Here is a 288358-nt window from a genome sequence, read left to right as displayed (position 1 = left end):
CAGGGTCCGGGGAGACCAGATATAGTGAATGCAGAGTCCGGGGAGACCAGATATAGTGAATGCAGAGTCCGGGGAGACCGGATATAGTGAATGCAGAGTCCGGGGAGACCGGATATAGTGAATGTAGGGTCCGGGGAGACCAGATATAGCGAATGCAGGGTCCGGGGAGACCAGATATAGTGAATGCAGGGTCCGGGGAGAGCGTATATAGTGAATGCAGGGTCCGGGGAGACCGGATATAGCGAATGCAGGGTCTGGGGAGACCAGATATAGTGAATGCAGATTCCGGGGAGACCAGATATAGTGAATGCAGATTCCGGGGAGACCAGATATAGCGAATGCAGGGTCCGGGGAGACCAGATATAGTGAATGCAGATTCCGGGGAGACCAGATATAGTGAATGCAGGGTCCGGGGAGACCAGATACAGTGAATGCAGAGTCCGGGGAGACCAGATATAGTGAATGCAGAGTCTGGGGAGACCAGATATAGTGAATGCAGAGTCCGGGGAGACCGGATATAGCGAATGCAGGGTCCGGGGAGACCAGATATAGTGAATGCAGGGTCCGGGGAGAGCGTATATAGCGAATGCAGGGTCCGGGGAGACCAGATATAGTGAATGCAGAGTCCGGGGAGACCGGATATAGCGAATGCAGGGTCCGGGGAGACCAGATATAGTGAATGCAGGGTCCGGGGAGACCAGATATAGTGAATGCAGATTCCAGGGAGACCAGATATAGTGAATGTAGGGTCCGGGGAGACCAGATATAGTGAATGCAGAGTCCGGGGAGACCAGATATAGTAAATGCAGGGACCGGGGAGAGTGGATATAGTGAATGCAGGGTCGGGGAGACCAGATATAGTGAATGCAGAGTCCGGGGAGACCAGATATAGTGAATGCAGGGACCGGGGAGAGTGGATATAGTTAATGCAGGGTCCAGGAAGACCAGATATAGTGAATGCAGGGTCCAGGAAGACCAGATATAGTGAATGCAGAGCCTAGGGAGACCAGATATAGTGAATGCAGGGTCCGGGAAGACCAGATATAGTGAATGCAGGGTCAGAGGAGACCAGATATAGTGAATGCAGGGTCCGGGGTGACCAGATATAGTGAATGCAGGGTCTGGGGAGACCAGATATAGTGAATGCAGGGTCCGGGGTGACCAGATATAGTGAATGCAGGGTCCGGGGTGACCAGATATAGTGAATGCAGGGTCCAGGGAGACCGGATATAGTGAATGCAGGGTCCTGAGTTTAGTAACACTTGAATTCATACACCTATGTCAGGCCTTTATCCCTCACCCCTTCCTTCCTCCCCCCATCCCCACCAAGCCTTTTTGGCTTGTAATTGGACAGTAAAGAAGAAGCAGCAGACTGATGATCTTATCTCTCTGTCTCTGCTCTCTCCTCCTGTCAGCATTCTCCATGTTAAAACCCGAACAATACACCACAACTGAGTGCCTCCTTATTTTGCTTCTCCCTCTCCCAGTACGAGTTCTGGTGTACTGAGATTGCAAGAGGCAGATACCAAGTCAAACTTGGTGCTTGAATGAGTTGATTTTACAAGCACTTAGTTTAATGAACACACACCTGCAGGACTTGTGTTTTTGATCTTTTCAGCTTTAACCAAAAAAACTCATCAAAATGTTGTATGGAACATAAGGTCAGACATAGACTGACCTTGCAATGAACACTTGCAGCAACAGTGACACCCTCAGGCGATCAGATGGTACTACTCAAATTCTCTACAAGTCATTGATTGTTTTTCATGTACGCATGCTTTTTTATCTTGTGAAATGTATTGTTGGTTTTCTGTTTTTATTTTTTTTTCTTCTTGTTTCTTGATCACTGGACTGGTATGAATACAACATCTTTAATAAAATTGTAATCTACTGATTACCCTTATAACTTACACAAGATACCACCCATAAAGGCCTTTTATTATTTGAATAACTCCTCCCATGAGCCTGCCCACGGCTTGCATCAGGGCTGAGGGCTATTGAGAGGCAGGGTGCTGGGATGTTATCAGGAAGCTATGTACAGCACCCTGTTGGCTCCTCCCACCATCCATGATCTGCCTGAATTGCATAGAGAAGCACAGAGACCCGGTGATAACATCACTGGGTCTAAAATAAAGTACACTGTTTAAGAAAAAGGAAACGTTTTATTCAAAGATATAATTGTTCATGGGAGGGACCAGGGAAGGCAAATTAAAAGCAGATTCAAGTTAAATAGGGGAATGCTAGAATCTCTGTCATGTTTTTTATCTCTGTTGCAAAATTTCCATCACTTCCTGTCTGGTAAAAGTTTGCCCCCAGAATGGGAAGCGTGGGGAATTCTCTGTTATGGAGCCCCAAAAAACAGTAAAACCTTTCCTCGATCCATCCAGAACTCCAAAAATGGGCATAGATACGGTCAGGGGCAGACTGATAACTCATGGGGCCCCCGGGCAATAGGGGATCATGGGGCCCCCATGTCCTCGCCCACACCCAAAAAAGCCTATGAAAAAATAATAAAAGGTACCAGGGGCATCTCATGGGGCCCCCTACTGACCCTGGGCACTCAGGCAGTGCCCGAGTGTTCGAATGGTCAGCCCGCCCCTGGATACGGTTTACAGCATCTAAAACCCGACATTTTTATTTTGTTTTGAATAAAGTAGAGAAATGTTAAAGCCTTGCAGGCTTGTTGGCTTTTTATATATCGCACAGGCCTTTCCACAATGAAAAAAGCAGACTTTGCTGTGGTACTCGCCCTTTACCTGGCGCTGTCCCTGCAGAGCCACTCTGCAGCCTCCCTAGCGGTCTGATTATGTCAGTATTTCTGTGCTCAAAGCGGTACATTTTTTTGCATGGAAATATGTTGTTTTTTTTATTGTAGGCTGTAATTTTAGGGAATAACTCGCTGAAATCTGTCCGAACAAGAGTCTAGTAAACATCCCGGGTAGGATAAACACGAAATCATAAATTATAATTTAATAAATAATCATAAAAAATAATAATATAATAATAATAAATTTAATTCAATAATATAATCAAACCAAAAACACTGAAATGTGAAATATAGCGCCAAGTTCGCACATCGCTGAGCAAAGTCGCAGAATCGTTTTCAGTGTCTGATGAGGAATTTCCCCCACGAATCATTATCAGTCAATTCTGCAAGTGGTTCTGATTTACTATCGCTGTTCTCTAGCCAGTCTAAAACCGCTTTTGACCTAAAGGGACGCTTTTTGGACGCCATGGACGTTTCTCAGTTTCCAGGCAGAAAGAACAGTAAAAATGCAGGCAGGGCGCAGGACAAAGCACTCGGGACAAAATGTATGTGAAATGGTTTGATACAGGAATGTTATACTATGTGATTTTAGTGTATTTAGTGAATGTCACTTTTTCACAATTTAAATTTCCCACCAGTTCCGTCCCCCGTACGTCCCGACGCTCGCAGGGAACGGAACCCGGAAGACAGATGCCGGCATCGGCCGGAGGACATTGCCGGGGACACTGCAGGGGGGACATCGCGGGAGCGCAGGACAAGGTAAGTGAAGAAGAGATCCCGGAGCAACACTGCAGTGTATTCCCGAGTGTAGCTCGGGGGGGTTACCGCTTGTGGGGCTGAAACTTTACCCCGAGCTACACTCGGGAATACCGCCAGGGGGGTTAATGTGTATCTAGTTCACATTTTAGTCTTGGATGCACTTTAAAGCGGAACGTCACCTGAACAGCGAAATTCTTCTCCTCCTCTCCCTCTCCTCTCTCCTAGTTTCAACAGGTACCCACCCCCATTTCTGCTTGCCCCCCACCCACACACAGCACAGGTTCCAGGAGACTGCAGGGCCATTCAGAAAGCGCAGCTTGTCTTGCGCATGCACAGTGGGGAGCAAGCTTTGAGCCAGCATGAAGTCACATCCTCCTTCCCACAGTCAGTATGGTGCCATCGGGGACCAGAAAACCGGCAAAGACAGCAGCCCAGATGATGAAGACAGCACTGGATCCCTGGGCACACGCCAAGGGATCCAGCGCTGTCTTCATCATCTGGGCTGTTTTATTTAAAGTAAGCAACTACAGTATTTGTCATTTTACTTCATTTTTTTAATGAGACCAGAGCGCCTGTTTAAATCTGAATAGCAGCCGATTATTCGTAAAATGATTAAATAATTAAAATATAATGACAGATGTTGAGATAATTTGTGCTAAATTAAATGGCTTCTCCACCCAATCAGGTGAAGCCCAACTGCAGCGAAAACCTTTTTTTTTTTTTTAATTAAAGTTCAGGGAGTGGGTAAGAACTTCCACCAGAATTTTATTGCCACCCGTGTCCTCACCAGTGGCGGATTGAAAACTCATGGGGTCCCCGGGCAATAGGGGATCATGGGGCCCCTGTGTCCTCGCCCACACTCAAACCACACCCAAAAAAGCCTATGAATGGTACCAGGGGCACCTCATGGGGCCCCCTACTGACCCAGGGCCCTCGGGCAGTGCCCAATTGGTCAGGCGCCCCTGGTCCTCACAGTAGATTTTCCAACCTAGATCTTACATATGTTCTTCCAGCTCCTGAAAGCACATAACAGTGTCCTGTGAGAGGACTCCACTGGCTCTGGAATGGAAAATTGTTCTGCACACCAGGGGCATAGCATGGGTTGTCAGCACAAGTACTGCCACTCTTAATCCAAGTACCTTCCTGAGTTCCTTCCACCAGCATGATACATAGTAGGAAAATCTATGCCTCACTTTACCCCCAGATCCTCTTGCAAGCACAAATCTCTACAATTGCTCCCCCCAATTCCCTTCCCAGCACAAATCCTTCCCCAAATTCCCTCTCCTGGCGCACATCTCCCTTCCAGCACTAATCCTCCCCCAAATTCCATCTTCTGGTGCACATCCCCCCTCCCAGCACAAATCCTTCCCCAAATTCCATCTTCTGGCTCACATCCCCCCTCCCAGCACAAATCCTCCCGCAAATTCCATCTTCTGGCACCAGGGACAAACTGACAACTCATGGGGCCCCCGGGCAATAGGGGATCATGGGGCCCCTGTATCCTTGCCCAAACTCAAAAAAGCCTATGAAAAAGGTACCAGGGGCATCTCATGGGGCCCTCTACTGACCCCAGGTCCTCGGGCAGTGCCGAGTTTCCAGATGGTCAGTCTGCCCCTGTCTGGCACACATTCCCCCTCCCAGCACAAATCCTCCCCCAAATTCCCTCTTCTGGTGCACATCCCCCCTCCCAGCACAAATCCTCCCCCAAATCCCATCTTCTGGCGCACATCCCCCCTCCCAGCACAAATCCTCCCCCCAAATTCCCTCTTCTGGTGCACATCCCCCTCCCAGCACAAATCCTCCCCCCAAATTCCCTCTTCTGGTGCACATCCCCCCTACCAGCACAATTCCCCCCCTTCAACCACCCCCCATCCCGAATGAATTCTCTCCCCTCCCAATTCACCCCCCGCCAAGCAAAAACCCCTCCTACCAACCCATAGATGGAAAATTGGTGCTAGGGGCTCAGGGCACACCGCAGGAGATGTAGGGCACGTGACCAGTGGTAGTGCGCCTCCTACCAGTGAATCTGTAGAGCCAAGTACCAGAATTTGTTCCTGTATTTAGCCAGGATCCGCAGGATTTTTTTGAAATCCTGGGATGATCCTGCGAATTCCAGCAAACTTTGCAATAAAAAAAATAATGGTTTGTATTGTGGAGTAATTCAGTCCTAACAGACAGCTTCTTTAGTAACTAACCTGGCAGGTCCACCAGTGACACATCCTGGGAAATCACCTTACCATTTGCCATCCATAATAATTATATTCAGTTGTAAATGAGCTCCTGAAACATTTCAGTGTTGATCATGGCTCTGTTGTACTTCAATCCGATAGGCCCGTTAAACAAAATATTTACTTCCCCGTTTCATTAATCATTTCCCCATAATGGCAGCATTTTTAATTAACAGCAAGAACTACGCAGGTTTCCAAAAAGTCATCTCTCCTTCCTTTTGGAACGTGTCGCTGTTCATCGGCTGGGGCGCTTTGCCAATTTATGTCGCAGTTCTAAAGCTAATATTCCCCCCAGTCAGTAGATTACACTTCAGTCTGATAGTGCGCTTGAGGACAAAACTTCAAAGTCAACAGACGGCATGCATTCAACAGAAATGTGTTTAAAGTACAATTTCTTGGGAGCACAGCTCAACGTATTCATGCGCGTAAATTTTGTATTGTATGACAAATCTTGGTATGCACATCTGGCGGAGAGCGGAATATAGGCAATCAAATAAATAATACTATCAAATTACTCCACCCTTTTTTTTTCACATTCACACGGACATTCAGCAAAAGACATCAATGCGTTTCACTAATCAAACTGACGTCACATGAAACTTTCAATGGCCGGACTGCATCACCGCAGGGAAGGACTTCCTGTCTCTGCATCACATCAACAAAATGCCCGTGACTCCGCCATCAATACATTGCTAGATCATTTAACCGTTTCATTGCAGTGTAATAGTCCACTACACAAAGTGTAGGTGTAAAATAAAGCACATTACCAGGGGCGGACTGACCATTCCAGCACTCAGGCACTGCCCAAGGGCCCGGGATCAGTAGGGGGCCCCAAAAAATGCCCCTGGTGCCTTTTATAGGCTTTTTTTGGGGGTGTTTTGAGTGTGGGTAAGGACACAAGGTCCCCATGATCCCCAATTGCTCGGGGGCCCCATGAGTTGTCAGTCCCCCCTCCATGTTACTAAGAATGGCATTCAATAGCCTAAAGCACTGTGTACCGTAAACCATGAACCACTTCAATACCGGGCACTTTTACCCCCTTCCTGCCCAGGCCAATTTTCAGCTTTCACACTTTGAATGACAATTGCGCGGTCATGCAACACCGTACCCAAACTAAAATGTTATCATTTTGTGCACACAACTAGAGCTTTCTTTTGGTGGTATTTAATCACCACTGGGGCTTTAATTGTTTGCTAAATTAGCCAAAAAAAAAAACAAGTTTCTTTGTTTTTGTTATAAAGGTTTGCAAATAAATAATTGTTCTTCGTAAATTTAGGCCGAGATGTATTCCGCTACATGTCTTTGGTGAAAATAACCCAAATTAGTGTTTATTATTTAGTCTGTAGGAAAGTTATAGAGTTCACAAACTATGGTATAGATCTGAACATTGATCAATCCTGAAGTACTGACAGCCAATCTAATTTCTTGAGACCCAAAAATGTCAGGACAGTACAGATATCCCCCAAATGTCAGGACAGTACAGATATCCCCCAAATGTCAGAACAGTACAGATATCCCCCAAATGTCAGGACAGTACAGATATCCCCCAAATGTCAGGACAGTACAGATATCCCCCAAATGTCAGATCAGTACAGATATCCCCCAAATGTCAGGACAGTACAGATATCCCCCAAATGTCCGGACAGTACAGATATCCCCCAAATGACCCCTTTTCGCAAAGTAGACAGTCCGACGTACTTCATAAGAGGCATGGCGAGTTTTTTGAAGTTGTAATTTTTTTCTTATAATTTTTTGGAAAAGTTCAGAGAAACAGCGCAGAAGAGATAGTAGATTAGGTATGGTAGTCAGAGGGTAGGAAATGTACATTAAAGCGTCATCAGCAAATAAAGCACATTTATGGTCCTAAGGAGCACAATGGACCCAGTTAATACCAGAGTGAGAGCGGATTACCATAGCTAAGGGTTCTATGGCCAGTTCAAAAAGTAATGGGGAGAGTGGACAACCACGACGAATTGGAAATATGGGAGATCTGTAACCTCAAATGGACACTGGAGCTGAGGGTGTGTGGAGTAAGAAATGTCGGACCAAATCCAAAAGTTTTCAAGATAGTAAACTAACAGTCCCAGGTTAAGCTTTCGAAAGCTTTATGAAGGGCTAAAGAGAGGAGCAGCAGTTCCTGAGAGACAGGGGCATCCCAATTTGAGCGGACAGCAATCAAAGCTATGGACCTGCGGATTTGATCTAACATTTGATGACCAGATATAAAACCCAGTTGGCTCCGGTTTAAATTGGTCCTTGTATGTGTATGAACATGAGTTAGGGACCTTAGATTGTAAGCTCCTTGAGGGCAGTGACTGATACGAATGTACAATACTATACTATATTGCCAAAAGTATTGGTTGGCCTGCCTTTACACTTTAATGGCATCCCAGTCTTAGTCCGTAGGGTTCAATATTGAGTTGGCCCCGCCCTTTGCAGCTATAACAGCTTCAACTCTTCTGGGAAGGCCGTCCACAAGGTTTAGGAGGGTGTCTATGGGAAGGTTGGACCATTCTTCCAGAAGCACATTTATGAGGTCAGGCACTGATGTCGGGGGAGGAGGCCTGGCTCACAGTCTCCGCTCTAATTCATCCCAAAGGTGTTCTATGGGGTTGAGGTCAGGACTCTGTGCAGGCCAGTCAAGTTCCTCCACCCCAAACTCACTCATCCATGTCTTTATAGACCTTGCTTTGTGCACTGGTGGGCAGTCATGTTGGAACAGGAAGGGGCCATCCCCAAACCGTTCCCACAAAGTTGGGAGCATGAAATTGTCCAAAATGTTTCGGTATACTCACGTCTTAAGTGTTCCCTTCACTGGAACTAGGGGGCCAAGCCCAACCCCTGAAAAACAACCCCACACTATAATCCCCACTCCACCAAAATTTACACTTGGCACAATGCAGTCGGTCAAGTACTATTCTCCAAACCCAGACACGTTCACTTGATTGCCAGACAGAGAAGTGTGATTGGTCTTTCCAGAGAACACGTTTCCACTGCTCAAGAGTCCAGTGGCGGCGTGCTTTACACCACTGAATCCGACACTTTGCATTGCACTTGGTGATGTAAGGTTTGGATGCAGCTGCTCGGCCATGGAAACCCATTCCATGAAGCTCTCTACACACTAGTGTTGTGCTAATCTGAAGGCCACATGAAGTTTGGAGGTCTTTAGCTATTGACTCTGCAGACAGTTGGAGACTTTTGCGCACTGTGCGCTTCAGCATGCGCTGATCCCGCTCTGTCATGTGACGTGGCCTACCACTTGGTGGCTGAGTTGCTGTTGTTCCCAGTTGCTTCCATTTTGTTATAATCCCACTAACAGTTGAGCGTGGAATATTTAGTAGCCAGGAAATGTCACGGATGGACTTATTGCACAGGTGGCCACCTATCACGGGACCACGCTTGGAGTCACTGAGCTCCTGAGAGCGACCCATTCTTTCACCAATGTTTGTAGAAGCAGTCTGCATGCCTAGGGGCTTGATTGTATATACCTGTGGCCATGGAGGGGATTGAAACACCTGAATCCAGTGATTTGGAGGGCTGGCCCAATACTGTTGTCAGTATAGTGTATGTAAATTGATGGCGCTATATAAGTACATGAAATAAATCAATCTCTGTTTTCATCATTTTCTTTCCATCCTTTTTTATGTCTCAGTGCTGTTTATCACCTGCAGGCTCTTTGCAACCATTTCCTGCCCACATGCACTCCTGATGGTGACACCAGTTAGAACAGTGTGCATCAGCATGGCTACTTGTAGTCTCCATTGACTTCCCATGGGACAGGGTGGCAATGAAGGCACAGAACTGACCAACAGGGACAGAGCATTGGTTGGGAAAAGCTGGATTCCCTGAATAATTCTAATTATCCAATGGGCTACACAGGCTAATACCGAGATTAACCAGTAGGCTGCTATCTCATGTGCATGGGCCATGGCATTGCTTCTGTGAGTAGCAATGCCAAAATATAGAAATAGACCAATAAATGTAAAATGTTTATTATTATCCTTATTATTATTTTAATACAGGATTTATATAGCGCCGTCAATTAACGCAGCGCTTTACAGCATAAGGGCAGACAGTACAATTACAATACAATTTAGTACAGTAGGAATCGGAGGACCTGCTCATTGGAGCTTACAATCTAAGCTATACAAAAGGTAATAACTGTGGGGGATGGGCTGATGTACAGTTGTTAGGTGGGGGCAGGCTAGGCCTCTCTGAAGAGATATGTTTTCAGGGATCGTCTAAAAGTGGACAGAGTATGAAATAGTCAGACAGATTGGGTTAGGGAGTTCCAGAAGATGGGAGAGGCTTTGGAGGCATCCTGGAGGCGAGCTTGAGAGGAGGTTACAAGGGCGTTAGAGAGCAGGAGGTCTTGGCAGAAACAAAGCAATACAAAACGATTGGGTTGGTATTTTGAGACTAGGTTAGTGGTGTAGCTTGTTTGTTGTTTGAATCATCCATTGAAAAGCCAACACATTTCAACATTTTTTGGAATCCTTTATCAGGGCTTGAGCAATGCTGGAACTAAGGGAATCTGGACAGACAGAAGTTGGAATTCCCAAGGGAGTTTGTCTTTTGGAGATAGATATGACTGGGGTAGGGAGTTCCAGAAGATGGGAGAGGCTTCGGAGACATCCTGGAGGTGAGCATGGCAGGAGGTTACAAGAGAGCTAGGAGGTCTTGGCAGGAACAAAGCGATACAAAACGATTGGGTTGGAATTTTGAGACTAGGTTAGCGGTGTAGCTTGTTTGTTGTTTGAATCATCCATGGAAAAGCCAACACATTTCAACATTTTTTGGGATCCTTTATCAGGGCTTGAACAATTCTGAAACTAAGGGAATCTGGACAGACAGAAGTTGGAATTCCCAAGGGAGTTTGTCTTTCAGAGATAGATATGTCTGGGGTCCATGTGGAAGTAGAGTTGGCATGGCTTTTCCATGGAATCATCCATGGAAAAGCCAACACATTTCAACATTTTTTGGGATCCTTTATCAGGGCTTGAACAATTCTGAAACTAAGGGAATCTGGACAGACAGAAGTTGGAATTCCCAAGGGAGTTTGTCTTTCAGAGATAGATATGTCTGGGGTCCATGTGGAAGTAGAGTTGGCACTTGGGATTCTGCTAGTACATGTCAATTCTAAATGACAACTTTGATTCCACACGGACTTCAGCAATATCCATCTCCAAAAGAAAAACTCTGCTAGCAGTTATGCCTCCTATATATCCAGATCTCTCTAGCTGTAGTCTTGGTGGTTCTACTGAGCTAAATTGGCACTAGAGATCGATACCCAAATGGCTGCAGACAAACCATGCCCTCATTGCTTGTACCCGGGGTGGACTGCTTCTACTGCCCCTTCCTTGGATAACTTACACTTGTGAGTGATATTAAAGCCCAGTGGTTCTACCTGGGCTAATCCCTGCCATTGATGAGAGTTTCAAAGTGCACAGTTGGCTACAAAAGGTATATAGGATCACCTGAAAGACATGCTATCATCCTTAAATTGTAATTAAAGCCAATTGTCTTTCTTTCTTTTACATTTTTAGATAGAGTAGGGAAGGGTCAGACCCTTTGTCAAGTTTGTATTGCTGTCTATGTCCCTCCTTGGGAGGTTAGCCCCCCTTTATTTGTTCTTGTGACCACTGTCATCAAAACTAAAAGGGATGGGAAATTCAAGACCTTTGAATTGTTTCCAGTGCAAGAGGTGAGGGAAAAATCTTCCACCTATGTAAGGGAAGGATTGCCCATAGTGCAGATAGAGGTTCCCAGCACATAAATATGCGCATGCGCATGAACTTGGGCATAGGCATGTGCTCATACAGCGCACGCCTGCCACTAATGCTGGCGCCAAATGGGCTAAAAGGCTGCAGTATTGTCTCATTGCTGTTTAGTCTACAGCTTCTGTGCGTTTGTTTCTGATTTCTGTGCCTGACCTCTAATCCTGACCTGGCTTGTTCCTGACCTCCAATTGTCTGTTACCTGCCCTGACTCCGGCTGGTCTTTGGATTCTTCTTCTTCCTCCCATTCTGGCCTGATTGATCCTTCTCTGCTGGCTTGTGACTCGACTACTCTGCTGTCTGCTGTCTATGCCTGATCTGACCGACCGTTACCGACCCGGCTCCTCTGACCCTGCACCTTGCTCACAGTTTTTAAGTCCAGCAAATCCACATTTGGGTCCTGCGTCCTGCTGCACATCCATAGTCTGCTGCCAGCCAAAGCTCTTTGCCAGTTCATCTGCCACCAGCTAGTCCTGCTGCCACAACTAGTGACTACTGCCGCCACGCAGACTACTGGACTGATCACAGACACTCATACCTCACCATGCTCCCGTGGCTGCTGTTCCACTACCAGTGGCCCTCGAGCTCGAGCTGTAAGAGAGGCCTTCCTCTTCACAACAGGCTCACTATCTAGGTAGGTTTCTATGAAAACTCTTTAAGATAAAAGAAAAATAGAGAGAATGAGTTCCACTAAAATGTTGTAAGTCCAGTAAATTTTTATTTTACGCAACAAGGGGGGGTCACAAGAAGAAGCTGATACAAAGAAGATCAATGTTCCCCCTTCATCAGGGCTTAGATGTTGGTTATAGTAAGGGCAATGACTAGTATCCCGAAAAAGCATAGCCTTATCTTTTATTGTAGAAACTGTTGTCCAGTCTTTTCCATATTTATAACCAGTCCCTCAACCTTGATGAAGGGTGTGTGTGTGGGGGGGGTATTGAGTGCCTAAAACATGTTGGCTTTTTCTTGTGTCCAAAAAATGTTTTGGCTTTACATATTCTTTATAGAAGGATTCCAGGTACAGATATCATTACATAGTTAAATTTGTCAAGCTTGGACCAATGTTACTAATGCATACTGTATATCATACCTGTTGGAAGTCCTCTAGAACAGAGGGATAGGCAACAATTGAAGGGTGGAGATCTACCTGAACAACTTTAAAGAGATCAAAGATCACCGGGGTTCAACACCCTTTTTTTTCTTTTTTTTTTAAATTAAGTAGCAATGCCTAACTAAATAGTAAGGAAAACTTAGAAAAATATAATAAAACAAATGTCACTGTAAGAATATACACTTAGCCCACCTTAAGAGTGGACAGTCAGCAGAGCAGTGGACAATGTCAGTATGGCTGTGGATGGTGTCAGTAGGACAGAGAACGGTGTCAGTAGGGTAGTGGATGGTGTCAGTAAGGCAGTGGACGGTGTCCGTAAAGCAGTGGATGGTGTCAGTAGTGCAGCGGACGGTGTCAGTAGGGCAGTGGACGGTGTCAGTAGGACTGTGAACGGTGTCAGTAGGGCAGTGGATGGTGTCAATAGGGCAGTGGACAGTGTCAATAGGGCAGTGGACGGTGTAAATAGGGCAGAGAACAGTGTCAGTAGGGTAGTGGATGGTGTCAGTAAGGCAGTGGACGGTGTCCGTAAAGCAGTGGATGGTGTCAGTAGTGCAGCGGACGGTGTCAGTAGGGCAGCGGACGGTGTCAATAGGGCAGCGGACGGTGTCAATAGGACAGTAGACAGTCAATAGGGCAGAGAACGGTGTCAGTAGGGCAGTGGATGGTGTCAGTAGGGCAGTGGACGGTGTCAGTAGTGCAGCGGACAGAGTCAATAAGGCAGAGAACGGTGTCAGTAGGGCAGTGGACGGTGTCAGTAGGGCAGTGGACGGTGTCAGTAGGGCAGCGGTCAGTCTCAATAGGGCAGCGGACAGTGTCAATAGGACAGAGAATGATGTCAGTAGGGCAGTGGACGGTGTCAGTAGGGCAGCGGACAGTGTCAGTAGGGCAGAGAATGATGTCAGTAGGGAAGTGGACGGTGTCAATAGTACAGAGAATCATGTCAGTAGGGCAGTGGATGGTGTCAGTAGGGCAGTGGACAGTGTCAATAGGGCAGCGGACAGTGGCAGTTGGGCAGTGGACGGTGTCAGTAGGGCAGTGGACAGTGTCAATAGGGCAGCGGACAGTGGCAGTTGGGCAGTGGACGGTGTCAGTAGGGCAGTGGACGGTGTGTGGAAAAAGTTAGTAGGGCAGTGGATGGTGTCAATTGAGCAGTGGACAGTGTCAGTAGGGCAGAGGTTGGTGTCATTAGCTTTTTATTTGTATTATTTTATACAATTTTATTTTTTTTTATTTTACAACTTTTTATAGGAGCCCCACTGGAGGACTTTGGCGAAATATTGGGGTCTAAACAGACACCTTATTTCTCACTTTTGAGAGACAGAGATTCCCCAGTTCTCTTATCTGCAGCCTCAGCTGCATTGGACAGTGAATGAATGGGAAGTGCTCTGTGCAGAGTGGCTTACTGTGCATTCACAACTTGAAGCCTAGTAAACACAGTTTACTAGGCTTCAGTTGTGAATGCACACAGTCAGTGATCAATACTGATCACTGACTGTGTTCATTTAGAAACGGAAGGGGCTGGTAAATGACACATCTAGCAGCCCCTTCTTTTCTCTCCATCCTAACACATCCCCCACAGCATCCCGTGGGAGAGGGGAGGTAGGGAACCTGGCAGCACTGTGGGTTGTGAGGGGACAAGGGAGCACACGGGGGCCAGGCAACACCAGGAAGAGGACCCTGGATAGGAGGGGTGCTGGGGGCAGCATTTATTGGAACTGATGGCTGTATTTTCCTGCATGCAGCAGCTGGATGTTGTCAAGAGGGAGAGGAGGAGAAGCAGGTGTTACTGGAATTTAGCTGCTGCAGGAAGGAAAGTACAGCCAAGGGACGCGATCACCTAGTCACCTGCCCATGATCAACAGGCAGATCACGATTGACGGTTGTAAATCATTGTAGTAGGCACTTCATGTCCCGTGACGAGCGGCTGCACTGCTGCATTTTGAACACCGGAGGTCGACCGCTGTCACCAGTGCCATTCAGAGAAAGCTTTGCATTTTCTCAATGAACGCAAAGCATTCTGTGAGTGGACAAGGTAGAGAGTGTGACATCACCAGGGGCAGACTGATAACTTATGGGGCCTCCGGGCAATAGGGGATCATGGGGCCCCTGTGTCCTTGCCCACACTCAAAAAAGCCTATGAAAAAGGTACCAGGGGCATTTCATGGGGCCCGATAGCGACCCCAGGCCCTCGGGCAGTGCCCGAGTGCTTGAATGGTCAGTCCGTCCCAGAACATCACCTTCTCCCCTCTACACCTCGTCCAATCAGAGAATGCTTTACATTCAAAGACAAAATGCAAAGCGTTTTTTGAATGATGCCCCTGCCGAATGGCAGATTGGCCAATGACCAGTGGTGTATTTTGGTTTTGTGCTGCCCTAGGCAACAAAAAAATCAGAGGGGACCCCAAGAGAGCCTGACACCGACCAACACTATCCCCCCTTCCCCCCGTGGAGAGAGCCTGACATTAACCAACTACACCCCTGCCCCACCACCCGAGAGAGCCTTCCACTAACATGCAAGTCCCCCCTTCCCGGTGAGAGAGAGAAAGGCACTTACCTTCACAGCTCCGGACATCCCTGGGAACAAGAGCCGGGCTCAGCATACACCACCTGGTCCCCGTGCCGCATGTGTCCCTTCTTCCGTGGGGGCGGTGCTGCCCCCCTGAAAAATGCCACCCTAGGCAAATGCCTTGTGGTAAATATGCCCCTGCCCGGTACCCAGAAGCTAGGGGAGATCACTGAAGCAAGAGTGTCTACTACAGTGATTTCCAGCTTCTAGGGGGATCCGACAAGTATGATGTACGCTTAGTTACATTGGTCCAAGCTGGGCCAATGGGACTACATAAAGATATCCATACCTGGAATTCTTCTCTAGCCAAGAAGTGACATTTTTGATTTGTAATTGAAATGATGACTTGTAATATACTGTCTGTTTAAAGCAGTGTTTCTCAACTACAGTCCTCATGGACCCCCAACAGGTCATGTTTTCAGGATTTCCCTCAAATGAAACAGCTGTGGTAATTACTAAGGCAGTGAAACTGATCAAATCACCTGTGCAAAATAATGGAAATCCTGAAAACATGACCTGTTGGGGGTCCATGAGGACTGGAGTTGAGAAACACTGGTTTAAAGAAAGCAATGCTGTACTTCTGTCATTGCTGGTGGACAGTAAGATCCAGAACCTCTGCAGCAGTGTCCCTGGATCTTATGTTGTTATCATCTTTGGCCTTGTTCTCTCCAAGTATCATATTCCTGTTCCCATTCCATCCTACCAACGTAACAAAGTGTTTTGTCATTTCCCAGCAGAAGAGTATAATGGGCTCGGGGACAGAGAGATGGGTCACCGGAACGTGTCCTGGTCAGACATACACTGCATTAGCATGGACCTTCCGGGATGAAAGGGGTTAACAGGCAGCGCTGCCTTTTCTTTGCAGAACCAGGGTGTTCTAATATTATTTTTTCACGTTGGCAATGCAAAAGGGAAGCCCATCCCTGCCCAGTATTGTTGTTTGACAGCGCTAATCAGATCATTTAATCCTGTTGTGGAAATATTGGGCCTCATATCAAAACAATAGAGACCGTAGCCTGCGGCTGGTTAAAGTTCTACCAGCCTCTGACGGTGTCGCGCGGAGAGCAGCCTTAACCTTTATCCCAAAGGGCCAGAGTCCCTTGTGTTGTGTCTGTCCCTGTGATAAGGGGAGGCGCAGTGCTGCAAACAGGCCAGACTTTTCGATGGAATTCAGGTCCTGGGGATGGGATTCAGGTCCTGGGGATAAGATTCAGGTCCTGGGAATGGGATTCAGGTCCTGGGGATGGGATTCAGGTCCTGGGAATGGAATTCGGGACCTGGGGATGGGATTCGGGTCCTGGGAATGGGATTCGGGTCCTGGGGATGGGGATTCGGGTCCTGGGGATGGAATTCGGGTCCTGGGGATGGGATTCAGGTTCTGGGGATGGGATTCAGATCCTGGGGATGGGATTCAGGTTCTGGGGATGGGATTCAGATCCTGGGGATGGGATTCGGGTCCTGGGGATGGGATTCAGGTTCTGGGGATAGGATTCAGGTCCTGGGGATGGGATTCAGGTCCTGGGAATGGGATTCGGGTCCTGGGGATGGGATTCAGGTCCTAGGAATGGGATTCGGGTCCTGGGGATGGGATGCGGGTCCTGGGGATGGGAATTCAGGTTCTGGGGATGGGATTCAGATCCTGGGGATGGGATTTGGGTCCTGGGGTTGGGATTCAGATCCTGGGGATGGTATCAGGTTCTGGGGATGGGATTCGGGTCCTGGGGATGGGATTCAGGTTCTGGGGATGGGATTCAGGTCCTGGGGATGGGATTCAGGTCCAGAGAAGTACAAGGGTACTTAGTGTAGAGAATACAGTAAGCAGAGAGATTTAGACCTACGAACGATGTACTAAAGGCAAGACATACAGTAGTTTAATAGATACAGTGCTGTGAAAACGTATTTGTCCCCTGCCTGATTTTTTTTGCATATTTGTCACACTTAAACTATTCAAATCATCAAAAAAAATTTAATATCACACAAAGATAACCCAAGTCAATACAAAATGCAGTGTTTAAATGGTGATTTAATGTATTAGAGTTAAAAGCTGTCCAGACCCTATGTGAAAAAATTATTGCTGACATCCCCCTTGCTAATCCCACATGGAAGAAAAATACATTTGAAATATATTTTAAAAATATTCTTCCCAAATATATTGATATATATTTGAAATGCTACAATTTTGGCCATATTCAATATATTTCAAGATATATATATATATATATATATATATATATATATATATATATATATACATACACATAGTGCATGTTAAAATGTGTTTTTATTACACAATATATAAAAAATATTTAAAAAAATAAATTTCAAATAAACTGGATGTCTTTGAAAATACAGATCTACATTTTTTTAATGCATTTACAAATATATGTAAACATATATGTTAAAATTACTTTTTTATATGTTAAAAAAAATCTGCAGAATATATTTAAATTAATATCTTTTTAAAAATATATTTTTTTAAAATACATTCTTCAGATTTTTTTTAACATATAAAAAAGTAATTTTAACATATATGTTTACATATATTTGTAAATGCATTCAAAAAATGTAGATTTGTATTTTTAAAGACACACAGTATATTTGAAATGTATTATAAAAATATTTTTCATATATTTTGTAATAAAAACACATTTCAACATGCAGTATATATGTATATATATATATGTTTATTGAAATATATTTTTAAATATATTGAATATGGCCAAAATTGTAGCATTTTAAATATGTGGCAATATATTTGGGAAGAATATTTTTAAAATATATTTCAAGTATATTTTTCTTCCATATGGGAAATCATAAAAGAACTGTAATTAACCACTTTTTTGGAAAGCTGAGCTCAATTTTACTTGCCACGTCCAGGCCTGATTACTGCCAGACCTGTTGGATCAAGAAATCTTTTAAATAGAAGCTGTCTGACAAAGCGAAGCAAATTAAAATATCTCAAAAAGCAGCACAACGTGCTGCCATCTAAAGAAATTCAAGAACAGGCGAGTAACAAAGTAGCTGACATGTATCGGTCTGGAAAGGGTTGCAAAGCCATTTCTAAGGCTTTGGGACTCCAGTGAACCATGGTGAGAGCCATTACCCACAAATGGAGAAAGCTTGGAACAGTGGTGAACCTTCCCAGGAGTGGCTGGCCTACCAAAATTACTCCAAGAGCACGATGACGACTCATCCAGGGGGTCATAATAGAACCCAGAACAACGTCTAAAGAACTGCAGGCCTCACCTGCCTCAGTTAAGGTCAGTGTTTATGATTCAACAATAAGAAAGAGACTGGGCAAAAATGGCCTCCGTGGGAGACTCATCTCACACAAAGACTCATCTCACACAAAGACTCATCTCACATTTGCCAAAAAACATCTTGATTATCCCCAAGACTTTTAGGCAAATATTCTGTGGACTGATGAGACAAAAGTTGAACTTTTTGGGAGGTGTGTCCCCCGTTACATCTGGCGTAAATCTAACACAGCATTTCATAAAAAGAACATCGTACCAACAGTCACACGGGCTGGTGGTAGTGTGATGATCGGGGGCTGCTTTGCAGCTTCAGGACCTGGACAACTTGCCATAATTGATGGAACCATGAATTCTCTACCAGAAAATCCTTAAGGAGAATGTCCTGCCATCAGTTCCTGACCTCAAGCTCAAGCGCACTTGGGTTATGCAGTAGGACAATGATCCGAAACACACCAGCAAGTCCACCTCCGAATGGCTGAAAACAAAACAAAATTAAGGTTTTGGAGTGGCCTAGTCAAAGTCCAGACTTAAATCCAATTGAGGTGCTGTGGCATGACCTTAAACAGACCGTGCTCAAAAACCCTCCAATGTGGCTGAATCAAAACAATTCTGCAAAGAAGAGTGGGCCAAAAATTCCTCCACAGTGATGTGAAAAAAAATCAGGAAGGGGGCAAATACCTTTTCACAGCACTGTATTTACTTTATACAAGCTCACTTATCAAGCTGGACTGTCCATAGACATTAGATGAGTTCCTCAAGGTCCTGGCATTTTTTGGCAAAGATCTAATGTCTATCGGGCATCCTTTGACAATGATGATGGGTAGAAAAATAATAGAACTGTCTGGATGGAGGGAAACCACATCTTGGACCCCTACAGCCTGAAGAACGCTCATGCAGCCCAAGCAGTGCTGTTCAGGACCGAAGCTGGAACTGCAAGAAGGTTGTATTGGACCATTCTGCAATGTCTATGGCAAGCTTAAAGTGTAACTCAAGGACCCCAGTCCAAAAAAGGTTCTAAACACACTTTCCTGCTAGATCCGCACTCTCCACCCCACAGGGAGCCACACAGCTGCCACTGCAAACTCTTCCAGTCTTTTAATAAAGTACTTTTTAATCTTTTCTTGTATCTCAGTGCTACTAATCTCCTGTGGTCTCTATGTAGCAACTTCATGACTACATACACTCCAGCAATGGCTGCATGGAATTTCTCAAGTTGGGCTTCCTGATGGTGACAACAGTGGAACACGCCTGTAGAAGTGTGTTGCTTATAGAAACATGGGTACCAATACAGTTACCCTTTTAAGCTTGCCATAGACCTTGGAGAATGGTCCATTAAACCACAGGAGATCTATCACCTTTACTGTGCCACAAAAATATAGGTTTTGTGCCAGTCACCTCCTTGTTTTCTTTCTTTGCTGCATAAACATACTTACCAGCCCAAGGGATTCAGCACTATCTTCTTCTCTCCTGTGCCACTCTCCTAGAGGTCCCATCCTGGGCCGCCATCTTCCTCTTGTACATCATCAGGGGAATGGCTGTCACTTCTGTTTTCCTGCCTCCTGATGGTGCGCCCTATGCATGCACATCTGTTCCTTGATTGCCCTAAAGCAGGGGTGTCCAAACTATGGCCCTCCAGCTGTTGAAGTACTACAAATCCCATCATGCCTCTGTCTTCGTCTCTCCTGTGCCACTCTCCTAGAGGTCCTATTCTGAGCCGCCATCTTCCTCTTGTACATTATCAGGGGGATGGCTGTCACTTCTGTTTTCCTGCCTCCTGATGGTGCGCCCTATGCATGCACATCTGTTGCTTAATTGCCCTAAAGCAGGGGTGTCCAAGCTATGGCCCTCCAGCTGTTGAAGTACTACAAGTCCCATCATGCCTCTGCCTTTGGGTGTCTTGCCTGTGGATGTCAGAGTCTTGCAAGGCCTCATGGGACTTGCAGTTACTCAACACCTGGAGGGCCATAGTTCGGACACCCCTGCCCTAAAGCTTCCTGAGACGGGTGACATAAGTATCCCAGGAGGCCCCAGGGAGGCGGACCTACTCCAGTCATGCCAAGGTGAGAAAGCTGAAAACTCTGGCTTTTCATTAAAAAATGTGTTTTTTCAGCAAAAGGAGGGAGAACACTATTCGAATATTAGGAGAAGAGTTCGAGGGTCTGCTCTAATGTGTATTAAAATGACCACTTGTAGTCTCCGACAGAAGCCTGCGTAATAGGGTGACAACTCGGGAGCACAATTAGGAGACGGACAGAGCGTTGTCACCCTATTATAGACAATGTCTGATCAGGGACCTTCATGGCCGGATCACATGGTATTATTTTAATGAGAACTGCAGATTGAAAACTATTGAAAGTGACTTACCATAAATTTGGGTTTACATATAAACAGATGTGAAAAATGACTCCACTCCGAGCTGACACTTGGGTCGTAGCTTTCTGGTGCATGTGCCCAGGCCCATGGGGAGGTATCTTACTCCCAGATAGCACTCACCACTATTCAAGAATAGGCCTCATTAACTGACATACGCTTCTTATAAAAATTAAACATTTGAGTGGCAAGATTCTGGACACAAACACCTTTTCTGACAAGTTTCACCCTAAAAGGCAAGAAGAACAACACAAGAGTGGTAAGATGGTAAAGGAACTTCAGGTCCTTAGTGCATCCATGTCAGAACAGGTCAGGGGAAAACAGGGGCGGACTGACAACTTATGGGGCCCCCGGGCAATAGGGGACCATGGGGCCCCTGTGTCCTTGCCCACACTCAAAAAAAGCCTATAAAAAGGTACCAGGGGCATTTCATGGGGCTCTCTACTGACCCCAGGCCCTCGGGCAGTGCCTGAGTGCTTGAATGGTCAGTCTGCCCCTGGGGGAAACCCAAAGGACTCACTGCAAAACAAGGGAAGAAAGGGTGCACCAGCCTAGTACATTACCTGAGAAGTAACTTTGTGAGTACATATCTCTTTTGGATTTAATAAACAACTGTAGTATCAAAGGCATATCATTATCTAAAGCAACCAAGTCACAAGGTCAGCTTCCAAATGCGAGAGGACCCTCAAATCCTGACGCGTTTCGAGGGACGATTCCCCTCTTCCTGAGAGCCCGGGCTCTGAGGAAGAGGGGATCGCCCCTCGCAACGTGTCAGCCATTTGAGGGTCCTCTCACATTTGGAAGCTGACCTGGTGGCTCAGTCGCTGAGGAAGAAGATATTGCCTCTCGAAACGTGTCAACAATTTGAGGGTCCTCTCGTGTTTGGAAGCAGACCTGGGGACTCAGTCGCTGAGGAAGAAGGGATCGCCCCTCGAAACGCGTCAGCCACTTGAGGGTCCTCTCGTGTTTGGAAGCAGACCTGGTGACTCAATCGCTGAGGAAGAAGGGATCGCCCCTCGAAACAAGTCAGCCATTTGAGGGTCCTCTCGTGTTTGGAAGCAGACCTGGTGACTCACTCACTGAGGAAGAAGGGATCGCCCCTCGAAACGTGTCAGCCATTTGAGGGTCCTCTCGTGTTTGGAAGCAGACCTGGTGACTCAGTCGCTGAGGAAGAAGTGATCGCCCCTCCAAACGTGTCAGCAATTTGAGGGTCCTCTCGTGTTTGGAAACAGATCTGGTGACTCAGTCGCTGAGGAAGAAGGGATCGCCCCTCAAAACGAGTCAGCCATTTGAGGGTCCTCTCGTGTTTGGAAGCAGACCTGGTGACTCGGTCGCTTTGGACATTTATATGCCTTTGATACTACAGTTGTTTATTTATTTATTATAAATCCAAAAGAAATATGTACTCACAAAGTTACTTCTCAGGTAATGCACTCGGCTGGTGCGCCCTTTCTTCTCTTGTTTCACCCTAACACAGTACTTAGTCATAGAGGAACAACTCCCTACGTCCCTGCGTCAGAGGAGGCGCTTGGGTCCCGTGAGGTGTTAGTGCTCCAAAAGAAAGAAAGTTGGGCTGTTTGAGATATTCTGGGTTGATGGAGAAGATAATAAACTTCAGTTTAGCTCATCCATAATTGAATAAAATTGCAAACATGACTTTAAATTTCCTTAATTACCTGTCCATTTAAAAGGAACAGCCTGTCTTTATAACTACCAGCAATCTGTTCAAAATGCATTCCACGAGATAGAATTAAAGTGCACCTGTCACAAAAAAAAAAAAAAGAAGGCTGAGAGATGTTTTGAACGCTGAAACAAGACTAAAAAAAACCCCTAAAAACTAAAACAGTAACAATCATACAACAGAAGCTATTAAACTACTGATAAGTATACCACCAACCAATAACAACACAGGAACATCGAAAATCGCTAACCCTAGGTTCACATCTGTGCGGGTGGTGCCACTGTGGAACCGCACGAAAATCCATGCAGCCGCACCACCCGCACAGAGAAATGCGGACCCTCGGGCGGGTACCATTAGTTGTAATGGCACGTCGCCCGCACTGTAAATCTCAACCGAACTGGGAACCGAGGTTCCTGTGCGGGCTGCGTTTTCCAAAGAGGTGCAGGGACTTCTTCTCTGTGTCACGGGGCATGAGAGTCCATTCAAATGAATGGGCTCTCGTGCCTGCGCAAAACGCATCTCGCACGGCCGCATAGATGTAAAACGGGTTGAAGAGCTGCATGAGGTATAAACAATGTCTAAAAGGGCAGCAAAAGTAACACTGTGGTCATTTTAGAAAACCTACCAACAGTATATCCCCACTTAAAGAAAAAGGTTCCTCTTGGACTTTCAAAAAAAGAATCATGCAACTTACCCATAAAACCTCTATGGACTCAAACTTGAAGGAAATGAAAGTGTTACTAAACCCTGGACCCTGCATTCACTGTATCCGGTCTCCCCGAACCCTGCATTCACTGTATCCGGTCTCCCCGGACCCTGCATTCACTGTATCCGGTCTCCCCGAACCCTGCATTCACTATATCCAGTCTCCCCGGACCCTGCATTCACTATATTCGGTCTCCCCAGACCCTGCATTCACTATATCTGGTCTCCCCGGACCCTGCATTCACTATATCTGGTCTCCCCGGACCCTGCATTCACTATATCCGGTCTCCCCGGACCCTGCATTCACTATATCCGGTCTCCCTGAACCCTGCATTCACTATATCTGGTCTCCCCAGACCCTGCATTCACTATATCCGGTCTCCCTGAACCCTGCATTCACTATATCTGGTCTCCCAGGACCCTGCATTCACTATATCCGGTCTCCCCGGACCCTGCATTTACTATATCTGGTCTCCCCGGACCCTGCATTCACTATATCCGCTCTCCCCGGACCTGCATTCACTATATCTGGTCTTCCCGGACCCTGCAATCACTATATCTGGTCTCCCCGGACCCTGCATTCACTATATCTGGTCTCCCCGGACCCTGCATTCAATATATCCGCTCTCCCCGGACCCTGCATTCACTATATCCGCTCTCCCCGGACCCTGCATTCACTATATCCGTTCTCCTTAGACCCTGCATTCACTATATCCAGTCTCCCCAGACCCCGCATTCACTATATCCGTTCTCCCCAGACCCTGCATTCACTATATCTGGTCTCCCCAGACCCTGCATTCACTATATCTGGTCTCCCAGGACCCTGCATTCACTATATCTGGTCTCCCCAGACCCTGCATTCACTATATCCGGTCTCCCCGGACCCCGCAGTCACTATATCCGTTCTCCCCAGACCCCGCATTCACTATATCCATTCTCCCCAGACCCCGCATTCACTATATCCGTTCTCCCCAGACCCTGCATTCACTATATCCGTTCTCCTCAGACCCCGCATTCACTATATCTGGTCTCCCCGGACCCCGCATTCACTATATCTGGTCTCCCCGGACCCTGCATTCACTATATCTGGTCTCCCCGGACCCCGCATTCACTATATCTGATCTCCCTGGACCCTGCAGTCACTATATCTGGTCTCCCAGGACCCTGCATTCACTATATCCGCTCTCCCCGGACCCTGCATTCACTATATCCGTTCTCCCCAGACCCTGCATTCACTATATCCAGTCTCCCCAGACCCCGCATTCACTATATCCGTTCTCCCCAGACCCTGCATTCACTATATCCAGTCTCCCCAGACCCCGCATTCACTATATCCGTTCTCCCCGGACCATGCATTCACTATATCTGGTCTCCCCAGACCCTGCATTCACTATATCTGGTCTCCCAGGACCCTGCATTCACTATATCTGGTCTCCCCAGAACCTGCATTCACTATATCCGGTCTCCCCGGACCCCGCAGTCACTATATCTGGTCTCCCAGGACCCCGCATTCACTATATCCATTCTCCCCAGACCCCGCATTCACTATATCCATTCTCCCCAGACCCCGCATTCACTATATCCGTTCTCCCCAGACCCTGCATTCACTATATCCGTTCTCCTCAGACCCCGCATTCACTATATCTGGTCTCCCCGGACCCCGCATTCACTATATCTGGTCTCCCAGGACCCTGCATTCACTATATCTGGTCTCCCCAGACCCTGCATTCACTATATCCGGTCTCCCCGGACCCCGCAGTCACTATATCTGGTCTCCCAGGACCCCGCATTCACTATATCCATTCTCCCCAGACCCCGCATTCACTATATCCATTCTCCCCAGACCCCGCATTCACTATATCCGTTCTCCCCGGACCATGCATTCACTATATCTGGTCTCCCCGGACCCTGCATTCACTATATCTGGTCTCCCCGGACTCTGCATTCACTATATCTGGTCTCCCCGGACCCTGCATTCACTATATCTGGTCTCCCCGGACCCCGCATTCACTATATCTGATCTCCCTGGACCCTGCAGTCACTATATCCGCTCTCCCCGGACCCTGCATTCACTATATCTGGTCTCCCACAGTACACAGAACATGGAAATGCAATTATTTTAGTAAATATAAACTGCTAAATACCTTTTCTCATTAGCAGTATATAGCAGTCTTGTGACTTCCATCAGTGTCCAGCAGAGTAATGGTTAAAGCTTGTTGTTGGAGTTTTCATTTTCCCCTGATTGTCCTATGAGGCTGCATAACCCCTGACCCTCTGTCTGGACAGTGCTGATTGGCCCTGTGCTGATCACATTCACTCTCCCAAGAAAAAAAAAAACTCTCTAGAAATACACACAAAACTGAGCATGTGCTTGTACCCAAGGCTCTGTTCTATCAGCCGATGGATTGGGGACTGTGGAAGAAGGGGAGGTGCAGAGAAGACAGGATCAAACAGCCTCTTTACACAATGCAGAGAATTAATCCCTTAGGTTCCACAGTGAGTATAACAAGCATGCTTTACTGCATCTACAGACTGATTGTACTGTTGTGGGTTTAGTAACACTTTGAATATCGAATGTAAGAGGTGCTGTTTGAAATGGTTAACCCTTGCACCACGACAAATCCTATTACCAGAGTATAAAGGGTGTGCTGCTGTCAAACAAGCCAACCCGCTTTGCTGAAAAAATGTCTGCCATTTACAGGGCTCAATAGCTCAAGTGGAAATGTACCCACAACTGATGAATCAGAGCGGCGACTCCTCCGCTATATGCAGCTGGCCGAGTTCAATAGGGGGAAGTGAAGGGGACAGTAGAAGAAGGGGAGGATCAGAGAAGACAGGATCAAACAGCCTTTTTACACAATGCGGAGGATTAACCCCTTAGGTTCTGTAGTGAGTATAACAAGCATGCTTTACTGCATATACAGACTGATTGTACTGTTGTGGGTTTAGTAACATTTTAAATTGTTGGCATGTTGGCGTAATATCCTCCTTCTAAACTTTATTTATTACAAGTCATTAAATAGCACCAACAGTTTATTCTCTGTACATAAACATCAGTCCCTGCCCTCCATAGGTAGCGTCCCTCTCTCACATAAACTGGAAGCAATTCCGAAAAGCAGCTAATTAATGTACCAACATGTCTTTGGAGTGTGGGAAGAAACCCAGGCAAGCAGAGGGAGAATATGCAAACTCCATGCAGATAGTGCTCCAACCAGGATTCAATAGTATCCTCATTCAAACCCTGCAGGGACAAGTGCTAACAGCGAAACCACCATTCTTCCCTAACATATCAGTGAACTGTTGAAGAGGATAAAACCCTGAAGGCACCTTTATGGATCTGTGGCGGCACTATCCAACTGTTCAGACCTTCCAGACTTCAGTCCAACTTTACATTGAACAAATCAGTGGGAATAATATTCCTCTCAATCCCTGGAAGTGTCGCTTCCACATGATAAAGGAAAGCTAATAACAGAAAATTTGAAAATTTTAAAAGTGACATTCACTAAATACACTAAAATCACATAGTATAACATTCCTGTATCAAACCATTTCACATACATTTTGTCCCGAGTGCTTTGTCCGGCGCCCTGCCTGCATTTTTACTGTTCTTTCTGCCTGGAAACTGAGAAACGTCCATGGCGTCCAAAAAGCGTCCCTTTAGGTCAAAAGCGGTTTTAGACCGGCTAGAGAACAGCGATAGTAAATCAGAACCACTTGCAGAATTGAGGGATAATGATTCGTGGGGGAAATTCCTCATCAGACACTGAAAACGATTCTGTGACTTTGTTCAGCGATGGGCGAACTTGGCGCTATATTTCACATTTCAGTGTTTTTGGTTTAATTATATTATTGAATTAAATGTATTATTATTATATTATTATTTTTTATGATTATTTATTAAATTATAATTTATGGTTTCGTGTTTCAAATTGCAACATACCCGGGATCAGGGGCGGACTGACAACTCATGGGGCCCCCGGGCAATGGGGGATCATGGGGCCCCTGTGCCCTTGCCCAAACTCAAAAAAGCCTATGAAAAAGATACCAGGGCCATCAAATGTGACATATTTACGGGATGGTAGCGATCACTCATTGTGCTCATTCAGGAAAGGAAGGGACAGGTAAATGTGACATATGTAGTGGACCCTTCCCTTACCCTCTAACCTGAAGGATCCTATTATTTTTTTTTTTTTTTTTTAAGTCCGCAAACGTGCAAACTACAACGAAAAACCCATAAGTGATCACAAAAAAAGTGCAAGTGCGAACACCACACGAAAAAGTGCACTTAGGGGTGTGCTTGTCCCACCCCCGAAGGGGTTGGACCGTTACCCTAATCAACCGGGGCACGAAGCTCCTAACAGGGACAAGGTTCCCATTTGGTCCTCCTGGCCAAAAGGCCTGGTGGACCACCATTCCTTATGCCCAGCCGAAGCCGGACATCCAGTACTAGGTCAGGGGGTTCTCCCGGAGAGAAAACCCCCTAGGGATCAGAGGAGGAAGGAACCAAAAGGCCACACATCCTCCCCCTAGACTTCAGGGTAGGCCCGAGGACCCACACCCTCCATCCGTGAAAAACACACACATAAGTAACAGCAAAAGTGACAAACGTGGCAGGTGAATAAATTAAATAAATAGAAAATAAAAAAATGGTCGTGCCAAATTGTGCACAGACCAGGCCCTGAGGCCCGTAGCAAAAATTGCCCCGGACTTAGCCAAAAGGCCTGGTCCTTAGGGCGCTGTGCAAAAAGAGTGTAAAAACAGTGACCATGTGCCATCTTCACACTGTGGGGTCCCACACCCAGGTGTTACTAGTGGCACCCCTGAGAGCGTCTACTCAGGGGGCACTGAGTTTGTGGACTTTCTGCCTCCTCAGCCCCTGGCCAGACCGAGGTAGATCCGTCCAAATCAGGAGGTACTGGGTCTTTCCAGCTTTCCCAGAGGAATTACTCCCAAGGCCCCAGAACGAATCATGGCGCTCCCTGGTTTCTGTCCCTCCGGTACTAGCCTTCCGGACCCCCATCATACCAGTGAGGGTACTATACAACAGCCATCCCCGCAAAGCTAGAATGGCCGGGAGCACCCCCACTGGACACTGATAAGAACAGATACTACACTTGATCTTAGCCAAAAGGCCGAGAAGCGATCCTATTGTGCACTTGCAGCTGCGGGTGGAAAGAAGAGGAGGGAAGCCGGAAACACTGTGGGTTGGGCACACGGGGGCAGCATGGGGAAACATATGGTGCACAGGGGGTGACCGGTGTGGTGGGGGACACTTACTGGAACTGATCCCCCATATGGCCACCTCTGCAGCAGCTGAAAAATGGCAGGAGGGAGAGGAGATGCCAGCTTTCAGCTGCAGCAGAAAGCCATACAGGGGATCGATTCCAGTAAATGTCCCTCCGCACCAGGATGATCACCCTCCCTGCCCACAACTTATTCACCCAGCTGCCTGGGCCCTTCTGCTGGCCTGGACCCCGTACAGGAGAACCAGCGGTACCCCCTTATCCATGGCCCTGGCTATACAGAGTCGTACCTGTGTTTAGGGTCGTATGTGTATATGCCCAGAACAAAGGATACACAACGAACCAGAATTCATCTCCTGCCAATTTCACATCATGAAAGCCTATAAGTCTCCATAAGTACATTCCTGACATGTCACAATATACAAAAACAGCATAATGTTTCAAAAAGTCTACAATTTATTATTTTAACGCCATCCTTGATCTCTAGTCCAGTGACTTTAGCCAGGCTGAGAGGATGCCATCAGTCTGCTGCAGGCAGGAGGAAGCATTTCCTCAGTCTCCTCTCCCCCAGTGACCTAACTGCTACACAGTAACTTTGTAGCCAGTCACACAGTGGGAGGCTGCAGTAGGGGACTGATCTGTGTTAGACGTTTGTGAACACAGCCGGAATCTGCACAGACACCAAGTTTAACTTGGGTACAGGGGCGGACTGACAACTCATGGGGCCCCCGGGCAATAGGGGATCATGGGGCCCCTGTGTCCTTGCCCAAACTCAAAAAAGCCTATGAAAAAGGTACCAGGGGCATCTCATGGGGCCCCTTACTGACCCCGGGCCCTCGGGCAGTGCCCGAACTTCCAAATGGTCAGTCTGCCACTGTTGCCAACATTAAAGAAGTACAGCCAGAGCTCTTTTGGTTGTACTTCTGTGGATCATTGGAGTGCAGTGCGTTCTGCACTCCTGTGACCAGTGGTGTACAGTGGAGGAAATAAGTATTTGATCCCCTGCTGATTTTTGAATATTTGCCCCTCACAAAGAAATGATCAGTCTAAAAATCGAATGTTCGGTGTATTGTAACACTGAGAGACAGAATAGCAACAACAAATTCAGCAGAAATGCGTCTAACAAATGATGACTGATTTGCATGTTCATGAGGGAAATAAGTATTTGATCCCCTATTATTCAGCAGGATTTCTGGCTACCAGGTGTCTTTCATACAGGTAACAAGCTGAGAAGCAGTCTCTTAAAGGGAGTGCTTCTAATCTCATTTTGTTACCTGTATAAAAGGCACCTGTCCACAGGAGCAATCAAACAATCAGATTCCAAACTCTCCACCATGACAAAGACCAAAGAGCTGTCCAAGGATGTCAGGGACAAGATTGTAGACCTACACAAGGCTGGACTGGGCTACCAAACTATGGCCAAGCAGCTTGGTGAGAAGGTGACAACAGTTGGTGCAATCATTTCAGATCCCACCTGGTCCCCATGCCGCATATGTCCCTTCTTCCTGGGGGGTGCTGCCCCACTGGAAAATGCTGCCCTAAGCAAACGCCTTGTGTTAAATATGCCCCTGCCTGTGACCTGTTTTCAGTTGACGTCCGCTGTCGGCTGACGTCGCTCAGTTGGTCCAGGCTGGGGAAAGATCCCAACTTTAACCCCTTGGTGCCGGCGTCTCCCGGACATTTAAGGGTTTCAGAAGCCGGGAGGAGGGGCAGGGTTTTAGGGTCATGTGATTTGCTGTCACAGTGGTCACATGATCGGGAAAGGTCCCTATCGCAAGAAGAGGGTGCGCGCTCTCAGCCCATATGTTTTTTTTTTATAGGACACAAATGTCCAGCCACTCGGCGTCTAGGCTCAGATGCCGGGAGGCCGCACATTTGCATTCGGCGGGCGCCAAAAGGTGAAAGTCGGGATCCACCCCAGAGTTTGGAGCGGCACCTGGCTCAGCCTCTCTCGAGCCGTTGAGAGCCTGAGCCAGCCACTCCCTCCCCTCCACAGCCCAGCACTCCAGTGACTGACAGTCATTGCTCTCTGCTCAGAGTGGCTGGGAGAACTCAGCAATTAGTGGTCATATGATCGTTAAGTTCTGACACTTAGAACCAACCAGGGGCAGACTGACCATTCAGTAGGGGTTCAGTAGGGGGCCCCATAAGATGCCCCTGGTTCCTTTCATAGGCTTTTTTGGGTGTGGTTTGAGTGTGGGCGAGGACACAGGGGCCCCATGATCCTCTATTGCCAGGGGGGACCCATGCGTTGTCGGTCCTCCCCTGGAGCCAACGGGGGACAGATACAGCATCCACCTAGGTAAGTATAACTGGGGGAAAAAATAATAATCCATACATTTCTTTAAAAGAACAAGTCCAGATGAATGTGACTAACGACCTGGATAAATGAGGTCAAGGACATGGATAAATGGAGTGGGGAAAGGACACCTACCACACCAAGTATTAAGACGCTTGTCTAGCAATAGTTGGTCACATTCAACTGGACCTATTCTGCAATGTCACAACCAGATTCACCCCCACCCCCACCCCAAAAAAAGGTGCCATATGTGGCAGCGGAGGGGGAAGGAGGCAGATAGGCGGAGCTTCCACGTTTGGGTGGAATTCTGCTCTAATATAACATATGGCCTCAGTGGCCAATTAGTGTTCTCTCATTGGATGGGGGAATGAAGGTTGGACAGGGCTAAGCTTTGAAATCAAGGATGTTCAGCTCTTTCTGACAAAGTAAACCGGTTTCAGAGGGGCACACAAAGAAGGGTTTTCTGGGTAACAAAAGCAATATTTATTTATTTCAGGTACTTATATAGCGCTGTCAATTTACGCAGCGCTTTACATATATATTGTACATTCACATCAGTCCCTAACCCTCAAGGGGTGTACAATCTAAGGTCCCTAACCCTCAAGGGGTGTACAATCTAAGGTCCCTAACCCTCAAGGGGTGTGCAATCTAAGGTCCCTAACCCTCAGGGGGTGTACAATCTAAGGTCCCTAACTCACATTCATACATACACATACTAGGGCCAATTTAGACAGGAGCCAATTCACCTACCAGCATGTCTTTGGAGTGTGGGAGGAAACCAGAGTACCCAGAGGAGACCCACACAAGCACAGGGAGAACATGCAAACTCCATGCAGGAGGCACCATGATCGAGAATCAAACCCATGACCCATTTACTGCAAGGCAGATGTGCTAACCAATAAGCCACTGTGCCGCCCAATAGATGCCACATTGTGTTGCCTGCTCTTAGACAAAGCATTTTGAAAGTTTAACATGCCAGGTAGCTTTGCTTTAAAGGTATGTTCTCATCAAACATGAATGCTTTTCTTCCCACAGAGTTCAAATAGAACTGAGGGTAAGCTTTTTATTTTGGATACAGTATGGAAGGGTTATAACCTTTGTCAGGTTTTTTGCCATCTGTGTCCTGTTGGAGATACAGTATTTCCCTTCACTTGCTGTTCCATATCCAAAACAGAAAGTGAGAGGAAAATAGAGGGTATCCCGGGTTGCCACCAGAACTAGTGTTTCCATTGGAAGGTTTCTCTTCGGTTACTGTTCTAGAGACAATCCGAAATTTAGGATTTTCTTTCACTGTTGGTGATAAACAGGATAAACAGAGAAAGTGGATCTCCCTAAGGTGGGCACTGACAGCAATAAAAGCCTGACAGGTGTTATAATCCCTCTCCACTCTATCTAAAACTACAAAACAGTTTAGCTTTTCGTTATACTTGAAAAAACGTAGCTTCTAAGTGGATCTAAAGATAAGAGATTGAAGAGCCACACCACAAGTTTATAGCCCAAGTATAAATTTACTTCAATAGAGCCAACACAACCCATGGAAGAAAAATATATTTGAAATGCTTTTTGAGATCTTTTAGTTTGCTTCACTTTGTCAGGCAGCTTCTATTTAAGTGATTTCTTGATTCAACAGGTCTGGCAGTAATTAGGCCTGGACGTGGCAAGTGAAATTTAACTCAGCTTTCCAGAAACGTGGCTAATTACAGTTCTTTTATGATTTCCCATATGGAAGAAAAATATATCTGAAATATATTTCAAAAATATTCTTCCCATATATATTGACATATATTTGAAATGCTACAATTGTGGCCATATTCAATATATTTCAAAATATATTTCAATAAATAAATAAATATATATATATATATATATATATATATACATAATGCATTTTTTTTACAAAATATATGAAAAATATTTTTCAAAATACATTTCAAATATACTGTATGCCTTTAAAAATACATTTTTGGAATGTATTTATAAATATATGTAAAAATACATGTTAAAGTGACTTTTTTATATGTTAAAAAAAATCTGAAGAATATATTTAAAATATATATATATTTAAAAATCTATTTTTTTTAAATATATCCTTCAGATTTTTTTAACATATAAAAAAGTCATTTTAACATGTATTTTTACATATATTTGGAAATGCATTCCAAAAATGTAGAGTTGTATTGTTAAAGACGTACGGTATATTTGAAATGAATTTAAAAAAGAAAAATCTATCTATCTATCTATCTATCTATCTATCTATCTATCTATCTATCTATATATATATATATATATATATAGATAGATATAGATATTTATTGAAATATATTTTGAAATATATTAAATATGGCCAAAATTGTAGCATTTCAATCATATGTCAATATATTTGGGAAGGATATTTTTAAAATACATTTCAAATATATTTTTCTTCCATGTGGGAAGGGCCAGAGATTGCCCTCTTCATCCGGTCTTGAAGATGAGGAACAATGTATAAAGATGGGACTGGATGGAGAAGGCAATGTATGTGGTACTTTGACCAACTGAATTGGGAAGTACGGTGTTCTGCTCCAACCAGCTGCTGAGGAACGATGTTGTTCCTCACCTTCAAGCCCTGAAGAAGGGGTGATCTCTAGCTCCCGAAATGTGTTGGCTCTATGTGATCTTACATTAGAAATTAGTTTGTATCTGAAATGTTTACTTGTGCCGTGTCACTTCAATCTCAGATCCTTTTTAGATTACAAAAGAAATGAGGGATATCCTTCCGGCTGTAGACAATGCCAGCCAAGAATCCAGAAATCTTTTTCAAACACAACTGCAATGCTCTTGGGGGTAAATACAAATAAGATGGCCCCAGGGTTCCAGCTCTGCTCATCCATTCCTTCAAGTTTCTATTTTTATGGCCACTCTTCCGTGCCTATTATTGATTGCTTTCTTGTCTATAATGGGCAACTGTGAAAATTCAGGCAGTGTGTTCATTGGTTCCAGCTCCACCCCTTTCTCTTATAGAAGGGGTCTCCAAACTATGGCCCAGGGGCCACATCCGCCTGCTATGAGATTTTATCCAGCCCATGGCATAGACTGAGAATTCAGATCAGTTGGTCTCCTCTTCTGATGGGGACCCTGTTATAAGGGGGACTCTGATGGGGACCCTAATCTATGGGTGAACTCTGCTATAGAGCCTGATAAAACTGGGGGATTCTGATGGGGACCCTAATGTAAGGGGGGGCTCTGATGGAAATCCTGGTGTAAGGGGAGACTCCGATGGGGCCCCTGATCTATGGGTGAATTCTGATAAGGATCTCAATGTAAGGGGGGACTCTGATGGGGACCCTGATGTAAGGGTGGACTCTGATGGGAACCCTGATGTAAAGGGAGACTCTGATGGGGACCCTGATGTAAGTGAGGACTCTAATGGGAACCCTGATGTAAGGGGAGACTCTGATGGGGACCCTGATGTAAGAGGGGGCTCTGATGAGGACCCTGATGTAAGAGGAAGCTCTGATGGGGACCCTGATGTAAGGGGGAACCCTGATCTATGAGTGAACTCTGAAAAGGATCCTAATGTACGGGAGGGCTCTGATAGGAATTCTGATGTGAGGGCAGATTCTGATGGGGACCCTGATATATGGGGAGCCTGATGTATGGGGGACTCTGATAGCAATTCTGATATGAGGGCAGACTCTCATGGGGACCCTGATATATGGGGGAACTCTATGGGGAGCCTGATGTACGAGGGACTCTGATAGGAATTCTGATATGACGGCAGACTCTGATGAGGACCATGATGTTTTGGAGAACTCTAATATTGGTTCTGATGTAAGGGGGGACTCTGATGGGGACCATGATTTATGGGGAAACTCTGATAGGGATCCTTATACTGTATAAGGGGTGATCTGAAGTGATAGGAGGGGGTCCTGATGTGGAACTCATTTGTGAAATTAAGGCTTCTGATGTGAAGGGGGACTTCTGTTGTGATGGGGAGGCTTCCAATATGAAGTTATTTCTTGGAGAACGTTTATTCATTCATTTAATTTTATTAATTTATTTATACAACAATTTTTTTTTCAGCCCGCAAATATTTGTAAAATATTCCCTGCTACGGAAAATATGGCGACCCCTGTCGCCACAGTCTCACCCATACACCGTGGTGCATGGGAAGGACAGAATCATGTGACAAGAAGCTGCAGTGCTCTTGTGAGAAGCCTAATGAATCCCGATGGGATGGGTCATACCTATATATTTGGATCTAGCACACTAACAGTAATTCCTGGAGAGGATGAGCAGTTCACCGATGGATGTTACTTATCACCTTCCCTCTCCAGCCTTTGCCGTGAAGGATTGCGGGATCCGTAGAATAGCAGGCAGAGGTGGGAACGGGAGGGTAGGACAGGGTGCGGCCTCAGCAGGATTCTGATCTCTAATCTCTTCTAGCCAGCGATGGATGATAGAGAAGCTGATTTAACCCGTACGCCGCTATTCAGTATAAAATAATATGTATGTGTCTGGAACATGAAGTGCGACCAATCAGGGAGGAAAATGCTGACTCCTTTTTATCAATAGGATAATTCAATACACCCGCAGCTGCAAGCGCACAATAGGATCCTTCAGGATGGAGGGTAGGGGAAGGGTCCAGTACATATGTCATATTTAGCTGCCCCTTCCTTTCCTGAATGAGCACAATGAGTGATCGCTACCGTCCAGTAAATATGTCACATTTAGCTGCCCTTCCTTTCCTGAATGAGCACAATGAGTGATCGCTACTGTCCAATAAATATGTCACATTTACCTGCCCTTCATTTCCTGAATGAGCACAATGAGTGATCACTACCGTCCCCTAAATATGTCACATTTACCTGCCCCTTCCTTTCCTGAATGAGCACAATGAGTGATCGCTACCGTCCCCTAAATATGTCACATTTACCTGCCCTTCCTTTCCTGAATGAGCACAATGAGTGATCGCTACCGTCCAGTAAATATGTCACATTTACCTGCCCTTCCTTTCCTGAATGAGCACAATGAGTGATCGCTACCGTCCAGTAAATATGTCACATTTACCTGCCCCTTCCTTTCCTAAATGAGCACAATGAGTGATCGCTACCGTCCAGTAAATATGTCACATTTACCTGCCCTTCCTTTCCTGAATGAGCACAATGAGTGATCACTACCGTCCAGTAAATATGTCACATTTACCTGCCCTTCCTTTCCTGAATGAGCACAATGAGTGATCACTACCGTCCAGTAAATATGTCACATTTACCTGCCCCTTCCTTTCCTGAATGAGCACAATGAGTGATATATCCCATAGTTTGTAGACGCTTTATCTTTCACGCAAACCAATCAATATATACTTATTGGGGTTTTTTTTTATCATGTAGAAGAATACATTTTGGCCAACATTTATGAAGAAATGTGTTTGGTTTTTTTTTAAATTGTTTTTATTGGATATGTTTTATAGCAAAAAGTAAAAAAATCCTTTTTTTTTTCAAGATTTTTGGTATTTTTGTCATGTATATAGCAAAAAATAAAAAACCCAGTGGTGATCAAATACCACCAAAAGTAAACTTTGTTTGTGTGAAAGAAATGATATAAATTTTGTTTGGGTACAGCGTTGCATGACCAAACAATTACCAGTTAAAGTAGCACAGTGGTGAATAGCAAAAACAATGGCACGGTCATGAAGAGGATACAATCTTCAGTAGTGGTTAAATATCAAAAGAGAAGTAAATTGTGCTTTCGGTTTGTGGTGCTCAGGTACAGTTCAGTTCCTCTTTAACAAATCTCATTGAATTATGGGAAAAGAGGGTTTTTTTGCCCTTGTTCACAGCTGCTCAGCTATAGCATTCAGATCAGGAAGGATAATCCCAGACAAGAAATATAATTCAATCCCTTTGTACCTGTTTTTCTTTAGTTCTTGTAGTCAAATGTAGGGTTTTTATTGTATCCCTGCTAGAGAGATTCACCTCTTCTATTTGTCTGGGTGACCACCATTGTTCATCTAGACCAGTGGTCTCCAAACTGTGACCCAGGGACCAGATGTGGCTCTTTGCTTGCCCTTATCTGGCACATTCCACCAACTGTGACTCATGATGGGGCACCTGATGATGGGGCACATTCCACCAACTGGCACCAATGATGGGGCACCATTCCTCCTACTGACGCAATCAATGGGGCACATTCCACCAACTGGCTCCAATGATGGGGCACCATACCCCCTACTGACACAATCAATGGGGCACATTCCACCAACTGTCTCCAATGATGGGGCACCATTCCCCCTACTGACGCAATCAATGGGGCACATTCCACCAACTGGCTCCAATGATGGGGCACCATTCCCCCTACTGACACAATCAATGGGGCACATTCCACCAACTGGCTCCAATGATGGGGCACCATTCCCCCTACTGACACAATCAATGGGGCACATTGCACCAACTGGCTCCAATGATGGGGCACCATTCCCCCTACTGACACAAAATTAATGGGGCACATTCCACCAACTGGCTCCAATGATGGGGCACCATACCCCCTACTGACGCAATCAATGGGGCACATTCCACCAACTGTCTCCAATGATGGGGCACCATTCCCCCTACTGACGCAATCAATGGGGCACATTCCACCAACTGGCTCCAATGATGGGGCACCATTCCCCCTACTGACACAATCAATGGGGCACATTCCACCAACTGGCTCCAATGATGGGGCACCATTCCCCCTACTGACACAATCAATGGGGCACATTGCACCAACTGGCTCCAATGATGGGGCACCATTCCCCCTACTGACACAAAATTAATGGGGCACATTCCACCAACTGGCTCCAATGATGGGGCACCATTCCCCCTACTGACACAATCAATGGGGCACATTCCACCAACTGGCTCCAATGATGGGGCACCATTCCCCCTACTGACACAATCAATGGGGCACATTCCACCAACTGGCTCCAATGATGGGGCACCATTCCCCCTACTGACACAATCAATGGGGCACATTCCACCAACTGGCTCAAATGATGGGGCACCATTCCCCCTACTGACACAATCAATGGGGTACTATTCTTCCTATTAAAACCAATGATGGCGCACTGACGCCAAGGCATTTTCTACCACCACTGGCCACAGTCTGGCCTCCCTATACCCTGAAGGACAGTAGACTGGCTCTTTGCTTGGAAAGTTTGGAGACCCCTGATCTAGACTAAAAAGTGAAGAAAAACTCAATACTTTAAAGTTGAACTCCAGGCATAAAAAAATCGAATTTAAATAATTTCCTCAATTGCCACAAAAGATGTAAATCTACGTGTGCACCAAATGCCTTTACAATCCTAATTAATAACAGTGACATCATCACTTTGCTGTACATTGCCTGTGCAGGGAGAAGAGCCGTGGGAGGGGCCCAGCAGGCCCCACCCACTACAGGCTGTCTGCAGAAAACTACAGGAGTGGGCGGAGACAAGACCAGTCCCCCTGCACAAGGAGAGAGAGCAGCGGTGAGCGGTCTTTATTACAGGAGGTCTCACACTGGATGACTGCACAGATCTGGAAGAAATGCACAAAGCTCACCGAGATCCAAGAAGAATACACAGGAGGAACGGATTTAGATGATATATATTCTGCAGTTCAGCTTTGTCACCAGAACATGAACAGAGGGAAAACGTCTAATGGGGACACTTTTTCCGGTGACGTCTGTCTATGAGGAGATCTCCCTCACTTCCTGTTGAATTTACAGAAGAAGTCAAATAAATTCTCCCCAATGGGACACACGTATTAAGAAAAGACAACAAATGGGTTTTAACAATTTCTGGCTCTATTTAAAATGAAAAGTGAACCTGTATTCAGATATTCAACTGGAAAAATCCTCCCTCCACTGCAGGTAACCTCCACCACCATAACCTAAAATAGAGCTGTGGCCTCTTAATAAAAGAAGAGCGCTGAGGAAAAGAAATGACCAGCATTTGTTTACATGATTGGACACAGCTAATCACATGATAAAGGGCTGCTGTGATTGGCCCTTTACCTCGATCTGTGATCAGCTGTCTCCAAAGGATGCAGCAATCACAGAGCACACCCGATGCAAGTTCTGGTCAATAGACGCCATTCCAGAACTGGTCACCTCCTCCCATGCTCGCCTCCAGGACTTCTCTCGAGCTTCTCCCATCCTATGGAACTCCCTACCCCAATCTGTCCGGCTGTCTCCTAATCTTTCTACCTTTATCCCTGAAAACCTTTTTCTTTAAAGAAGCCTATTCTGCTTCTAACCTATAAACTGCCATTTATTTCCTCCATCAGCTCATCCCCCCACAGCTATTACCTTTTGTATCACTCAACCCTTCCTCCTAGATTGTAAGCTCCCAGGAGCCGGGCCCTCTGTGTCCTCTTGTACCAAATTGTATTGTAACTGGAATGTCTGCCTTCATTTTGTAAAGCGCTGTGCAAACTGTTGGAGCGATATGCATCCTGTATAATAATAATAACTGGCCATCTTTTGGCTATAGCACAGTCAGCAAGTAGTTAACCACTTCCAGTCCGGACCAAGGGTGGACTGACAACTCATGGGGCCCCCGGGCAATAGGAAATCATGGGGCCCCTGTGTCTTCACCCACACTCAAACCACACCGAAAAAAGCCTATGAAAGGTACCAAGGGCATCTCATGGGGCCCCCTACTGACCCTGGGCCCTCGGGCAGCGCCCGAGTGCCTAAATGGTCAGTCCGCCCCTGGTCCGGACACTTTCACCCCCTTCCTGTCCAGGCCAATTTTCAGCTTTCAGCGCTATCACACTTTGATTGACAATTGCGCGGTCATGCAACACTGTACCCATATGACATTTTTTGCATTTTTTTGAGACAGATAAAACTTTATTTTGGTGGTATTTATTCAGCACTGGGATTTTTATTTTTTTTGCTATATAAATAAAAAATTCCAAACCTTTTGAAAAAAAAAGTGTTTTTCTTATAACATGTTGCAAATAAATAATCTTTCTTCATAAATCTTGACCAAAATGTATTCTGTTATCTTTTTAGTAAAAAAAATAACCCAAATTAGTTTATAATCAAAAATTATAATTTTTCAAAAATGTTTTTTGACATTTTTATTAAAATTTTTTATATTATTATTTATGTTTTTTATAACATACTGTCACCCTAGCAGTACAGTGCCACTATAATGACACTGTACTACTTGTGGGGGTGATGAAGATTTTTTTTTTTTACACTGATTGCTTTTACACCCATAAAGGCTGTAAAGGCAATCATTGCTCCGTCGCTCTGGCTGCATTCTTGGACCCTGCATTCACTATATCAGGTCTCCCCAGACCCTGCATTCACTATATCTGCTCTCCCCGGACCCTCCAATCACTATATCTGGTCTCCCCAGACCCTGCATTCACTATATCTGGTCTCCCCGGACCCTGCATCCACTATATCTGGTCTCCCCAGACCCTGCATTCACTATATCTGGTCTCCCCGGACCCTGCATTCACTATATCTGGTCTCCCAGAACCCTGCATTCACTATATATGATCTCCCCGGACCCTGCATTCACTATATCCGGTCTCCCCGGACCCTGCATTCACTATATCTGGTCTCCCAGGACCCTACATTCACTATATCCGCTCTCCCCGGACCCCGCATTCACTATATCCGGTCTCCCCAGACCCTGCATTCACAATATCCGCTCTCCCCAGACCCCGCATTCACTATATCTGGTCTCCACTGACCCCGCATTCACAATATCCGCTCTCCCCGGACCCCGCATTCGCTATATCCGGTCTCCCAGGACCCTGCATTCCCTATATCCGGTCTCCCCGGACCCTGCATTCACTATATCTGGTCTCCCCGGACCCTGCATTCACTATATCCGCTCTCCCCGGACCCTGCATTCACTATATCTGGTCTCCCCAGACCCTGCATTCACTATATCTGGTCTCCCCGGGCCCTGCATTCACTATATCCGGTCTCCCCAGACCCTGCATTCACTATATCTGGTCTCCCCGGGCCCTGCATTCACTATATCCGGTCTCCCCGGACCCTGCATTCACTATATCTGGTCTCCCCAGACCCTGCATTCACTATATCTGGTCTCCCAGGATCCTGCATTCACTATATCTGGTCTCCCCGGACCCTGCATTCACTATATCTGGTCTCCCCAGACCCTGCATTCACTATATCTGGTCTCCCAGGACCCTGCATTCACTATATCTGGTCTCCCCGGACCCTGCATTCACTATATTTGGTCTCCCCGGACCCTGCATTCACTATATCCGGTCTCCCCGGACCCTGCACTCACTATATCCGGTCTCCCCGGACCCTGCATTCACTATATCCGGTCTCCCCGGACCCTGCATTCACTATATCCGGTCTCCCCAGACCCTGCATTCACTATATCCGGTCTCCCCGGACCCTGCATTCACTATATCCGGTCTCCCCAGACCCTGCATTCACTATATCCGCTCTCCCTGGACCCTGCATTCACTATATCCGGTCTCCCCGGACCCTGCATTCACTATATCTCGTCTCCCCGGACCCTGCATTCACTATATTTGGTCTCCCCGGACCCTGCATTCACTATATCTGGTCTCCCCGGACCCTGCACTCACTATATCCGGTCTCCCCGGACCCTGCATTCACTATATCCGGTCTCCCCGGACCCTGCATTCACTATATCCGGTCTCCCCGGACCCTGCATTCACTATATCCAGTCTCCCCGGACCCTGCATTCACTATATCCGGTCTCCCCGGACCCTGCATTCACTATATCTGGTCTCCCAGAACCCTGCATTCACTATATCTGGTCTCCCCGGACCCTGCATTCACTATATCCGGTCTCCCCGGACCCTGGACTCACTATATCCGGTCTCCCCGGACCCTGCATTCACTATATCTGGTCTCCCCGGACCCTGCATTCACTATATCCGGTCTCCCCGGACCCTGCATTCACTATATCTGGTCTCCCCGGACCCTGCATTCACTATATCTGGTCTCCACGGACCCTGCATTCACTATATCTGGTCTCCACAGACCCTGCATTCACTATATCCGGTCTCCCCCGGACCCTGCATTCACTATATCCGCTCTCCCCGGACCCTGCATTCACTATATCCGGTCTCCACAGACCCTGCATTCACTATATCCGGTCTCCCCGCACCTTGCATTCACTATATCTGGTCTCCCCGGACCCTGCATTCACTATATCTGGTCTCCCCGGACCCTGCATTCACTATATCTGGTCTCCCCGGACCCTGCATTCACTATATCTGGTCTCCCAGAACCCTGCATTTACTATATCCGGTCTCCCCGGACCCTGCATTCACTATATCCGGTCTCCCCGGACCCTGCATTCACTATATCCGGTCTCCCCGGACCCTGCACTCACTATATCCGGTCTCCCCGGACCCTGCATTCACTATATCTGGTCTCCCCGGACCCTGCATTCACTATATCTGGTCTCCACAGACCCTGCATTCACTATATCTGGTCTCCCCCGGACCCTGCATTCACTATATCCGCTCTCCCCGGACCCTGCATTCACTATATCTGGTCTCCCCGGACCCTGCATTCACTATATCCGCTCTCCCCGGACCCTGCATTCACTATATCCGGTCTCCCCAGACCCTGGTCTCCCAGGATCCTGCATTCACTATATCTGGTCTCCCAGAACCCTGCATTCACTATATCTGGTCTCCCCGGACCCTGCATTCACTATATTTGGTCTCCCCGGACCCTGCATTCACTATATCCGGTCTCCCCGGACCCTGCACTCACTATATCCGGTCTCCCCGGACCCTGCATTCACTATATCCGGTCTCCCCGGACCCTGCATTCACTATATCCGGTCTCCCCGGACCCTGCATTCACTATATCCGGTCTCCCCAGACCCTGCATTCACTATATCCGGTCTCCCCGGACCCTGCATTCACTATATCCGGTCTCCCCAGACCCTGCATTCACTATATCCGGTCTCCCCGGACCCTGCATTCACTATATCCGGTCTCCCCCGACCCTGCATTCACTATATCCGGTCTCCCCGGACCCTGCATTCACTATATCCGGTCTCCCCAGACCCTGCATTCACTATATCCGGTCTCCCCAGACCCTGCATTCACTATATCTGGTCTCCCAGAACCCTGCATTCACTATATCTGGTCTCCCCCGACCCTGGACTCACTATATCCGGTCTCCCCGGACCCTGCATTCACTATATCTGGTCTCCCCGGACCCTGCATTCACTATATCCGGTCTCCCAGGACCCTGCATTCACTATATCTGGTCTCCCCGGACCCTGCATTCACTATATCTGGTCTCCACGGACCCTGCATTCACTATATCCGGTCTCCCCCGGACCCTGCATTCACTATATCCGCTCTCCCCGGACCCTGCATTCACTATATCCGGTCTCCACAGACCCTGCATTCACTATATCCGGTCTCCCCAGACCCTGCATTCACTATATCCGGTCTCCCCGGACCCTGCATTCACTATATCCACTCTCCCCAGACCCTGCATTCACTATATCTGGTCTCCCCGGACCCCGCATTCACTATATCCGCTCTCCCTGGACCCTGCATTCACTATATCCGGTCTCCCCGGACCTTGCATTCACTATATCTGGTCTCCCCGGACCCTGCATTCACTATATCTGCTCTCCCCGGACCCTGCATTCACTATATCTGGTCTCCCCGGACCCTGCATTCACTATATCCGCTCTCCCCGGACCCTGCATTCACTATATCCGGTCTCCCCAGACCCTGGTCTCCCAGGATCCTGCATTCACTATATCTGGTCTCCCAGAACCCTGCATTCACTATATCCGGTCTCCCAGGACCCTGCATTCACTATATCCGGTCTCCCCAGACCCTGCATTCACTATATCCGGTCTCCCCGGACCCTGCATTCACTATATCCGGTCTCCCCAGACCCTGCATTCACTATATCCGGTCTCCCCAGACCCTGCATTCACTATATCTGGTCTCCCAGAACCCTGCATTCACTATATCTGGTCTCCCCCGACCCTGGACTCACTATATCCGGTCTCCCCAGACCCTGCATTCACTATATCTGGTCTCCCAGACCCTGCATTCACTATATCCGGTCTCCCCGGACCCTGCATTCACTATATCCGGTCTCCCCAGACCCTGCATTCACTATATCCGGTCTCCCCGGACCCTGCATTCACTATATCTGGTCTCCCAGAACCCTGCATTCACTATATCTGGTCTCCCCCGACCCTGGACTCACTATATCCGGTCTCCCCAGACCCTGCATTCACTATATCTGGTCTCCCAGACCCTGCATTCACTATATCCGGTCTCCCCGGACCCTGCATTCACTATATCCGGTCTCCCCAGACCCTGCATTCACTATATCCGGTCTCCCCGGACCCTGCATTCACTATATCTGGTCTCCCAGAACCCTGCATTCACTATATCCACTCTCCCCAGACCCTGCATTCACTATATCTGGTCTCCCCAGACCCTGCATTCACTATATCTGGTCTCCCCGGACCCTGCATTCACTATATCCACTCTCCCCAGACCCTGCATTCACTATATCTGGTCTCCCCGGACCCTGCATTCACTATATCTGGTCTCCCACAGTACACAGAACATTGAAATGCAATTATTTTAGTAAATATAACCTGCTAAATACCTTTTCTCATCAGCAGTATATAGCAGTCTTGTGACTTCTATCAGTATCCAGCAGAGTTCTGGTTAAAGCTTTTTGGAGGAGTTTTCATTCTCCTCTGACTGTCCTATGAGTCTGCATGACCCAGACCCTCTGTCTGGACAGTGTTGATTGGCCCTGTGCTAATCACATGCACTCTCCCAAGCCAAAAAAAACCTCTCTGGCAATACATACCAAACTGAGCATGTGCAGCATGCCCCCAATGCTCTGTTCTATCAGTAGATGAATTGGGGACAGTAGAAGGGGAGGATCAGAGAAGACAAGATCAAAAAGCCTTTTTTACACCATGCGGAGGATTAACCCCTTAGGTTCCACAGTGAGTATAACAAGCATGCTTTATTGCATATACAGACGGATTGTACTGTTGTGGGTTTAGGAACACTTTAAAATCCACACTAAAGCCGAACGGTCTGCTATAGAATTGGGCGGCAGACCTCAAACGTTTTTTGTTTTTTTTTTCTGCAAGGGGTTCCCTTTAAAATCCATAGCAGATCTGAGGGGCCAGGTATGAATTCGGGGGAATTTGGGGGAACCGTACAATGTCTGGCTAAGTTAACGCCTGGACAGCCGAGGATCTGTCTGTACACAAGTTCGTTTGATTCTCTATGCGTTAGTGGGGTCAAATCGATGTTTGTTATTGATAGCAGTGATGGGAAAATTCAAAGGGGCAGGAAGTAAAACTTTTCTCGATCAAACAAATTTTCGGCCAGTGTATGTGCTGATCGTTCAGAAATTACATTCAAATTACATCAAATGTTAAAAGAAAAATACAATTTTCGAACGACATTCGTCCATTCATTGAACGTGCAAAGAATGTTTGTATGATTTCCATTACGAATATTCTCAGCCGAAAATCTTCACGTGTATGGCCAGCTATAGAAGGGGCGGGAAGGAAAACTTTTATCGATCAAATGAATTTTCGGCCAGTGTATGTGCTGATCGTTCAGAAATTACATTCATTTTCAAATCAAATGTTGAAAGAAAAATACAATTTTCGAACGACATTCGTCCATTCATTGAACGTGCAAAGAATGTTCGTATGACTTCCGTTACGAATATTCTCAGCCGAAAATCTTCACGTGTATGGCCAGCTATAGAAGGGGCGGGAAGGAAAACTTTTATCGATCAAACGAATTTTCAGACAGTGTATTCGCTGTCGTTCAGAAATGTTCAAAGCAAAAGACAATTTTTGAACGACATTCGTCCATTCATCAAATGGGCAAAGAATTTTCATACGACTTTTCTTACAAATATGCTCGTCCAAAAATCTTCACATGTATGGCCATCTTAAACCTGGCCATTCACAGATAGATTTTCATTCAAGAATTTTTGTTTCAAGAATATTCGTTTGATTCTCTAACAGGGGCGGACTGACCATTTGGAAACTCAGGCACTGCCCGAGGGCCCGGGGTCAGTAGGGGGCCCCATGAGATGCCCCTAGTACCTTTTTCATAGGCTTTTTTGAGTTTGGGCAAGGACACAGGGGCCCCATGATCCCCTATTGCCCGGGGGCCCCATGAGTTGTCAGTCCGCCCCTGTTCTCTAATCATTAGCGGGAGTCAAATCGATGTTCATTTTTGACAGCAGTGACGGGGAAAATTCGAAGGGGCAGGAAAGAAAACTTTTGTAGATCAAACGAATTTTCGGGCAATGTATGTGGTGATCGTTCAGAAATTACATTCATTTTAAAGTCGAATGTTAAAAGCAAAAGACAAAGAATGTTTGTATGACTTTCCTGATGAATATCTCGTCTGGAAATCTACACAAGCATAAATCTGGCCATACACGTGAACATTTCGGGTTAGAATATTCGTATGAAAAATCGTACGGAAATTCTTTGAACATTCAGTGATTGGACGAAGGTTGTTTGAAAATTGTCTTTTGCTTTTAACATACGAGTTTAAAATTAATATAATTTCTGAACGATCACCACATATATTGGCGGAAAATTCGCTTGATCGAGAAAAGTTTTCCTTCCTGCCTGTTCAAATTTGCCCTTTCACTGCGGTTGAAAACAAACATCGATTTGACCCCCACTAATGGTTAGAAAATCGAACGAATATTCTTGAAATGAAAATTCCCATAGGAAAATCTATAGGTGTATGGCCAGGTTAAGGCACATGATCAGAGGGGAAGTGTTGGTTGTTTACCGATTTGTTTGTTGTTTTGGTTCGATCACACATCAATCAAATGATAAAATCGGATTGTGTATTGTCACCACAAGTGTGAACCGGCCCTTTACTTTTTCTGAGAGTGGATACAACACATGGAACGATCGAAATCTGATCGATTAGCAGGACAGTAACAGGGTAGCAGGACAGGGGCAGGATATCAGGGACAGGGTAGCAGGACAGGGACAGAGTAGCAGGACAGGGACAGGGACAGGATAGCAGGGACAGGGCAGGACAGGGTAGCAGGACAGGGTCAGGATATCAGGGACAGGATGGCAGGACAGGGACAGGGCAGGACAGGGTAGCAGGACAGGGTCAGGATATCAGGGACAGGGTAACAGGACAGGGTCAGGATATCAGGGACAGGATGGCAGGACAGGGACAGGGTAGCAGGACAGGGTCAGGATATCAGGGACAGGATGGCAGGACAGGGACAGGACAGGGTAGCAGGACAGAGTCAGGATATCAGGGACAGGGTAGCAGGACAGGGTCAGGATATCAGGGACAGGATGGCAGGACAGGGACAGGGTAGCAGGACAGGGTCAGGATATCAGGGACAGGGCAGGACAGGGACAGGGTAGCAGGACAGGGACAGGATATCAGGGACAGGGCAGGACAGGGTAGCAGGACAGGGTCAGGATATCAGGGACAGGATGGCAGGACAGGGACAGGATATCAGGGACAGGGCAGGACAGGGACAGGGTAGCAGGACAGGGACAGGGTAGCAGGACAGGACAGGATATCAGGGACAGGGTAGCAGGACAGGGACAGGATATCAGGGACAGGGTGGCGGGACAGGGACAGGATATCAGGGACAGGGTAGCGGGACAGGGACAGGATATCAGGGACAGGGTGGCGGGACAGGGACAGGATATCAGGGAGAGGGTAGCGGGACAGGGACAGGATATCAGGGAAAGGGTAGCAGGACAGGGACAGGTTAGCAGGACAATGACAGGGTGGCAGGACAGGGGAGATTTGTCGGGGATGGTATGGGGACTGAAAGGTAGCATAGGGACCAAATGTCCGGGATGGTAGCACAAGGACAGGGCAGCTGGATGGGGACATAATATCTTTGACGCCAGTAAGGGGACAGGTTGCAGAACGGGGACTGAATGACAGGGATTGTAGCACAGGGACAGGATGGCAGGACAGGGACTCAATGTCGGGGAACAGGGTAGAAGGACTGGGACAGAATTGTCAGGGATAGTAGGACAGGGACAATGTGTCAGGAAGGGGACATAATGTCTGGAATGGCAGTAGGGGGACAGAATCAGGACAGGAAGTAATAGGGATAGTGGGACAAGGACAGAATGTCAGGACTGGGACAGGTCATCGGGACTGGGACAGAATATCAGGAAAGGGAGTAATAGTCGGGGATAGTGGGACAAGGGCACAAAATTAGGACTGGGGCAGAATATAAGGACTGGGAAAATTGTCGGGCATAGAAGTATACTGGCACTTAATGTCCGGGGATAACAGGACAGGGACAGGGTATGAGGACTGGGAGGAATTATGGGGGATAACATGACAGGGTATGAGGACTGGGAGGAATTGTCGGGGATAACATGACAGGGACAGGTTATCAAGACTGGATGGAATTGTCTGGGATAGCATGACAGGGACAGGCTATCAGGACAGAAACGAATTGAATTGTCGGGGGTAACATGACAAGGACAGGCTATCAGGACAGGGACTAATTGTCGGGGATAATTGGACAGGGACAGGCTATCAGGACAGGGACTAATTGTCGGGGATAATTGGACAGGGACAGGCTATCAGGACAGGGACTAATTGTCGGGCTCGGTGACAGCCCAGCTCAGGGTAGTGCGGGGATCGGTGTGTCTGTGGCCCCGATGGCTCCGCTGGGTGATGGGAGGTCAGACTGAGAGCCGCCCGAGGTGGCAGTCTTGTCGTGTCATAAAGTGGGCGTGAAGTGAGTGCGAGCTCCGCAGTCCCGGTATAAAGCACCCCCCTCCCCTCCTGCCATCCATGTGCCAAAACAAACCGCCTTTCCTATTTATTGGGCGGCCAGCGCCGGGAGCGGACACACACACACCCGACAGGCGGCGGAGCGCTGCACCGAGCATCCTGGGAGAGGAGAGCCGGAGCAGTGACAGTTCGGGGACAGCCGGTCCCGGGAGTAGTGACAGTTCGGGGACAGCCGGTCCCGGGAGCAGTGACAGTTCGGGGACAGCCGGTCCCGGGAGCAGTGACAGTCCGAGGAGAGCCGGTCCCGGGAGCAGTGACAGTCCGGGGTGAGCCTGTCCCGAAGAACCGGTCCCGGGATCAGTGACAGTCCGAGGAGAGCCGGTCCCGGGAGCAGTCCCCGTAGCCCTGGAGGTCCGGACCCCCCCAGCAGAGACCGGGAGTGGAGGGGCCGCACACCTGGACTGAGGTCCCCCCCACCCTCCCCCGGTGCCGCCGGCGGATGGAGCTCCCGTGATCCGCAGCCCCAGGGAGCCCGGACGCCCCATGCAGCTGCCCCCGATCGTGCTGCTGCTCTGCGGCGCTTCGCTGCTCCTCAGCCCGGCGGTGCGAGGCTGCGGGCCGGGCAGGGTGGTGGGCAGGAGGCGAAGACCGGCCAAGCTCACCCCGCTCTCCTACAAGCAGTTCAGCCCCAATGTGCCCGAGAAGACCCTGGGGGCCAGCGGGAGGTACGAGGGCAAGATCGCCCGCAACTCGGAGCGCTTCAAGGAGCTCACCCCAAACTACAACTCGGACATTATCTTCAAGGACGAGGAGAACACCGGGGCGGACCGGCTCATGACACAGGTGAGGGGCCCGGGGGTAGAGGAAGGGGAAAGGTGAGGGGCCCAGGGGTTGGGTGCGGGGCAGGTAAAAGGCTGAGGGGTTGGGGTATGGAGCAGGTGAGGGGCCCAGGGGTTGGGTGCGGGGCAGGTGAAAGGCTGAGGGGTTGGGGTATGGAGCAGGTGAGGGTCCCAGGAGTTGGGTATGGGACAGGTGAGGGGCCCAGGAGTTGGGTATGGGATAGGTGAGGGCCCCAGGAGTTGGGTATGGAACAAGTGAGGGGCCCAGGAGTTGGGTATGGGACAGGTGAAGGGCCAAAGTGTGGGGGTATTAGACAGGTGAAAGGCTCAGGGGTTGGGATATAGTCCAGGTGAGGCACCAAGGGTGGGGTAAGGGGCAGGTGAGGGGCCCAGGGTTTGGGTATGGGACAGGTGAGGGGCCAAAGTGTGGAGGTATGAGACGGGTGAAAGGCTCAGGGGTTGGGGTATAGTTCAGTTGAGGCATTGGAGGTGGGGGAAGGGGTAGGTGTGGGGCCCAGGGGTTGGGTATGGGACAGATGAGGGGTCCAGAGGTGAGGGTAGGGAAAAGGTAGGGAGCCCATGGGTTGGGTATTGGATAGGTGAAGGGCCAAGAGATGAGAGTAAGGGACAGGTGAGGGGCCCAGTGGTGGAGGTAGGAGACAGGTGAAGGGTTAGGAGCAGGTGAGAGGCCCAGGGGTTTGGGTGCGACACAGGTGAGGTGCCAAAGGATGGAGGTATAACCTTTGGGGTGGGAATATGAAACAGGTGAGGGGCTCAGCAGTTGGGGTATGAGACAGGTAAGGGGTCCAGTAGTGAGTGTGGGAGCCCGATGAGGGGTCAGGGTACTGGAGTATGATAGAGGGAAAGAGCTCAGAGGTGGCAGTATGAGACAGGTGAGGGGTCCAGAAGTAGGATCATGGCCCAAATAAGGGACCTAGAGTTGGAATATTACACAGGTGAAGGGGGGAAAGTGGGATTATACAACATAAGTGAGGGGCCCAGAGTTGAAAATATGACATAGGTAAGGGGTCCAGAGTTGGGAGTACAGAACAGTGAAGGGGCCAAGAGGTGGGATCATGGCACTGGTGAGGGGCCAAACTTGGAAAATTATGTAGGAAAGGGCCCCAGTGTGGGATTATGACACAGATGAGAAACTGAAGGTGGGATCAAGACACAGGTGAGGGGATACAGATGGAGTTGCAACACAGGTGAGGAGCTGACAGTGGCATGTCTTAAGTGAGTGAATGATGAAGGTGGGCTGATAAAAAACATGATGGAATGATGTTTAGATGATGGCACAAGCAAGGGGAGAGGGGGAAAGGTGGGATTATTGTACAGGTGAGGGGTTAATGGTGGGATTATGACACATGTGAGGGGATAACTGTGGGGTGATGGCACCGGAAAAGAGCTGAACATAGATTGATGGCACAGGTGAGAGGATGAAGGTGGTATGATGGCGCAGGTGAAGAGATGAAGGTAGGATGACACAGGTGAAGGAATGAAGGTGTGACGGTGGCATAGGTGAGATGTTAAAGGTGGAATGATGGCACAGGTGAGAAGATGAAGATATAATGATGACACAGATGAAATGATAAAGGTGGAATGATGGCACAGGTGAGGGGATGAAGGTGGTATGATGGCACAAGCGAAGAGAGGAAGGTAGGATGACACAGGTGAAGAGACGAAGGTAGGATGGCACAGGTGAAGAGACGAAGGTAGGATGGCACAGGTGAAGGGATGAAGGTAGGATGACACAGGTGAAGGGATGAAGGTAGGATGACACAGGTGAAGGGATGAAGGTAGGATGACACAGGTGAAGGGATGAAGGTAGGATGACACAGGTGAAGGGATGAAGGTAGGATGACACAGGTGAAGGGATGAAGGTAGGATGGGGGCATAGGTGAGATGATAAAGGTAGAATGATGGCGCAGGTGAGAAGATAAAGATTGGATGATGACACACATGAGATGATAAAGGTGGAATGATGGCACTGGTAAGGGGATGAAGGTGGTATGATGGCACAGGTGAAGAGACGAAGGTAGGTTGACACAAGTGAAGGGATGGATGGTGGCATAGGTGAGATGATAAAGGTGGAATGATGGTGCAGGTGAGAAGATAAAGATTGGATGATGGCACACATGAGTTGATAAAGTTGGAATGATGGCACAGGTGAGGGGATGAAGGTGGGATGATGGCACAGGTAGGGGGATGAAGGTTGGATGATGGCACAGGTGAGGGGATGAAGGTGGGATGATGGCACAGGTGAGGGGATGAAGGTGGAATGACGGCACAGGTAGGGGGATGAAGGTGGGATGATGGCACAGGTGAGGGGATGAAGGTGGGATGATGGCACAGGTGAGGGGATGAAGGTGGGATGATGGCACAGGTGAGGGGATTAAGGTGGGATGATGGCACAGGTGAGGGGATTAAGGTGGGATGATGGCACAGGTGAGGGGATTAAGGTGGGATGATGGCACAGGTGAGAAGATAAAGGGGAGATGGTTGCACTGGTGTGAAACTGAAGATGGGATGATGGCACAGGTGGGGGATGAGGGTGGGATGATGGCACCTGTTGGAAACCAAAGGTGGGATGATGGCACAGGTGAAGAGACAAATGTAGGATGACACAGGTGAAGGGATAAAGGTAGGATGGTGGCACAGGTGAGATGGTGGCACAGGTGAGATGGTGGCACAGGTGAGATGATGGCACAGGTGAGGGCATGATGCTATACTGATGTCATTAGGTGAGGACGTAGAGATCACTACAAGACAGTAGCAAAGAGGAAAAGAATGAACTGATGTAAAAACTGATGAGGAAACCAAGAACAGCTGTTGAAAATATAGCTTGTCTTAGTGTAGATGAGGGCATAGGATGTGAGAAGAGTGTGGCTGTGACTAAGGCACCTTCATGTTGAGTAATGACTGATTAATGAGAGTGGTATATAGGTAATGTGATGATGGTATATAGAGAGTGTTATAGTGATATATTTGTAGTGTGATATTGGTATACAGGATGTGTGATGATGTAATATAGATATTGTAATAGTGGTATATAGGTAGTGTGATGGTGGTATATAGGTAATGTGATAGTGGTATATAGGTAGTGTGATGGTGGTATATAGGTAATGTGATGGTGGTATATAGGTAATGTGATGGTGGTATATAGGTAGTGTGATGGTGGTATATAGGTAATGTGATGGTGGTATATAGGTAGTGTGATAGTGGTATATAGGTAGTGTGATGGTGGTATATAGGTAATGTGATGGTGGTATATAGGTAATGTGATGGTGGTATATAGGTAGTGTGATGGTGGTATATAGGTAGTGTGATGGTGGTATATAGGTAATGTGATGGTGGTATATAGGTAATGCAGTGGTGGTATATAGGTGGTGTGATAGTGGTATATAGGTAATGTGATGGTGGTATATAGGTAATGTGATGGTGATATATAGGTAGTGTGATGGTGGTATATAGGTAGTGTGATGGTGGTATATAGGTAGTGTGATGGTGGTATATAGGTAATTTGATGGTGGTATATAGGTAATGTGATGGTGGTATATAGGTGATGTGATGGTGGTATATAGGTAATGTGATGGTGGTATATAGGTAATGTGATGGTGGTATATAGGTAGTGTGATGGTGGTATATAGGTGATGTGATGGTGGTATATAGGTAATGTGATGGTGGTATATAGGTAATGTGATGGTGGTATATAGGTAATGTGATGGTGGTATATAGGTGATGTGATGGTGGTATATAGGTAATGTGATGGTGGTATATAGGTAATGTGATGGTGGTATATAGGTAATGTGATGGTGATACATAGGTGATGTGATGGTGGTATATAGGTAATGTGATGGTGGTATATAGGTGATGTGATGGTGGTATATAGGTGATGTGATGGTGATATATAGGTGATGTGATGGTGATATATAGGTAATGTGATGGTGGTATATAGGTAATGTGATGGTGATATATAGGTAATGTGATGGTGGTATATAGGTGATGTGATGGTGGTATATAGGTAATGTGATGGTGGTATATAGGTGATGTGATGGTGATATATAGGTGATGTGATGGTGGTATATAGGTAATGTGATGGTGGTATATAGGTAATGTGATGGTGATATATAGGTAATGTGATGGTGATACATAGGTGATGTGACCATGTACTTTGAATCTATTCTTGCACTACAAGTTGAACTAGTGGGCTCAGATTTGGACAGATGATAAAGGCGGCACAAGGTTTCCAATAGGAGAGGAGATGGGACGAGAATGAAGAATAATGAGGGTCAGGTATCACATTTTGGAGCAATTTACCGACTGCGCTCTTCACTTTCATTGCAGTGGTTGTGGGATGAATAAAAGAGAGGCTTTATGATACTGGTCATTAGGCAGGAGGCAGCCTTGTGACATTCCCATCTGATTTACTACCGAAGTGTAAATATACAATAACGTGCAGCGATTGTTCTTGCTTTTCGTTTCTGACAGTGAAAGCAAATGTTTAACTGGTTACTATGGACTACTTCACATTTGTTATTTGTAAACCATGTACAGTCTTATGACACGAGTTTATGGTTCAAGGATTCTGACTGCTGCTTAGGATAGGTGTGGTGCACATTAGAATGGACAGAGGACACAAACAAGGTGATGTAAATAATGCATTGTGTCCATCGGGGGCCGAACCAGACAGGCGATGGGTCATAGATAAAGAAACAGAATACATGGATGATGATTGCAGCAAGATCAATCCAATGGAACTGCGATTTGTTAGCTGAGTCCCTCTAAGCAGCTCAAGTGTATGTCCAGCCAAATGCTTTTTTTTTGTTTTTTTTAACAGATCGGGGAAGGATGAGAACTTCTGTAGGGTTTTTACTGCTATCTGGGGGAAAGATTTACACTAACTTCCTGTCCTGGTGACAACAGTTTTGCCTGACAGAAACCTACATAGAAATTAGAAATCTTTCTAAAGTAGAAGAATGCTAAAAGCCCTGCCTTTTGTTTTTTTCTGGTACAGACAGCAGTACAAATCTGTCTGGGGTACTATCCCTCCATTACTCCACTAACATGGGTAGCACAGTGGCTAAATGGTTAGCACTTCCACCTGGCAGTACTGGGGTTGTTGGTTTGAATCCCAGCCATGGCACCACCTACATGGAGTTTGTATGTTCTCCCTGTGCCTGTGTGGGTTTCCTCCCACATTCCAAAGACATGCTGGTAGGTGAATTGGCTCCTGTCTAAATTGTCCCTAGTATGTGTATGTATGAATGTAAGTTAGGGACCTTAGATTGTACGCCCCTTGAGGGTTAGGGACTGATGTGAATGTACAATATATATATGTGTAAGGCGCTGAGTAAATTGACAGCGCTATATAAATACCTGAAATAATAAGAAAAATAGCATTTAAAAAAAAAAAATCTTTGTTGCAGTTTAAGATTTCCCATCACTTCCTGTCGTGTGAAATATTGTCACTAATGCAGGTCATACATGGGTCGAATTTCGAACAAATTTTCCTTAAAAATTTTTAAATTTCATGCGTTTTGTAATCCAATGATGCCACCATTGATTTCGAAATTCAACCAACCAAGTCTTCAATTTCATCTCATGTTGCTACAGAAAAGAATTTTCGTGGCCAAGAATTTTCTTTTCTTTCCAGGTCACGGCTCATGCTCATTTCTTTTTCGTTTATATTTCCCGCACGATTCTCCCATCACTGATTCGAATTTTCAAAAAATTTCCACTCAAATTTGACGGTCACACGAAAGTCGGTCCGTTTCTGTGGCCCACTAATGGTGTGAAATTCGAACGAAAATTCTTAGAAAGATTTTCAAAAGAAAATTCTTTCGGAATTTGACCCGTGTATGGCCGGCTTAAGATATTAAGGGTCCATTCAGACCTGCCCGCTCCAGTGTGTTGCATTAACATGTTAGGCATCTCATACAAATTAATTAGTTACTGATGCACCAGAATGGACCAAAAACCGGACATGCACCATTTTTTCAGACACAGCGCATCATAGAGCATGGTATTGAGTTACTATGGGGTTGATTTACTAAAGGCAAATAGACGGTGCACTTTGCAAGTGCGGTTGCTCCAGAGCTTAGTAAATGAGGTAAAGATTCCCTTTGCCAAGAATACACAATCATATGAAATAAAAAAAAAAAACAGCATTTGTGCTGGCACATGATTGGTTAATGGAAGTCAGCAGAGCTTCTGCTCATTTACTAAGCTCTGGAGCAACTGCACTTTGCAAAGTGCATAGTCTATTTGCCTTTAGTAAATCAACTCCTATATGTTCAATAAACAAACATTTGGACTGGACATTTGTTTTCAGTCAGGATTAGATATCATATAAATACACTATAAAATATAATAACATTCACCTTATCCCTGTCATCTGCCTGGACCAAGCAATGGATGGCTGAGACAATGGGGTTGATCAGGGGCGGACTGACCATTTGGAAACTCGGGCACTGCCCGAGGGCCCGGGGTCAGTAGGAGGCCCCATGAGATGCCCCTGGTACCTTTTTCATAGGCTTTTTTGAGTTTGGGCAAGGACACAGGGGCCCCATGATCCCCTATTGCCCGGGGGCCCCATGAGTTGTCAGTCCGCCCCTGGGGTTGATTTACTAAAAGTCCAAATAGATTGTGCAGTTTGGAAGTGTAGTTGCTTCAGAGCAGGGTTGGACTGACCATTCCGGCACTTGGACACTGCCCAAGGGCCAGGGATCAGTAGGGGGCCCCTTGAGAAGCCCCTGGTACCTTTCATAGGCTGTTTTGGGTGTGGTTTGATTGTGGGTGAGGACACAGGGACCCCATGATCCCCTTTTGCCTGGGGGCCCCATGAGTTCCCAGTCCGCCCCTGCTTCAGAGCTTAGTAAATGAGGGGGAGCTCTGCTGACTTCCATCATCCAATCATGTGTGAGCAAAAATGTTTTTTTTTTTAATTTTCCTTACGTGTGATTGGATATTCTTTGCAAAGTGAAGCTTCACCTCATTTACTAAGCTCTGGAGCTACTGCACTTGCAGAGTGCACCGTCGATTTGTCTTTAGTAAATCAACCCTTTGGTGTGCATGCAAAGGAGCAATCTATATGTAGAAAGTCCTTTAAAATAAAACAAATATTCAAATATTGAGCACGGAGATATTCACGATTTGTGCAGAAACTATCTTTATTGAAGAAAGATTATTTTTATGTTTGGACTTCACTTAGTGGACTTTTTTTCTGATTGTATTTGGCATCTTTTGGCACAATGGTTGCACTTTATTGGGTGGCAGTTTTTTATTCCAATTTTAATTTTATATATTTTTTTAATTATTTTGTTTATATGTTTATTTACATTTATTTATACACTGGTTATATAATTGTTGGTGTATTAGAAGGTTGAGAGCGCTGTTTGTGGTATTTTCCATTTCACTTCAAATATTCAATATATTTCAAAGTGGTGGAAGCTGCGTTGTCTAATGTTCTTGTAGCACAGATATCGTTGGTAAGATGCTCAGCGCACATATCGGTAAGTCTATGAAGTCTTCTGGATTTATCTGGTCAATGTAAACACAGCGCGGCGATATGGGGCTATGAAGGGGAATCCTATAATGTTCCGTTTGCTGAAGAACTACAAGTTGCAGCATATCTACCAACCAAGGGGCCACGATGGATATCAACTCCATCTTCAGTTCCTGAAACATTGACATTTGTATCTGCAAATGTTATTCTTTGTTCTTTTCTATATGCCGAGGTAATGTTTCCGGATTAGTGGCTGGTCGGGTTTATGTTCCATTCAGGCATGGGCAATTTGTCATGCTATTCTCTGCTTTTTAATATACACTGTGATTTGAGGATTATATATAACAAAACCACACCTAACTTAAAGTGAAATACCCCTTAAGACCCAATGCATAAATACCCCCCCAGAGGCGACAAATGTAGGTAAAGGCAATTAAGGTCACTCAAAATATGACAACTTACCCAATGTCCAACCAAAAAATATTTGAAGTCCTTCCAAAGTTCTCCATATACCCTGATAGAGTCCTCTTTAAGTCCACCAGTCCTTAGGGCTCATATACACGGGGCGTTTGGAAAACTCTTCTGAACGATGGAAACTGACTGCTGGAAAACGTAGGTTAAAAAACGTCAGTTTAGCCGCGTTTGCATAACGCATTTTTGCACGTTTGCGTTTAGAAGCGTTTTTTAACCACTTGCCTACCAGGCACTTATACCCCCTTATTTACCAGGCCAATTTTCAGCTTTCAGCGCTGCCGCACTTTGATTGACAATTGCGCGGTCATGCAACATTGTACCCTTATGAAATTTTGATCATTTTTTTCTCACAAATAGAGCTTTCTTTTGGTGGTATTTAATCGCCACTGGGCGCTTTACTTTTTGCGCTATAAATAAAAAAAATGCAAAAAATTTGAAAAAAAAAAAAAGTTTCTTTGTTTCTATTATAAAATTTTTCAAACAGGCATTTTTTCTCCTTCACTGATGTGCGTTGATGAGGCAGCACTGATAGGCACTGATAGGCGGCACTGATGGGCACTGATAGGCAGCACTAAAGGGCACTGATAGACAGCACTAATGAGGTGTCACGGATAGGCGGCACTAATATGCAGCACTGATAGGCGGCACTGATAGGTGACACTGATGATGGGTACTGATAGACGGCACTGACTGGCGGCACTGACTGGCACAACCCCTGGGCACTGACTGGTGGCACTGACTGGCAGCACTGCTGGGCTGCACTGGTGGGTGGCACTGGTAGGCAGCACTGGTGGGTGGGCACAGGTGGGTGGCACTGGTGGGCACAGGTGGGTGAGCACAGGTGGGTGGCACTGGTGGGCACAGGTGGGTGGCACTGCTGGGCACAGGTGGGTGGCACTGCTGGGCACAGGTGTGTGACACTGCAGAGTGGCACAGGTGGGTGCACTGCTGGGCACAGGTGGGTGATCTGCTGGGCACAGGTGGGCGGAGCTAGTGGGCGCACTGCTGGGCACAGGTGGGCGGAACTTGCGGGTGGCACTGCTGGGCACCGATCATCAGGGCACTGATCATCAGCGTGAGGAAAGTGCAGCCGAGAACCGGCACTTGCATTTCCCTGTGATCAGCGTGTGATTGGCCTTTTACCACATCACGTGATCAGCTGTGTCCGTAGGACACAGCGATCACGGAGATCGCCGGGTGCGCGCCCCCTGGGGCGCGCAGGAGAGTGCGTTCTGGGGGGACGTCATATGACGTCCACTCAGAACTGGCCGGCCGCGGTGCAGCCGTCATTTGGCTATCTGCGGTCGGCAGGTAGTTAAAAGATAAGCTCAGGAGACCTTTCCAAATGCCCAGAATGCACTGAAAAACAGTAAAAAATTAACTATTTCAGACATTTTGAGAGAAATAGAGAGAGCTGAAGCAGAGAGAGCAGTATGTGTTGAGATGACCTGTCTTTTCTGGTTGTATTCACTATGGATCCCATCATGAGCATAATGCGACGCGTTCTACCATTTATTCCTTCACGCGAAACCTGGAACTGACTGCGCTGGTGTGTCGAGTCCATTTGAATACATGGAAAATGCTTTGCATGCATTTCTGATGATAAAAAAATGCTCTGGATATGGAACAGTTAAAAAAACGCTTCCAAACGCAAACACTTATAAACACGGTTAACCGCATTTACAAGCGTTTGGTGTATACAATCTACTCTTGAACGCAAGTTTGGTGCGTTAAAAAAAAACGACTGTAAACTCAACTGCCTGTAAAGGACGATGTGTACATGGACACACAGGAAAACATTAGGAAGAGTTCAGGGGCTGGTGAAAAAAACGCTGAACAGCTCCTGAATGGCAGTTTAGGAGCTGCAGAGTTCATGAACCCTTAGTGATCTTTAAATCTCCAGTATACCTCAAAGCAATGACAACGCTGCCTAGGATTTCAGAGTAGCAGGAACAGTGTTGTCACTCAAACAGGAAGTTAGCAGTTCACTTGATTTCTGGGTTTTCTTTTCTGTATTTGCAATGTTTCTTTCCCCATCTGCAGCTGATAAACTCCACTTCAAACTCCACTCCAAAGTGACCCCACACATTGGTGGTTGGTGTAGAAGTGACCCTATACATTTGTGGTTGATATAGAAGAGACCCCTTACATTGGTGGTCAGGGTTGAAAGGACCCTTTACATTGGTGGTCAGGGTTGAAGGGACCCCTTAAATTGGTGGCCAGCGTACTCAGGAAATCAATTTGCCATTGCTCACTGATCAAGAAGTCAAGTGAGCCCCCTATTGATCAAGTGTAGAAGTGACCCACTACATTGATGGTTGGTGTAGAAGTGAGCTTTTACATTGTTGGTTGGTGTGGGAGTGACCCCTCACATTGTTGGTCAATGTAGAAGTCATGCCTCACATTGTTGGTCAAAGTAGAAGTCATGGCTCACATTGTTGGTCAAAGTAGAAGTCATGCCTCACATTGTTGGTCAAAGTAGAAGTCATGGCTCACATTGTTGGTCAAAGTAGAAGTCGTGGCTCACATTGTTGGTCAATGTAGAAGTCATGCCTCACATTGTTGGTCAATGTAGAAGTCATGCCTCACATTGTTGGTCAATGTAGAAGTCATGGCTCACATTGTTGATCAATGTAGAAGTCATGCCTCACATTGTTGGTCAATGTAGAAGTCATGCCTCGCATTGTTGGTCAAAGTAGAAGTCATGCCTCGCATTGGTGGTCAAAGTAGAAGTCATGCCTCGCATTGGTGGTCAAAGTAGAAGTCATGCCTCACATTGGTGGTCAAAGTTGAAGTCATGCCTCACATTGGTGGTCAAAGTAGAAGTCATGCCTCACATTGGTGGTCAATGTAGAAGTCATGCTTCACATTGGTGGTCAAAGTGGAAGTCATGCCTCACATTGGTGGTCAAAGTAGAAGTCATGCCTCACATTGGTGGTCAAAGTAGAAGTCATTCCTCACATTGGTGGTCGGTGTGGAAATGAGCCCTTACATTGGTATTTGGTGTAGAGGAGACCCCTTACATTGGTGGTCAGTGTAGAAGAGACCACTTACATTGGTGGTCAGGGTAGAAGGGACCCCTTACACTGATGGTTTTTGTAGGAAGGAAATCAATTTTCCATTGCTCATTGATCAAATAGTGACCCGCTCCTCCATTCATCAAAGTATAGAAGTGACCCCTTACATTGGTGATTGGTGTAGGAGTGGACCCTTACATTGTAGGTCAATGTAGAAGCCACCCTTTAAATTGGTGGTTGGTGTAGAAGTGACCCATCACATTGGTGGTCAGTGTAGAAGTGACCTCTTACATTGGTGGTCAATATAGAAGTGACCCCTTACATTGGTGGTTGGTGTAGAAGTGACCTGTCACATTGGTGGTCAGTGTAGAAGTGACCTCTTACATTGGTGGTCAATATAGAAGTGACCCCTTACATTGGTGATTGGTGTAGGAGTGGACCCTTACATTGTAGGTCAATGTAGAAGCCACCCTTTAAATTGGTGGTTGGTGTAGAAGTGACCCATCACATTGGTGGTCAGTGTAGAAGTGACCTCTTACATTGGTGGTCAATATAGAAGTGACCCCTTACATTGGTGGTTGGTGTAGAAGTGACCCGTCACATTGGTGGTCAGTGTAGAAGTGACCTCTTACATTGGTGGTCAATATAGAAGTGACCCCTTACATTGGTGGTTGGTGTAGAAGTGACACCTTACATTGGTGGTTGGTATAGCCATGACCTCTTACATTAGTGGTCGGTGTAGAAATGACCTCTTACATTGGTGGTTGGTGTAGAAGTGACCTCCTATATTGGTGGTCATTGTAGAAGTGACCTCTTACATTGGTGGTTGGTGTAGAAGTGTCCTCTTATTGTACATTGGTGGTTGGTGTAGAAGTGACCTCTTATATTGGTGGTCAATGTAGAAGTGATCTCTTACAATAGTGGTCGGTGTAGAAGCGACCTCTTACATTAGTGGTCAGTGTAGAAGTGACCTCATACATTGGTGGTCAGTGTAGAAGTGACCTCATACATTGGTGGTCAGTGTAGAAGTGACCTCTTACATTGGTGGTCAGTGTAGAAGTGACCTCTTACATTGGTGGTCAGTGTAGAAGTGACTTCATACATTGGTGGTCAGTGTAGAAGTGACCTCATACATTGGTGGTCAGTGTAGAGGTGACCTCTTATATTGGTGGTCAGTGTAGAAGTGACCCTTTACTTTGGTGGTCAGTGTAGACATGACCCCTTACATTGGTGGTCGGTGTAGGTGGGATATCAATTTGCCATTGCTTATTGATCAGGGAACCCCTAGCACCCCCCCCCCCCCGGGGAACCCTAGTATAGGAAGGTCATTAGTGATGAATTAAGGAAATTAATTCATATTCTCCAGGGTGGGGGGGGGATCTGTAATCAAAGTTCATCTGCAGTAAAACATAAGAGGGGATCAGAGGGCAATAGACGAGGGCAGGCTCAGTGTACACCTTACATTAGTGGTCGTGTAGAAGTGACCCCTTACATTGGGGGTTGGTGTAGAAGTGACACCTTACATTGGTGGTTGGTATAGCCATGATCTCTTACAATAGTGATCGGAGTAGAAGTGACCTCTTATATTGGTGGTCGGTGTAGAAGTGACCTCTTACTTTGGTGTTCGGTGTAGAAGTGACCTCTTATATTGGTGGTCGGTGTAGAAGTGACCTCTTATATTGGTGGTCGGTGTAGAAGTGACCTCTTATATTGGTGGTCGGTGTAGAAGTGACCTCTTATATTGGTGGTCGGTGTAGAAGTGACCTCTTACTGTACATTGGTGGTTGGTGTAGAAGTGACCTCTTATATTGGTGGTCGGTGTAGAAGTGACCTCTTATATTGGTGGTCGGTGTAGAAGTGACCTCTTATATTGGTGGTCGGTGTAGAAGTGACCTCTTATATTGGTGGTCGGTGTAGAAGTGACCTCTTACTGTACATTGGTGGTTGGTGTAGAAGTGACCTCTTATATTGGTGGTCAGTGTTGGAGTGACCCTTACTTTGGTGGTCAGTGTAAACGTGACCCCTTACATTGGTGGTCGGTGTAGGTGGGGAATCAATTTTCCATTGCTTATTGATCAGGGAACCCCTAGCATCCCCTCGGGGAACCCTAGTAAAGGAAGGTCATTAATGATGAATTAAAGAGATGAATTCATATTCTCGGGGGGGGGGGGGGGGGTCTGTAATCAAAGTTCATCTGCAGTAAAACATAAGAGGGGATCAGAGGGCAATAGACGAGGGCAGGCTCAGTGTACAGAGAGAGATAAACATACATTGTGTGCACACTGGAGGCTCTTTCCACATTGGAGGAGTTCCGGCCCGGAACCTTCACACACATTGTACATGACGAGGCCGACAATGACTTCTCAAAGTATTTGGAGCAGCTGGTAGATGATATTTATTTGTTTAGAAAGGAGTTCTCTATTCATGTATTGTTATTGGTTGTTTTAGCATTGCCATCATTTGGGATGTCTGTCAAAGTTACTGCTTCCTAAAAACGTACTAGCTGCCAGAAAAACACTCTGGACCCTTCTATCTGCCCATTGACTTGCCGTGTACTAATACATGCACATTAAAGTGACTCCAAATACTAATCCATACACATCGACTAATTAATGGCCCTGTAATGTATTTTTCATGAAATTGTTTCTTACTGTGTTTTTCTGCCTCCTTGTAACATCCTCTGTTAGCTCCCGCACCTCTCATTTTCCTCCTCGCTTCTGTTTGGATGGACTGATCAGTACATGTCAGTTGTATTTCAAGTACACTGCTCTGTGCACACTACAAATCCCATCGTCCATAGTCCATCTGGGGACCGAGCAAGAGAGGGGGGCTATGTTCCTACGTACAATGGGACCATGGAGAACAAACATAGCCACCCTCTAACAGGAAGTCAGATCACAGCATCCAAAAAAGGAATTTAGAGATTTGCAGGAGGCTGAGAGCAATAGAAGGGACTTTTGTGAGTTAAAATGTTACTAAACCCACAACAGTACAATCAGTCTGTAGATGCAGTAAAGCATGCTTGTTATATTCACTGTGGAACCTAAGGGGTTAATCCTCTGCATTGTGTAAAAAGGCTGTTTGATCCTGTCTTCTCTGATCCTCATATTCTTTTCTTGTCCCCAATCCATCTGCTGATAGTACAGAGCCTTGGGGACAAGCTGAACATGTTCAGTTTGGTGTGTATTGCCAGAGAGTTTTTTATTTTTCTCGGGAGAGTCCATGTGATCAGCACAGGGCCAATCAGGACTGTCCAGACAGAGGGTCAGGGGTCATGCAGCCTCATAAGACAATCAGGGGAGAATGAAAACTCCTCCTACAAACCTTAACCAGTGCTCTGCTGGACACTGATAGAAGTCACAAGACTGCTCTAACTGCTGATGAGAAAAGGTATTTAGCAGTTTATATTTACTAAAATAAATAGCATTTCCATGTTCTCTGTACTGTGGGAGACCAGATATAGTGAATGCAGGGTCCGGGGAGACCAGATATAGTAAATGCAGGGTCTGGGGAGATCAGATATAGTGAATGCAGGGTCCAGGGAAAGTGGATATAGTGAATGAACAGTCCGGAAAGACCAGATATAGTGAATGCAGGGTCTAGGGAAAGTGGATATAGTGAATGAACAGTCCGGGGAGACCAGATATAATGAATGCAGGGTCCAGGGAGAGTGGATATAGTGAATGAATGGTCAGGGGATACCGGATATAGTGAATGAAGGGTCCTGGGAGACCAGATATTGCGAGTGCAGGGTGCGGTGAGAGTGGATATAGTGAATGAAGGGTCTGGGGAGAGTGGATATAGTGAATGCAGGGTCCGGGAGACCAGATATAGTGAATGCAGGGTCCAGGGAGACCAGATATAGTGAATGCAGGGTCTGGGGAGACCAGATATAGTGGATGCAGGGTCCGGCGAGACCGGATATAGTGAATGCAGGGTCCGGGGAGACCGGATATAGTGAATGCAGGGTCCGGGGAGACCGGATATAGTGAATGCAGGGTCCGGGGAGACCGGATATAGTGAATGCAGGGTCCGGGGAGACCGGGTATAGTGAATGCAGGGTCCGGGGAGACCGGATATAGTGAATGCAGGGTCCGGGGAGACCGGATATAGTGAATGCAGGGTCCGGGGACACCGGATATAGTGAATGCAGGGTCCGGGGACACCGGATATAGTGAATGCAGGGTCCGGGGACACCGGATATAGTGAATGCAGGGTCCGGGGAGACCAGATATAGTGAATGCAGGGTCCGGGGAGACCAGATATAGTGAATGCAGGGTCCGGGGAGAGTGGATATAGTGAATGCAGGGTCCGGGGAGACCGGATATAGTGAATGCAGGGTCCAGGGAGACCGGATATAGTGAATGCAGGGTCCAGGGAGAGTGGATATAGTGAATGCAGGGTCCGGGGAGAGTGGATATAGTGAATGCAGGGTCCAGGGAGAGTGGATATAGTGAATGCAGGGCCCAGGGTTTAGTAACACTTAAAGAACGCATACTGAAATCAATTTTTTTTTAAACCAGAGTTTAATATCACTTTACAGTTGAACTCTAGGTCCAAAAACATGATATATATACATACATATATCTCTATATATATATATATAGATATATATATATATATTATAATGTAATACTCAATACACACAAAGGATATAAATGCACATTGTATGCACTAAATGCTTTTGCAAATCCGGCTATTACCTTATAAAACTAGCAGCGACATCCTCACTGTGCTGTACATAGCCTGTGCAGCGAGCAGAGCAGTGGGAGGGTATATATCATATATATTTGTATACTGTCATCTTGATTTATTTTTTTTTTTACTTGCTGTCTGGGGAAAAACAAATAAAAATAATTAAGGATCATTACTGGTGCAAGAACAGTTCCAAGATGAAAGAAACCTTTGTAACCCCCCGGAGCCATTAAAAGCTCATTGCACTTTAAAGAAAAACACACCAAATCCACCTTCATGTCACTTTCCCCTTGACTCCCATGCATTTGGCCAAAATGGCAAAATTTCTGTGAAATCTTCAGATTTATTCTAAACTTTCAGGGAAGTGAAAACTCTCAGTTCCTCTCCTTCCTATTCTAAGCATTGAGGATAATGTGCATGTCCTATGTGGAAGGATCCTCTGACTATGGATATATCAGACTTGGAGATCATTCACCCTGCTGATAGGAATGACTGCTGCTGTAAAGATGTTACAGGATAAGCCCCTTAGATTGGCCGTACACAAGATAACCTGGGAAAGGGTTTATCGAGGAATAATTATCTCCGTATTATCAGATGGATTGTAAGTGAATAACTAATTGTAATTTGCTTGTACTGTATAGAACGTCTATGCTTTGACCTCCTGCAGCATTGCTCAAGAAAGCTTTTCTATAGAGCGGGCAGGAGGAATGGAGTGATCAGGGGCGGACTGACAACTCATGGGCCCCCGGGCAATAGGGGATCATGGGGCCCCTGTGTCCTTGCCCAAACTCAAAAAAGCCTATGAAAAAGGTACCAGGGGCATCTCATGGGGCCCCCTACTGACCCCGGGCCCTCGGGCGGTGCCCGAGTTTCCAAATGGTCAGTCCGCCCCTGGGAGTGATGTAGCACCCCATGCGTGTGAAGTCAGCCTCCTCCTATTTGTTTCTCCAGATTCTACTGGACACAACAGCCGACACCATGCGACTTTGTACTGTAAGTAGCCTGAGTAGCTCAACACAAACCAGCGAAAGCGACATTTGACTTGGCCGGCTGTAACGTCCTTAGTGCCTGGTACGGGCCGCACCCCCCCAAAACCAACACACACACACCTACTAGCCTACTATGTACACCACTGTTGAATTCAGAGGGCATGCCATCATAAAAAGTGGGCATCTCTACATTACACTTTAAGTGGTTGTAAACCTCAGACCAGGGGCGGACTGAAAACTCATGGGGCTCCCGGGCAATAGGGGATCATGGGACCCCTGTGTCCTTGCCCAAACTCAAAAAAGCCTATGAAAAAGGTACCAGGGGCATGTCATGGGGCCCCCTACTGACCCCAGGCCCTTGGGCAGTGCCAAATGGTTTCCAAATGGTCAGTCCCCTGCCTCAGACATAAAATATGAACAGAGTATATCCCTTTATAGTGTATACTTATCTCTGTCCAGAGCACTAAGTGTCATTTCTTTCTGCTGCTACGCTCCTCTGCTATCAGCATGAGTCACTTCTGACACCAAAAGAAAAATGGTGGCAGGGAAGGGAGCTCCAGCACACAGCCTGTGATGGACAGTCTCAGCTCTGTTCCTGTGAGCTGTGTGAAGAGGGGTGTGTGTCTCTTCCCTTCAATCAGCTCTCAGAGCTCTACTCGCTACAGTGTTTAATTTCAGCTCTCCGCCCCTTGCTTTCTGAAAGCTCAGACAAGATTTATAAATTCTGAACAGATTTAGAGAAGAGGAGACTGCAGATAAACAGGTACAATTTATGTAGGAGGATTTGTTTCATTTATGTGTATCACCTGAGGCCAGTCACTTCACTGGGTATATGGAAGGGTTTACAACCACTTCAAAGCTCAAGATAAGGGATCATTTAGAAAAAAAAAAAAAAAAAGGATTTCTATCATTGCATATGCTTTTCTATTTACGGCAGGGTGACCAGATTTTCAAGATGGTATCCAGGGTCGCCATGCAAATTTTAACCACACCCACAAAATCACCCCCCCCCCCATTTTAATCAACATTTGAACAGCGATAACAATACCCATAAAGGTAAGCAGCCTGGCTTTGCAGTTAAAAAGACAAAACAGTGTGACAATGTGTGAGCATAGGTAGAATCAAGAATACAATTTCCTCCTTCCTTCTCACAACTGGGCCTGGCGCACTCTTCCGGGGTCACAGTCGGGTACAGTTTTTATCCAGGTATAGCCTCCTAAATGTGGGGACTGTCCCCAGAAACTGAGGACGTCTGGTCACCCTAATATACGGAATATAGAACGAGAACTAACACTTTATTTGATCCTACCTTAAAGAAGAACTTAGAAACCAGCAACAGTGTGGTCAGGAGTATGTAATGTACACAATGCTGCAGTCAGGAGTATGTAATGCACACAATGCTGCAGTCAGGAGTATGTAATGCACACAATGCTGCAGTCAGGAGTATGCAATGTACACAATGCTGCAGTCAGGAGTATGTAATGTACACAATGCTGCAGTCAGGACTATGTAATGTACACAATGCTGCAGTCAGGACTATGTAATGTACACAATGCTGCAGTCAGGAGTATGTAATGTACACAATGCTGCAGTCAAGAGTATGTAATGCACACAATGCTGCAGTCAGGGGTATGTAATGTACACAATGCTGCAGTCAGGAGTATGTAATGTACACAATGCTGCAGTCAGGAGTATGTAATGTACACAATGCTGCAGTCAGGAGCATGTAATGTACACAATGCTGTAGTCAGGAGTATGCAATGTACACAATGCTGTAGTCAGGAGTATGCAATGTACACAATGCTGCAGTCAGGGGTATGTAATGAACACTATGCTGTAGTCAGAGGTATGTAATGTACACAATGCTGCAGTCAGGGGTATGTAATGCACACAATGCTGTAGTCAGGGGTATGTAATGTACACAATGCTGCAGTCAGGAGCATGTAATGTACACAATGCTGCAGTCAGGGGTATGTAATGTACACAATGCTGCAGTCAGGGGTATGTAATGTACACAATGCTGCAGTCAGGAGTATGTAATGCACACAATACTGCAGTCAGGGGTATGTAATGTACACAATGCTGCAGTCAAGGGCATGTAATGTACACAATGCTGCAGTCAGGAGCATGTAATGTACCCAATGCTGCAGTCAGGAGCATGTAATGTACACAATGCTGCAGTCAGGAGCATGTAATGTACACAATGCTGTAGTCAGGAGTATGCAATGTACACAATGCTGCAGTCAGGGGTATGTAATGAACACTATGCTGTAGTCAGAGGTATGTAATGTACACAATGCTGCAGTCAGGGGTATGTAATGCACACAATGCTGTAGTCAGGGGTATGTAATGTACACAATGCTGCAGTCAGGAGCATGTAATGTACACAATGCTGCAGTCAGGAGTATGTAATGTACACAATGCTGCAGTCAGGAGTATGTAATGTACACAATGCTGCAGTCAGGAGTATGTAATGTACACAATGCTGCAGTCAGGAGCATGTAATGTACACAGTGCTGCAGCAGGAGTATGTAATGTACACAATGCTGCAGTCAGGAGTATGTAACATACAACACAGCTTATAGAATGCAATGATCAGGTGAATAAAGTACAGCACAATATACAGAGTGCAAAGGTCAGAGGACTATAACATAGTTCTGCTTGCTGGTGAGGTGAGAGAAAACAAAAAAGTCCCAGTGATGATGGTTAGAAGAAACCAAAATGCCCCAGCATCAGTGGTCATTGGCAGGAGAAAATGCCCCAGTATCGATAGTCGTTGGCAGGAGAATACGCCCAAAAGTTGATGGTCATCGGCAGGAGAATATTCCCTACTGTAGATGGTCATTGGCATTGGAAAATGCCGCAGTGTCCATTGGCAGGAGAAAATGCCCCCGTGTCGATGGTCATTGGCAAGAGAAAATGTCCCAGTGTCCATTGGCAGGAGAAAATGCCTCAGTGTTGATGGCTATTGGCAGGAGAAAATGCACCAGTATTGATGGTCATTGGCAGAAGAAAATGCCCCAGCGTAGATGGTCATTGGCATTGGAAAATGCCCCGGTGTCCATTAGCAGAAGAAAATGCCCCAGTGTAGATGGTCATTGGCAGGAGAAAATGCCCCAGTGTTGATGGTCATTGGCAGGAGAAAATGCCCCAGTATTGATGATCATTGGCAGGAGAAAATACCCCAGTATTGATGATCATTGGCAGGAGAAAATACCCCAGTATCTATAGTCATTGGTAGGAGAAAATGCTCCAGTGTCAATGGTCATTGGCAGGAGAAATTGTCCCAATGTCCATGGTCATTGGCAGGGGTATATGCCCCAGTATTGACGGTTATTGGCAGGAGAACATCCCCAGTGTCCATTGGCAGTAGAAAATGCCCCAGTATTGATGGTCATTGGCAGGGGAAATGCCCCAGTGTCCATTGGCAGTAGAAAATGCCCCAGTGTTGATGGTCATTTGCAGGAGAAATGCCCCAGTGTCATGTTAAAAGGAAAAACCATGGAAGGCAAACTAAACTGACGACACGCGTATAGATTTTCGTTCGGGAATTTTTAGTTTCAAGAATATTTGTTTGATTTTTCAGCCAGTGTGTGTGGTGATCGTTCAGAAATTATATTCATTTTAAACTCGAATGTTAAAAGCAAAATACAATTTTCGAAACGACATTCGTCTATTCACCGAATGTTCAAAGTATTTTCGTATGACTTTTTGTACGAATATTCTCATCCGAAAATCTACATGTGTATGGCCAGTTTTGGGTTAAGGTTGATTATGGTGAATGGAGACCTCCAGCCATAGTTTCCAGTCTAGTTTTGGATAGAACCTCTGCCAGGTTTGTATGGCGGTCTGTGTGCCCATTGGTAAGGTGGTCACCTCACTATTTGTCCTGGTGATCATCATCAGGAGAGGAAATGAGGGATCCCAACATTTTATGGCTGCCACTGCATAGTCATCATACCATGGGGACTATCCCCCCTTCAGTCTAATATGAATGCTGCTGCTAGACTCATACACCTTACCAACCGATCAGCGACTGCTGCCCCTCTCTGCCAATCCCTTCACTGGCTTCCACTAACCCAACGTATAAAATTCAAAATACTAACCACAGCTTACAAAGCCATCCACAACACTGCCCCTAGCTACATCGCCAACCTCATCCACAGATACCGCCCAAATCGCCCACTCCGCTCCTCCCATGATTTCCTCCTCTCTAGCTCCCTCATCACCTCCTCCCACGCTCGCCTCCAGGACTTCTCCAGAGCCTCTCCCATCCTCTGGAACTCCCTACCACAGCATGTCCGGTCAGCCCCCACTCTGTCTGCTTTTAGGTGATCTTTGAAAACCCACTTCCTACCCCACCTCCACCTAAGAACTGTACTTGAATCACCTCCACCAGATCATCCCCCGCAGTTATCACCTTTTGTATCATCTCCCCCTTCCTTTAGATTGTAAGCTCCATGAGCCGGGCCCTCCTATTCCTTCTGTACTGAATGTATTGTAATTGTACTGTCTCCCTTATATTGTACAGCGCTGAGGAAACTGTTGGCGCTATATAAATCCTGTATAATAATAGGGACACATGTTCCAGTGACAACTGACAGAAGTAGAATTCTCCTTTATTTTGCGGAGATCCACTTACCTCCTTCTTATGTCCTTGAGGACAGGTAGTGTAGGGGAATCTCCCTGATGGGTTACATAACAAAAAAAAAATGAACGTTTTCTGGCTGCATCAAAAAATGGTTCTTCATTTGGCAGGGCAGGAAACCTCATCTTTTTTTTCTGCAGTTCAATAACACTTAGGGCTCATGTACACGGGGCGTTTGGAAAACTGACTGCTGGAAAACGTAGGTTAAAAAATGGCAGTTGAGTCGCGTTTGCATACCGCGTTTAGCTGCGTTTATGTGCGCTTTTAAAAGATAACCTCGGGAGACCCTCCCAAATGCCCAGAATGCACTGAAAAACAGTCAATAATGAACTATTTCAGACATTTTGAGAGAAATAGAGAGAGCAGAAGCAGAGAGAGCAGTATGTGTTGAGATGACCTGTCTTTTCTGGTTGTATTCACTATGGATCCCATCATGAGCATAATGCGGTGCGCTCTACCATTATTTCCTTCACGCCAAACCTGGAACTGACTGCGCTGGTGTACCGGGTCCATTTGAATACATGAAAAATGCTTTGCATGCATGTTTGATGAAGAAAAAAGGCTCTGGACAGCATCTGGAAAAAAACGCGTCTGAATGCAAGCGCTTGTAAATGCGGTTAACCGCATTTACAAGCATTTACAAGCATTTGGCGTTTGAAACGCCGGTAAAATCTACTCCTGAGCGCAATTTTGGTGCGTTTCAAAAAATGACTGTAAACTCAACTGCCTGTAAACGACTGTGTGTACATGGACACAAAGGAAAACATTAGGGAGAGTTCAGGGGCTGCTGAAAAAAACCGCTCAACAGCTCCTGAACGTCAGTTTAGCAGCTGCAGTGTACATGAGCCCTTACAGGTCTTGTGCCTCCCCCAGGCTGTGATTGGACAGTGAAAGGAGAAGCAGCAGACTGATGAGCTCATCTCACTGTCACTCTGCTCTCTCCTCCTATCAGCATGTACCTTTTGTTAGCTTTGTTAAAACTGATAGGCTTCTTGTGCTGCTTTTCCCTCCCCCAGTCTAAGTTCTGTTGTACCGTACAGTCAAACTTAGTTGCATTCAAGGAGCTCCAAGGAGCAGGGCCCTCGAACCCCTTGTGTATTGTATTGTTACTGTACTGTCTCCTGTATTGTCTCCCATTATAATGCACAGCGCTGGGCAAACCGTTGGCGCTATATAAATCCTGTATAATAATAATAATACAGAGCTAATGTATTTCTTTAATATCTGCTCGGGATCTAACACAAGCAAAGACAAGGGTGATAAAGTTCTGTTTGAGCCGAAGGGCCATGAACTGGCAATGGTTAAGTGACGACATGAAAACTCTCAGGTGTGGGCAAGCTTTCTTCCAATTTCCAGGTTATAGATTTAACTATATGGCTTCTTATCTGCAGTGCCACATCTATGACCGTTCCTCTGGAATGTCGGTTCTTCGTTAGGGCAGGAGGAAATACTTTTCATAAAGGGATCTCACCCAGGCTAGGAGGTTCTAAAGACATGCCCTCTGGTGGGATCACTCTGGAGGAGGAGGGGGGGGGGGTTGTCCTTGTAGTCTGTCCAAAGGTCCACCAAAAAGCCAGCAAGACACAACCATTGTGCAGCAGCAGTATACACAGCAAAGCAAACGTGGCCACCCTATCTACAAATATAACTAAAATCTATACGCAGTAATAATGTTTGACAGATCAAGACTCACCAGTGGCATCCTGAGGCAGGTGCTGGGTGTGTGCGCCGCACCGGGTGACACCTACCGCACGGACCAGGGGCGGACTGACAACTCATGGGGCCCCCGGGCAATAGGGGATCAGGGGGCCCCTGTGTCCTTGCCCAAACTCAAAAAAGCCTATGAAAAAGGTACCAGGGGCATCTCATGGGCCCCCCTGCTGACCCCGGGGCCCTCGGGCAGTGCCCGAGTTTCCAAATGGTCAGTCCGCCCCTGCACCGGACCCGTCCACCAAAAGGTAAGTTGTAAAGCAAGCCGACGATCCCCGCAGGATTGATCCGATCTGCGGATTGAGCATAATGTATCTTATGGGTGAGTCTCAGGGGCATCCCTAGGGTTGGTGTCTCCCGGTGCAATAACACTTGGTGACACCCCCTCTGACGATCCCCGCAAGATGAATGGGATCTGCGGATTGAGCATAATGGATCGGAGTCTGATCCATTATGCTCCCCAATCCGCAGATCCCATCCATCCTGCAAGGATCGTCGGCTCGCTTTACAACTTACATTTTCGTGAAGCAGATCCGATGTCACCCTGTATAGGTTGCATGCCAACGATCCTCGCAGGATGGATGGGATCTGCGGATTGGGGAGGATAATGGATTGGACTCCGATCCATTATGCTCAATCCTCAGATCCCATCCACCCTGCGGGGAATGTGTGAGGGGGTGTCACCAAGTGTTATCGCACCGGGTGACACCAAGCCTGGGGACGCCCCTGAGATTCACCCGTAAGATCCATTATGCTCAATCCTCCGCTCCGATCCATCCTGCGGGGAACGTTGGAGGGGGTGTCACCAAGTGTTATCGCACCGGGTGACACCAAGCCTGGGGACGCTCCTGAGACTCACCCATAAGATCCATTATGCTCAATCCTCCGCTCCGATCCATCCTGCGGGGAACGTTGGAGGGGGTGTCACCAAGTGTTATCGCACCGGGTGACACCAACTCTAGGGACGCCCCTGAGACTCACCTATAAGATCCATTATGCTCAATCCTCAGCTTCGATCCATCCTGCGGGGAATGTTGGAGGGGATGTCACCAAGTGTTATCACACCGGGTGACACCAAGCCTGGGGACGCCCCTGAGACTCACCCATGAGATCCATTATGCTCAATCCTCAGCTCCGATCCATCCTGCGGGGAACGTTGGAGGGGGTGTCACCAAGTGTTATCGCACCGGGTGACGCCAAGCCTGGGGACGCCCCTGAGACTCACCCATAAGATTATTACCATTGAAGCCCAGTTGGACTTCCGGTTTAACCTCTTGTCGCCCACATAACGGCCATGTGCACATAGGCATCCATGAATGGTCAAGGTTTCTGTACTGAGAGAGCAATCACCACGCTGTCATAGACAGCTCCTGGTCTTTAGTCATGATCAGGAGCCGGTGGGATGGGCTCCTGATCAAGAGACCATCATGCAGCCAATCACAGTGGTCATGAGATTGGGAAGTCAGTCCTGCCCCCCCTGCATGTAAAGACCCACTTAGCCCCGGTTCACATCACTGCAACTTCAGGTGCGACATGAGAATTACAAATCATACCTGATGTGGCATCTAATGTATTTCTATGGCACTGTCTTACCCCAGATTCACACCTAAGCGTTTTCCGCAGCGTTTTGCAGAAACGCAGCACAGTCCATTTAACATGATTTCCTATGGGACACGTTCACATCTGCGCGTTTTCACCTGTTGCGTTTTTTTGGAATGGGTCAGGGACTTTTTTGAACGCAAAAAATTGCGTTTTTCGTTCTATAGATATGGAAACACAGCAGAAAAGTGTGTAGTGCAATCTTTATGTGTTTTGTGTTTTAAATCTGCCGCACAACAAGAACATAAATGCAAAACACGTCAAACGTGTCAAAAACGAATGCAAAATGCACTGCAGAAACGGATCAAATGCAAACTGCATAGGTGTGATCCTAGCCGTAATCAGTGCGATTTGACATAATGCAATGTCAAAAATAGGTCCTGCATGCGGTAGTCCCAGGCCACGGCACAGTGCTCCTTCAGGGCTGTCAAAAGGAGTGAATATCTCCTACATGGTGCACATTGAGGAGACATTCATTGTACCAATGGGTAAGCTTTATTATAAGTTATCACCGACCTGATATCCAAATACCACCCAACATGTACTCTCCACTCCTCAAAAGACCTCCTGCTCTCTAGCTCCCTGGTCTCCTCCTCCCATGCCAGGCTCTAGGACTTCTCCAGGGCTTCCCCCATCCTCTGGAACTCACTACCCCAATCCATCAGACTGTCACCCTCCTCACCTTTAGGCGCACCCTGAAAACCCATCTCTTCAGGGAAGCCTACCCCGCCCTAACCTAACTGCCGATCTCCTCCACTCCTCCTACCACTCCATCCCCCACAGCCACTTCCTCCTGTACCACTATCCCCTCCCTCCTAGATTGTAAGCTCCAAGGAGCAGGGCCCTCGAACCCCTTGTGTATTGTATTGTTACTGTACTGTCTCATGTATTGTCTCCCATTGTAATGTACAGCGCTGAGCAAACTGTTGGCGCTATATAAATACTGTATAATAATAAGTTTACATGTAGGTAAAAATACAAATCCGAAGTTTACTACCAATTTAAGAATATGTAAACCCAACATTCCATATTCCTGATCTGTGCCTGCTGTACCGTGTACTTGTATGGAAAAGTCTCCTGTATTGCTTCCTTTGTGTGTTCCTGCCAGTCCCTCTGCTTTCTTATTAAAAACTGACCACACAAGGCATGAGAGCACAGCGTGGTCAGTGTTCTGGCTGTGCTGGGAGCTCAGCCTGCTCTCCTCCAATGATCAGGCTTGTGCTGACACCCCCCCTTGCAAAACATTCACTGGGAAGACCAGTGCACCACTGTTTCTTCTCCCTGAGCTTCTTAGGCAGCTGAGAACAGAGGGTATGGTATCACTTATAAAAAGGGAGGGGAAAAGGTATTTAGAATGTTCTTTTTATATCTATACACAAATGTTTTGCCTCTCATTTCTTTTTTAAACTGAACGGTGTGCAGGGAGAGAGGATGGACGCCGCTCATACCCATCCCAAGGAGTCCTGTGAAGACATTGTGATGTGGATGGCCTCAACCGTCACTCTGGTCATGACCACTGACGCGTTTCACCTCGCCCATGGGGGGGGCTCAGTCACTTATAAAAAGGGGGGGAAGGTATTTAGAATGTTTTTTTGATATCTATACAAAAATGTTTTGCCTCTCATTTCTATTTTAAACTGAACGGTGTGCAGGGAGAGAGGATGGACGCCGCTCATACCCGTCCCAAGGAGTCCTGTGAAGACACTGTGATGTGGATGTCCTCAGCCGTCACTCTGTCCATGCCTGCTGATGTGTCTCGCCCGGCCCCTGTGATTGAGCCCCCCTATGGCCGAGGTGAAACGCGTCAGTGGTCGTGACCGGAGTGATGGCTGAGGCCATCCACCTCACAGTGTCTTCATAGGACTCCTTGGGACGGGTATGAGCGATGTCCATCCTTTCTCCCTGCACATCATTCAGTTCAATATAGAATGAGAGGCAAAACATTTGTGTATAGATATAAAAAAACATTCTAAATAACTTTTCCCCTCCCTCAGCTGCCTAAGAAGCTCAGGGAGAAGAAACAGTGGCACATTGGTCTTCCCAGTGAATGTTTGTTTTTGCAAGGTGGGGGGGGGTGGTGTCAGCACAAGCCTGATCGTTGGAGGAGAGCAGGCTGAGCACCCAGCACAGCCAGAACACTGACCACGCTGTGCTCTCATGTCTAGTGTGGTCAGTTTTTAATAGGAAAGCAGAGGGACTAGCAGGTACACACAAAGGAAGCAATACAGGAGACTTTTTCATACAAGTACATGGTACAGCAGGCACAGATCAGGAATGTGGAATGTTGGGTTTACATCAGGGGCGGACTGACCATTCGAGCACTCAGGTACTGCCCGAGGGCCCAGGGTCAGTAGGGGGCCCCATGAAATGCCCCTGGTACCTTTTATAGGCTTTTTTGGGTGTGCTTTGAGTGTGAGCAAGGACACAGGGGCCCCATGATCCCCTATTGCCCGGGGGCCCTATGAGTTGTCAGTCTGCCCCTGGTTTACATATTCTTTAAATTGGTAGTAAACTTCGGATTTGTATTTTTACCTACAGGTAAACTTATAATAAAGCTTGCCCATCGGTACAATCAGGGGCAGACTGACAACTCATGGGGCCCCTGGGCAATAGGGGATCATGGGGCCCCTGTGTCCTTGCCCAAACTCAAAAAAGCCTATGAAAAAGGTACCAGGGGCATCTCATGGTGGCCCCTAATGACCCCGGGCCCTCGGGCAGTGCCCGAGTATCCAAATGGTCAGGCGGCCCCTGGGTACAATGGATATCTCAACGTGCTCCATTTACGAGATATTCACTCCTTTTGACAGCCCTGAAGGAGCACCATGCCGTGGCCTGGGACTCCCCCTTTTTTATTCAGAGCAGGCTGGGCTCCCAGCACAGCCAGAACACAGTTCTTAAACTGAATGGGTTGTTCTACAAGGTGAAGGTTTACATATACTTTAAAACACAAAAGTTTAAACAAACCTCGACTGTGGTATAGACAGCTTCAGTGTTTCTTTTTTTTACTGTTTTTATCCTGAAGTGCATTCTTAGTGTATCGCAGCCAGAGCAGACGTTCTTAGCGGAGGCCTCCTTTAAATCGGCCTCTGGGAAGGAAACGCAGGGAGTATATTGGGACACGGCCCCTGCAGATTTGCACAGTAACGCTGGATGTCTGTGCAGACGACCTGACAAAAGAAAAGTTGCTGGGCTTGGAATTCCCCTAATTAGATGAGAGCCGGAAGGATCGCTCCCATTGGAAGGGACGTGATACATTTTTTTAGTGTTGTGTTGCTGCAGAAAAATCCAGGGAGCGGCCCCACTCCGCATGTCCCTCTTCCTAGTAGTGAGGTGTGTATATTTTGGAGGGGGCTCAGGAGCTGTTATGCCCAGAGAGGTATGTGAAATATTTATTTGACACTTAGCAAAATGCAAAGGAACGGCCAGGCGTCTTTCATAGTCCGCGCACTCACCGAGATACGAAGGTTCCTTTATAATTGCGCTCGGGTCAAAATTATAGCGTCCGAGTGCTCCGAAGACCAATAAAAAGTTCACGGAATCATGTAAACTGATGTTAATATGCAAAGTACTTGACATGTAATAATCACAAAGCAAACATGCACAGTAAGCGGGGCCCAGCGCCCGTACGGAGATCGCTGTGTACATCCAGGGATGTTTGAGCTTGTCTGCACTGTACTTAAGCACAAGCCATGTAAATAAAAAAAAAATATGGGTTAGGAGCTGCACTTTCTGTACTCTCCTGTGAGTGACACGGGGGTAAAGCCCAACTCCAGGCTAGATTTAAATATTTTTTCTTTTTTTTTGAAGTCTGTTGCAAAAAAAAAAAAACACCCAAAAAACAGAACTCAGAGCCGTCCCTCGCAGTACCTCTTTTTTTCCACAAGATGCCCTCAGTCTCCGTGGCTGAATGACGCCCAGTGGAGGATTGAGCACATACTGTGAGTACAGGGCACCAGGGTTGTATGGATGCCAAGCATTTGTATGAAGATCGGTACTCATGCAAATGCTCAGATACCTAAAACCAATATCGGAAGTGACAACAGCTGACAGCTCCAGGCTCTGTACAATGAAGGCTAGGCTGGTCTATAGACGGCTATGTGGTGTGGTGATGGTGCTATCGATGAGTGCCCGGAAAGCAAAGGAGCCCCAGCTTATAATGCACTGGCTATGTGTCTGTATGAGCATTTGCTTACTACTTGTCTGTGGGCATCTGCTATCTGGGTGTATGGTGTGTATGGGCATCTGCTATGTGGGTGTACGGTGTGTATGGGCATCTGCTATGTGGGTGTACGGTGTGTTCGGGCATCTACTATCTGGGTGTACGGTGTGTATGGGCATCTGCTATGTGGGTGTAGAGTGTGTATGGGCATCTGCTATCTGGGTGTACGGTGTGTATGGGCATCTGCTATCTGGGTGTATGGTGTGTATGGGCATCTGCTATCTGGGTGTACGGTGTGTATGGGCATCTGCTATCTGGGTGTACGGTGTGTTCCGGCATCTGCTATCTGGGTGTACGGTGTGTATGGGCATCTGCTATCTGGGTGTACGGTGTGTATGGGCATCTGCTATCTGGGCGTACGGTGTGTATGGGCATCTGCTGCACAGAGAAGGTTTTTTACTTTGAGCAGAAATTAGGATCTCCCATTGATAACAACATTGTAACAGTGACATTAACAACCTTATCTGATGCTGTGACATAACAAAAACTGCATATTATAAAAGCAGGAAACCTATAAAGTGAGCCGGCAAAATGGGAACTAGCCAACATTTTTCACTCTATACATAACACACACATATATATCACATGTGCAAATCGAGGCACAACTAAACAGAAATGGGAGGCAAACATTATAAACTACACTATTATACTGCGCCTTGAAAAAGTCTTCACCCCCCTTGAAATGTCCCCCGTGTTGTCATGTTACAATGTATTTTATTGGGATTGGATGTGATAGACCAGTGGTGGGCAACCTTTTTTTTCAACTGAGCCAAATCTCGCCAAAACCACGATTGAAATTTATTTTGAGAGCCACATTTTTAAAACTGAAAATACATCCCCCATATAGTAATTCATCCCCCATAGTAATTCATCCCCCATATAGTAATTCATCCCCCATAGTAATTCATCCCCCATATAGTAATTCATCCCCCATAGTAATTCATCCCCCATATAGTAATTCACCCCCCATAGTAATTCATCCCCCATAGTAATTCATCCCCCATATAGTAATTCATCCCCCATAGTAATTCATCCCCCATATAGTAATTCATCCCCCCTATAGTAACTCATCCCCCCTATAGTAACTCATCCCCCCTATAGTAACTCATCCCCCCTATAGTAACTCATCCCCCCTATAGTAATTCATCCCCCATAGTAATTCATCCCCCATATAGTAATTCATCCCCCATAGTAATTCATCCCCCATATAGTAATTCATCCCCCATATAGTAATTCATTCCCCATATTGTGTCAATTCACTTACCTGTGCTCTGCGCGTTCCTCTCGCCGTGTTCCCGTGCCGTTCCGGTCTTCAGGGCGGACTATGAGAGGAGAGGAGTTCGTCACGCTGCCCCGCCTACATCCTGACAGCCAATGTTTGCCACGCTCCGCGGGCCGGATTAAAAGGTCCGCCGGGCCGTAGTTTGCCCATTGCTGGGCTAGCTGCAGAGTCCTGACTTTTGGGGCGGCCGCCCGAGAGGAGGGAGGGGAGCGGGCGCCCGGCACACAGAAGAGCCGCATTAAAGTGTGCAAAGAGCCGCATGTGGCTCGCGAGCCGCGGCTTGCCGACCACTGTGATAGACCAACACAAAGTGGCACATAATTGTGAAGTGGAAGGAAAATGAGAAATGGTTTTCAAGTTTTTTACAAATAAATCTGTGAAAAGTGTGGCGGCATTTGTATTCAGCCCCCCGGAGTCAATACTTTGTAGGACCCCCTTTCTCTGCAATTCCAGCTGCAAGTCTTTTTGGGGACGTCTCTCCCAGCTTTGCACATCTAGAGAGGGACATTTCTGCCCATTCTTCTTTGCAGAATCGCTCAAGCTGTCAGATTGGATGGAGAGCATCTGGGAATAGCAATTTTCAAGTCTTGCCACAGATTTTCCATTGGATTTAGGTCTGGACTGTGACTGGGCCATTCTAACACATGAATACGCTTTGATCTAAACCATTCCATTGCAGCTCTGGCTGGATGTTTCTGGTCGTTGTCCTGCTGAAAGGTGAACCTTCCCCCCCGGTCTCAAGTCTTTTGCAGACTCTAACAGGTTTTCTTCTAAGATTGCCCTGTATTTGGCTCCATCCATCTTCCCATCAACTCTGACCAGCTTCTCTGTCCCTGCTGAAGAAAAGCATCCCCACAACATGATGCTGCCACCACCATGTTTCACGGTGGGGATGGTGTGTTCAGGGGGGTGATGTGCAGTGTTAGTTTTCTGCCACACATAGCGTTTTGCTTTTAGGCCAAAAAGTTCAATGTTGGTCTCATCTGACAAGAGCCCCTTCTTCCACATGTTTGCTGTGCCCCCCACATGGCTTCTGCAAACAGGACTTCTTATGGCTTTCTTTCATCAATGGCTTTCTTCTTGCTACTCTTCCATAAAGGCCAGATTTGTGGAGTGACGACTATTAGCTGTCCTGTGGACAGATTCTCCCACCTGAGCTGTGGATCTCTGCAGCTCCTCCAGAGTTCTCATGGACCTCTTGGCTGCTTCTCTGATGAATGCTCTCCTTGCCCGGCCTGTCAGTTTAGGTGGACGGCCATGTCTTGGTAGGTTTGCATTTGTGCCATACTCTTTCCATTTCTGGATGATGGATTGAACAGTGCTCCGTGAGATGTTCAAAGCTTGGGATTTTTTTTTATAACCTAACCCTGCTTTAAACTTCTCCACAACTTTATCCCTGACCTGTCTGGTGTGTTCCTTGGTCCTTCATGATGCTGATTGTTCACTAATGTTCTCTAACAAACCTCTGAGAGCTTCACAGAATAGCTGTATTTATACCGAGATTGCATGACACACAGGTGGACTCTGTTTACTAATTAGGTGGCTTCTGAAGGCAATTAGTTCCACTAGATTTTAGTTAGGGGTATCAGAGCAAAGGAGGTCAAATACAAATGCAGGCCACACTTTTCAGATATTTATTTGTAAAAAATGTTGAAAACCATTTATCATTTTCCTTCCACTTCACAATTATGTGCCACTTTGTGTCGGTCGATCACATAAAATCCCAATAAAATACATTTACGTTTTTGGTTGTAAAATGACAAAATGTAGAAAATTTCAAGGGGTATGAATACTTTTTCAAGGCACTGTATATACTAAACTTTATAAATATAAGCAAATGTATGGAAGTCATATAAAAAGAGCCAGTGGGACATGCCACCATCCATGTTTACATTACCAAACAGGAGCTATTTTTGATTTTCAATCACCTCTTTAAAAAAGCCATTGAGGAAAAGTACATATCCATACGCTGATGACGCCAGTGTTCAGTAAGGCCCCGTTTACACTTGCTTCAAGATGTGACATTGGACATGCTTTTTCAAAGCACATTGAATGCCAAAGTACTTGTCACTAAATAAAATGGTCCTGTTCACACTGTTGTGTTTGCTTTGCTCCAAAAATGATACCTCATGTTGCTTTCTTGGTGCTTCAGATCAAAGCATCTCCAAACCCTCCATTGAAGTCTATGACAAAGTTTGCTAACAGCTCCTGCAGCTTTTGAGAGGCTTTTATTCGGCGTTAGCTTTGCTTTGTTTTGGAAGTATAGGTATGGTATATCCCAGGATGCACTGGTAAACCAACAAGTCAACTGGAAAGTCACTTTCGGTTCATGTGTATATATTCTGGAAGTGTTTAGTGCAGATGTCACTAATGGTGTGCAGTGTGGAGCAGCAGGAAGGTGACTGAGGTCTGGACTGGAGCAGAGCAACTAGCCGACTGCACACATGGTATGCAACATGGGAATGCTATAGCAGAAGGTGAGAAGGGACCGATGAGAGAGGACTGAGTGGAGGACTGGAGCAGAAGGAACTAGCAGATGTCACACGTATTAACCCCTTGGCGCCGGTGCCTCCTGGCCCTTTAAGGGTTCCAAAAGCCGGGAGGTGGGGTGGGGTTTTAGGGTCATGTGACCACCATGATTCACTGTCACGGCGGTCATATGATCGGGAAAGGTCCTGATCGAAAGATGAGATCGGGACCTTTCTGATGAGCACCGAATGTGTGTGCTGGGAGCGTGCAGGGCGTGCACTCTCAGCACATATGTCTTTTTTTAATAGAACGGAAATGTGCGGCCACTTGGCATCTAGGCCCAGACGCCGAGAGGCCGCACATTTGCATTTGGCCGGCGCCAAGAGGTGAAGCAGCATGGGAGCAATGTAGCTGGAGGTGAGTGGGGACTGGAGAGAGGAGGATCAACAAACCAGAGGATAAGCAGAACTGGTCGTTAATACTGAGTGGGGGATCTGCAGAGCTGGGGGTTACTACTGAGCAGGGGATTGGCAGAGCTGGGGGTTCCTACTGAGCAGGAAATCAGCAGAGCTGAGATTTACTACTGAGCGGGGGATCAGCAGATTTGGGGGTTCCTACTGAGCGGGGATCAGCTGAGCTGGTGGTTCCTACTGAGCGAGGGATCAGCAAAGCTGGTGGTTACTACTGAGCAGGGGATCAGCAGAGCTGGGGGTTACTACTGAGTGGGGGATCAGCAGAGCTAAGGGTTACTGCTGAGTGGGGGAACAGCAGAGCTGGGGGTTACTACTGAGTGGGGGAACAGCAGAGCTGGGGGTTACTACTGAGCAGGGGATCAGCAGATCTGGGGGTTACTACTGAGTGGGGGATCAGCAGAGCTAAGGGTTACTACTGAGTGGGGGAACAGCAGAGCTGGGGGTTACTACTGAGCAGGGGATCGGCAGAGCTGGGGGTTCCTACTGAGCAGGAAATCAGCAGAGCTGAGATTTACTACTGAGTGGGGGATCAGCAGATTTGGGGGTTCCTCCTGAGCGGGGGATCAGCTGAGCTGGTGGTTCCTACTGAGCGAGAGATCAGCAAAGATGGTGGTTACTACTGAGCAGGGGATCAGCAGAGCTGGGGGTTACTACTGAGTGGGGGATCAGCAGAGCTAAGGGTTACTACTGAGTGGGGGAACAGCAGAGCTGGGGGTTACTACTGAGCAGGGGATCTGCTGAGTGGGGGTACTACTGAGCTTCATTAAAGCTTCAAAAAAGCATCAAAGCAGTATCACCGAAGCATCAAAAAAGCTTGTTGAAGGGGTAAGTGTTTTAATGTTTGTTAAAGTCAAAGCAAGTGTAAACGAGTCCTAATTGTGCCAAATAACACAGAGATGCTTCCAGGATCCTCATTTGTTGATGTGCTTCACCCAACCAATGGGCTTAATCATGGTGAGAGAGCCTATCATCTCAATGACGAAGCCCATTGTCTGGGAGAAATGTGTCAGAAAATAAGGATCTCGGAAGGATCTCTGTATTGTTTGGTACAAAGTGCAGCTAAATACTTATTTGAGTTGAAGAAACCAAGAGTGGTGATGAGCTCCTTACTGGGCAGTGCTCAAGTGTTGTCTTTTACATGTTTTACCCAACATGTAAAAGAACAATCCCCCCTGTCCCATTTCATCAGGGCTTTCATTTCATTTCATTCATATCAGTCGATGTACTCTGGCAATTTTGACCTTGTTTTGACTCCTTTATTTTATGTTAATTGATGTACAGTTGTGTTCAAAATAATAGCAGTGTGTTGAAAAAAGTGAATAAAGCTCAAAATCCTTCTAATAGCTTTTATTTCCATCCACACAAATGCATTGGGAACACGACACATTCTATTCCAAATCAAAACATGAAGAAAAATAGATCAAATTTGTGTTGTTCCTCTAAAAAAATTGAAGAAAAGTGAATATTAGACTGTTTAAAAAAATCGCAGTGTTTGTATTCTTCTTTACAAACTCAAACATTCACTATATAAACTGAGAAATGTTTGAAGATTTTGCTTTCCTTTGAATCCCTTAATGAATATTTGGTTGTAGTCGCACTGTTTCTGAGAACTGCTGTACATCTGTGTTGCATGGAGTCAACCAACTTCTGGCCCCTGTGATCAGGTATTCCAGCCCAGGATGATTGGACGACATTCCACAGTTCTTCTCTATTTCTTGGTTTTGCCTCAGAAACTGCATTTTTGATGTCACCCCACAAGTTTTCTATTGGATTAAGATCCGGGGATTGGGCTGGCCACTCCATAGCGTCAATCTTGTTGGTCTGGAACCAAGATGTTGCATGTTTACTGGTGTGTTTGGGGTCGTTGTCTTGTTGGAACACCCATTTCATGGGCATTTCCTCTTCAGCATAAGGCAGCATGACCTCTTCAAGTATTCTGATGTATTCAAACTGATCCATGATCCCTGGTATGCGATAAATAGGCCCAACACCGTAGTATGAGAAACATCCCCATATCATGATGCTTGCACCACCATGCTTCACTGTCTTCACAGTATACTGTGGCTTGAATTCAGTGTTTGGGGGTCGTCTGACAAACTGTCTCCGCCCACTAGACCCAAAAAGAACAATCTTACTTTCATCAGTCCACAAAATGTTGCCCCATTTCTCTTTAGACCAGTCAATGTGCTCTTTGGCAAATTGTAACCTCTTCAGCACACGTCTTTTTTCAAACAGTGGGACTTTGCGGGGGCTTCTTGCAGATAGCTTGGCTTCACATAGGCGTCTTCTAATTGTAACAGTCCTCACAGGGAACTTTACATCTTCTTTCATCTTCCTGGAGCTGATTGTTGGCTGAGTCCTCGCCATTTTGGCTATTCTTCTATCCATTCGAATGGTAGTTTTTCGCTTTCTTCCACGTCTTTCAGGTTTTGGTTGCCATTTTAAAGCATTTGCTATCATTTTAGCTGAGCAGCCTATCATTTTCTGCACTTCTTTATATGTTTTTCCCTCTCCAATCAACTTTTTAATCAAGGTACGCTGTTCTGAACAATGTCAGGAACGACCCATTTTCCTCAGAATTTCAGAGAGAAATGCACTGTAACCAGCATGTCCAACATTTGCTGCCTTCCTTCCTTAAATAAGGGCAATAATTGCCACCTGTTTTTCAAAGAATGAATGACCTCACTAATAGAACTCCACACTGCTATTATTTTGAACACGCCCCTTTCAATGAGTGATTCAATGACACAGAATCAGCAGCATGCATGTCATGACTGTTGGGTCTGTTGGATTTCTATTACTCTACTACACCTGCTAGTAAATTATTTGCCATGTAGAAATATCATTTCTACCAAAAACAGAGATTGATCCGGTTAGTGATGTCTGACTGCTATTATTTTGAACACAACTGTATATTGTGTATTTTAAAATAAATTGCTTTGCCACCATGAATTTTTGTATACATTTTTCCTTTGTATTTTTTTTTCTGGGCTCCCACCAAAGGGGTTTACATGAGGAACCTCAGCAGAGTCATTGAGGTTGTTGAATAATTATGTTTCCTTCATGTTATTGATGTCTTGGTGCCTCTTGAATGTCTCATTGGGGTAGAACTGGCCGGACCTTGAGTGGTGCCCATTCTTTTGCTCTCTTGCAAAAGTTGGTAGCAATGGGTGACACCAGTCATCTTCTCTACTATGAGATTTTGAAGTCACCCATGCAGTCCAAAGCCCGTAGCAGAGGCCATCAAGGATTGCCATCAAGGATCTCAAGGGAGCAAGGGTGGGAGCTCTCCGAGAGACAGTCTATCTGCTCCAGTAACTAAAGGCCATTACATTTATCATAAGATTCATGACATTATTAGCGCACACTTCTGGGCTCACGGCCAAACCAATGACAATCAGAACGACGCTTGAAATTCTACTATTTGTTATGGCAAAGAAGAAAATTTGCCTTAATTTGCGTTTTCCTTGTAAACATTAAACATACTTTTTTTTCCTGTGCAGAATAGGAATGTGAATTAAACGCTTCTAAACTTAGCTGGGTGATAGAAGATGACTCTAGGAATGCGGTTTCGGAAAATTGCAGGCTTGGACCATTTTCAAGGTTCACCTAGTGAATTAAAGATGTTTGCAACATCTTAAAAGCTCCTCACTTTTGGCCTGTCGAGACCGAAAAAGCTGTGAAATGAGAGAAATTGGTGGTATGAGTTGGGATTACCACAAAGTATGCTATTATCCTTACCGCGTGTCTAGAGTATCCTGCAGAGATGGGAGAATTATTCTTTAGCTGCAGAGCTCATGGATCGTAAATCCCGGGAGGGTTCTTAGTCTTTGCTGTACATGTGTGGTAGTGGCGTGCCTGATAATCGTTTCACGGTCTAATGTTGCTGAATCTCTGGACATGAGACCTTTATATGGAAAAGAACAGATTTCCATCCCTTCAGACTTTGCTGCAGTGCCTCATTAAAGTGAACCCTAACTGGATGACATTAAAGGGTATGCAGTCAAAATTTTTTCCCAAATGTCTACCTTGATGTCCTCATTCTAGTTGCACTTTATCAAAGCGTTAGTGGTGTTCTTATATGCCACCTTTTCATACTGGAGGCCTATCTCCTCTTCCTGTCCCTAGATAACAGTCCATTAGCTGGACCAGCGGTATCACCTAAGGGGAACCTTGATGCGCCACCTCTCTCATGACTGTCTATTGAAGAACTTCATTGACAGTGTCTCCCCTTTTGTTTTGCTTCTTCTGGAGATTAGCAAAAGCCATTGCAAGTTATAATTTAAAGAAGAATTACAGGTCTGGATATTTTTACATAGTTACATTGGGCTGGTTTGGAGCTATGTAATTATAAATTAGGGGTCTTCAAATTTTCTAAACAAAGGGCCAGTTTATTGTCCTTCAGACTTTAGGGGGGCGAGATTGTGGCCAGCGGGGGTGGAAAAATTCCTGGCATCAGTGGGAGTAAACATTGTCACGTTTGGTATTAGAGGAAGGAATAGTGCTCCATCATTGGTGTCAGTAGGAGAAATGGTGCCCCATTGTTGGCTTCAGTTGACAGAATTGTGTCTCGTATTAGTGGAAGGAGTAGCCCCTCAAGGACCAGATAAAGGCAAGAAAAGGGCCACATATGGCTCCCGGGCTGCCGTTTAGAGACCACTGATAGAAGTATACAATGCCTGTGGGGCCTTTCTAGATCAGGGTTTCTCAACCATGGTTCCTCCAGAGGTTGCTAATTGTTCCTTGAACAAGGAGCAATTTCTGCCTCTTAGATAAGTTTCCACTGACACCATTGATCTTTTTAGCAATCTGTAAGGGGGAAATTCTTCCCAATGACCACAAGTGTAAGGAGCATTCTCCCCACTGACCATCACACTAATGTATCATGAGTTGTAGATATACATTAGTCATTTTTAGCAGGGGTTCCCTGAGAACGGAAAGGTATTTCAAGAGTTCCTCTGTGTTGAAAAGGTTGGGAAAGGCAGGAAATGATTGTAGTAGACACGGCTACTCAAGCGAGCTCCATTAGTGGAAGGAGTAGCCCCTCAAGGACCAGATAAAGGCAAGCAAAAAGCCACATCTGGCTCCCAGGCTGCAGTGTAGAGACCACTGAAATAAATATACAATGCCTGTGGGGCCTTTCTAGATCAGGGTTTCTCAACCATGGTTCCTCCAGAGGTTGCTAAGTGTTCCTTGAGCAAGGAGTAATTTCAAACTCTTAGATAAGTTTCCACTGACACCATTGATCTTTTTAGCAATCTGTAAGGGGGAAATTCTTCCCAATGACCACAAGTGTAAGGAGCATTCTCCCCACTGACCATCACACTAATGTATCATGAGTTGTAGATGTACATTAGTAATTTTTAGCAGGGTTTCCCTGAGAACGGAAAGGTATTCCAAGATTTCCTCTGTGTTGAAAAGGTTGGGAAAATCAGGAAATGATTGTAGTAGACACGGCTACTCCAGTGAGCTCCACTAGTGGAGGAAGGAATAGCCCCTCAAGGACCAGATAAAGGCAAGCAAAGGGCCACATCTTGCTCCCAGGCTGCAGTTTAGAGACCACTGCTATAAATATACAATGCCTGTGGGGCCTCTCTAGATCAGAGTTTCTCAACCATGGTTCCTCCATAGGTTGCTAAGTGTTCCTTGAGCAATTTCTGCCTCTTAGATAAGTTTCCACTGACACCATTAATCTTTTTAGACATCTGTAAGGGGACATTCTTCCAAATGACCACAAGTGTAAGGATCATTCTTCCCAATGACCACAAGAGTACGGATCATTCTTCCCAATGACCACAAGAGTAAGGATCATTCTTCCCAATGACCACAAGTGTAAGGATCATTCTTCCCAATGACCACAAGTGTAAGGATCATTCTTCCCAATGACCACAAGAGTAAGGATCATTCTTCCCAATGACCACAAGTGTAAGGATCATTCTTCCCAATGACCACAAGTGTAAGGATCATTCTTCCCAATGACCACAAGTGTAAGGATCATTCTTCCCAATGACCACAAGTGTAAGGATCATTCTTCCCAATGGCCACAAGAGTAAGGATCATTCTTCCCAATGACCACAAGGGTAAGGAGCATTCTTCCCTGTGACCATCATACTAATGTATCATGAGTTGTAGATATACATTTGTTATTTTTAGTAGGGGTTCCCTGAGAAGGGGAAGGTATTTCAAGAGTTCCTCTGTGTTGAAAAGGTTGGGAAAGACTGGAAATGATTGTAGTAGACACGGTTACTCCAGTGAGCTCCACTAGTGGACAAAGGAATTGCCCCTCAAGGACCAGATAAAGGTAAGCAAAGGGCCACATCTGGCTCCCGGGCTGCAGTTTAGAGGCCAGGCTGGAAATGATTGTAGTAGACACGGCTACTCCAGTGAGCTCCACTGGCTGCTTTGCTTCACTGTAAAAATAGGAGGTTGGGTGCTTGGCACAGATACCATTCAGAGAATACTTTGAATTTTTTCAATGAATTGGATTCATATATTCTCTGATTGGAGATGGAGAGGTGACATCACGCTCTCTTGCACATCCAATCAGAGTATGCTTTGCATTCATCGAGAAAATGCAAAGCATTCTTCTAATGACGCTGGTCCTCAACGGCCGACCTCCTGTGTCCACGATGCAGCAGGGCAGCAGTTCTGTACAAGACCTGGAGAGGCGGGCTGATGATGTCACAATCTCCACCTCAACCAATCAGAGGAAGCTTTGTATTCTTTTATAGATTAAAAAGCTTCCCGTGAATGGCTGAACAAAGCTGGGAGTGGGGAACTACGGACAGTAATGAGTGATGACTCATAAATCTACTGACTTCTGAACCACTTTGAAGTGTACATAGAGCCAAGACTTTTTACTTTTTGTTAGCTTTGTATATGGTGGGGTTAGAATCTCTGTAAGGTTTTTATTGCTGTCCGTGTCCCTGCTGAGGAGATTCACTTTTCCTGATTGTCAAGGTGACCAGAAAAATCTTCAAATCTTCTGGTGACAACTGTCTAAGAGCTGAGAAAGTGGAGAAGACATATACTTGTGGGTGACATCATCTCCAGCCATAGTATTAAGGTGGTCACCCCTGTAAACTGTCCACGCAAGTGCCAGACCTTCATTTGTACTCTTACGGGTCTAACGCTGGTTCTGTATTTTGGTATCTTTAAAGTGGTTGTAATCCTCAGACATGAAATATGAACAAAGCATATCCCTCTGTAGTGTGTACTTGTCTCAGTCTAGAGCACTAAGTGTCATTTCTGTCCAATGCTTCCTTCCTCTGCTATCTGCTTGAGTTGCTTCTGATGATCCTTTTTTGACACCAAGAGAAAAATGGTGACAGGGGAGGAGCTCCAGCAGATTGACAGCCTCAGCTGTGTTCCTGTGAGCTGTGTGGAAGGGGGGGTGTCCCTTCCCTCCGATCAGCTCTCAGAGGTCTCCTCACTGATGTAGCTTCAGCTCCCCACCCCTTTTCAGAGCTGAGAGATCCTGTGTAAATTCTGCACTTTGAATGGATGTAGAGAAGAAAAGACTGCAGATAAACAGGTACAACTTATGTAGGAGGATTTGTTTCATCTCTGTGTATCACCAGAAGACAGTCACCTCACTGGGTATATGGAAGGGTTAACAATGACATTCACCGGTCCCCGCCTGGCCTATCGTATGATGATGGCCTGGCGGGACCGCTCTCTGCTGGGAGGATGTCATATGACGTGCACCCATTCTTGGTGCACAGCGATTGGTGCTGAGCTGTGTCCCTTGGATCATTGATCAGGGTAAAGAGCCAATGATACGGACTCTTTACCATATAATCAGCTGTATCCAATCACAGCTGATTACATGTAGACAAATCTCAGTTATTGGCATTTCCTTCCCTCAGCGCTGTCACTGTCTACACAAAGAAAGCCGATAATTGGGTTTCCTGTGACAGGGGACATTTACACTGATTTTCAGGGCACTGATCAGCAGTTCCCTGATGATCAGTGTCCATGTGTGCAGCATATCAGTGTCCATCAGTACCGCCTCATCAATGCCCATCAGTGCAGCCTCATCAGTGCCCATCAGTGCAGCCTCATCAATGCCCATCAGTGCAGCCTCATCAGTGCCCATCAGTGCAGCCTCATCAGTGCCCATCAGTGCAGCCTCATCAATGCCCATCAGTGCAGCCTCATCAATGCCCATCAGTGTAGCCTCATCAATGCCCATCAGTGTAGCCTCATCAATGCCCATCAGTTCAGCCTCATCACTGTCCATCAGTGCCCATCAGTTCTGCCTCATCAGTGCAGCCTTATCATTGTCCATCAGTTCTGCCTCATCACTGTCCATCAGTGCCCATCAGTTCTGCCTCATCAGTGCAGCCTTATCATTGTCCATCATTGCAGCCTCATCAGTGCCCATCAGTACCTCCTCATCAATACCCATCAGTTCTGCCTCATCAATGCCCATCAGTTCTGCCTCATCACTGTCCATCAGTGCCCATCAGTTCTGCTTCCTCAGTGCAGCCTCATCAGTGCCCATCAGTGCAGCCTCATCAGCGCACATCCGTGAAGAAGAAAAATGACTTATTTGCTCAATTTTAAAATAGAAATAAAGAAAAGTTTTTTTTTTATTTTCTGTCTTTTTTCATTTGTGTAGCAAAAAATAAAACCCCCAGAGGTGATTGAATATCACCAAAAGAAAGCTCTATCTGTCTGAAAAAAGTGATAAAAATTTCATATAGGTACAGAGCTGCATGACGCATTCAAACTGCGACAGCGCTGAAAGGTGAAAATCGGCCTGGGCAGGAAGGGGGTGACGGTGCCCGGGAGGCAGGAAGGGGGTAACGGTGATTGGGAGGCAGGAACGGGGTGTCAGTGCTCGGGAGGCGGGAAGGGGGTAACGGTGACCGGGAGGCAGGAAGGGGGCGACGGTGATTGGGAGGCAGGAAGGGGGTGTCAGTGCCCAGGAGGCAGGAAGGGGGTGACGGTGCCCGGGAGGCAGGAAGGGGGTGACGGTGCCCGGGAGACAGGAAGGGGGTGACGGTGATCGGGAGGCAGGAAGGGGGTGACGGTGCCCGGGAGGCAGGAAGGGGGTGTCAGTGCCCGGGAGGCAGGAAGGGGTGTCAGTGCCCGGGAGGCAGGAAGGGGTGACAGTGATCAGGAGGCGGGAAGGGGGTGACAGTGCCCGGGAGGCAGGAAGGGGGTGACAGTGCCCGGGAGGCAGGAAAGGGGTGACAGTGCTCTGGAGGCAGGAAGGGGGTGACAGTGATTGGGAGGCAGGAAGGGGTGACAGTGCCCGGGAGGCAGGAAGGGGGTGACCGTGCCCGGGAGGCAGGAAGGGGGTGACAGTTCCCGGGAGGCAGGAAGGGGGTGACAGTGCTCTGGAGGCAGGAAGGGGGTGACAGTGCTCTGGAGGCAGGAAGGGGGTGACAGCGCCCGGGAGGCAGGAAGGGGGTGACAGCGCCCGGGAGGCAGGAAGGGGGTGACCGTGCCCGGGAGGCAGGAAGGGGGTGACAGTGCCCGGGAGGCAGGAAGGGGGTGACAGTGCTCTGGAGGCAGGAAGGGGGTGACAGCGCCCGGGAGGCAGGAAGGGGGTGACAGCGCCCGGGAGGCAGGAAGGGGGTGACAGTGCCTGGTATTGAAGCGGTTCATTCAGTAACACAGCGTGCGTTGCGCATTAGTGAGATGTGAGCGTACATTACCCTGCGCTGCAATTTGTTGTGCAAAGTACAGCTTTGAAACGTGCAGTAAGAAAAAAAATGTTTCCAGTGCACACCTACACAACATAATATTGTAGAACTGCAGGCGTACCTCGGTTTACAAATTTAATACAGGCCATACATGGGTCGAATTCCGAATGACTTCTCGTCCAAAAATCGAATACGTCGTTTGCCCAGTAATCCGATGGCGCCATCAATGATTTCGAAAATCGGCCGACCAAGTCATAAAATTCACCCTATATAACAGGCGAAACTTCTGTTCTTTCCAGGAACAGCGCATATTCTTTTCAGGAAAGACGATCGTACGATTTGACCATCATTGAGTCGAAAATCGGTCGTTTTTCAAGAATTTTCCAATATGCCCGATCACCGAAAAGGGGAGGAACCACGAAAATCGTCCAGTGCCATTGACCCACTAACAGAGCGAAAATCAGCCGATTATTCTTAGGTCCATGTGTGGCCGGTGTAATGCGTTCTGCGGGACTTTTTGTATTGCGAAAACTTTGTAAACTGAAACGTGGTTTCCCATAGGAATGCATTGAAAACCAATTAAACCGTTCTGGAGGTCAGCAAACAGTTAAAAAAAGTTTTTTATCTGCTCAAAACTCTTTATAAAGTGCACTTTAAAGGCATAAATACTGTGCAGGGACATGATTAATGATTAGTTTGTAAATGCATCGAAAACCAATTAATCTGTTCGTGTTGCGAAAAAAAATTGTAAACCGATTATCATTTCAGAGTTTATAACTCTGGTCAGTTGATTTTTTTGCCATCTGTGTCCCATTGGGGAGATTTCCCTTCATTTCCTGTCCCATAGCTAAAACAGGAAGTGAGAGGAAATCTCTGCAAATTAAAGGAATCCGTTTAACACCCCCCCCCCCAGGTGACCAGAACTAGAGTCCCCATTGGAAGATTTCCCCTCTTATTACTTTTCTGGGGACAACCCAAAATTTGGGATTTTCTTTCACTTTCAATGATAATGGTGAACAGGACGAATAGAGAGGATGGATCTCCCCGAGGACGCAGGACAGAGAGAGATCGCCTTGTTCTTGCACTGGGACTGCATTGGGCAGCCCTGCCCGTGTGACTGAGCCCCGGAGGAAGCTGATGTTTGCTAGTTTAGTTTCTAAAGAAGGTTTATCCAGGAGCAATGACTTATTTATTTATTTCAGGTACTTATATAGCGCCGTCAATTTACTCAGCACTTTACATATATATTGTACATTCACATCAGTCCCTAACCCTCAAGGGGCGTACAATCTAAGGTCCCTAACTCACATTCATACATACACATACTAGGGACAATTTAGACAGGAGCCAATTCACCTACCAGCATGTCTTTGGAATGTGGGAGGAAACCAGAGTACCCGGAGGAGACCCACGCAGGCACAGGGAGAACATGCAAACTCCAGGCAGGTCTTCTGAAGGTCCGCAGCACATGCCTCCTGATTCACTTGTCGCACTTCATTGTCTCCATTCTAGAAGCAGTATAACCCGTCCTCTGTACAGAGTCATAAACAGCAGCTGTAAAGACAGAGGTAAAACAGGGACAGGAGGAGCCATCCTAAAGTATTAACATAAAGAATATCTATCTTTTTAGAGTTTATTAATAAATATTCATATTTTTGTTTTTATTATATTTTTTATTAACTAATAACTATTCGTATTTTTTCATATTATTAATGTTTTTAATCACAGTCCCTTCCTTAATGCATATTTTTTTTATTTATATTTTTATTCACATAGAATTTAGACATATCAGAAAAACTGATTAATAAATAAATACATAAATCAAATAAATTAAATTCATAAATCAAATAAATAAATAAAAATATACAATATTACCATACCATATATATCTTTTTATATTTTTATTATTAACTATTCATATTTTTGGCTATATTTTCTATTATTTGTAAATAATATTATAAAAAAAATTTTAATTGCATCCCCTTACCTTCTGCATATTGTATTTTTATTTCTATTTTTATTCAACAATAATTTAGACACATCAGATGAAATAATAAATAAATACATACATTATATAAACTATATACATAAATCAAATAAATAAATAAATACATACAATATTAACAAAGAATATTTTTTTCATTATTAATTAAAAAATATTAACATGTTTATATTTTGTTATATTTTTTATTAATTGACAATATTAATATGTTTATAATATTATTAATGTATTTTAATCACACTCCCTTCCCTCCTGCATTTTTGTTTTGTTTCTATTTTTATTCACATAGAATTTAGACACATCAGATGAAATAATAAATAAATACATACATTAATAAAATTACATACATAAATCAAATAAACAGATACAATATTAACATAAAGAATATTTTTTATTAATTAAAAAAATAATATCTTTATGTTTTGTTATATTTTTATTACATTAAATAAATTACATACATAAATAAAAATAAATAAATAAATACATACAATATTAACATAAAGAATATATATATATATTAAAAACATTAATATTTTATGTTGTTATATTTTTTATTAATTGACAAATATTAATATGTTTATAATAGTATTAATGTATATTAATCGCACCCCCTTCCCTCCTGCATTTTTTTTGTTTCTATTTTTATTCGCATAGAATTTAGACTCATCAGATGAAATAATAAATAAATACATACATAAAATAAATGACATACATAAATCAAATAAATAAATAAATACAATATTAACATAAATAATATATATATTTATTAATTAAAACATATTAATATTTTGTTATATTTTTTATCAATTGACAAATGTTAATATTTATGTTTATAATATTATTAATGTATTTTAATCGCACCCCCTTCCCTCCTGCATATTGTTTTTTTTTTTGTTTAACTTTTTATTCACATCAGATGAATTAATAAATAAATACATAAAATAAATACATAAATCAAATGAATAACAAATACAATAAATTATTAAAAATAAAACAATAAATACATAAACCAAATGAATAACAGATACAATAAATTAAAAATAAAACAATAAATGCAGAAATAAATACGGAAATCAAATGAATAACTGATACAATAAGTTATTAAAATAAAACAATAAATGCATAAATACATACATCAATCAAATGAATAACTGATACAATAAATGATTAAAATAAAACAATAAATGCATAAATAAATACATAAATCAAATGAATAACTGATACAATAAATGATTAAAATAAAACAATAAATGCATAAATAAATACATAAATCAAATGAATAACTGATACAATAAATTATTAAAAATAAAACAATAAATGCATAAATAAATACATAAATCAAATGAATAACTGATACAATAAATTATTAAAAATAAAACAATAAATGCATAAATAAATACATAAATCAAATGAATACTGATAACAATAAGTTATTAAAAATAAAACAATAAATGCATAAATAAATAAAAAACGATACATCTCCCAAAGCAATATTTCCTCCTAGAGTTTGAGATTCCATCATCATTTTCATGAAGAGTCTCGTGTATTATCAGTAAACACCCACCCCCGGCACCCTCCACCGTAGCACCCCAGGGCCGTCTACAATAAACACTAACAGCATTTTCTGTCTTCCATAATTTCACAACAAAGAGCCGCATTCTAAATTCATGTATATGTAGCTTCCAAAAAAAAAAAAAACTTCCATTGGGACTGGGCCAGTTGTTTCATTTATATTCGCCCCCTAGGTGAGCTATCTGCTGAATTTGGTGTAGAAGAGTTGTAAGTGCTTTAATATCTTCAACACACAAAAAAAATATATATTCAGTTAAAAAGAAATTAATCAAAAAGTGATTAGAACTTGTGCTCCCTATAAGTCTTTGATCTGCAGTCGTTTTGCAGGTTCAGGTCTGTTACACATAATGTATGCGGAGGTGAATCACATTTCCATGTGTTCTCTCTCCAGGGTAGTGTCATGTGATCCAACGACTCCTGTCCCCAGGTCACAAGGCGGCTGTCAGCTGAACGCTGCGCACGGCAGGGGGACACGCATCGGCAGTTCTGCTGGCTGAGTCAGAGGTGGCGGTTAGTGACATCACCAAGAAGCCACTGGCGTGCGCACAGATAGGGAGACTTTGTTTTCTGGGAGTGCCTGGCATCTGCGCATCGGGTGCAAGGATTTCAGTGGCTCCAGGCAAAACTTTTTTGTATTTGTCTTTGTCTTGGATAGAGAAGTGAAGGGTTAGAACCTCCGACGGGTTTTTATTTGTAATCTGTGTCCCCGGTGGGGAGATTCGCCTTCGCTTCCTATTGGGGACAGCGACAAAACACTTCTGAAAAAATTGTGAAAGGTTTGAAGCTCTGGAGGATTTTATTTTTTTTGCAATCTCCCCATCGAGAAGATTTGCCCTCACCTGCCCGTTCTTGGGACTGGAAGCAGATTGAAATCTCTCCAGTGGGAACATGGACAGCACACACAATTTTGGGGGAAAGAGTTAAGCAGCCCATAGACGGTTCGTTTATCGGACGATTTTTCATCTGAAAAACGAAACATCAGTCGTTCTGTTGCCACCAATGATTGCAAAAATTGGCCATTTTTTCACAAATTTTCCAGCATGGCCGATTAAAAGATATGAGGAGGAACTGCGAAAATCAGCCGATGCCATTACCCCACTAACAGTGCGAAAATCAACCGATGCCATTACCCCACTAACAGTGCGAAAATCAGCCGATGCCATCGCCCCACTAACAGAGCGAAAATCAACCGATGCCATTGCCCCACTAACAGTGCGAAAATCAGCCAATGCCATCGCCCCACTAACAGTGCGAAAATCAGCCGATGCCATCGCCCCACTAACAGAGCGAAAATCAACCGATGCCATTGCCCCACTAACAGTGCGAAAATCAGCCGATGCCATTGCCCCACTAACAGTGCGAAAATCAACCGATGCCATCGCCCGACTAACAGTGCGAAAATCAACCGATGCCATTGCCCCACTAACAGTGCGAAAATCAACCGATGCCATCGCCCGACTAACAGTGCGAAAATCAGCCGATGCCATTACCCCACTAACAGAGCGAAAATCAACCGATGCCATTGCCCCACTAACAGTGCAAAAATCGTCCGATGCCATCGCCCCACTAATGCCCGTACACACTATAAAAAAATCGTACGAAAATTTTCATATGAGGACCGACCGTCTGCTAATCGGATCGTTAGTACACAGCTTTTGAGAGCCAATCAGGACAATTCGTGAGACAATATCCGAAGGGACAAGCGCAAACATTTTTCTCGTACAATACCAGATCATACGATTTTCATTTAATCAGCACAGTAGTCGTCTGAAAATACAATACAACGTAATACAATAAATACATCAGTGGTTCATATAGTGAACTCGGTGTAGTTATTCATCCTGAGGTCATCACAGAGGACAAGGGGGCGCTCTTTACGTCTGGAGGAAAAGAAATGTAATCTCCAAACACGGAAAGGTTTCTTCACAGTAAGAGCTGTGAGAATGTGTAATATTCCCTCAAGAGTTGGTTGTGGCCAGCTCAGTGGATTGCTGTAGGAAAGTCCTGGATTCTTTCTTGGATACACAGAATATAACTGGATATAACATTTATAGGGAAAGTTGATCCAGGGAATATCCGATTGCCTCTCGGGGGATCAGGAAGGAATTTTTTCACTGCAGGAGCAAATTGGAGCGTGCTTTGCTGGGTTTTTTTGCCTTCCTCTGCATCAACTGTGGTTATAGGATTATAACTTTTTTTTTTCCTATGGTTGAACTAGATGGACTTTTATCTTTTTTCAGCCAGACTAACTATGTAACTATGCAATACATGACATCACTTTCAAAATTCTTTTCTTTCATAGGAGAATTTTCGTATCTTTAGTAACCTTTTCACTTTTGATACTAGCAGGCGAAAAAAAATGTCCGATTTTTTACCCGATATTCTCATCATGTGTATTCTTTTATTCTTATTATTATTCATTATTATTTATTCTTTTATTATTCTTTCGGACGAAAAATCGGCCGATAAACTAACCGTCTATGGCCTGCATTAGAAGCTTGTGACGGCACAACCAAATAAAGGTCGCCTGCACTGAATCGCAAAAATACCGCATGATCTGGTTGCTGCGCATGTCCAAAAGTAGCGCATGCAGTGCGATGGAGTAGTGTGAGGCAGTGCCCACTCAAAAATGAATGGGATCAAATCGCACCGCATGTGAATTTCATAGGAATGGCATTCTTCTACGATTCATGGGGGGGATTACTGACCCCCGGTTCACATCTGTGCGGGTGGTGCCACTGCAGATCCGCACGAAAATCCATGCAGCTGCACCACCCGCACAGAGGAATGCGGACCCGCAGGCGGGTTCCATTAGTTCTAATGGTACGCCACCTGCACTGGAAAATGCAACCGTACTGGAAACCGAGGTTGCATTTCCAGAAGTGCAGGGACTTCTTCCCTGCGTGTCCTGGGGCACGGGAGTCCATTCAAATGAATGGGCTCTCCTGCCTGCGCAAAACGCGGCCCGCATGGTCACATAGGTGTGAACCGGGGGTAAAACGGGAGCACTCAGAATCTGCTGCAGCTGTACGGTGACCAATCAGCTTCTGTCTTCAGCTTGTGCAATGAATGCGCCGCTCCGGTGGTTTTTGTAAAAATTAAAATTCACACCAGTGCGGTACAGGAAACGCTGCGAATCCTGTGGGATTCCCGCACCGCATTGCCATCGCGTTCATGTGATCTGCTGTGGGTGTCATTGATAAATTAATGACACCCCGAAACAGATCGCAAAACGCGATGCGGTGGCCGGAAGTTGCATTGCGTGGGTGAGAACAGCCATGCAATGTGAATCAGGTGCAGATTATGAAAAAGGGTCCTGCAGCTTTTTGGTGCGGATGCGATTCAAATTGAGCTGAGCAAAAATGTATGGTTCAAATCACACCACACAGACATTTGCATGTCATTTGCATGCGGTGCGTTCCTGTGTGAATTACATGCGATGTCCTGCACCGCATCGTGTGAACCCGGGCTGAAGGTCAGCAGTTACAAAAACTTTTGCTGCTGACTTTTAATAAACAGACACTTACCTGATCCGGGGCCCAGCGAGGTGCTCACCCGAGGGGGCGCCGGGGACCGAAGACAGCACCTTAACTGTGGGCACCCGTGACAGCTTGGGGCTTTAGAGCAGGATGCCCACTGCACATGTACAAGCTGCACTCCGCATTGTGATTGGTCCTGGAGTCTGTGCTGTGTCCCAGAAGACTGCGGGGAGGGGAAGGAGAACTTCTGCTTGGATCACCTATGCCAGTGGTGGCGAACCTATGGCACGCAGAGCCCTCTCTGTCAGCACGAGAGTCAAGTCACCCCAACTTTCACATGGGAACTTTGCCCCCTTGTGCTGGTTGTCAGTGGAACTTTGCCCCCTTGTGCTGGTGATCAGTGGAACTTTGCTCCCTTGTGCTGGTGGTCAGTGGAACTTTGCTCCCTTGTGCTGGTGGTCAGTGGAACTTTGCTCCCTTGTGCTGGTGGTCAGTGGAACTTTGCTCCCTTGTGCTTGTGGTCAGTGGAACTTTGCCCCCTTGTGCTGGTGGTCAGTGGAACTTTGCCCCCTTGTGCTGGTGGTCAGTGGAACTTTGACCCCTTGTGCTGGTGGTCAGTGGAACTTTGCCCCCTTTGTCCCTTGTGCTGGTGGTCAGTGGAACTTTGCCCCGCTTGTGCTGGTGGTCAGTGGAACTTTGCCCCCTTGTGCTGGTGGTCAGTGGAACTTTGCTCCCTTGTGCTGGTGGTCAGTGGAACTTTGCCCCCTTGTGCTGGTGGTCAGTGGAACTTTGCTCCCTTGTGCTGGTGGTCAGTGGAGCTTTGCCCCCTTTGTCCCTTGTGCTGGTGGTCAGTGGAACTTTGCCCCGCTTGTGCTGGTGGTCAGTGGAACTTTGTCCATTGTGCTGGTGGTCAGTGGAACTTTGCCCCCTTGTGCTGGTGGTCAGTGGAACTTTGCTCCCTTGTGCTGGTGGTCAGTGAAACTTTGCCCTCCTTGTGCTGGTGGTCAGTGGAACTTTTCCCCCCTTGTGCTGGTGGTCAGTGGAACTTTCCCCCCTTGTGCTGGTGGTCAGTGGAACTTTTCCCCCCTTGTGCTGGTGGTCAGTGGAACTTTGCCCTCCTTGTGCTGGTGGTCAGTGGAACTTTCCCCCCTTGTGCTGGTGGTCAGTGGAACTTTGGCCCCTTGTGCTGGTGGTCAGTGGAACTTTGCCCCTTGTGCTGGTGGTCAGTGGAACTTTGCCCCCTTTCTGCTGGTGGTCAGTGGAACTTTGCCCCCTTGTGCTGTTGGTCAGTGGAACTTTGCCTCCTTGTGCTGGTGGTCAGTGGAACTTTGCCCCTTTGTGCTGGTGGTCAGTGGAACTTTGCCCCCTTGTGCTGGTGGTAATTCTGGTTTAATTGCAGTGTTGGCACTTTGCGATAAATAAGCGGGTTTTGGGCTGCAGTTAGGCCCAGTTCACACTCCATGCGTTTCAGTTGCTTTTTTTTCTGCATCCAAAATGCACAGAGTAGGTGATTTGGTGGTCAATGTCATAGTTCACATCAGCGCTTGCAGTTCCCGTGCGTTTTGGGTGCAGAAAGAAAAAGTAGAATAGGATGCATTTTTTCTGCACAGAACTGTACTGGAACGCACCAAAAACGCACATGTCCCTTTTAAAATTGCAGAAAAAGAGAGGGGGGAGGGAAATAACTGAAACGCATCGAAAACACACCAGAACACGTCAAAATCGCACATGCCGAAACAAATCCGGACCATATTTCTGTAGTGTGAACCGACCCTAAAAGGTTCGCCATCACTGACCTAGGTGATCCGAGCAGAAGTGGGAGCGGAGGAGGGGAGGAGGCCTTAGAGTGGAATTTCCCCTATTGGGTGGAGTTTCACTTTACCAATAAAACCTGTAAGCTGATTGGTTACTGAGCAGAGCCGCACCAGATTCTGCATGCTCCAGTTTTAGTAAATTCCCCCCATAGTGTGGGACCCGCCTTACATTACAGGAAGGCATGTTTTCTGCGTGTCGCTCCCTGACTGATCATTACTCATTTCCTTCCATCTAACCCAATGACAGAATGTCTTCTACCTCCTTATCTGTGTCAGTGCAGAATCATGGAAATTGGGATTTGTACAGATTTCAGTCCTTACAAAACATCCGAATGTGCGCAAATAACATTCCGCTGAGCAACGTCCTGCTTGAGTAACAATGTTGCAATACACTGCCTTGAAAAAGTATTCATACCCCCTTGAAAGACGTAAATGTATTTTATTGGGATTTTATGTGCTAGACCAACACAAAGTGGCACATAATTGTGAGGTGGAAGGAAAATGAGAAATGGTTTTCAACATTTTTTTACCAATAAATATCTGAAAAGTGCGGCGTGCATTTGTATTCAGCCCCCTTTACTCTGAGACCTCTAACTAAAATCTAGTGGAACCAATTGCCTTCAGAAGTCACCTAATTAGTAGAGTCCACCTGTGTGTCATGTAATCTCAGTATAAATACAGCTGTTCTGTGAAGCCCTCAGAGGTTTGTTAGAGGCTCCGGTAACGTGACGTCATTGCGTAACCAGCTCCTCCTAACGCTTGCATCCCCTCTGAAGAAGTGCATGCGCCCGAAACGCGTTAGCAAGAGCTGGTTACGCCATGACGTCATGCCGCCGGAGCCTCGTGGAGGTCCGGCGGCCATCTTGGATTCTGGGTGAAGCCCATTCAAGAAGTCACCTAATTAGTAGACTCCACCTGTGTGTCATGTAATCTCAGTGTAAATACAGCTGTTCTGTGAAGCCCTCAGAGGTTTGTTAGAGGCTCCGGTGGCGTGACGTCATTGCGTAACCAGCTCCTCCTAACGCTTGCATCTCCTCTGAAGAAGTGCATGCGCCCGAAACGCGTTAGAAGGAGCTGGTTACGCTATGACGTCATGCCGCCGGAGCCTTGTGGAGGTCCGGCGGCCATCTTGGATTCTGGACGAAGCCCATTCAAGGTCCATTCCAGTACCCAGAGAGGGGATCTGCTGTATATCCAGGAAGCTGCACCCACTAAACCCTGTAGGGGACCTCTGGCTGTCTTGGATCACCGTAAAGCCCTGGAATCACCCGGTGTGCCACTTACCCTTCAGAGGGAGGATTACCTACCATCTGTTCTATCCTGATCCCCTTGATAGGACATCTTGACCTATATTTATATGCGCATTTAAGTTGCGCAGCTGGTGGGTGCGCAATTTTACTATTACCATCTGCACAACCACCGGAATACTTTTGAAGCAGGCACCTTCAGAGTACTCTTGTCACTTTTGGAACATTTCTCTTTATATATATTTTATAATCATTTATCCATGAACTATATTTATCGCAAAGGCACTTTATTAGATATATACTTCCCAGCGCTGCACTGCATTGTATTATTTTGATTATGCCCATATATTTGAACGATTGTGTCAGGAATGGACTCAGCACTGGTGGTGGGACTCACCTGCCGTGTGGGGTGCAGTACCAGGGCTGACCAGCGGGTGCTCTCAGCAGCCAGAAGCTCACTCCTGCAGTCAGCCAACACCTGGGGCTGATTGCAGGAGGTGTATTTAAGGAATGACCAGGCCTGTGATCAGGGCTTGGTGTATGTTTCCCATGAGCCCCTGTACCTGGTATCCTGTGTTCCTGCCTGTCTGCCTATTTGCTGCCCCTGCTTTGATCCTGACCTCTGCTGACCGTCTCCTGTTGAACCCCTGGCTTGCCTGACCATCCTTCTGCCTGATCCTCTGTACCGTGCTGCCCGTGAGTTACTGAACCCGGCTTGTGACCCTGACTATTCTCTGCCTGCTCCTCCGGTACCTCGCTGCCCGCACGTTGCTGACCTGGCCTGCCTGACTACGTCTGACACTACCCAGACGATCCATCCATCCATCCCGCACGGATCGGTCCATGTTACCAGGTCTGCCAGCCTCTTCACGTCAGGCTTTCCCCCGGTACATACCCTCGGCGGACCCCTCTACCACAGTTGGGTGCACTCAGGTGCCGCAACCTGGTCTCAGTCCTGCGCCAAGTCCATCCCCACCATCAGGGGCTCTGGTGAAAAGGCAGACTGGGGCTTAGACTCCACGCCCTGGGGAATCCCGTTCTGTGGGTACTAGAGATCCCGCCGGGCGGTGCCTGACAATACCTTGCGGCCTTGCCTGACCATTCCACCTCGCCCTGACTACGCCTGTGTTCCCACACATTTCTGGTCATACCCGGATCCCTAACAGATTGTCACTCCAGCACTGCTGAGCTGCTGCAGGGGCAGGCCGCGAGTCGCACTTTGTACAACAATGGACACGGATATTATTTGTAATCTGCAAATAGGCCAATAGGCTTTACTTTTCCCATTCAGGAGCACGGAGGAAGCTGAGCATTTTTCTCTCAGTGTTTACTTTGTTTCAGCTCAGTCTGAAAAAAGAACACAAGCTGTAGGTGAAAAGTGCCGCTGTCGTCGTGTTTACTAAGTGGGTCCGGTTCCAGGTCAGCAGAAAAGTAATCAAGCGGCCCGGGTCTCTGTGTTCTGCATGTCAATGCAGCTGGGCGCTGGCTGGGGCTGTGTTATTCCAGGTAGAAGGGATGATGGGGAGGGGTTCAGCATGCTTTTTCATTCATTCAAAAAAAAAAAAGTGTAAATGCCACAAAAAAAAAGAAAAAAGGTTAAGTAACCCATCATCCAGCCTGGATTCCTTTTATCATAAAACAGAGAACAAGAACACCCAAAATTCAATATATGAGTTGCAACATGTGCAAAGACACGGTGCAAAGATGTTTACCTATAGCCTAGCAGTCAGGTGAGCATTGAGGTCCAATGACCCAACGTTTTGGCATATACAACTAGCAGTGGAGTCCAGTGACACAACGTTTCAGGGTACACAAATAGCAGTGAGGTCTGATGACCCAATGTTTTGGGGTACACAATTTGCAATGAGGTCCAGTGGACCAATATTCCAGGGTATACAACTAGCAATGAAGTCCAATAACTCAACGTTTCAGGGTACACAACTAGCAGTGAGGTCTGATGACCCAACGTTTTGGGGTACACAATTTGCAATGAGGTCCAACATTTCAGGGTACAAAACTAACAATGAAGTCCAATAACTCAACGTTTCAGGGTACACAACTATTAGTGAGGTCTAATGACCCAACGTTTTGGGGTACACAATTTACAATGACATCCAATGGGCCAACATTTCAGGGTACACAACTAGCAATGAAGTCCAGTAACTCAACATTTCAGGGTACACAACTAGCAGTAAGGTCTAATGACCCAATGTTTTGGGGTACACAATTTGCAATGACAACCAATGGGCCAACATTTCAGGGTACACAACTAGCAATGAAGTCCAGTAACTCAACGTTTCAGGGTACACAACTAGCAGTGAGGTCTGATGACCCAACGTTTTGGTTGTACACAATTTGCAATGAGGTCCTACATTTCAGGGTACACAACTAACAATGAAGTCCAATAACTCAACGTTTCAGGGTACACAACTATCAGTGAGGTCTAATGACCCAACGTTTTGGGGTACACAATTTGCAAAGACATCCAATGGGCCAACATTTCAGGGTACATAACTAGCAATGAAGTCCAGTAACTCAACGTTTCAGGGTACACAACTAGCAGTGAGGTCTAGTAACCCAACGTTTTGGGGTACACAATTTCCAATGATGTCCAATGGGCCAACATTTCAGGGTATACAACCAGCAATGAGGTCCAATACCTCAATGTTTTGGGGTACACAACAAGCAATGAGGACCAATGACTCAACGTTTCAGGGTACACAACTAGCAATGAGGTCCAATGATTCATCGTTTCAGGGTACACAACTAGCAGTGAGGTCCAATGACCTAACATTTCTGGGTACACAACTAGCAGTGAAGTCCAGTGACCCAACGCTTCAAGGTGCACAACTAGCAGTGAGGTCTAATGACCCAAGGCATTGGGGTACACAGTTAGCAACAAGGTCCAATGGGCCAACTTTTCAAGAAGCACAACTAGCAATGAAGTCCAATGACCCAATGTTTTGGGGTCCACAACTACCAATGAGATCCAATGTTCCAACATTTCAGGGTTTACAGCTAGCAATAAGGTCCAATGACCCAAAGTTTTGGGGTACACAACTAGCATTGAGGTCTAATGACCTAAAGTGTCAGGATACACAAATAGCAATGAGGTCCAATGGCCCAACTTTTAGGTGTACACAATGAGCAATGAGGTCCAACAACCCAATGTTTTGGGGGTACACAACTGGCAATGCGCTCTGACAACCCAATATTTCAGTGTACACAACTAGCAAAGAGGTCTAATGACCCAGTGTTTCAGGGTGAGCAATTAGCAATAAGGTCCAGTGACTCAACGTTTTGGGGTACACAACTAGTAATGAGGTCCAATGACCCAACATTTCAGGGTACATAATTAGCAACAAAGTCCATTGACCCAGTGTTTCAGGGAACACAATTAGCAAAAAAGGTCCAGTGACCCAACGTTTCAAGGTACACAACTAGCAATGAGGACCAATGATCCAACATTTTGGAATTCACAACTACCCCTTTCTCATAGAGGACCTGTACAACCATGCTCCCTTTTCCTTTAAGACCTACTGGGGACTTCCACAGGTCATCCTGTCTGGTGTCGTGTGATGCTCCTCCCTCCTATCAGCCGGCTTTCCTTGTACTGTGCAAAGTCTGATTGACTTAGAGAACTGCCCCTTCCTCTTCCAGGATCAGTCCTGCTGTGCCAAGAACTGCAGTAAGCTAATAAAAGGACAGACTGAGGCCACCTAGGGAGCTTCAACAAGGGGAGGGTTCAAAATGGGCAAGGCCTGGAACCTATGTTGTTGAAGTAGCGCACAGTTCATGGATTATCCTTGGGTGCTATAGAACCTTGTCCAGGCACTGGAATGGGGAACACTTTGCTCATACCTGCCCAGTAGATGCTACCACTTTCAGCATTCAGGGTGCTCCTCTGCTCGAGGGCTAACCCTTTGTAAGCACCCTGTTTATAGTGTTAGAGCTTACATAGTGTTCACTTCTTTCTCCTCCTCACATGACCTTGTTTGATGCTAGTGGTTGGCCACTCAGGCCAAGGCATTTTATTCTGGAAGGATTTTTCATGCTCCTCCATACCTAGAATGAATGGGTATTTACCAAGGGTTCAACTAAAGCAATGGAATGGCAGAGGAACTAGTCAAAGGTGAGTATCAGGTGGGGTAGGGGGGGTTCTTCTTACAACACTGAAAACAATATTGATTGACGATGAAAGATCCTTGCATTTTTGGACTCCTTTCTTGGCCAGGCAGTATTGAGAAGGCCAAGGCTCAGCCAGACAGCATTTGGGGGGGTCAAGAGGTCCAAGCAAACCCCAAATTTGATCAATAATGGCTGAATTGGGTGAACTTACTCTAGGTTCTTTTAATGAACAAGCCTGGGAAGCTCACTTGCAGTCTTCTAAGTATCGATTTGTGGCTCAGATTCCTCAGTGTAATCTCTTCCCTGAGCTGGTTGGACTTTTGTACCTCAGTGAAGAGTTGTGGTGAGAAGGGTGTTATGTTGGGTTTCCAGGTAGAACTCCACCTTAAATAAAGAACAAACATCGGGCTGCATTCCAGCCGGCTCACGCAGCATGGGGGTGGGAAGGAACACAACATCAACCTGTTAACTCCTTCATTGGCTAGTACATAGAAAAAAAAAACCTCTTATGCATATATACTCACCGGCCACTTTATTAGGTACACCTTGCTAGTGCCAAGAAAATCTCCTCCACACCATGATACCACCACCACCACCACCACCACCACCAGCCTGAACCGTAATACAACAAATGGCATTCTGCATACCTTGGTTGTAACGAGTGGTTGTTTGAGTCACTGTTGCCTTTCTATCCTCTGGAACCAGTCTGCCCATTCTCCTCTGACATCAACACAACTGCCACTCACTGGATATTTTGTCCTTTTTTTGGACCATTCTCTGTAAACCCTAGAGATGGTTGTGCATGAAAATCCCAGTAGATCAGCAGTTTTTGAAATACTGAGACCAGCCCGTCCGGGACCAACAACCATGCCACGTTCAAAGTCACTTAACCACTTCCAGTCCGGACACTCTCACCCCCTTCCTGTCCAGGCCAATTTTCAGCTTTCAGCGCTATCACACTTTGAATGACAATTGAGCGGTCATGCAACACTGTACCCATATGAAATTTTTTGCATTTTTTTTGGAGACAAAGCTTTATTTTGGTGGTATTTATTCACCAATGGGATTTTATATTTTTTTGCTATGTAAATGAAAAGGTTCAAAAATTTGGAAAAAAAGTGTTTTTCTCATAGAATTTTGCAATAAATAGTATTTCAAAACAGATCTTGGCCAAAATTTATTCTATTATCTATTTAGTAAAAAAAAAACCAAATTAGTTTATAACCAAAAATTATAATTTTTAAACATTTTTTACATTTTTTATTTGTTTATTTTATTATTTATGTTTTTTTTTTGTACATACTGTCACCCTAGCAGTACAGTGTCACCATGGTGACACTGTACTACTTGTGGGGGGTGATGAAGAAATTTTTTTTTTTTTTTTTTTTTTTTTTACACTGATTGCTTTTACACCCATAAAGGCTGTAACATCAATAATTTCTTCTCTCTGACTGCATTCTTGCAGCCATGGAGAAATACTGTGAGAGCTGTGATTGGTCACACGTGTCACATGGTACAAGGCCATTGTGAATAGCCTTGTACCATGTGACCTCTGTGATCATTCACAGATTTCACACGTAGTAAGCAATGATGTCAGAAGTGACATCTTGCTTCCTACTCTGCATGTGATCTCTGATTGGCCAATCAGTGATCACATGATCGGGACCTCGCACAGAGGTCCCGTCCGACGATAAGTGTTCTACTGTGACGGACACTTTATACTCCCGGGGACTTAAAGCAATGAATAAGGTCCTCAGTGAGGGCGGGCCAATCTTTGGGTTTGCAGGTTGAGAGCCACCAAATTTGTTGAGTTCATATTGTGCTAATCATACGTTCATGAAATGATTTTTCAGTTTTGTGTGTAAAAATCTCCCTATTGTTGCTTTAACCTTTTCACTCCGGCCGAACGCAAATGTGCAAATGTGCGTCCTCCCGGTGCCTGGGCCTAGATGCTGAGCGGCCGCACATTTGCGTTCTATTAAAAAAGAACATATGTGCTGAGAGCGCACACCCTGCACACTCCCAGCACACATGTCCGGTACTCACGGAAAGGTCCCGATCTCCTCTTCGATCGGGACCTTTCCCGATCATGTGACCACCGTAACAGCGCGTGACCCTAAACCCCGTCCTGACTCCAGACTTCTGAAACCCTTAAAGGGCCAGGAGGCGCCGGCGTGAAGGGGTTAAATTAGCAAATCGCATGCTCATTGCTGATTGGAGAGCTCCTTCAGTAGGGACCATGGAAAACCTCTGCAGAGAGACCACTGCTTTCACAGTGGCACAGCACAGTGGCACAACAAGGATGCAAGCATGCTGGCAGCAAACAGGCTTTTCTAAGAAGGCTGTTGAATTGTGGTTTTACCACCCCCTTAAGCTGCAAAAGCAGCCAAATGGAGTTGTACAGGTGCTGCAGCCGCGATGCTTTGCTTCAATGAATGCTAATCATTCTCTGATTGGACAAGGTGAGGCAGAGGTGTCAAAATCCAGACCAGGCAATGATTTGCATTTGTTGAGACAATGCAAAGCGTTCTCTGAATGGCGCCACAATGCAGTATGGCAACCACTTGGCACAGGACCTGGAATCTAGTGACAATCACAGGAGTAGTGGTACCTATGACAGCGATTTCCAGCTTCTCGACGGATCATAGTATATAGTATATACATAGATACATTGGTCCAATCTGGATGAATAAATTGCCATACCTAAACTTCAGCTTTAAACTTCTTGCTGCCAGGACTGTATGCCGCCTGTGTACCTGACACCAGGGGGGGGAGGGGTTACACACATTCCCAGTGGCTGCAGCCACCAGGATTGTGTGTAAATCTGTCAAACTCCTGGCTGTCAAGTGGAAGCATTCGGGCGGCTGCGCTCCCCTCCTTGCTGCTGACCCAGACAGCGATGTGTTTGATTTCCGGGTCCCCATGTCAGGTTCCCTGGCAAGTATGGCTGGGAGAGAATATATTTGATCTTCATTGCATTTCATCCAGGGGAGTCATGCAGGGTCTTTTAGACCCCAGATATCTCATTAAAGAGAACCTGTCACCAAAAAAAATCATCCGATTTGATGAAAAAAAAAGTTAAGTAAAAAATGTTTAAATTGTAAAAAAATTAAAGTTACACCCAAGCTCATACAATCCACCCCCCAAAAAAAAACTTTGAGGCCCCCCCACCCCACATATAAGCACGTACAAATGTAAACGCATGCTTCAGGGGGCGCCTAAGCATGAAAACGTTTATTGCGATACACATGTTACATATCGCCATGTAGGTCGGAGTGAGATCAATAATTCTAGCAGCAGACCTCCACCGTATCACTAAACTGATGATCTATAGGGGGCTTTTAAAGAGTCACCTATAGAAAATATAGGGTACTGAAGTTTGTCACCATTTCACGGGGTCACAAAAATGTAAGGTTTGCCATGTTGGGTATCTATTTACTTGGTACAACCTCTTCTTTTATATTTGACCAAAAGATTGGGTAATTTATTGCATTTGTGTATCCTACAATGGCCTTTAGTGTGTTTTTTTATTGAAATTTTTGGTAACATTGTTTCATTAAAAAATTGGAACTATCGCTATTTTATTCTCTAGTCTCGGGTGTCTGCTTTCAGAAAATATATAATGTTTTGGGAGTTTTATGTATTCTTCAGGTCTAAAATTATTTTTTTTAAACGTGTGCAAAAAACCCCCAAAAATGGCTCTGGCAGCGAAAAGGGTTAAATCAGGCTGGGAATAGGAGTGCCAGAACCATGAGCCAATCAGGATTTGTTTTATTGCTGTTTGACTGGAAAACCATCTCTATCATGTGATTTTTTTATTTTGAAAAAAATGCCAGTTGTGCCATCAGTGAAACATTCACTTACTGAGCTGTTTAGGCCCCAAATTTTGTTTTCTTTATTTAGACGGTGTAGGGCAGGGGTGCAAACTCGATTTCATAGAGGGCTGCATCAGCATTATGGTGGCCCTCAAAGGGATGGTCATATCTGTAAGATGAGATGTCCAGAGCACCCCCCCCATTACATCAAATGTCAAGAGCCCCCCCACCATCAGAAGTCACGAGTCCCCCACCATCAGAAGTCACGAGTCCCTCACCATCAGAAGTCAAGCGTCCCTCACCATCAGAAGTCAAGAGTCCCCCACCATCAGAAGTCAAGAGTCCCTCACCATCAGAAGTCAAGCGTCCCTCACCATCAGAAGTCAAGCGTCCCTCACCATCAGAAGTCAAGAGTCCCTCACCATCAGAAGTCAAGCATCCCTCACCATCAGAAGTCAAGAGTCCCCCACCATCAGAAGTCAAGAGTCCCCCACCATCAGAAGTCAAGAGTCCCTCACCATCAGAAGTCACGAGTCCCCCACCATCAGAAGTCACGAGTCCCCCAGTATCCCTTACATCACAGTGCACCCCTCTTACTTTGTTCCACTGCTGGGAAGAAGGTGGGGGCTGAACTGGGAAGCAGAAAGTGCAATGGTCTGGAGGAGGACTAGAGGAGGTCTGGAGTCAGCTTCCGGAGTCTGCTGAATGCTGAGACCAGGGGAGGCAGAGATGCGGGGGTTGCTGCGGTTGCACAGAGAGAAGCAGGATCTGTAGGAGGAGTTCTGTCCTCCACTCTGCTGCCAATTGATGGGGTGGGGGGGGGGGGGGGGTGTCAGGGAAAAGACTCTGCGGCTGCTGAGGAAGAAGTTGGGGGCCAAGCTGGGAAGCAGAAAGTGCAGAGTCTGGAGGAGGTCTGGAGTCAGCTGCTGGAGTCTGCTGAATGCTGAGACCAGGGGAGGTGGAGATGCGGGAGGTGCTGTGGCTGCACAGAGAGGCGCAGGATCTGTAGGAGGAGTTCTGTCCTCCTCTCTGCTGCCAACTGATGAGACGGGGGGGGGGGGGGGGGGAATCGGAAAAGACTCTGCAGCTGCTGAGGAAGAAGTTGGGGCCGAGCTAGGAAGCAGAAAGTGAAGGGACTGAAGGAGGACCAGGGGAGGGCTGTAGTCAGCTGTCAGAGTCTGCCGAATGCTGAGACCAGAGGAGGCGGAGACAAGGGGGATGCTGCGGCTGCACAGAGAGGCGCAGGATCCGTAGGAGGAGTTCTGTCCTCCTCTCTGCTGCCGACTGCTGAGACCGGGGGGGGGGGGATCAGGGAAAAGACTCTTCGGCTGCTGAGGAAGAAGTTGGTGGCCGAGCTGGGAAGCAGGAAGTGAAGAGTCTGGAGGAGGACAAGAGGAGGGCTGGAGTCAGCTGCTAGAGTCTGCTGAATGCTGAGACCAGAGGAGGCGGAGACAGGGGGGGTGCTGCGGCTTTACGTTCTGTCCTCCTCTCTGCTGCCGGCTGCTGAGACAAGGTGAGGGTGGAGACAAGGGGAGTGCCGCAGCTGCAGGAGGGGTGCAAGGGTCACATGAAATGGCCTGGTGGGCCGGGTTAGGCTTGTGGGCCTTGTGTTTGGCACATACGATGTAGGGTTTTGATGTGTTTAGGTTAGTTAATCTCATTCATTGTGTGAATTTCAAGAAAAATGAAAACTCATTTTTGCTCACCCTTATTTATTTATTTTAAAGCACAGTGTGGCCACAACATATGAATATGTAGCTCTCACATCTACCTACCTATCTACTGACCTACCTATCTAATCTGTATAGGAACCATTAACAATACTGAGATGATACGAAGAACGGTACAAACAAAGTGACACCGCGTGCTACAGAAATGTGCGCAGTGTGCGTTGTGACATGTTAAACATAACCTTGTAGATACCCACAGGAATGCAGACCAGGAGCTGGGCAGGCGCGGCGGACTCTAGTCTCTGTCTGCCAGGAGAACCATGAGAGTGGCTGATGAGAATGACATTTATGTACTGGACATACAGTATGTATATATATATATATATATATATATATATATATACATATATTAAGTGACTTTATTTCATTCATTTGTGTTGTTATCTATTTATTGCCTTTGAAATCTATAGAATTTTGCAGTAGTGTTATACAATGGTCACTCATACTATACATTTATGAAACCCAAGAGTAAACATTTGTTATACCGCAGCTTACAGATTCTTAGATGTGATGGCTGCATTCATTTATTTTTTTTTTCTTTGGTCTTTCTTTCTTTTATTTTCATCTGGTGATCCAGCCAGCAAGTCTGTTGTTTTTCAACGGAACAAGCTGTCCTGCAGTTGTAGCAGTTTGTGGGTTGAGACAAACCATTTATCACTGACAGGGATGCTTACAATGATCTGCCTTTTTTATGTATGTAAAACCTTTATCCCAAAAGGAAAAAAAAACTGTTTACTGTTTTGTGCCTGGAGTTTGGCTTCAGTTTGTTAGTGTATTCAAATATGCTAGTCCATCGGCACTCCCCTCCCCCCATCACTGACATTGCTGCTGTCCAAAGGTGTCCCCTGTGCTACTTCATCCGAGTGGGGGCGCTCTAATACAGGAGGTGTGTTACCAGCCAGATCACCAGGTGAAAACAGAGGGGAAAAAGTCTTAGAAAACGAATGCAGTCATCACAGTTAATGATTGGTAAGCTGCAATATATTACAGTTTTGGTCTTAATACCACTTTAAAGCGGAGTTCAAACCCCCAGACCCCCGCGCCAAAACAATTAAAAGTCAGCAGCTACAAATCCTGTAGCTGCTGACTTTTAATATTAGGGCATTTACCTATCCAGAGATTCTGTGGTGTCCTCACTATGAGCCGATTCCTCAATCGACTGTTGGGTGCTGGTGCCGCCATCTTGACTAAAGGAAACCGGCAATGAAGCCTTGTGGCTTCACAGCCAGTTTCCTACTGAGGATACGCAGAGATCCAGCAGTGCCCTCAACCCAAGCTGATCCTTCAATCGGCTGTCGGGTGTTGGCGCCGCCATCTTGACTAAGGGAAACCAGCTATGAAGCCTCGTGGCTTGACAGTCAGTTTCCTACTGTGCATGCACAGGGATACAGCGGTGCCCTTAACCCAAGCTGATCCTTCAGTCGGGTATTGGCACCGCCATCTTGACTAAGGGAAACCAGCTATGAAGCCTTGCGGCTTCACAGTTAGTTTCCTACTGCGCATGCACAGGGATACAGCGGTGCCCTCAACCCAAGCTGATCCTTCAGTCGGCTGTCGGGTGTTGGCACCGCCATCTTGACTAAGGGAAACCAGCTGTGAAGCCTCGTGGCTTGACAGTCAGTTTCCTACTGTGCATGCACAGGGATACAGCGGTGCCCTTAACCCAAGCTGATCCTTCAGTCGGGTGTCGGCACCGCCCTCTTTACTAAGGGAAACCAGCTATGAAGACTCGCGGCTTGACAGTCAGTTTCCTACTGCGCATGCACAGGTATACAGCGGTGCCCTCAACCCAAGCCGATCTTTCATTCAGCTGTTGGGTGTTGGCGCCACCATCTTGAATAAAGGAAACCAGCAATGAAGCCTTGCCTCTTCACAGTCGGTTTCTTTCTGTGCATTTACAAAGTGTGCTGTGCTTTGTGAATGAGCCGCTGTCCTTTGTGGGACCTTGGAGGTGTCCCAGGGGGCTGCAGGGGAGGATTGGGGGGGAGGCAACTTCCGGGACAATTCGCTGTAGAGTCGGAAAAGAGAGTGGGTACCTGTCAAAACCAGGTACCTGCTCCCCCCTCCCCCTCCATTCAGTTGTATCCAACCCTTGGCGATTGCATGGACCGTCACTCGGAAGCGACGTTTCCGTGAATTCTCTTGGCAATTATTTTACAGGGTAGGTTGCCAGGTCTTTCCCCAACCCCTTCCATGCAGGAGATCCTGCATGGCCAGGGATGAAACTAGGACAATTTATACAGGAGCCAATTAACCTACCAGCATGTCTTTGGGGTGTGGGAGGAAACCCTCACAAGCACAGGGAGAACATGCAAGCTCCATGCAAGAGGCGCCATGGGTGGGAATTGAACCCATGACCCATTTACTGCATGGCAGACATGCTAACCACTAAGACACAGTGCTGCCCTCCCCTCCCCCTCAAAAGGTGCCAAATGAGGCAGTGGAGGGGAGGAGGCAGATATGCGGAGCTTCCACTTTTGGGTGGAACTCCGCTTTAAGGCTGAATTCCAGGAATTCTCTTTTGAACCTATAATGGTGAAGTTTGGTTACATCTAATCTTTCATATCTCACATCCGGAGGGCAGCTGGGGATGCAGAAATCCATTGGAGTAGCCTGGGCTACATACAGCACTGTCCTGTTGTGGGTGCTTCTCTAGCGACTTGCCATGTGTATACTGAATACAGGGAGTCGCTCGCTCAGCACCTCCACCATTCAGAGAACATCTTGTGTTTCTTTCAATGAACGCGAGGCCTTTTAAGAATGGATGAAGCGGAGATCATGACATCATCCACCTCACCTCATCCAATCAAGAGAACGCTTTGTATCCTTTAAAACAAATGCAAGTTTTGGATGGAGTGGGGAGGGATTAGAACCCTTGGCAAGAAAACAGACGGGTTATAACCCCCCCCCCTCACACTATACAAAATAAAAAGGTTTTGCCTTTAGTTATGCTTTGAGCCCCACTACAAGGGTAGCATTGTGTTTTCCCCGGAGTTCAGCTTTAGGAATCCCAGGTCTGCAGGTTGCTGCTTTCTCAAGTCCAAGGATCTTGCCCCAAGATGATGGGAGAGTGAGGTGGGGAGGACATGGACTCCATATCTTATCTCATAAGAAACTTATGTTCCTGTGTTTGACTTCCACACCTATGTCCCGATAAGACTGTGTACAAAGGTGAGATTCCTCACCTTTGTCTCGGGCTGCGTGGTCAGCGTGTCCACAGCTAGACATATCATGAGGCGAGCGCCATTTCTGGTGATGGCATCAAAAATTGTGAAAAAGCACGAATTGGCCACTTGCACACGGACACCTAAAAATGCCACGTTTTTAGGCATTCTTTTTACTGATCTAAATGCAGCCATTGTTTTTAATGGGACTGTACACACAGGTGCGTAAATTCGTGCAGCGCAAAGATCAGTAAAAAAAAGTGCAAAAATCTTCTGGACAGTATATTGAGTGCGTATATGGAATTAGAATGCAACCCAAGAAAAGTCAGAAGAATTTTTTTTTATACACATATGCGCAAAAAATTAATGAATAAAATTCACTTGGATCTTTCCTGAAATTAGCATGATATGAATCAGAGCAAAAGAGAACAAGCTTCAGTAAAACAAAGCAAAGTCGCCCCTTGCATCAGGGTCCCCATCAGAGCCTCCCTTACATCAGGGTCCCCATCAGAGCCCTCCCTTACATCAGGGTCCCCATCAGAGCCCTCCCTTACATCAGGGTCCCCATCAGAGCCCTCCCTTACATCAGGGTCCCCATCAGAGCCTCCTTTACATCAGGGTCCCCATCAGAGCCTCCCTTACATCAGGGTCCCCATCAGAGCCTCCCTTACATCAGGGTCCCCATCAGAGCCCCCCTTACATCAGGGTCCCCATCAGAGCCCCCTTACATCACAGCCTCCTGTACATCACAGCCACCATCAGAGCCCCCCTTACATCACAGCCCCCCTCACATCAGAGACCCCATCAATGCCCACCAAACATCACAGCCCCCATCAGAGCCCCCCTTACATCACAGCCCCCATCAGAGCCCCCCTTACATCACAGCCCCCATCAATGCCCCCCAAACATCACAGCCCCCATAAGAGCCCCCCTTAAATCACAGCCCCCCAAACATCACAGCCCCCATCAGAGCCCCCCTTACATCACAGTGCCCATCAGAGCCTCCCTTACATCAGGGTCCCCATCAAAGCCCCCCTTACATAACAGCCCCCATCAGAGCCTCCCTTACATCGGGGTCCCAATCAGAGCCCCCCCAAACATCACAGCCCCCATCAGAGCCCCCCCAAACATCACAGCCCCCATCAGAGCCCCCCCCTTACATCACAGCCCCATCAGAGCCCCCCAAACATCAGAGCCCCCTTTATATCACAGACCCTATCAGAGCCCCCCCCCTACATCACAGCCCCCCTTTACATCACAGTCCTCATCAGAGCCCCCCTTACATCAGGGTCCCCATCAGAGCCCCCCTTACCTCACAGCCCCCTTACATCACAGCCATCATCAGAGTCCACCTTACATCACAGCCCTTATCAGAGCCCCCCTTACATTACAGAGTCCCCCTTACATCAGGTTCCCCTTCAGAGCCCCTCTTACATCACAGCCCCCATCAGAGCCCCCCAAACAGCACAGCCTCCATCGGCCCCCCCCCTTAAGTCAAAGTTCCCATCAGTACCCCCCTTGTATCACAGCCCCCATCAAAGCCCCCCTTAAATTAGGGTCCCCATCAGAACCCCCCTTACATCAGAGACGACATCAGAATCCCCCTTACATCAGAGACGACATCAGAGCCCCCCTTACCACCAGGGTCCCGGTCAGAGCCCCCTTATGTCAGAGTTGCCATCAGAGCCCCACTTATATCAGAGTCTGCTTTAGGAATTCTCCTTATGTACCAAAGTCCAGAGTCCCCATCTCCTCTTCCCCTTACATGATTCCCTACCCTTTGCCACCAGGTATAATATTTCCCCTTTATTTTTGTTACAGTGACAATGGAAAATGTCAGATTTCCTGTCAATTTCTGTACCAGAGACAAAAGTCATCAAGACAAATAAAGAGTCAGTCTCCCTGGATGGGGCACACACAGCAAAATAGACCCAAAGGGGGATTTACCTGTCTTTCCTTCCTTTCAGGCTTGCACAGGTGTACCGGCTCCACTCCTGGACTGACATGGCTTACTTTGATTTCACTGCACACTGTGAGCTTCTCACAATGTGCATTAGAAGCTGCAGCAAGTCAGATAGATCCCACATCTTTTCTTGACTGTAGGACATCCAGCATCATCTAACTCTTTCCTCTCCAGCCTGACTGTCCCTGACCCCCTCTTTCACTCTCTGGATTTCAGTTGTTTCAGTAAATTGAGACTCAATGTCACATGTGGGTCCTACCACAACTATCTGTTGTCAGGAAGTTATGACCAGCACCCTGCTGGCAGGGATTTCATTGGCTGACGGTGTTTGGGATGCTTCTGAGATCACTCACAATTCATTGACAGGCCTAGCTGACCTAATTCAGGAGAGTTTTGTATTCCCATAGACTTGTACAGGAGTGCAAAAAATGCTTGAAGCCAATAATAGGCTGTTTAAGATGGCCTTGTAGTGCAGTCACCCCTGATAAACAGCACAGTCCGATCCTTGACCTCACTTTCCTCTTCTGGCCCTCACTTTCCTCTTCTGGCCCTTATTGTCCTCATCTTGCCCTCAATTTCCTCTTCTGGCCCTCATTGTCCTCCTTTTGCCCTCAATTTCCTTTTCTGGCCCTCACTTTCCTTTTCTGGCCCTCACTTTCCTCTTCTGGCTCTCACTTTCCTCTTCTGGCCCTCACTTTCCTCTTCTGGCCCTCAATTTCCTCTTTGGGCCCTCACTTTCTTCTTCTGACCCTCACTTTCCTCTTCTGGCCCTCACTTTCCTCTTCCGGCCTTCACTTTCCTCTTCAGGCCCTCACTTTCCTCTTCTGGCCCTCACTTTCCTCTTCTGGCCCTCACTTTCCTCTTCTGGCCCTCACTTTCTTCTTCCGGCCCTCACTTTCTTCTTCTGGCCCTCACTGTCCTCTTCTGGCCCTCACTTTCTTCTTCTGGCCCTCACTGTCCTCTTCTAGCCCTCACTTTCCTCTTCTGGCCCTCACTTTCTTCTTCTGGCCCTCACTGTCCTCTACTGGCCCTCACTTTCCTCTTCTGGCCCTCATTTTCCTCTTCTGGCCCTCACTTTCCTCTTCCGGCCCTCACTTTCCTCTTCCGGCCCTCACTTTCCTCTTCTGGCTCTCACTTTCCTCTTCTGGCCTTCACTTTCCTCTTCCGGCCCTCACTTTCTTCTTCCGGCCCTCACTTTCTTCTTCCGGCCCTCACTTCCTTCTTCTGGCCCTCACTGTCCTCTTCTAGCCCTCACTTTCCTCTTCTGGCCCTCATTTTCCTCTTCTAGCCCTCACTTTCCTCTTCTGGCCCTCACTTTCCTCTTCTGGCCTTCACTTTCCTTTTCCGGCCCTCACTTTCTTCTTCCGGCCCTCATTTTCCTCTTCTAGCCCTCACTTTCCTCTTCTGGGCCTCATTTTCTTCTTCTGGCCCTCATTTTCCTCTTCTGGCCCTAATTTTCCTCTTCTGGCCCTCACTTTCCTCTTTGGCCCTCGCTTTCTTCTTCTGGCCCTCACTTTCCTCTTTGGCCCTCACTTTCTTCTTCTGGCCCTCACTTTCCTCTTTGGCCCTCACTTTCCTCTTTGGCCCTCACTTTCTTCTTCTGGCCCTCACTGTCCTCTTCCAGCCCTCACTTTCCTCTTCTGGCTCTCACTTTCTTCTTCTGGCCCCTTATACTAGACACCAATCTCTTTAGGACTCTTTAGGTGTGTGGTGCAAGTTGTAACGTTTTATAGCGCAGGGGGTCCTTGAATCCTGCAAGGTTTGGGAAGGATTGCTGCAAATTGTTATCAGCTCAGTTTTTTTACATTGGAAGCATTCCAGCCTCTTTAGCGATTCCTGTTCTCGGAGGAAGCCATGACCTCCTGCTGGAGCCGGGACAAGGCCTGAAGAGTGCGGGACAAGTAGAGTGTCTGCTGTTTGTTCAGGATAAACTCAGGAACACACTTACCCCTCCATCTCATGTCACTGCACGGAAATTCATTCCTACCACTCGGCAGAAGGAAGTCAGAGACGGCTTTGTTTTAAAGTGGACCTGTCACCCAGCCAAACGAAAGCAGCAGCATCTGTGAACGCCTTCATTTATGCACCTACAAGTCCTACTACATGGAGGATTTTTGTGATTGCCCCATACCACTACCTGCCATGACAAGTGTGTGGAAATGTACATTTCCCATAGTTCCCATAGGGACCTGTGCATTACAAACAATGCTGTCCAGCAGACCAGCGTTTCTCAACCAGGGAGCTGCGGAATCCTGGGGTGTCGCTTGGGTCACCCACTCAGTTTGCCCTGGACAAGAAGTGGATGAGAGAACTCTGTGGTGGAGGATAGTGTAAGGGGGAGAATCAGACGTGAAGGGGGACTCATGAAAGTGCTATGATGTGATGAGGGGGAAAGGCTCTCATGCACATGGAAGACTCTGATGTCATTGGGGACTCTGATATGTAGGGGAGACTCAAATGTGATGGAGTACTCTGTCATGAGGGTACTCTGACGTGACGGGGGGGCTCTCATGCATATGGGAGACTCTGATGTCATTGGGGACTCTGATGTGAAGGGGAGACTCGGATGTGAAGGGGACTGTCATGCATATAGGGTACTCTGATGCTATGGGGGCTCTGATGTGATGGGGGACCTCTAACTTTCTTGGGGGTCTCTCTGGTGATGGGGATCTCTGATGTGAAGGGGACTCTGTCATGAAGGTACTCTGATGTGATGTGGGCTCTCATGCATATGGCTGACTCTAATGTGATGGGGGGGATTCTGACTCTGTCATTTAATTAATTAATTTATTACAGGTACTTATATTGACCCCTCATTTTATACAGCACTTTACATATATATTTCACATTCACATCACTCTGTCATGGGGGGGACTCTGTGCAGGGGTGGACTGACAACTCATGGGGCTCCCGAGCAATAGGGGATCATGGGGCCCCTGTTTCCTTGCCCACACTCAAAAAAAGCCTATAAAAGGAACCAGGGGCATTTCATGGGGCCCCCTGCTGACCTCGGGCAGTGCCCGAGTGCTCGAAAGGTCAGTCCGCCCCTGACTCTGTGGTGATGGGGAACCTCTAATGTGAAGAGGGGGCCTATGATATGGTTGGTGCCTCTGGTGTGAAGGGGCAACTCTGATGTGATGGACGGACTCTGATATGATGGGGGGGGGGGACTCTGATGTGATGGGCGGACTCTGATATGATGGTAGGGGGGACTCTGATGTGATGGGTGGACTCTGATATGATGGGGGGGGAACTCTGATGTGATAGGGTCACTTTGATGTGAAGAAGAGACTCTGATATGGTGGGGGGGGGGACTCTGATGTGATTGGGGACTCTGATATGATGGGGAGGGGACTCTGATGTGATGGGGTCACTCTGATGTGAAGAAGAGACTCTGATATGATGGGGGGGGACTCTGATGTGAAGTTCATTGTATCAATATGTTTGTGTGCACTGTCCCAGACTCAGGTCTCCCATTGATAGGTAACATTTCTATATTTTAGGTGGGGATGTCTCGGGATTTTGCAATCTTTTTAAGGGTGATGGGACTAAAAAAAAGATTGAGACCTTGTTTTTTGATGCGCTGTAACTGGGTCTGGGGGGCGCCATTTGTTTGCAGTTGGTTGTGCTACAGCGCTAACAAGAGACACGATGGCAGAAGGAGAGAGCAGAGTGACAGGGAAATGAACTCATCAGTTTCCTGCTTCTTCTCTCATTGTCCAATCACAGACTGGGGGAGGGACAAAACCTGGAAATGTAATGTAACTGCAGCAAAGAAAACTCAAGTCTTCTGCCCTGCCAGACCGGACTGTTATGTGCTGCAGAGCTGTGTAAATCTGAGGACAGGATGGACAGAAATACAAATCCTTTGGCAGGTACATCAGCTCGGATATGTGCATTTAGCGGTTGCCCGGAGTTATATGATTTGCTTTAGTCTGTGAGTATTTTATTGCAGTGTTCAGGAGGTGAGCTCTGCAGTCATTCACTTGTTACACCACTTGTTGTTGCGGACTGACAACTCATGGGGCCCCCGGTCAATAGGGGATCATGGGGCCCCTGTGTCCTCACCCACACTCAAACCACACCCAAAAAAGTCTATGAAAGGTACCGGAGGCATCTCATGGGGCCTGCTACTGACCCCGGGCCCTTGGGCAGTGCCTGAGTTCCCAAATGGTCAGTCCGCCCCTGCCTCTAGGATATGCAGTCAAATGTTTAGTAAGAATTCACGTTTTATCTGACGCTGCCGGTAAATGTGTCATTTTCTGTCATTTCTAGTAAAGCATCTGAAGAATCTGGGTTGTTGTGAAGCGAGGATAGTGTCAGCATTTCTCCCATAAAAAGACTCCAGAAATAGCGAAGGTGCGGGATGAAGGGCGTGCGTTTACCTCCTGGAATCGATACTTTCTGCTGCCATTAATGTATTTTATTGATTCTCTTTTATGACATATCCTGCCCCGCTTTTCATATTGTGCCAACCTTTCATCCAGTCATAGTAAGGTCATCACCGCTGTCGCAGAACCTCTTAGGATGTGTTGGATCGCCCATTACACTTTTCTTTTTGCTGTTTTTGAAAGTAAACTTCAGGACTCTGGGGGGGTTGATTTACTAAAGGCAAATAGACGGTGCACTTTGCAAGTGCAGTTCCTCCAGAGCTTAGTAAATGAGGGGAAGCTCTGCTGACTTCCATCATCCAATCACTTCCAAACTGCACAGTCTATTTGCCTTTAGTAAATCAACCCCAATGTCTCAGCCATCCACTGCTTGGTCCAGGCAGATGAACCCCAATGTCTCAGCCATCCACTGCTTGGTCCAGGCAGATGAACCCCAATGTCTCAGCCATACATTGCTTGGTCCAGAAAGATGAACCCCAATGTCTCATCCATCCATTGCTTGGTCCAAGCAGATGAACCCCAATGTCTCAGCCATCCATTGCTTGGTCCAGGCAGATGAACCCCAATGTCTCAGCCATCCATTGCTTGGTCCAGGCAGATGAACCCCAATGTCTCAGCCATCCATTGCTTGGTCCAGAAAGATGAACCCCAATGTCTCAGCCATCCATTGCTTGGTCCAGGCAGATGAACCCCAATGTCTCAGCCATACATTGCTTGGTCCAGGCAGATGAACCCCAATGTCTCAGCCATACATTGCTTGGTCCAGAAAGATGAACCCCAATGTCTCAGCCATCCATTGCTTGGTCCAGGCAGATGAACCCCAATGTCTCATCCATCCATTGCTTGGTCCAGGCAGATGAACCCCAATGTCTCAGCCATCCATTGCTTGGTCCAGGCAGATGAACCCCAATGTCTCAGCCATACATTGCTTGGTCCAGAAAGATGAACCCCAATGTCTCAGCCATCCATTGCTTGGTCCAGGCAGATGAACCCCAATGTCTCAGCCATACATTGCTTGGTCCAGGCAGATGAACCCCAATGTCTCAGCAATCCATTGGTTGGTCCAGGCAGATGAACCCCAATGTCTCAGCCATCCATTGCTTGGTCCAGGCAGATGAACCCCAATGTCTCATCCATCCATTGCTTGGTCCAGGCAGATGAACCCCAATGTCTCAGCCATCCATTGCTTGGTCCAGGCAGATGAACCCCAATGTCTCAGCCATCCATTGCTTGGTCCAGGCAGATGAACCCCAATGTCTCAGCCATCCATTGCTTGGTCCAGGCAGATGAACCCCAATGTCTCAGCCATCCATTGCTTGGTCCAGGTAGATGACAGGGATAAGGTGAATGTTATTATATTTTACAGTATATTTATATTATATCTTATCCTGACTGAAAACAAATGTCCAGTCCAAATGTTTGTTTATTGAACATAGAGGAATTGGTTTACTAAAGGCAATTAGACGGTGCACTTTGCAAAGTGCATTTGCTCCAGAGCTTAGTAAATGAGCAGAAGCTCTCCTGACTTCCATCATCCAATCATGTGTGAGTAAATATGTAGTTTTTTTTAATTTTCTTTTATATTCTTGGCAAAGTGACGCTTCACTTCATTTACTAAGCTCTGGAGCAACTGCACTTTGCAAAGTGCACCGTCTATTTGCCTTTAGTAAATCCACCCCTATGTCTGTCTCGGACAGACAGCTTACACTTTTTATCGGCTTGTTAATATTACATGAAGGTGATGAAAGAAAGAAAGCAAACATCTATACCAGGGGCGGACTGATCATTTGGAAACTCGGGCACTGCCCAAGGGCCCGGGGTCAGTAGGGGGCCCCATGAGATGCCCCTGGTACCTTTTTCATGGCTCTATGGTGCTGGGCAGTGAGCACGGGGCCCTTTAGAGGACGTCGGGCCCTCAGGCCACCCTCATGAAGTCTGTTTCTGATTGTTTGGTCAGAGGCATTCACACCAGTGGCCTGCTGGAGGTCATTTTGTAGGGCTCTGGCAGGGCTCATCCTGTTCCTCCTTGCACAAAGGAGCAGATACCGGTCCTGTTGATGGGATAAGGACCTTCTACAGCCCTGTCCAGCCCTCCTAGAGTAACTGCCTGTCTCCTGGAATCTCCTCCATGCTCTTGAGACTGTGCTGGGAGACCAGCAAACCTTCTGGCAATGGCATGTATTGATGTGCCATCCTGGAGGAGTTGGACTGCCTGTGCAACCTCTGTAGGGTCCAGGTATGGCCTCATGCTACCAGTAGTGACACTGACCCTAGCCAAATGCAAAACTAGAGAAAAACAGTCAGAAAAAATGAGTAGGGAAAAAAATGTCAGTGGCCTCCACCTTTAAAACCATTCCTGTTTTGGGGGTCGTCTCATTGTTGCCCATCTAGTGCACCTGTTGGTAATTTCATTAACACCAAAGCAGCTGAAACTGATGAACAACCCCCTCTGCTACTTACCTGACCAGATCAATATCCCAGGAGTTTCATTGACTTGATGCAAGACTCTGATTAAAATTGTTTCTTTAAATTTTTTTGAGCAGTGTATAATATTTGATGGTTTCGTGTAATCTTGAAGTAATTTTAAGCATGTGTGCAAAAAAATGAAAAAACGGCTCTGGCAGTGAAAGGGTTAAAATAATTTTACAGCCTGCTAGAATTCTATTATTAATTGTCCCGACATACCCGGTTGTTTGAACCTGTCGATCCTGCCAATGCTGCCCTTTTTTCCTGTCAAGGGCTGACAACGCTGTGCTCCCAGGGGCGGACTGACCATTTGGAAACTCGGGCACTGCCCGAGGGCCCAGGGCCAGTAGGGGGCCCCATGAGATGCCCCTGGTACCTTTTTCATAGGCTTTTTTGAGTATGGGCAAGGACACAGGGGCCCCATGATCCCCTATTGCCCGGGGCCCCATGAGTTGTCAGTCCGCCCCTGAGTGGAGTGTCCAGGGGCGGACTGACCATTCAAGCACTCAGGCACTGCCCGAGGGCCCAGGGTAAGTAGGGGGCCCCATGAGATGACTTTTCATAGGCTTTTTTGGGTGTGGGCGAGGACACAGGGGCCCCATGAGTTGTCAGTCCGCCCCTGTATGCCACCACCACTATAATTGGTGCTGCACCCGATTTTGCACTCTCCAATTTTTGTGAATCAACCCTTCTGTATTATAGGGGTCCACACTGCCCCCCCCCCTCCCCAGTGTCTCCCAGAATGCTGACACACTGCTAATGTTTGTGATCCTGCGTCTTCCTTCTGTGCAGCTCATTGGCACCTTTTGGTTTGTAAACATTACCGCATGGCATTAAAGATTAATGAAGCATCCATATTTTATAAGCGCAGGCATGCGAGGGCAGACAGCAGCTCCTATGCAGCCCAATGCCGGCACTGATGACACGTCCCGGGGGGGAGATAAAACAATCTATTAGAGCCGGTCTCTCCATCCCGACAGAGCGGAATCACACAATCCATCCAGAGCCTCCGTATTACTCCATCCCTTGTTATGTCATCCCATCTGAAAGGGACAACGGGGAGAAGATGTCATTCTGGATTGAATATCTATAAATTTACTGCATTTACAGAATCGTGCTAAAAACATAACAATTGCAAGAATCGGAATTTCTTGCTCATAGGTGAAACTTCAGGGAAATGGTTAAATACACATTACAAAAACAATAAATCTGAACTCCACGGAAAGTAAAAAAGCATCCTTTGGCTGCGCCTGCAAGGGTTAAATGTTCTTTTAGGTCTAGGGTAATATAAAAGCACTTTTACTTACCTGATCCTCTGCTCCTGCAGGCTTCCACCCCGTTGTAAGGCCAGTTCCCACAGGCTCTTCTATGCTTTGCTGCAGCGGTGGTAGACCCTCTGACGTCATCAGGTCCAATGCAGAGCCCATAGCCCTGCATTGGATGTGTGGATGCCAAAGAACAGTCCACTGCTGTAGGGGAGGGGAGTAGAGGAGAGCGCCATCTGCTGCTGGAATGGAAGATGGGGAAAGTAAAACCATTTTCTTGCTCTCCTAAGGCGCCATGTACACGGGACACTTCTGAACGATGGAATCTGACTGCTGGAAAACGTAGGTTAAAAAACGTCTGTTTAGCCGCAGTAGCATACCACGTTTATGCGCGTTTGCATTTAGAAGCGTTTTTTTAAAGATAAGCACAGGAGAACCTCCCAAATGCCCAGAATGCACTGAAAAGCAGTAAATTATTAACTATTTCAGACTGTTTCAGAGAAATACAGAGAGTAGAAGCAGAGACAGCAGTATGTGTGGAGATTAGCTTAGGTGTGAGTTGCTCATTAACATTTCTTTTGTTTGCAAGGGTGGGAAAGGTGTCTGGTGGAGGGAGTCATTAAGGCCACCTGGCAGGGGGTCTTCATGAGGAATTTGAGGTGTGAATGGTTATTATACAGTATTTATTATACAGGATTTATATAGCGCCAAAGGGTATGCTCCTAAGGCTATTAACATATCTTTTGTTTCCAAGGGTGGGAGAGGTCTGAGGTGTGAATTGGTCATTACAATGTGTGACAAGCTTGGTAGGAACATCCTGTGTTCAGTGTTTTGTCCATCTGAATACCTTGAAAACGCTTTGCATGCATTTTTCATGATGAAAAAAGGCTTTGGACAGCATTGGGAACTGGAATAGTAAAAAAAAATTTTCAAGAGCTTATAAATGCGATTTGCCACGTTTACAAGCATTTTGCATTTGAAAAGGTGATAAAATCGACTGCTGAACGCAAGTTTTCTGCGTTCAAAAAAACGACTGTAAACTGAAATGCCTGTAAATGACTGTAAACGAAGATGTGTACATGGACACATAGGAAAACATTAGGGTGAGTTCAGGACTGCTGAAAAAACCGCTGAACATCTCCTAAACGTGAGTTTATCAGCTGCAGTGTACAAGAGCCCTAAACGTACACCAGAATTTAACCCTTGCAGTGCGGGGACAGCCCCACTGCAATGGAGGATTTTTTCTTTTCCCCTGAATCAGGCTATATACAGTGAATTGGTTTACCTGGCAAAAGATTTGTAATCCCAGAACCTGTTGTGATTCCCTTACCCTGCCATAATCCATAGCCGAAGAAAAGGTCAAAACAAGGTGCCAGACATGGATCCTTAACCAATTTAGCCAATAGAAAGATGTTATTTTTTATCCTACTGGCTTGGGTCAGCTCTACACAAATTTGGGGGTCCCCCAGGAGGTAGGCTTCACACATGGAGAAATCCATGTGTAGTCGAGCCAATAAGAGCACCAAACAAATGTCTGAAGAGTCCACAGTCTTGTATTATTTCTTTCAACGACAACAGGAAAGTAAGAAGGATTCAACACGTTTCAGGGACCAAAAAAATCCCCCTTCATCGGGACTTAAAGACTGTATCAATGTGTGCTGTACACTAAACAAGAGAGCTCCTGGGCGTATACATCTATATTAGTAAATCTGTGGCAGAAGACAAGTCTGAAAGTAATCATACTGGTATCAGCCGCAGAAATAATATTTATCATAGAGTTCAAGCCTTGATGAAGGGGGAATTTTTGACTTCTGAAATGCGTTGACTGTTTCTTACTGTCACGTACCTGATGGGAGACTGAATTGACGAGGTCGGCCTTACTTGTGTCACTAGGCCTGACCCCGCTGATGTTGGAACAGAGGGAGTCTAGGGACCGGGGGGACAAGAGCGCCAGTGATTGTTGCTTGCAGCTCTTGCAGATGATGATCTTGGAAGAGCTCTGATTTGGACACCGTAATAATAGACAAAGCAGGTTCTGTGGATTGCCAGACGTGCAGCAGACCAAGGTAGGTAGTGAGGACAAGAGACTGGAGCAGAGTCATGGGATAGCCAGGGTCATCAACAGTCGGGCAGCGCGGTACAGAATCAGAAGGAAAAGCCAAAGTCAGGAGCAGAGCCGAAGTCAGGCACCGATAGCAGGAGAGTAATCGCAGTCAGGTCAGGAACAAGCCGGGTTGGTAACGGAGGAATCGTACAGGAACAAGCAGGACACGGGGGGAGCTGAAGACCAGTCAGCACTGAACCTGAGCAGAGGCACTTCTTAAATGGGCTATCTGGCGCCAATCTTCGCCATGCGCGATCGCGCGTTCCTGCAACCGGCAATTCTGCAGGAATTCCTATGCGCATGCGCGTTCCCAATCGCGATTCTTCTTGCCTGAAATCCCTTACACTTACTCTCCAGTTGACATTTGTGAAACCAATAAAAGACTTTGGACTTGAGACATTTGTTTGGTGTTCCTGTTGGCTCAACTACATGTGGACATCTGAATTTAGGTGACCCTTGCCTCCTGATAGACCCCCATATTTAAAGTGGAAGTAAAGGTAAAACCTAACTATCTCTAAACCTGCTCTCAGTCACAGTCTAAGTCTAATCTATCTAGCCCTGTAAAGAGAAAAATGATATACTTATCTATTCTGCAACCGCTCCGGTTTGGTCCCAGGCATAGCTGTCAGCGGCAACTTCGGTGTGCAGGTGAAGCAGCTGATGGATCCCCATAGTAAATCTATGGATGATGTCACTTCCCAGGCATTTGTTAGCCATTGTCGGCTTTCTCCTGCACACAGAGGGCGCCACTGGAGACCGGACCGGCTTCATAGAAGGTAAGTATACAGTTGCAAGAAAAATTATGTGAACCCCTTGGGATTACATGGAGTTTTGCATGAATTTGGCATAAAATGTGCTCTGAACGTCATCTAAGTCACAACAATAGAAGAACACAGTCTGCTGAACATAATACTACACAAACATTGCAGATGTGTCAACAAAAATGTTAGCATGTGCCAGAGATTTCTGTAGGTCTTTAGCGGACACTCTGGGATTCTTCTTTACCTCATGCACCATTCTGCGCTGTGCTCTTGCAGTTATTTTTACAGGACGACCATGCCTAGGGAGAGTAGCAACAGTGCTAAACTTTCTCCATTTGTAGACAGTCTGTCTTACCGTGGACACATGAACATCAAGGCTTTTGGAGATACTTTTGTAACCCTTTCCAGCTTCATGCAAGTCAACAATTCTTGATCGTAGGTCTTCTGAGAGCTCTTTTCTGCGAGGCATGGTTCACGTCAGACAGTGCTTCTTGAAACCAGTAAACCCAAAACAGGTGTGTGTTTTTTAAGGGCAGGACAGGTGTCAGCAACACATCCAATATCATCACACTGATTGGAGTCAAGGTTGGCTCACTCCTGGCTCCAATTAGCCCAGGGAGAAGTCATTAAGCTAGGGCCTCACATACTTTTTCCTCCCTGCACTGTGAATGTTTACATGTTATGTGCAATTAAACCATGGCAACATCTAATGTTTGTGTAGTATTATGTTCAGCAGACTGTGTTCTTCTATTGTTGTGACTTAGATGATGTTCAGAGCACATTTTATGCCCAATTCATGCAAAACTCCACGTAATCCCAAGGGGTTCACAAACTTTTTCTTGCAACTGTAGCACTTTTTTCTTTACAAGGTTTCTTTCTTAGGCTTAGAATGTGGCCTCAAACAATGTTTTTTTCCAGCAGCCAAAGATCTCTTGAAACGTTTGGTGATCTTATTGGCTCAACTACACGTGGACTTCTCAGTTTAGGTGATCCTTACCTCCTAGAGGACCCCCAGATTTATGGAGAACTGTGAACCCATACCAGTAGCTTCAAATAATTACATGTATTTTTCTATTGACCAAGTATCTCTTGAGATGTTTGATGATCTTATTGGCTCAACTACATGTGGACTGTTAAATGTACCTTCTGGTTGACCCCTAGATTTATGCAGAGCTGCAAATTCAAGCCAGTAGCCTCAAATCATGAAACGTTTCTATTAATCAAGGATCTCTTGAAACGTGTGGTGATCCTATTGGCTCAACTACATGCAGACTTTTCAGATTGGTGATGCTTACCTCCTGGTTTACTCACAGATTTATGGAGAGCTGCAAATCCAAGCCAGTAGCCTCAATGAAGACATTTTTCTATCGACCAAGGATCTCTTGAGATGTTTGATGATCTTATTAGCTCAACTACACATGGAATTTTAAATTTAGGTGATCCTTACCTTCTGGTTGACCCCTAGATTTATGCAGATCTGCAAATTCAAGCCGGTAGCCTCAAATGATGACATTTTTCTATCAGTCAAGGATTTCTTTAGACGGTAGGTGATTTTATTGGTTCAACTACAAGTGGACTTCTCAATTTAGGTGATCCTTACGTTTTGGTGGATCTCTAGATTTATGGAGAGCTGCGAATCCAAGCTAATGGCCTCAAATGATGACATTATTCTATCAGCCAAGGATCTCTTGAGACGTTTTTTTGACACAACTGCATTGCATAGCCGGGCAGCTTATACCACCAATTACTGTTTCAGCTTTGTGTCTTCTTGTGCCACCTGCCTTATTATTGGACAAAATCAAACAAACCATCGCAGTGTGATTTGCTCACTAGTTGTCTATCCTCACCACAGTTACAGAATGACCTTAGCACAGACACAATGATAAAAATTAAACTGAAACAATGTTGCGAAGAAAAGAACAATCCAAGAAAAGAAGAAGTCTCCCTTTGTATTGACAGAAAGATTCCTTCCTTCAGCCTTCCAGTTTTGCGTAATTTCAGAGTGAAACACTCAGCTAACTACGACATATAACAAAGATCCCGGAGTGCACTGCCAGTACATTGTGCGTTCTTTGTTATATAATGCTTATTGGAGGGGAATTCATCACAGTGACATCACTGTCCAGTGAGCAGGTACAGTTGCAAGAAAAAGTATGTGAACCCCTTGGGATTACGTGGAGTTTTGCATGAATTGGGCATAAAAAGTGCTCTGAACGTCATCTAAGTCACAACAATAGAAGAACACAGTCTGCTGAACATAATACTACACAAACATAAGATGTTGCCATGGTTTAATTGCACATAACATGTAACCATTCACAGTGCAGGGAGGAAAAAGTATGTGAGGCCCTAGCTTAATGACTTCTCCCAGAGCTAATTGGAGCCAGGAGTGAGCCAACCTTGACTCCAATCAGTGGGATGATATTGAATGTGTTGCTGACAGCTGTCCTGCCCTTAAAAAACACATACCTGTTTTGGGTTTACTGGTTTCAAGAAGCACTGTCTGATGTGAACCATGCCTCGCAGAAAAGAGCTCTCAGAAGACCTACGATCAAGAATTGTTGACTTGCATGAAGCTGGAAAGGGTTACAAAAGTATCTCCAAAAGCCTTGACGTTCATGTGTCCACGGTAAGACAGACTGTCTACAAATGGAGAAAGTTTAGCACTGTTGCTACTCTCCCTAGGCATGGTCGTCCTGTAAAAATGACTGCAAGAGCACAGCACAGAATGCTGCATGAGGTAAAGAAGAATCCCAGAGTGTCAGCTAAAGACCTACAGAAATCTCTGGCACATGCTAACATTTTTGTTGACACATCTACAATAAGGAAAACATTAAACAAGAATGGAGTACATGGGAGGACACCACGGAGGAAGCCATTGCTGTCCAAAAAGAATATTGCAGCACGTTTGAAGTTTGCAAAAGAGCACCTGGATGTTCCACAGCACTACTGGCAAAATATACTGTAGACAGATGAAACCAAGATTGAGTTGTTTGGGAAGAACACACAACACTATGTGTGGAGAAAAAAAGGCACAGCACACCAACATCAAAACCTCATCCCCACTGTAAAACATGGCGGAGGGAGCATCATGGTTTGGGGCTGCTTTGCTGCCTCAGGGCCTGGACGGATTGTTGTCATTGATGGGAAAATGAATTCCAGAGTTTATCAAGACATTTTGCAGGAAAACGCACGACCATCTGTCCGCCAACTGAAGCTCCGCAGAGGATGGGTGATGCAACAGGACAATGACCCAAAGCATACAAGTAATTCAACAAAACAATGGCTGCAACAGCACAGAATACGCCTTCTGGAGTGGCCCAGTCAGAGTCCTGACCTCAACCCGATTGAAATGCTGTGGCATGACCTTAAGAGAGCGATTCACACCAGACATCCCAAGAATATTGCTACACTGAAACAGTTTTGTGAAGAGAAGTGGTCCAAAATGACTCCAGATCGTTGTGCAGGTCTGATCTGCAACTACAGGAAACGTTTGGTTGAGGTTATTGCTGCCAAAGGAGTGTCAACCAGTTATTAAGTCCAAAGGTTCACATACTTTTTCCTCCCTGCACTGTGAATGTTTACATGTTATGTGCAATTAAACCATGGCAACATCTAATGTTTGTGTAGTATTATGTTCAGCAGACTGTGTTCTTCTATTGTTGTGACTTAGATGACGTTCAGAGCACATTTTATGCCCAATTCATGCAAAACTCCACGTAATCCCAAGGGGTTCACATACTTTTTCTTGCAACTGTAGGTCACCTGTCTGGGCAGGCAATGTGGCCGGAATCACAGTTATACTGTGCTTCTTCTACCTCTTGCTCCCTTTGGCAACGAAGCAGCAAAGGCAAAGACTGTATGTGTAACTGTTGGGACTGCCATTAAAGTGATCCTGTTGCTTTGCTCTGCATAGGCTCACTTGTTCCTTTCACACTTGAGAGATTTGAAATGCGTTTGCAGAAGAACTTCAGTGCTTGACAGGCAGATTTCCATGTTGTCCTATTGTGCCCATTCACATCAGAGACATGTGCTGTCATGTTTTTGCCCCCAATAGACTTCAGTGGGAGCACCTGATAGTGTGCTTTTGTGCCGAACCTCTCTTTCCTCTTCCTGATAATGCAAGGAGGTCGTATCTGATTTACCCGGAGTTGCCTTGGTTTAGAAAACGTGAGAGCAGGATAGATTTTTTTTTATTGCAAATGAGATACCAGGTTTCATCTGCAATAAAGACTTCTTACCTTCCTCTATGCAAGATGATTTAGAACAGCCTTTCTCAATGTTTTTATACCAGAGGAACCCTTATAAATATTTTTCAAATCTCAGGGAACCTCTGTTAAAATGAATGCAGTCAGTAGTAGATCTTCCCTTACATTGATGATCAGTGGGAAGAATGCTCCTTACATCGGTGATCAGTGGGAAGAATGACCTTTACAATGGTGGTCAGTGGAAAGAATGTCCCTTACATTGGTGATCAGTGGGAAGAATGCTCCTTACATTGGTGGTCAGTGGGAATAATGCTCCTTACATTGGTGGTCAGTGAGAAGAATGCCCCTTACATTGGTGATCAGTGGGAAGAATGCTCCTTACATTGGTGGTCAGTGAGAAGAATGCTCCTTACATTGGTGGTCAGTGAGAAGAATGCTCCTTACATTGATGATCAGTGGGAAGAATGCTCCTTACATTGGTGGTCAGTGGGAAGAATGCTCCTTACATTGGTGGTCAGTGGGAAGAATGCTCCTTACATTGGTGGTCAGTGGGAAGAATGTCCCTTACATTGGTGATTAGTGGGAAGAATGCCCCTTCCTTTGGTGATCAGTGGGAAGAATGCTCCTTACATTGGTGATCAGTGAGAAGAATGATCCTTACATTGGTGGTCAGTGAGAAGAATGCTCCTTACATTGGTGGTCAGTGGGAAGAATTCCCCTTCCATTGGTGATCAGTGGGAAGAATGCTCCTTACATTGGTGGTCAGTGGGAAGAATACCCCTTACATTGGTGATCAGTGGGAAGAATACCCCTTACATTGGTGGTCAGTGGGAAGAATGCTCCTTACATTGGTGAACAGTGGGAAGAATGCCCCTTACATTGGTGAACAGTGGGAAGAATGCTCCTTACATTGGTGATCAGTGGGAAGAATACCCCTTACATTGGTGATCAGTGGGAAGAATACCCCTTACATTGGTGGTCAGTGGGAAGAATGCTCCTTACATTGGTGATCAGTGGGAAGAATGCCCCTTACATTGGTGAACAGTGGGAAGAATGCTCCTTACATTGGTGATCAGTGGGAAGAATGCCCCTTACATTGGTGAACAGTGGGAAGAATGCTCCTTACATTGGTGATCAGTGGGAAGAATGCTCCTTACATTGGTGGTCAGTGAGAAGAATGTCCCTTACATTGGTGGTCAGTGGGAAGAATTCCCCTTACATTGGTGATCAGTGGGAAGAATGCTCCTTACATTGGTGATCAGTGGGAAGAATGCCCCTTCCATTGGTGATCAGTTGGAAGAATGCTCCTTACATTGGTGATCAGTGGGAAGAATGCTCCTTACATTGGTGATCAGTGGGAAGAATGCTCCTTACATTGGTGATCAGTGGGAAGAATGTTCCTTACATTGGTGATCAGTGGGAAGAATGTTCCTTACATTGGTGATCAGTGGGAAGAATGTTCCTTATATTGGTGGTCAGTGGGAAGAATGTTCCTTATATTGGTGATCAGTGGGAAGAATGCCCCTTACATTGGTAATCAGTGGGAAGATTGTCCCTTACATTGGTGATCAGTGGGAAGATTTTCCCTTACATTGGGGGTCAGTGGGAAGATTGTCCCTTACATTGGTGATCAGTGGGAAGAATGTTCCTTACATTGGTGGTCAATCAGAAGAATGCTTCTTAAATTGATGGTCAGTGGGAAGAATACTGGCGTTTTCACCTCCTAATGCCTTGCTTTATTAGCTTTTTTTTTTAATTGTGTTTAGCTCATGTTTGTGATGTTACCCCATTTACTTACATGAGAAAGTTTGACAGGTGGTGCCACAACAATGTGCACTCATCTGAGCATCCGCATGTCCACTTGTCGGTGGGAAGTAAAAACATGGATCAACCGCCTATTTTTACTGCCCCCTGGCCACCCATGTGAAATGAGCCTTAATGTACTTGAATGATGTCATGTGTTGTATGTGTAATTGATCACCTCCCCACCCTTGGCATAGTGGAAGTGTATTATTGTGCAGTAACCAGCTATGATTAAGGCCTTGTAGGCTAAAATGCGTTCACAAGTACTACTTGAGGAGACTCTGTGTGCCAGTAATTGCTTTTGCGCATCTCTTTTTGGTCCGTTGTGGTATGCTGGGCAGCCCATCGAATAGAATACGGTGCCCTAATGCATTGTACGTTGATGCAAACCATTGCGCATGCATTTAACACGCTGCAATGGTTCAGACCGGTGTGAATGGGCCTTCAGGTCTCCTTAGTCTAGTCTCCCTGACCGAGTCCTCTCTTTGCACCTTTCCTGTTCTATATACAGTAGTAAAAAAAAAATGTGTTCAGAAACATGAACGGGTCAAAAAATGATCTCAAGCGGGAAATATACAGCAAAAGCGAACGGATCATGAATGAAAAGTTAGCAGTGTGGTTAGCCTTTGTGGGCAGGGTAACTCCAGGACAGCGCAGCCAGATGGGAGCCGGATAGTAGGCACAATTCAGTTGTATTCAATGAAAAATGTGCAGCGCGCTCGCGCTCCGGCCAGACAAACGCTGTTTGTGCCCCAGAACTGTACCACTTGTGATCCGCCGTGTTTACTCCTATGAATCAAGAGGAGCGTGCTACCTCTCCCCAGCCAATGCGATCGCAGCAGACGCACGGGAACCAAAGACCGGTCAGTCTCCCTCTTTGCTCTCTGATTCTGGCGTCAATCTTGATACCGATCTTGAATAAGCCTCCTATATATACAAGCCGTAACATTCCCGGATTAGGGAACACCTTCCGTAAAAACGCACATATCACGGCGTACGCTTTCCTGAGGTGTGCCTGAAGATGTGACAAAAAGAAAAAATCACAGAGCTTGCTTTCCGTTCAGTAACTTGACTGTGTAATAAGAATACGATGCATTCGAAAACGGAATCCACTAATGACAGGGCATGCTGGGATCTGTAGTTCTGAGGTCGCCGAAGACTTAGGGCTCATTCATAGCAGGAGGGGCAGGCTTTTCTGTGCGTTTTAAGGCAACCACTGAAGGCTAAACATCAAAAAATAATAATAAAAATAATATAGTGTAAATAATCAAAACTGAAAAATTATATGTGAAAGTCCAAAGAAAAAGTCCCAAATTAAAGTCCAAAAAAAATGTGAAAAAATTATTGTTTACTCAAACTTTATAAAGTTTCCAGATTGCTCACATCTTCTGTGAAAAACATTTTGTAGATCCGCACTCACCAAATTGTATTTATTTATTTCAGGTACTTCTATAGCGCCATCAATTTACGCAGCACTTTACATATATATTGTACATTCACATCAGTCCCTAACCCTCAAGGGGTGTACAATCTAAGGTCCCTAACCCTCAAGGGGTGTACAATCTAAGGTCCCTAACCCTCAAGGGGTGTACAATCTAAGGTCCCTAACCCTCAAGGGGTGTACAATCTAAGGTCCCTAACTCACATTCATACATACACATACTAGGGACAATTTAGACAGGAGCCAGTTCACCTACCAACATGTCTTTGGAGTGTAGGAGGAAACCGGAGTACCTGGAGGAAACCCACGCAGGCACAGGGAGAACATGCAAAATCCAGGCAGGAGGTGTTGTGGTTGGGATTCGAACCAATGACCCTAGTACTGCCAGGGGGAAGTGCTAACCATTTAGCCACTGTGCTGCCCCAATAATAAAAATAATACAGTACAAATAATCAAAACTTAAAAATTATATGTGAAAGTCCAAAGAAAAAGTGCCAAATTAAAGTCCAATACCCATAAAAATGTGAAAAAATTATTATTTCCTCAAACTTTATAAAGTTTCCAGCTTGCTTACATCTTCTGTGAAAAGCATTTTGTAGATCCGCACTCACCAAATGCTGTGAATTCCCAAACTGGTATGGCTTTAAGATGCACAAAAGGCAAGCCTTTTTTTAAATTTATTTTTATTTATATTTATTTTTCTTCGGATGTTTATTTAGATTTTTTTGTTATTAAAAAATTTTATTACTTTTTTTTATTTTTATTTTTTATTTTTATTTGTATTGTTATTTTTATATGTTTTTTATTTTCTTTATTTTTTATTTCTTCGTATTATTATTTTTTGTTATTATTTATTTATTCACAGGTTTGATTATTTGTATTATTTGCGCTGTATTATTTTTATTATTTTTTTTTATGTTTAGTCAATCCTTGAACAGCAGCATTTAATTTTTCACTTCATTTTTCACTTATTTCCTTGGCGCAAGTTTGATACATATTTTTGTGTGGTAACCACTGAAGGCTGCACTATGTGCGAGAAACACGTAAAAAAAAGGCGTGGCGCCATGCATTTTGGCGAATGCGAACGCACGTGTTTGCTAGATGCATGGGGGTTCTGTTAAGAATTAATGGCGCCTGCATGCGTCTGTAAAAGGTTGCGCATTTTTGTGCAGTGTGGGGAAACGCACCCTGGTGTGAACAAGCCTGAGTTTCACATTGCGATTTCTGCTGTGACAGGTGCGAATTGAATGCGATTTTTGAGGGGACTGGGCATAGCAGGGGATGAAATTCACACCACACCCGCACTAAACTCGCATAGGATCCTGTTTTGGACCGGATCAAATTCACACAGCATATACCGTATTTTTCGCTCCATAAGACGCACTTTCCCCCCAAAAAAAATGATGGAAAATGTCTGTGCGTCTTATGGAGAGGCTGGCCCAGTATTCCCGCCGCCGTGTTAGAATACCGGGCCAGCCGCTCGGCTTTTCTGTGCAGCATAACCTGCTCCTCGGTCCAGCGGTGTCCTCACCGTCTTCTCTCCCCGGTGCCGGCATCTTTAGTGTGGGCACCCGGCTGTGACAGCTTGCGGCTTCACAGCCGGGTGCCCACTGCACATGTGCAAGAAGCGCTGAGCTTTGTGAATGGCCCTGTAGTCTTCTGGAACCTGTCACATGTCCCAGAAGACTACAGGGAGGGAGGACATATCCACGGAACTGGGAGCAGGTACCTGTCATATTTGGGTACCCGCCCCCCCTCCGCTCCCCAAACGTCTGCAGTCTCTGGTCATCTCCTGTACTATGTCCGCAGTCTCTGGTCATCTCCTATACTATGTCCGCAGTCTCTGGTCATCTCTTGTACTACGTCCGCAGTCTCTGGTCATCTCCTGTACTATGACCACAGTCTCTGGTCATCTCCTGTACTATGTCCACAGTCTCTGGTCATCTCCTGTACTATGTCCGCAGTCTCTGGTCATCTCCTGTACTGTGTCCGCAGTCTCTGGTCATCTCCTGTACTGTGTCTGCAGTCTCTGGTCATCTCCTGTACTATGTCCGCAGTCTCTGTTCATCTCCTGTACTGTCCGCAGTCTCTGGTCATCCCCTGTACTATGTCCGCAGTCTCTGGTCATCTCCTGTACTGTGTCCGCAGTCTCTGGTCATCTCCTGTACTATGTCCGCAGTCTCTGGTCATCTCCTGTACTATGTCCGCAGTCTCTGGTCATCTCCTGTACTATGTCCACAGTCTCTGGTCATCTCCTGTACTGTGTCCGCAGTCTCTGGTCATCTCCTGTACTATGTCCGCAGTCTCTGGTCATCTCCTGTACTATGTCCGCAGTCTCTGGTCATCTCCTGTACTATGTCCGCAGTCTCTGGTCATCTCCTGTACTGTGTCCGCAGTCTCTGGTCATTTCCTGTAATGTGTCCGCAGTCTCTGGTCATCCCCTGTACTGTGTCTGCAGTCTCTGGTCATCTCCTGTACTGTGTCCGCAGTCTCTGGTCATCTCCTGTACTGTGTCTGCAGTCTCTGGTCATCTCCTGTACTGTGTCCGCAGTCTCTGATCATCTCCTGTACTATGTCCGCAGTCTCTGGTCATCTCCTGTACTATGTCCGCAGTCTCTGGTCATCTCCTGTACTATGTCCGCAGTCTCTGGTCATCTCCTGTACTATGTCTGCAGTCTCTGGTCATCTCCTGTACTGTGTCCGCAGTCTCTGGTCATCTCCTGTACTGTGTCCGCAGTCTCTGGTCATCTCCTGTACTGTGTCCGCAGTCTCTGGTCATCTCCTGTACTGTGTCTGCAGTCTCTGGTCATTTCCTGTACTATGTCCGCAGTCTCTGGTCATCTCCTGTAATGTGTCTGCAGTCTCTGGTCATTTCCTGTACTATGTCCGCAGTCTCTGGTCATTTCCTGTACTATGTCCGCAGTCTCTGGTCATTTCCTGTACTATGTCCGCAGTCTCTGGTCATCTCCTGTACTATGTCTGCAGTCTCTGGTCATCTCCTGTACTATGTCCGCAGTCTCTGGTCATCTCCTGTACTGTGTCCGCAGTCTCTGGTCATCTCCTGTACTGTGTCCGCAGTCTCTGGTCATCTCCTGTACTATGTCCGCAGTCTCTGGTCATTTCCTGTACTATGTCCGCAGTCTCTGGTCATCTCCTGTACTGTGTCCGCAGTCTCTGGTCATCTCCTGTACTATGTCCGCACTCTCTGGTCATTTCCTGTACTATGTCCGCAGTCTCTGGTCATTTCCTGTACTATGTCCGCAGTCTCTGGTCATTTCCTGTACTATGTCCGCAGTCTCTGGTCATTTCCTGTACTATGTCCGCAGTCCATTGGTTCAGAATATTTTTTTCCTGTATTCCTCCTCTAAAACCTAGGTGCGTCTTATGGTCGGGTGCGTCTTATGGAGCAAAAAATACAGTATATGTGAACAGCCTGCATTGGAAAAAATGCTTTTGTAGATTACATGTAAATCTATGCTTTTTAAATCGCATCTGATCTGCATAGAATTCGCATCAGTGCAATCGACACTTACACTTGTAAGGACTCAGTCACACCTGGAGGTGCATCAAAGCACGCACGCTTTTTTTCTGCATTCCCGCATGCTGTGTGTTAGGACAGCCCGTGAATTGCATTGCGCAAAAAAAAGTGTGGACACAATTTTGAAAATTGCGCCTCAGCAAAACACATGGTACCGCAGCACCACGCCTTTGGGCATGCATGAACATGCGTGTGTTTGCTAGATGGGCGGGGGCGTCGTAAAGAAATGAATGGCACTTGAGTGCATCTGTAAACGGCAGGGCATTTTTGTGCTGTGCAGGGTAACGCATGATTTTGTACGCCTTCACGCACTGCACCTGATGTGAACAAGCCCTTACACTTGAGAGGACTCATTAACAGCAGGAGGTGTGTCTGAGCGTGCATGTTTTTTTTTTGCGCAGTCCTATGCATTTTAGGGTATCCTGTTAATTTCAGTGAGCTGCCCTATGTGTGCGAAAAAAGTGCCAGCAGGCGCAGGTGTATGGCGTTTAGAAGCATATGCATGTGAAGTCATTCTGTTGGCTATACCTACATGGAAGAAAAATATTTTAAAAATATTCTTCTCAAATATATTGACATATATTTGAAATGCTACAATTTTTGCCATATTCAATATACTGTATTTCAAAATATATTTCAATTAAAAAAATAAATATATATATATACACTGCATGTTGAAATGCGTTTTTATTACGAAATATCTGAAAAATATTTAAAAAAATACATTTCAAATATACCGTATGTCTTTAAAAATACAAATCTACATTTTTGGAATGCATTTACAAATATAAGTAAAAATACAGTTGTGTCCAAAATTATTCAACCCCCACTGAAATTGAGTGTTTTGGCCAGTTTGACATTGCTTTTGATCATTCAGTCATCTTGCTTACATTTACATTAAAGAGGCACTTGTAGGTCAGACAAATATAACATAACAGTTATAATGAAATAACCACAAATGTCTTTTCTGTGCTCACAGCATTATCAGTTTTATTCAACCCCCAAGTGACATTCAATCTTAGTACTTAGTACAGCATCCTTTTACAGTTATAACAGCTTTTAAACGTGAAGCATAGCTTGACACAAGTGTCTTGCAGCGATCTACGGGTATCTTCGCCCATTCTTCATGGGCAAAGGCCTCCAGTTCAGTCACATTCTTAGGCTTGCGCACTGCAACTGCTTTCTTTAAGTCCCACCAGAGGTTCTCAATCGGATTTAAGTCTGGTGACTGCGATGGCCACTCCAAAATGTTCCAGCCTTTCCTCTGCAACCATGCTCTAGTGGACTTGGAGGTATGCTTGGGATCATTGTCCTGTTGAAAGGTCCAACGTCTCCCAAGCCTCAGGTGTGTGACGGACTGCATCACGTTTCCATCCAATATCTCCTGGTACTGAAGAGAATTCATGGTACCTTGCACACGCTGAAGCTTCCCTGTACCTGCAGAAGCAAAACAGCCCCAAAGCATGATTGACCCTCCACCATGCTTCACAGTAGGCAAGGTGTTCTTTTCATCATAGGCCTTGTTCTTCCTCCTCCAAACATAGCGTTGATCCATGGGCCCAAACAGTTCTAATTTTGTTTCATCAGTCCACAGAACACTATCCCACAACTTTTGTGGTTTGTCCACATGGCTTTTGGCATACTGCAGTCGACTCTTCTTATTCTTTGGAGACAGCAAGGGGGTACGCCTGGGAGTTCTGGCACGGAGGCCTTCATTACGCAGTGTGCGTCTTATTGTCTGGGCTGAAACTTCTGTACCCACATCTGACAAATCTTTTCTCAGTTCCTCAGCAGTCACACGGGGACTTCTCTCCACTCTACGCTTCAGGTAGCGCACAGCAGTCGAAGTCAGCATCTTCTTTCTGCCACGACCAGGTAGCGTTTCAACAGTGCCCTTTGCCTTGAATTTGCGAATGATGCTTCCTAAGGTGTCTCTTGGTATGTTTAACATCTTTGCAATCTTCTTATAGCCATTGCCCTTCCTGTGAAGAGAAATCACCTCTTCTCTTGTCTTCCTGGACCATTCTCTTGCCTTCACCATGTTTGTAACCACACCAGTAAATGTCTAGAAGGAGCTGAGTATCACAGTCATTTTAAAGCTGCCTAATTGGTGCTTATTATGCTTGATTGCTGCTCGGTGACATCCACAGGTGTTTTCAATACCTGATGGAAAGCACCTGTATGAACCTCTGTTCTTCAGAGTGGTAGTCTTTAAGGGGTTGAATAATTGTGGCAATGAAGAAACCACATAAGAACCATTTACTACTGTATTACATAAACAATTGATGTCATTTTAGTTGCATTTGGGTAGTTACAACGTCCTTGTAGGATTTGATTCTGAATACAATTCCAAATGTACACTATAGTCCCTAAACCCCTTTACAGCATTGGGGGTTGAATAATTTTGGACACAACTGTATATGTTAAATTTTAATGAAGCTTAGCAAATGCCCCGTGTGTGTGTGTTGATTTTCTATTTGTTTTAAAGTGGCCCAGTAAACCCTGGCTCAGTAGTATCGCCACTCTGCAGATCCCCAGCTCATTAGTACACCTGTTCAGCAGATCCCCTGCTCGGTAGTACCCCCAGTTCTGTAGATCTCCAGCTCATTAGTACAGTACACCTGTTTGGCAGATCCCCAGGTTATTAGTATCCTTGTTCAACAGATCCACTGCTCGGTAGTACCCCCAGCTCTGCAGATCTCCAGCTCATTAGTACAGTACACCTGTTCGGCAGATCCCCAGGTTATTAGTATCCTTGTTCAACAGATCCCCTGCTCGGTAGTACCCCCAGCTCTGCAGATCTCCAGCTCATTAGTACAGTACACCTGTCTGGCAGACCCCCAGGTTATTAGTATCCTTGTTCAACAGATCCCCTGCTTGGTAGTACCCCCAGCTCTGCAGATCTCCAGCTCATTAGTACAGTACACCTGTCTGGCAGACCCCCAGGTTATTAGTATCCTTGTTCAACAGATCCCCTGCTTGGTAGTACCCCCAGCTCTGCAGATCTCCAGCTCATTAGTACAGTACACCTGTCTGGCAGATCCCCAGGTTATTAGTATCCTTGTTCAACAGATCCACTGCTTGGTAGTACCCCCAGTTCTGCAGATCTCCAGCTCATTAGTACAGTACACCTGTTTGGCAGATCCCCAGGTTATTAGTATCCTTGTTCAACAGATCCCTTGCTCGGTAGTACCCCCAGCTCTGCAGATCTCCAGCTCATTAGTACAGTACACCTGTTTGGCAGATCCCCAGGTTATTAGTATCCTTGTTCAACAGATCCCTTGCTCGGTAGTACCTCCAGCTCTGCAGATCTCCAGCTCATTAGTACAGTACACCTGTCTGGCAGATCCCCAGGTTATTAGTATCCTTGTTCAACAGATCCCCTGCTCGGTAGTACACCCAGCTCTGCAGATCTCCAGCTCATTAGAACAGTACACCTGTTCAGCAGATCCCCAGGTTATTAGTATCATTGTTCAACAGATCCCTTGCTTGGTAGTATCCCCAGCTCTGCAGATCTCCAGCTCATTAGTACTTCCAGCTCTGCTGATCCCCCGCTTACTAGTAACCCCCAGCTCTAATGAGCCTCTAGTTTGATGATCCCCCTCTCTCTCTGGTCCCCGGTCACCTAGCACTATATTTCCCCACCACGTGTGGCATGTGCTAGTTTCTCCTGCTCTGGTCCCCCAGCTCTGCTGATCCTCCACCGTTCAGTCCTCTCTCTCCGGTCCCTGCTCACCTTCTGCTATAGCGTTCCCATGTTGCTCACCATGTGTGCTGTCTGCTGGTTGCTCCTCTCCACTCTGGACCCCGCTCATTTCCTGCTGCTCCACGTTGCACACCAGATGTGACGTCTGCACCAGACACTCCCAGAATACATACACATGAACCGGAAGTGACTGCTAATGACGTCTTTCCTGTTCACTTGGCTTCCCATATCTCATACCTCCAAAACAAAGTGAAGCTAACTCTGAATAAAAAACACACAAATGCTGCAGGTGCCTTTAGCGAGCGTTGTCCTAGACTTCTATGGAGGCTTTGAAGACGCTTTGCACCAAGAAAGCAGCATGGCGTAATGTTTGAAGCAAAGCAAACGCAACAGTGTGAACAGGACTGTGAGGTAACCATTTTATTTAGTGAGAGGTGCTTTGATTGGCATTCAGGATGCTTTAAAAAACAATGTTCAATGCCACATTTTAAAGCAAGTGTAAATGAGCCCTAAAGCAGTGATATTTTGTGTGCATGCGGCCTAACATGTATCATTAAGGCAGCCTATTCAAAATGTACATGACCCTTTTCTATAATGCAAGGCACTACTATGTGTTGCAATAGACTACAACGCAGGCGCAATGCTTAAGTGAGTTAGTGTGCCATGTCAGTTGAGGTGGTCAAAGACTATAAGTATACTACAAGAGATGGTCAGAGACTGCAGACATATGATGGGATGATCAAAGACTATGGGCACGCTACAAGAAATGGTCAGAGATTGCAGACCTGCTACAAGAGATGGTCAGAGACTGCAGACACATGACAGGGGATGATCAAAGACTGTGGGCATGCTACAAGAGATGGTCAGAGAGTGCAGACCTGCTACAAGAGATGGCCAGAGACTGCAGACACATGACAGGGGATGATCAAAGACTATGGGCATGCTACAAGAGATGGTCAGAGACTGCATACATACTACAAGAGATGGTCAGAGACTGCAGACATATGATAGGGGATGATCAAGGACTATGGGCACGCTACAAGAAATGGTCAGAGAGTGCAGACCTGCTACAAGAGATGGCCAGAGACTGCAGACACATGACAGGGGATGATCAAAGACTATGGGCATGCTACAAGAGATGGTCAGAGACTGCATACATACTACAAGAGATGGTCAGAGACTGCAGACATATGATAGGGGATGATCAAGGACTATGGGCACGCTACAAGAAATGGTCAGAGAGTGCAGACCTGCTACAAGAGATGGCCAGAGACTGCAGACACATGACAGGGGATGATCAAAGACTATGGGCATGCTACAAGAGATGGTCAGAGACTGCATACATACTACAAGAGATGGTCAGAGACTGCAGACATATGATAGGGGATGATCAAGGACTATGGGCATGCTACAATAGATGGTCAGAGACTGCATGCATATGACAGGGGATGATCAAAGACTATGAGTATACCACAAGAGATGGTCAGAGACTGCAGACATATGACAAGGGATGATCAAAGACTATGGGCATGCTACAAGAGATGGTCAGAGAGTGCAGACATACTACAAGAGATGGTCAGAGAGTGTAGACATGCTACAAGAGATGGTCAGAGACTGCGGACATGATACAAGAGATGGTCAGAGAGTGCAGACATGCTACAAGAGATGGTCAGAGACTGCGGACATGATACAAGAGATGGTCAGAGATTGCAGACATGCTACAAGAGATGGTCAGAGAGTGCAGACATGCTACAAGAGATGGTCAGAGAGTGGAGACATGCTACAAGAGATGGTCAGAGACTGCGGACATGACACAAGAGATGGTCAGAGACTGCGGACATGACACAAGAGATGGTCAGAGAGTGCAGACATGCTACAAGAGATGGTCAGAGAGTGCAGACATGCTACAAGAGATGGTCAGAGAGTGCAGACATGCTACAAGAGATGGTCAGAGAGTGCAGACATGCTACAAGAGATGGTCAGAGAGTGCAGACATGCTACAAGAGATGGTCAGAGAGTGCAGACATGCTACAAGAGATGGTCAGAGAGTGTAGACATGCTACAAGAGATGGTCAGAGACTGAGGACATGACACAAGAGATGGTCAGAGAGTGCAGACCTGCTACAAGAGATGGTCAGAGAGTGCAGACCTGCTACAAGAGATGGTCAGAGAGTGCAGACCTGCTACAAGAGATGGTCAGAGAGTGCAGACCTGCTACAAGAGATGGTCAGAGAGTGCAGACCTGCTACAAGAGATGGTCAGAGAGTGCAGACATGCTACAAGAGATGGTCAGAGAGTGCAGATATACTACAAGAGATGGTCAGAGAGTGCAGACATGCTACAAAAGATGGTCAGAGAGTGAAAACATGCTACAAGAGATGGTCAGAGAGTGCAGACATGCTACAAGAGATGATCAGAGAGTGCAGACATGCTACAAGAGATGGTCAGAGAGTGGAGACATGCTACAAGAGATGGTCAGAGACTGCGGACATGACACAAGAGATGGTCAGAGACTGCGGACATGACACAAGAGATGGTCAGAGAGTGCAGACATGCTACAAGAGATGGTCAGAGAGTGCAGACATGCTACAAGAGATGGTCAGAGAGTGCAGACATGCTACAAGAGATGGTCAGAGAGTGCAGACATGCTACAAGAGATGGTCAGAGAGTGCAGACATGCTACAAGAGATGGTCAGAGAGTGTAGACATGCTACAAGAGATGGTCAGAGACTGAGGACATGACACAAGAGATGGTCAGAGAGTGCAGACCTGCTACAAGAGATGGTCAGAGAGTGCAGACCTGCTACAAGAGATGGTCAGAGAGTGCAGACCTGCTACAAGAGATGGTCAGAGAGTGCAGACCTGCTACAAGAGATGGTCAGAGAGTGCAGACATGCTACAAGAGATGGTCAGAGAGTGCAGATATACTACAAGAGATGGTCAGAGAGTGCAGACATGCTATAAGAGATGGTCAGAGAGTGCAGACATACTACAAGGGATGGTCAGAGAGTGCAGACATGCTACAAGAGAAGGTCAGAGAGTGCAGACATGCTGCAGGAGGTGGTCAGAGGCTGAGAAGATGCTTTAGGAATTGTAGAAGAGTCAGTCGTAGACTGTCATGACATGGGACTGCCAGCGATAACTGGAATGGGGAAACACCTACTACTGTCTCCATTTAGCAGGAGGCTGCATGTGGTCCCGGATCACAGGCTGGGCTCCATGGCTTTATAGAGTCACATTACAGCGTGAAGATTTACAAAATGTGGGTTCACTAAGATGCTCATGGCAGTCCGTTTACATGAATGGTCATTAATTACTGTGTAGAGTAAGGAAAATATCCTGAATAATAAACCGTATGAATCCTTTGTATACAGCAGGGAACCGCTGGCTCACACCCTCTCTTCTCGCTTGCAGCGCTGCAAAGACCGCCTGAACTCCTTGGCCATCTCTGTCATGAACCAGTGGCCGGGCATTAAGCTGCGGGTGACCGAAGGCTGGGATGAAGACGGTCATCATTCCGATGAATCTTTACATTACGAAGGGCGAGCGGTGGACATCACCACCTCCGACAGGGACCGCAATAAATACGGCATGTTGGCTAGGTTGGCGGTGGAAGCCGGCTTCGACTGGGTCTACTATGAATCCAAAGCTCACATCCACTGCTCTGTGAAGTCAGGTAAGACGGCTGCCTTCCATACATTCCTAGCAGTTGTGTACATTGTCTGCGTATCGCACTTCATTACCACCAATCATGGCATTGTTCTACACAATATCATATCTGTGTCTAGATGTATCATGCCTACTGTCTGAGGGGTTTATGTGGATGTGCTCAGGTTAAAGTTGACCTCCAGGCAGACCAATAAATGCATTGTCGGAATATAGATATTGTTATGCTGTTTGGCCAGTCTTGTGATCCAGGCACCCCTGCCGGGCAGCACAATCAGATCCTGTGCCTCTCAGCCAAGTAAATTACAATAAGGCGATACAGCCTGGCCAAGGAGCAGCCTATGCCTTTCAACGGACAATGACCAGCCTAAAGCTGGTCTTAGATTTTTATTTCTTTGGTTCATCCTACTGGATTCCGCCATCCACACAACTGGAGAGAGGAATCCTCCCCGCCGGGCATTGTATTCTGACAGCTGGACTCTCCATTGGCTGCAGCTGCTCATCGACAAATGCTTTCCAGCATTCCCATTCCTACAGAGGTTGATGTAACGACGGACTTCTGTCGAACAGGAACGGCTTTACTTAGATTGAAATATGGCTGCTCCCTGCTGAACTGAAACACCTATGGCCAGCTTATGCCTTCGAATGGGCACTGTAGGAGCAGCAGCAGACTGTGCTCTCCCCCCTGTAAGCATGCCCCCTGTATTAGACCGACACCACTGTACAATGCTATAGAGCAGAGGTCTCCAAACTGTGGCCCAAGGGCTGGATGCGGCCCTTTGCTAGCCTATGTCTGGCCCTTGGGGCACTATACCTTTGAATGATACAAGACACTATTCCTCCCACTGACACCAATGATGGGGCACTATTCCTCCCACTGACACCAATGATGGGGCACTATTCCTCCCACTGATACCAATGATGAGGCACTATTCCTTCCACTGACACCAATGATGGGGCACTATTCCTCCCACTGATACCAATGATGAGGCACTATTCCTCCCACTGACACCAATGATGGGGCACTATTCCTCCCACTGACACCAATGATGGGGCACTATTCCTCCCACTGACACCAATGATGGGGCACTATTCCTCCCACTGACACCAATGATGGGGCACTATTCCTCCCACTGACACCAATGATGGGGCACTATTCCTCCCACTGACACCAATGATGGGGCACTATTCCTCCCACTGATACCAATGATGAGGCACTATTCCTCCCACTGACACCAATGATGGGGCACTATTCCTCCCACTGACACCAATGATGGGGCACTATTCCTCCCACTGATACCAATGATGAGGCACTATTCCTCCCACTGACACCAATGATGGGGCACTATTCCTCCCACTGACACCAATGATGGGGCACTATTCCTCCCACTGACACCAATGATGGGGCACTATTCCTTCCACTGACACCAATGATGAGGCACTATTCCTCCCACTGATACCAATGATGGGGCACTATTCTTCCCACTGATACCAATGATGGGGCACTATTCCTCCCACTGATACCAATGATGGGGCACTATTCCTCCCACTGATACCAATGATGGGGCACTATTCCTCCCACTGATACCAATGATGGGGCACTATTCCTCCCACTGACACCAATGATGGGGCACTATTCCACCCACTAATACCAATGATGGGTCACTATTCCTCCCACTGATACCAATGATGGGGCACTATTCCTCCCACTGATACCAATGATGGGACACTATTCTTCCCACTGATACCAATGATGGGGCACTATTCTGGCCACTGACACCAATGATGGGCACTATTCCGGCCACTGACACCAATGATGGGCACTATTCCGGCCACTGACACCAATGATGGGGCACTATTCCTTCCACTGACACCAATGATGGGGCACTATTCCTCCCACTATTACCAATGATGGGGCACTATTCCTTCTACTGACACCAATGATGGGGCACTATTCCTCCCACTGATACCAATGATGGGGCACTATTCCTCCCACTGATACCAATGATGGGGCGCTATTCCTCCCACTGATACCAATGATGGGGCACTATTCCTCCCACTGATACCAATGATGGGGCACTATTCCTCCCACTGATACCAATGATGGGGCACTATTCCTCCCACTGATACCAATGATGGGGCACTATTCCTCCCACTGATACCAATGATGGGGCACTATTCCTCCCACTGATACCAATGATGGGGCGCTATTCCTCCCACTGATACCAATGATGGGGCACTATTCCTCCCACTGATACCAATGATGGGGCACTATTCCTTCCACTGATACCAATGATGGGGCACTATTCCTCCCACTGACACCAATGATGGGGCACTATTCCTTCCTCTGATACCAATGATGGGGCACTATTCCTCCCACTGATACCAATGATGGGGCAATATTCCTCCCACTGAAACCAATGATGGGACACTATTCCTCCCACTGATACCAATGATGGGGCACTATTCCTCCCACTGACACCAACCCAGAGGTGATGTTTATTCTCACTGATGCCGGGCCCGGGGCATTTCCTACCCTCACTGGTCACAATCCGGCCCCCCTACAGTCTGGAGGACAGTAAACTGGCCCTTTGATTGAGAAGTTAGGAGACCCCTGCTATAGAGTCCTATTGGCTACGAATGCCGGCCAGCCCTCTCCTAGTCCAAGTCTTGCTGCATAAGGTATCACAGGAAGCTAATATGATGATATCTGTAGGGACTTGTGCTAGTTCTATGAAAAAATAATTTTTTAACAAATCTATAAACGAGAAAAAAATGGTTTTTTTTCCATAACTGCCTGGAGATCAGCTTTCAAGGGGAACCATAGTCCTCCGAATGTTTTAAAAAAATATATATGTTAGGAGGATCGATTTATTGCAGATATTCTTGTTGGTATATATGTCATTATTTAAAAGCCTGCTTTCAGTGTATTGTTTGCAGTGATATGTGGGGGCGGACATATTCGTTTAATAAATGTTGGCAGGCTGTGCTTCTTTATTACATGTGTCCCAGACAGGGTCTGTCTGATTGAAAAAAAAAAAAAATGTGTGCAATCTCTAATGAAGTGAAACATCCACAATAACCCTGGCAATTGCTGCCTTGGCTTTAGATCATGTGACGGAGAGGTATTTGTATGCAGAGAAGTAAAGGGAAGTTTTTGTTTTGCATCATAATAATTATAATAATAATAATAATAATAATAATTCTGTTTTCATGTTCTATAAACTGATCCATGTGAACTGTTGTCTGTAAATGTTTATAAGAATCTTTTTCTTCTATGTATAATTCATGACTGCAATTGTACAAGATTTACCATGTTTGCATGTTTTACTCTTCCAACCAGTCCATCCCCCACAGTTACTACCGTTTGTACCACTAGCCCCTCCCTCTTAGATTGTAAGCTCCCAGGATCAGGGCCCTCCTAACCCTCTTGTATTGAACTGTATTGTTGCTGTATTGTCTCCCTTTATATTGTAAAGCGCTGAGCAAACCGTTGGCGCCATAAATCCTGTATAATAATAATAATAATATAAATCCTGTATAATAATAATAATATAAATCCTGTATAATAATAATAATAATATAAATCCTGTATAATAATAATAATATAAATCCTGTATAATAATAATAATAATGTTTTATGTGTATATTGTCCTGTGTAGATTAAAGTAGATGTGAATCATCATATAAATATCATAAGCTATAACATGCTAATGTCATTTGCAATACTTTTTAAATCTGCAGTTTTCATTAAAAGAACCCCTGGTGATCCTGCCAAGGTCCTTGTTTAGACACTTCCTGTTATAGGGTGACAACGCTCTGTCCTAGTTTTCCAAATGTGCCCTGAGTTGTCACCATGCCACATTTATTCACACACGAATGTACTGATGCCTATTGCGCAAGGCTGCTCCGCTGAAGCCATGCAGCCATTGCTGAAGTGCCTACGAAGGGGCTGCAGAAAACTGGGTTACACACATTGCTGAAAAAAAAAAAAAAAAAGGTCAAGCAGTATTTTCTATTAAAACACCACATTTGTTTGAAAAATCTCATCTAGTTAGGGTTTATATCCACTTTAATGCATTCTACCTAGATTGTAAGGGGCCTCCTAACCCTCTTGTACTGAACTGTATTGTTGCTGTATTGTCTCCCTTTATATTGTAAAGCGCTGAGCAAACTGTTGGCGCCATATAAATCCTGTATAATAATATTAATAATATAAATCCTCTATAATAATAATAATAATATAAATCCTGTATAATAATGATAATAATAATAATATAAATCCTGTATAATAATGATAATAATATAAATCCTGTATAATAATAATAATAATAATAATAATAATATAAATCCTGTATAATAATAATAATAATAATAATATAAATCCTGTATAATAATGATAATAATATCCTGTATAATAATGATGATAATAACAATAATAATAATAATAATATAAATCCTGTATAATAATGATAATAATAATAATAATATAAATCCTGTATAATAATGATAATAATAATAATAATATAAATCCTGTATAATAATGATAATAATATAAATCCTGTATAATAATGATAATAATATCCTGTATAATAATGATGATAATAATAATAATAATAATAATAATAATATAAATCCTGTATAATAATGATAATAATAATAATAATATAAATCCTGTATAATAATGATAATAATAATAATAATATAAATCCTAAATAATATTGATAATAATATAAATCCTGTATAATAATGATAATAATAATATAAATCCTGTATAATAATAATAATATAAATCCTGTATAATAATGATAATAATAAAATCCTGTATAATAATAATAATAATATAAATCCTGTATAATAATAATAATATAAATCCTGTATAATAATAATAATATAAATCCTGTATAATAATGATAATACAGCTCCTCATAGGTCAGCGCATGGTTTTTGGGTCATGCCAGGCTTCACTGAACCTGATGTCTTGTATTATAAATCATTTACGCCGCGGATAAAGGATACTGACTTCACTGTCCTGTAAACAGAAGGAAATGCTGTATATCTGATTTTGAATTGCAAGCAAGTGAAAGTCGCATCAAAAAAATGACTCACGGTATTGCAATAGTTTTCTTCTGAAGAATACATCTAGAACACGTCACCTTCCTGATTTATGAAGTCGACTTTGTATCTACAGAACGGAGGAATTCTAGTGACACGTTAGTTTTAGGCCCCATGTACACGGGACACTTCAGAACGATGGAACCTGACTGCTGGAAAACGCAGGTTAAAAAATGTCTGTTTAGCCGCGTTTATGCGCATTTGTGTTTAGAAGCGTCTTTTAAAGATAACCTCAGGAGACCTTCCCAAATGCCCAGGATGCACTGAAAAATAGTAAAAAAATGAACTATTTCAGACATTTTGAGAGAAATAGAGAGAGCAGAAGCAGAGAGAGCAGTATGTGTTGAGATGACCTGTCTTTTTTTTTTTGTGCGGTGTTTTATTTAATTATTTATTTCAGGTACTTATATAGCACCATCAATGTATGCAGCACTTTACATATATATTGTACATTCACATCAGTCCCTAACCCTCAAGGGGTGTACAATGTAAGGTCTCTAACTCACATCCATACATACACATACTAGGGACAATTTAGACAGGATCCAATTAACCTACCAGCATGTCTTTGGAGAGTGGGAGGAAACCGGAGTACCCAGAGGAAACCCACACAGGCACAGGGAGAACATGCAAACTCCAGGCAGGTGGTGCTGTGGTTGGGATTTGAACCAATGATCCAAGTACTGCCAGGGGGAAGTGCTAACCATTTAGCCTCTGTGCTAAATAACCACTAACATATTTTCTTTCATTCGAAACCTCAAAGTATGGTGTACCGGGTCCATTTGAGTACCGGGAAAACGCTTTGCATGCATTTTTCATGATGAAAAAAGGCTCTGGACTGCATCTGGAAATGGAACAGTTAAAAAAAAATTCCAAACACAAACGCTTATAAACGCGGTTAGCCGCATTTACAAGCGTTTGAAACACCGATAAAATCTACTCCTGAACGCAAGTTTGATGCGTTCAAAAAAACGACTGTAACCTCAACTGCCTGTAAACGACTGTAAACGACGATGTGTACATGGACACATAGGGAGACATTAGGGAGAGTTCAGAGGCTGCTGAAAAATATGCAGAAAAGCTCCTGAACGTCTGTTTATCAGCTGCAGTGTACATGGAGCCTTATGATAGACGAGTCGAAAATCGGTCGATTTTCAGCTGAAAAAAAAATCGGCCGATTTTCTCACTGTTAGTGGGATAATTGGTTAGCCTATTTTGGGTTTTTTTGAATATTTTTTTTCTTCAGTCATGTTGGAAAATTTGCGGACGATATTGACAATCGGCCGATTTTCCCGGCAATGATGGACAAATCGGCCGATCGTTTTACCGATAAAAAGTCAGCGCATGAGCCGTAACCTGCAAGGGACAGAAGTTATGGGTTAACTTTATGGTTTAGTTGACCGATTTTGTTTTTTAACGTTGGTGGTAACGTCGGCCGACCAAACGACTGATTTTCTTTTTTTTTTCTTCGAAAAATCGGCCGGTTTTTGACCCGTCTATGGCCTGCATTAGACTAGAAAAGTTATTATTTTGGTGTCACCGGCCTCCTAGTGGAATTTATGGAGAATGCACCCCAGAGAGGAGGACCAGAAGAATCAGGTTGTGGCTAAGCCCCCACGATCTATGAAAAGCTAATCTAACCACTGGAGGCCGCAGAAAAGTCCTATTCAGGGCTGTCATAGATGTGCGCAGATGAATATCTACATTGGCCGATGATCATAGTATTCAGTATTTCCATTGGAATATGTGACGCAGCAACATGGAGACACATGGCAGTAAAGGGGTTAATGAGGAGGTTTTAGAAACGTCTGTGTGAATACATTTCTGGTATGTCATAAAATACACCAACGGAATCATTTTTTCATCTCAGCCATTTATCTTTAAGGCCCCATTCACATCGGAGCGTTTTGTAGCGCGAAGCTCAGGGAGAAAAAATACAAATCAATATTCCTCTATAGCAGTGATGGCGAACCTATGGCACGCAGAGCCATCTCAGTGGGCACGCCAGGAAGAAGAGGAAGAACCCCCGGGGGCGCGCACCGGGCGATCTCCATGATCGCTGTGTCCTACGGACACAGCTGATCACGTGACGTGGTAAAAGGCAAATCACAGCGGCCTTTTACCACGTGATCAGCCGTGTCCAATGACACGCTGATCACCGGGAAATGCAAATGCCGGTTCTCGGCTGCACTTTCCTCACGCTGTCAGATCGTGAGGAAAGTACTGCCGAAAACCGGCAGTTGTCAGAGCGGGGATCGGCACCGATCATCAGGGTCACTGATCATCAGTGCCCTGATGTTCGGTGCCCAGCAGTGCCACACACAAGTTCCGCCCACCTGTGCCCAGCAATGCACCCACCTGTGCCCAGCAATGCACCCACCTGTGCCCAGCAATGCACCCACCTGTGCCCAGCAGTGTGCCCACCTGTGCCACCCACCTGTGCCCAGTAGTGCCACCCACCTGTGCCAACCCACCTGTACCCACCAGTGCCACCCACCTGTGCCCACCAGTGCCACCCACCAGTGCCAGTCAGTGCCCAGCGGTTGTGCCAGTCAGTGCCCAGCAGTGATGTCAGTCAGTGCCACCTATCAGTGCTGTTTATCAGTACCCATTATCAGTGTCGCCTATCAGTGCCACCAATCAGTGCCGCATATCAGTGCCACCTATCTGTGACACCTCATTAGTGCTGCCCATCAGTGCCACCCATCAGTGATGCCCAGCAGTGCCGCCGGTCAGTGCCTCCAGTTGGTGCTATCAGTCAGTGCCGCTTATCAGTGCCCATCATTTCCTGCATATCAGTGCATCATCAGTGCCTCCTCATCAATGCTCACCAGTGCCGCCTCATCAGTGCTACCTATCTGTGCCGCCTCATCAATGCCAATCAGTGCTGCCTATCAGTGCAGCCTCACCAACGCACATCAAAGAAGAAATATTACCTGTTTGCAAAATTTTGGAATAGAAGCAAAGGAAACCTTTTGTGTAAATTTTTTGCTCTTTTTTTCATTTATAGTGCAAAAAATAAAACACCCAGTGGTGATTAAATACCACCAAAAAAAGCTCTATTTGTGTGAAAAAATGATAAAAATTGCATATGGTTACAGTGTTGCATGACCGCACAATTGTCATTGTTAAGTGCAACAGCACTGAAAGCTGAAAATTGTCCTGGGCAGGAGGGGGGTAGAAGTGCCCGGTAGGCGAGGGGTTAATTCCAATGTTGGCACTTTGAAATAAAAAAGTTGGTTTTGTGTTGCAGTTTGGGCACTCGGGCTCAGAAAGGTTCGCCATCACCGCTCTATAGAGATGGTTCACATCTCCACTCCAAGTCGCCTGAAGTTCCGAAAAGTTTTGGAGCTCCTTTCAGGCAGGTTGATGCACATTATTATCCCCATATAAATACATGGAAACGTGCAAATCATGCGCTTTTGTGCGTTTTGTCGCACAGCCAAGAGCTTTTTTTCTGGCATGGCAACAATTGATGTCACAGATGAATTTTTTTTTGCTGTCTTGGCTAATACAAAAACGCCAGAACGCAAACATCAGGAACACGTCTGAACAAATTGCGCACAAACCTTTGTAACCGTGCATTACCTGTGACAGAACGCGCCAAAAATAAAGCACAAAAACGCTACGCTCAGATGTGAATAGAGCTGAAAAGGCAGCCTCTGAGCTCCAGTCCAGTGACTTTGCCTAGGCTGAGATGATGTCATCGGTCTGCTGCAGGCAGGAGGAAGAATTTCGCTTTCCTCTCTGCCAAGAACCAAACTGCAACATTGTAACTTTGTACCGAGTCACAAGGTTTTCTGGGAGAGGTATTCAAGAAAAGCGATCAATATACGAGGGACGTTCAAGTCAAACCGGGACTTTTGAGTTTATATCGTAAAAGGAAAAATTTTAAGGAGTGGAAGCTGCATTTATTTTTTTCTACATACTCCCCTGCTACATTTATACGCCTATCCCAGCGTTTGACTAATAAAGAAAAAAAAGAAGAAAAAAAGAATTATATATATATGTATGTGTGTGTATATATAAATATATGTATGTATGTGTATGTATATGTATGTATGTATATGTATATGTATGTGTATGTATGTATGTATGTATATGTATGTGTATGTATGTATGTATGTATGTATGTATATGTATGTATGTATATGTATATGTATGTGTATGTATGTATGTATATGTATGTATATGTATGTGTATGTATGTATGTATGTATATGTATGTATGTATGTATATGTATGTACAGTATGTGTGTGTATATATAAATATATGTATGTATGTATATGTATGTATATGTATGTGTATGTATGTATGTATGTATGTATGTGTATGTATGTATGTATGTATATGTATGTATATGTATGTATGTATGTATGTATATGTATGTATATGTATGTGTGTATGTATGTGTATGTATGTATATGTATGTATGTATATGTATGTATGTATATGTATGTATGGATGTATGTATATGGATGTATATGTATGTATGTATGTATATGTATGTATGTATGTATGTATATGTATGCATATGTATGTATGTATATGGATGTATGTATGTATATGTATGCATATGTATGTATATGGATGTATGTATGGATGTATATGGATGTATGTATGTATATGGATGTATGTATGTACATGTATGTATGTATGTATATGGATGTATGTATATGGATGTATGTATATGGATGTATGTATGTATATGGATGTATGTATGTATATGGATGTATGTATGTATATGGATGTATGTATATGCATGTGTATGTATGTATATATATGTATGTATGTATATGGATGTATGTATGTATGTATATGGATGTATGTATGTATATGGATGTATGTATGTATATGTATGTATAATTATATTTTTATTATACAGGATTTATATAGTGCCAACAGTTTGCTCAGCGCTTTACAATATAAGTATATATATATATATTAAAAGATGTTTCTTCTTTTATTTTATTTTCCTGTTCATCAAAGTACATGTAATACTTTGTCCCACATTGCTAGGTGCCTCCTAACCCTAGCTTTGAAATCCGAACATCCCTGATGCAGGCGATTCGACAATATCTAGAAAGGAGACGGGGCTTCATAACAGCAGCTTGTCTCGTCTCGGAGCACTTTTCTGCAACAAGAAGCAGTAAGAGGCAGCACAGTGACTAAATGGTTAGCACTTCTACCTGGCAGTACTCGGGTTGTTGGTTCAAATCCCAACCACGGCACCACCTGCCTGGAGTTTGCATGTCCTCCCTGTGCCTGCGTGGGATTACTCCGTGTTCCTCCCACTCTCCAAAGACATGCTGGTAGGTTAATTGGCTCCTTTCTAAATTGTCCCTAGTATGTGTATGTATGAATGTGAGTTAGGGACCTTAGATTGTACACCCCTTGAGGGTTAGGGACCTTAGATTGTACACCCCTTGAGGGTTAGGGACTGATGTGAATGTACAATATATATGTAAAGCGCTGTGTAAATTGATGGCGATATAGAAGTACCTGAAATAGATATTTTCTTTAAATACCTGAAAGTGTTACAAGTTTCACAGATAACCAGGGGCGGACTGACCATTCGGGAACTCGGTCACTGCCCGAGGGCCCAGGGTCAGGTGGGAGACCCATGAGATGTCCCTGGTACCTTTCATAGGCTTTTTTGGGTGTTGTTTGAGTGTGGGCGAGGACACAGGGGCCCCATGATCCCCTATTGCCCGAGGGCCCCATGAGTTGTCAGTCCGCCCCTGATAACATAAAGAAGATATACAATACAGATGAACCTGAAAGCCCAGAGACCTGTCGGTGTCTTTGCTTAGGCTGAGATAAGGTCATCAGTCTGCTGCAGGCAGAAGGAAGCATTTCCTCAGTCCCCCCAGTGATCAGACTGCAACAATGTAACACATGGCAGACTTCGCCTGCAATCCACTTGCTCACCAGGGGATCTGTCTGCTGGTCCCCGCTGAGCAGGTGGATGACAGGTCCATGTCTGCTCCGCTTATGCAGAGCCCGCTCTCCTCCTATGGGCAGTCGGATGTAAATGGACCACCTATCTGTTTACACCTGACTGCCATCCAATCTGATCCGACCAGACAGAGGGGAACAGATCCCCATCCATTTGTTTTCAGCAAATCGGATTAAATGTAGGCAGGTGTAAACAGACACATGTCTGTTTAAACCACCGCTCTATAGAGGAGAATGGAGGTTCCGATCGGGTCTGCCTTAAAAATGGACAGACTGACCCAATCGGAACATTCATATGAAAGGGGCCGCAACTGCAAATGTGTGGCAAGTCACAAGGTAATAGGCAGCATTACAAGCCGCCCGCCCGCACTTTATTATGTGCCCTGTAAAACTTTAAAACTTTCAATAAAATTTGTTTGGAGAAAAAAATGGGCATCAACAGGGGCTGATCTGTGTCAGACATTTGTGAACACCACCAAGAACTTCACAGGCATCGGGATTTCTATGATTGTATCATCTCTGAGCCGGCATCTCCATCCAGGAAGCAAACGGTGACCCAAGATGATGCCTGAACAAAGGTGGTGCCGTCCTTCTGGAGAGAAAAGCAGTGTCAGGGGGAGCACTGTGGTCTGTGTGAGAGGTAGTACATACCTGTTACACGGACACATTACTTAGCATGCATGGATTTACCATGAAGGATAGATGTCATTCTAGGTCTGTGCAGGTTGACAACCAAAAAGAAAACCTTTGTAAAGTTATTTCAGGTGACACGTTCGGCTGTTTGTTATTGACAAAGGTTAAACCATCGCTAAACTTCTGCTCCAGGAGATCAATAATCGATCGATGATGTGCTTTTCTTTTGGCTGACAACTAAATCAAAGGTAGGATGGCTTTTAGGGGAAGCTTACTATAAAAAGATCTGGGCTGCATGACATAAAGATCTCCGGGAGATGCGTGGTGTCAGACACAATGCTCATGGTAAAGGGAACCTGTCACGTGCAGCACAACAGCGCAGCGATCACTGGCCAGACACAGCTGGACATTCGTATGTATGACTGTAGTGGTCTCTCTGTGATCACATGTGTCATGTCTGTACTAAAGTGTTCCTGAACCCACAACAGTACAATCAGTCTGTAGATGCAGCAAAGCATGCTTGTTATACTCAATGTGGAACCTAAGGGGTTAATCCTCTGCATTGTGTAAAAAGGCTGTTTGATCCTGTCTTCTCTGATCCTCCCCTCCCCAATCCAGCTGAAAGAACATAGCCTTGGGGGCAAGCTGCACATGCTCAGTTTGGTGTGTATTGCTAGAGAGGGTTTTTTTGTCTTGGGGGAATGCATGGGATCAGCACAGGGCCAATCAGCCCTGTCCAGGGGTTCTGTAGCCCTGTAACCAAATTCTGGCCCTTGGGGCACACTTCCTCCCACTGACACCAACATTGGGGCATAATTCCTCTCACTGATATCAACAGTTGGGCACTATTCCTACCATTGACCCTATCAACAGGGCAATATAGTTCCCACTGACACCAATGATGGAGCATTTTCCCACCATTGACACCAATAATTGGGCCCTATTCCTCCCACTGACACCAATGATTAGCCACGATTCTTCACGTTGATACCAGATATAGTAACTGCAGGGTCCGGGGAGAGCAGATGTAGTGAATGCAGGGTCCGGGGAGAGCGGATATAGTGAATGCAAGGTCCGGGGAGACCAGATATAGTGAATGCAGGGTCCGGGGAGACCAGATATAGTGAATGCAGGGTCCAGGGAGACCGGATATAGTGAATGCAGGGTCCGGGGAGACCGGATATAGTGAATGCGGGGTCCAGGGAGAGCAGATAGAGTGAATGCAGGGTCTGGGGAGACCGGATATAGTGAATGCAGGGTCCGGGGAGACCAGATATAGTGAATGCAGGGTCCGGGGAGACCGGATATATTGAATGCAGGGTCCGGGAAGACCGGATATAGTGAATGCAGGGTCCGGGGAGACCGGATATAGTGAATGCAGGGTCCGGGGAGACCGAATACAGTGAATGCAGGGTCCGGGGAGATCTGATATAGTGAACGCAGGGTCCTGGGAGAGTGGATATAGTGAATGCAGGGTCCTGGGAGAGTGGATATAGTGAATGCAGGGTCCGAGGTTTAGTAACACTATTAGTTTATCCCGTCTTATCAACATACTAATAACATTTTAAATATATTTTCATTACATACATTATGTTACACCCTGTGATCCGTACTTCTCTATGCAATGCAGGCAGATCATGGCTGGTGGGAGGGGCTATGCATAGCTTCCTGAAAACATCACAGCACCCTGCCTCTGTACTGCTCTCAAGAGTTCTGATGCAAGTAGTGGGCGGGCTCTTGGGAGGAGTTATGCAAATATCAAAATGTCTTGATAGGTGGATGTCTGTTTGGAGGAGTGGGTGTTCCTAGGCAGGCTGTATTTACATGCAGTTGGCCCTAGGTAACGCCCACATGTGATCTTGTGCCTCTATGATGGAAAGGACTGAAATCCAATGAATATAAGGGGAGGGCCAAGGACAGTCAAGCTGGGGAGGAAAGTGCTAGATGATGCTAGACGTCCTCCAGCCAGGATATAGTATATATCTGATTTGCTACAGCTTTGTTTAGGGGACAACACTTGCCACGTGAAACAGCCTTTATTTCCTTTCTGTATTCCTTCAAAAGCATGAAGTCACTTTTCCACTTAGGCAACGTATTTCATTGAATTCCATCTGCCACATACTGGCTGAAACCTGAAATCCGGCTTCCAGGGGGAGCGCCTGTCCTGATGGGTGGGAAGGAGACAAAGTGGCCTTAAAGAGGAGCTCCGGACTCCGCCCAAGAAAATTCATAGTCAGCAGCTACAAATACTGTAGCTGGTAACTTTTAATATAAGGACACTTACCTGTCCTGGGATCCAGCAATGTCCTCACCCCAAGCCGATTCTTCAATCCACTTTGGGTGTAGGCGCCGCCATCTTTAATAAGGGAAACCAGCAGTGAGAGCCCATTCACACTTGGGCGACTCGTCCTGCGACTTTGGGGTCCAAAATCGCCTGACAAGTCGCATCGTATATTTCCCAGTGAGTACCGTTCATATCTGTGTGACTTCAAGTCGCAGCGACTCGAAAGTAGTTCCTGCATTACTTTGGATGCATGTTGTGCGTTTTTTTTGTATTTTGCGTTTATAATCTGCCTAGCAACAAGAAAAAAGAAATGAAACCTCCCACAAAACGCAACAAAACTGCAACGCAAAACGCAATGCAGAAAACGCATCAAACGCAACCTGCATAGGTGTGAATCTAGACTAAAGCTGAGCCCCCCCCCCCCCCCCCGCCATTAAAACTTCTAATTAAATATATTCTTCAGTAGTCATGAAGGATGTAAATCTGCTCTGTGTGCACCAAATGCTTTTGCAAACCCAGATTTTACCTTTTAAAATTAGTGGTAATGATATCACTGTGCTGTACAGAGCCTGTGCAGAGAGCAGAGTGGTGGGAGGGGTCCAGCAGGCCCCACCCACTACAGGCTACCTGCAGCAAACATCAGGAGGGGGTGGAGACCAGACTAGTCCCCCTGCACAAGGAGAGCGGGCAGCAGTGAGCGGTCTGTATTACAGGACGCTCCAGCACACAGGCAGAGATCAGAGCTGTGGGAGGGACCAAGCAGGCTCCGCCCGCACCAGGCTGCCTGCAGAGAATTACAGGAGGGGGCGGAGACAAGACCAGTCCCCCTGCACAAGGAGAGAGGGCAGCAGTGAGCGGTCTGTATTACAGGAAGTCTCACGCTGGATGACTGCACAGATCTGGAAGGAATACACAAAGCTCACCGAGATACAAGAAGAATACACAGGAGGAACGGATTTATATTTTCTGACCCCGGAGTTCATCTTGAAGTCAGGTGACCAGAGGTGTCGGGTTCATCTTTACCATCCGGGACACTGCATGGCCTGAGCAGTGGGGTTTAGGGCCCCGGGCCCCTGCCATTCCACGCTTCCTCATCTTCTGAGCTTTCCTGCCCAGTCACCTGGAGATTTCCTTTGTAAGATGAAAAAACAAACATTGCACGCAAATATTTGCTGAGTATTCTGGGGGGGGGGGGGGGCTCAGGAAGTTTACATAATGTGCCGCCCCCCCTGGAGTTCAGGTTTGGGACAGGAGGGGGTGGGGTATGTTGGCACATGTCCTGTGTATTACCACCCCCCCTTCCTTCTCCTATTGGGGAACCATAAATCCCAGCATGTCCTGCCAGCCAGAGGGAACACACGGGGGGGGGGGGGGGGTACAATGACACGGGGATCCTTTCCTTCCAGATCTCTGGGACGGGGAAATGGGTTCAATTTGGTGCCGATTATTCAGGTCCATGGAAACATTGCCTGGATGACAGTCTGCTAAAGCTCTGTGTATCATCAGCAAGGCCTTGCTTCAGTGGCAATGCGGGGGAACACAGTGCCGGTCCCTCCAGAACTGAATGGATGGCAAGGTGTGCTAGAGGGTCTGTTGTTACTGGGGGGGTCACTTGCTGCCTGGAAGGATCTACTGTCGAGGGAGGGGCCTATTGCTGTTAGCTGCTGGAGGGTCTATTGATGTGGGCAGCTGGGGGTTCTATTGTTGCTGGGGGATTTCTTATTGCTGCTGGGGGTCAATTGTTGCTGGGGTGGATCTATTGTTGGTCAGAGCCTCTATTATTGCTGAGGTTAATTGACTGTTGCTGGAGTGGATCTAATGTTGCTGGAGTGGATCTATTTTTGTTGGGGGTTTGTTGCTGTTGGGGGGGGTATTGTTGCTGGGGGCAAATCTACTGTTGCTGGAGGGTCTGTTGTTGCTGGGGTGGATCTAGTGTTTCTTGGGGGTCTACTCTTGCTGGGACAAATCTACTGTTGCTGCGGTGGATCTATTGTTGCTGGGGGTCTATTGTTGCTTGGGGGGTCTATTGTTGCTGGGCTGAATCTATTGTTGCTGGGGTGGACTTATTGTTGCTTGGGGGGTCTATTGTTGCTTGGGGGGTCTATTGTTTCTGGGCTGAATCTATTGTTGCTGGGGTGGATCTATTATTGCTGAGGGGGCATATTGTTGCTTGTGGGTCTATTGTTGCTGGGATGGATCTATTGTTGCTTGGGGGTCTGTTGTTGCTGGGCTGAATCTATTGTTGCTGGGGTGGATCTATTGTTGCTGATGGGTCTATTGTTGCTTGGGGGTCTAATGTTGCTGGGCTGAATCTATTGTTGATGGAGTGGATCTATTGTTGCTGGGGGCCTATTATTGCTTGGGGGTCTATTGTTGCTGGGCTGAATCTATTGTTGCTGGGGTGGATCTATTGTTGCTTGGGTTGTCTATTGTTGCTGGGGCAAATCTACTGCTGCTGGAGGGGTCTGTTGTTGCTGGGGAGAACTATTGCTGAAAGGGGGGTGTATTGTTGCTAGGGGTGTCTATTGTTGCTAGGGCAAATTTACTGTTACTGCTGGGGTGTCTGTTGTTGCTGAGGGGTCTGTTGTTGCTTTGGGGGGTCTATTGTTGCTGGGGCGAATCTACTGTTGCTGGGGGGTTTGTTGTTGCTGGGGAGAACTATTGTTGAAAGGGGGTGTATTGTTGCTAGGGCAAATTTACTGTTGCTGCTGGGAGGATGTCTTGTTGCGTAGGGGTCTATTGTTGCTGGGGCAAATGAGCTGTTTTTGGGTGGTCTATTGTTGCTGGGGGGGTGTATTGTTGGTGGGGTGTCTATTGTTGGCGGGGTGTCTATTGTTGCTGGGGGGGGATCTATGGTTGAAGGGCTGCAGGGGGTATATTTTACAACTTATCGTGAACACATTCCACAAATTGATATTTAGCTCTGTATTTTCTAAAAAGAGGCGGTACTGGGAGGTGGGCGGTGCTTGGAAGTGGTTAGGGGGCGGAGACAAGGAGTGACTTGATAGGGGGAATCCCGCACCTATTCTCTAAGAAAAGTCCTAATTATAAGCAACTGCCATTTAAAAAAAAAAAAAAATACTGGTTTTCATCTTTTTTCGTCCATTTTTGTACCTTACTGCCGTGGATCTCCGGCTGCCTCTTTGCAGGCACTTCCTGTCTAGCATTGGCTGCGTGTCATTCCTCAGTCTGGGTTTCCTGATGGTGACAACCCAAGGCAAAAAAGGGCCAAATTATACCCCTCCCCCCTCCCTTTTTCTGCACCCCCCCCTCCTGCTGAAGTGCCCAACACAGCCTCTTCTGCCTTCCCTTGGAAGCCCATGTGACAGGGTGCCAACACAGGAGCACTGCTGGGAAATAGGGGCGGAGCGTTGTCACCTTATAACAGGAAGTGCCTGAACAAAGCTCTTTAAGTGAACCTTCCCCCCTTTTTATCAAAATCGACATCAACTTGCCTCTCTGCATGCTGATATGAAATCATCGAACATTGGGTTTTATTTTTTAATAGATGTACCTTTGTATCCAATTTTTTTTGTTTTTACTTTTTTTTTACGTTTTTTTTTACTTTTTACCCTTTTTTTTTTTTACTTTTTTTTTTCTTTTTACCTTTTTTTTTTACTTTCTTTTTTTTACCCTTTCTTTTCTTTTTCTTTTTTTTACTTTTTTTTTTTTAATAGATGTACCTTTTTATCCAATTTTTTTTTTTTTTTTACTTTTTTTTACTTTTTTTTACCCTTTCTTTTTTTACTTTTTTTTTACCCTTTCTTTTTCTTTTTCTTTTTTACCTTTTTTTTAATAGATGTACCTAGATGTATTCTTTTTTCTACTTTTTTTTTACTTTTTTCTTTGACTTTTTACCCTTTCTTTTTTTTTCTTTTTACCCTTTTTTTTTTTACTTTGTGTTTTCTTTTTACCCTTTTTTTTAACTTTTTTTTTTTTACTTTTTTTTTACCCTTTCTTTTCTTTTTTTTTTTTTTTACCTTTTTTTTAATAGATGTACCTTTGTATCCAATTTTTTTTTTCTATTTTTTTTTTTTACTCTTTTCTTTGACTTTTTACCCTTTTTTTTTTACTTTTTTTTTTTTCTTTTTACCCTTTTTTTTTTTACTTTTTTTTTCTTTGGATTCAATGTCTTTCTTGTGCCCACTTCCCAGTTTCCCTGACCATACCCCAGCTGCACTGATATCCCCTGGGGAGGGATTGTCATCAGTGCCTTCAGGGAAATCCTGTCCCTAATCTGTAAGATCTCTCAGTATTGTCACACTGCACATGTGCAAGATGGAGCACATGGCAGAATGTGTTTGTTCACGCATTATCCGGCATCACTGATTACTACCTGGACTGAGATGCCGACTCAGACATGACCCAATCATGTACATCCTGGTGTCTGTGCAGGTTCTGGCAGTGTTCACAAATGTCTGACACAGATCAGCCCCTGCTACAGCCTCTCACTTTGTGACTTGCCGCAAAGTTACTTTGTTGCAGACTGAACACTAAAAGTCGTGTTAACACAAGTTTTTCAGCGTTTTTTAATCATTTTTGCATTAGCGTTTAGTGGCTTTTTTTTGCTTTTGCATTTTTTAGCATTTATTTTTCCACATAAAAAAAATTTGCTCAAAAAGCCCTGAAATGCCAGTTTGACGCGCTTTACCGCTTTTTGCAGCATTAGTCCTCATACACTGGATGTGTTTACAGCGGCTGTTTTTTGTGTTTTTTTTCTACAGCCGGTAAACCCCCCAGCATGTTATCCTATGTCCATACACACATACTGTAGACTGGAATCAACGTTTTTTGGCAGGAACCCCCCCCCCCCAGGACTAGTGGGCTTCCAGAGGAGTTCACACCTATACAGGTTGCGTTTGATGCATTTCTGCATTGCGTTTTTGCACTTGCGTTTTTTTACACCTTTTTTTTACGAGTTTTTGATGCGTTTTGCTTTTTTTGTCTTTTTTTCTTTCTTGTTGCTAGGCAGATTTTAAACTCAAAACGCAGCAAAAGAACACAACCTGCTTTTCTGCAGCATTCCCATTGAGGTCTATAGAACCAAAAATGCAATGTTTTGCATTAAAAAAAGTCCCCGACCCTTTCCAAAAAACGCACCGCGTGAAAACGCGGAGATGTGAATGTGTCCCATAGGCAATCATGTTAAATGGACTGTACTGCGTTTCTGCAAAATGCAATGGAAAACGCTTAGGTGTGAACATGCACCGTGCACGCTGGGCGTTTTAATAACACTGGTGGCGTTAGCGGTGTAAAGTCACCTTAAAAACGTGAGTTTTTCCACGTTTTTTAGCGTTTTTTCATTAGCATTTTACTGCGTTTATGGTTTTTAGCTTTTTACCAATCAAATTGTGTTAAAAAAAAAAAATACTGATCACTTCCCCAAAGTAGTACATTGTTACTATGGTAACATTATATTACTTTGGTCATAGTGTAATATGAAAAAAAAAATCTTAAAAAAAGAAAAAAATCTAATACAAAATTTAAAAAAAATTCTTTTTTTTTCCGTACTGTCACAAGTCAGTGTCCCTGATCACCACCACACCAGTTATATGATGACGCTGTACTGCACTGGTGACAGTAAAAAAATTGTGAAAATAATTTTTTTCCATTACTTCATTTTCTGAAAAATTAGGACAAAAAAATTACAACTTCAAACAACTCGCCATGCCTCTTATGAAGTACGTCAGAATGTCTACTCTGCAAAAAGGCGACATTTGGGGGATATCTGTACTGATCTGACATTTGGGGGATATCTGTACTGTCCTGACATTTGGGGGATATCTGTACTGTTCTGACATTTGGGGGATATCTGTACTGTTCTGACATTTGGGGGATATCTGTGCTGTTCTGACATTTGGGGATATCTGTACTGTTCTGACATATGGGGGATATCTGTACTGTCCTGACATTTGGGGGATATCTGTACTGTCCTGACATTTGGGGGATATCTGTACTGTCCTGACATTTGGGGGATATCTGTACTGTCCTGACATTTGGGGGATATCTGTACTGTTCTGACATTTGAGGGATATCTGTACTGTCCTGACATTTGGGGGATATCTGTACTGTTCTGACATTTGAGGGATATCTGTACTGTCCTGACATTTGGGGGATATCTGTACTGTTCTGACATATGGGGGATATCTGTACTGTTCTGACATTTGAGGGATATCTGTACTGTTCTGACATTTGGGGGATATCTGTACTGTCCTGACATTTGGGGGGATATCTGTACTGTTCTGACATTTGGAGGATATCTGTACTGTCCTGACATTTGGGGGATATCTGTACTGTCCTGACATTTGGGGGATATCTGTACTGTCCTGACATTTGGTTGATATCTGTACTGTTCTGACATTTTTGGGCATCAAGAAATTAGATTGGCTGTCAGTACTTCAGGATTGATCAATATTCAGATACTGTATATCCTATAGTATATATACGTGATTTTGCATTTCCGGGTAGGGGGCGCGTGCAAACCCTACGCGCACCACCATTCGCGGCCCCGGTTGTCAATCACCTGGTCCCTGCCGGCACCTAGTGATCACCAAGTATCACTGCAGGGGGAGAGACCTGTGTGTAAACAATACAGATCTCTCCTCTCTCAGTTTCTGCACAGTGCTTTGTATGGCTCTGCATAGCACAGCCATACAAAGCAGCATGCTTACAGTGAAACGCACACAGCGCACAGTCAACCCTTTGATCACCCCAGATGTTAACCCCTTCCTGCCAGTGCCATTAGTACAGTGTCAGTGCTTTTTTTTTTTTGTAGCACTGATCACTGTATTGGTGTCATTGGGGATGTCAGTGACACCAAGCCAGTTCCCCCCAGTGTCAGAGTGCCCGCCGCAGTCCCGTCATAAGTCGCTGATCGCCGCCATTACTAGCAAAAAAAAAAAAATTTCAGTATCTATACCGCCATTTGTAAACACTATAACTTTCACGTAAACCAATTAATTTACATGTATTGGGATTATTTTTTAGCAAAGACACGGAGCAGAATACATTTTGGCCTAAATTTATGACAAAATTTTATTTTTTAACTTTTTTTTTACTGGACATGTATAATAGCAAAAAGTGAAAAATATAGTTTTTTTTTTCTCAAAATTGTTGGTCTTTTTTATGTTTAAAGAGCAAAATATAAAAAACGCACAGGCGATGAAAATAAATCTCTGGGGGGAAAAAAGGACACAAATTTAATTTGGGTGCAGCGTTGCATAACCGCGCAATTGTCATTAAAGTAACGCTGCGCCGTAACGCAAATAATGGCTTGATCAGGAAGGGGGGGGGGTAAATCCTGTGGGGGGGGCGAGGGGTCAATCGGCCCCAGAACCTGTCTAATTAATATGTGTTCGGGTTTTAGAGGGATGAGGTGGTGACCCTCGTGCTCATGTCAGGCCAGTAAACAGATGTTGGACCTGCATGATTGGCGCTCTCTGGCTAGGTCCGCAGGGTGACATCGATCATAGATGTAGGCGTTCGGTACGTCCTGCCCGAATCGCACAGCAGGTGGCGATCTTGCACCCAACCCCTTTACTTGGGAGTGGCCATGGCGGAATAGGACAATCAGATTACAACCAGTTCAATCAGAAACCAGTTTGTATGTTTTTGAATGGTGGGAGGAAACTAAAGCAGAGCTGGCTCCAGACATTGACCATAGGGGGGATTTTATCGTTAGGTGTGGGCACCTGATATTGGCGTGGGGGAGGGGGGGCACCACCTCCTATTGCTTCCCTAGAACACTGGCTCAGAGAATGATACTGAAACACGGAAAGAACATGAAAATGCCATGCAGAGGGCGTCCCTGTTGGAAATTAACCAGTTGTGCACACTGAACGTACTTTACAGGCCGTAAAAACATTAAAATGGAACTGAACTGCTGAATGAATGGCCTCTCCCAACCCCTCGTCCGCACCGCCATTTTGAAAATTCTGACGCATGCTCATATCCGCCGATGGCGTCTTTCAGGTATCTGGCAGAGATGAGCGGCACATATGCACACATGTGGCGGGATTTCTGCGCGTGTGCAAAACCGCTACCAGCTTCTTGCAGATTGCACTCTATCAGGGGCCTCCAAACTTTCTAAACAAAGGGCCAGTTACGGTATTTCAGACTTTAGGGGGGCCGGACTGCGGGAAGTCAGAGCAGAAAATGTCCTGGCTTCACCGGGGGGTAAACAACGCCTGATCTTTGAAATTATGGGAGGAATCGTACCCCATTGTTGGTGTCAGTGGAAAGAATAGTTTCTCATCATTGGTGTCAGTGGGAAGAACAGTGCCCCACCATTGGTGTTAATTGGAAGAATGGTGCCCCATGGTTGGTGTCATTGGCAGGAATTGTATCCCAGCACTGGTGTCAGTGAGAGGAATTGTGCCCCATCTTTGGCACCAGTGGGTGGAATAGTGACTTGTCATTGGTGTCAGTGGGAGGAATAGTGCCCCACCATTGGTGTTAATTGGAAGAATGGTGCCCCATCAATGGTATCAGTGGGTGGAGTACTGACTTGTCATTGGTGTCAGTGGGAGGTACAGTGTCCTACCATTGGTGTTAATTGGAAGAATGGTGCCCTATGGTTAGTGTCATTGGAAGGAATTGTATCCCAGCACTGGTGTCAGTGAGAGGAATTGTGCTCTACTGTAGGTGTCAGTGGAATGAATACTGCCCAACTGCTGGTGTCAGTGGAAGGTTTGCCCTATTGTTTGTGTGTTTGGAAGGAATTGTGCCCCATTGCAGGTGTCAGCAACAGAAATAGTGCCACATCGTTGATGTCATTGGGAGGAATAGTGCTCCATTGTTGGTGATATCGGTTGGAATTGTATGCTATCATTCTTGTAAATGGGAGGATTTGTGCCTCTTTGTTGGTTTCAGTGGCAGGAATGATGTACCAATGTTGGAGTCAGTGGACGGAATAGTGCCCCAAGGGCCAGATAAAACCAAGCAAAGGGCCACATCCGGCAGTTGGAGACCACTGCACTATATCACCCAGTGGTGTGTGCCCTTGCACATTAATCCGTCACGCGTGCATATGCACCACACAGTTGTGGCTTAGTAACACAGGGCCTCTTGGGATGACAGAGCCATCCAAGGAGGCAGCGGGACCCAGCCTTTACAATACGAAAATTAAAAAATAGAAAAAATATGGAATAAAAATGATTAGCTAGTGGGGGGGGGGGGGTAAATTAAAAAAAGGTTGCTGGAGTGAGTTTAGGACTGCTTTAGTCAAAGTGCACAGGACAATATGTAATATGCCTGGTTTTTCTGCCCATCTGGCACTTGCATGTTGTCAAAATTACAGCCGGGAGTTGCTGTGTAAATACAGTGTTTATAAACATTGTATCAACTCTGTTTCATTCATCTGCAGATCAAAGGAATCACCTTTGATCTGTATATGATCTCAGGCAGGGATGTATTTGCCTAAGGCAGCATTTTACAGGGGGGTGGCATGGTTGGGGGGTGTTTGTAGGGCGGTCAGAGGGGGATGGGGGAGTGTTTGTAGGGCGGCCCGAGGGGGATGGGGGGGTGTTGTTAGGGTGGCCGGAGGGGGATGGGGGGTGTTTGTAGGGTGACCGGAGGGGGATGAGGGGGTGTTTGTGGGGTGCCTGGAGGGGGATGGGGGGGTGTTTGTAGGGTGACCGGAGGGGGATGGGGGGGGTGTTTGTAGGGCGGCCAGAGGGGGATGGGGGGGTGTTTGTAGGGTGACCGGAGGGGGATGGGGGGTGTTTGTAGGGTGACTGGAGGGGGATGGGGGGTTGTTGACGATTTTTGTGTTGCCTAGGGCAGCACAAAAGCGAATACACCACAGGTCTCAGGTAAAGCAACCTAAGAGGTAAAAAAAATGTATTTAAAAAAATTTTTTTATTCCTGATTAAACCCTTATTACCCTTAGTTTACCCTAATCATCCCTAATTTACTCCTGCTTCCTTTTCTCTCTTTAACTATTATTTTTCAGATTTTTTTTGTTTTTTTATTGCTATTTTTCTAACCATTACTATTTAAAGCAGAACTCCGGGCAAAAAACTCTTGTTGCTGATTTCCTACCTTCACTGAATACGTAATCCATCTTCTGGTTCATTCAGTAGTTGCTCTGAAATAGCCGATTCATTTTCAAATCAAACGGTTTATTCTCTTTGGTTTCCTGTTTGTAAGACCGGTGGCTGCTATGCCTCCTATTCCCCCAGCCACTGGTCTTGGCACATCCTTTCTGTAGTTCTTTCTCCAGGAAGCAGTGATGTAATTTGTGGTGGGCGGACCAAGACTCTCAGACACACCCGCCTAGTGTACCCGCTCACATTCACTACAATTCCCTGCGGTTGATGGGAACTGTAGTTTCCTTTTACTGCGGAGAGAGAGGAGAGGATATGATGTAATCCCTTCCGGTAAAACTCCTCCTTGGCAGAGCAAATGCTGTTATCTTTTGAATTACAGAGATGAGGTCATGAAAATTCAATTAGATTTTTTCCTAAATGTTAAGGATTCTCAAAATTGTATGAACCGTTTAGTTTTTTGTGTAGGCGGAGTGTACTAATGCGTGATTTTTTTTTTGCCTATCCTGTATTTCTTCTTTAACCTTTTTTTTTGGTTTTTATTCAGTTTTTTTCCATTTATTTTTAGTATCACATTAAAAAAAGCAGATTGACCAAAAAAAGTGCTTTTGTGAATAGCTTTGTACCAGAATTTAAATTTTTGAATCATATTCAATGGGACAAATAATAGAATTACATTTATATCTTTTTATGTTCAGTAATGCTATCTGAAAAAAAATAAATACTGATCAAACTAGGAAAAAGATGTGTGTTTAGTTTTCCTAGTTTTTGTTTGAATTATGAAAAAAAAAATAAAATTCAAGACTTTATCTGGGTATTCAGAAAAAAAAATTCAAGACTTTATCTGGGTATTCAAAAAAAATTAAAATTCAAGACTTTATCTGGGTATTCAGAAAAAAAAATTCAAGACTTTATCTGGGTATTCAAAAAAAATTAAAATTCAAGACTTTATCTGGGTATTCAAAAAAAATTAAAATTCAAGACTTTATCTGGGTATTCAAAAAAAATTAAAATTCAAGACTTTATCTGGGTATTCAGAAAAAAAAACATTCAATACTTTATCTGGGGATTTAGAAAAAAAAATTCAAGACTTTATCTGGGTATTCAGAAAAAAAACATTCAATACTTTATCTGGGTATTCAAAAAAAATTAAAATTCAAGACTTTATCTGGGTATTCAAAAAAAATTAAAATTCAAGACTTTATCTGGGTATTCAGAAAAAAAACATTCAATACTTTATCTGGGTTTTCAAAAAAAATTTAAATTCAAGACTTTATCTGGGTATTCAAAAAAAAAACAAAAAAAAAAACAGGAATGTGAAAATGTCTCTGTTTCATAGGGAGATGTACAGGTGCTGAATTGGTTAAAACCAGAACCTCGGCTGCAAAGCAGGAGTGCTGCAGGCAGAGCCACATATGGACCTTGGGGGGCCCAGGGCACTTCAGGTTCGGGGGGCCTGGGGCACTTCAGGTTCAGGGGGCCCCTTATGCACAGGGTTGGTCTACATTCTCAGTGACCGACACACATTTTTAAAATACATGACACAATGTCATTCTGAGGTCACGCATGCACACATGCGCTCTATGTGCGGTTTGCTTGAGCCGCCAAAATTTGTTTTTAAAAAACTATACAAAATACCAGTCCACAATAAAAACTTTTACAGAGCAAAATATTACTTCCCCAGATACATTTAACAAAATAAATGATTTTTTTTGTTACATATTTTATAACATTGTATTATTATTATTTATTTTGTATTTTATATATAATTTTTTATATTGTTTCATATATTTTTTTGTATAGCGGGGGGGGGGGCCCTCTGTCAGGGGGGCCTGGGGCAATTGCCCCCTTTGCCGCCTTATCAGCCCTCACGCACACGGGACGCATTAGCATTGAGCCGCGATTAGCGGCGTTTTCCTGTGTTTTTCCTGTGTTTGTGTTTCTTAGAGGTTTTTTTTACCAAAAAAAAATTACCTTTTTTTGGTCAAAAAAATGTCCAAAAAAATGTTTTTTACCGCTTTTTTATCGCTTTTTACCACGTTTTTCAGCGTTAGAGAATTTTTACAGCTAAAAAACTCCTCTAGAAGCCCACTAATTCTGGGTATTTTTTCCACTCAAAAAACGTCCCAGCCAAAAAACGTTGATTCCAGTCTATGTGTGTATGGACAAATAGGATAACATGCTGGGAGGTTTACTAGCTCTAGAAAAAAACGTCAAAAGCCAAAAACAGCCGCTGTTAAAACGTCCCGCGTGCATGAGGACTAAATCTGGCACTGTCTGTATGGATTTTGAAACTTTTAAAAAATTCTGTGAATAGTTACTACACGGTCTAAATCTGTATGGAAAAGTGTATATGGGGCAGCACAGTGGCTATGTGGTTAGCACTTCCGCCGGGCAGTACTCAGGTCGTTCGTTTGAATCCCAACCACAGCACCCCCTGCCTGGAGTTTGTATGTTCTCCCTGTGCCTGCGTGGGTATCCTCCGGGTACTCCAGTTTCCAACCACACTCCAAAGACATGCTGGAGCTGGTAGGTTAATTGTCCCTAGTATGTGTATGTATGAATGTGAGTTAGGGACCTTAGACTGTATGCCCCTTGAGGGTTAGGGACTGATGTGAATGTACAAAATATATATATATATATATATTAAAGAAAAAAAATCTATATATATATGACAGTGCTATATAATTATCTATAAATATATAAATATAAACAGTACATAAATGAACAGTTTGACAGACTGGGATCCAATAGAAACTCTGAATCCACAACACGGGGGGCTGTGTATTGTACCTATGTCAATCTGGTGATCCTGAAACACAACTGCTGGCGATGCTGGAACACCCTCAGTACTGAGACGTTTCTCACAGCTTCCAATCAGATTCAGCCCTGCCTCGAAAGCTTGCTTGTGTTTGGTAATGCAGGATCTATATGGAAAAGTGTATATGGGGCAGCACAGTGGCTAAATGGTTAGCACTTCCACCTGGCAGTACTAGGGTCGTTGGTTTGAATCCCAACCACAGCACCCCCTGCCTGTAGTTTGCATATTCTCCCTGTGCCTGCGTGGGTTTCCTCTGGGTACTCTAGTTTCCTCCCACACTCCAAAGACATGCTGGTAGGTTAATTGTCCCTAGTATGTGTATGTATGAATGTGAGTTAGGGACCTTAGATTGTACGCCCCTTGAGGGTTAGGGACCTGGGGCAGACTGACCATTTGGAAACTCGGGCACTGTCCGAGGGCCCGGGGTCAGTAGGGGGCCCCATGAGATAACCCTGGTACCTTTTTTCATAGGCTTTTTTGAGTTTGGGCAAGGACACGGGCCCCATGATTGCCTGGGAGCTCCATGAGTTGTCAGTCCGCCCCTGATAGGGACTGATGTGAATGTACAATATATATATGACAGCACTATATAAGTACCTAGAAATATGTAAATATAAACAGTACATAAATTAACAGTTTTGCAGACACGGGGACAGACTGGGATCCAATAGAAACTCCGAATCCCCAACACAGGGGGGCTGTGTATTGTACCTATGTCAATCTGGTGATCCTGAAACACAACTGCTGGCGATGCTGGAACACCCTCAGTACTGAGACGTTTCTCACAGCTTCCAATCAGATTCAGCCCTGCCTCGAAAGCTTGCTTGTGATTGGTAATGCAGGATCTATATGGAAAAGTGTATATGGGGCAGCACAGTGGCTAAGTGGTTAGCACTTCCACCTGGCAGTACTGGGGTCGTTGGTTTGAATCCCAACCACAGCACCCCCTGCCTGGAGTTTGCATGTTCTCCCTGTGCCTGCGTGGGTTTCCTCTGGGTACTCTAGTTTCCTCCCACACTCCAAAGACATGCTGGTAGGTCTCCTAGATTGTAAGCTCCAAGGAGCAGGGCCCTCCTTTCCCTCTTGTATTGAACTGTATTGTTGCTGTATTGTCTCCCTTTATATGGTACAGCGCTGAGCAGACTGTTGGCGCCATAAATCCTGTATAATAATAATATAAATCCTGTATAATAATAATAATAATATTTGGCCCTAGTATGTGTATGTATGAATGTGAGTTAGGGACCTTAGATTGTACTCCCCTTGAGGGTTAGGGACTGATGTGAATGTACAATATATATATATATATATACACACGGGGATATATAGACACGGGGACAGACTGGGATCCAATAGAAACTCTGAATCCCCAACACGGGGGGCTGTGTATTGTATCTATGTTAATCTGGTGATCCTGAAACACAACTGCTGGCGATGCTGGAACACCCTCAGTACTGAGACATTTCTCACAGCTTCCAATCAGATTCAGCCCTGCCTTGAAAGCTTGCTTGTGATTGGCAATGCAGGATCTATATGGAAAAGTGTATATGGGGCAACACAGTGGCTAAGTGGTTAGCACTTCCACCTGGCAGTCGTTGGTTTAAATCCCAACCACAGCAGCCCCTGCCTGGAGTTTGCATGTTCTCCCTGTGCCTGCGTGGGTTTCCTCTGGGTACTCTAGTTTCCTCCCAAACTCCAAAGACATGCTGGTAGGTCTCCTAGATTGTAAGCTCCAAGGAGCAGGGCCCTCCTTTGCCTCTTGTATTGAACTGTATTGTCTCCCTTTATATGGTAAAGCGCTGAGCAAACTGTTGGCACCATAAATCCTGTATAATAATAATATAAATCCTGTATAATAATAATAATAATAATATAAATCCTGTATAATAATAATAATAATGATAAAATTTGGCCCTAGTGTGTATATGTATGAATGTGAGTTAGGGACCTTAGATTGTACACCCCTTGAGGGTTAGGGACTGATGTGAATGTACAATATATATATATATACACACGTGGATATATAGACACGGGGACAGACTGGGATCCAATAGAAACTCTGAATCCCCAACACGGGGGGGCTGTGTATTGTACCTATGTCAATCTGGTGATCCTGAAACACAACTGCTGGCGATGCTGGAACACCCTCAGTACTGAGACGTTTCTCACAGCTTCCAATCAGATTCAGCCCTGCCTCAAAAGCTTGCTTGTGATTGGTAATGCAGGATGCAGGGGACGTTACACAGCACATGCTTCCGGGATGACACTCCTGCTGTCCTCTTGTTGATCCTACATAGAGGGTTGTGTGTTTATTCTACGGGCGATCACACAGAATTCACGAACTTTCTGACTTTAGCACATTCGCAGCATTTGCTTGATTGCTTTATTGGCTCACTGGAAGCTGAACACCAGAAAGGTTCAATGATGGTCGTTCTTTGGTGGAAACGTTCAGCAGACAGACTCATAAGCTGGCTTTATATGTTAACTTGCTAAATGTAAAACAAATTGGCGATTGGCTGGCCTTAGACCCAAGAGCTGACAGTCCAGTGTGTGTTGGTGATGTGTCGTGTCTCATGCTCCTACTGAGCTGTCCCTGTAGTGTCTTTCTTTTTTATGGCGCCCGTCCCCAGGGGTACTTGCTTGAAGACGGCCACCCCTTTCGTCTTTTGGTAAGTATGTTTTGTTTCAATGGTCTTCTATATTCTACTTGTGGCCAGCTGATTGGGGGTGGCTTATAGCCGTCTGTCTGTTCTCTCTGCAGATTCTGCAGTGGCAGGGCACGTGCCGGCCACCCCCCGAGACCAAGCCTGGAAGCCGTCCATTCCCAAGAGAAAAATGGAGGAGGGACGAGATCCGCACTCTGATTGGAGGACGCAAGGGGCAGCTGACGTACAAGTGGAGAGGAGTCCCGACCAATGGGACAACCACCTAAGGTGAGGAGTGTTTCACTTGCAGGATACCTGTACTGAATGAATGAGGAGGCTGCCAGTGCTGAGCTCTTCTTTTGAAAATTGACATATCCATCAAGCTCATCCAAAGGCCAAAAATACAATAAAAACCTTGCAGCTTCCAAAGGCCAAAAACTACACTAAAAAAATTGCATCTTCCAAAGGCCAAAAAATACAATAAAAAAATTGCATCTTCCAAAGGCCAAAAAATACAATAAAAAAATTGCATCTTCCAAATGCCAAAAAAATACAATAAAAACATTGCAGCTTCCAAACTCCAAAGGCCAAAAAATACAATAAAAACATTGCAGCTTCCAAAGGCCAAAAAATACAATAAAAACATTGCAGCTTCCAAAGGCCAAAAAATACAATAAAAACATTGCATCTTCCAAAGGCCAACAAATACAATAAAAACATTGTATCTTCCAAACTCCAAAGGCCAACAAATAAAAACATTGCATCTTCCAAACTCCAAAGGCCAAAAAATACAATAAAAATATTGCATCTTCCAAAGGCCAACAAATACAATACAAACATTGCATCTTCCAAACTCCAAAGGCCAAAAAATACAATAAAAACATTGCAGCTTCCAAAGGCCAAAAAATAAAAAACAAATTGCATCTTCCAAAGGCCAAAAAATACAATAAAAACATTGCTTCTTCCAAAGGCCAAAAAAAAAAAAAATTGCATCTTCCAAAGGCCAACAAATACAATAAAACATTGCATCTTCCAAACTCCAAAGGCAAAAAAAAAATATCCAAATATTATTGATAACATTAATAACATGAAGAAAAAAAATGCTAAAAAACAACTGTTATTAGAATTTTGAAAATGCTAGTTGCCTGGCAATCATGTTGATCCAGTAGCTTCAACACTAGGGACAGATATTCAGGTCAGGATGTATGACAAGTGTGTGTTGTCTCCAGGAACCACAACCCCTTTTTAATCATGAAACCCAAAAAATGGTGGTCCGTGCGCAAACGCTGTATTTTTAGCCTCCGTAATTAGAATTCATCTTGTACTGGTCTAGCGTCAGTGAAGTGAATTCTGATTGGTTGGTGTAGGGTATTGTTTGTTACACCTATTACATAGTTATGGTGAAAATGGACACATCCATCAAGGTCATCCAAAGGGCAAAAATACAATAAGAACATTGCATCTTCCAAAGGCAAAAAAAAAATATCAAAATAATAAATAAAATGCTAAATAATGGTCTCCCTGCAATGTTAGGTCCCAATGTACTGTATGTACCGCATACTAGTACATTAGGACAGACTTACCTGTACATGGACCCCTTCAGTGCCGTGCTGCCACGCCTCGCCAACGCCGCCATCTTCACCCGGTCTTCCTTCTGGGTTTGCGGTCTCTGTCCGCATGAATGGCAGGAGTCGCGATGACATCACTCCCGCTGTGCCGTCCCTTCAGAGCGTATACACCTGTGACATCACCGACTGCATGCGGTGTGAATGTCTCCTAAATGGTGCATGTTTATGAGATATTCACTGTATAGGCTTTAATACAGGCGTACCTCAGTTTACGCATTTAATTTGTTCTGCAGGATTTTTCGTATTGCGAAAAATTCGTAAACCGAATGCGGTTTCCCATAGGAATGCATTGAAAAACCAATTAATCCGTTCCGGAGGTCAGAAAAAAGTTTTAAAAAAAAGTATTTTATCTGTTCAACACTCTTTATAAAGTGCACTTTAAAGGCATAAATACTGTACAGGGACATGAGTAAAAATGAATTCGTAAATGCATTGAAAACCAATTAATCCATTCCAGAGGTCAGAAACAAGTAAAAAAATAACTTATCTGTTCACATTTCTTTATAAATACTGTACAGGGACATGATTAAAAAAAATTGTAAATGCATTGAAAAACAATTAATCCATTCCAAAGGTCATAAAAAAGTTAAAAAAAAGTATTTTATCTGTTCAACACTCTTTATAAAGTGGACTTTAAAGGCATAAATACTGTACAGGGACATGAGTAAAAATGAATTCGTAAATGCATTGAAAACCAATTAATCCATTCCAGAGGTCAGAAACAAGTAAAAAAAAAAAGTCTTATATGTTCAAAACTCTTTATAAATACTGTACAGGGACATGATTAAAAAAAAAAATTGTAAATGCATTGAAAAACAATTAATCCGTTCCAAAGGTCATAAAAGAGTAAAAAAAAAGTATTTTATCTGTTCAACACTCTTTATAAAGTGCACTTTAAAGGCATAAATACTGTACAGGGACATGATTAAAAATGAATTCGTAAATGCATTGAAAACCAATTAATCCGTTCCAGAGGTCAGAAACAAGTAAAAAAAAAAAGTCTTATATGTTCAAAACTCTTTATAAATACTGTACAGGGACATGATTAAAAAAAAAAAATTGTAAATGCATTGAAAAACAATTAATCCGTTCCTTAGGTGAGAAAAAAGTAAAAAAAAAAAAAGTATTTTATCTGTTCAACACTCTTTATAAAGTGCACTTTAAAGGCATAAATACTGTACAGGGACATGATAAAAAATTATTTCGTAAATGCATTGAAAACCAATTAATCCGTTCCAGAGGTCAGAAAAAAGTAAACAAAGTCTTATTTGTTCAAAACTCTTTATAAAGTGAAAATGGACATATCCATCAAGGTCATCCAAAGGCCAAAAAATACAATAAAAACATTGCAGCTTCCAAATTCCAAAAAAAAAAAAATCTAAATAATATTGATAACATTAATTATATGAAGAAAAAAATTTTTTGGAGCATTGAGAGGTTTTTTTTTTTCCGGGAAAATGCTCCCAAAAACTTAAAAAAAAAAAACCCATCTTATCTGCTTCTAAACGCTGAAGCTTGAAAAATGCTTCTACCATAAAATAGTGTGCATGGAAAAAAATGTTCACAGGAGCTTCTAGGAGCTTAAAAAAAAACCGCTAGTGTGCATGGAGCCAAAGAGAAGTCCAAATACTTTAACAGGGAAAACGTTTCATTCTGACCCTCCAGGGATTCACCTTCTATAACAATGTTCAGTGTTAGTTCTTATACATACTTATAGCTAGTTATATTTTGTGCTAAAATCACATCCAGCTCTTTCTTTTTTGTGACCAAAAAGAAAAACTCTAAAAAACTCTGCTAAACGCAGCAAAACGCTAATGCAAAAACGCTAAAGAAAGCTGAAAAACTCAGGTTTTTAACGTGACTTTACACAGCTAACGTTAGCAGTGTTATGAAATCGTCCCGTGTGCATGAGGACTAAAAATGCTCTAACGCTGAAAAACACGGCAAAACGTAGTAAAACGCCGCAAACTGTAAAAAATATGCAAACGTGGCAAAATGCTGCTAAACGCTAATGAAAAAACGCTAAAAAAAGCTGAAAAACTCATGTTATGAAAATGTTATCAGCGTTATGAAAACGTCTTGTGTGCATGAGGACTAAAAACGCTCTAACGCTGAAAAACGCGGTAAAACACCGCAAACCGTTTGTAAAAAAAATCAAACGTGACAAAACGCTGCTAAACGCGGCAAAGCGCTAATGCAAAAAAGCTGAAAAACTCATGTTTTTATTGTGACTTTACACAGCTAACGTTACCAGCATTATGAAAACGTCCCGTGTGCATGAGGACTAAAAATGCTCTAATATTGAAAAACGCGGTAAAACGCAGTAAACCGCTACGTGGCAAAACGCTAATGAAAAAACGCTAAAAAAAGCTGAAAAACTCGCGTTATAAAAACGTTGTCAGCGTTATGAAAACGCTCCGTGTGCATGAGGAATAAAAACGCTCTAACGCTGAAAAATGTGTCAAAACGTGGTAAAACGCTGCAAACCGTTTGTAAAAAAAACAGAAACGTGGCAAAACGCTAATGAAAAATGCTAAAAAAAAAGCTGAAAAACCTTTTTGCATTGAATTCAATGGAACGTGATTTTGCATTGAAATATAAGGGACGCGATTTTCAATTGAAGTAACTAGGGGGTGTTCTTGCATTGAAGTCAAGGAGACACGATTCTGCATTTAAGTCTATGGGACGGAGATTTGCATTGAACTCTATGGGACACGATTTTGCATTGAGGTCACTAGGGGGCGTTTTTGCCTTGAAGTCAATGGAATGCCATTTTGCATTGAAATATAGGGGACGCAATTTTACATTGAAGGCGTTTTGTATTAAAGCCAAGGAGATGCGATTCTGCTTTAAAGTCTGTGTGACGCGGGTTTTGTATTGAAACCTACGGGATGCGATTTTGCATTGAAGTTTATGGGACGCGATTTTGCATTGAAAGAACTAGGGGGCGTTTTTGCATTGAAGTCAAAGTAACGTGATTTTGCATTGAAATATATTGGACGCGATTTTTTTCATTGAAGTACCTAGGGGGGTGTTTTTGCATTGAAGTCAAGGAGACGTGATTCTGCATTGAAGTCTATGGGACGCAAATTTGCATTGAACACTGTGGGGCGCGGTTTTGCATTGAGGTCACTAGGAGGCGTTTTTGCCTTGAAGCCAAAGGAACGCCGTTGCATTGAGGTCTATGGGACGCAGCATGCCATTATCTTTTTTTATCTATTTTTTTTCCTATCTGCAGAATGGCGATAACTCTTTTTTCAGCCGGTAATTTTCAGCGGCTGACATATCAGCGCACGTGCAAAAAAATTGTCCGCTTGTAATTGAACAACATTGCCATTGCACCATGTGGGCCATAAATGAACCTGGATGAGCTAAGCTTTGCCACACATGAAGCACATTTTGGCCAGTTCCCTATGAACCTGATCTTTTGTTCTGAACATCAAAAGGCACTGGGGGATAAATTGACAGCTGACTAGTGGTTGCAGCCAGAAAAAGATGCAGCTACTGTTTGGGTATTCTGACAGCCATAGGTACTAGCTGTCGGAACACAGCAGCCAGCAGGAGAGATTCCTCCATTCACGCTACTTGGGGTGGATGGGGGAATCAAGAGAGTTCTCTCATTCAGCTGTGGCATCCGAGTTGCCTCCAAGTTGCACCCAATCCAAAGTCACATCAAAGTTGCATCAAAGTCAACGCATTCCTATTGGCAAAATGCATCAAAAACACGTGAAAGACTCAAAACGTACCGCAAAACGTCCCGGACAAATGGACCAATCACAACGCACAGAGGTGTCCACCGAGCTCAGCTGTTCATCAGATGATTGAATACAATTCCAGATTTATTGTTGGACACTTTGTTATCCATCCTAATAATGTATCAATTCAATCAACTCATTTTGCTACATTGAGTTCAATAATGTATATCATTATCAGGGGCGGACTGACAACTCATGGGGCCCCCGGGCAATAGGGGATCATGAGGCCCCTGTGTCCTTGCCCACTCCCAAAAAAGCCTATGAAAAAGGTACCAGGGGCATCTCATGGGACCCCCTACTGACCCCAGGCCCTCGGGCAGTGCCCGAGTTCCCAAATGGTCAGTCCGCCCCTGATCATTACCATACAAGTCCTGGTAAAGGGGGATTATTGGGACCCCCTGAAATGTGTTGCCTGTTGTATTCCATCATCTGATGAACAATGAAAGTTTCTGAAAGTTTTACTACAGGAATCCCATTTAGGAGATCCCTATTTGGCAAGAGAAACTCGACTGGAGCCATTGGGGGAGATTTACTAAAACCAGAGCACTCGGAATCTGGTGCAGCTGTACATGGCAGCCAATCAGCTTCTACCTTCAGCTTGCTCAGTTAACCCCTTCACGCCGGCGTCTCTGGGCCCTTTAAGAGTTTCAGAAGCCGGGAGGCGGGACGGGCGGGGTTTAAGGTCATGTGACCGCTGTGACGGTCACATGATCGGGAAAGGTCCCAATCGAGAGAGGAAATCGGGACCTTTCCGTGAGTACCGGACATGTGTGCTGGGAGCGGGCAGGGCGCGCGCTCTCGGCACATATGTCCTTTTTTAATAGGACGCAAATGTGCGGCCGCTCGGCGTCTAGGCCCAGACAGCGGGAGGCCGCACATTTACGCTCGACCGGTGTGAAGAAGTTAAGTTTCACCAATAAAACCTGGAAGCTGATTGGTTCCTATGCAGAGCTGCACCAGTTATTGCACTCTCTGGCTTTAGTAAATCCCCCCCCCGGATATTATTTACTAAAACTGGAGAGTGCCACGTCTCTGCGACTCGGCATAGAAACCAATCGGCTTCCAGGTTTTAGTCTCCGGTCACACCGATCCGACTTTGAAATTGTGCGACTTCACTGGAAGTCATGTGACTTGAAAGTCTGATGTCATTCCGACTTGAGGTGCGACTTGCAAGACACAGATTTCTGTGCAAGTCGCACCTGAATTAGCGCATGCGCTCATTTCAAAATCGGTGCGACTCCGACCAATGCACCGATATTACCGTGTTAATTGCCGACTATAGAATGTGACTTGCCATGTGATTGGAAACACACATGGCATGGCAAATCACATGACAAGTCACACCCGGTATGACCAGGCACTTATTGTCAAAGCTTCATTGAACAAGCTGAAGTGAGAAGCTGATTGGCTGCCATGCACAGCTGCACCAGATTTAGATGAATCCAGTTTTAGTAAATCTCTTCCAATTGTGTCTTAGGCTGGCCATACATTATACAATTTTCTTGAGAATTGTGCTTTAGATTTACCAAAAACCATATAATAGGAGGTCAAACCTAACAACACTTTCAATTGCATCCAATTAGATGGGCTCTTGCACTACATAGTTGAAGGTAAATCTAAAGGAAATTGGACAGAAATTTGTATAGTGTATGGCCAGCCTTATGCAGGTCTTAGACAGGTCGTTTATCGGCCGATTTTTCGTCTGCATGAAAAATCGGTCGATATTCACGGCGTTAGTGGGGCCCGCCTGTCGGCCGTTTTTTGCGGATCGCCTCGTTTACTTTTATCGGTCATGCTGGAAAATCCACGAAAAACGGCCGACAGATTTTTCGTTTATCGACCGACAATTTGACCGATAAACAGCCCGTCTATGGCCTGCCTTAGGCTCCTTTCACACGGGCGTTCCATATGTCCATTTTTCATCTGCCCGTTTACGGATGAACAACAGACACCCATGTAATTCTATGGACTAGCAGATGTAAACGGATGATCATCTGTTTACATCCGTTAATGCCCGCATCTGTTAACATCCGTTTTTTTGAACGGAAGAAAACCCTATTTTTCTTCTGTTAAAAAAAAACAAAAAACGGAACGGACAAAAAAATGGTTAAATGGATGAAAAACGGATTAAAAAACCTATGTAAACGGATGAAAAACGGATGAAAAGCTGATGTAAAACGGATTAAAAAACTTATGTAAACTGATGAAAAAAAAACGGTTGGAAACGGATTAAAAAATGGATGGAAACGGTTAAACGGATGAAAAACGGATTAAAAAACTTATGTAAACGGATGAAAAACGGATGAAAAGCGGATGTAAAACTGATAAAAAAACAAATGTAAAACAGATGAAAAACGGATGTAAACTTATGAAAAACAGATGTAAACTGATGAAAAAAAACCGGATGGAAACAGATTAAAAAATGGATGGAAACGGATTAAAAATGGATGTAAAACGGATTTAAAAATGGATGTAAACGGATTAAAAAACGGATGAAAACGGATTAAAAATGGATGTAAAACGGATTAAAAAAGGTATGTAAACGGATGAAAAAACGGATGGAAACGGATTAAAAAATGGATGTAAAAATGATTTAAAAAAGTATGGAAACGGATGAAAAAATGGATGGAAACGGATTAAAAAATGGATGTAAAAAGGATTAAAAAATGTATGTAAACGGATGAAAACGGATTAAAAAAATGGATGTAAAAAGGATGAAAAACAGATGTATAACATATGTAAACGGATTAAAGAACGTATGTAAACTGATGAAAATGGATGTAAACTGATGAAAAACGGATGCTTGGAAAAAACATGACTGAACTGAAGAAAAAAGCGGAATGCGCGTGTGAAAGGGGACTAGCCGCAATTCTGTATCACTGATCACCATCGTTCTAAGAGGTCTGACATTTCCACGTTCTACACAAAACTAATAAAGAAAGGTTTTGGCTTTAGATACACTCTAGGAATGCAATTAGATGAAATATGTTTTATACATCCACCTGTAATAGACAGACAGACCAACAACTGGGAGGACTGCGACCGGTGAATGCGGAGATTTGCTCTGCTTGCCATCTGCCATGGCAGTTTGTGTGATGTGGGCCGTCTGCAAGACATTTGTTGGCACATTAGGGACTGCGGGGCATTTTTCACCAATTGCTACAAAGCAATGCATGTTACAGTTGGATTACATAGCTAGCAGATCTATATGATGATAGTCTTGTTATATATCGGGGGTCTCCAAACTGTCTGAACAAAGGGCCAGTATACTGTTCTTCTGACTTTGGGGGCCGGACTGTGGCCAGTGTGAGTAGAAAATGCCCCGGCGTCAATGGGAATAAACAATGCCTCATTATTGGTATCAGTGGGAGGAATAGTGCCCCATCATTGGGATCAGGAAAAGCAATAGTGCCCCATTGTTGGTATCAGGGAAAGGAGTAGTGACCCATCATTGCTGTCAGTGAGAGGAATATTCCTCCATCATTGGTGTCAGTGGGAGGAATAGTCCCCCATCATTGGTGTCAGTTGTAGGCATAGTGCTCCATTGTTGGTATCAGGGAAGGAGTAGTGACCCATTATTGGTGTCAGTGAGAGGAATAGCCCCCCATCATTGGTATCAGTGGGAGGAATAGTTCCCCATCATTGGTGTCAGTGGGAGGAATAGTTCCCCATCATTGGTGTCAGTGGGAAGAATAGTTCCATACCATTTGTGTCAGTGAGAGGAATAGCCCCCCATCATTGGTGTCAGTGGGAAGAATAGTTCCCCATCATTGGTGTCAGTGGGAGGAATAGTTTCCCATCATTGGTGTCAGTGGAAGGAATAGTGCCCCATCATTGGTATCAGTGGGAGGAATAGTGTCCTATCATTGGTGTCAGTGGGAGGAATAGTTTCCCATCATTGGTGTCAGTGGGAGGAATAGTGCCCCATCATTGGTGTCAGTGGAGGAATAGTGCCCCATCATTGGTGTCAGTGGGGGGAATAGTGCCCCATTATTGGTATCAGTGGGAGGAATAGTGTCCTATCATTGGTGTCAGTGGGAGGAATAGTTCCCCATCATTGGTGTCAGTGGGAAGAATAGTTCCATACCATTGGTGTCAGTGAGAGGAATAGTCCCCCATCTTTTGGTGTCAGTTGTAGGCATAGTGCCATATTGTTGGTATCAGTAACAGTAATTATGCCCCATTGTTGGTGTCATTAGAATAAATAGTGCCTACCAGTGGGTAGAATAGTGCCCCAAGGGCAAGTAAAGAGCCACATCCGGCCCCCGGGCCACAGTTTTGGAGACCACTGCAGTATATTGTCGTTGTAAAAACAGGTAAATTCTGCACATTGACAATTCAATCAGGAACTGTAGATTCCCAGACTTTTTTGTTTTTATCTTGGTACCTTTTACTTCTGTTGAAGGATAATTGATCATTGTCTTATCACACAGCATTAGGTTTAGGTTTCTCTAACAATAATAAACGGCACATTATTCCCAATGAGAATTCTTCCCAATATATTGTCAGGAAAACGTTTTATCTGCATCCAGATTTCAATTGGCCCCCTTTGGTCCTATTCCTTGGAAATGAGTCCCGCTGTCAGAGAAGTGATAGAAATACCCAACTGAAATCCAGCAGGATAAGAAGATTAAACATTCTGTGATTGCGCCTGATTGGTTGAAATGGGCGACCACAACCTGAATATGTTGCCATGGGTTAGGCTCCCATATGGAAGAAAAATATATTTGAAATATATTTTAAAAATATTCTTCCCAAATATATTTTTAAAAATATATATTTTTTAAATATATTCTTCAGATTTTTTTTAACAAATAAAAAAGTAATTTTAACATATTTTTACATATATTTGTAAGTGCATTCCAAAAATGTAGATTTGTATTTTTAAAGGCATGCAGTATATTTGGAATGTATTTTTAAAAATATTTTTCAACTATTTTGTAATAAAAACGCATTTCAACATGCAGTATATATATATATATTGTACTATATTTTGAAATATACTGAATATGGCCAAAATTGTAGTATTTTAAATATATGGCAATATATTTGGGAAGAATATTTTTTAAATATACTTCAAATATATTTGTCTTCCATATGGGCTTACCAGCCAGTAAATATACCCTGCATTCACTATATCTGGTCTCCCAGGACCCTGCATTCACTATATCTGGTCTCCCAGGACCCTGCATTCACTATATCTGGTCTCCCCAGACCCTGCATTCACTATATCTGGTCTCCCCGGACCCTGCATTCACTATATCTGGTCTCCCAGGACCCTGCATTCACTATATCTGGTCTCCCCAGACCCTGCATTCACTATATCCGCTCTCCCCGGGCCCTGCATTCACTATATCTGGTCTCCCCGGACCCTGCATTCACTATATCTGGTCTCCCCAGACCCTGCATTCACTATATCTGGTCTCCCCAGACCCTGCATTCACTATATCTGGTCTCCCCGGACCCTGCATTCACTATATCTGGTCTCCCCGGACCCTGCATTCACTATATCTGGTCTCCCCGGACCCTGCATTCACTATATCTGGTCTCCCCAGACCCTGCATTCACTATATCTGGTCTCCCCGGACCCTGCATTCACTATATCTGGTCTCCCACAGTGCACACAACATGGAAATGCAATTATTACACTAAATATAAACTAAACACCTTTTCTCATCAGCAGTATATAGCAGTCTTGTGACTTCTATCAGTGTCCAGCAGAGCACAGGTTAAAGCTTGGAGGGGTTTTCATTCTCTCCTGATTGTACTATGAGCCTGCAAGACCCCTGATTCTCTGTCTGGATAGTGCTGATTGGCCCTGTACTAATCACATGCACTCTCCCAAGAGAAAAAAAAAAAAACTTTCTAGCAATACACACCAAACTGAGCTTGTGCAGCTTGCCCCCAAGGCTCTGCTCTATCAGCAGATGGATTGGGGACAGTAGAAGAAGGGGGAAGATCAGAGAAGTCAGGATCAAATAGCCTTTTTACACAATGCAGAGGATTAACCCCTTAGGTTCCACAGTGAGTATAACAAGCATGCGTTACTGCATCTACAGACTGATTGTACTGTTGGGGGTTCAGGAACACTTTAAGCTTTGGCAATAAAGACCTGGAAACTGATTGGTTTTTGCACTCTCCAGTTTTAGTAAATAACCACCAACCCCCATGTTTTTGTGGTTTCCTCCCACACTCCAAATACACGCTGGTAGGTTGATTGTCCCTAGTATGTGTATGTGTGGTAGATGGTGACATTGGGTTGTGAGGTCCTCGAGGGCGGGACTGATGGAAATGACCAGTATGTAGAGCCTTGTGTGAATCGTTGATGCTATACGAACCCCCATGGTAAATGTTTGGTGCCGTTATGAAATAAGTGCTGCTATTGGTTGAACCGTACGACTTCTATAATACAAGTGCCTCTGTTCTGTGTTCCTCCTGCACATGGGACGGTTTTAATGCTGCTCTTCTGTGCTCCTCCTGCACACGGGACGGTTTTAATGCTGCTCTTCCGTGCTCCTCCTGCACACGGGACGGTTTTAATGCTGCTCTTCTGCGCTCCTCTTGCACACGGGACGGTTTTAATGCTGCTCTTCTGTGTTCCTCCTTCACACGAGACTGTTTTAATGCTGCTCTTCTGTGCTCCTCCTGCACACGGGATGGTTTTAATGCTGCTCTTCTGTGTTCCTCCTGCACACACGACGGTTTTAATGCTGCTCTTCTGTGTTCCTCCTGCTCACTGGACAGTTTTAATGCTGCTCTTCTGTGCTCCTCCTGCACACAGGACAGTTTTAATGCTCCTCTTCTGTGTTCCTCCTGCACACACGACAGTTTTAATGCTGCTCTTCTGTGCTCCTCCTGCACACGGGATGGTTTTAATGCTACTCTTCTGTGTTCCTCCTGCACACGAGACTGTTTTAATGCTGCTCTTCTGTGTTCCTCCTGCACATGGGACGGTTTTAATGCTGCTCTTCTGTGTTCCTCCTGCACACGGGATGGTTTTAATGCTGCTCTTCTGTGCTCCTCCGTCACACGGAAGGTTTTAATTCTGCTCTTCTGCGCTCCTCCTGCACACGGGACGGTTTTAATGCTGCTCTTCTGTGCTCCTCCGTCACACGGAAGGTTTTAATGCTGCTCTTCTGCGCTCCTCCTGCACACGGGATGGTTTTAATGCTGCTCTTCTGTGCTCCTCCTGCTCACAGGATGATTTTAATGCTGCTTTTCTGTGCTCCTCCTGCTCACAGGATGATTTTAATGCTGCTTTTCTGTGCTCCTCCTGCACACAGGACGGTTTTAATGCTGCTCTTCTGTGCTCCTCCTACACACAGGACGGTTTTAATGCTACTCTTCTGCGCTCCTCATGCACACAGGACGGTTTTAATGCTGCTCTTCTTTTTTTTTTTTTTTCTGCCTCTAAATGCCCTGCATGTTAGCCTATAGGGTTCATTTACTAAAAGTGGAGAGCGCAGCTCAATTGGTTCAATCAGCTTCCAGGTTTTATTTGTCAAAGCTTCATTGAAAAAGCTGAAGTCAGCAGCTGATTGGCTGCCATACACAGCTGCACCGGATTTTGCATTCTCCAGTCTTAGTTGTTCACCCCCCTAGTGTCCATGCCACAGGGGCCACAGGGGCCACAGAGGCCACAGAGGCGTTTAGAGGCAGAAAAATAAACCCGCTGCCAGCTCGTCCGGGAGTAGGGGCATTCTGGCAGAAAAATCGTTTGATGCGCGTGAACACCTATTAATTCTAGGCGTGTTTAGCGCTGGCCCATTCATTTCAATGGTCAGAATAAATGATTTCATTTGTGAAGTGTCTCGTGTGTATGAGGCCCTATATGATGACTTAACCCCTTGTTGCGTTCACACGCTAATATGTATCCTCTCAGCGTCTGGGCCTTGACGTGTAGATTTGCGTGCAATTAGAAATTACATATGTGCTGAGAGGCCACGCCCTGCGCGCTCCCAGCACATATGTCCGTGACTCCCGGAAAGGTCCCGATCTCCCCTTTCGATCGGGACCTTTTCCAATCATGTGACCGCTGAGACGGCAAATCACGGCAGTCACATGACCCTAATTTCCCGCCCCACATCCCGGCTTCTGATACTCTTAAAGGGCCAAGAGGTTACACATAGAAAAGCAAGAGCAAGAAAAGCAAGGGCAGAAAAAGCCTGAGTGGTCCATCGAGTCTGCCCGTTTTTTGTTTTTTTTGTGTGTGCTTTTTTTTTTTGGAGGGGGGGTTGTTTTTTTTTTTTTTTACTTTTTTTTGTCTAAGTATAGATCTATGCCCATCCCAAGCATTTTTGAAACTAAAGCAGGCCATACATGGGTCGAATTTCGAAGATTTTTCGATCAAAAACATCATTCGTTCTGTGATACGATGGCAGGGGCGGACTGACCATTCGAGCACTCGGGCACTGCCCGAGGGCCCGGGGTCAGTTGGGGGCCCCATGTGATGCCCCTGGTACCTTTCATTGACTTTTTCATAGGCTTTATTGGGTGTGTGCGAGGACACAGGGGCCCCATGATCCCCTATTGCCCAGGGGCCCCATGAGTTGTCAGTCCACCCCTGTACGATGGTGTCACCAATGATTTGGAAGATCGGTCATTTTGCACAAATTTTCCAGCACGCCCGATAAACGAAATGGGGAGGAACCACGAAAATCGGCCGGTACTATTGCCCTACTAACAGCGAAAATCAGCCGATTATACTCAGGTCCAATTTTCGAACAAAAAATCGTTCGAAAGTCAACCCATGTATGGCCGGCCTAACACCTGACGGGCTGGTACACAGCTGATCATTTCTCACACCTGCAAGAGAGCCTGCTTGGTGGTCAGCTTATCAGAATGACTGTATAGAAATGCACACATAGGGGGGATTTACTAACACTGGAGAGTGCAAAATCTGGTGCATCTCTTTAAAGAAACCAATCAAAATATTTAAAAACAATATATTTTTAAAAATATATATTTTTAAAAATATATGTTTTTTTAAATATATTCTTCAGTTTTTTTTAACATGTAAAAAAGTCAAAGAAACCAATCAAAATATTTTAAAACAATATATTTTTAAAAATATATATTTTTAAAAATATATATATTTTTAAATATATTCTTCAGTTTTTTTTTACATATAAAAAAGTCATTTTAACATATATTTTTACGTATATTTGTAAGTGCGTTCCACAAATGTAGATTTGTATTTTTATAGACACACAGTATATTTGGAATGTATTTTTAAAAATATTTTTCATATATTTTTGTAATAAAAATGCATTTCAACATACAGTTTTTATATATAGTCCATATATATATATATATGTAAAGTGCTGTGTAAATTGATGGCGCTATATAAGTACCTGAAATAACTAAATATATATATATATATATTTAGTTATTTCAGGTACTTATATAGCGCCATCAATTTACGCAGCGCTTTACATATATATTGTACACTCACATCAGTCCCTAACCCTCAAGGGGTGTACAATCTAAGGTCCCTAACTCACATTCATACATACACATACTAGGGACAATTTAGACAGGAGCCAATTAACCTACCAGCATGTCTTTGGAGTGTGGGAGGAAACCGGAGTACCCGGAGGAAACTCACGCAGGCACAGGGAAAACATGCAAACTCCAGGCAGGTGGTGCCTGTGGTCGGGATTTGAACCAGCGACCCTAGTACTGCCAGGCGGAAGTGCTAACCATTTAGCCACTGTGCTGCCCATATATATATATTTATTTATTGAAATATATTGAATATGGCCAAAATTGTAGCATTTCAAATATAGGTCAATATATTTGGGAAGAATATTTTTAAAATATATATCAAATATATTTTTCTATCATGTGGGTCCGCTTTAACTAAGTTCCATGGAAAAATGCAGGTTAGCACACCCAAAATGCAACATGCTACGATGCAGCACAATACCTTACATTTAAAGTCTTCCCTGCCATCAGAATACACTGATCAGCGCTGCCTGCTATAGCCGGCGGCACTGATCGATTGGGGAAAATTTGACAGGAGATGGTTGCACAGAAGTTGATTGGTAGAACAACTTATGAACAGCCAACCTGCCCATACATGCATCAAAATTCATCCAATCCCTGCTCAACTGGCCAAATTTCGATCCATGTATGTTTTTTTTCTTTTTAATCAGCACAAGGGATAGTATGTTGAATTAGAAGGGTCCCTTATGCTGGTGGTTGCTGTCCTAATTGGCATCTTCTGTCCTCTGTCCCCCCATACCCACAGTGGTAATCTTCGGGTGATGCCGGGGTAATACAGCAGCTGGACCTGTCATAGGCACTCGTCAAAGAATGCTGAATATGCCCACCCTTTCCACCCCCCCTCCTCTATACATAGAAGCAGTACCATAGCTTCCATCAATGAAAAGCACTGTATGAATGAACGAGGCAAACCTTTCATTCATCCGCCCATCCTCCATTCATTCATAAAACTCTTTCCACTGATGGAAGCTATAGTACAGCTCCTATTAATGGAAGGGGGGAGGGGGGTGGAAAGGGCAAACAGAGTTGGCACTCTTGACAAGTGCCTATGACAGGTCCAGGAGATACGTCTCATTTAATGCAAGTACTGCCACTTGTGCTGATTAAAGATCTACAAAATACAGGCATACCTCGGTTTACGAACGCCTCAGTTAACGTAATTTTCGGTTTACAAATGAAAATCCATTGAAAATAATGCCTCGGTTTACAAATTGTTTTCGCAATACGAATGGATGAATTGGTTTACAATTTTTTTTAATCATGTCCCTGTACAGTATTTATGCCTTTAAAGTGCACTTTATAAAGAGTTTTGAACAGATAAGACTTTTTTTTACTTTTTTCTGACCTCTGGAACGGATTAATTGGTTTTCAATGTATTTACGAATTAATTTTTAATGAATTCAGAACGGATTAATTGATTTTCAATGCATTTACAAATTAATTGTGAATGAATTTGGAATGGATTAATTGGTTTTCAATGCATTTACAAAATTTTTTTTAATCATGTCCCTTTGTGCCGTTAAAGTGCACTTTACAAAGAGTTTTGAACAGATAAAACTTTTTTTTACTTTTTTCTGACCTCCGGAACGGATTAATTGGTTTTCAATGTATTTACAATTTTTTTTTTAATCATGTCCCTTTATGCCTTTAAAGTGCACTCTATAAAGAATTTTGAAAAGATAAAACTATTTTTGACTTTTTTCTGACATCCGGATCGGATTAATTGGTTTTCAATGTATTTTCGAATTAATTTTTAATGAATTCAGAACAGATTAATTGGTTTTCAATGCATTTACAATTTTTTTTTTAATCATGTCCCTTTATGCCTTTAAAGTGCACTTTATAAAGAGTTTTGAACAGATAAAACTTTTTTTTTACTTTTTTTCTGACCTCTGAAACAGATTAATTGGTTTTCAATGCATTTATGAATGAATTTTTTAATCATGTCCCTGTACAGTATTTATGCCTTTAAAGTGCATTTTATAAGAGTTTTGAACAGAGAAAACTTTGTAAAAAAACCTTTTCTGACCTCCGGAACGGATTAATTGGTTTTCAATGCATTCCTATGGGAAACACCGTTTCGGTTTACGAATTTGCGCAATACGAAAAGCCCCGCAGAACGAATTAAATTTGTAAACCGAGGTACGCCTGTAGATTCTTCTTGTCTAGCCGCACTTGGACCAAATTCACAGCAAAACCTGATCTGCTTCTCCTCCAGTTGATAAAAGATTGACAGGAAAGTTGTATTATTCAAGTAGAGCATAAAGAATGGGTTATCAGTGGTTAGAAGACAGACGCTGAGGCAGTTACACAATAAAAAATATGATAGAAGGCAGGGGCGGACTGACAACTCATGGGGCCCCCGGGCAATAGGGGATCATGGGGCCCCTGTGTCCTTGCCCACACTCAAAAAAGCCTATAAAAAAGGTACCAGGGGCATCTCATGGGGCCTCCTACTGACCCTGGGCCCTGGGCAGTGCCCGAGTGCTCGAATGGTCAGTCCGCCCCTGATAGAAGGTAATGTCTCCATCTTCACTTTGCTGCAAATAATGGATTTCCTCCGGGAGTAACACAGTATAGAATTGCTGTAAGAATTTCAGTAAAATATAGTGGGGTGCTTATTATTATTATTATTATTATAGATTCATATACAGGAGATTCTGCTGGAATACATACAGTTGTGACCAAAATTATTCAACCCCCACTGAAATTGAGTGTTTTGGCCAGTTTGACATTGCTTTTGATCATTCAGTCATCTTGCTTACATTTACATTAAAGAGGCACTTGTAGGTCAGACAAATATAACATAACAGTTATAATGAAATAACCACAAATGTCTTTTCTGTGCTCACAGCATTATCAGTTTTATTCAACCCCCAAGTGACATTCAATCTTAGTACTTAGTACAGCATCCTTTTACAGTTATAACAGCTTTTAAACGTGAAGCATAGCTTGACACAAGTGTCTTGCAGCGATCTACGGGTATCTTCGCCCATTCTTCATGGGCAAAGGCCTCCAGTTCAGTCACATTCTTAGGCTTGCGCACTGCAACTGCTTTCTTTAAGTCCCACCAGAGGTTCTCAATCGGATTTAAGTCTGGTGACTGCGATGGCCACTCCAAAATGTTCCAGCCTTTCCTCTGCAACCATGCTCTAGTGGACTTGGAGGTATGCTTGGGATCATTGTCCTGTTGAAAGGTCCAACGTCTCCCAAGCCTCAGGTGTGTGACGGACTGCATCACGTTTCCATCCAATATCTCCTGGTACTGAAGAGAATTCATGGTACCTTGCACACGCTGAAGCTTCCCTGTACCTGCAGAAGCAAAACAGCCCCAAAGCATGATTGACCCTCCACCATGCTTCACAGTAGGCAAGGTGTTCTTTTCATCATAGGCCTTGTTCTTCCTCCTCCAAACATAGCGTTGATCCATGGGCCCAAACAGTTCTAATTTTGTTTCATCAGTCCACAGAACACTATCCCACAACTTTTGTGGTTTGTCCACATGGCTTTTGGCATACTGCAGTCGACTCTTCTTATTCTTTGGAGACAGCAAGGGGGTACGCCTGGGAGTTCTGGCACGGAGGCCTTCATTACGCAGTGTGCGTCTTATTGTCTGGGCTGAAACTTCTGTACCCACATCTGACAAATCTTTTCTCAGTTCCTCAGCAGTCACACGGGGACTTCTCTCCACTCTACGCTTCAGGTAGCGCACAGCAGTCGAAGTCAGCATCTTCTTTCTGCCACGACCAGGTAGCGTTTCAACAGTGCCCTTTGCCTTGAATTTGCGAATGATGCTTCCTAAGGTGTCTCTTGGTATGTTTAACATCTTTGCAATCTTCTTATAGCCATTGCCCTTCCTGTGAAGAGAAATCACCTCTTCTCTTGTCTTCCTGGACCATTCTCTTGCCTTCACCATGTTTGTAACCACACCAGTAAATGTCTAGAAGGAGCTGAGTATCACAGTCATTTTAAAGCTGCCTAATTGGTGCTTATTATGCTTGATTGCTGCTCGGTGACATCCACAGGTGTTTTCAATACCTGATGGAAAGCACCTGTATGAACCTCTGTTCTTCAGAGTGGTAGTCTTTAAGGGGTTGAATAATTGTGGCAATGAAGAAACCACATAAGAACCATTTACTACTGTATTACATAAACAATTGATGTCATTTTAGTTGCATTTGGGTAGTTACAACGTCCTTGTAGGATTTGATTCTGAATACAATTCCAAATGTACACTATAGTCCCTAAACCCCTTTACAGCATTGGGGGTTGAATAATTTTGGTCACAACTGTATTTATTGTTGATATCTGGTGACAATGAACAGATTACGAATATGAATAGTTCCCGTTCCAGAAATGGCAGCATTGGGGTTGATTTACTAAAGGCAAATAGACGGTGCACTTTGTGAGTGAAGTTGCCCGAGAACTCAGTAAATGAGGTAAAGCTTCACTTTGCAAAGAATACCCAATCACAGGCAAGGCAATTTTTTTTTAAAAAAGCATTTTTTGCTTGCACATGATTGGATGATGGAAGTCAGCAGAGCTCCCCCTCATTAACTAAGCTCTGGAGAAACTGCACTTGCAAAGTGCACAGTCTATTTGCCTTTAGTAAATCAACCGCATTGCATCTGCTTCAGCTTTTTAGGTCTGATGCACACTGGGCTTTTTTACTGCTGCTCCTAGGGGCGTCTGGCTTGTTTTTTTTTTTTTCTGCCTCTAAATTATTTTGTAAAGTGCTGAGCAAACTGTTGGCACTAAATAAATCTTGTATAATAATAGTAAAAAAATTCCCTACATGTTGGCCTGCGTGTCCATGCACACAAACCTTTAAGCAGGCCATAGACGAATAAAAAACCGAACGAAAATTCTTGTCGATCATGAGATCATTTTTTTTTTTTTTTTTTTTTTTGCATCATTGGTGTGCCAGCTGCAACACTGCAATGCCACAATCGAAATTGCCTGATCCAACATGCTGGATTTTTTTTTTTTGTCGAAAAACAAAACAAAAGGTGGCACAATCATGTGCGCCATTTTCAGTTTTCGATCGACAGAATGTTTGGTTTTCGACTCGTTTATGGCCGGCCTTAAAAGCGTTTAGTGGCAGGAGAGTTTAGACGCAGGAAACATAACCCCACTTAGAGTGCGTCCAGGAATAGCACCGTTTTGGAAAAAAAAAACGCTTAATGTGTGTCTAGACACGTGTTTAACAATTGAATGTTAATTTATTTCATTGGCCAGAATAAATCATTTATGAATTAATGGAATGAATTGACGCCCAAACGCTTAACGCAGGTAAATGTGGCTAAACGCGTTACACACTTTTAGGTGTCAGTCATTTTTTTTGGCCATAACGCTGCTGCTAGGAGGAGGACTCTAAAAGCGTCCTGTGTGCATGAGGCCATATTAGTACGTCTATAGCACTTGTATGTTTACATAATTATTACTATTTTCATCTATTTACTGGTCTTTGTTTTCTGATCTTTCTTTTCAAATGAATTATATCCGTGTTTATCTTTTTTTTTTTTTTTTTTTTTCGCAATTTATCTATGTACTATGTTAACTAACTTTCCAATTACTTTAGCTGTATTTCTAATAGTCGAATACATAATTTCTTTCTTTCTTTCTTTCTTTCTTTATTTCTTTCTTTCTTTCTTTCTTTCCTTCTTTCCTTCTTTCCTTCTTTCCTTCTTTCCTTCTTTCTTTCTCTCTCTCCCCCCCTCTTTCTTTCTTTCTCTCCCCCCCTCTCTTTCATTCTTTCTTTCTTTCTCTTTCTTTCTCTCATTCCCTCCCCCCCTCTCTCCCCCCTCTCTCTCTTCTCTTCTATTTTCTTCCCTCCCCCCTGTCTCTTTTTCTCTCTCTCTCTTTCTTTCTTTCTCTCTCCCCCCTCTTTCTTTCTTTCTTTCTTTCTTTCTTTCTTTCTTTCTTTCTTTCTTTCTTTCTCTCTTTCTTTCTTTCTCTCTTTCCCTCTTTCTCTCTTTCTTTCTTTCTCTCATTTCCTCCCCCCCTCTCTTCTCTTCTATTTCCCCCCCTCTCTCTCTCTCGCTCTCTCTTTCTTTCTTTCTTTCTCTCTCTCTCTTTCTTTCTCTCTCTCGCTCTCGTTCTTTCTCTCTTTCTTTCTCTCATTCTCTCTCTCTTCCCCCCCCCCTCTCTCTTTTCTCTTCTCTTCTCTTCCCTTCCTTCCTTTCTTTCTTTCTTTATCTCTCTCTCTCTCTCTTTCTTTTCTCTCTCTCTCTTTCTTTTCTCTCTCTCTCTCTCTCTCTCTCGCTCTTGCGCTCTCTCCCTCTCTCTCTCTCTCATTCTTTCTCTCCCCCCTCTCTCTTTCATTCTATCTTTCTTTCTCCCCCCCTCTTTCTTTTTCTTTCTTTCTTTCTTTCTTTCTTTCTTTCTTTCTTTCTTTCTTTCTTTCTTTCTTTCTTTCTTTCTTTCTTTCTTCCTCTCCCCCCCATCTCTCTCTCTTTCTTTCTTTCTTTCTTTCTCTCCCCCCTCTCTTTCTTTCTTTCTTTCTTTCTTTCTTTCTCTCTTTCTCTCTTTCTTTCTCTCATTCCCCCCCTCTCTCTCTTCTCTTCTATTTCCCCCCCTCTCTCATTCTTTCTTTCTCTCTTCTCTTTCTTTCTCTCTCTCTCTTTCTCCCCCCTCTCTCTCTTCTCTTCTCTTTTCTTCTCTTCCCTTCCTTCCTTCCTTCCTTCCTTCCTTCCTTCCTTCCTTCCTTCCTTTCTTTATCTCTCTTTCTCTTTCTTTTCTCTCTCTCTCTCGCTCTTGCGCACCCTCTCTCTCTTTCCCCTCTCTCTTTCTTTCCTTTCTCACTCTCTCTCTCTCTTTTTCTTTCTTTCTTTCTTTCTTTCTTTCTTTCTTTCTTTCTCTCTCTCCTCCCCCCCTCTTTCTTTCCTTTCTCACTCTCTCTCTCTTTCTTTCTTTCTTTCTTTCTTTCTTTCTCTCTCTCTCTCCTCCCCCCCTCTTTCTTTCCTTTCTCACGCTCTCTCTCTCTTTCTTTCTTTCTTTCTTTCTTTCTTTCTTTCTTTCTCTCTCTCCTCCCCCCCTCTTTCTTTTTCTTTCTTTCTTTCTTTCTTTCTTTCTTTCTTTCTTTCTTTCTTTTAAATAGAGCAGATAGATGGACAATGTAAGCAGCACATTACTAATTACCATACCACCAAATTAATTCTGTGTATTATGTGTCCAATCACATGACTTTTTTGTTTGTTTATAGCAAAGCGGCAATACAAAAAGATTTATGCAATTAATAAATGATCACAAAAAACATTCTAGTTAAGTTTCTTTGTTTGAAAGAAAAACTATATACTAAAAATGTTCAGAATTGTTCTACAATGAATGAATACCAATGGCTATCTTTTATCTTCTGATTTCAGTACTGGAGTGCAAACAGCAATGACAGAGCGCAAAGAGCATAAACCTGTATCAGCCAATTTGAAATCCTTCTAGGCATTTGGCCTCTGATTGGCTGATTTGCTCTGCTTAGTTGAATAGGCTTGTAAAACTTTGACCTTGGATTGGAAAGTGATTATATTTAGGGAGAACAGGGGGTAATATCTGTGCAGTAATAATATAATCAATGTACACCTTGCAGCTGGTTTCAGTTCATTGTCACTGACAATTGTTAATAGGATCAATGGGGAGCCGGAGTCAGAGTTCACCAGAAGTCTCACATCTGCTGGGCTGCTGAATGTCTGAACTCCTACACTGTTTTCCAGCTCCTGAGTGTGCAGAGTTTGGGATCAGGTGGCTATCTAGACCCCGCCGTGATGAGTTGAAATACAGTTAGCACCGGCAATTTTTGAGAGTCTAGACCAGGGGTGTCAAACTGGCGGCCCTCCAGCTGTTGCAAAACGACAAGTCATGCCTCTACCTTTGGGAGTCATGCTTGTAACTGTCAATCTTGCAATGCCTCATGGGACTTGTAGTTTGACAACAGCTGGAAGGCCGCCAGTTTGACACCCGTGGTCTAGACTTTAGGTGACCTGCAAATGTTTGACACTCTGGCTTGTGTTCATACATAGGACCATTTAAAACTGGTTCTCTTCAATTTCCCCAGTTGAAGATTAACTACAAGCCCCAGCATTCCCTGCTAGTTATTGTCTGGCATAGTATATCGGTCCTCTGCATCCAGAGCACCATTCGGCTTGTTAAAAAAAAAATCCTTTTTTTTTTCTTTATGTGCCATCAAAAGATTTATTTTTATACTCATATTAAAATGTACTCTTGGAAATTAGATCACAAATGTAGCAGTCATTGGGGTTGATTCGTTAACCCTAGGTTCACACCTGTGGTGCCGCTGTGGATCCACACAAAAATCCATGCAGTGGCACCACCCGCACAGAGAAATGCGGACCAGCGGGAGGGTGCCATTAGTTCTAATGGCACGCCGCCCGCACTGGAAAACGCAACTGTACTGAGAACCGAGGCTCCCGTGCGGGCTGCGTTTTCTAAAGAAGTGCAGGGACTTCTTCCCTGCGTGTCACGGGCACGGGAGTCCATTCAAATGAATGGGCTCTCGTGCCCATGCAAAACGCGGCACGCATGGCCACATAGGTGTGAACCGGGGGTAAAGGGATGGAGACTTGTTCACTTAGCAAAGTGAATGTCCTCCTCTCTGCTACCGATTGCTGGGACAAGGTGGAGGCAGAGAGAAGGGAGGTTCTGCAGATGCAGGAGAGGTGCGAGGGCCAAATGAAATGGCCTGGTGGGCCAGAATAGGCCCACAGACCTTGTGTTTGACACGTGAGCTAGACAAAAATATTCCTGCTAAACAAAAAAAAAAGTTGTGAATTTGCATTTTTTGTTCTTGCGCCTGAATGGGTGAGCTGAGCATGATGAGAAATTGTAGGGGATCACACTGCAATAAAGGTTTAGACTCCTGCAGAACCTGTGCGCAGAATAGGCAAGTGGAGGGAATGACTAGTCAACTATATTGCCTTTTTCTGACCTGTGTTTGTGTGGAGAGGCAGCATTCTTGTAGAGGAGCAGGGCTTTGCTTCCTCATGTCAAAGCTGCCCCTCAGATGTCAGGTGAAATGATCACTGATAGAGGAATATTCCATCAGCAAGAGAGGAGAAGAAAGCACAAATCCTCTAGTGGGAGGGAATATAGCAGAAACAGGGAGATCCTTCAGCTGCAGGCCCTCAGGTACGGCTTTCCCTCCAGCAAGGAGAACAGTAATAACATCACATGATCTCACACAGCAGCTATACAGTTATGGTGCTGAAGGCACAGAACCTGCACCACATTTTTATTTAGGAATTCAAGACAGAAAAGTAGCTTTTCCAGGTACTGCTTAAGCTACAATGAACATTACTCTATTTTTCCTAAACCGGCACTTTTTGAGTTCTGGCACATTTTAAGGGCTTGGGTGAATTTAGATGCTGAGATCAGTTTTAAATGCTTCTGAGTACATTCACAGGTGAATTTGATCTCCTTCTAAGCTGCAGCAAGCTGCTTTTGCAATACAATTGGCTTGTATTTGGAGAAACACAGTTTGAAAGTGAGTGTATATGGGCTCTAAGGCTCCCAATTCTAATGGCTACATCTGTGCTTCTAATTTCAGGACCTTCGGTGGAGAAGAGCTGGGCTCCAGCAGCTGGAAGAAGCAAAAGAAGAAAAATAAAAAAGGAGAGCGAAAGAACAATAAAAAAGAAAAGAAAGCAAAGGTTGCCAGAAAGGAGGAGAAATGTGAAAAGAAAAGGCAAAAAGAAGGAAAAAATGGACAAGAAAGGGCGCTGCGGAAAGAAGAAAAGAAAACAAGAAAAGGAAGAGTGATGAAGGAGAACTGAAGATGAGGACATGGCTGGAGAGAAACAATGGCAGTATAGCATGGCTGGACAGAAGGATGATCGATAGAGACCAGGGGGGGGGCTGGACCTTCTGTTCAGGGAACGGCGACGTGCGGCAAAAGCCAAACCGAACAAAAAAGACAAAAGCAAAAGAGGAAACTGCAAACTGAAGGAAAATAATTTTTCCTCGAACAAAAAAAATTGTGATAAATGAAGGATGGCATAACCAATCAAATTTACAAATGTGTTAAAATATCATACATTGATTTAAAAAAGGCAAATTGAGGTATAAATCCCTGTAACGGAACCGGACCCCGACTGCGCTAGGGTACTTCCGTTAGGCTCCCGCTTCCCCTGGCCGAACACCATCCACGGACCCCACCGCTGATCATACAGGAAATAGACAGCACCAGACTCTTCTTAAGTCAACTGCTTTATTTTAACACAAACAAAAGATATATACACAGGGCGGGGAAATACAACCCGGAACAGGAAACACATCAGCAAGCCGTCCCCTCAGGGGGAAGGGCTGCAGGAAACACCCCCCACCAAACCAAGACGCACAATAGAACAAAGGGATGCAGCACATGACAGTGAACAATGAACAACCCCCACACCAATACACAAACATTACATCCTATAATAGTTTGCTGGAACAATGGGATGCAGCCGCATGGCAGAGAACAATGAACAATCCCCACACCAATATTAGAACATTTCACCCTGCACCCCTAACAGGCACAGGGTGCCTTAGACATAAGAGGAACAGGAGGAGCTGAGACAGGGGTCCCCCCTCCCCCAAAAGTCACTCCCGTCACAATCCCTTTTCAGGGTGTTGGCTGGTCAGGTGTGCGAATGAGCGGAATGATTTCAGTGACATTACACCAAAGCTGAAAATCTCAGTTTAGGTGAGATTTGCTTGAAAAAAAACTACCCTCTGTTTTTTTTTTATTTAGTGGGTAGTTTTGGTTATACTCTCTTTTTGGGATTTTTTTGTATATTTGATCAGTGCTTGTGTACTGTCACTTTCCATTATTATTGTACTTCATTTTTTTTTTTCCATAGACAGACCCCCCCCCTCCATAAAATAAAAAAAGCTAATGAAGGTCCAAGACAGGTGAAAGGTGCCTCCATATACTGTATGTCTGGAGCCACGTAAAGCCCACTGCACGCTTAAAAACGAACTTACAGGGTATCCAAACCGAAAACCCAAAAAATGGATTGCAATTTACCAGTCCTTAGATATGGCTGCTACATTATTTTTCTTTTTTTTCAGGATTTTTTTGTGTTTTTTTTTCCTTTGGTGACTCTGCGGAAAACATACTTCCTGTGCTACAGTGGCTATGTTCGCTCCTCCACTGTATCAATGGGGGCAGCCATTGTTGTAATGCACCAATGGCTGATGGTGTCTACACACCAAAGGTTTCCCACAGTTACCTTGGTTTGTAATGCAATTAAATGGACCTCAGACTGAGGAGCTGCATCATGAGTTAATAGTACTGTCCAATTTTTATTATGTAGACTACTAATTCCATCAATCCACCATGTAATGGAGATGAACAAAGACGGACATGTTTAAAGTCCAGCCTGGCAACCATGATTGAAGCACCACATCTGACCGGATGAGGCAGTGATGTCATGCTCTCCACCTCATCCAATCAGAGAATGCTTTGCAGTCATTGAGAAAATGAAAAGCACTCCCTAAGCCCTTGTTCACATCTGTACGGGTGGTGCCGCTACGGATCCGCACGAAAATCTGTGCAGCTGCACCACCCGCACAGAGGAATGTGGACCCGTGGGTGGGTGCCATTAATTCTAATGGCATGCAGCCCGCACTGGAAATCACAAACGGACTGGGAACCGAGGTTCCCGTGCGGGCTGCAATTTCAGAAGAAGTGCAGGGACTTCTTCCATGCATGTCAAGGGGCACGGGAGTCCATTCAAATAATGGACTCTCATGCCCGTGCAAAACACGGTCCGCACAGCTGCATATATGTGAACCGGGGGTTAAAGACACTTATGCCTGTGAACTCCTGTGTTCAGGATACAACAGGGCGGCTGCTCGGCGTGGGACCCAGGCGCTATTGGAGATCACTGGAGTAGGGCTGCCTACTACAGTGATTTTCAGCTTCTAGAGGGATCCCACAGGGATGGAATATACATAGTTACATTCAGGGGCGGACTGACCATTTGGAAACTCGGGCAGTGCCCGAGGGCCCGGGGTCAGTAGGGGGCCCCATGAGATGCCCCTGGTACCTTTTTCATAGGCTTTTTTGAGTTTGGGCAAGGACACAGGGGCCCCATGATCCCCTATTGCCCAGGGGCCCCATGAGTTGTCAGTCCGCCCCTGGTTACATTGGTCCAAGCAGGTCCAAGCTAAAAATATACCATACCTGGAATTCTTAAAGCCCTAATGAATGAGGCTTCTGGGTTAAAAACAAAGGGGGGGGGCAAGCTTTGCCCCCAAAGCATGTTGGATTTTATGTACAGGCGTACCTCGGTTTACAAATTTAATTTGTTCTGCGGGACTTTTCGTATTGCAAAAAATTTGCAAACCAAAATGCTGTTTCCCATAGGAATGCATTGAAAACCAAATAATCCGTTCCGGAGGTCAGAAAAAGTCAAAAAAGTTTTATCTGTTCAAAACTCTTTATAAAGTGCAATTTAAAGGCATAGAGGGACATGATTAAAAAAAAATCGTGAATGCATTGAAAACCACTTAATCCATTACGGAGGTCAGAAAAAAGTAAAAAAAAAAGTCTGTCTGTTCAAAATTTTTTATAAAGTGCACTTTAAAGGCATAAATACTGTACAGGGACATGATTAAAAAATAATTTCGTAAATGCATTGAAAACCAATTAATCCGTTCCGGAGGTCAAAAAAAAGTCAAAATAAGTCTTATCTGTTCAAAACTCTTTATAAAGTGCACTTTAAAGGCATAAAGGGACATGATTAAAAAAAAAATTGTAAATGCACTGAAAACCGATTAATCCGTTCCAGAGGTCAGAAAAAAGTAAAAAAAAAGTCTCATCTGTTCAAAACTCTTTATAAAGTGCACTTTAAAGGCATAAATACTGTAAAAATTTGTAAATGCATTGAAAACCAATGAATCCGTTCATATTGTGAACAAGATTCATAAATCGAGGCGTTATTTTCAATGGATTACCATTTGTAAACCGAAAATTACGTTAACCGAGGCGTTCGTAAACCGAGGTACACCTGTGTAGTCCTCCACCTGGGACTATATTAGAATATATATTTATTTGGACTATTAATAAGTGATGTGGCACTTTGATTGCCACACATGCTGGACTTTAAACGTGGCTGCTTTTGTTCACCTTCTCAGCTCTCAGTTCACATTTGTGCGGGTGAAAGCCGCTGCGGGACTCGCGGGCGGGTGCCTTTAATCTTAATGGCCTGCCTCCTGCACTGAAAATGGCAGCCGCACTGTAGTGCAGTTCTTGTGGGGCTGCGATTTCTGGAAAGGTGCATTGACCTTTTCCCTGCGTTTTGCGAGGCACAGCATCCTATTCGAATGAATGGGCTGCCGTACCCGTGCAAACACAGCCCGCACAATGCGCAAAGGTGTGAACCTAGGCTCAATGGTGGATTCATAAAATGAGTAGTTTAAGCAGTCCACACATGGGTCGAATTCCGAAAACATCGTTCGTTGTGTAATCCGATGGTGCCACCAATGAGTTACAAAAATCGGTCATTTTTCATGAATTTTCCAGCATGCCTGATAAACGAAATGGGGAGGAACCACAAAAACCGGCTGGTGCCATTGCCCCACTAACTGAGCGAAAATTGCCCGATTATTCTTAGGTCCGATTTTGGAACTAAAAATTGTTCGAAAATCGACCCATGTGTGGCCGGCCTGATACAATAAAGATGCACAGTTCTGAGTCTCTTAGAAAGGAACTGGACAATAGCATTTCTAGCAGGATCAACAGCTATTTTCTGTACTAGCTGAAAATGTACTTAGCCTGAATTAAGAAAACTAATGCAGCCACTATAAGTACTGGTAAGCTGTGATATATTACATGTTTGGTTTTGGGTTCAGATTCACCTGCTTCATTTAGCCAAAATGGCAACATTCTGGAGAAATCCATCACTTTTTTCAACTTTAGAATGACTTCCTATGTGATACCTGACAGTGCCTGTGGCAATCGCGCCCTTGATCCCTCTTCCCTTGTGTGCAGTCGGTGAATGGGGAGGTGGGAGCAGCCGTGTACCGGAGTTCTTATCATCCTCATTCACACATCCCCATCCCTCTGCAGCACGCTAGGCGAGGGGTTAGAGAGGTGGAATGGCTATGTGACTGTCACAGGATCCTGACACCATGGGCCAGCGAGCCTCAAATTTATTTATTTCAAGTACTTACATAGCGCCGTCAATTTACGCAGCGCTTTATATATATATATTGTACATTCACATCAGTCCCTAACCCTCAAGGGGCGTACAATCTAAGGTCCCTAACTCACATTCATACATACACATACTAGGGACAATTTAGAGAGGAGCCAGCTAACCTACCAACATGTCTTTGGAGTGTGGGAGGAAACCCACACAGGCACAGGGAGAACATGCAAACTCCAGGCAGGCAGTGCCGTGGCTGGGATTTGAACCCATGACCCCAGTGCTGCCAGGCAGAAGTGCTAACCATTTAGCCACTGTGCTGCCCAAACAGAAATGTATGCCAAACCAAGCATTCAGCTGCATTATTCACTATACACCTGGCCTGTTTATTCTCCTAAAAGGGGTTTATAGCTCAACTTTTCCTGTTCCTGTTATTCCGAGGTGACCATTACATAATGGCAACGAATCAGCTTCTAGCAGTGTGTAAGGCTGGCCATACGCTATACAATTTTCTGCCCAATTTTCTGCCCAATTTCCTTTAGATTTACCTTCAACTATGTAGCGCAAGGGCCCGCCTGATTGGATACAACTGAAAGTGTTCTTTAGGTTTGACCTCCTATTATATGTTTTTTGGTAAATCTAAAGCAAAATTCTCAAGAAAATTGTCTAATATGTGGCCAACCAAACTCAATGACAAACTTAAGCCGGCCATACATGGGTCGAATTCTGAAAGAATTTTCTTTAGAAATTTTTCGTTCGAATTTCGAACCATTAGTGGGCCACAGAAACGTCCGATATTCATGCGACCATCAAATTTGAGTGATCGAGCTTGTTGGAAATTTTTTTAAAAAACGAATGAATTTCAAGTCATTGATGGCAGAATCGTGCAAGAAATATAATCGAAAAAGAAATGAGCGTGAGCTGTGACCTGGAAAGAAAAGAAAATTCTTGGCCACGAAAATTATTTTCTGTAGCAACATGTGAAATGAAAGGCTTGGTTGGTCGAATTCTGAAACCAATGGTGGCACCATCGGATTACAAAACGCATGAAATCGATTTTCTAAAGAAAATTTGTTCGGAATTCGACCCATGTGTGGCCTGTATTAAGCCGGCCTTACATGGGTCGAATTCTGAATGAATTTTCTTTAGAAATTTTTCGTTCGAATTTCGCACCATTAGTGAGCTACAGAAACGTGCGACCATCGAATTTGAGTGATCGCGCTCGTTGGAAATTTTTTTAAAAACTAATGAATTTCGAATCAATGATGGCAGAATCGTGCAAGAAATATAATCGAAAAAGAAATGAGCGTGAGCTGCGACCTGGAAAGAAAAGAAAATTATTGGCCACGAAATTTCTTTTCTGTGAAAATTGAAGGCTTGGTTGGTCGAATTCTGAAACCAATGGTGGCACCATCGGATTACAAAATTCATGAAATTTTCGATTTTCTAAAGAAAATTTGTTCGGAATTAGGCCCATGTGTGGCCTGCATTAAGCCAGCCTTACATGGGTCGAATTCTGAATGAATTTTCTTTAGAAATTTTTCGTTCTTATTTCGCACCATTCGTGAGCCACAGAAACGCCCGATATTCGTGCGACCATCGAATTTGAGTGATCGCGCTCGTTGGAAATTTTTTTAAAAACTAATGAATTTCCAATCAATGATGTCAGGATCGTGCAAGAAATATAATCGAAAAAGAAATGAGCGTGAGCTGTGACCTGGAAAGAAAAGAAAATTATTGGCCACGAAAATTCTTTTCTGTGAAAATGAAAGGCTTGGTTGGTCGAATTCTGAAACCAATGGTGGCACCAACGGATTACAAAACGCATAAAATTTTCGATTTTCTAAAGAAAATTCGTTCTGAATTTGATCCAGGTATTGCCTGAATTGGTCAAAGTGGAGGTAAGCAAATCTGTCACCAAGACAAATCACTCGGATATGCAACAGTTCACTAATTCGTTATAGGAGCACCAAATCTGGCGGTGTCTGCACTAATGACACCAATAATAGGAAAATTTGCTCTACTATGTGGGATATCGATCGATTGGGTTGTTGACTATAGATAAATTATTCTTATCAGGAGAGATCGATCAGACAAGAAATCGTTCATTTATCAATGAGCGTGTGGCCACCACAAGTCCTCCTTACCCTAGGTTCACACCTATGCAGGTTGCGTTTGATGTGTTTTTGCACTTGCGTTCTTGCTGCATTTTTGATGCGTTTTGCGGGGGTTTTTTTTTCTTTTTTTTTACATTTTTCTTGTTGCTAGGCAGATTTTAAACACAAAATGCATCAAAAACATGGCAAAAACGCAATACATGCCTTTCTGCAGCATTCCCATTGAGGTCTATAGAACCAAAAATGCTACGTTTTGCGTTCAAAAAAGTCTCTGGCCCTTTCCAAAAAAATCGCACGGGTAAAAACGCGAAGATGTGAACGTGTCCCATAGGAAGTCATGTTAAATGGACTGTACTGCGTTTCTGCAAATCGCACAATGCTGCGGAACACGCTTAGGTGTGAACCTGGGGTGAGTAATGTTGCAGAAAACAGTGCTGTCCTCATGACTAAGGCCGGCCATACATGGGTCGAAAATCAGACCTAAGAATAATCGGCCGATTTTCGCTCTGTTAGTGGGTCAATGACATCAGCTGATTTTCGTGGTTCGTCCCCTTTTTCGGTGATTGGGCATGTTGGAAAATTTGTGAAAAAAGACCAATTTTCGACTCAATGATGGTCAAATCGTACGATAGTTTTTCTGAAAAGAATATGCGCATGAGCCGTGACCTGTTGCCTGTTATATGGGGTGAACTTTATGACTCGGTCGGCCGATTTTTGAAATCAATGATGGCGCCATCGGATTACCGAGCGAACGACGTTTCCAATTTTTGGACAAAAAATCGTTCGGAATTCGAATTATGTATGGCTTGTATAAGTCTAGGTTCACACCTATGCAGGATGCGATTGAGGCGTTTCTGCATTGCGTTTTGTGTTTTTGCACTTGCGTCTTTGATGCGTTTTGCTTTTTTTTTTACACTTTGTCTTGTTGCTAGGCAGATTTTAAATGCAAAATGCATCAAAAACATGGCAAAAACGCAATACATGCTTTTCTGCAGCGTTCCCATTGAGGTCTATAGAACTAAAAGCGCAACGTGGAGATGTGAACGTGTCCCATAGGAAATCATGATAAATGGACTGTACTGCGTTTCTGCAAAACGCGTCAGTAACGCTTCGGTGTGAACCTCGGGGTAAAACTGAATTTTCAGTTACAGATGGACGTCAGCAGGGGCAGACTGACAACTCATGGGGCCCCCGGGCAATAGGGGATCATGGGGCCCCTGTGTCCTTGCACAAACTCAAAAAAGCCTATGAAAAAGATACCAGGGGCATCTCATAGGGCCCCCTACTGACCCCGGGCCCTCGGGCAGTGCCCGAGTTTCCAAATGGTCAGTCCGCCCCTGGACGTCAGTGATTATTCATTTTACATATATATATCTCTCAGGGAACCTTGTGGCAAGATGTTTCTGTTGCAGTTCCCATCTCTTACCCTAACCTTTTGAGGGGTCTCACTCCTCCAGCTGCATCTTCACTAAAAAAAAAAAAAAAGGTTGAAACTCCAACAATGGCAATGAGACCCCCCCCATAATAATGTGACTGGTGGGCGGTGTTGGGAACCCTCAGCAGAGATGCTGATGGGACGGCGTATGATTCATAACAGCAGTTTTGGGTTGACTGATTCCTTGAAACCAGGGACGGACTGACAACTCATGGGGCCCCCGGGCAATAGGGGATCATGTGGCCCCTGTGTCCTTGTCCAAACTCAAAAAAACCTATGAAAAAGGTACCAGGGGCATCTCATGGGGCCCCCTACTGACCCTGGCCCTTGGGCAGTGCCCGAGTTTCCAAATGGTCAGTCCCTCCCCTGCTTGAAACCTTCCTCTTGCGCTGGTTAGAACACGGACATGGCTGGAAGAGTTCTCAGGTCCACTTCAGGACAAAAACAGGCAATTTCTCATCACTATAGAATTGAAATGACTTCTTTGTGATGAGTCAGCCAGCACTATGGTGAGCTTCAATGTGCGCAACATTAAAGTGATACTAAAGTTTGTTTGTTTTTTAGAAAATAACAAACGTGGTATTTACCTGCTCTGTGCGGTCGTTTTGCACACAGCTGCCCTGATCCATAGAATGCATGAAGGTAAAAAAAAAAACCTTGACCGGGCTGGATGTGGCACTTTGCTTGCTTTTATCTAGTCCTTGGGGCTCTATTTTTTCCACTGACACCAACAATGGGACAATATTCCTTTCAGTGATATAAAATACAGCCGCTTTTCCTTCCACTGACACCAATGATAGGGTCCTATTCCTCCCACTTCACCAAAGATGGAGCACTATAGCGTCCCCTGATACCAACAATAGGATGTTATACCTTCCACTGACACCAAAGATGAAGCACTATGCTTTCCACTGATACAAATGATGGGGTCCTATTCCTCCCACTGACACCAATGATGGGGCACTATTCCTCCCACTGATACCAATGATGGGGCACTATTCCTTCCCCTGACACCAACAATGGGACATTATACCTTCCACTGACACCAAAGATGAAGCACTATGCTTTCCACTGATACCAATGATGGGGCACTATTCCTCCCACTGACACCAATGATGGGGCACTATTCCTCCCACTGATACCAATGATGGGGCACTATTCCTCCCACTGACACCAATGATGGAGCACTATTCCTCCCACTGACACCAATGATGGGGCACTATTCCTCCCACTGATACTAATGATGGGGCACTATTCCTCCCACTAATACCAATGATGGGGCACTATTCCTCCCACTGATACCAATGATGGGGCACTATTCCTCCCACTGATACCAATGATGATAACCCCTCCCGAATAATAGATCCCCTAGTGACAATAGATTCTCCAGCAACAATAAGCTCCCTGCAACAATAGATCACCCAGCAACAATACACCCCACCTGCTGCAATGGATCCCCCAGCGACAATAGACTCCCTGCAACAATAGATAATCCCCAGCAACAATAAGCCCCCTGAACAATAGATCCCCTAGTGACAATAGATGCCCCAGCAGTCTGCATCAGTTAAGGTAACCCTCCAGCACACCCCAGAACCCCTTACCATTAAGCACTGGGGGTGCCGAAACTGCATCCCCCCCACATTCCTGCTGAAAAAAATTCCCTGTTTAAAAGAGCTGAATTCTAAAGAACTGAAGGGGCGAGCTAGGTAGGAAAGTGCTAGATGATGTTGGATATCCTCCAGGCAGGAAATAAGGTGGCCTCCATTTGACTTGTTGCAGCTTCCAATGCACGTTGTGAGAAGCTCACAGTGTGCGGTGCAGTCAGGGTGACTAGTTCAGTATAGGCTGGCATTAGAAATAAATACTGACAGCACCCCCCCCCCCCCGTCTAAGAGGCTGCCCCCCATGTACCCTCTCATACCATCACACTGTATCCCTGTTTTAACCAGCACTCTGAAAGTAACTTATTTAATTTATTTCAATGACCCGCCTGCTTCCTAGGCCTGGATTGCAGTGAGATGCGAGGATCCTGGATTCACAGGTACTCGTAGGACGAAGGGGAATTTCTGAACATTTATAAAGAAAAGCTAATTTATTACTGTGAGCAATGTATATTTTTTTATTTACGAAGAGAGGCATTATTTGGTACTATCACATCTGTAGAGTGTATATTTTGCTTCTGTAAAATTGGACAATGTATTTAATATATAAAATAAACCTATCTATGTGAATACAGCCATTGTGTGTTTGGTGTTCGTTCTGGGCTCCAGCGTGCCATTCTCACCCATTGACGCTATGGACTTTATTTTCAGAATGTTATGGGGGGAGGGGCCGGAACCCTCAGTGACCAATCGGATCTTACTTACTTTTGCATTGTTAAAAAGCTGATATGTAAAAGCATTCAATGAGCTACTACTATTGTCTAGTAAGGATCAATTTACCCTGATGAAGCCACGTGACCCGGTGGCGTAACGCGTAGGGGAGGGGCTCTGACGGCACGACGCTTAAAAGCAACATACAGCAAGTGTTCAGCAATATTGGAGAACTTTACTGTGGATTCAAATTTCAACATTTTAATGCATTTTTAACTTGTAACACATGTGAGCACTCTACTTTATTTAATAAATTATGTTTTAACCCCTTCACACCTAAGGGTAAAACAAATGTTAATGCCTAAGCACAATTTTGCAACGGTGGCATGTGTAAGTAAAACCGTACATATCATCACAACTACTTTATACATCCAGGTGGATTATACCGCATTTTTTTCAGGACAAATTGGGCTTTCATTTGGGGGTGAATGGTAATGGATATCTCCTGATTTTTTTTATTGTCAAAGGAAAACTGGCCCAAAATAGTAGAAAAAAATATTTTTTTTATTTAGCTGTGTGTTTCTTGTTACTACCATAACCTACCACCAAAGAACAACCCAAAATAAATTCTCCAGCTCTTGACGATCGCAGCGATACCATATATGCAAATTGTTTGTTGTTTTTGTACCCGTAGTACAGTCCAGAAACAATATTGTGCATTTTGTTTTGTTTTGGGTTTTTTTTTACCTAAAACACACTGACACTGATGCCAATTTTTTTTTTTTAATCCTGACCTTGACCTTTGACCCTGACCTTGAACCAAACACTTACTCTTGCACTGAACTAGATCAAACCTTGAACTAGGTATTTTTTCTTTATTTTTTATTTTATTTTTAAATATTTATTTATTTATTTAAACTTTTTTCCCCCTCTATGCTAGGAGTTCTAGAGATTCAATGTATCTTTCTCCTCCATTCACTGAGAGAAAAAAAAACACAAGGGGGCCGGGCTGTACAGTGACTGATCACTGTGATAGCCAACCAGAGGCTATGACAGCAATCATGTGACCCAGAATGGGGAGTCCCGGGTCCCAATCATGGGAAGAGGGACATTCCCCCGATCGTGGGAAGAGGGATATCCCATCCATCCATCCGGCTCCAGGAAAATCCCTAAGGAAGCAAGGAGACCCCCCTAGTGGGAAGAGGGATATTCCCGTCCATCCATCCGGCTCCAGGAAAATCCCTAAGGAAGCGAGGAGACCCCCCCTAGTGGGAAGAGGGATATTCCCATCCATGCGTCCGGCTCCAGGAAAATCCCTAAGGAAGAGGAGACCCCCCCTAGTGGGAAGAGGGATATTCCCATCCATCCATCCGGCTCCAGGAAAACCCATAAGGAAGCGTGGAGACCCCCTAGTGGGAAGAGGGATATTCCCGTCCATCCATCCGGCTCCAGGAAAATCCCTAAGGAAGCAAGGAGACCCCCCTAGTGGGAAGAGGGATATCCCGTCCATCCATCCGGCTCCAGGAAAATCCCTAAGGAAGCAAGGAGACCCCCGTAGTGGGAAGAGGGATATCCCGTCCATCCATCCGGCTCCAGGAAAATCCCTAAGCAAGCAAGAAGACCCCCTAGTGGGAAGAGGGATATTCCCATCCATGCGTCCGGCTCCAGGAAAACCCATAAGGAAGCGTGGAGACCCCCTAGTGGGAAGAGGGATATTCCCGTCCATCCATCCGGCTCCAGGAAAATCCATAAGGAAGCATGGAGACCCCCCTAGTGGGAAGAGGGATATTCCCGTCCATCCGTCCGGCTCCAGGAAAATCCCTAAGGAAGCAAGGAGACCCCCCTAGTGGGAAGAGGGATATCCCGTCCATCCATCCGGCTCCAGGAAAATCCCTAAGGAAGCAAGGAGACCCCCGTAGTGGGAAGACGGATATTCCCGTCCATCCGTCCGGCTCCAGGAAAATCCATAAGAAAGTGAGGAGACCCTCTGCTGGAAAGAGGGAACACTCCATTCATCCATCCATCCATCCATCCCAGGGAAAGAGGGATAATCCCATCCATTTACCACTAAGTTCAATTTAACCTCCATAGCGGTCTGATTATGTCCATATTTCTGTGCTCAAAGCGGTACATTTTTTTGGATGGAAATATGTATTTTTTTTATTGTAGACCTGTAATTTTTAGGAATAACTCACTGAAATCTGTCCGAACAAGAGTCTAGTAAACACCCCGGGTATGATAAAACTTGAAACACGAAATTATAATTTAATAAATAATCATAACAAATAATAATATAATAATAATACATTTAATTCAATAATATAATCAAACCAAAAACACTGAAATGTGAAATATAGCGCCAAGTTCGCACATCGCTGAGCAAAGTCGCAGAATCGTTTTCAGTGTCTGATGATGAATTTCCCCCACGAATCATTATCACTCAATTCTGCAAGTGGTTCTGATTTACTATCGCTGTTCTCTAGCCGGTCTAAAACCGCTTTTGACCTAAAGGGACGCTTTTTGGACGCCATGGACGTTTCTCAGTTTCCAGGCAGAAAGAACAGTAAAAATGCAGGCAGGGCGCCGGACAAAGCACTCGGGACAAAATGTATGTGAAATGGTTTGATACAGGAATGTTATACTATGTGATTTTAGTGAATTTAGTGAATGTCGCTTTCTGTCATTTTCAAATTTCCCGCCAGTTCCGTCCCCCGTACGTCCCGACGTCGCAGGGAACAGAACCCGGAAGATGGATGCCGGCATCGGCTGGAGGACGTTGCCGGGGACACTGCAGGAGGGACATCGCGGGAGCGCAGGACAAGGTAAGTGCAGAAGAGATCCCGGAGCAACGCTGCAGTGTATTCCCGAGTGTAGCTCGGGGTTACCGCTTGTGGTGCTGAAACTTTACCCCGAGATACACTCGGGAATACCGCCAGGGAGGCTATGGGACACAAGCCTTCTATGACCTCACGTAATGGTCACACCAGGTGAGAGCACAACCGGTGACGGTGTCAAGGTCACGGACTTAATAAGGACATGTTTGCGTCAGTAATATAATTGCAGCGATATTGATATGTACTCTTTCGATGCTGGACTATTATTTATTTAATATTTATTTATTCACAAAATTTTGCAGTTGGTAGCGGAGCGCAACACTATTTCTGATTTTATTGTCCAGTAGGTGCTGCAACTGTGCTGAACCCGCTGTCAGCTCTGGAAGCCAACCCTTTAAGTGGTCCATGACGCCCAAGGGCAGTAGGCAGTGCCCATCATGCGACTACTGTTATTACTGCCTCCTGAACATCAGTAGCTGACCATGAGCTGCCAGTGACAGGCTGGTCACAGTTCTGGGGGGGTGGATGGGGTGCACTCAAGAACAACACAGAAATGCATATCTGTGGCATCTGGGCATTAAAGTGGTTGGAAACACTTCCATATCTCCAGTGAAGTGACTGGTCTCAGGTGATACACAGAGATGAAACAAATCCTCCTACATAAGTTGTACCTGTTTACTTGCAGTCTTCTCTTCTCTACATCTGTGCAGAATTTATATAGCTTGTATGAGCTTTAAGAAAAGCTGAAGTTATACTCAGTGAGAGAAGATTGGAGGGAAGGGCCACCCTCCCCCTTCACATAGCACACAGGCTGTCATTCACAGGCTGTGTGCTGGAGCTCCCATCCCTGACACCTTTTTATCTCTTGGTGTCAGGAAAATCTGACTCCTACAGATAGCAGAAGGCAACAGAGAGAAACACACACTATAGAGGGATATGCTTTGTTCATATTTCATTTCTGAGGTTTGTGACCACTGTAAAGCAGACGTCCATCCTGAATGTCATATTGTGGTATCTCCCCCTCCCCTCAAAAATGGAAGTTTTGTTGGTGCCAAATGGACTTTCTCCCTGTGCATGCTCAGGTGTGCTTCAGGGTTCAGGTCCCTTGAGAGCCCTGCAGCACGTCTGCACAGGCAGGGGGATTTCTCATGCACGCGCAGACTGCTACCAGTCCAGTACCTGCCCTGTCTTTGCACATGCGTAACATTTTCCCTGACACAGATGTGCTGACAGGACCTGAATACTAGGAAGAGGCTGTGGGCACATCTGCGAATGTGCCATAATGGTGGTGATGGGGTGGGCACCTGGGAGGCAGACTGAAGTTCTGCTTCAAGGTCCACCTGCCCTGGTGTACCAGGGGCGGACTGACAACTAATGGGGCCCCCGGGCAATAGGGGATCATGGGGCCCCTGTGTCCTTGCCCAAACTCAAAAAAGCCTATGAAAAAGGTACCAGGGGCATCTCATGGGGCCCCCTACTGACCCCGGGCTCTCGGGCAGTGCCCGAGTTTCCAAATGGTCAGTCCGCCTCTGAGGTGTACCTCGGTTTCTGAATGCCTCGGTTTACGAATGAAAATCCATTGAAAATAACGCCTCGGTTTACGAATTGTTTTCACAATTTGAACGGATTAATTGGTTTTCAATGCATTTACCAATTTTTCTTGCAATAAGAACAGATTAATTGGTCTTCAATGCTTTTATGATTGTACAGTACAATGTCTTTAAAGTGCACTTTATAAAGGGTTTTGAACAGATAAGACTTTTGACTTTTTTCTGACCTCCAGAACGGATTAATTGGTTCTCAGTGCATTTACGATTTTTTTAAAATCATGTCCCTGTACAGTATTTATGCCTTTAAAGTGCACTTTATAAAGAGTTTTGAACAGATAAAAGACTCTTTTTTTTTACTTTTTTCTGACCTCCGGAACGGATTAATTGGCTTTCAGTGCATTCCTATGGAAAACCGCGTTTCTGTTTATGAATTTTTTCGCAATTCGAAACGTCCCACAGAACGCTTTCATTTCATAAACGGAGGTACGCCTGTATATACATATTGCTGTTATAAGGGGTTAATGTATATGTAAATCTAATCACAAAAATCTCATAAGCTTTCGAATGGTAATGCAATTTCAGAAGCAATCATTTTAGGCCTGAAACATTCCTTACAAACTGACTTGGTGACCTGTCTTTGAGATCCTTGTCCAAGCACTTCCCACGTTGTCACCTTGTCATACGGACTTCTGATGGAGACCACAAGTGACCACTTTAGCACATATGACACAGGCAAAGTCCACCGTCGGACCATCAGGAAACCCTCTCTGATATATGCCAGGCAGCCATTGCTGGAGTCTTTGTAGATAGGAAGTGGCTGCAAAGAGGCTGGTGGCGATCAGCAGAACTGAGGATCACACAAAGGTTGAAAAAAGGTGAAGTCAGTTATCTTATTTAAAAATGACAATTGTGTACATAGTTTATTGTGTAATTGCGTAAACCCCTATGCAGAATGAGCGCACACAGCTCTGTCCAGGGTCACTAGAAGGGCAGTAGGAGCGTACTTCCTGAACCCTGGGCTTCTCTCCCTCTATCCCACATACCCGGTTACTTTCAACTTTCCAAGGTAGTCTGAGTCTCACTGGTGGCTGTTAGAAGTAATAGTCCTGCCCTTGTGTTTGTGAATGACATGACATAGAGGGTGTTCCAGTATCCCCAGCAGGTGTGTTCCAGGATCATCACAGGACAGACATGGGCTGCACTACAGCCATTCCCTGAGTGGGCTGAGCTCCTTGTATGCATCTTAGGCCCCTTTCAGACAGGACCTGTCAGCGGATCCGCCTGCTCAGCAGGCAATCTATCCACTGATCTCTGCTGAGCAGGCCCACTAACTTCTATGGGGTGGTCAGATGGACTGCTTGTCCGTTTCCACCCGACTGTCATCTGATCCACTGGATGGATGGGGAACAGATCCCCATCCGTCTGTTTTTGGCATACAGGATTGGATCGGATGCTGACGGGTGATGCCCGCTGGCCTATAGAGCTCTATGGATGGTCCAAATGGGTCCATCTGAAAAATTGACAGGCAGACCCAATCAGTTGAATTTAAATTTTGGGGTTGATTTTGCTAAAGGCACACGCACTCTGCAAAGTGCAGTTGCCCCAGAGCTTAGTAAATGAGGGGAAGCTCTGCTGACTTCCATCATCCAATCATGTGCAAGCAAAAATGCTGTTTTTTTTATTTTTCTTGAATGTGATTGGGTATTCTGTGCAAAGTCAAGGTTTGTCTCATTTACTAAGCTCTGGAGCAACTGCACTTGCAAAGTGCTCAGTCTGTTTGCCTTTAATAAATAGACCCCTGTGAACTTTGCACAGTGCAGTTGCTCCAGATCTTAGTAAATGAGGCAAACCTTGACTTTGCACAGAATACCCAATCACATTCAAGAAAAATAAAAAAAACAGCATTTTTGCTTGCACATGATTGGATGATGGAAGTCAGCAGAGCTTCCCCTCATTTACTAAGCTTCACTTTGCAAAGAATACCCAATCACATGGGAATTTAAAAAAAAAAAACTGCGTTTTTGCTTGCACATGATTGGATGATGGAAGTCAGCAGAGCTCCCCCTCATTTACTAAGCTCTGGAACAACTGCACTTCCAAAGTTCACAATCTAGTTGCCTTTAGTATATCAACTTTTGATTTCCTTTTACTTCCTGAGGGGGCAGCACAGGGGCTAAATGGTTAGCACTTCTGCCTGGCAGTACTAGAGTCATTGGTTCAAATCCCAACCACAGTACCACCTGCCTGGAGCTTGCATGTTCTCCCTGTGCCTGCGTGGGCTTCCTCCGGGTACTACAGTTTCCTCCCACACTCCAAAGACATGCTGGTAGGTGAATTGGCTCCTGTCTAAATTGTCCCTAGTATGTGTATGTATGAATGTGAGTTAGGGACCTTAGATTGTACGCCCCTTGAGGGTTAGGGACTGATGTGAATGTACAATATATATGTAAATTGATGGCACTATATAAGTACCTGAAAAAAAATAAATATAGACTCAATAGGAAGGGATCTTTCCAATGTAAGAGATAGTCAGCTGACACAGGAATACATGTCCCCAGTGGAGGATTTCCCCTCCATTCCTGTGCTTGTGGCAATTTAAAATTTTGGATTTTCCTTCTTTTTCCTTCCCATTGGTAATCGGGACAAGTATAGAGAGTGTCTGTTCAGTTCTTGGCTGTGTTCACAAATGACTTTCTATAAAAGAATGTACCTGACAAGGAAAATGTACATTGTGCCTGCAGCCAGCAATCCCTTTCCAGCTGTTACTGTGAAAAGACTGATAGGATGCTATTGACACTTTCCTTTCCGATGGATTGCATATATGAGTTCCAGGTCTGGACCAATAAAAAAATGACGTATATGATGAGGTCTGTCACTAGCATTACATTTGTATTAAACCCAAAAGCAAAAATGTATTATATTGCAGCTTACCAATTCTTAGATGCGATGGCTGCATTTGTTTTCTTTTTTAGTCTTTTTTTTTCCCTTTATTTGCATCTGGTGATCTGGCCAGTAAGTCTGTTAAGTTTCAGCCTCCTTTAACAGGCCAAGTATTTCAGCAAAAATAGCAGTTAGGGGGTTGAGGCAAACCATTTACCACTGAAAGGGGTGCTGGCAATGATCAGCTTTTATTCATTAATGTCAGGGCTCGACAAATCCCAGGCGTCAGGTCGCCATGGTGACCAGAAACCGCGTCCTGGCGATTGGGCCCCCGCCAGCCCACCCACCCGATACTCTCCCCCAATCCCCAAACCCAGAACCGGAACAAGGGGTGGGGGACAGGAGAAGTGTCAGCGGGAGAGAGCAGGAGGAGGTGTGAGCTCACTGTACTGTCTCCATTGTGTCAGCGTATTACACAGGATTGCTCCCAGCTCAAAAGGTACACGGCACAAAGCGGAGTTCAGGCCCCCGCCACCCCTGGAGGAGGGGTGATGGGGGGCCTGTTTGTTCTGGGAAGGGTAATAGGGGGAGGGGAATTTGTGCTAGAAGAGGGGGGGGGATGCAAGCAGACAGGATTGGGGATGAATTGTGCTAGAAGGGTTGAACCGGGGGGGATGGGGGGATTTGGGACGATTTATACTACAGGGGGGGATTGGGGGGGGGGGTGATTTGCACTAGGGGGGAGGATTTGTGCTGGGATTGGGGATTCGAGGAGGATTTGTGCTAGGAGGGGGATGTGTACTAGGAGGGTGGATTTGGGGGGAGGATTTGTGCTAGGAGGGAGATGTGTACTAGGAGGGTGGATTTGGGGGGAGGATTTGTGCTAGGAGGGGGATGGGGGAGGATTGTACTAGAAAGGGGAATTTAGAGGAGGATTTGTTCTAGGATGAAGATTTAGGGGGGATTTGTACTTGAGATGGGGGAAGAGGATTTGTGCTAGAAGGGGGGATTTTGGGGATGATTTGTGCTAGGATGAAGATTTAGGGGGGATTTGTACTTGGGATGGGGGAGGAGGATTTGTGCTAGAAGGGGGGGATTTAGGGGAGGATTTGTGCTAGGATGAAGATTTAGGGGGGATTTGTACTTGGGATGGGGGAGGAGGATTTGTGCTAGAAGGGGGGATTGGGGGGGGGGTCATTTGCACTAGGGGGGAGGATTTGTGCTGGGATTGGGGATTTGAGGGGAGGATTTGTGCTAGGAGAGGGATTTGTGCTAGGAAGGGGATGGGGGGGGGAGAATTGTACTAGAAGGGGGGATTTAGGGGAGGATTTGTGCTAGGATGAAGATTTAGGGGGGATTTGTACTTGGGATGGGGGAGGAGGATTTGTGCTAGAAGGGGGGATTGGGGGGGATCATTTGCACTAGGGGGGAGGATTTGTGCTGGGATTGAGGATTTGAGGGGAGGATTTGTGCTAGGAGAGGGATGTGTACTGTGAGGGTGGATTTGGGGGGAGGATTTGTGCTAGGAGAGGGATTTGTGCTAGGGGGAGGATTGGGGGGGGGGATTTTACTAGAAGGGGGGGTTTAGGGGAGGATTTGTGCTAGGATGAAGATTTAGGGGGGGATTTGTACTTGGAATGGGGGGGAGGATTTGTGCTAGAAGGAGGGATTTGTACTAAAAGTGTGTCCCCAGGTGGAAATAAAGGTAAAAAGTCTCTGGGCTCTTTCACAACAGTGGTAATGATTTTGGTGGATCACCTTTCAGAGGGCGGTATAGTAGTGGCTGGCCGGTGCTCAGAAGGCGCTCCTGCCACCCCCAGACGCCTGCATTTTTGCTTTACCTTTTTTAAGTTGCAGAGCGGAAATTGTACTTTGCACTGGTTCGTGGTTGCAGTGCGGCCCCATTGATCTCAATATATGGGTTTGACAAGTGGTGCTGTGATGCTTTGCTTTGTGGCCACAGCATGTGTACAGCCCTGTCAGACTTCAATGTCATAATTCCGGTGGGTGGCCGGGGGGGGGGGGGTCGCCTCAGCTGCCTGTTTTTACCACCCCTGGCTTCCAGTGTGAAAGAGCCCTAAAAGAAGAAAACGAATGTAGCCACCACAGCTAAGGACTGGTAAGCTGCGATATATTACATTATTGTTTTTAGGTTTAATATCACTGTAACACAGCAGTTTTTGTTTTTCCTTAGCCCCATGTAACATTGTTACCTGTTGATCCTTCCAGTAGATCCATTATTTTTGTAATTCCTTTAACAGGGTGACAGCATTGTCAGGGTCGTCTGAACTGGAATTGCATCATATACAGGCGTACCTCGGTTTACGAGTTTATGGCGTTCTGCGGGACTTTTCGTATTGCGAAAATACATAAACCAAAATGCGGTTTCCCATAGGAATGCTTTGAAAACCAATTAATCCGTTCCAGAGGTCAGAAAAAAGTAAAATAAAAAGTCTTTTATCTGTTCAAAACTCTTTATAAAGTGCACTTTAAAGGCATAAATACTGTACAGGGACATGATTAAAAAAACAAATTCATAAATGCATTGAAAATCAATTAATTTGTTCGTATAGCGAAAAAAAAATTGTAAACCGAGGCATTATTTTCAATGGATTTTCAGTCGTAAACTGAGAATTACGTTAAGATTGTAAGCTCTCAGAATCAGGGCCCTCCTATCCCTCTTGTATTGAACTGTATTGTTGCTGTATTGTCTCCCATTATATTGTAAGTGCTGAGCAAACTGTTGGCGCTATATAAATCCTGTATAATAATAATAATATAAATGCTGTATAATAATAATGATAATAATAATATAAATCCTGTATAATAATAATAATAATAAATATATAAATCCTGTATAATAATAATAATAATAATAATAATATAAATCCTGTATAATGATAATAATAATATAAATCCTGTATAATAATAATAATATAAATCCTGTATAATAATAATAATAATAATAATATTATAAATCCTGTATAATAATAATATAAATCCTGTATAATAATAATAATAATAATAATATAAATCCTGTATAATGATAATAATATAAATCCTGTATAATAATAATAATATAAATCCTGTATAATAATATTAATAATAATATAAATCCTGTATAATAATAATAATATAAATCCTGTATAATAATAATAATAATATAAATCCTGTATAATAATAATAATAATATAAATCCTGTATAATAATAATAATAATAACCGAGGCGTTCGTAAACCGAGGTATGCCTGTATGTCATATTTGAGTTTCACTTCAATCCCAGAAATAAAGGATCGAACTGATCAATGAAAACTGTACATTTTATTATTATTTTTCTCTCGAATTAGAAAACAGCTGTTTCATTCAGAATAATGAAGCCTTGCAGAAATCCGCCTCTCTCCGGTGTTTTCTGGAGGTTTTGGCAGGTGACAAGTTAAAGGTATTTGCAGCTGGAAATATAGAGATAACCTCCCACATGCACAGACAGATTTCTTATCAGTTTAGTTAGTTTATGTTCTCCTCTGTTAGGTTCTCCAGTGCGCCACTAACTGGTTCAGCATTATTAAAGGGTAACTCTAGCAATAAACAACATGGTCATTAACCCCTTCACGCTTAAGGGTGAAACAAATCTTAATGCCTAAGCACAATTTTGCAGTGTTGACCTGTGTTAGTAAAACCGTACATATCATCACAACTACTTTGTACATCCAGGTGGAATATAATGCATTTTTTTTCAGGACAAATTGGACTTTCATTTGGTGGTGAATGGTAATGGATAGCTCCTGATTTTTTTTTATCAAAGAAAAACTGGCCCAAAATAGTAAAAAAAAAATCTTTTTTTTTCTGTTTAGCTGTGTGTTTCTTGTTACTACCATAACCTACCACCAAAGAACAACCCAAAATAAATTCTCCAGCTCCTGACGATCGCAGCGATACCATATATGTGTATGTTATTTGTTGTTTGTACCCGTAGTACAGCCCAGAATCAATAGTGCGCATTTTGTTCTTGTCTTTTTTTAACTAAAACACACTTACACCGATACCAATTTTTTTGTTAATCCTGACATTTGACCCTGAACTTTTGACCTTGACCTTTGACCCTGACCTTGACCCAAACACTAACCCTAGCACTGAACCAGGTCAAACCTTGATCTAGGTATTTTTTTTTTATTTGTTATTTTATTTATTTATCCTTTTTTTTTATTTACAAACATTTGTTTCCCCCTCTATGCCAGAAGTTAGAGAGATACAATGTATCTCTTTCAGGGGGCCGGGCTGTAAAGTGACTGATCACTGTGATAGCCAATCAGAGGCTATCACAACGATCATGTGACCTGGAATTGGGAGTCCCGGGTCCCGATTGTTAAAAAAAAGACGCGGGGCTCCCAGTGACACCGCGGTCTTTGTGCTGGTAGCACGCCGTGCCGTACACAGGTACGCAAATATGCAGCCCCACGGAAAAAAGCCCAGTTCTGTCTTCTCTTCTCTACATCTGTTCAAAACCTTTTTATTTTTAAACTTGTGTGAATGGTCAGAAAACAGGGCGGGGAGCTGAACTTACACACTGCAGAGCTCAGTGAGGAGAACTCTGACAGCTGATTGGAAAGAAGGGAAACACACACACAGCTCCCAGGAACAGAGCTCAGCTGTCAATCTGCTGGAGCTCTTCCCCTGTCACCATTTTTCTCTTGATGTCAGGAAAACTTGTTACAAGTGATTCATGCTGACAGTAGAGGAAGGAGGCAGCAGACAGAAATGACACTTAGTGCTCCAGATAGAGACAAGTACACACTATAGAGGGATCTGCTTTGTTCATATTTCATGTCTGAGGTTTACAATCAATTTAAACTATAATTCCAAAATGGCAGTTGGTGATTCTAATGTCCTCCTACATCTAAGTGGCAGTTGATAGAGGGGTGACACACCAAGTACTGCACGTTAATTCTGCTTTGTACAGTATTCTTTATATGATCTATCTATCTATCTATCTATCTATCTATCTATCTATCTATCTATGTATCTATCTTACACTATATTGCCAAATGTATTGGCGGCCGGCCTTTATACACACATGAACTTTAATGGCCCCCCAGTCTTAGTCCGTAGGGTTCAATATTGAGTTGGCCCCGCCCTTTGCAGCTATAACAGCTTCAACTCTTCTGGGAAGGCCATCCACAAGGTTTAGGAGGGTGTCTATGGGAAGGTTGGACCATTCTTCCAGAAGCACATTTGTGAGGTCAGGCACTGATGTCGGAGGAGAAGGCCTGGCTCACAGTCTCCACTCTGATTCATCCCAAAGGTGTTCTATGGGGTTGAGGTCAGGACTCTGTGCAGGCCAGTCAAGTTCCTCCACCCCAAACTGGCTCCTCCATGTATTTATGGACCTTGCTTTGTGCACTGGTGTGCAGTCATGTTGGAACAAGAAGGGGCCATCCCCAAACTCTTCCCACAAAGTTGGGATCATGAAATTATGCAAAATGTCTTGGTATGCTGACACCTTAAGAGTTCCCTTCACTGGAACTAGGGGGCCAAGCCCAACCCCTGAAAAACAACCCCACACCATAATCCCCCCTCCACCAAACTTTACACTTGGCACAATGCATCCAGGCAAGTACCGTTCTCCTGGCAACCGCCAAACTCAGACACATCCATCGGATTGCCAGACAGAGAAGCATGATTGGTCACTCCAGAGAACACGTCTCCACTACTCTAGAGTCCAGTGGCGGCGTGCTTTACACCACTGCATCCGACACTTTGCATTGCACTTGGTGATGTAAGGCTTGGATGCAGCTGCTCGGCCATGGAAACCCATTCCATGAAGCTCTCTACACACTGTTGTTGTGCTCATCTGAAGGCCACACCAAGTTTGGAGGTCTTTAGCTATTGACTCTGCAGACAGTTGGTGACTTCTGCGCACTGTGCGCTTCAGCATGCGCTGACCCCGCCCTGTCATGTGACGTGGCCTACCACTTGGTGGCTGAGTTGCTGTTGTTCCCAGTTGCTTCCACTTTGTTATAATCCCACTAACAGTTGAACGTGGAATATTTAGTGGCCAGGAAATGTCACGGATGGACTTATTGCACAGGTGACCACCTATCACGGGACCACGCTTGGAGTCACTGAGCTCCTGAGAGCGACCCATTCTTTCACCAATGTATGTAGAAGCAGTCTGCATGCCTAGGGGCTGATTGTATACACCTGTGTCCATGGAGGGGATTGGAACACCTGAATCCAATGATCTGGAGGGCTGGCCCAATATTTTTTGGCAATATAGTGTATATTATCTATCTGTACATTCCAGACTGTGGTAAGGAACCTGTCTTATTCCTCTGCCCTGTAGCTGTTGTTTTCCATGGCAGGCCTCCTTGTCAGGGCGAGGGTTAATGGGTGACATAAGGCACTGTGACAAAGGTGACCGCTGTCACATTCTGCCATATCCGGTACATTGCAGACAATGGGCTTGTAAATGGAGATGATTTTTGCATATCTCGATTTTTCAGCAATTAGTGGTTAATGATTAGATGTAGCTCAGAGCGAGCTGGTCCGGGCAGGTCTCATCCTGCTGTGAGCTCACAGTGTGCGGAGGAGGACGTGCACGGCAGGCCCTGTACACTGCACTGTACAGCCCCCCCTCCCCAGAGTCCATGGGGCTCATTTACTAAAGATTGCTCACTGGACAATTTAAATAAGGTGGCTCTGTGTTCACCTGGAATACCCAGTCATGTGCCAGGAAAAAAACTGTTTTTTTGTTTTTTTTTAAATTTTCCTCACCTATTGACTTTTGTTTATTATAGGTATTTATATAGAGCGGACAATGTACACAGCGCTTTACGTATATTATACGTTCACATCTTTCTCAGCCCTCAAAGAGCTGACATTCTAAGATCCCTATCTCACATACACTACATGCAAATTCTAGGGCCAATTAAACCAGAGGAAACCCGCACAAGCACAGGGAGAACATGCAAACTCCATCGTAGGTGGGAAATGAGCTGAGGACCCCAGTGCTGCAAGGCAGAAGCGTTAAGCCACGTCATGTTTCTTTTAAGGAGGGTAAAGTGCTTTTTTAACCTCCACGTAATGCACCAGGAAACGGGGTGGGCTTTAATACCCATATGCAGCGCATATATGTCCACGCGCGGCTGAAGTTTCTGAAAGAGCGCTCACTGCATGTTCCCAGCACAGTAACTGAGCTGTCATAGACTTTTCGACTCAATGATGGTCAAATTGTACGATTGTTTTTCCTGAAAAGAATATGCGCATGAGCCGTGACCTGGAAGGAACAAAATTTTTGCTTGTTGTATGGGTTGAACTTTATGACTTGGTCAGCTGATTTTCGAAATCAATGATTGCACCATTGGATTACCGAGCGAACAACGTTTCCGACTTTTGGATGAAAAATCATTCGGAAGTCGAACCACGTATGGCCTGCATAAGTCTAGGTTCACACCTATGCAGGATGGGGTGAACTTTATGACTTGGTTGGCCGATTTTCGAAATCAGTGATGGTACCATCGGATTACCGAGTGAACGACGTTTCCGATTTTTGGACAAAAAATCATTCTGAATTCGAACCATGCATTACCCTCAAGGGGCGTACAATCTAAGGTCCCTAACTCACAAGTGTGCATGTTCTCCCTGTGCCTGTGTGGGTTTCCTTCGGGTACTCCGGTTTCCTCCCACACTCCAAAGACATGCTGGTAGGTTAATTGTCTCCTGTCTAAATTGTCCCTAGTATGTGTATGTATGAATGTGAGTTAGGAACCTTAGATTGTACACCCCTTGAGGGTTAGGGACTGATGTGAATGTACAATATATATGTAAGGTGCTGTGTAAATTGACAGTGCTATATAAGTACCTGAAATAAATACTAGGGACAATTTAGAAAGGAGCCAATTCACCTACTAGCATGTCTTTGGAGTGTGGGAGGAAACTGGAGTACCTGAATGAAACCCACACAGGCACAGGGAGAACATTCAAACTCCAGGCAGGTGGTGCCGTGGTTGGGATTCAAACCAGCGACCCTAGTACTGCCAGGTGGAAGTGCTAACCATTTAGCCACTGTGCTGCCTATTTAGCCACTGTGCTGCCCATCTATCCACTGTGCTGCCCATCTAGCCACTATGCTACCCTTTTAGCCACTGTGCTTCCCATTTAGCCACTGTGCTGCCCATTTATCCACTGTGCTGCCCATCTAGCCACCGTGCTGCCCATTTAGCCAGTGTGCTGCCCATATAGCCACCGTGCTTCCCATTTAGCCACTGTGCTGCCCATCTAGCCACTGTGCTGCCCATTTTATCCACTGTGCTGCCCATCTAGCCATTGTGCTGCCCATTTAGCCACCGTGCTTCCCATTTATCCACTGTGCTGCCCATCTAGCCACTGTGCTGCCCATTTAGCCACTGTGCTTCCCATTTATCCACTGTGCTGCCCATCTAGCCACTGTGCTGCCCATTTAGCCACTGTGCTTCCTATTTAGCCACTATGCTGCCCATTTAGCCACTGTGCTGCCCATCTACCCACTGTGCTGCCCATTTAGCCACTGTGCTTCCCATTTAGCCACTGTGCTGCCCATCTAGCAACTGTGCTGCCCATCTAACCACTGTGCTGCCCATCTAACCACTGTGCTGCCCATGCCGTCCTTCAATCTAACACATGGTATCAATGAACAGGCAGGTCAGTGACATTGTATGAGATGTTGTGGATGCTGTAGAGGACACGACTTGTCTGCTAGCTGGCCTGCTCGGGGCTGCGAGGACGGGGAACGGGGAGGTTAGGTGGGGACAGTTGCTGGAGGGAAGCGAGGAGTGAAGAGGAGGACAAGGTAGGGACAGGCAGGAGGTGAGAGGAGAGGGAGGAGAAGGCTGGCCGGCTCTGCGCTGACTCCTGCCAGACTGCTCCCGCTGTGGTTACTTGCAGCATCTTAAACCCACATCCCCAGACCACAGGGAACACATCGCCCAGCCCAGCAAAACAAGACGGATATTAAAAATAATCACAGTTAGGACCTTGGAAAAGTTCAAAACGACCTGATCACCTATATTTAAACCAAAAGCAAACAGGGGCTTGAGGCGTGTGCGCCGGAGGGGGGCCGAGGGAGGGCGCTGGAGGGGGGCCGAGGGAGGGCGCCGCTCCTAAACAGCACCGTTTACTTACCAGAGGTAACACAAGGATCAGGGCTTCCAGCTGCCAATCAGAGTCCGGCTTTTCATTGTCCGTACTGAGCTTTGATTGGTTATTTCTTGTTATCCACGCCTCACCTCTGCAATGTGGACTGACAAGAACATCCCGAACGTTTAAGGGACAGTTCACACTACATGCGTTTCAGTTGCTTTCTTTTCTGCAACCAAAACGCACAGAAAGTAGGTGATATGGTGGTCAGTGTCATCGTTCACATCAGTGCTTGCAGTTCCAGTGCGTTCCGGTTGCAGAAAAAGTAGAACAGGCTGCATTTTTTCTGTACAGAACTGAGCTGGAACGCGGTAAAGCGCATCAAAAACGCACCAGAACGCACCAAAAATGCACATGTCCCTATTTAAATTGAAGAAACAGAGAGGGGAAAAAAATGAACTGGCATGCATAAAAAGCGAACTGGAACGTAAAAAATGCATAAATAACGCACCAGAACGCACCAAAAATGCACCAGCATGCACATGTCGCTATTTAAATTGAAGAAACAGAGAGGGGGAAAAAACTGGCATGCATAAAAAGCGCACTGTAACATGTAAAAAAACGAATAAAAAATGCACTGGAATGTGCAAAAATTGCATCAGAAATGCGCATGCAAAAACGCATTCAGAATGCATCTGAACTGCGTTTCTATAGTGTGAACCAGCCCTAAGGGCTGGTTCACGCTAGATGCAGGTAAGTGCGCTTTTTTTCAGCATCAAAAATGCATGCACAGTGTTTTCAATGTATTCCAATGGTCTTAGTTCACACCAGTGCAGTCAGCTCCAGTCAGTTTCCGGTGCAGAAAAAAAAGTAGAACAGGCTGCATTTTTTTCTGCACAGAACTGAGCTGGAACGCGGTAAAGCACATCAAAAATGCACCAGAACGCACCAAAAACACACCAAAAACGTACATGTCCCTATTTAAATTGAAGAAACAGAGAGTTGGAAAAAATGAACTGGCATGCATAAGAAGCGCACTGGAACGTGTAAAAAACCGCATTAAAAATGCACCGGAACATGCCAAAAATGCATCAGTAATGCACATGCAAAAACGCATTCAGAATGCATCTGAACTGCGTTTCTATAGTGTGAACCAGCCCTGAGGGCTAGTTCACGCTAGATGCAGGTAAGTGCGCTTTTTTTCTGCATCAAAAATGCAGTCACAGTGTTTTCAATGTATTCCAATGGTCTTAGTTCACACCAGTGCAGTCAGTTCCAGTCAGTTTCCAGTGTAGAAAAAAAAGTAGAGCATGCTGCATTTTTTCTGCACAGAACCGTACTGAAACATAGCAAACTGCATCAAAACTGCACTGGAACTGCATGTGGTGTGAACTGTAGGCAAAAACGTACCCCACCTAGATTGTAAGCTCGAAAGAGTAGGGCCCTCTTACCCCTCGTACGTTGTTTGTTGTTGTTGTACTGTGCCATGTATTGTCCCCCCCTATTGTACAGCGCTGAGCAAACCCTTTGGCGCTATATAAACTCGATGTAATAATAATAATAATATCCGGAATGCATTTGGAGCGCATTGTGTTATTGGGCACTGTGTTATCGCATGCTTTACTGCAATGTGGAGCACTGCCCATGAATGCGTTGGTGCAGGATGCCAACGTAACACACCTTCGCACGGGCATGCGTGGCAGTGCAATGCTTGGCAACGTGTTACCGCATCGCAGTGCGCTGTAAGAAATTGGTGCATTTCCCTGGAAGCACACTGCAACGCATGTTCGCTGGAAGGTGCATTGGGGGCCCATTCAGAAAGAATGGCATTGCATTGCATCGATGCATGGAATGTGCATTGGCACACGTTTCTGCAACAGCCGGGCCCTAAACATGTTGAGGAGCCACAATGCCCACCTGCTGCTTACCCCTCCTCCGTGAGATCAATGCAGCCTATTGATTGGATAATAATTTCTTACTCTTCCTCCTCTCTGAACTACAGGCATGTAAGAACTTCCGGTCTAATTCTGCAAAAATAAAGAGGAACTCTAGGAGAAAACTAAAATCCATATACTGGAGCTGCTAAAGGATTTGTATTTCTGTCCATCCAGTCCTGAGCAGGGGCAGACTGACCATTTGGAAACTCAGGCACTGCCCGAGGGCCCCCGGGGTCAGTAGGGGGCCCCATGAGATGCCCCTGGTACCTTTTTCATAGGCTTTTTTGAGTTTGGGCAAGGACAAAGGGGCCCCATGATCCCCTATTGCCTGGGGGCCCCATGAGTTGTCAGTCCGCCCCTGGTCCTGAGGTTTACACAGATCTGACAGACAAGCGAGCCAGAATGGTGACCTGACTTTTCTCTGAAGTTAAGCCTCCCTGCCCCCCCCCAACCTATGATTGGACAGTTAAGAAAGAGACTGATGATATCATCTCTCTGCTCTTTCCTCCTATCAGCGTGTTCTTTGTCAGCACATGTGATTGCATCACACCTGATAGGCTGCCCCTCCCTCTCTCAAATCAAGGATCAAATCAAGACATTCAGATACTTCTGCTAACTCCATAAGAAAACATTTGTATAATCATTTTAATAAAGAGGTAACTGCAATGATTGGTGCTCTTCTATCCAATGGATGAACAGACATTCTGTGAAGAACAGCACTGGATTAAAGGTGCGTATTGAAGCAAAAGCTTCTGCTACAGTGACACATGTGGGAATTACCTTGGGCAGTCTGCGGTTTGATATTTGCATAACTCCTCCTCTTTTAATCATGGAGGCTCAGGGCCACATGTGGGCATTACCTTGGGCAGTCTTTGGTTTGATATTTGCATAACTCCTCCTCTTCTAATCATGGGGGCTCAGCATCACATGTGGGCATTACCTTGGGCAGTCTATGGTTTGATATTTGCATAAGTCTTCCTCTTTTGATCATGGGGGTCTCAACATCACATGTGGGCATTACCTTGGGCAGTCTGCAGTTTGATATTTGCATAACTCCTCCTCTTTTGATCATGGGGCTTCAGCAACACATGTGGTCATTACCTTGGGCAGTCTGCGGTTTGATATTTGCATAACTCCTCTTTTAATCATGGGGGCTCATCAACACATGTGGGCATTACCTTGGGCAGTCTGCGGTTTGATATTTGCATAACTCCTCCTCTTTTGATCATGGGGGCTCAGCATCACGTGTGGGCATTAACTTGGTCAGTCTGCAGTTTGATATTTGCATAACTCCTCTTTAGATCATGGGGGCTCAAGGTCACATGTGGGCATTACCTTGGGCAGTCTGCGGTTTGATATTTGTATAACTCTTCCTTTTTTGATCATGGGGGCTCAGCATCACGTGTGGGCATTATCTTGGTCAGTCTGCGGTTTGATATGTGCAAATTCCTCCTCCTCCTTCGATCACATGTGGGCATTACTTTGGGCAGTCTGTGGTTTGATATTTGCATAACTCCTCCCAAGAGACAGCCCACTGCTTGCATCAGGGTTTACGGGCTCTTGAGTGGAGTACTGAGGCAGGGTGCTGTGATGCACCATGTACTCTCCTGGCCCCTTCCACCAGCCATAATCTGCCCGCATTGCCTAGAGAAGCACAGATACCCTATGATGATGTAACTTGTTTTAAAAATATGGTCAATAATGAAAATGTAAGGTTTTTAAGAAAAAAAAAAGTAAGAAAGGCCAAATATAGGCAGATTAAACTTCAGCATTTAGAGTTATTTTAAGGGTTGAAATTCAGTACTGGGAGGAGCTTAAAGGGTAAGTATGATCGGTAAGGACGGGGAGGTCACAGACTTCCAGGGAAATTCACATTTGTCATCGATGGCCAAAGTCTGACTCCCAGATATCTGGTGTCAGGTGTCAGGCAGAATGATAGCTCACCAGTGCATGTAGCCTTTTTCTGTAAATTATATCAATTTTATCAAAAAGAAAAATGTCATTTTTGTACAATTAATATACATGATATGTTTGATGTAAGCTGATTTCACTCAAGGGTCAGTCCTCTGACTAAGGATACTTTCACACTGATCTGTTCCAAATACGCATATGCATTTATGCCGCGTTTTTACCGCGTTTGCAGTACATTTTTTAACCACTTGCCCTCCAGAAGATTTACCCCCCTTCCTGACCAAGCCATTTTTTTGGCGGTACGGCGCTGCGTTATTTTAACTGACAATTGCGCGGTCATGCAACGCTGCACCCAAATGAAGATTACGTCCTTTTTTCCCACAAATGGAGTTTTGTTTCGGTGGTATTTGATCGCCTCTGTGGTTTTTATTTTTTGCGCTATAAACAGAAAAAGACCGACAATTCTGAAAAAATAAATTAAAAATAAATATATTTTGGACTTTTTGCTATTAAACATGTCCAGTGAAAAAGTTTAACTTCTTGGAACCGGCCGAACGCAAATGTGCGGCCTCTCAGCGTCTGGGCCTAGACGCAGAGTGGCCGCACATTTGCGTTCAATTAGAAAAAACCATATGCCCCCTCTGCCAATCCCTCCACTGGCTTCCGATTGCGCAACGGATCAAATTCAACATCCTAACACTGACGTACAAAGCCGTCCACCATACTGCCCCGAACTACATCACTGACCTAATATCCAAGTACCACCCAACACGCACACTCCGCTCCTCACAAGACCTCCTTCTCTCTAGTTCCCTGGTCTCCTCCTCCCATGCCCGCCTCCAGGACTTCTCCAGGGTGTCACCCATCCTCTGGAACTCCCTGCCCCAACCCATCAGATTATCACCTACTCTCCTCTCCTTTAGGCGCACCCTGAAAACCCATCTCTTCAGGGAAGCCTACCCTACCCCCTGCTAACTTGCCGACCTCCTCCACTCTTCCTACCACTCCATCCCCCACAGCTATCTCCTCCTGTGCCACCATCCCCTCCCTCCTAGATTGTAAGCTCCAAGGAGCAGGGCCCTTGATCCCCTCATGTTTTGCATTGTATTGTTATTGTTCTGTCACATGTTCTGTCCCCCTTTGTAATGTACAGCGCTGAGCGAACTATTGGCGCTTTATAAATACTGTATAATAATAATAATATGCGCTGAGAGCGCACGCCCTGCGCACTCCCAGCACACACGTTCGGTACTCACGGAAAGGTCCCGATCTCCTCTTTTGATTGGGACCTATCCCGATCATGTGACCGCCGTGACAGCGAGTCACATGACCCTAAAACCCTGCCCCGCCTCCCAGCTTCTGGAACCCTTAAAGGGCCGTGAGGCGCCGGCGCCAAGGGGTTAAACAATCAAATTTCATCATAAATTTTGGCCAAAATGTATTCTGCTAGATGTCTTTGCTAAAAAATATCCCAATACGTGTAAATTAATGGGTTTACGTGAAAGTTATAGCATCTTCAGATGGCGGTATAGATAATGGGATTTTTAATTTATTTTTTATACTAGTAATGGTGGCGATCAGCGACTTATAGCGGGACTGCGGCGGGCATTCTGACATTGGGGGAATCCTGTATAATAATAACTGACTTGGTGTCACTGACATCCCCAGTGACACCAATACAGTGATCAGTGCTAATAAAAAGCACCAACACTGGACTAATGGCACTGGGCAGGAAGGGGTTAACACAGTGTTTCTCAACCTTTTTTCAGTCAAGGCACCCTTTAAAATTATGGACAGTCCCGAGGCACCCTTTAAAATTATGGACAGTCCCGAGGCACCCTTTAAAATTATGGACAGTCCCGAGGCACCCTTTAAAATTATGGACAGTTCCAAGGCACCCTTTAAAATTATGGACAGTCCTGAGGCACCCTTTAAAATTATGGACAGTCCCGAGGCACCCTTTAAAATTATAGACAGTCCCGAGGCAACCTATTCTAAAATGTGAAGGACACCCAACATTAGAGGTGATTTATTCTTCCAAAGCAAACACACTTTTGCACACTGGTACTGACTAGTATTCCTATGTTTCTCTTCTCCCTCAGTTTTTCTCCATCACTGAGCTAATGTGACTGCAGCACTGATGGAGAGGGGCGGGGGAGGGGCAAACTTGGATGCTGTGCAGGCAGCTGACATCCTCTTTATCAACTGATGATGTCATTGGTTGTCAGGATGCCGGCGGCTAGAAGGTCGTAATGGTGATGAAGACCTGCGGCTTTGTGTAACCCGCTGGCTTGTATACAAGTTTTGGGAAATTTATAGACATTTTGCTAAGGCACCCCTGAAAAAAACCTCAAGGCACCCCAGGGTACCTGGGCACCCTGGTTGAGAAAGGCTGGGTTAACATGTGGGGCGATCAAAGGGTTAACTGTGTGTTTTCTAGGGAGACACGATGCTATGCAGAGCAATACAAAGCAGCATTCTGGTGCTGACAGACCTGTTTACATACAGACCTTTCCGCATTAGTGTTTCTCAGTGATCGCCGGGTGCCGGTGGGGAATCTCCTGCCGGGACCCAGTGATCGACAGCTGTAGCCGCCCCGGAAATATATATACGCGATTTTGCGCAGCCCTGCTGCCCTTTAGCAGTAGTTCTGCTGTAGGGCAGTTGGGAAGCGGTTAATATGTGACTCAAAAAGTGCACCAAAAACGCAATGCAGGTGCGTTTTTGGTGCAATTTTATTACGTGTTTCCATTTATTTCAGTAGGGGAGGTGCGTTTTTGGTGCTTTTTTTTTTTTTTTTTACTGTGCCAAATCTGCACCAAAAATGCAGCAAGCAAGGCACCAGACCTGCGGCGGATCAGTGTGAAAGCAGCCTTATTGCGATGGAAGACCTCTGTGTTCTATCTTCATATACCCCCGTTATATCCCCCAGCAGAGGTATAGGCTGTGCCCGGACACGTGTGCCCCCCATTCTCAGATGTCTCACTGACAGTATCATTGGTATAAAAAAGTGCCCACCACAGCCTACCCCCGCCACACCTGGCACGGCTCCCGCCACCGCCGGATCCGTGCCCAGCTCAATATTTGCAGTATCTCCTTGTTTATGCTCCTAATTTTTATTTGTGGTTTGTGGGATGAGGGCAGCGTCCATTCTCGGGGCGGATGTGTTTGTAAGCACACGGGGCCGATGACAAGATATTTATTCTGTCTTGTCTCTGTCTTCTCTCCATGGCTTCGTCGACAACATTTTTATTTTGAGAATACTGAAAATACGGCTTTTCTTTTTTTTTTGGCCAACATTTTTGGCATCAGGAAAAAAAATAAGCAAAATAAGAAAAGACTAAAATAAAAGGAGAAAACCAACAAAATCTTTCTGGGAAATAAGTGTTAAATAATCACTATTATTGTTGCTTTTTTTATTTTAGATGGGGAAAGCATAAAAATAATAATTGGTGTGAGTGATGGGTGGAAAAGGGGGCAGAAATGGGCAATGAGCAATTAAAGGAAACCTGCAATAAACATTCTGACAATCCATCATATTACCTTCGGTACCAGAATTCGCCCTTGTCGCTGATCTTGCCAGGTCCCAGTGCTGGTACATGAAGGGCTTCCCATTGAGTGTACAGCTAACAATACTGGCTAAATAAAAATTTGGAGAATCCACCATATTACCATTTGTACCTTAATTCGCCATTATCGCTGATCTTGGTACTTTCAAGTATGGAGCTGCATCTGGCAGGCCCATCGTCTCATCCACAAAGGACCTAGGTGGACCACCAGTGATGGTACATGAAGGGCTTCCCATTGAGTGTACAGCTAACAATACTGGCGAAATAAAAATTTTGAGAATCCACCAATTACCATTGGTACCTGAATTTGCCCTTATCGCTGATCTTGGTATGGAGCTGCATCTGGCAGGCCCACTGTCTCATCCACAACTGCCCTAGGTGGACCACTGCCAGGTCCAAGTGATGGTACATGAAGGGCTTCCCATTGAGTGTACAGCTAACAATACTGGCTAAATAAAAATTTCGAGAATCCACCATATTACCACTGGTACCGGAATTCGCCCTTATCGCTGATCTTGGTACTTTCAAGTATGGAGCTGCATCTGGCAGGCCCACTGTCTTATCCACAATGGCCCTAGGTGGACCACTGCCAGGTGCTGGTACATGAAGGGCATCCCATTGATTGTACAGCTAACAATACTAGCTATTGGCTTATATCAGAATAGTGCTTGAAATGAGAATTCCAGGTATGGAAATGTTTACGTTGTTCCAGCTTGGACCAATGTATATATACTTGTAGGGTCCTTCTAGAGCAGGAGCTTCAGACTCAGTTTCATTGTGGGCTGCATTCACATTATGGTTGCCTTCAAAGGGCTGGTCGTATCCCCACCATCAGAAGTCGAGAGTCCATCATCCTCCCTTACATCACAGTGCACCCCATTGCCTTGTTCTGTTGCTGGGATGGAGCTGGAAGGTAGAAAGTGCAGGGTCTGGAGGAGGACTAGAGAAGGTTGCTGGAGTCTGCTGAATGCTGGGACCAAAAGAGGTGAAGATGAGGGGGTGCTGTGACTGAATAGATGCAGGATCTGTAGGAGGAGTTCTGTCATCCTCTCTGCTGCCCACTATGGAGATGTAGGGGCAGAGACGAGCCTCTCTGCGGCTGCACAGAGAGGTGCAGGATCTGGCGGAAGAGTTCTGTTTTCCTCTTTGCTGCCAATTGCAGAGACAAGGTGGGGTGGAGATGCTGCATATGCAGAAGAGGTACAAGGGCCACATTAAATGGCCTGGTGGGCTGGAATTGACCCATAGGCCTTGTGTTTGACATGTGATTTAGAAGCTAGAAATCACTATAGTTGACACCCCTACTCCACTGATCTCCACTAGCTTCCAGGTCCATGCATTGTGAACACAGAAGGTCAGCCGCTTGACATGGAGTCATTCAGAGGATGTTTTGCTTCTTCTCAATTAATACAAAGCAATCTCTGATGAGAGGAGGCAAAGAGGTGGGGTGGTGATGTCACGCTGCCTACTTCATCCAGTCAGAACATGCTTTGCATTCAATGAGACAATGCAAATGTGATCTCTGAATGTACCAAATGGCTGACCTCCTGTGTTCAGATTGCAGCAGGGTAGCCGCTCGGCACGGGACCTGAAAGCTAGTGGAGATCCCTGGGGTAGCGGTGTCTGTTCCCGTGATTTCCATCTTCTAGAGGGATCCTACAGGTATGGTATATGCATAGTTATATTGGTCCAAACTGCTCCACAATGTATCCATACCTAATATTCATCTCTAAAGTATGTGTCACGGAGCAATTAACCACTTCCAGTCCAGACACTTTCCCCCCCTTCCAGTCCGGACACTTTCCCCCCCTTCCAGTCCGGACACTTTCCCCCCCTTCCAGTCCGGACACTTTCACCCCCTTCCTGCCCAGGCCAATGTTCAGCTTTTGGCGGTATTTATTCACCGCTGGGATTTTTATTTTTTTGCTATATAAATGAAAAAGTCCAAAAATTTTGAAAAAAGGTGTTTTTCTTATAATAAATAATCTTTCTTCATAAATCTTGGCCAAAATTTGTTCATTTATCTTTTTAGTAAAAAAAAAAAACCCAAATTAGTGTATAACCAAAAATTATAATTTAAATTTTTTTTTACATTTTTATTTGAATGCAGCATCGGTGGTTGGTTGCACTGGCACGATCTGGGCAGCGGTGGTTGGTTGTACGGGCAGGATTTGAGCATCGGTGGTTGGTTGTACGGGCACGATCTGGGCATCGGTGGTTGGTTGTACAGGCATGATCTGGGCATCGGTGGTTGATTGTACAGGCACGATTTGAGCATTGGTGGTTGGTTGTACAAGTGCGATCAGACTCCGATCCATTATGCTCAATCCGCAGATCCGATCCATCCTGTGAGGATCGTCGGCTTTCTTTACAACTTACCTTTTCTTGGAGCGGGTCCGGTGTCATCCCGTATAGGTTGCATGCCGACGATCCCTGCAGTATCGTCGGCATTTGTAAAGAAAGCCAACGATCCCCGGAGGATGAATCAGATCCATCCTGTGGGGATCGTCGGCTTGCTTTACAACTTACCTTTTTGTGGAGCGGGTCCGGTGTCACCCCATGCGGTCGGTGTCACCCAGTGCGGACCGCACCCCCTGCACCTGGCTCGGGACGCCACTGGGTGTACATATTCTTGACATTTCTTTACATTTTCTTTTGTATAGTTACATTGACCCAGCTTTGACCAATATAGAAGCAGAGAATCGTTGTACTAGATGCTGCTACTACAGTGATTCTTGCTGTCTTCCAGGTCCCATGTTGTCCTTCTGCATAGTTAACACAGGGGGTCACTGGTTTGGCACAGACGCCATTGCCTTTATTTTCCTCCTTTTAATTTAAGGTGCTCTCTGTTTGGACAAGGTGGAGATCGTAAAGTCACCACCCTGCCTCTCTATCTCATCCAATCAGAGAATGCTTTGCATTCATTAAGAATGATTAAACGCGTTCTCTGAATGGCTCCAGTGCCGAGTGAGCATCCTCCTGTGTTCACAATGCAGCAGAGCAGCCACTCGGAACAGGACTCGGAAGACAGAAAGAATGACTGTAGTAGCAGCAGCTACTACAGTGATTCTCTGCTTCCACAAGGACTGACCATGTATGGAATATGTATACTTATACCAACTATACAAAAAAAAAATACGTACCTGGAATTCACCTTTAAAGACCACAAAAGGCTCACAAATGACAGTCTGGACAAGTACCATATCCAGTTATGTGATGCACAGACTTTATTATTATTATTATACAGTATTTATAAAGCGCCAATAGTTCGCTCAGCGCTGTACATTACAAAGGGGGACAGAACATGTGACAGAACAATACCAATACAATACAATACATGAGGGGATCGAGGGCCCTGCTCCTTGGAGCTTACAATCTAGGAGGGAGGGGATGGTGGCACAGGAGGAGATAGCTGTGGGGGATGGAGTGGTAGGAAGAGTGGAGGAGGTCAGCAAGTTAGCAGGGGGTGGGGTAGGCTTCCCTGAAGAGGTGGGTTTTCAGGGTGCGCCTAAAGGAGAGGAGAGTAGGTGATAATCTGATGGGTTTGGGCAGGGAGTTCGAGAGGATGAGTGACATCCTAGAGAAGTCCTGGAGGCGGGCATGGGAGGAGGAGACCAGGGAACTAGAGAGAAGGAGGTCTTGTGAGGAGCGGAGTGTGCGTGTTGGGTGGTACTTGGATATTAGGTCAGTGATGTAGTTCGGGGCAGTATGGTGGACAGCTTTGTACGTCAATGTTAGGATTTTGAATTTGATCCGTTGTGCAATCGGAAGCCAGTGGAGGGATTGGCAGAGGGGGGTGGCGGAGATGGAGCGGTTGGAAAGGTGAATGAGTCTGGCAGCCGTATTCAGAATCGACTGAAGCGGGGATAGCCAGCGGCGAGGCAGGCCAGTGAGGAGGGAGTTGCAGTAGTCGAGTCGTGATATGATGAGGGAGTTGATGAGCTGTTTAGTGGTTTCTGGGGTTAGGAACGTGCGGATTTTGGCGATGTTGCGGAGGTGGAGTCTACATGAGTTTGTTAAAGATTGGACTTGGGGCTGGAAGGATAGGTTGGAGTCCAGAATGACACCAAGTACTCTGGCCTGCGGGGCGGGTTTGATGGTGGCGTTGTTGGGTGTGACGGAGAAGTCAATGGGGGGTGGTGTCCGGGCTGGGGGGAAGACAAGAAACTCGGTTTTGGAGAGGTTCAGTTTAAGGAAGTGGAGCGACATCCAGTCTGATATGTCTGATAACTTTATAAGTAGAATCTAATATATATAGGTGCGCGCTGGCGATATCTGGGGAGCAGCTAGCACACAAGGTGAAGGTAACACTCCCCTACAATAGTATATGTAAGAAAGTGTAATGTTTAACAAAAAAAAAATAATTATATATATATATATATATTGCGGAATGGTAAAGTTCAAAGCATAAAAGTGCAAAAAACATTAGTAAATATGAAAAATCAAACAATATGGTAAAGTGCATCATAAATGTAATGAGCTGAGTGAAACAGTAAAGTGCATCAAGTAAAAGCATGAAAATATCAGTTAAACAGCTCAAAAAGCAAATGCCAAACAATAAAGTGTATCACGGGCAGAATCTAAATACAGTAATGTCCGTGGTGATCCGGTAAGTAAGTGCAGTAGTAAATGATGTTACAATAAACATATAAAATCTGAGATCTATAAATAGGATAAAACTCTACATCGATGTCCGCTGTTAGACGTGCTATTTATATAGTCAAATGTCCATAAATGGAGGCAATTGTCCGTGAAACCATAAGGCGCGGTATCATTAAGGTGCAGAGTGCAAATGTGCTGACGATCACACAAAACAATCCACCGCCTCTCTCGGATGTACACTCACCAGAAGAAAACTGGTAACAGGCAATCAAGCATTAAACATCTGAGAATGGAAGGCCACCAGAGAGTTAAACTGGACCAAATTCATCCTGGGCACTCGGATGAGAAGTCAGCCCTTGTCCTAGAGGGAATAGCTCACCAGAGGAGCCAATAAAGTTGCATATAGTGCAGGGGCAGACTGACCATTTGGAAACTCAGTTACTGCCCGAGGGCCCGGGGTCAGTAGGGGGCCCCATGAGATGCCCCTGGTACCTTTTTCATAGGCTTTTTTGAGTTTGGGCAAGGACACAGGAGCCCCATGATCCCCTATTCCCCGGGGGCCCCATGAGTTGTCAGTCCGCCCCTGATATAGTGTAATATTTATTGGAACATTAAAAAGTATCCACCTGGAGACAGAAATCAAAAGCATAAAAAGTGTACCAAGATGGCCACCACTCCGACCATCGGTATCGGCGGCATGACGTCAGCAAATGGCGGCTCCACACAACGCGTTTTGTGCGCATGCACGTTCTCAGGGGTACGCCTACTGGTATCCCTCAAATGTGTCTCACATGCCCCCCCTCCCAGACACTGCAGCTTAGAGTGGGAAGGTTTCAGTAGAGCTGTCAATCCAGAAGGCAGTGGGCAGGATTAGGTGTGGCTAGGTGATGGTTGACAAACTACAGGCTTATGTATCAATGCTGATAGCCATGCCTCCTGCAAAATTCTTCAATCCCACTGTAGTGCAAGAAAGCTCAGCCTATATGAGAGTGACAACCCTGCTCTGAGCAGTGCAGCATCGTTGCCACCCCATCACAGGAAGCTGCAATGGATATGTTTTACTGGCAGGATCAACAGGTCATTATGGGACTTTGCGATGGACTTATAATTAAGTGCAGCAGCACATATCTTGCATTATTGGGAGGCCATAGATCTACTTTAGTGGGTTCCTTTCTCTGGAATAACTGCGGGATTGCAATTTATTTTTTTTAATGAACTAAAAAGAGACTGGTTTCAACACAACTGTGTCATTCGCTACGTCACCTTGTTACTTACTGCTGAGTGTTTGAATGTCAGTCTGTTAAGATTTTCAACAACTTACCACCATACAATGCATGCAATAAATTTTGTTTTTGTATTACAATTATGAAAGTTGCATAAACCAACGGTCATGCAAAATATGTTTTTTTTTTATTTTTAATGTTGAATTAAAAAAAATATGTTTCAAATTGTCAAATGTTTAAAATAAAGGAGGATAGGAAGCTACTGACTTTCCCTTTGGAGCCGCATTAGACTAAAATAGTAGCTAGGCCAGCCTTTCCCAACCTTTTCAACAAAGAGGAACCCTTGAAATAACTTTCTTACCCCTGGTTCACATATCCGTGTTCCTGTGGGCTGTGTTTTGTGCGGGCACGAGAGCCCATTCATTTGAATGGCCTCCCGCACCCCGGGACACGCAGGGAGGAATTCCCTGCACTTCTTCTGAAAACGCAGCCCGTTTGGGAACCTCGGATCCCAGTACGGTTGTGATATCCAGTGCGGGCGGCGTGCCATTAGAACTAATGGCACCCACCCGCGGGTCCGCATTCTTCTGTGTGGGTGGATTTTTGTGCAGATCCGCAGTGGCACCACCCGCACATATGTGAACCTAGCTCTAGGGAACCCCTGTTGACTATATCTACAATTCATGATACACTAGTGTGATGGTCCACAGGAAGAATGCTCCTTACACTGGTAGTCATTGGGAAGAATTTCCCCCTTACAGATAGCTAAAAAGATCGATGTGATGGTCAGTGGGAAGAATGCTCCTTACACTGGTGGTCATTGCGAAGAATTTCCCCCTTACAGATAGCTAAAAAGATCGATGTGATGGTCAGTGGGAAGAATGCTCCTTACATTGGTGGTCATTGGGAAGAATGCTCCTTACACTGATGGTCATTGGGAAGAATTTCCCCCTTACAGATAGCTAAAAAGATCAATGTGATGGTCAGTGGGAAGAATGCTCCTTACATTGGTGGTCAGTGGGAAGAATTTCCCCCTTACAGATTGCTAAAAAGATCGATGTGATGGTCAGTGGGAAGAATGCTCCTTACACTGGTGGTCATTGGGAAGAATTTCCCCCTTACAGATTACTAAAAAGATCGATGTGATGGTCAGTGGGAAGAATGCTCCTTACACTGGTGGTCATTGGGAAGAATTTCCCCCTTACAGATTACTAAAAAGATCGATGTGATGGTCAGTGGGGAGAATGCTCCTTACACTGGTGGTCATTGGGAAGAATTTCCCCCTTACAGATAGCTATAAAGATCGGCAGTGTCAGTGGGAACCTATCTGAGAAGCAGAAATTGCTCATTGCTCCCGAAACCTCCAGCAACCTCTGGAGGAACCCTGGTTGAGAAACCCTGAGCTAGCCTACAGTAGTATTAAAGACATATATATATTTGATCATATGTAGCTATATTTGTTAACATGTGACTTTTTCATTTTGTCATGCTGGTCCTCCTCTGACAGTCTGTTTGTCTTCCTTTATCCAGAGCATTCTGCCGCAGCAAAGACTGGAGGCTGCTTCCCAGAAACAGCGATGGCCACGTTAGAATCGGGTGGGAAAATTCAAGTTTCGGCACTCCACCCTGGCATGCGAGTCTTGGCCATGGACAGTTACGGGCGCCCTACCTACAGTGACTTTGTGACCTTTTTAGACCGAGATCCTAGAGCGGAGAATTTGTTCCGAGTGATCAAAACTATGGAGCCCCCTCGAACACTTTCTTTAACCTCAACTCATCTCATCTTCGTGGCGGACAATTTTTCCACACCAGCCGCTGACTACAAAGCGGTGTTTGCCAGACATGTAAGACCTGGCCAATACATTTTAGTATCTGGAGCATCTGGTCACCTTGTGCCAGCTAAAGTAACCTCACTGAGTATGCGAAGAGAAAAAGGGATCTATGCTCCACTCACTCAGCATGGGACAATATTGGTGGATGATGTGATAGTTTCTTGTTTTGCCCTGGTACAAAAACAGAAACTGGCACAGTTAGCTTTTTGGCCTTTACGGGTACTGTACAATCTGGGGGTGATGGCAGGAAGTGAGGCATCCCAGCAGGTGGGCTTTCACTGGTATAGCCAATTCCTTTACCAGCTAGGTCAAATGATCCTGAATGAGAATGAGTTTTATCCAATGAATATTCTGCAGCTGGAAAGCTGAAGAGCACAGACGATATTTGAAGGAATGTATAAGGATGGAGTAATGATCTGGCTTTGCGTAGAACGTTGACCAACAATGGGTATATAAAACATATTATAAAGCTGGGTCACTCTATCGATCACAACACTGATTCCAGAAATTCTCTACTTTATATGTATTCTTGCATCATAAATTTGGTGTGTATTTTTTCTTTCCGACTTGGCCTAGTTGACCAAACATACGGAAGATCTCAAAAATGGCTAGGCAAATCTGCACTTAAACCAGCTTGTGGTGCGTATCTTGAGTTGTAGAAAGAACTCAGTCGATCCAACGGTACCATAACAGTATCTGCACGAATAACCGTCGAACAGAACCAAAACTTAAGTGAACAGGCCTTTTCCGGTTAAGCCGTAGACATCTGGACATCTATTTGGCCTTCCGTTATTCAATGTTCAAACAGCTGCTTAGCAGAGTGCAGTAGCCAGATCATAGCGCAGTTAATAGCTACCAGACATATGTGGTCTACTTGTAGAACCTCGAATGAACTGAGAGGTCTGGTTTGCTTGTGTTTAAATTTCCAAGGTACTAACCAAAGGAGGAACTGTAATCCAAATGTTTACCCACAGCGGGATCTTCCAGCGGAAAGGAGATGAAACCAAGACCTTACACCTAAACTAAGACTTTTGATACCTACATAAAGTCCGATTCTCTAAGACTAGCACGTTTATGAACTAATGAGAAGAGATGAAGGCCAAAGAAAGTCACGTTTACCCCCAAGTAAATAACAAACCTGTTATATAATATATATATAGACTTAGGTTTTGGTACAACGATACAGATTAACTCCGCGACTCAATGCCAGGGTAGTGCACTCAATAAAGTGTAAGAAAACAATCAATCAAATCAACGAATTAATCCAATGAGACACAACTGATCTATACCAAAGACCAGAAAGCAATGGGAGGATTGGATTGCTTAGTATGTTGTTGCTCACCCATCCCAGCCTACGTCAAGTCAATTGATCAGGGTGCCAAACAGCTCGAATATTGCACTTGTACAATTGTGAGTGACTTCTGAAGCTGTAAGTAAAACTGAGGAGAGTTAAGAGCATGGCATCACCCCCCCCCCCTCCCAGCAGAAAATCAACTGCAACCCCCTCTTTTAGCCATATTTATTTTATTATATAACTGTGTATTATAGGTGTATAAATGTTTCCTGTTTATATATAAATATATAAGACAAAGCTAGTAATATTATATTTCTGCCAGTACTTACTGAAGGGAAAGGATGTTTTGAAAGGTATAAATGACTAGTGGTATGGTGCAGACTCGGTTTGTGGTGGGTGCGGGCCCTGAGTGCCCCTTGGGCAGAGGTCGGGTTAAGCACATTTCAGCTCAGGTCTTCCAATAAAATTCATTCTGACTTAACTCCATTGTGGGTCTCATTTATTATTCTGGAAGTTCTCATTAAAGTTTTTTTTTTAAATAAATGTAAAGAAAAACAGAGCACGACACGACAACGCAAAGTGGTGTCATCTAGGACAGCTTTTCTCAACGTTTTAGAACACAGCGGAACCTCTAAATAACATCCTAGTCTCGGGGAACCCTTGTAATAATTACTGTATCTACAGCTCAGGGTACATTAGTGTGAAGGTCACTGGGAAGGGTGCTGCTTACTTTTGTGGTCATTGGGAAAAAGATCCCTCTTTAAGATAGCTAAAATGATCATTGGTGCCAATGGGAACTCATCTGAGAGGCAGGCATTGTTCAATGCTCAAGGAACCCCCAACAACTTCTAAAGGAACCCAGATTGAGAAAGACTTGTCTAGATCAGTGATCAGTGCTCTCCAAACTACAGCTCAGGGTACGTTAGTGTGAAGGTCACTGGGAAGGGTGCTCCTTACTTTTGTGGTCATTGGGAAAAGGATCCCTCTTTAAGATAGCTAAAATGATCATTGGTGCCAATGGGAACTCATCTGAGAGGCAGACATTGTTCAATGCTCAAGGAACCCCCAACAACTTCTGAAGGAACCCAGATTGAGAAAGACTTGTCTAGATCAGTGATCAGTGCTCAGTGCTAGATCAGTGCTCTCCAAACTACAGCTCAGGGTACGTTAGTGTGAAGGTCACTGGGAAGGGTGCTCCTTACTTTTGTGGTCATTGGGAAAAGGATCCCTCTTTAAGATAGCTAAAATGATCATTGGTGCCAATGGGAACTCATCTGAGAGGCAGACATTGTTCAATGCTCAAGGAACCCCCAACAACTTCTAAAGGAACCCAGATTGAGAAAGACTTGTCTAGATCAGGTATCAGTGCTCAGTGCTAGATCAGTGCTCTCCAAACTACAGCTCAGGGTACGTTAGTGTGAAGGTCACTAAAAAGGATGCTCCTTACTTTTGTGGTCATTGGGAAAAAGATCCCTCTTTAAGATAGCTAAAATGATCATTGGTGCCAATGGGAACTCATCTGAGAGGCAGGCATTGTTCGATGCTCAAGGAACCCCCAACAACTTCTGAAGGAACCCAGATTGAGAAAGACTTGTCTAGATCAGTGATCAGTGCTCAGTGCTAGATCAGTGCTCTCCAAACTAAAGCTCAGGGTACGTTAGTGTGAAGGTCACTGGGAAGGATGCTCCTTACTTTTGTGGTCATTGGGAAAAAGATCCCTCTTTAAGATAGCTAAAATGATCATTGGTGCCAGTAGGAACTCATCTGAGAGGCAGGCATTGTTCAATGTTCAAGGAACTCCCAGCAAACTTCTGAAGGAACCCAGATTGACAAAGACTTATCTAGAGCAGTGCTCTCCAAAGTGCAGCCCAGGGGCTAGATGTGGCCTTTTGCTTGTCTTTATCCTGCCCTTGGGGCACTGACACCAACAATGGGTCACTCTTCCTCCTTCTGACACCAACAATGCGGCACTGTTTTCACCAAAACCAATGAAAGGGCACTGTTCTTCCCACTTACACTAGCCATGTGGCACTATTCCTCCCACTGACACCAATAGTGGGGCACTCCTCTTCCTGCTGGCACCAACGATGGGGCACTATTCTTTCTACTCACACCAAAGATGGGGCATTATTCCTCGTACTGACACCAACAGCGGGGCACTATTCCTCCCTCTGACACCAAAGATGAGACTTTATTTCTATCATAGACATCAATAATGAGGCACTATTCCTCCCACTGACACCATCAATGGGGAATTATTCCTCCCACTGACACCAATGATTTGACATTATTCCTCCCACTGAAAGCAATGATGGGGCACTATTCCTCCTACTGATACCAATGATGGGACACTATTCCTCCCACTACCAATTATTGGGCACTATTCCTCCTACTGACATTCATGAAGGGGCACTATTCCTCCTAATAACACCAATAATGTGGCAGTATTCCTTCCACTGACACTTATTATGGGACACTGTTCCTCCGACTACCATTTATAGGGAACTATTCCTCCCACTGACACAAATGATGGGGCACTATTCCTCCTAGTGACACCAATGATGTGGTGTTATTCCTCCTAATGACACCAATGATGGGGCACTACTCCCCCCACTGAGACGAATGATGGGACACTATTCCTCCCACTGACACGAATGATGGGACACTATTCCTCCCACTGACACCAATGATGGGGCACTTCCTCCCACTGACACCAATGATGGGGCACCATTCCTTCCACTGACACTAATGATGGGACACTGTTCTTCCTAATGGCATCAATGATGGGGCACTATTCCTCCTAATGACACCAATGATGGGGCACTATTCCTCCCACTGACACCAACAATGGGGCACTATTCCTCCCACTGACACCAATGATGGGGCACTATTCCTCCCACTGATACCAATGATGGGGCACTATTCCTCCCACTGATACCAATGATAGGGCACTATTCCTCCCACTGATACCAATGATGGGGCACTATTCCTCCCACTGATACCAATGATGGGGCACTATTCCTGTCACTGACACCAATGATGGGGCACTATTCCTGCCACTGATACCAATGATGGGGCACTATTCCTCCCACTGATACTAATGATGGGGCACTATTCCTCCCACTGACACCAATGATGGGGCACTATTCCTCCCACTGATACCAATGATGGGGCACTATTCCTCCCACTGACACCAATGATGGGGCACTATTCCTCCCACTGATACCAATGATATGGCAATATTCCTCCCACTGACACCAATGATGGGGCACTATTCCTGTCACTGATACCAATGATGGAGTACTATTCCTCCCACTGGCACCAATGTTGGAGCACTATTCCTCCCACTGGCACCAATGATGGAGCACTATTCCTCCCACTGACACCAATGATGGGGCACTATTCCTCCCACTGGCACCAATGTTGGAGCACTATTCCTCCCACTGGCACCAATGATGGAGCACTATTCCTCCCACTGACACCAATGATGGGGCACTATTCCTCCCACTGACACCAATGATTGGGCACTATTCTTCCCACTGATAACAATGATGGGGCACTATTCTTCCCACTGATACCAATGATGGGACACTATTCCTCCCACTAATACCAACGATGGGGCACTATTCCTCCCACTGATACCAATGATGGGGCACTATTCCTCCCACTGATACCAATGATGGAGCACTAGTCCTCTCACTGACACCAATGATGGAGCACTATTCCTCCCACTGATACCAATGATGGGGCACTATTCCTCTCACTGACACCAAAGATGGGACATTATTACTCTCACTGACACCAATGATGGAGCACTATTCCTCCCACTGATACCAATGATGGAGCATTAGTCCTCTCACTGACACCAATGATGGAGCACTATTCCTCCCACTGATACCAATGATGGGACACTATTCCTCCCACTGATACCAATGGTAGGGCACTATTCCTCCCACTGATACCAATGATGGGGCACTATTCCTGTCACTGACACCAATGATGGGGCACTATTCCTCCCACTGACACCAATGATGGGGCACTATTCCTGCCACTGATACCAATGATGGGGCAATATTCCTGCCACTGATACCAATGATGGGACACTATTCCTGCCACTGATACCAATGATGGGGCACTATTCCTCCCACTGACACCAATGATGGGGCACTATTCCTCCTGCTGCCAGCACTGATGGGGCACTATTCCTCCCACTGATACCAATGATGGAGCACTATTCCTCCCACTGACACCAATGATGGGGCACTATTCCTCCCACTGATACCAATGATGGAGCACTATTCCTCCCACTGATACCAATGATGGGGCACTATTCCTCCCACTGACACCAATGATGGGGCAATATTCCTCCCACTGACACCAATGATGGGGCACTATTCCTCCCACTGATACCAATGATGGAGCACTAGTCCTCTCACTGACACCAATGATGGAGCACTATTCCTCCCACTGATACCAATGATGGGGCACTATTCCTCTCACTGACACCAAAGATGGGACATTATTACTCTCACTGACACCAATGATGGGGCACTATTCCTCCTGCTGACCCCAATGATGGAGCACTGTTCCTCTCACTGACACCAATGATGGGGCACTATTCCTCCTGCTGACACCAATGATGGAGCACTATTCCTCCTGCTGACCCCAATGATGGGGCACTATTCCTCCTACTGACACCAATGATGGGGCACTATTCCTCCTGCTGACACCAATGATGGAGCACTATTCCTCCCACTGACACCAATGATGGGGCACTATTCCTCCCACTGACCCCAATGATGGGGCACTATTCCTCCCACTGACACCAATGATGGGGCACTATTCCTCTCACTGACACCAAAGATGGGACATTATTACTCTCACTGACACCAATGATGGAGCACTATTCCTCCCACTGATACCAATGATGGAGCATTAGTCCTCTCACTGACACCAATGATGGAGCACTATTCCTCCCACTGATACCAATGATGGGACACTATTCCTCCCACTGATACCAATGGTAGGGCACTATTCCTCCCACTGATACCAATGATGGGGCACTATTCCTGTCACTGACACCAATGATGGGGCACTATTCCTCCCACTGACACCAATGATGGGGCACTATTCCTGCCACTGATACCAATGATGGGGCAATATTCCTGCCACTGATACCAATGATGGGACACTATTCCTGCCACTGATACCAATGATGGGGCACTATTCCTCCCACTGACACCAATGATGGGGCACTATTCCTCCTGCTGCCAGCACTGATGGGGCACTATTCCTCCCACTGATACCAATGATGGAGCACTATTCCTCCCACTGACACCAATGATGGGGCACTATTCCTCCCACTGATACCAATGATGGAGCACTATTCCTCCCACTGATACCAATGATGGGGCACTATTCCTCCCACTGACACCAATGATGGGGCAATATTCCTCCCACTGACACCAATGATGGGGCACTATTCCTCCCACTGATACCAATGATGGAGCACTAGTCCTCTCACTGACACCAATGATGGAGCACTATTCCTCCCACTGATACCAATGATGGGGCACTATTCCTCTCACTGACACCAAAGATGGGACATTATTACTCTCACTGACACCAATGATGGGGCACTATTCCTCCTGCTGACCCCAATGATGGAGCACTGTTCCTCTCACTGACACCAATGATGGGGCACTATTCCTCCTGCTGACACCAATGATGGAGCACTATTCCTCCTGCTGACCCCAATGATGGGGCACTATTCCTCCTACTGACACCAATGATGGGGCACTATTCCTCCTGCTGACACCAATGATGGAGCACTATTCCTCCCACTGACACCAATGATGGGGCACTATTCCTCCCACTGACCCCAATGATGGGGCACTATTCCTCCCACTGACACCAATGATGGGGCACTATTCCTCCCACTGACCCCAATGATGGGGCACTATTCCTCCCACTGACACCAATGATGGGGCACTATTCCTCCCACTGACACCAATGATGGGGCACTATTCCTCCTGCTGACCCCAATGATGGAGCACTATTTCTCCCATGGACACCAAATCCATCCTCTGCACTTAAAAGCATCCAATCACACCAAGATCAGTGTTTTTGAATCCTTTAATTTTTTTTCTTTTTTGGCGCTGCTTAGATTCGAGTAAACCGGTAGTGATGTCATGTCACTGCTTCCGTTTACTATAACGGAGAGCCGAGCTTTGTCCGTCTGTCCGGCTAGCCGGTGGGTGTGCCGGTTGGTTGCTAGGGCCTCCCGGTGGGACGGGAGATCCCGAGAGATAGGTGAAGGCAGTGTGAGGGGCAGGGGATGTCTTCTGCTGGTACAGGCAATTGTGCGGCTAGTTGTACAAGAGAGCGGACCACCGGCTCTAAAAATGGCAGTTGCAGGCATCACCCCGATGTAACCACACTACAGGTATGTAGCTGGTCCACAAGTGGTTTATATATTCATTTCTACATCGCATTCCAATTATTTCTAGCCTACTGCTTTTAATCTGAACCATCTTGGAGTTTGTACACTGACTTTGTGAAGACCCCGCACAATTCCTTCCCTGAATTCTGGGACACGTAGTCACTATGTCCTGTGCTTAGTACTGCTGTGTCACACATTTCACAGAGCCCACCTTCTGAACTGTAGAGGGGAGGAGTTTCAAGAGGCGGAGTCAGGGCAGGAATCTGCTTTCAGACAGCAAGGTACCATGGGATATGTAGTGCTTATAAATGGAGGAGAAGCTGCCCCACGCTTGGACCACCAACTGTGTACAAGTACATCCCACCCAGGGGCGGACTGACAACTCATGGGGCCCCCGGGCAATAGGGGGTCATGGGGCCCCTGTGTCCTTGCCCACACTCAAAAAAAGCCTATAAAAGGTACCAGGGCCATTTCATGGGGCCCCCTACTGACCCCGGGCTCTCGGGCAGTGCCCGAGTGCTCGAATGGTCAGTCCACCCCTGATCCCACCCTGCAAATATTAGGAGGCACACGACTGCTGTGTTATGTAGTGCTCTGACTTTCATGCCCCCCATACAGTACAGTCAGCACCGAACTTTCAACAGCTTGTCCATTCTCAAAAAAAAAAGATTTTTTTTTCAATAATTGTAAGTCATCCTGTGATTGGAGTGACATTGTGACGTTCATCCACACCGCCTCCAATCAGCATTTTTTTTTTAATACAAGCAATGTAAGTAGCTGAGGTTGGCCTGGTATCAGCCTCTTGCAATCCCCGTGCAGCAGGGCTCAGATGGGGAGAGAGCAGAATAAGGAGTCGGTCAGCTGTGTTTCAGTGCTCATGCGCTAACAAGGGAAGTGCTGACAGGAGGAGGGAGCAGAGTGACAGAGAGATGAGCTCATCAGTCTACTGCTTTTCCTATCACTGTCCAATCACAGGCTGTGGGAGGGGCAAGACCTGTAAGTGTTACTTAAAGCGGAACTTCACTCTCTCAATCAACATTATATTTAATCCTTAAGCTGCTAGCCTTAGTAAATAGACAGGAAAATAAATCAGATTTACTTGTTTTAAACTTTTTTTTTTTTTTTTACATTTCTTCAGTTATTTCCTGGTCTCATGCCTAGGCCAAAATTGTCCTGCTGTGTAAATCTCAGGACAGGATACAAATACAAATCTTTTTGATGAGCAATACAGCTCCCTTATAAACTGCTCAAAAAAATGAAAGGAACACTGAAACCCATCAGATCCCAATGGGGAAGAATCTCCTGCTGGATCTCTATACTGATATGGACGGGGTAATGTGTTAGGAAGGTAAGGACGCCCCATCATTTGGTGGAAATTAAAATGATCGACCTACAGAGGACTGAATTCAAAGACACCCCGAAAATCAAAGTGAAAAAATGATGCAGCAGGCGAGTCCATTTTGCTGAAATGTCATTGCAGCAACTCAGAATGGTCCTCTGTAGCTTGTGTGGCCCCCATGTGCTTGTATGTATGCCTGACAACGGCTGGGGAGGCTCCTAATGAGATGACGGATGGTGTCCTGGGAGAATTCCTCCAGGATCTGGACCAGGTCACCACTGAGCTCCTGGACAGTTTGAGGTGCAACCTGGTGGCATCGGATAGACCAAAACATAACATCCCAGAGGTGTTCTATTGGATTTAGGTCAGGCGAGCGTGGGGGCCATTCAATGGTATCAATTCCTTCATCCTCCCCACGAGGCTGAGCATTGTAGTGCACCAGGAGCAACCCAGGACCCTCTGCACCAGTGTAGGGTCTGACAATGAGTCCAAGGATTTCATCCCGATACCTAATGGCAGTCAGGGTGCCATTGTCTAGCCTGTAGAGGTCTGTGCGTCCCTCCATGGATATGCCTTCCCAGACCATCACTGACCCACCACCAAAACGGTCATCCTGAACCATGTTACAGGCAGCATAACGTTCTCCACGGCTTCTCCACACCCTTTCACGTCTGTCACATGTGCTCAGGGTGAACCTGCTCTCATCTGTGAAAAGCACAGGCTGCCAGTGGTGGACCAATTCTGGTGTTCAATGGCAAATGCCAATCGAGCTCTATGGTGCCGGGCAGTGAGCACAGGGCCCACTAGAGGATGTCGGGCCCTCAGGCCACCCTCATGAAGTCTGTTTCTGATTGTTTGGTCAGAGACATTCACACCAGTGGCCTGCTGGAGGTCATTTTGTAGGGCTCTGGCAGGGCTGATCCTGTTCCTCCTTGCACAAAGGAGCAGATACCGGTACTGCTGATGGGTGAAGGACCTTCTACGGCCCTGTCCAGCTCTCCTAGAGTAACTGCCTGTCTCCTGGAATCTCCTCCATGCTTTTGAGACTGTGCTGGGAGACACAGCAAACCTTCTGGCAATGGCAGGTATTGATGTGCCATCCTGGAGGAGTTGGACTGCCTGTGCAACCTCTGTAGGGTCCAGGTATGGCCTCATGCTACCAGTAGTGACACTGACCCTAGCCAAATGCAAAACTAGAGAAAAACAGCCAGAAAAGATGAGTTAGGAAAAAAATGTCAGTGGCCTCCACCTGTAAAACCATTCCTGTTTTGGGGGTCGTCTCATTCTTGCCCATCTAGTGCACCTGTTGTTAATCTCATTAACACCAAACCAGCTGAAACTGATGAACAACCCCCTCTGCTACTTACCTGACCAGATCAATATCCCAGGAGTTTCATTGACTAGACGCTATACTCTGATTACAAAGTCGGTATGTTAGCTGTGTATTTAGCTGCCCCTCTGAACAGACCACGAGTAGCAGCCGCCATGTGTAGGTCCTCATACGTTCACTTTAAACATGTGTTTTCTGTACGGCACACTGGCCTTAGCTCACCATCACAATACACTCATTGGCTCTTTGATGTTGCAGTTGTGGATTTTTCTTCACCAGGAACCTGGGAACGTTCACAACTAACAATGTCTTAATCTGCAACTTTCATATCGGTCCAAGAGAAATCTTTCTCTGCTGAATGCGTTTCGCGGATTGTTTATTTTCCCAAAGAAAGCTGATCTCAGTCAACATGGTTGGTGCTTTTTTTAAACAGCCGACCGTATTAAAAAATGCGCACATGGCTGCATTAGTAAGAAGTATAAGCAGAAGTATATTGTAACAACTTAGGCATTAAATGTCACATACCATTGTCCTCACCTGCCACTGGGAGGCCTGGGAATCCTCAGATTAGCAGTACGCTGCTGCCCCCTAATGATGACTCTTTTTATTACACTGTCATTTGAAAACTCCAAATCTGGGTCTTTTTTTTTTAAAAACAATTCAATTATACATAAAATCTAAGTGGGTGAGATTTACTCACTTCAGTACCGGACACTTTCACCCCCCATCCAGCCCAGGCCAATTTTCAGCTTTCAGTACTGTCTCACTTTGAACGACAATTGCGCGATCATGCAACACTGTACCCATATGACATTATTATCATTTTTTCACACAAATAGAGCTTTCTTTTAGTGGTATTTTAATTTCTTTCTTAAAAAAAATGAAAAAAGACCAAACATTTAAAAAAAAAGAAAGTTTTTCTGTTATAAAATTTTGAAAATAATAAATTTTTCTCCATAACTGATGTGTGCTGATGAGGCAGTACTGATGGGCACTGATAGGCAGCACTGATGAGGCTGCACTGATGGGCACTGATAGGCAGCACTGATAGGCACTGATGAGGCAGTACTGATGGGCACTAATAAAGAGGCACTGATGAGGCTGCACTTAGATGCGGCACTGATGGATCTGCACTGATGGGCACTGATAGGCAGCACTGATGGGCACTGATGAGGCAGTACTGATGGGCACTGAGAGGCAGCACTGATGGGCACTGATGAGGCAGTACTGACGAACACTAATAAAGAGGCACTGATAAGGATGCACTGATGGGCACTGATAGGCAGCACTGATGGGCACTGATAGGCAGCACTGATGGGCACTGATTAGACAGTACTGATGGGCACTAATAAAGAGGCACTGATGAGGCTGCACTTAGATGCGGCACTGATTATTAATATTATGATGGATCTGCACTGATAGGCACTGATGAGGCTGCACTGATGGGCACTGATAGGCAGCACTGATGGGCACTGATGAGGCAGTAGTTATGGGCACTGATAGGCAGCACCGATGGGCACTGATGAGGCAGTACTGATGGGCACTGATGAGGCAGTACTGACGGTCACTAATAAAGAGGCACTGATGAGGATGCACTGATGGGCACTGATAGGCAGCACTGATGGGCACTGATTAGGCAGTACTGATGGGCACTAATAAAGAGGCACTGATGAGGCTGCACTTATATGCGGCACTGATGGACCTGCACTGATGGGCACTGATAAGGCTGCACTGATGGGCACTGATAGGCAGCACTGATGGGCACTGATGAGGCAGTACTGTTGGGCACTGGGAGGCAGCACTGATGGGCACTGATGAGGCAGTACTGACGAACACTAATAAAGAGGCACTGATGAGGATGCACTGATGGGCACTGATAGGCAGCACTGATGGGCACTGATAGGCAGCACTGATGGGCACTGCTTAGACAGTACTGATGGGCACTAATAAAGAGGCACTGATGAGGCTGCACTTAGATGCGGCACTGATTATTATGATGGATCTGCACTGATAGGCACTGATGAGGCTGCACTGATGGGCACTGATAGGCAGCACTGATGAGGCAGTAGTTATGGGCACTGATAGGCAGCACCGATGGGCACTGATGAGGCAGTACTGATGGGCACTGATGAGGCAGCACTGATGGGCACTGATGAGGCAGTACTGATGGACACTAATAAAGAGGCACTGATGAGGATGCACTCATGGGCACTGATAGGCAGCACTGATGGGCACTGATAGGCAGCACTGATGGGCACTGATTAGGCAGTACTGATGGGCACTAATAAAGAGGCACTGATGAGGCTGCACTTATATGCAGCACTGATGGATCTGCACTGATGGGCACTGATGAGGCAGCATAGATGGGCACTGATAGGCAGCACTGATAAGCTGCCTGAATGTTTTCCTGAAAATGAAAACATTATCTAGCCATTTCAATGCCAGGCACTTTCACCCCTTTCCTGCTCAGGCCAATTTTTATCTTTCAGCGCTGTCACACTTTGAATAAAATTTGCGCGGTCATGCAACACTGTACCCATATGACATTTTTAGCATTTTTTTCACACAACTAGAGCTTTATTTTGGTAGCACTTAATCACCCCTGGGGGTTTTTTGTTTTTTACAAAATAAACGAAAAAAGACCAAAGGTTTTGAAAAAAAAGTGTTTTTCTTTGTTTCTATTATAATATTTTGCAAATAAATAATCTTTCTTCATCAAATTTAGACCAAAATGTATTCTGCTACATTTCTGTAGTGAAAATAACCCAAATCAGTGTTTATTATTTAGTTGGTAGGGAAGTATTATAGAGTCCACAAACTATGGAATATATATCTGAAAATCGATCAATCCCGATGTACTGATGGACAATCTAGTTCTTGAGGCCCAATAATGTCAGGAGAGTACCCCCTTGGTGACCCCTTTCTGGAAAGTAAACAGGTATTTAGTAGGAGACATGGCGAGTTTTTTGAAGTTGCAATTTTTTTTGCATAATTTTTTTGAAAATGAAGAAATAACATTTTTTTTACATACTGTCACCAGTGCAGTACAGTGTCATCATATAACAGGTGTGGCAGGGATCAGGGACACTGACTGGTGACCGTATATTAAAAAGAAAAAAAACATATATTTTTACAATTTTAATACTTTAAAAAATAATAATAATAATTTTTTGTCATAGTAACTACTACTCCGGGCAACTGATCAGGATTTTAATTTTTTTTTGGCAAATTATGATTGCTTATACCAATGAATTTCACTGGTCTAAACAACCATTTTTACTGAATGAAACCGGTTCAGTTAGTTTGTCTTGTTGTTATTAGCTGTGATTGGCCCTGTCTGTACCATGTGATCACTGTGACCAATCACAGCTAGCAACATAATTGTAAGCAATGAATAGCATGAAAAGGGAGCCATTCATTGTCTACAATTGTCGTGTGATCTGCTGTGATTGGCCACACAGTGATCAGTCATCGGCTGTGTCTGGTGGATATAGCTGGTGAAAAATCACGCCGCAGTACAGCCCCACGAAGTGCGTTGCGGGAGGATGTCATATGATGTCCACCCGGAACAATGAAAGTCCTGCCTGACCATCATATTACAATAGGTTGGGTGGGAACTGGTTAATTCACCTTTAATGTTCAAAGCTATCTCATTCATCCATCCATGTCTCCATGCTTTATTTTGTAGAAAAACATCCTCCTAGAATTTTTATCCGCAGCCATCTTGAGTAGGAACAGAGCAGGAACATGTAGCATTTACTTCCTGGAATCCATCTGCCCTTAGCTGAGGCATCAGGGCCATGGATAAGGTGGTACCACCGGTCCTCCTGTACAGGGCCCAGGCTAGCAGGGGGGCCCAGGCAGCTGGGTGACCGGCACAGTGGGGGCAATTGCTGGAACGAATCCCCTGTGCGGGTCTCTCTGCAGCAGCTGAAAGCTGGCTTCTTCTCCATCTCCTGCTGGCTTTTGGCTGCTGCATAGAGATCCCCCATACAGGGGATCAGTGGGTAATTGCACTAGCCCCCCCCCCCCCCGCACACACACCTCACCAACCTCCCTGTGCACCATACCTTTCCCTCTACTGACACTTCACCAACCTCCCTGTGCACCATACCCTTCCCTCTACTGCCCAGGGCCCCTGTGCTCCCTCACCCCCACAGTGCTGCTAGCTTCCCACCTCCTCCATCCCACCAACAGCAGAAAGCACACATTAGGATCCTTCAGGGTGGAGAGAGGGGGGAAGGGTGCAGTAAATATGTCAAATTTTCCAGCCTTTTCCTTTCCTGAATGAACACAATGAGTGATTGGTACTGATCACTCACTGTGTTCATTCATAACTTAAGCCTTGTAAACTGTATTTATTTGAGGGGGGCCCTGTTAGGTTGGCGGTATGGGGCCCCATGGTTTCCAACAGCAGCCCCGTCAGGCATGCATGCAGGAGGGTGTGCTTAACTGAGAAAGCTAAGCAAAATGGTAGTGTGACAAGAACACCCCTACCTGGAAAAAGAAGGTTACTAGGTGATCCACGCGGAGAAATATGAATTCAAAAATATTCCAAACAATACTTTATTTGATCACATAGATCATAAGGAGGTTAAACATGAGCACGGTGTACATATGAAAAAAGTAAATAAAATCATGTTAAAAAGCACTAGGCGTCTTCAGTTTCGGGTCATCTTAGCAAATAGAGTACCATAAGGCAGAGTTATATAGTGGTGATATAGTTATCCTGGGTTTCCATAGGTTTTCGTCTTGTATTCAAATGAACCATGTATTCAGCAAATGTGTTCCCAATATATGTCAGGTATCTCCTGGTATGAAAAAGCTGGAACACAGAAGTACATAGTATATATATAGAAGTATGAAAACCAAAAAACCAAAACACATCCAAAATTCACCAAGCCTCCCTCTGCAGTAGTCAATGGATACTACTATTACCTTCTCAATAGTGAGATTAACAGGCCAACTTCTCAAATGTAGGGACTCCTGGATAGCCACCCCAAGTGAAACAGGGTCCACAGTACCAAATGATTCTGAGGATATATATAGAAAAATAGTGATACATATAAAAATCATGGGCATCAGGTCACCCTGAAAACAGGACACACATAGAGTGGGTATATTACCATGAATGAAGATCAAGAAGACTTCTGTCGACTTGAAATAGGATCAGGTCCTTGATGCTTTTCCAAGATACATGTGGGGGTGGGGAGCCAGGTAGTCACAATACATGGATTCCAAACACATCAACTGTGTATATAGCATGTAACAGGCCATGCAGGCCTGAGTATTTATACCCAATAAAGGGTTTCCAAAATTTACTCAAAATGAGAGGGTTATTTTTTGTATGCATCTCATGGGGCCCCCTACTGACCCCGGGCCCTCGGGCAGTGCCCGAGTTTCCAAATGGTCAGTCCGCCCCTGATTGGAACACGTGTTTTTTCAAAAAGTGGAGTTTTTAAAAACACACCGTATTGTACTGTAGCACAATGCACTGATGTGAAGAACGTAAAGAATATGTAAACCCAGCATTTCCTATTCCAGATCTGTACCTGCTGTACCATTTTATTTATTTCAGGTACTAATATAGCACCATCAATTTACATATATATTGTACATTCACATCAGTCCCTAACCCTCAAGGGAGGTACAATCTAAGGTCCCTAACTCACATTCATACATACACATACTAGGGACAATTTAGACAGGAGACAATTAACCTACCAGCATGTCTTTGGAGTGTGGGAGGAAACCGGAGTACCCAGAGGAAACCCATGCAGTCACAGGGAGAACTCCAGGCAGGGGGAGCCATGGTTGGGATTCGAACCAGCAACCTTAGTACTGCCAGGTGGAAGTGCTAACCATTTAGCCACTGTGCTGACCATGTACTTGTGTGAAAAAGTCTCCTGTTCTCTTTGTATTGCTTCCCCAACCCCCGCACAGCCATTCACTGTTATGATCAGTGTGCTGCTGTTTTTCCTCCCCCAGCTCTTATACAGCTGAGAACAGAGGGAATGTAATCACTTATAAAAAAAGGGGGGGAAAGGTTTTTTTATAATGTTTTATATATCTATACACAAATGTTTTGTCTTTCATTTCTATTTTATTTATTATTTATTTATTTCAGGTACTTATATATCGCCATCAATTTACGCAGCACTTTACATATATATTGTACATTCACATCAGTCCCTAACCCTCAAGGGGGGTACAATCTAAGGTCCCTAACCCTCAAGGGGGGTACAATCTAAGGTCCCTAACTCATATTCATACATACACATACTAGGGGCAATTTAGACAGGAGCCAATGCACCTACCAGCATGTCTTTGGAGTGTGGGAGTAAATTGGAGTACCCTGGAGGAAATCCACGCAGGCACAGGGAGAACATGCAAACTCCAGGCAGGTGGTGCAATGGTTGGGATTTGAACCGACGCCCCGAGTACTGCCAGGTCGAAGTGCTTTTTTAAACTGAATGGGTTGTTTTACAAGGTGAGGGTTCACATACTTTAATAGACTGTAATGGAAACGATTTGCTCCGTACGTTTTAGCACAGTTGCAATTCGATGGCCTTAAACCGCATTTGTTGCTGTCAAAAATCAGGATTCAAATGAATTGTTTTAGGGTCGGTTCACAGCAGAATGCAGTAGAGCAGGGGTGGGCAGCTGCGGCCCTCCAGCTGTCATAGAACTACAAGTCCCATGAGGCATTGAAAGACTGACAGTTGCATCATGACACCCAATGGCAGAAGCATGATGGGACTTGTAGTTCCACAACAGCTGGAGGGCCACAGTTTGCCCACCCCTGCAGTAGAGGAAAGGTGCATTACGTGGCGTTTCCTGCACTACACTCAGACACACTGCCTTTGCGATCTGCTGCAGGTGCCAATGTAATAGTAACAGCACCCTAAACGCAGATCACAAACGCAGAACGCTTGCGGGCACCAAATCATATGGTACCGCAGTAAAGCAGAGAAAATTCATTTTTGCGGGAAACTAATGTCAATTCTCAAGGAACAGGACTTATTTTTAATCCTTATGCTGCTAGCATTAGTAAATAGATTGGAAGGTATATTATATTTACTTGTTTTTACATTTCTCCAGTCGCTTCCTGGTTTCTGGCCTAGGCCAAAATAATGTCATACATCCCAGGAGTCTTCAGGAGGCGAGGAGGGGCTTTCTCAGTTAACATATATGGTGGTATATCTTGTTTCCTATACAAAGCACCATGATGTCCCCATCCTGTAGTGAAACAAACAATATGTGGGAATTTTTGGATACACCTCCCTAGGGAAGTGTTCACCTGTGTGTTTGTGTTGCAGGGACACTAGACTCATGTAGCCATTTTCCCTGCTACACATACATTTAGACCGGTCTTTGTGTCATTTTAAATGGTTTTAGGTCTGTGTGTATTGTCTCATACTGAGGTGATGGTAAACCAGGGCGAATGCCCATATGTCATATTCATTTGTGTGTAATAAAGCATAATTTTTGGAAATTATTCCCTTAGTGTCACATTCTGTTCATTATGTAGCCGCTTTTCTGTGAATCTCTTTTCACAACCCTCCTTTTTTGTATGCCTCTTTTGGCTACTGAATGGAGACCATACATTGGGTGACACGTTAATGTATTTAATAACCTCTTTAATAACTATCTTGGCCCCATGAGATGGGGCCAAGATACCTTTTTCATAGGCTTTTTTGAGTTTGGGCAAGGACACAGGGGCCCCATGATTCCCTATTGCCCGGGGGCCCCATGAGTTGTCAGTCCGCCCCTGGTTCCAATACAGTCAACATTCATGCACCACAAATGCAGTAGAATCACAGTACACATTTTTTTTTTTTTACAGTACATTTTTTTTAATTTAGAGCTCCTTCATGGTTACAGAAAAGGAAACTTTTGACAAATGGAGAAAAGAATGCACACGAAGTGCTGATAAAACATATAAAAGTTTAGCGCATAGTCTAACACAGTGGTTTGAATGGGTCCCATCTTTTCTTTTTTTTTTATTACAAGCGGCATTCAATCTCATACCTACCAGCAGGTGGCAGAAGTAGGCTTCTAATTCGGTTTGCTAACCTCTAATCCCTGGTTCACACATCTGCGTTCCTGCGGGCCCCGTTTTGCGCGAGCACGAGAACCCATTCATTTGAATGGACTCCCATGCCCGTGACACGCAGAGAAGAAGTCCCTGCACTTCTGAAATTGCAGCCCGCACGGGAACCTCGGTTCTCAGTACGGTTGCGTTTTCCAGTGCGGGCAGCATGCCATTAGCATTAAAGGCACCCGCCTGCGGGTCCACATTCCTCTGTGTGGGTGGTGCAGCTGCACAGATTTTCACACGGATCCGCAGCGGCACCACCCGCACAGATGTGAACCTAGGCTTAGAGTATATCTCTGAAGATTGGTTTCTTAAAGCTGTATTAAACCCAAAACCAAAAAAATTATATATTGCAGCTTACCAATCATTAGATATGGTGGCTGCATTAGTTTTCTTTGATTTTCTTGGTGATCTAACCAGTAACACACCTCCTGTATTAGCGAGACACAACTCTGGAGGAATGAGCAAAGGACACAGCAGACAGCAGCATTGTCAGTTTGGGGGGAAGGGAGAGTTAAATATATTAGCAGATTTGAATACAATAACACACGAAAGCCACACCCCACCTCACACTTTATAATCACAGCCAGGGGCGAACTGACCATTTGGAAACTCGGGCACTGCCTGAGGGCCCGGGGTCAGTAGGGGGCCCCATGAGATGCCCCTGGTACCTTTTTCATAGGCTTTTTTTGAGTTTGGGCAAGAACACAGGGGCCCCATGATCCCCTATTGCCCGGGGGCCCCATGAGTTGTCTGTCTGCCCCTGCTTACAGCAGGTTTTTTTTTTCCTTTTGGGATAAAGGTTTTACATTAATAAAAAATAGCTGATCATTGGAAGCATCCCTGTCAGTGGGGTTGCAGCGATATCGGTATACTAAGCATTTGCACGAGTATGAGAATTTTTGGCCATTCGTTTTGTATGGCTCAGGGACGGACTGACCATTCGAGTACTCGGGCACTGCCCGAGGGCCCGGAGTCAGTAAGGGGCCCCATGAGATGCCCCTGGTACCTTTCATAGGCTTTTTTGGGTGTGGTTTGAGTGTGGGCAAGGACACAGGGGCCCCATGATTTCCTATTGCCCGGGGGCCCCATGAGTTGTCAGTCCACCCCTGGTATGGCTTATATCGCACTGCGAACTGAACCCGCAAGGAAACCGCATGCGATTTGAACAGAAATTGCACCGCATTCCTGCTCAAATCACGTGATTCTGTACAGTGCGAGTTGAACCCATTCATTTTGTATGGTCTCAAATCACACCGCAAAGGTATTGGAGGATTTGCAAGAGTACTCATGTAAATGCTTAGTATCGGCACCCATGTCGGTATCCCCCCAGACTGGCAATGCTGCTGTCTGCTGTGTGAATGGTACAAATCGCACTGCACCCACAGGGAAACCGCATGCGATTCAGAGAGGAATTGCACTACATGCCTGTTCAAATTGCGATTCTTTGAAGTGCGATTTGGGCCCATTAATTTTTTATGGGCTCAAATCGCACCGCAAAGGTATTGGTAATCGGTATCGGCGAGTACTTGAGCATATATATCGGTACTTGTACTCACCGATGAGAAAACGGTATTGGTACAACCCTATCTGTCAGTGGTAAATGGATTGTCTCGTCCATGTAAACTGCTGGAGAGCTCGAAATTCTGAAAAACAGCAGACTTCTGGCTGAATCATCAGATGTCAATAGAAGAAAAAAAACCTCAAAAAGAAAACTAATGCAGCCATCACATCTAAGAATTGGTAAACTGCAATATGATAAATTTTGCTTTTGGGTTTAATACCGCTTTAATCACTTCAATACGAGGCACTTATACCCCCTTCCTGCCCAGGCCACTTTTCAGCTTTCAGCGCTGTCACACTTTGAATGACAATTGCGCAGTCATGCAACACTGTACCCATATGAAGTTTTTATCATTTTTTTCACACAAGTAGAGATTTCTTTTGATGGTATTTAATCACCACTGAGTTTTTTTTATTTTTTTCTAAATAAAACCAAAAACACCTGAAACTTTTGAAAAAAAAGCACTTTTCTTCATTTCGGTTATAACATTTTGCAAATAACATTTCTTCATAAACTTAGGTCAATAAGTATTCTGCTACATTTCTTTGGTGAAAATAATAACAATTAATTTGTATTTTATTTTCAAATGTGTCTATTCTTTTTTTTATTTTTTATTACATTTTTTATTTTTTTTTACTATTTTATTTTTCAGCACACTGTGACCAAAGCAATACAATGTTACCATAGTAACATGGAACTACTCTGGGCAAGTGATCAGGATTTTTTTTCTAACACATTATGATTGCTAATTCCAATGTATTTCATTGATATTTGCAATCATTGTTATTGAATGAATCTGATTCATTCAGTCTTTTGTTGTGATTCGCTGTGATTGGGCAAAGCTGATCACATGATACAGATGGACTGTGAATGGCCATGTCTGTATCATGTGACTGCCTTGACCAGTCACAGCTAACAACATAATTGTATACAATGGATGGCATGAAAGGAAGCCATCCATTGTATACAATTGACATGTGATCTGCTGTGATTGGTCACAGCGGTCACATGACACTGGCAACGGGCCGGAGTAGTGATATGTCATCGTGTCCCATGGACACAGCCGGTGACAGATCACGCCTCTGAGTGGCCCCGCGGCCGTGTGAGTGGCTCATTTTGACAGGACGTCATATGACGCCCAGTCACAACGGCGAGTGTCCTGCCTGGCCATCAATCTGCTATAGGCCGGGCAGGAATGTGTTAAAGCAGAACTAAAGTTCCACAGACAGTGAGCAGACAGGCTCCTTATTGCAGAAGAGATATTCATTGCCTCTTACCTGCGCCTACCTGCCTGCTTGCTGTCTTCTCTGGCATGTAAATGTAGCACTACCCCCTCAGGGGCCACTGGATTTGAATGGGTTCCCCTGTGCTCTGCCCGGCCAGGCAACACGCATTCCCCACACTTTGCACACTGGAGTCAAACAGTCCTTGAGTTTGCTTTTGTGATTTAATTAAGGGGTTAAGAACTTGGATGGGGTCTAGAGGTATATGGGATGCCTGAGGATCTGCAGAACTTGAAGATACATAGACAACAACTATGTAAAAAATATGGAAAGCAACAGTCTCTGTCCTTGGAGAGCTGCAAAGACTCTTCCTAATGTACCTCCTCAGACCCCGGATGATTGTTCCTCTACACCCAGCTGCCTGAGGGTATTCCCTGGGCAAGGAATTCCAAGAGCTGTTAGTTTAGAAACAGTCCCAGATGAGAAGCTAGCTGGGTCTTGCACCTGAGTGCCCTCTCCCCTTATCTGGCCCAGGGGGTGTAAGAGTCCTCACACTGTCCTTCCTGTTAGTTTAGTGGGTTGGTGGCTGCCTTCAGGCGTTTCGCTGGGCTGGCTCCTTCCCTGCTGCTCAGGATGTCCTCCCAAAGAGACAGTGGTACAGTGAAGATCCTCTTCTCCAGCGACCTGCCTGTGGGTAAGCCTCCTCCCTGAGGCCCCCTCCCAGACTCCTCAATCCATCTTCCTCCGGACTCTGCACACCTCTCCCCAGGCTCTGCCACATGGTCACCATGTCCAGGCTCCTGCCAGGAGATTGGCCAGAGTTCCTCAAACATGCATATCTGGGCCTCCTCCAGAAATATCTCAGCTTTCTGGAGAGGTGGGAGGTCTCCAGAAGCCTTGACCTGATAGAGTCTCCAAGCCTGTTCTGAGGTGAACCCCTGCCTAACTGTGGCAGCACCCAAATATTGCAGAGTTCCCCTTTAAGCTTTAACATTTCTAAAAGCATCTTTTTGCACAACCAGGTCATCAGCTCACTTCCTCCCCCTCATTTCCTGTGGAACAATGTGTTCCAGTCTAGCAGCTGACGCCATAACTTTCAGTTGGTGATATTTTATCTAAATGTGAAACCGCAAAGGCTATATTCTGGACTGCTCAGAATGTATTTTAAAGGTACAAAAAGTAAAGAGGAAATATATGCACTGTGACGTAATTGTTGATATGTACACCATGTAAGATGCTTTTCAAGGCACTTAGCTTGCAGACACGAGTCTGGCTAGCAGCTGGTAAATAAAAAGCTTGTTTTCCTCAAGTTCGTGTCCGGAGTTTTCCTGGAATTCCCAAAGTTGCCATTACATAACTAACCTTAAGGGTGTTACAGACACTTAGTTGCGCATCCCGCTGACCCGGTCATTGTGTGCAACTGACTCCTGCTGGTGTGCAAGACTGACGTCATCCTGAGCCAGCCAATGAAGATGACCGCAGCAGATGATGCAGATGCTGGCGAGGAACGGGACCGATGGAGCGAAGGTAAGTTTGGTTCTGCTTTAAACTTTTTAATCTGAGGACCTAATTAAAAAAATTACTACTGGGAACCAAGAAACACATCTTCCCCAAATGACAGCAAAGATAAACACATGATTGTCATATAATTATAAAAAAAAACATACAAACAGTAATTATTGTAGCTCTGTATTCATAATAAGCTATGGGAGCATGGAGTGCACCACTGCAGACCAACACCTAAACTGGTGGTAGGGTGCAAGCTACCCACAGCTATTTTCCTATTAGTTGAGTTTGTTTTCCTGCTGTGTTTTTAAAAAAAACAGAAAAAAACATGATTTTTTGTTACTCACCGTAAAATCCCTATTTCTGAGTTCATTGACAGACGCAGCCCATTCTTATCCCACCTACAGGACTATGGTTGTGGATAATGAAGAACAGCCTGTGTCCGTCAATGAACGAAAGAGAAACATGCTTTTTTTGGCATGTAGAACTTCCTCACGTAGGTGCCTGTGTTGTCAATTATTTTGAAACTGGAAAAGTCAAATGGTGACCCATCCCAAACACATCGGCAACCCACCTGGGTCCTCACCCATGTTATATGAAACACTGGAGTTGGTTTGTAAACAGTTGAATCTCTTATTTTTGCCACCCAAGGACATACCCGTATGTTCTCCAGTTTCAGTAGTTAAACCAGGGCAGCCATTGTCCCGATATCTTTTTATTTTCAACTGGCAGTGTTGACTAAAGTAAAAGTGATCCAAGTGGCTAATTAGGCACTGGATTGCTTTGACATGCGATAGAAGGCTCCCCCTCCCACCACCTTCCCAGGCTCTCCTGTCCTTCCGGGAAATAACTGAGGACTGGAACATCCCCGATTATCTCTGTGGTCTAGGAAACCAGAAGCAACAAGTATTTTGCCACTTCCAGTTTTGGTCTAATGTAAACAGACCGTTAACAGCTCCTCAGTGTTTGACAGTTCTAGGAGTGTCAGATACCTGTGTCCCCCGCCACATGGTTCCTTCCTCCAACCCTTATCTCACTGCTGTAGTTTAATCAGCCAACCCCCTATGTCGCTGCTGTGGTTCCATCCTCCACACTCTACATTACTGCTGTGGTTCCCTCATCCGACCTGTACATCACTGCCGTGGTTCCATCCTCCAAACCCTACATCACTACTGTGGTTCTATCTTGTGACCTCATGTCACTACTGTGGTTCTATCCTCCAACTCCTATGTCACTATTGTGGTTCCATCCTCTGACCACTAATTATACTTCCATCCTCCAACTCTTCTAGGTCACTGTAATGGTTCCATCCTTCAATCCCTTGGTCATTGCTTTGATCCCATCCTCCAACACCTACATCCTTAGTGTGGTTCCAACCCCTGACCCTTACATTACTATTGTGGTTCCATCCTCCAACCCCCATGTCAGTACTGTGGTTCCATCCTCCAACCCCTATGTCAGTACTGTGGTTTCATCCTCTAACCACTGCTTGTACTTCCATCCTCTGACTCTTCTAGGTCACTGTTGTAGTTCCATCCTTCAACATCTACATCACTACTGTGGTTCCATCCACTGACCCCCATATCACTACTATAGTTTCACCCTCCAGCACCTAAATCAATACTGTAGTTTCACCCTTTGACCCCTATGTCGCTACTGTGGTTCCATCCTCCAACCTCTACATCAGTACTGTGGTTCCATCCTCTGGTCACTGCTTGTACTTCCATCCTCCGACTCCTCTAGGTCACTGTTGTGGTTCCATCCTTCATCACCTACATAACTGCTGTGGTTCCATTTGCTGACTCCTATGTAACTATCGTGGTTTCATCCTTCAACCCCTACGTCACTACTGTGGTTCCATTCTCTGACCACTGCTTGTACTGCCATCTTCCAACACCCCTCAGTCACCGTTGTGGTTCCATCCTTCAACCCCTAGGTCATTGCTTTGGTTCCATCCTTCAACACCTACCTCCCTAGTGTGGTTCCAACCCCTGACCCTTACGTCACTACTGCGATTCGATCCTCCAGCCTCTATGTCAGTACTATGGTTTAATCCTTTGACCACTGCTTGTACTTCCATCCTCCGGCACCTTTAGGTCACTGTTGTGGTTCCATCCTTCATTATCTACATCACTACTGTGGTTCCATCCATTGACCCCCATATCACTAATATGGTTCCACCCTCCAACACCTAAATCAATACGGTAGTTCCATCCACTGACCCCTGTGTCACTACTGTGGTTCCATCCTACAACCCCTACGTCACTACTCTGGTTCCATCCTTTGACCACTGCTTGTACTTCCATCTTCCAACTCCTCCAAGTCTTGTGGTTCAATCCTCCAACTCCTACGTCACTACTGTGGTTTCATCCTCCAACCCCTGCATCATTGCTTGTACTTCCATTCTTCGACTCCCCTTGGTCACTGGTGTGGTTTATTCCTCCAACCTGTACACATAACTGTTTGTAGTTCCTTCCTCCAAACGCCAAGTAACTGCTGTAGTTCCATCCTCTGACCCCTAGGTCACTGTCGTGGTTCCATTCTATGGTCCCTGCTGTGGTTCCATTCCCTGACTTGACTCCTTTGTCACTGCTGGGCATGGAAGAGGTACAAAACCGTCTGCCACTCCCAGAAGCAGGGACGGACTGACCATTTGGAAACTCGGGCACTGCCCGAGGGCCCAGGGTCAGTAGGGGGCCCCATGAGATGCCCCTGGTACCTTTTTCATAGGATTTTTTGAGTTTGGGCAAGGATACAGGGGCCCCATGATCCCCTATTGCCCGGGGGCCCCATGAGTTGTCAGTCCGCCCCTGCCCAGAAGTGTCAATTGCTAAACAGTCTTATGGAGGCTGCAGCAGTAGTAAACAGGTGAGGTAGGGGACATATATCCACTGAAAAGGTGGGGATAGAACCTATTCTTCTACAGAAAACCTCTATTTGATTTTTTTAAAGGAACTGAAAGGCTTACTTTAATAAGTCAAGAAAATTGGTTAAAAAAGGTGTTTTAGAGACTATGTTGTAATTGTATTATAAGTATAGACCCACATCTGTGAGCATTGCTGACTGTTAGTAAATGAATAAGCAATAGAGGTAAAATACAACGTATATAATCATTGCCCATACACTGTATAGACAGAACAATAGTGAGCTCATGGACAGAAAAGGTTACCCTGTCAACCAATCAGTTTCCAGTTGTCTATTTATCAGAATAAGTAATATATTAACAGAGGCAGTAAATGTCATCTGTCAGTCTGAATTCCAGGCACGGGCCTCTGCGGTACAGATGTGGCCACACCAGATCAGCAAACATTTGCCATTATTGGGAAACCCCATGTGACCCTCTCCCTTTAATTAGATGACTGATTAAATGGCCTGGGCCAGTCTGACCAACACAGGAAAGAGTAAAGGTCCCCATAGACACTAGGCTGCAGTGACTTGGTGTGAGGTGGAGATTCCCCAGCAGACACACAGACAGCCAAGGCATTTCAGGGAAAGAAGTGATTGGATGAGTTGGAAAACCATGTCCAATCGCCACTGTTTGGTGCTAGGGTGGCTCCAGAAGTGTGTACAGAGCAGGGGCGGACTGACCATTTGGAAACTCGGACACTGCCTGAGGGCCCGGGGTCAGTAGGGGCCCCATGAGATGCCCCCGGTACCTTTTTCATAGGCTTTTTTGAGTTTGGGCAAGGACACAGGGGCACCATGAGCCCCTATTGCCCGGGGGCCCCATGAGTTGTCAGTCCGCCCCTGGTACAGAGCACCTGTGCCACTTTTCAATGTACCCTGAGCCCCAGCAATTACACAATGTGATTTTTCCTGTTTAGGGAAGAGCTGCACTATATGATTGTGTCTGTACTTGCAGCTTTTAGTTAGGGCCAATTCACCCTAGTGTGGTGACCGGCATTTTACCGCATGGTATAAAGCAGGTGACTGCTAGGACACACAGAAAACAGTTGTTTTCTGTGTGTCCCATTCACAATGCAATGCAGCCCACAGCTGCGCTGCAGTGATCTGTGATGAAGTGCAGACATGCTGCACTGTATAGGATCACTTATCACTGTATAGCAGCGTAATGAATGAAGTGTCACTTTTGTGCACTTCAAATAAAGTTTGGAATAAAAAAAAAAGGGGCCGCTGTGTAATGCACTGAATTGCGCACCACACCGCCCCCCTACCACCGGATCACTGCAGTTTACTGTGCAGCAGCTGTCCACTCCATTGTGAATGGGCCAATAAACAACGGGAAATAACAATTCCCCCAGTCCGTCATATGGGTCCTTCAAAATGCAGACCACCAAGCGCTGCCGGAGGGAGCAATCAACAGTTTAGAAAATATGCACTACTCACCTTTTACCTCCCCCTCCACATAAATTTGGAAGACTGGCAGAGCCTATCGTGTCCAAATGTAGTTGCGCCCATTGCATGCTTTTACATAGGTATGTGTATGTGTGTGGGGGGAGGTAGAGGCTTTCATTTTTTTCTTCTTGTGTTATTCATTTATTTTTCTTTTCTTTTACTTTTACTTTTTTTTAAGTTTTGTTCAAAAATTGTTGTATGGTGCTTAAAAAATAACACACCATCTTATTCCAGAGCAGCCTGTATTTCTCCTGAGGTTGCCTGTGGGGTTTTTTTTGTATCCCAAACAGGGACGGACTGACCATTTGGAAACTCGGGCACTGCCTGAGGGCCCGGGGTCAGTTGGGGGCCCCATGAGATGCCCCTGGTACCTTTTTCATAGGCTTTTTTGAGTTTGGGCAAGGACACAGGGGCCCCATGATCCCCTATTGGCCCTATATTAATCCTGTATAAGAATAATAAATGTTAGTATCCAGTTATATTCTGTGTATCTAAGAAACAATCCAGGACTTTTTTGAAGTAATCCACTAAGCTGGCCAGAACCAACTCTTGAGGGAGTCTATTCCACATTTTCACAGCTCTTACTGTGAAGAAACCTTTCTGTGTTTGGAGGTTAAATTCTTGTTCTTCCAGTTGTAAAGAGCGCCCCCTTGTCCTCTGTGATGACCTCAGGGTGAATGACTCTACACCGAGTTCACTATATGAAACACTGATGTATTTATACATGGAGATCATATCCCCCCTTATGTGTTATACATGGAGATCATATCCCCCCTTATGTATTATACATGGAGATCATATCCCCTCTTATGTATTATACATGGAGATCATATCCCCCCTTATGTATTATACATGGAGTTCATATCCCCCCTTATGTATTATACATGGAGATCATATCCCCCTTATGTATTATACATGGAGATCATATCCCCCCTTATGTATTATACATGGAGATCATATCCCCCCTTATGTATTATACATGGAGATCATATCCCCCCTTATGTATTATACATGGAGATCATATCCCCCCCTTATGTATTATACATGGTGATCATATCCCCCTTATGTATTATACATAGAGATCATATCCCCCCTTATGTATTATACATGGTGATCATATCCCCCCTTATGTATTATACATGGAGATCATATCCCCCTTATGTATTATACATGGAGATCATATCCCCCCTTATGTATTATACATGGAGATCATATCCCCCCCTTATGTATTATACATGGAGATCATATCCCCCCTTATGTATTATACATGGAGATCATATCCCCCCTTAATCTCTTCTTCTCAAGAGATAATAAATTCAGCTCCTCTAATCTTTCCTCATAGCTGAGCTCCTCCATGCCTCTTATCAGTTTGGTTGCCCTTCTCTGTACTTTCTCCAGTTCCCCAATGTTCTTTTTGTGAATTGGTGCCCAAAACTGAACTGCACATTCCAGATGAGGTCTTACTAATGATTTGTACCGGGGGAATGATATCTCTCTCTCTGGAGTCTATACCTCTTTAATACAAGAGAGGATTTTGCTCGCTTTAGAACCCGCAGCTTGCATGCCATTATTGAACTTGTGATCTCCCAGAACTCCCAGATCCTTCTCCACCATTGACCCCCCAGTTGTACCCCCCCCCCCCTAGTATGTATGATGCATATTCTTAGCCCCCAAGTGCAGAACCTTACATTTCTCAACATTAAACCTCATTTGCCACATAGTTGCTCAATTAAACAGTACCAGCTGGGATGCTCAAGAGTGTTCATGATCCAACACGGGAATCCACACCCTTCTAGAATGTTCGCTCACCAGAACGCTACTTGTATAATAGCGGCAATGCTGATCCAAATGGAGAGTCTCAGGAAGCCATAAATAGGGACCGGACTTCTCCAGGGTCAGGGCTATGCAAAACCAGCCAAGGATCCTCCTAGTGGGAGAAGCTCACTACAGGAGCCGAAGGTATAGCAATATAGTGTAGTAATTTATTGGAAATAGTTAAAAGCAATCCACGTGGATACAGCAAAGAGTTAAATGCATAAAAGCATACCAAAATGGCCACCGCTCCGAGATCCAGCCGCGGCGGCGTGACGGCAGCATGTAAGGCTCCACCCAACGCGTTTCGTGCACATGCATGTCTTCAGGGGCATGCTTACTTCATAGACTGGCTGCACACAGTTGGGGACGATGCAGTTGCCAAACCAAATGCCTCATGCACGCAGGATGCCTCTGAATGAGGCCTAAGGCTAAAAAGTTTACTCTGCTTATATTTCCGTGGTTCTTCCCTCCCCACTTCTTTAACGTGCTAATTACATTTTTAAATAAAATATTTCTGGTAAAATATTTCTGTTTTCATTCCACACCTTATTTCAGACCCATTGATGTCATCACCCGGTCTCTGTGTTTCTCTATGCAGTGCAGGCAGATCATGGCTGGTGGGAGGGGCTAGCAAGCTGCTGTGCATAGCTCTGTGAATCAATGGAAGCCTTTGGATCAGCATGACAGCCAGGAGACTAGCATTTTCGAAAGAAGAGTACAGCAACAGCATATGCCCTCAGTGAGGCCCCCTTACACTGCTCCATTGTTTAGGGGGTATGTTACCACATGTCACAAACACAAAAATTCCAAAGTCTTTTTTTTTTTTTCTTAGTGTGCCATAACGCAGAGATAAGAACCAGACATGCGCTGTGCTGTGGTGCGTTTGCTCGGTGCATTTTGGGTGCAAGTAAAAAGGAAGGGCATTGCCAACTGTGTATTGTGATCACGTGCTGTAAAACACGCACAGATGTGAACCAGCCTGACCCCAGGTTCACACTTATGCATTTTCTGCAGAGTTTTGCAGAAACGCAGCACAGTCCATGTAACATGATTTCCTATGGGACACGTTCACATCTGTGCGTTTTCAAGGTGCGTTTTTTGGGAAGGGTCAGGGACTTTTTTTTAAAGCAAAAAGGTGCGTTTTTGGTTCTATAGACTTCAATGGAAATGCTGCAGAAAAGCGTGTATTGCATTTTTGCTGTGTTTTTTTTATGCGTTTTGCATTTTAAATCTGCCTAGCAACAAGAAAAAAAACGCATCAAAAACACGTCAAAAATGCAAGTGCAAAAACTTAAAACGCAATGCAAAAACAGCTCAAATGCAACCTGTGAACCCAGCCTGAAAACACTTAAAGAGACATAAACGCTCTTTATTTCAACAGTTGGGATAATTGCACAGAGCTGATATCCTCATTACTGCAGACAGCGATCCGTCACAATTTGTCGCTTTCTTCTCTCTCTCTCTCTCGCTCTCGCTCCCCCTCTCCCCCCTCTCTCTCCCTCTCTTTCTCTCTCTCCCTCTCTCTCTATCTCTCTCCCTCTCTCTCTCCCTCCCTCTCCCCCTCTCTCCCTCCCTCTCCCCCTCTCTCTCCTCTCCCCCCTCCCTCTCTCCTCCCCCCTCCCTCTCTTCTCTCTCTTTCTCTCCCTCTCTCTCCCCCCCTCTCCCCCTCTCTCTCTCTTCTCTCTCTCCTCTCCCTCCCTCTCCCTCTCTCTCTCCTCTCCCTCTCCCCCCGCTCTCTCCTCCCCCTCCTTCTCTTCTCTCTCCCTCTCTCTCTCTCCCCTCTCTCCCTCCCCCCCTCTCTCTCTCCCTCTATCCCTCTCCCCCACTCTCTCTCCCTCTCCCTCCCCCCGCTCTCTCCCTCTTCCTCTCTCTCTCCCTCTCTCTCTCCCTCTCTCTCTCTCTCTCTCTCTCGCACAGCTTTGGGAGTGACCTTGTTTCCAGCTCCTCATCCCACCGCTGATCAATGGTGGGTAGTGGGCGGTGGGACGCTCTCAGAGGCTCTGCCATTAATCTGTTGCATTTGCATCACTATAAAATGACATGAAAACTTGGTGGGAGGGCGGTGAACCCAGGGTGCCCTCTCAGCATCTGTCTGTGGCATTGACAAGACCGCCACCTCCCAGAATCCTCTGCTGCCCCCCTGACACTCCGCTCTAATGTCTGATGGAATCATAATGGGGATATCTAGACTTTTTCATTTTCTTTAATGTGTATATAAATGTGGCAAATATTTATTATGTATGAAATACAGGTGAAACTCGAAAAATTAGATTATCGTGAAAAAGTTCATTTATTTCAGTGCAGCAACTTAAAAGGTGAAACTAATATATGAGATAGACTCATTACATGCAAAGCAAGATAGTTCAAGCCGTGATTTGTCATCATTGTGATGATTATGGCTTACAGCTCATGAAAACCCCAAATCCACAATCTCAGAAAATGAGAATATTGTGAAAAGGTGCAATATTCTCGGCTCAAAGTGTCCCACTCTAATCAGCTCATTCAGCCATAACACCTGCAAAGGGTTCCTGAGCCTTTAAATGGTCTCTCAGTCTGGTTCAGTAGGAATCACAATCATGGGAAAGACTGCTGACCTGACACCATCATTGACACCCTCCATAAGGAGGGAAAGCCTCAAAAGGGAATTGCAGAAGAAGTTGGATGTTCCCAAAGTGCTGTAACAAAGCACATTAATAGAAAGTTATGTGGAAGGGAAAAGTGTGGAAGAAAAAGGTGCACAAGCAGCAGGGATGACCGCAGCCTGGAGAGGATTGTCAGGAAAAGGCCATTCAAAAGTGTTGGGGACTTTCACAAGGAGTGGACTGAGGCTGGAGTCAGTGCATCAAGAGCCACCACACACAGACGGATCCTGGACATGGGCTTCAAATGTCATATTCCTCTTGTCAAGCAGCTCCTGAACAACAAACGTCAGAAGCGTCTTACCTGGGCTAAAGAAAAGCAGACCTGGTCTGTTGCTCAGTGGTCCAAAGTCCTCTTTTCTGATGCGAGCAACTTTTGCATCTCATTTGGAAACCAAGGACCCCGAGTATGGAGGAAGAATGGAGAGGCCCAAGGACCCCGAGTATGGAGGAAGAATGGAGAGGCCCAAGGACCCCACCCCGAGTATGGAGGAAGAATGGAGAGGCACAAGGACCCGGAGTATGGAGGAAGAATCGAGAGGCACAAGGACCCCGAGTATGGAGGAAGAATGGAGAGGCACAAGGACCCCGAGTATGGAGGAAGAATGGAGAGGCACACACTGCAAGATGCTTGAAGTCCAGTGTGAAGTTTCCACAGTCTGTGTTGATTTGGGGAGCCATGTCATCTGCTGGTGTTGGCCCACTGTGCTTCATTAAGTTCAGGGTCAATGCAGCCGTCTACCAGGAGATTTTGGAGCACTTCATGCTTCCTTCTGCAGACGAGCTTTATGGGGATGCTGACTTCATTTTCCAGCAGGACTTGGCACCTGCCCACACTGCCAAAAGCACCAAAACCTGGTTCAATGACTGTGGGATTACTGTGCTTGATTGGCCAGCAAACTCGCCTGACCTGAACCCCATAGAGAATCTATGGGGCATTGCCAAGAGAAAGATGAGAGACATGAGACCGAACAATGCAGAAGAGCTGAAGGCCGCTATTGAAGCATCCTGGTCTTCCATAACACCTCAGCAGTGCAACAGGCTGATAGTTTCCATGCCACGCTGCACTGAGGCAGTAATTGCTGCAAAAGGGGCCCAAACCAAGTACTGAGTACATATGCATGCCTATACTTTTCAGAGGTCCGATATTGTTCTATGTACAATCCTTGTTTTATTGATTGCATGGAATATTCTCATTTTCTGAGATTGTGGATTTGGGGTTTTCATGAGCTGTAAGCCATAATCATCACAATGATGACAAATCACGGCTTGAACTATCTTGCTTTGCATGTAATGAGTCTATCTCATATATTGGTTTCACCTTTTAAGTTGCATTACTGAAATAAATGAACTTTTGCACGATATTCTAATATTTCGAGTTTCACCCGTATATTCAAATACTTCTTTGTGTGCGTGGTTTGGAACACTATATGTACATGCCCATACATGAATCCAGTTGGTTTCAGCATCAATGGGTTACCAGGGGCCCCAAGTGTCATCACTGACAGGGGCCTGCTCAAATACTCTTGGTGGACTGACCTCCTGCCCATTGGTGCTGGCATTGTTCTGGCAATGACGTCACTCACCAGGGGGAGCAATGTGAGATTTGGAGCTTCTCAGGCAATGATTAGCTGAGCTTCCACTGACCACCACCATGTAAAAGGGGGTGCTACTTAAAGAGGGACACTACACTGACCACTACTGTATTGGGGACTCTACTTAAAGAGGGACATTACATTGACCACTACTGTATTGGGGGCTCTACTTAAAGGGAGACATTACATTGACCACTACTCTATTGGGGGCTCTACTTAATGGGGGGTAGTGTGTTGACCACTACTGTATTGGAGGGCACTGCCTAAAGGGGATTACTACACTTACCACTACTGTAATGGGGGGCACTACTTAAAGGTGTACAGTACACTGACTACTTATGTATTGGGGGTACCACTTTTAAGGGGACACTAATTTGACTACTACTGTATTGTGTGGTACACTGACTACTACTGTATTGGGGCTCCATTTGGGGGGCAATGCGTAAAGGGAATTACTACACTTACCACTACTGTAATAAGGGGGCACTACTTAAAGGTGGACAGTACACTGACCACTTATGTATTGGGGGTACCACTTATAGAGGGAAACTAATTTGACTACTACTGTATTGGGGGGTACACTGACTACTACTGTATTGGGGCTGTACTTAAAGGGGGACACTACATTGACCACTACTGTATTGGACGCTCTACTTAATGCAGGACATTACATTGACCACTACTGTATTGGGGAGCTCTACTTAAAGGGGGGCACTATGTTGACCACTACTGTACTGGGGGCATTGACTAAAGGGGATTACTACACTTACCACTACTGTAATGGTGGGGCACTACTTAAAGTGGGACACTACACTGATGACTGCTGCTATAGCAAGCGGCACTACACTGGCCTTCAGTGCAACTCGGGGTGCTGAACTGACTACAAGTGTAACAGGAGGCCATCCACTAAACCCAAATGTAACAGGGGCTCTCCTTTTACCACAAGTGTAAAAGGGGATCCTCCACTGGCCACAAGTGTACCAGGGAGCCCTTTACTAACAACAAGTGTAACAGGGCGTCTTCCACTGAGCACGAGTGTAACAGGGGCCCTCTTCTGACCACAAATATAAAGGTGTGCACTGCAATGATCTCCAGCACAATATGGGACCCTCCACTGAATGCCAGTGTAACAGTGGGACTCTCTATTGGCTGCCAGTGTAACAGAAGGACCTACACTGGCTGCCATTGTAATGGGGTACACTATACTGACCGCTAGCATAATAGGAGTTCATGAACGATGAACGCAAGTTTGACAGTCACTTTTTCTATATATTTTCAGCAGCTGGACAGCATCTTCCCTGCCACACAGTATACCAGCAGCGGGCTGCGGTACTTCAATGCATCCCTTGATGCAAAGTAGCAGCAGACCCACCATCAGTACCAGCGACTGCTGGGGAGCGAAAAACTCTCTCTTCCCAGGGGGCACACATACTGATATCTGAAGTAAGTGGAGGAAAGGGTGGCATATCTGCTGCATTTAGCCCCAGCTGTGTTTCCCCTTTCCCCTGAGAGCCTCCAGCCAACTGCCAATCCTCATACCTCCCATGGTGCCTCCTGCTTCCTTAGTGACCTCAACCTCCCATAGTGCCCTCAAACTCCCTTAGTGGCCCACCCTGCTCCTCAGCCCCTGCCAGTGCCCCCAGGCTCTCTGAGAGTCCTCCACAGTCACAGTGACCCATCAATCTGCCACAGTACTGCCCAGCCTCCCAAAGTGCCCACCAGCCTTGACAGTGCCACCACCCTCCCAGAGAGTCAACCATCCTGCTGCCAAGCCCCATTGCGTTCTCAATCTTCAACAGTATGCCACAGTTTGCCCGTAACCTTGCAGTGCCCTAACAAATCCCCATGTCCCCTGGAGGGACCCTCAGCCCTGTCCAGAGACCCTGTCCACCCACTGTTGCCCCTAACCCCACTGTTGCCCCTAACCCCCTCCAGAACCCCCATTCTCCCACAGTGGCACCCAGAACCATCCTTGGCCTTCCAGCCCCTTCTAGTGCCCCTAGGACATTTTAACCCACACTATATTTTTCCTTCCTTTTCCACCAGTCTCAGGGCACCATTTGATCCAAGGCGTTCTTCCCCTTACTGACCACCAAACACCATGTTCTGCATGTTTACACTTTTATTGCATGAGTATAAACTATATTTTACTGTTGGGGCATGGAACACTGCACTACATCACTATTAACAGTGGCTGCCGTAGGCGGGTGCGGAGGGTGCGCGCCGAACCGGGTGACACATATTACACGGGGTGACACCGGACCCTCTCCACGAGCTCCACGAAATGGAAAGTTTTAAAGCAAGCCGACGTTCCCCGCAAGATGGATCGGATCTGCAGATTGAGCATGATGGATCAGAGTCTGATCCATTATGCTCCCCAGATCCGATCCATCTTGCTGGGATCGTCGGCTTGCAACCTATACGGAGTTAACTGATCTAGGTAAGGCTGTGCAAGATCCGGAACTTGTCTGTAACCAGGAAATGCAGTTGCGATAGCAGGAACCTCCTCCATCTGAGATCACTTCTGTGCAGACCGGCCAGGGGCGGACTGACCAGTCGAATATTTGGGCACTGCCTGAGGGCCTAGGGTCAATAGGGGGCCCCATGAAATGCCCCTGGTACCTTTTATAGGCTTTTTTAGGTGTGCTCTGAGTGTGGGCAAGGACACAGGGGCCCCATGATCCCCTATAGCCCGGGTGCAACATGAGTTGTCAGTCCGCCCCTGGACCGGGCCGGTGTTGAAAGATCAGTTAACCCCGTAAAGGTTGCATGCCGATGATCCCCACAAGATGGATCGGATCTGCGGATTGGGGAGTATAATGGTTCGGACTCTGATCCATTATGCTCAATCCGCAGATCCAGCCCATCCTGCGAGGATCGTCGGAGGGGTGACACCAAGTGTTACCACACCGGGTGACACCAACCCTTGGGACGCCCCTGACTATTAATAAAGCAAATTCCAGGTTGCTTTTCTAGCCATTAATATTATTATTTTGTCTTGATCTCCAAATTATTAGCTAAAATTATTTTGCTACAAAAAAGGAAGGGGGTGTCAAAGAAAGGGTCCAGCCCGGTGTAAGATACTCTAGGCTCGCCTCTGTTGGACATTGCTTGTTTTGTACAGAGAAATGGGGGAATTTTGGCAGCTAGTGAAGTAACTATCAAGGCTCACCGTTTTATTATCACCAAAGAACCCATGAAGCTCCTTAGCCATAAATGTTACTAATTAGGGCAATGGACGGGTGGGAGAAATACGACCGAAGGTCCCGCATATTGGCCTGCCCTATTGACCCCAGTCGCTCAGCATTGACCTCCAAGACTTTTAAAAATCATCATGTAAATGGAGCCCGTGGTCTCTGGAAGGCAGCCAGCCAGCCCTCTCATGTGAAGGATCCTCCATTGGTATTAATAGGTGTTAATGTGTCTACAGAGGCAATTGGTAACAATGACAGATGAGCGGCCTATTGTGGTTAAAGCAGTAACAGATGTATTAGGGAGTGTGTCGGCTTTCAGCCCGATGAATGGAGGGTGGGAGGACATTAGTGAAGGGACAGGTGTCTGAGGAAAGCCATCCCAGATGCCCAGCCCTTCCCACTCACTTTTCATCACCCTAATAACCACGGGTGGCACAAGGAGGGGAGAATAGTCAATGATCAAGCTGGGACCTAATGGTTCCCGGGAGAGGACTAGCTACTAATTATAATAATTAGGGTAATATGTAACATTCTAACCATAGAGGGGTTAGACAAAAAAATGGAAACACTACATGATATGCAGATGTGAAAGTGACGACATGATTCGCATTGAAAGCAGAAGTGGTGAAACATTCTTTTGCTTCCGCTATGTGATGAGACACCTAGCTAACAAGTGGGAAGCCATCACTTTCCTCATTCATTGCGTGCGCTGCTAGTAATACAGAGTCATGTCAGAGCTTACTGAGCTTCAAAGAGGGCAAATTGTTGGTGCCGCTTAGCTGGTGCCTCTGGCTGAAGCTGCCAATTTATTTGCCTTGTCGCGAGGTACAGTGACAAAGGTTATGACAGCGTATACAGTTTCCGGGAAAACATCATCTGATGCGCATAAGTGCGGTCGACATGGTCAACTGACCGAAAGAGACAAAAGGACATTGAACAGGATTGTGACCCGGAATAAGAAAACAACTGCTGCAAAAGTAACTGCAGAGCTCAATCTTAGCCTTCAGGAGATTGAGCTCTGCAATCCCCTGATGATCCTGTCAGTAGAGCTGTTGTTTTCCCCACTTCCTGTAAGAGGCTGACAACGCTGTTCAGTTTCCAGGGAAATTGTGCAGCAGCATTGCCACTCTGCGGAAAGGGTAGTATTGGATGGACATGACATTTTAAATAGACTTTAATCACTTAAGACCGCATGCCTTTTTTATCCATAGCCCCCTCCCTTGGGTTTCAGAGTTTTTATCTTTGTTTTTGGCAACGCCTTGGTTCCAATATTTAGCATTTGTAGTAAACCTAAACCCTAGGTTCACATTGATGCGGCTCTATAAACTGAGATTTGTGCGGGCCCATTTGAATGGGCTGAGGTGACTCCTGAAAAGCAGGGAAAGGTCCTTGCACCGTTTGTGGAATCACACCGCGCACGTGCAATGCAGTTCTCAGTGCCCAAGCGATTTCCAGTGCGCGTGGCGTGCCATTAGGATTAATGGTGCCGCACACATCCAGTTGGGAATATATAGTAAAAAAAATGGAAAAAATGCAATTTCCTGTCATTTCTGTCATTTACATAATTTGTGCAGTACCCCCATGTATTTACCCCCAAGATATAAAAGATAAATTGAACATATGTGCTTCACTTTAGAGACTTTCGACGCTACATTACAAAGCAAAGCGAAAAAAAATGGTTTTTGGAAATGGTTTGAGAATTACAACATAATCATGTCCAGTGGTTTGCCATGTTGGAGGTATAGTGTTCTATCTATAGAATGTAATAGAATTGTATTATGATGATGTCCAGTGGTCGGCCATGTTGGGGGTGTAGTGTTCTATGTATAGTGTGTAATAGAATTGTATTATGGTCATGTCCAGTGGTCGGCCATGTTGGGAGTGTAGTGTTCTATGTATAGAGTGTAATAGAATTGTATTATGATCATGTCCAGTGGTCGGTCATATTGGGGGTGTAGTGTTCTATCTATAGAATGTAATAGAATTGTATTATGATGATGTCCAGTGGTCGGCCATGTTGGAGGTGTAGTGTTCTATGTATAGAGTGTAATAGAATTGTATTATGATCATGTCCAGTGGTCGGCCATGTTGGAGGTGTAGTGTTCTATGTATAGAGTGTAAAAGAATTGTATTATGATCATGTCCAGTGGTCGGCCATGTTGGGGGTGTAGTGTTCTATGTATAGAGTGTAATAGAATTGTATTATGATCATGTCCAGTGGTCGGCCATGTTGGGGGTGTAGTGTTCTACGTATAGAGTGTAAAAGAATTGTATTCTGATCATGTCCAGTGGTCGGCCATGTTGGAGGTGTAGTGTTCCACGTATAGAGTGTAAAAGAATTGTATTATGGTCATGTCCAGTGGTCGGCCATGTTGGAGGTGTAGTGTTCCACGTATAGAGTGTAATAGAATAGTATTATGGTCATGTCCAGTGGTTGGCCATGTTGGGGGTGTAGTGTTCTATGTATAGAGTGTAATAGAATTGTATTATGGTCATGTCCAGTGGTCGGCCATGTTGGAGGTGTAGTGTTCTATGTATGGAGTGTAATAGAATTGTATTAGGATGATATCCAGTGGTCGGCCATATTGGAGGTGTAGTGTTCCATGTGTAGAGTGTAATAGAATTATACTATGATCATGTCCAGTGGTCGGCCATGTTAGGTGTGTAGAATTTGATGTATAGAGTGTAATAGAATTGTATTATGGTCATGTCCAGTGGTCGGCCATGTTGGGGGTGTAGTGTTCCATGTATAGAGTGTAATAGAATTGTATTATGGTCATGTTCAGTGGTCGGTCATGTTGGGGGTGTAGTGTTCTACATATAGAGTGTAAAAGAATTGTATTATGGTCATGTCCAGTGGTCGGCCATGTTGGAGGTGTAGTGTTCCATGTATAGAGTGTAATAGAATTGTATTATGGTCATGTCCAGTGGTCGGCCATGTTGGAGGTGTAGTGTTCCATGTATAGAGTGTAATAGAATTGTATTATGGTCATGTCCAGTGGTCGGTCATGTTGGGGGTGTAGTGTTCTACATATAGAGTGTAAAAGAATTGTATTATGGTCATGTCCAGTGGTCGGCCATGTTGGAGGTGTAGTGTTCCATGTATAGAGTGTAATAGAATTGTATTATGGTCATGTCCAGTGGTCGGCCATGTTGGAGGTGTAGTGTTCCATGTATAGAGTGTAATAGAATTGTATTATGGTCATGTCCAGTGGTCGGCCATGTTGGAGGTGTAGTGTTCCATGTATAGAGTGTAATAGAATTGTATTATGGTCATGTCCAGTGGTCGGCCATGTTGGAGGTGTAGTGTTCCATGTATAGAGTGTAATAGAATTGTATTATGGTCATGTCCAGTGGTCGGCCATGTTGGAGGTGTAGTGTTCTATGTATAGAGTGTAATAGAATTGTATTATGGTCATGTCCAGTGGTCGGTCATGTTGGGGGTGTAGTGTTCTACATATAGAGTGTAAAAGAATTGTATTATGGTCATGTCCAGTGGTCGGCCATGTTGGGGGTGTAGTGTTCCATGTATAGAGTGTAATAGAATTGTATTATGGTCATGTCCAGTGGTCGGTCATGTTGGGGGTGTAGTGTTCTACATATAGAGTGTAAAAGAATTGTATTATGGTCATGTCCAGTGGTCGGCCATGTTGGAGGTGTAGTGTTCCATGTATAGAGTGTAATAGAATTGTATTATGGTCATGTCCAGTGGTCGGCCATGTTGGAGGTGTAGTGTTCTATGTATAGAGTGTAATAGAATTGTATTAGGATGATGTACAGTGGTCGGCCATATTGGAGGTGTAGTGTTCCATGTGTAGAGTGTAATTGTCAAGGATCCGGGTATGACCAGAAATGTGTGGACTGACACAGGGAAGTAACAGGCTTCAGGAATGATATAATAATATAATTTATTATTAGATACCCAAATATACAACGCTCAGTAAATAAACCAACCTTCCACTAATCTTAGTATGTGCAGGAACACAGGAGCAGTCAGGGCTGGAGAGGTGGAAGGGTCAGTCCGGCCATATGGTTCTGTTAACGACCGTCTGGTGATACCCCTAGCAGTCCTCGGGACAGGATTCCCCAGGGCGCGGAGTCTAAGTCCCAGTCTGCTTATTCTCCAGGGCCCCTGATGGTGGGGATGGACTTGGAGCAGACAGGAACCAGGTCGCGGCCCCTGAGTACACCTGATCGTGGTAGAGGGATCCGCCAGAGGTATATGCAGGTAGGAAGCCTGATGCGAAGAGGCAGAAGGTGTGAGCAGGGATGGCTGGATCCGTGCAGGATGGTTGGATCGTCTGGGTAGCGTAAGGCGTAGTCAGGCAGGCCAGGTCAGCAACGTGCGGGCAGCGAGGTACCGAAGGAGCAGGCAGAGAATAGTCAGGGTCACAAGCCGGGTTCAGTAACTCACGGGCAGTGCGGTACAGAGGATCAGGCAGAGAATGGTCAGGCAAGCCAGGGGTTAAACAGGAGACTGTCAGCAGGGTCAGGAACAATGCAAAGTCGGCAACAAATCAGATAGGCAGAGGAACAGGAACACAGGATACAAGGTACAGGGGCCCATGGGAAACATACACCAAGGCCCTGATCACAGGCCTGGTCATTCCTTAAATACACCTCCTGCAATCAGCCCCAGGTGTTGGCTGACTGCAGGAGTAAGCTTCTGGCTGCTGAGAGCACCCGCTGGTCAGCCCTGGTACTGCAGCCCACACGGCAGGTGAGTCCCACCACCAGTGCTGAGTCCATTCCTGACAGTAATAGAATTATACTATGATTATGTCCAGTGGTCGGCCATGTTGGGTGTGTAGAATTTGATATATAGAGTGTAACAGAATTGTATTATGGTGATGTCCAGTGGTTGGAGGTGTAGTGTTCTATGTATAGAGTGTAATAGAATTGTATTATGATTATGTCCAGTGGTCGGCCTGTCATTTCTGTCATTTACATAATTTGTGCAGTACCCCCATGTATTTACCCCCAAGATATAAAAGATAAATTGAACATATGTGCTTCACTTTAGAGACTTTCGACGCTACATTGCAAAGCAAAGAGAAAAAAAATGGTTTTTGGAAATGGTTTGAGAATTACAACATAATCATGTCCAGTGGTTTGCCATGTTGGAGGTGTAGTGTTCTATCTATAGAATGTAATAGAATTGTATTATGGTCATGTCCAGTGGTCGGCCATGTTGGGGGTGTAGTGTTCTATGTATAGAGTGTAATAGAATTGTATTATGGTCATGTCCAGTGGTCGGCCATGTTGGGGGTGTAGTGTTCTATGTATAGAGTGTAATAGAATTGTATTATGGTCATGTCCAGTGGTCGGCCATGTTGGAGGTATAGTGTTCTATGTATAGAGTGTAATAGAATTGTATTATGGTCATGTCCTGTGATTGGTCATGTTGGGGGTGTAGTGTTCTATGTATAGAGTGTAATAGAATTGTATTATGGCCATGTTGGGGGTGTAGTGTTCTATGTATAGAGTGTAATAGAATTGTATTATGGTCATGTCCTGTGATTGGTCATGTTGGGGGTGTAGTATTCTATGCATAGAGTGTCATAGAATTGAAATATGATCTTGTCCACTTGTTAGGCCTCTTTGGATCTGTAGTGTCCCATATTGAGAAGATTTCATGATGATCACGTCCAATGTCCAGGAATTATTGGGTAGAGTCGGTTATGAACTTCCTTCTGATGACATTGCTACATATTTTTATTTTATAACCAAGGAAGAAGCACAATTCCAGAGAACCACATGGATTCGGTATCATCTACGGATCCTCATGAATCTGGGAACAATGTCCATTACAGAAGGCACAGGGCTGTGAATTAGATGCAGTGCTCAGACACATCTCTCCACCATTTACCTTAATAAATAGCCGTGATATATGTCCTGGGCCTGTTACTGATAAGCCAATCATGGTAATGGGCCCGGGAGGCTGTGAGTAATGGACTCTTTATATTTATTAGGTCTGTGTATGTATGGGGGGGGGGGGGGTGCCAGAGGAACATCTTATAATGATTGTGGAAGTGTGGTTAACCCTTCGACTGCTGGCAGTGTCTGTTTATTTCATATGACTGCATAGCAAATAGGAACAATGGAGTTGACATAAACTGAACAGCAGGAGCGGACTGACCATTTGGAAACTCAGGCACTGCCCGAGGGCCCGGGGTCAGTAGGGGGCCCCATGAGATGCCCCTGGTACCTTTTTCATAGGCTTTTTTGAGTTTGGGCAAGGACACAGGGGCCCCATTATCCCGTATTGCCCGTGGGCCCCATGAGTTGTCAGTCCGCCCCTGGTGAAGAGTGCAAACTTTTGGCGCAGCTCTGCTTAGAAACCAATCAGCTTCCAGGTTTTATTCTCAAAGCTTCATTGAACAAGCTGAGAGTAGAAGCTGATTGGCTGCCATGCACAGCTGCACCTGATTCTGAGTGCTCCAGTTTTAGTAAATCTCCCCCAATGAGACTGAGTCCTCATGCACACGGGACATTTTTACAGCAGCTGTTTTTGGCTTTTGACATTTTTTTGTACTCTTTTTCTACAGCTAGTAAACCCCCCAGCATGTTATCCTATGTGCCCATGCACACATAGACTGGAATCCACATTTTTTGGCAGGGAGCATACCTCTGAAAACTGCGTGCGCACGAAATGCGTCAGTGGGAGCCCGGGACGCCGTTGACACTACGCCGCCGGTGCCACGTGGAGGCCCGGCGGCCATCTTGGTATTTAAAGGGTCAGTGTGTTCACCCATACTTGGCACCATTGTGATTTACTATGCACCCATGCTTTTCTAAATAAAGTCAGTTACCTACTACACTATGAGTATTTGCCTGTGTCTCCTGCGAGGAGCTCCTTCAACCTTTACAGTCCCGAGTGATTCCTGTGTCAGCTCCTGAGAGGGGGAACTATATCTTGGTAAAGATTTCTCTGACCCGCTGGACCACATCTTCACCACACGAGGGCGCTTGATCTTCATTCTTTCCAGCTATTCCCGTGATCAGACCAGAAAGGAGAGGGGAATCTTCAGGATATTTATTCACATGCGTATTACCTATACGCTTCTGGTTAGTGCGCATTTCTATCATTTGCACCGGGAATCAACGAGCACCTTTTACTGGACTGTGTCTCATCATTACCATTCATGATATATTAATAGTGCTGCATTTTATTTATATATATATTTCTTGGGACTTTTATGCGTTTTCCTTGAATGTTCAGCTGCTAATTATTAAGAGCGCTCACTATATTTTTACAATTTTCCGTGTAAAGTAACGTGACTTTACACAGCTGAGGTTACCAGCGTTATCAAAACACCCCGTGTGCGTGGAGCCAGAACGTGAATTTATTACAGGAGGTATTGAAGAGAAATACAGAGTCTGTCCATATTAATTTCCCTCTGAAACTACCACTTTCCTGGCTGTCTTCTATATTTTGCTTTACTGACTTGAAAGAAAAACCCAGCAGACCAGGTTGGAGTGAAGCTAAGATTGGCAATTTCGTAGGTCATTTTACAGAAAAAAATTGAAAATTTGATTGGCTGATGAACCATAAAGTAATTGATCCTGTGCTGTGGAGCAGCTGGAGATGATGTTGCAAGAGGCTGATGCCAGGTCCGGGTCTCTTTCACTGTGCGCATTTTAAAAAATACATTTATTGGTATAATAATGATTGCAGAGCTGCATTGATTTGTGTATTTTACATGTACTTGGAGCTCACCTTTAAAAGTGGGAGGGCCACCTGTGTTAGCCAATCAGATTCTACCGCACTGAAGAGGACTTTGGTTTATGAATGGAGTACTGTTGTCCTGGCTATCCTTAGCTATCTAGAGCTGCCCACCAATCGCCTACATTTGCACGTGAACAGAAATTTCTGGTGGCCATACATGCATCAATAAATGATCAATTTATTTTCCTATCGAATACTTCCGAAAGGAATAATCAATCTACAGTAGTCAACTCGTTTGACCGACATGCTGCACATAGGGAGAGTGGATCTATAGCAGGGGCGTACTGACCATTTGGAAGCTCGGGCGCTGCCCGAGGGACCGGGGTCAGTAGGGGACCCCATGAGATGCCCCTGGTACCTTTTTCATAGGCTTTTTTGAGTTTGGGCAAGGACACAGGGGCCCCATGATCCCCTATTGCCCGGGGGCCCCATGAGTTGTCAGTCCGCCACCCCTGATCTATAGTTAAGGTACGATCGATTTCATCCCCATTTCTACCATGTAATTTCATAATCTGGTCAACTGACATATGATTGTATTCATGAATGAAGTATCTTGATGCTGCCGATCGATGCACAATGATCGATAGTTCTCAGTTTGACTCAGTTTGATCAAATTTTATCAAAATGGAGTTTAAACTCATCAGAAGTAAAGTTATGGCAATTAGATTGTTTGCAGATTTGACCGGTTCGGTGTAATCACGCATTGATTGGATAATCAAATTGTATATGGCCGCCCCTAGGGGTCTATTAGCAAAGGCTCATTTGCTTTTGCATGGTGCATTTATACATGTGCGTTATCTCATGGGATAACGTGCGTTACATTAGGGGGGCCCAATGGATTTCTCACACACAAAAACACCCCCAAAAAAATCAATCTTGTCATAAGATTTTTAATGCAATGCACTATGGTGCGTAGCCATGCATTGCAAAATGTTGCCTTAGAGTAAGGGTCTCCAAACTTTCCAAATAAGGAGCCAGCTTGTTGTTCTTTAGGCTTTAGGGGGGGTTGGACTATGGCCAGTGGGAGTAGAAAAATAAATGTAAAATGGTGCCCCATCATTGGCTTCAGTGGGAGGAATAGTGCCCCATCATTGGTGTCAGTGGGATGTATAGTGCCCCATCATTGGTATCAGTGGGAGGAATAGTGCCCCATCATTGGCATCAGTGGGAGGAATAGTGCCCCATCATTGGTGTCAGTGGGATGTATAGTGCCCCATCATTGGTATCAGTGGGAGGAATAGTGCCCTATCATTGGTGTCAGTGGGAGGAATAGTGCCCCATCATTGGTGTCAGTGGGAGGAATAGTGCCCCATCATTGGTGTCAGTGGGAGGAATAGTGCCCCATCATTGGTATCAGTGGGAGGAATAGTGCCCCATCATTAGTGTCAGTGGGATGTATAGTGCCCCATCATTGGTATCAGTGGGAGGAATAGTGCCCCATCATTGGTGTCAGTGGGAGGAATAGTGCCCCATCATTGGTGTCAGTGGGAGGAATAGTGCCCCATCATTGGTGTCAGTGGGAGGAATAGTGCCCCATCATTGGTCTCAGTGGGAGGAATAGTGCCCCATCATTGGTATCAGTGGGAGGAATAGTGCCCCATCATTGGTATCAGTGGGAGGAATAGTGCCCATCATTGGTATCAGTGAGAGGAATAGTGCCCCATCATTGGTATCAGTGGGAGGAATAGTGCCCCATCATTGGTGTCAGTGGGATGAATAGTGCCCCATCATTGGTATTAGTGGGAGGAATAGTGCCCCATCATTGGTGTCAGTGGGAGGAATAGTGCCCCATCATTGGTGTCAGTGGGAGGAATAGTGCCCCATCATTGGTGTCAGTGGGAGGAATAGTGCCCCATCACTGGTATCAGTGGGAGGAATACTGCCCCATCATTGGTATCAATGGGAGTAATAGTGCCCCATCATTGGTATCAGTGGGAGGAATAGTGCCCCATCATTGGTGTCAGTGGGAGGAATAGTGCCCCATCATTGGTCTCAGTGGGAGGAATAG

At 45.2% G+C, this 288358-nt stretch overlaps 1 protein-coding gene, 1 long non-coding RNA gene and 1 pseudogene across 3 annotated transcripts; 1 reads left to right on the top strand and 2 right to left on the bottom strand.

Annotated features, from left to right (window-relative positions):
• Window positions 1-28249: 28249 nt before the first annotated feature.
• LOC149457540 (U2 spliceosomal RNA) lies at window positions 28250-28365 on the bottom strand (annotated as a pseudogene).
• A 20286-nt stretch (window positions 28366-48651) lies between these two features.
• IHH (Indian hedgehog signaling molecule) lies at window positions 48652-244001 on the top strand. 2 transcript variants are annotated; one of them, XM_089683580.1, is made up of 4 exons: window positions 48652-48866; window positions 48914-49383; window positions 146129-146390; window positions 241925-244001. In XM_089683580.1, exons 2-4 carry the CDS (start codon window positions 49084-49086, stop codon window positions 242593-242595), a joined length of 1233 nt encoding a protein of 410 aa, XP_089539706.1. In that variant the 5' UTR covers window positions 48652-48866; window positions 48914-49083; the 3' UTR covers window positions 242596-244001. The 2 variants fall into 2 exon arrangements, with proteins under 2 accessions (XP_089539706.1, XP_089539707.1); XM_089683581.1 differs by lacking the exon at window positions 241925-244001 and adding exons at window positions 175999-176170; window positions 200329-210700 and having other exon boundaries at window positions 48654-49383.
• A 13180-nt stretch (window positions 244002-257181) lies between these two features.
• Window positions 257182-257615, bottom strand: LOC149457538 (uncharacterized). The gene is made up of 2 exons (XR_016313613.1): window positions 257570-257615; window positions 257182-257456 (listed from the first exon to the last, which is right to left on the bottom strand). It is a non-coding gene; the product is annotated as an uncharacterized LOC149457538 (long non-coding RNA).
• Window positions 257616-288358: the final 30743 nt, after the last annotated feature.

This window comes from Staurois parvus, unplaced genomic scaffold (assembly GCF_062004578.1).
Source record: "Staurois parvus isolate SC_StPar_1 unplaced genomic scaffold, SC_StPar_1.0 ptg000315l, whole genome shotgun sequence".
NCBI lineage: Eukaryota > Metazoa > Chordata > Amphibia > Anura > Ranidae > Staurois > Staurois parvus.
The sequence above is the reverse complement of the archived record's forward strand: the minus strand, read 5'-3'. Positions and strand labels throughout refer to the sequence as shown.

What these genes read in the sequence shown, in the direction of transcription:
- IHH (XM_089683580.1), top strand. Translation starts at nt 49,084, where the DNA reads ATGCAGCTGCCCCCGATCGTGCTGCTGCTCTGCGGCGCTTCGCTGCTC. An exon ending in CGGACCGGCTCATGACACAG is followed by an intron (nt 49,384 to 146,128) that starts GTGAGGGGCCCG and finishes TCTCGCTTGCAG; the next exon opens with CGCTGCAAAGACCGCCTGAA. An exon ending in CCACTGCTCTGTGAAGTCAG is followed by an intron (nt 146,391 to 241,924) that starts GTAAGACGGCTG and finishes TCCTTTATCCAG; the next exon opens with AGCATTCTGCCGCAGCAAAG.